This window comes from Monodelphis domestica, chromosome 1 (assembly GCF_027887165.1).
Source record: "Monodelphis domestica isolate mMonDom1 chromosome 1, mMonDom1.pri, whole genome shotgun sequence".
NCBI lineage: Eukaryota > Metazoa > Chordata > Mammalia > Didelphimorphia > Didelphidae > Monodelphis > Monodelphis domestica.
Window position 1 is genome coordinate 512,441,685 of NC_077227.1, and position 288,358 is coordinate 512,730,042.

General features: G+C 40.3%; 3 protein-coding genes across 10 annotated transcripts; 2 read left to right on the top strand and 1 right to left on the bottom strand.

Moving 5' to 3' along the window:
- The first annotated feature begins 22,247 nt into the window (after nucleotides 1–22,247).
- CHRNA2 (cholinergic receptor nicotinic alpha 2 subunit) lies at nucleotides 22,248–39,597 on the top strand. Its single transcript, XM_007475917.2, has 6 exons — nucleotides 22,248–22,329; nucleotides 23,812–23,963; nucleotides 24,781–24,825; nucleotides 29,031–29,140; nucleotides 35,258–36,257; nucleotides 37,667–39,597. The coding sequence occupies exons 1-6, from the start codon at nucleotides 22,248–22,250 to the stop codon at nucleotides 37,790–37,792; spliced, it is 1,515 nt and encodes a 504-aa protein (XP_007475979.1). The 3' UTR covers nucleotides 37,793–39,597.
- Nucleotides 39,598–39,666: 69 nt separating this feature from the next.
- On the bottom strand, nucleotides 39,667–209,680 carry PTK2B (protein tyrosine kinase 2 beta). Of its 8 annotated transcripts, none has more exons than XM_056813097.1 (33): nucleotides 209,367–209,680; nucleotides 208,503–208,555; nucleotides 172,275–172,328; nucleotides 113,339–113,579; nucleotides 96,431–96,609; nucleotides 95,011–95,098; nucleotides 93,619–93,698; nucleotides 80,769–80,831; nucleotides 80,486–80,540; nucleotides 79,954–80,094; nucleotides 79,083–79,157; nucleotides 78,274–78,375; nucleotides 74,987–75,104; nucleotides 73,696–73,735; nucleotides 71,429–71,475; nucleotides 70,784–70,834; nucleotides 69,499–69,596; nucleotides 68,264–68,348; nucleotides 67,393–67,493; nucleotides 65,865–65,980; nucleotides 63,939–64,039; nucleotides 63,649–63,738; nucleotides 60,734–60,938; nucleotides 59,458–59,566; nucleotides 56,399–56,464; nucleotides 52,081–52,206; nucleotides 49,883–50,029; nucleotides 48,040–48,075; nucleotides 46,303–46,327; nucleotides 45,112–45,158; nucleotides 43,543–43,680; nucleotides 42,059–42,139; nucleotides 39,667–41,075 (listed from the first exon to the last, which is right to left on the bottom strand). In XM_056813097.1, the coding sequence occupies exons 4-33, from the start codon at nucleotides 113,540–113,542 to the stop codon at nucleotides 40,860–40,862; spliced, it is 3,030 nt and encodes a 1,009-aa protein (XP_056669075.1). In that variant the 5' UTR covers nucleotides 113,543–113,579; nucleotides 172,275–172,328; nucleotides 208,503–208,555; nucleotides 209,367–209,680; the 3' UTR covers nucleotides 39,667–40,859. The 8 variants fall into 8 exon arrangements, with proteins under 8 accessions (XP_056669075.1, XP_056669073.1, XP_056669072.1 ...); XM_056813095.1 differs by having other exon boundaries at nucleotides 208,207–208,555; XM_056813094.1 differs by lacking the exon at nucleotides 209,367–209,680 and adding an exon at nucleotides 208,965–208,987 and having other exon boundaries at nucleotides 208,207–208,555.
- Nucleotides 209,681–233,937: 24,257 nt separating this feature from the next.
- TRIM35 (tripartite motif containing 35) lies at nucleotides 233,938–267,774 on the top strand. The gene is made up of 6 exons (XM_001380027.4): nucleotides 233,938–234,491; nucleotides 249,705–249,800; nucleotides 253,220–253,450; nucleotides 254,330–254,352; nucleotides 256,863–256,981; nucleotides 265,376–267,774. The coding sequence occupies exons 1-6, from the start codon at nucleotides 234,066–234,068 to the stop codon at nucleotides 265,945–265,947; spliced, it is 1,467 nt and encodes a 488-aa protein (XP_001380064.1). The 5' UTR covers nucleotides 233,938–234,065; the 3' UTR covers nucleotides 265,948–267,774.
- Nucleotides 267,775–288,358: the final 20,584 nt, after the last annotated feature.

Consider the following 288,358-nt stretch of genomic DNA (forward strand, 5'->3'; position numbering starts at 1 on the left):
AGTCAAGTCTTTGGATGAGACCCAATTAGCATTAAACTCCATCAATAGGAATAGTCAATATTAGAAGGGTTACAAGAAGATAGAAAAACTAATGCATTATTGATGGAGCTGTGAATTGTTACAATACATTTTAGAAAGGAATTAGATAAATAAAAAAAATAAAAACATGCATACTTTTTGATACAGAGATGCAGTTACAAGATTTATACACCAAAGAGGCCATCAATATGAAGAAAATTCTCATATTGCAGTACTTTTTGTGATAGCAAAAAATTAGAAACGAAATAAATATCCATTGATTTGGGAATGGCTTAATGAATTGTGGTACCTGAATGTTATGAAATATTTCTGTGCTGTAACAAATGCTGAATATGATGAAAACACAGAAGCAAAGAAAGATCAACCTAAAATAGTGTAAAGTGAACTATTCAGAGCCAAGAAAACAATATTTTGCAATGATTATAACAATGCAAATGGGGGGGGGGAGAAATAATCCCAAGAATAAATTAAAAGTGAACATTCAAAATTATAAAGAATAAGCATTGGCTCAAAAATAATTCACTTTTACCCTGTCCATTTACTTTGGGAGCAGCATAAGAAGATCAGGCGTTCCCAGGCTCAATGTACCTAGGACGTAAAACTTCTGGGTAGTTAGGAAGTCAAGGGCTTTCCATTCAGCAAGGCTGTGGAAACAAACCCAGTGTGCCCCAGATTTAAAGCCTCTGGGTAGCCATTAACTTAGAAGTAGTAAGACACATAGTCTCCCCCCATTTTGCTTGAATCCAGTCTATTCTCCTCTCCAAGTTACTAGATGCCCTGTCAAGAAAATCATTGAAGCAGGAGTACTGTAAGAAGAACATACAGTATTGGGTCATACACTGATAAGCTGACATGTGATTTATTATCCTATAGAAAACACTGCTTAGAGCCACTAAGGCAATCTACATCTATTGTTTCCATATTGTAAATCATTGCTAATCAGTGTTCCTGCAAAAGGCTTACCTAATCCCTTAGTCTACATCAAATTCCCTATAAATTGTGCACCCCAGATCGATAAACTTTGCCATCTCCCAGCAAGAGGAGTCTGTTGGTCTGATCTGTAAGTTTGGGGAGTTGATCCTCCTGTAATCCCAACCAATTTCTCTTACCCCAGTTTGAGGACCCATGAGCTGTTTATGGAGCTGGTCTCTATACTTTATAGAGGTGGAAGATCCATAGTGTTGTACATATTTTTAGACTTTTTTTTTCAATGTATTAATCAGTTGTGCTGATTTTTTCCTCTTCCTCTTCTTTCTTCCTTAAAAAAAAACAAACTATTTTTTATATGAGATGGCTGTCAGGGAGGGGGCAGGAGAGACATACTGGAGAAAACTAGGATAATGTAAAAAACTCATAATAATATAATCAATTAAAATCTTAATTCTGGGGAGTTCCTATGTACCCAATGATTGATTTAAGCCAGCTTCATTTAGGCAAGATCCACAAGGCTTTCTCAATCACAATCACTTTAGCAAACTTCTCTAATTGCAATGCCTTTGTATCAATAAAGAGGGAGGGAGTGTCATATTGTAAAAATAAATTTAGTAAGTTGTAAAAATAAAATATTTAGATGGAAAAACTGTTTCAATATAGGTGCAAAACTTTTCAAAACTGTTTAACTCACCATTCAGGTTCAAACTGTTTGGATACTTTTGATAGAGGTAATCAAAAGTATCCTTAGTGATGAAGTGAAGCTCAAATGTGAACTTCCCTTCAAGGCCAAGCGCAAGGATGCTAAAGAGACTCTTATTATAAAAATAAAATATTTATTGAAATATATAAGGATAAATAAAGGATTTTTAACTCTAAGGGATTCTAAATCTACCCAAATAAACTCCCAGGTTCTGCAAGGAACTGCTTCTCCTGTGTTTCATAGGTTACACTAATCTTCCCCTATCTGACTAAGCCAAATTTATATTATCTAAATAAAAACTACTGCTATTATCCTTTTAAATCTTAACCTTGCTTTCAAATTATAAAATAGCAACAACAATCAGAGATAGGGACAAGACCCAAAGTTCTGGACTCTTGACCAGTAAAAATCTCATTATACACCCCCATCACTGACTATGCTTGCTATGGGATTGAAAGGCTGGGGAGCCACACATTTATTTGTATATCTATGAGTAATAAACTGCCCAGTTTGTAATCCTTAAGAGTTTGTTTTCCTTCTAGGTAGTTTACCCATCACCTCTTCACAGGGACACAATCATATATAGGTATATCCCTTATAGAACTACTTCCACAACTCCCAATCAAATGCATGGTTTGGAGTTCCCAGGATGAACTACTTACTTCTTCCTTCTGGAATCTAGGGGTACTCTTTTTTTTTTAAAATATATTTTATTTGATCATTTCCAAGCATTATTCGTTAAAGACATAGATCATTTTCTTTTCCTCCCCCCCCCCACCCCCCATAGCCGACGCGTAAGTCCACTGGGCATTAGATGTTTTCTTGATTTGAACCCATTGCTTTGTTGATAGTATTTGCATTAGAGTGTTCATTTAGAGTCTATCCTCTGTCATGTCCCCTCAACCTCTGTATTCAGGCAGTTGCTTTTTCTCGGTGTTTCCACTCCCATAGTTTATCCTTTGCTTATGAATGGTGTTTTTTTCTCCTGGATCCCTGCAAGTTGTTCAGGGACATTACACCGCCACTAATGGAGAAGTCCATTACGTTCGATTATACCACAGTGTATTAGTCTCTGTGTACAATGTTCTCCTGGTTCTGCTCCTTTCGCTCTGCATCACTTCCTGGAGATTGTTCCAGTCTCCATGGAACTTCTCCACTTTATTATTCCTTTTAGCACAATAGTATTCCATCACCAACATATACCACAGTTTGTTCAGCCATTCCCCAATTGATGGGCATCCCCTCGTTTTCCAGTTTTGGGCCACCACAAAGAGCGCAGCTATGAATATTTTTGTACAAGTCTTTGTGTCCATTATCTCTTTGGGGTACAGACCCAGCAGTGCTATGGCTGGGTCAAAGGGTAGATATTCTTTTGTCGCCCTTTGGGCATAGTTCCAAATTGCCTCTAGGGGTACTCTTGAGGAGCTGGGATTTCTCATACTTCTAAGCACCATTGTCTCTATCAATATCAATTGGACTCCATTTGCTTTTAGGAAAAGGATTTACTTAGGAGATATAAGGAGAAAATTTGTATAAAACCATCTCCCCAAACAGAAGCACACTCTCTTCTTTCATGCACACTGTGAGAAGAGTGGGCTTAAACATAAAGTATAGTCAGAGCAAGGCACCTACCTGTATGGAGAATGCACGTGATCAAGGGACCTAGCTTTACTCTTGATCTCGGCAATACTTTTCTGGCTTCATGTAATCATCATGTAGTTCCCCTTAGGAATAGCTCAAGCTCATGGCTGGGTAAGACTTGAACTGCTCTTCTCTATTAGACTGGGTACTACCTCTTTTGAGTCAGTCTGGTGCTATGCTGCTGCTGGGGTAGGAAGTAACTCTCTCTCCCTCTTTCTATGTGGATGCTGGGGAAGTGGAATATGCCATCCATTACCCAGCTGCTGGGATTTTTCCTTCCTAGGATCATCTACTACTAGACTAAACTGTTTGCCACCTTGTAATCTCTCTAGACCTGGTAATGTCAACCAGATTGCTATTAAGTCATCTTTTAATTCATAAGCTATCATTACTAATTCCAATGGGCTCTGTTACCAACTTGGATCACCAGTGAGAACTCACTTCAGAATCCTCATTTGCCTTATATCAAGAAAGAATAAAGACAGAAGAAATAGGGTTGCCATGTGCTCTTAAACACATGGCAGCTGGGTGAAAAGGTGTGACCATCCATCCCTTCCATTCAATAGCTCAAAGGAGTTCTCCTCACTTAAAGTTACCAAGGAAAAGGACTGAGACAGGTAGATTGTTCTTTTTGTACAAAGACTCAGTTTCAGCTCAGCGTATCCTAAACCATTAGTCCTTACATTTCCATAGCCAATTAGAAGACCTTGTATCATCACATAATATGCATTTATGGCCAGAAATAGGCTCATATCAAAGGTTCCATGTGTTTGAATTTGAAATGGGCAAATATCCATGCATACTCTAAGAACTGAAACCAAGAAAAGGGATAATTGTGTATGTTTAAAGGACTGGATCCCATTGGTCAATCCCTCCTTTATACATACAGATATATAAAATAAATACAAGAAAATTCTGGTTGGAGGCATAGTATAGAAAACCAGAAAAGGTCTCATATAGGAGGTATAATTTGTGTTCATCTTCTAAGGAAAGTTAGGAGTTTTAAGAAGTGGAGACGAAGGAATTTCCCTCAATAGAAATAGTTCGATTGGGACAAGGTTGAATTTAGGGAGGAAAGTAATGAATTCATTGGTGATATAGAACTAGTTCTCAGGAGAGAGATTAGTGTTGAGGTAGGTTAGTGGGAGTCATCTTCCTGGAGGTGATAATTATATCTAAGGGAGTTAAAGAGATCACCAAATAGCTATAGAATGAAAAGAGGTTCTGGGATAGCACTTTGGGGTAGACTCATGGTAATCAGGCTAATGCAGATAATGATTTAGAGAAAGAGACAGAAATCTTCAGCCAGATAGAAGATAAGTTTCAAGTCCTACCTTGGACACAAATTGTGTGACTCTTGGGCAAGTCACTTAACATATCTTTTTAACTCCTTGTTACCTCTAGTGTCAAATATAAGCAAACTCCTCTGTTTGGTATTGAAAGTTCTCCACAGCCTGGACACTTCCTACCTCTTGTGTTTTTATACATTACTCCCCTCCATGTGCCCTACCTTCTAGCCATACTGGCCTATTATACCACATACCGATTATTTCCTGTCCCTATGCCTTTGCATTCATAGTTCTCCATGCCTGGAATGGTTTTCCACCCATCTGCTTCTTGTGGTCTCTGGTTTTCTTCAGAGTCACCTTCTTCAATGGACTTTTCTTGGTCTGCTCAGTTCTTGGAGCCTTCCCATCCAAGGTAACTTTGTGTCTTATTCCATATGTATTTATATATCTCCATGTAGTCTTCTACCATTAGAATACAAGCTCCTTGAGGGAAGTGACTGTTTTACATTTGTCTTTGTCCCCCTACCGCTTTGCACAGTGCTGGACACATAGTAGGTACTTAATTAATCCTTGTTTTTGATTGACTGGTTGTTCGTAGATACTTCAAGGCCTGGCTATGGCGAAAACATAATAAGAAGGGAGCATAATCTATTATCAGCTGAATTGGAAACAACCCTGCCTTCCCTCTCCACTTGCTAACTGGCTCCCACAGACCTAATAGCCACAGTAGCTCCTCCTTCTTCTCCTCTATATCCTCCTCCTCCCCTTTATCCTAAGATGCTAGTGGAAGAGGGAGAGGGAGAGGGAGAGGGAAGAGGGAGAGAGAGAGAAAGAGAGAGAGAGAGAGAGAGAGAGAGAGAGAGAGAGAGAGAGAGAGAGAGAGAGAGAGAGAGAGAGAGAGAGAGAGAGAGAGAGAGAGAGATGAAGAGAATGCATGGCATAGAAGAAATCCTCCAATGAGAACAGCCAGATTTCCATTCTAACTGATGGAAATAGAAGAATAAACATCCATAACATCTGGAAAGAAGCTTATCAAGATCCGAAGGCTCTGGGCAGTAATAGGAAAATCGGTCCCCATGTAAAACTTCACTAACCACTCTGGATGCTGAGCAGAGGACCCAGAGAAAAAGAAGAGCATACCTCAGGATTTGACTACCTATTCTGGAGCTCTTCCTAACTGGCTACCTTCCCCCTATACACCTGCTCTCTCATCATTTGCCATTTTAGGGGAGGGACAGATTTTCCACCGAGCATCTACCTCTTAGAAGAACTTTCAGCAGCAGCCTTCCAGGTCATCAACCTCCCAATGGCCAACCTGCTTTGATTTCCCCAGGTAAGAATAGCCTTCAGTTTAGGTCCCTTTTTCTTCTGGAAAGAGATGGAATTTGGCATCAATAGGATACTTAGTTCTCCAGCTTCCAGCTAATAAGAGAGGAGAGGATGCTGGCTGGGGTTGGTATCAGAGGGTCTGTAGCAGTGCTGTGGCCTCTGGCAAGACAGGAGGCAGGGGTGTGTGTGTATGTGTGAGGGGTATAGAAGCCAGCCTCAAGCTGCTCCTAGCAAAATGCCAGTGTCTGGATGATGGCACTTTCTTGTGGCCAAACTGGACTGTTCAGTCACAGGGGCTGGTTCTTCACTGTACAACATCTGCATTTGCCTTTTAATTACTGCCCTCCACATCCACTTTAAGGGAAGCAAATAGAGGTTAGCTAATTGATGAACAAGATTAGTACATAGAGGTAGAGATCCATGACCTTCACTTTACAGATAAGAAAACCAAGACTCTAAGAATGAAGTGACATGTTCCAGGTCACACAGTTAAGAACTGGAAGAGATGGATTTGAAACTAGGACCTCTGACTGGAGATAAGCATTCTTTCCCTGATAACCTTTTTAAAACCCTGATTCCCTGCTTCTTCCTGGTCTCTTAAATGTTAACTGAACAAAATAAGATGGAAAAGGAATGCTCTCTTTTTTTCCTCATGAGGGGATTGCCTTTGGTTTTTCTACTAGACTGGAAATTGGGGGAGAATTGAGTTAAATCATGCTCTGATAAAGGTCAAAGATTACTGCCTTACCCTTAATTTTAAGTAGGATTCATAAGGGAAATGGAATTAGAGGGCAGTGTTAAATGAAAATAGAAGGTAGCTCAGTACACAGTAGGAAGGATGGAAGGAAGGAAGGAGGGAGAAAGGAAGGAAGGAAAAAAGTAAGGAAGGAAGAAAGGGAAATGAAGAAGCATTTATTAAGCACCTACTATGTGTTAGGCATTGTGATAGGAGCTTTTAAAAATAACTCATTTGATTCTCATAACAACCTAAGTACTATTATTTTTTAGCATTTTATAGTTGAGGAAAATGGGGCAGACAGAGATCAAATGATTTGTTCAGGATCACACAACTAGTAATGTTCGTGACCAGATTTGAACTTGGGTCTCCCTAACATTTTTATATAGCCTAGTATGTACCAGGCATTGTGTTAAGTGCTTTACAAATATTATCTCTTGAGCCAGGTGGCTCAGTGGATTGAAAGCCAGGCCTGGAGACAGGAGGTCTTGGACTCAAATCTGATCACAGACACTTCCTATCTGTGTGACCCTGGGCAAGACACTTAACCCCAATTGCCTAGCCTTTGCCACTCTTCTGCTTTGGAACCAAAACTTAATATAAATTCTAAGTCAGAGGTAAGAACTTTTACTTAAGCAAACAAACTAAAAAATCAAATGTTATCTCTTTTTATCCTCACAACAACCCTATGAGGTAGATGCTATTAATTATTATGCTAATATTATTCCTAATTCCATGCCCAAAACACCACTCTAGTGAGGTTCAATTTAGAGCCAGAGGAGCTGGGTTCAAATTCAGATTTACTTATTACCTATATGTATGAGAAAGTCACTTTGCTTTTCTGGGCCTGTTTCCTTAGATGTAAAATGGGGGTAGGAAGTGGGGATGGCGTTGGGCTAGGTGACTTCTGAGATCCCTCCTAATTCTAGATCTGTGATCTTATGAGAAAGTAAAGACTATATTTTAATATATACAAAAAGTAAAGTGGGAATCAAAAAGAAAATAACTTGACTAGAATGATGCCAGAAAGCCAGTGTGATTGGCAGGGAGTGAGGTGGAGATCATTGAAACCCGAGGTGGAAATTGAGGTCTGAAAAAACATCCATGCTCATGGGGACCTTACCTGACTCATATCAAGTACTATTTGTATTCATATGCACATTCCTCATTCATCTATGTGCAGAACCCTGCCAGTCATGGACCCCTTCCTGACGTATCAAAGGGTACTAGTGTCCTTTCCCTTCTCATATTTATCTTGCTTTTAGGAAAAGGACAACTCTAATTGCTGGCAAGGATCTGGAACAATTTTTTTCTTTTGGTTTCTAGTCATAAATGAATGAATTGGCTTCCATGAGTTAATCATTTGAGATGGGAGAGGAGGAAGATTTGACTGATATGCTTCCCCCCCCTCTCTCTGGAGCTTCTAGACTTCTTACTCTTAGGGGTTCCATTTGTATTATTGTTTAACTCATTTGGCTCCTTGCTACCATTCATTCCACCCCACCCTTCTAATAAGCTTTATACCTCCTGCCCCCAATGTATAGAAATGGAAGGAAATGAACATTCTACACTAGCTGTAAGACACTGGCCTTGGAGTCAGAAGCCAGGGATGGAGTTCTCAGGTTTACTCCCAACATACCTAGTTTCTATGTGACCTTGAGCAAATTGCTTCCTCAACTTGGTAATTTTGAGGGCTGTGGTGGAGAGAAGAGGTGGATAGATGAATAGATGAATCTATCTATATGGTGTCTGAGCCAGCTCTGGAATTCAATAAATTTGAAGATTCCTCTGAATGATATTCAGAGGTGAAGAAGTAAAGCTTGTTGTGAGCTGGAAGGGACCTTAGAGGTCATCTAGAACAACGCCTTCATTTTCTGATGGGGAACTGAAGAAGCAGAGAGATGAAGTGACTCACCCAGTGCCACACAAATGGTAGAGCTGATTGCCCTTGTACTACTCTGGTCATAGATTTGGGGCTAGAATGGACCCCAAAGGTCACCTAATTCAGCCCCCTCTTTTTTTTTAAACCTTTACCTTCCATCTTGGAGTCAATATTGTGTATTGGCTCCAAGGCAGAAGAGTGGTAAGGGGTAGGCAATGGGGGTTAAGTGACTTGCCCAGGGTCACACAGCTGGGAAGTGTCTGAGGTCAGATTTGAACCTAGGACCTCCCATCTCTAGGCCTGGTTCTCAATCCACTGAGCTACCCAGCTGCCCCCCAACCTCCTCATTTTTTAACCTTTTTTTTAATTCAAAAATTTTATTTTCCCAGTTCCATGTAATAATGGTTTTCAATATACTGTTTCTGAAATTTTAAGATCCAAATTGTCTCCTTCCCTTTCCTCCCCCCTCTCAGAGATGGTCAGCAATTCGATCTGGATTATATGTGTTTTATCATGGAAAACATATTTCTATACTGGTCATTATTGTCAGAGAATACTCATATAAAGGCAAATAGTATAAATAAACCAACAGGAAAGATTTGTATGCTTTGATCTTTATCTGACTCCAACAGTTCTTTCTCTGGAGGTCCATAGCATTCTTTGTCCTTCAGAATTTCCCCAGATCATTGTATTGCTGAGAGTAGTTAAGTCTTTCCCAGTTGATCATCATACAATATTGTTGTTCCTGTCAATGCTTTCCCAGGTATGCTAATTTTACTCTGTATCAGTTCATGTAAATCTTTTCAGCTTTTTCTGAAATCATTCTGCTCATCATTTCTTAGAGCACAATAGTATTCTATTACCAACATATACCACACTTTTTTCAGCCATTCCCCAGTTGATGGACATTTCTTCAGTTTCTAATTCTATGCTACCACAAAAAGAGCTGCTATTATAAATATTTTCACACAAGTTCATTTTCCCTTTTTTATGATTTCTTTGGTATATAGACCCAGTAATGGTATTATAGGATCAAAGGGTAAGCACAGTTTTATAGCCCTTTGGACATAGTTCCAAATTGCCCTTCAAAATGATTGGATCAGTTTACAACTCCACCATCAATGCACTAGTATCCCAATTTTACCACACCCCCTCTAAAATTTATCACTTTCCTTTACTGTCATATTACAGATTCCTCATTTTACAGATGAGTAAACTAGGATCAAGTAATGTAAAACTTACCCATAGGCCCAAAATTATAGAACTGGGATTCAAACTCATGGCCTTTGACTTTGAATCCCAGCAGAAACAAACCTCATTGTATGGAAGAAGGATATACTTTCCCCTCTCCTATAGTCTCATTCCTAGCATGGTCAATGTCCCCCCCTCTTCTTTATTGTGTTCAGTGAATATAGCAACAGATAGTATAAATGGTAAAGCAGAAACAAGAATATGAACTATTTGGAAAATTACCTTCTCTGTTGATGGCATCTTAATGACTATTGCCACATTCTACATTTCTGCAGGGGACATCATTTAAAGAACTTTTCTGGTCAACATGAAAAGGGATCCTGGAACCTCCTTCTCCCAACAGCAAATGGAGCAAGTCACTAATTCTATTTTCAAGGAGAAAAGAAGAGATGAGAGGGAAGGAGAAGAGAGGACAGGAAAGGACAGGATGGTAAGGAGAGGAGAGGAGAGGAGAGGAAGGGAGAGGAAGAGAATGGAGGGGAGAAGAGGGAAAAGAGAAAAGGAGAAAGCTTCCAATTCTGAGAATTTTCAGACAATCCATTATGTATGTATGTATGTATGTATGTATGTATGTATGTATGTATGTATGTATCTGTCTGTCTGTCTGTCTGTCTGTCTCTCTCTCTCTCTCTCTGTATTCATCCCTCCATCCATATGTCCATTCATCCATCATGCATTCCAGGCACTGTGTTATATGCTGGGGATACACCAAAAAATTAGCTTTGCCTTCCAAGAGTTTTGCATCCTATTATCAGCAGATTTTTCTTGAACAGTTATTATATGCCATTCTAGGTATGCAACGGCATTCTTCTTGTCCTTTAGAAGCTTGCAATCTAATCCATAAAAAACAACTAACTATACTAGATTTTTTTTTGTAAAATGCCAAAACAGTAATACTACCCAGGGGGTGGGCTCATTTAGTCAGGGAAATCTTCATGAAATAGAAAGGACTTCAATTGTATCTTCAAGGCTGGGTAGGAACTGACTAAGAAGACAGCAGGGTTCTGGGAAAGGTGAACATTTCAGGGTGGGGCAAATGATATAAGTAAAGGTTTGAAGAAAGGAATGTATGTGGAACTTTCAAGGAAGAGAAGAGACTTAAATCTATCCTATTCTGCTGACATATTGCATCCTATTCTCAGCATCCACTGAGGTAAAAAAAAAATCATCTGCCATTTTCCTTGGTTATAGGTTTCAGCATATCCAGTTTGGCACAGTGAAAAGAGAACTGGATTTGGTTTTATCAGACTTGGGTTAAAAATCTTTCTCTACCTCTTATCACCCATGTGATCCTAGGCAAGGCTTGATGACCTCTTCTAGCCCTTCAAGTTCTTCTTTTTTTAAACCCTTACTGCGGGTGTCTTGTGATGAATGACTAGATCTGAGGGCCATTACAGCCATGGAGAGTGAGAGTCAGCCTGCTTAGAAAATCAGGTCCTAAAGAGAAAGAGTGACACAAGAAGAAGGACAGGAAAGATAAGGGACCAGCATGCTTTGAGAAGGACTGAGAGGAAGAATCAGACTGGAAGCTATGATCTTCCTTTATTGTGACAAAAAGAAAGACTTTTATAGAGAGTAAAACACTAAGCATTACAACATTTGGGGGGCGTTACTTTCCCACAGAATATTGTTTATGAAATGACTTCACACAAGAACATTACCAGGACTGCTATTCATATATAAGCAAATTGAGAAAGAGTAACAGCTACTCTATCCTGCATAATGTAGGAAAAGGAAGGTTTGGCACTTTCAATCATGACATTACAAAGACTTCTTTGCTCTTCAGAATAAGGAAAGACCCAAGGTTTGAAGATGACCATATTGGGGGAGAATTCCTTTCTTATCTAAGTTACAGCCTAAAGAATAGCTATAGCTGTGAGACTGGCCTGGCCAAGAATCTCAAACTTACAGGCATGTCATTACTGGCTGCTTTTCCTCAGTGGGCCTGATTTGTCTTAAGTACCTCTATGTAAGATGCCCTGTTGGGGGGAAGAACCAGGACCAGGAGTTCCTCAAGTAAGGGTGAGGGAAAAATGAGAGACCAGAGAAAAAGATGGGAGTCAGAAGGACCTCATCTACTGATGGTAAAACGAGTGTGCTTTAATTCAAGCTGGTAACATCTTTTAAAGGCAAGAACCAAAGACAGTAAAACAATCCTTGAAGAAACATCAACAAGAAGGTGTAGTAGATAAGGCTCTAAAGTCACCCAGGTTCATAGAACAGTCTAATCATTAATAACATTATACATATATATATAATAATATATATATAACATTAATAATCATTATAATGCTAAGAATAAAGAAGGTGAAGGAGAGAGCACTCAAACTTTATCTAGACAGACTTTGAGTAATCTACCTCTGAGAGGGCACTCAAATCTTAATCCTAGACAGGCTTTGAGATCTCTACCTCTGACACCTCTATACCTTACCTTCCATCTTAGAATCAATACTAAGTCTCAGTTCCAAGGCAGAAGAGTGGTAAGGGTCAGGCAATGGAGGTTAAATGACTTACCCAGAATCACACAGCTAGGAAGTGTTGGAGGCCAGATTTGAACCCAGGACCTCCCATCTCTCGGTCTAGGCTCTCAATTCACTGAGCCACTCAGCTTCCTCCTTAATTTAACCTTTTCAATGAACTAACATCTATTTTCTCTCCCTCCCATCCTCTTCCATTAATAAAATCTTATTAATTAATATCCTAGTTAAGCCAAACAAATTTAGGGAAAATTTTCCATAACCACCACCCTTGCTATACTTGCTTAGTAAAATAGTCTTTCTAAAATCTAATTAATTCTGACTGATTATCAGTGGGTAGTTTATAAGTAAGAAGCTCCTGAGCAATATTATTAGAAATCCCAATTTCTCAAGGTGACCACTAGAACTCTGAATGGAGTGGTAGTCCTTGCTTTCTAAGGACCTGACCTGCCAATGCTTGTGGGAATTAGGGGAGTGAGCCCAGAGAAGGTCACAACTCAAGTAATCTCTATTCCCCATTCTTTTCACCATTCCACATTGTCTCCCATGTCCTCAGATATCGGTGAAAGCTCAGGCTTCAGTTAGGAGTTGGGCCTTTGGAGAACCCATCCAACTTGGAGATTCTGGGATCCTATGAGTTTCCTCATACCTAAACTGAAAGAAACTGGAATGTATTCCAAAGGAAACTTGAGAGCTCCCTGGAAATCGATAGAACTATCTGAGATTCTTGAGTGCAATACTACTTCCCAGCAAGGAGAAGGATTAAGTAATTTGCACTGAAAATTTCGGAAGTACTTTGCCAAGTATATTCCTTCTCTGGGACCCATTTGCTATCCTGATCTGTTTCTCAGTGATTTTGTTTTGTTTCTTCTTCCAAAAAACTTCACAGTCAGTGGAGTTTCTCTGTGTGGTCATATCCTCCTTTGTTCCCAAGCTAGAACTTGGCACATGACACCAGGATCCTAATCAGACTTCCTGGAAGAGGTGTAGTAATAGCTGATGTTTTATATAGTGTTCTAGGGTTTGCAAAGCATTTGAGATAAAAGAATTATCCATCTAGAGCCGGAGAGAATCTTGGAGTTCATCGAATCCATCTTCCTCATTTTACAGTTGAGGAAAGTAAGGATCTGAGAAGGCCCTGTGATTTATCCATAGTCATACAATTAGAGTGTGGTGAACCAACACTGATAATATTAAAAGAGCAATAGCTCTGGAGTCAAGAGTACCTGGGTTCAAATCCCACCTCTCATGCTTACTCCCATTTAGTTTTGGGCAAGTGATTTGGCATCTCTTTATGGGATTGGAACAGTCTAAACCAAGTGCTACAACATTAGAATACCAAGAAATGAGAAGGTGAGGGACTAGGGGCATGGAACACTGTATATATGAGTTTTTTGGTATATTGGTTCGTTTGATGGAAGATTCTTCCTTCCTCCCCTTTCTGATTCCTTATTATATGAAATTGCTTTCTGGGGATATGAAGAGGAGAGACATGTTGGTAAATATGAGTCATGTAAAGACAAGGTATGTATAAAAATTTGTTTTAAAAAATAAAATGGGAAGTTGAACTCAGGCACCTCTGAAGCCTCTTTTAGTTTTAAACTTGTGTCTAAGGTGGATTTTTTACTGAGAGTCTTCCTGGCTCTGGCTCAGTGTTCTTTTTCCCCTTATGGCCTCATGCTGGCTTTCACAAGGACCATTTGGCCCCAGTGTGAAACTGAAGGATGGATTAAGTTTTCTGCCACTTGACCAATCTTCCATGGCGACATTTTTTCCCCAATGACCAAAGTTGTTTATTTGTTTCAGTTCTGCCCAACTCTTCATAACTCCATTCGAGGTTCTCTTGGCAAAAATACAGAGGTGGTTTGCTGTTTTCTTCTCCAGCTCATTTTACAGGTGAGGAAATGGAGAAAAACAGGTTTAGGTTACTTGCCCATGATCACACAGCTAGGCCAGATGGCTCTTCCTGATTCCAATCTTTTAATTCTTTTTTTTTTTAAACCCTTACCTTCCATCTTGGAGTCAATACTGTGTATTGGCTCCAATGCAGAAGAGTGGTAAGGGCTAGGCAATGGGCGTCAAGTGACTTGCCTAGGGTCACACAGCTGGGAAGTGTCTAAGGCCAGATTTGAACCCAGGACCTCCCATCTCTAGGCCTGGCTCTCAATCCACTGAGCTACCCAGCTGCCCCCCCCCCCAATCTTTTAATTCTTTTAATCTTTTCCAATCTTTTTAATTCTTTATTGCATTTGCATAGTAAAATCTAAATACTATTAAGTAATTTCAGTTGTGTCCAATTCTTTGTGACCTCATTTAGGGTTTTCTTGGCAAAGATACTAGAGTGCTTTAGCATTTCCTTCACCAATCATTTTACAGATGAAGAAACTGAGGCAAATGTGGATTAAGTGACTTGTCCAGGGTCAAATAGCTAGTAAAGTGTCTGAGGCTGGATTTGAATTCCAGAACCAGTGCTCTATTCTAGCCACCAAGAAAGCCACAGGCAGGTTGATTGAAATCCTATAGTAACAAGCCCATAGCCTCTTAACTTGATGAAGCTTAAAAAGACTTTGAGGGGTTTTGCAGTTAATCTTCAGAGTCTCTTTTTTTCTGTCTCCAGTTCAGAGCTGGGCTTTTTCTGAGTTCTTTTTTGATCATTTGGAGGGAGCAAGATTCTTTTTATATCGTTCCCAGACCTTCTCTCCACCCCCTTATCAGTTTTAGGTCAAAACTGTTCTCTCCATCCTCACCTGAACTCTGACTTACTGCTAATAATCCTGCCTGGTTTTCTATCCACCTAATTACTTTGAACCAGTCTTTCTCTTTCTTGGAAACACAGAACTGAGGAGGTCTCCAAAGCGGTATCATGTGCTCAGGCATAGTAGGGAGTATCTGGGTTCTGGTGTCAGAGAATCTGCATTTATAACCTGACCAGATCACTTAATAAAAAAATAATCACTTAATTAATGAACAAATCTCTTAACGTCTCTCAGCTTCAGTTTCTTCAGCTGTAAAATGAGGGGATAAGTCTGAAGCAGAGGGCTCCTGAAGTCCCTTCTCATTCTAGATAGGTAACCATATTATGTTTTCCCTTCTCTGATTCCCCATGTTTTCTTTCCCTCTCATTTCTTGTTGGTTTTTATGCCCCTGGTTACCAGAAGGTATGAATGATATGGAGGTCATTTTTACATCTTTAGATTTCAGCATCTTCTCAGTTCAAACAAAATCTTAGGAAAAAACACTACCACCATGGTTGACAGGCTATTAGTCATGTAATATCCAGACGAGGGTGGTAGGTGGTAGGGCTGGTAGAAAAGAAAACAATATTTAGTTGCTTCAATTGAACTCAATTCAACAAGAATTTATTAAATTCCTACTCTGTGCCAAGATACAAAACCAAAAAAGTATGGAGGTGGGGAACCAAAGACTGGAGGAACCAGGAAAGGTCTCTTGTAGCTTTGGATCTGAGCCTTGATGGGAGCTAGTGTATTCCAGGTAGAGGTGAAGAGAGAGAGCATCACATACATAGATGCATCCCATCTGAGCCTTAAGATTTTGCTAAAATTCCTGCTTAACCCCTCAGTGAACACTGTCTCTTGACACTGGACTTTTTCTTAGTCTGTAGCCAACTGCTGTCAAGGCCCCATCCATGAAGAGCTTTCAGGTGGGAACTGAGAGATAAGAGAGATAGTTTTCTAGTGAAAAGACTGCTGAGTTTGGTCAGATCATTTTCTAGGAAGTTAGAAGCCAGGCTGATGATCAGTAGGTTGTGACCATATTCACATTCCAGTGTGTCCTTCTCACTCATCAGGATGAGGAGATTCACTGAACTCCAGAAGTAGTATCAGCCTTTCACGTTGATTGTTTCCATCTCTAATTGAATATCCAGCCCTTTGGCTCATTTCATTGAGTTTCTAGCTTTCTGGAAGTCCTTTTGTGGTTATAAGGAATCCATTCTCTAAGTTAAAAAGCACAGCATGGTGGGGAAAGCATTGGATCAAGAGTCAAAGGACCTGGGTTCATATCATGCCTCTCATTTCCTGGGTGATTTGGCCAAGTCACATAACCTCTCTTGCCTCAGTTTCCTCATCTGTAAAAAGGAGGGATTGATTCCTTGACTTTTAAGGGTCTTTCCATCTCTGAGATTTCGTTTCTTCATGTGTAAAAGGAGAGAGTTGGATTCCATGATCTCCAAAGTCCTTTCTCAGTCTAAGTCCATGATTTTATGATCCAGGAGCCACAGGGATGACATGGCTGCTTTGGCTGGGCACACAGTGAAATCTTAATTCAAACTTTATTTAGAGTGACAATGTGAGCATATTATTGGTTTGAAGGAAGGGAAAGATGCCCATAGGGTAATGGGTAATGCCTTAGGGGCAATAATCTTCAGGCTATGGTAAGGGGCAGGGCAGCAAAGGTCCTTCAGAGAGCTCACCTTCCCCTCAGCACCCCCAGCTCATAGCTCTGTTGCTCTCCAAATCTCAAAGATTGCCTGGAGTAAAATCCCTTTTGAAGTGGGACAACACCTCGAGTCAGCTGAAGGTCATGGATTTTATATGAGGGAAAGGGTTCTTGCTGAGTTTTCCCTGCTTTGATGTCACATGTGGAGATAGGCCAGGGATTGGCTTAATTGAGAGCTGAATTATTCAGCCGGCTGAAATATACAGGGAGGGACAAGCATAAAGGTTAGAAAAGAGCATCCTAAGGATGAACCGACCTGCTAATGAGCAAGCATCGCCCTAATCCCTGGTACCACTCCGTGGCTTTAAATGCATGAGCAACTGCTCACAACTGAAAACCAGGTTGGGAAAGGTTCTCCCTCCTGCCTGGCTGGCTAGGGAAGAGAAATTCCCTCTGGTTTGTGGAAAGGTTCTTTCTAGTTTTCCCTAATCAGCATGTGTTCTAGAACAGGATAATGAAGACTCTTGCCAAATGCCCTTCAGAACTGTTGTACTGGCAAGACAATCCTCAGTTGCATAAATTTCCTGCAAAGTTTGGATAGGAAAGAGTTGACTGTCCCTTGTCAAAATTAGTAATCATAGTAGGCATCTCTATTTTATTTTAAGAACTGGCTGATCTTGAAGGTCCCTCCCACATCCAGTGCTAGGAAGGTCCATTGCTGGGGGTTGGGTGGGGGAAGGAAGTAGCAGTGGGGTACAAAGAACTGGGGGAGTAATCTTATAGGAGACAAAGCTTCAGCTGAGCCTTGAAGGGAATTAGTTATTTACAGAGGTGGAAGAGAGAAGGAAGAGCTTTTCAGAATTAGATATTCAAATCAGTTTCTGAAAAAGAGTAGAGACTATTTACAAAGATAAGATCAAAATGGATATTTGATCTGGGCATAAAGGGAAATATCATAAACAAAAGAGAAAGAACAGGGAACTTATTACCTACCAGATTTCTGATGGGAAAAGAATTTATGAATAAACAAGAGGGAGAAAGCATAGTGGAATGTAAAATGGTTTATTTTGAATATATTAAATTGGAAAGTTTGGTTTTTTTTTTTAAACCCTTGCCTTCCATCTTAGAATCAATACTGAGTATTGGTTCTAAGGCTAGAGAGTGATAAGGGTTAGGCAACAGGGGTTAAGTGACTTGCCCAGGGTCACACAGTATGGAAGTGCCTGAGGTCACATTTAAACTTCAGACCTTCCCATATCTAAGCCTGTTTCTCAATCCACTGAGCCACTTAGGTGCCCCCTGAAAAGTTTTTATACAAATAAAATTCAGCCAAGAATAGAAGAAAAGCAGTAAATTGGGGGGGGGGGGGATTTATAGAAAGTTTCTCAGCAGTGTCATATCTAAAATAGAGAATTTAGTGAAATACATATAAATATTAGCCATTCCCCAATGGATAATCAAAAATTATGAATAGATGGTTTTTGGCTGGAGAAATCAAGCCCATATGTAACTATATTTTAAAATGCTCTAAATCAATATTGATTAGAAAAACACAAATCAAAACAACTCTGAGATACCATCTCACATCTACCAGATTGGCTAAAATGATAAAAAGACAAAAATGCCAAATGTTGCAGAGGGTGGGAAAAATGGGGACACTAATACACTGTTGGTGGAACTGTGAACTGATCCAATCATTTTGGAGAGCAATCTGGAATTATGCTTAAAGAGTTATAACTGTGTATACCTTTTGACCCAGCAATACCACTACTAGGTTTATTTCCAAAAGTGATCAAGGAAAAAGAAAAAGAACCTATATGCTCCAAAATATTGATAGCAATTCTCTTTGTGGTAGCAAAGAACTGGAAACTGAAGGGATGCCCATCAATTGGGGAATGACTAAACAAGTTGTGGCATATGAATATGATTCCATAAGAAAAGATGATATGGCTAATTGTAGGGAAAAAAACATGGAAAATCTACATGAAATTATGAAGAGTGAATCAAGAAGAACCAAGAGAACATTATATACTGCAACTGATATATTCTTTGAACAATGGTTTGTGCATGTCTACCTCAGAGAGAGAACTGATAAATAGAAATGAGATATAGTTTTATATATTCATGTATCTTTTTGTCAAATAATGCCTTTTCTAATGGGGGGAGAGCAGAGGCAGGGAGTAACTATTTTAATATTTTACATTTTACAAACAAACATCAATAATTTTTAAAAGGGCAACGATGGGAAACAGAGTGTTGTGTACAAAGAGGAATGGTTTGGTCAGGAATGGGTAGAGTGCTCTGTGAGTCGGGGTGTGAGATGATGTATAAGCATCCAGGAAAGATGGGTTAAAGTCAGATTGCACAGGCTGTAAATGCCATGTTAAATGAGAAGATATATAAGCATGTTTTCTCAGAGTAAATAGAACGAGGAAAACAAAATGCCCAATTATATTACACAACTAAATAGAAAGAATAATAAAAACAAGAACTAGATGGTATATTATAACAGAATTATAATATAAATCGACTTTTACAGAAGAGAGAGAAAATGTAACTCCCTCCCTTCCTTGTAGAAGTGGGCAGACCATGGATGTGCAACCCCGTATATACTGTCAGATTCAGGTGACACGTTAGTTTTGCTTTCCCTGTTTCTGTCTTTATCTATCTCTGTCATCCTGTCTTGTCTTTGCTAGAAGGGGTGCTAACTAGAAGAGAAGAGAGGTGTTTAGCAGTTAAAATAATGTAAAAAAAAACTCCCAAAGGTATGGCAAAGACAAGGAAAGGATCAGTCTATACCAAAAAATTATAGTAGCACCTTTTGCTGTCGCAAAGAACAAGAAACTAGAGGGATGCCCACCAGTTAGAGAATAGCTGAACCAACTATAGTTTGTAATGTATTGTATGAAATATATGGTGTAGTATGAAATGCAATGGCTAGCTAGGTGGCACAGTGGATTGAGTGCCAGGCCTAGAATCAAGGAAGACTCATCTTTCTCAGTTCAAATCTGGCCTCAGACCATTACTAGTTGTGTGACACTGTGTGTCATTTAACCTAGTTTACCTCAGTTTCCCTATCTGTCAAATATGCTAGAGAAGGAAATGGCAAACCATTCCAAAATTTCTGCAAAGTGTGTAAACAGAATTTTCTCCCCAAGGCTCCTCAGACCCAGCATCTCATTTGCTTATTTATACTGTGTGTATGCTTCCTGAACACCAGTGCCTTCAGGGAAGGGAGGTTTAAAATCTTGGTGTTACCATGCCCCAGCCCTCTCTCTCTCTTCTTCCTGTAAGGTGACTGAGGAGGCTGGCTGGTAGCCAGGAGAGAGAATCCATACACATGGTCAGTTAGGTTAGAAAATTAGACTTTATATGTCTACTCTTTTTATTTTTTTCTACTTCAAGTGATTATTAATAAAACTCTATGGAAAAATAAGAACCTGGAGTTATTTATATTAACTTAAATTTAACACAAGAAAACCCCAAATGCTGTTACAAAGAGTCAGAAGTCTGAAGAAAAAACAACTGAACAAAATGTATAGCATAAATATTCATTATAATATGAGAGAGAATATTATTGCATGCTAAGAAATGATGAAAGGATTGACTTTAGAGAAACCTTGGGAAGACTTGTATGAACTGACACAGAGTAAAGTGAGCAAAACCAGAAAAATAATTTATAGTATATAATGACTGCAATATTATAAAGAAAACCAACTTTGAAAGACTTAAGAACTTTGAACAATGCAATAACCAATCACAACTCCAGAAGAATGATGATGAAACCTGCTTCCGCCTCCTGAGAGAGGGTGATGGACTCTTGGTGCACAATGAACCAGACATGTTTATAAGTGACCATGGGTAAATTTGTTTTTGCTTAATTGTTCTTAACTGTTATAAAGGAAGGCTTTTGTTTTTGCAGGGAAGTGTTATAGATGGGCAGTAGGGAGGATATTGATAGAAAGACCCAAAAAAAGAAAGAAAAAAATAATGAAGGATTTAAAATGCACAAAAGGTACTTCCTAAGGGGACAGAGAGAAAAGCAAGGCAGTGTTGGTAATTCTGCGTTAAATTTACTACCCTCTAGGAGGAGCTAGATGGCTGAGTAGTCTATTTTCTCAAATTTATAGAGAATTAAGTCAAATGTATAAGAATACAACTCATTCCCCAACTGACAAATTGTCAAAGGATATGAACCAGCAATTTTCAGATGAAGAAATCAAAGTCATCAATAATAAGAATATGAAAAAATGTTCTAAATTCCTCTTGTCTAGAGAAATGCAAATTAAACAATGCTGGAAGGGCTGGAAACACTCTTCTAATCCCTAGACCAAGAGATTAATGCCAGGATCCAAAAGGCCAGCCAGGCACTCGGGTGGCTGCGCTGCAAAGTCCTCCAACACAGCGGTGTGAGCACTGCAACGAAGCTCAAAGTGTACAACGCAGCGGTCCTCAGCTCACTCCTGTACAGTTGTGAGACATGGACACTGTACCGGAAGCACATGAAACAGCTGGAGCAATTCCACCAACGCTCCCTCCGGTCAATCATGAGGATCCGATGGCAGGACCGAATCACCAATCAGGAAGTCCTCGACAGAGCCAACTCCACCAGCATCGAAGTCCTGGTCCTCAAAGCCCAGCTACGATGGTCTGGACACGTCATCTGCATAGACCCACAGCGAATACCAAGACAAGTGCTCTATGGTGAAATGTCAGCTGGACTCAGGAAACAAGGCCGACCAAAGAAAAGATTAAAGGATCAGCTCAAGTCCAACTTGAGGTGGGCTGGCATTACACCAAAGCAACTAGAACTTGCTGCCTCTGTCAGAAGCAGCTGGCGAACCCACATTAACCATGCCGCCGCCACCTTTGAAGATGAGCGACGTCGACGTCTTTGTTCTGCGCGTGAACGCCGACACCAGGCCATAACTGCACCTCCCATAACAACTGGCGTCCCATGCCCCATGTGCCACAAACTCTGCGCCTCAACCTTTGGACTTCAAAGCCACATGAGGGTACATCAATAGATGATAATGCACAAAGACAATCGTCATTCTTGATCACCAAGAGACTACCACTACTATGTATGAGTGTACTCTTGCCACAATGGCCAATATGGAAATGTAGTTTACATGATGATAAAAAATAAAATTAAAAAGGTTAAGTAGAGGAGTGATAGGGTCAGAACTGAAAATAGGAATATCAGTTTGGCATCTGTGTGGATAATGGATTGGAGAGGGCAAGACTTGAGGCAGGGAGACCATTTGCAAAGCTATCATAGTATTCTAAGAGAGAGAAATGATCATGGTTTAAATGATGTTACCTAAAATGTAGTCCTCTGACTTTTCTAGGAAGAAGATCTTTGGACTTTCACTGGGGACTGTTGTGAATCATTCCTTCTCTGATCTTCTGGATCTCCCCAGGATCTGGAGGAATCCTGCTCTTGAGAGTTTTCCAAAGGGAATACAGGAAATTTAGAAGCAAGTTTCCCCCACCAGTGAAAGTCTGGACACTGAACAATTAATCCACTTTCTGATCAGCAGGGGAAACTAGTTCTCTGACCTTCCAAAGTATGGATCACCTCACTTTTAGATTTCCATCCATTGGGAAACTTGTGGTATGGTGCTTCCTTTTGACAATCCATAGCTCAGCAGGTGAGTGGTCTTAATTCTTTATATTCACATTGGGGAGGCATATAGCCTATAAATGGAGAGAAGGCTAGCCTCAGCATCCAGAAGACTTAGATTCAAATTCCACCAATAACATAAATTACCTGTGTGACCCTGGACAACTGATTTAACTTCTCATAGCCCTCTAGACAAATATGAGAATATAAGGTGGAGAATAGTTGTAAATATTCATTGGTGAAGGAGTTTTCTCATTGAAAAAATCTAATGGAACACTAAAACTCATAGAGTTCCATATACCCATGAAATCAAAGATGGTCTCTTATTAGAGACCGATTTTTTTTTGGAGGGAGGGTAGGCATGGTAGGATGGAGGAGACGAAGTGTAGATAAGAGAATATTGTCTTTGGAATCATAGGTCCCAGTCTGTGCCTCGCCTTAGCCTCATGGGAACTTAGAGATAGAAGGGATCTTAGGGGTCATTGGGTCCAGTTTCTCCATTTCATTCACACAGTGCCTGGCACATTGTAGGCATTTAATAAATGTTTATTGATTGACAATTAGTCTTTTTGAGTCTCTGTTTGCTCATCTATAAAATGGGGATAATAATATTTGTGCTATTTACTGAACCCCAAGGTTGATGGTGATCTGCAATGTAGCCTATAAATGTTTGAGCTATTTCCTTGACATATTCTTTGGAAGTTTAATATGTACACAGTGATGATGATCCCAGACTTAGGTATTTATGGCTTCTCAAAGTCAGGCTTTTATGTTTTGATAGACCCATGACTAAGGCGGATCATTTTGACTGCTGTACAAAGGATGTACTGGAGTGAGAAGAAGGTGGAAGCAAAGATATCAGTTAGGAGGTTATTACAAATAGTCCAGGAGAGAAGTGATAAGGGACTGAGCTGTATTCATGGCCATGTGAATGGAGAGGAGACTAAATATGAGAGATATTGAGGATATAAAATCAACAAGATCTGGAAATCAATTGGAAATGGAGTTAGAAGGAGTGGTGAAGGAGAGGGTAGAGTATAGGATGACTACAAAGGAATGAATTTCATTGACTAGAAAAATAAAACCCTCAATATTCATAGGGAAGTTTGGAGGAAAAGCAAGTTTTTTTTAGGGAAAGAAATTTAATTCTTTTTTGGTCATATGAGTTTATGATGCCTATGAGTCAACAGATAATTAATGACACAATAACAACATTTATGAAAAAATTAAACCTGACTCTCTAGAACTTGGAGTAATCTTGGGAGAGGTGAGACTTGAACCTGTATGAGCATATGTTATCACTAAGTTAAAGAAAAGAAAAGAAGATCCTGGGAAGAGCCCTGAGGCATACTCATACTAAGGAGGGAGGAAAAGATACTTAACTAGAGAGAGACAGTATGGTACAAAGGAAAGTCCATTGGATCTCAAATTTCTTCAGTAACATGAAGGTGATGACTTCTAAAGTCTCTTCCAGCTCTGAGTCTGTGCCCTTCTCTCTCTTCCCTTACAGCTCCAGGAAAGCATGCCTCCCATGCTCTTGATGAAGATCGCCTCTTCAAAAAGCTCTTCAGAGGCTACAATCGATGGTCCCGCCCAGTTCAGAACAGCTCGGATGTGGTGATCATCCGCTTTGGGCTCTCCATTGCCCAACTGATTGATGTGGTGAGTATCTCACCATAGGACTCTCCTGCTCAGACCCAGACTACACTCTTTTCCCACCCACATGGTCCTTCCTCTTCCATCCTGGCTCTTTTCCTTTCTTTTTAGGATTTACTATCCTCTTCCAGCCCAGATCCTTCTCCATATTCCAGCTTCATCCAGTTGCCACTAACTTTGCAACTTAGAATCATATAACTTGAACCCCTTTCCTCTAAAAATGTAACATTTTACTAGCAATTAAAAGACATGAGAAACCATCTCCTTTCCTTCTTTTTCTCATCTTATTGTTGTTGCTAGTATTTCTACAGATGTCAGACCTTTTCCTTGTATTAGTTAATTTTGTTAATTTTTTTTTCTTTTTATTCTTATTATAAAGAAAGTCCACTGGAAAGAGTGTGTATGTTTGTGTGTGTGTGTGTGTGTGTGTAGGGGATGGGGTGGTGGTGGTAATGGATACACTAAGAAATGCAAGCAATAATAAAACAAAATATATATTTAAATTGATCTTTAAAAAAGATAGATTTCTTGAAAGCATAATCTAGAAAAGGGGAAAAAGTGGTTATTAGCACAAGAGTGGAAAGGAAACCAAATATATGGTTGAGAAATCTGCCACTCCCAGATATATCCAATCCCAAGGGTGTACTCTTTAGTGGGATAGAAAACCTGCTGGCTGTATACACAGGAGAGATTAAGGAGTGGCAGAGAAAAATCAGGTATTCCTTTGGTGGGGGGGCCTATCAGCAATTGCCCCCTTTTTCCTAGTCTGGTTCAGCCACTTCATACTCAATGAGTTCTCTTGTTTCTCCCTACCCAAAACTAGGATGAGAAGAATCAGATGATGACGACCAATGTCTGGCTGAAACAGGTGAGATTTTGTTCTGCAAAGGTCAGTTTATCCTGTAGAGAAGAAGCCCCAAAAAAGGAGCCAGGAATCCCTGGGGAAAGCGTTTGGAGCTCCCAAGAAACTCATGGACAGTCCATCCCTCACTTCTTAATCCAATTCAGAAGCATTGATTAAGCACCTGTGGTGTGCCAAGACACTGAGCGAGGTTCTGAGGACACAAAGATGAGATTCCATCTTCATCAGTTCCCTAGTCTGTGCTTACTAGGTAAGGAAGTGCCTTCCAGGGAAAGAGAGCATCTTAGCCTACCTGGGCCAGCCATTCCATCTCATGCTCTTCCTCTCTAGCTTCCTATTGTTCTACCAGTTGTCTTTGCATTAGCCTGCCCTGAAGCATGTATCCTATCTGTCTTTCCAGACACACACTGCTAGCTGACATCTTGGGTTGAATCCGCCTCAAGGTTGAGCCCTAAGGGATATTGACAACCTACATGAACTCGGTTTCTCCATATTAACAGACTCCCACTCTATCATACCCTCCCCATTCCAGTGCTTCTGTCCCTGCAGATATCATTGATCAAGTCCCATTTTCTAATTGTTCCCTTATTCCCAACATCTTCAACTCCACTCTCACTGCTTAATATCCTACTCTAAAACTACCCACCCTTACCATTGTGTTCTCTGGAATGCCTGCTCCCTAGGTAGCAAACTTCTTTTCATCTTTTCTTTTCTAACTCCTTCTTGCATTTGTACTTTTACTAATTCTTCTTGAACTCACTGAGCACTGGCTTTCTCCTGATGGCACAATTTTCCTGTGCAGGGCTTTTACCTATAAACTTTTCAGCAAAGGCTGTACTCCCCCCCCCCCCTTTAAACATTATTTTATTTGGTCATTTTCAAACATTATTCATTGGAAACAAAGATCATTTTCTTCCCCCCCCCCCTTCCATAGCCGAAGCGCAATTCCACTGGATATCACATGTGTCCTTTAAAGGTATCACATTAAAAAATAATGTATATTCCTTTCTATTCCGATTTAGTAATTTCTAGAGATTCAACATATATACTTCATTATTTATATTTTGGTCAATTTTTCTGTATCTGAGTGGGGTCTATTGAAATCTCAAGCCTTTATAGTTTTACTGTCTTTTTCTTTCTACAAATCAATTAATTTTTCCTTTATTTAGATTCCTCATTTCTATGACAGCCCCCCCCCCCAGGTGATCTCTGTGCCATTTAGTACACATACACGTATATACACATGTTAATATTAATTCACTATCTATAGTGCCTTTAAACAAAATGTATTCCACCTGATCTTTTAGTGAAGTTTATTTTTTAATTTTTGCCTTGTCTAAAACCATGATTGCTATCATTGCTTTTCTAAGGTCACTTGAAGCATAAAAGGTTTGCTTTAGTCCCATATGTTAACTATGTGACTCTATTTTAAGAGTACTTTTTATAATTAACATGTTGTTACATTCTGCTATGCCTCCATTTTATGGGTAATTTGTAATTATAATTGTGAATTTCATATTTCCTTCTATTATATTTTGTTATACTTTTTCTCTCAGTTCTCTGGCCTCTCTCTTTCAAAGAAGAGAGTATTGAAAGAAAAATGTACTTAATCTACATTTGCTAGAACCTGCTTCTGTTTGACAATGTCTCTTTTCCTTCTCTTTTCCAGTCCTTGATCACAATCTCTTGCCATTTATTTCTTTCCTTTTATGATATATTGCATTCTTCACTTTCCAAAGAAGAAATTTCTTTTGATTAATCTTTCACTAAAAGTACTCTCTCTTAAGTCTTCTATCTCTCTCCCTGCCTGATTTGCTATTAAGTTTTCTTTTTAAATCCTTAGCTTCTTCTTTTAGAATCAATACTAAGTATTGATTCCAAGGCAGAAGAGTGGTAAGGGCCAATCAATGGGGGTGAAGTGACTTACCCAGGGTTACATAGCTAGGAAATATGTGAGGTCTGCTTATTAAATTTAGTTCATTTTTCTATCAAACTCTTGCAACTCTATGGGTACTCAATCCCTCCCCCTTGTCCAATTCAAATGAAATGAAGTTCATCTATCTCTCACTCTCCTTACCCCTTCCTTTGAATTTAGTCTTAATTATAGAACATAAGTTTTTTCTCCCTCCTCCTTGTTTCTTCCCTAATATAGTTGTTTCTTTCCCCTTTTTTTTTCTTTTAAGAGCATCAAAATATAACAAAACTTCTCATATGAACTCTACCTTGTTGATTCTTGAAGAAGAATGGGGTTTGGAAGAGAACACTTTTCCCCTCTAAGAAAAAGAACACTGCAACATCATATGTGCCTTCTATTTGCTCAAACATATTTACCTTTATAGTTTTCTTTTGACTACTGTCCTTGCATTTCAAAATATCTACTCAGCTTCATCTGGAATACCTGGGAGTCCTCTATTTCATTAATGACCTATTCTCAAAAAAAAAAAAAAAACCCAAACCAGTTTAACTTTAACTTTTTATATTTTGTTTACTGGAACATCTTAATCGAGACTCCTCTATTCTTTCCTCTAATGGTCACTAAGCGATCTTACGTGTTCCTGGCTCTGACTCCTTATTACTTGAATTCTTTCTTTAAGGATACATATATTATTTCTACTTTGATCTGAATGTGATGGATTTTGGCTATGATGTTTCTGAGAGGTTTGATTTAGAGTTTTTCAGGAGGTGACCAGTGGATCCTATTTTTACTTTGCCCTCTGAGCTATTTTAATTTGTGATTTCTTAAAATATAGTATCTAGACTTTTTTTAAAAATAGAAGTTATTGGGGGCAGCTGGGTAGCTCAGTGGATTAAGAGCCAGTCCTAGAGACGGGAGGTCCTAGGTTCAAATCTGGCCTCAGCCACTTCCCAGCTGTGTGACCCTGGGCAAGTCACTTGACCCCCATTGCCTAGCCCTTACCACTCTTCTGCCTTGGAGCCAATACACAGTATTGACTCCAAGATGGAAGGTAAGGGTTTAAAAAAAAAATAGAAGTTATTGGAAAATCTGATGATTTTTAGGTTAACTTCCCTTGATCCATTTTCCCAAGTCAGTTGTTTTTGCTAAGAAATACCTTTTATTTTCTGATATTTTTTTCAGCCTTTCAATTCAATTTGGGTATTTTTTCAGTCTTTCAAATTCTAATATTTCTTGTTATCCCATGAAGTTCTTGCTTACAGTCTGATCCAATCTAATGTTCATGGGCAAGATTTTGAACTTCCTTTAACCAAGATGTCTATTTTTCCAGTTCTTTTCACTAGAAATTTATTTTTCCTTTCTCTTCCTTTCCTATAGAACTCTCATTTCATTTATATGATTATTTTAAAACTCTTGCTTCATTTCTTTCAGGTGCTCCAGTAAAGTTTCTTGGAAGTTTTATTTGTAGATGAGTTGGTATTCTTTCCTTCTCCTGAATTTGTGCTTTGAATATCCCTGACTCCAGTTTATCATCAATATTTTCTTCTTTTTGCCCATTTCTTCAATGTTATTTCACTAAAGATAGAGAATAGTGCAGCTGTTTTAATAGTGATCTCTCTTACTTGGGTATGGAGAATGGGTGCTGGGTCTTTCAAAGACCTCAGAAGTGTGTGGTCCTCACACTAGACTAGGAAGTCTACCTAGCAGACAGAAGAGGGGTCTATACAGGGCAGTATACTTGGGGTGGCCTGATCCAGTGAGAGCCATAATTGTTGACATTCTGATCCAAACTCCATAGTCATCTGAGCCCCAATTCAGGGTCAAAGCAAGACGGTATAGGCCCCTCGTTTCTATGCTAGAAGATTTCTATACACTGTGCTCCATGGCTGGAACTGTTCTATTCTCACTGGCCCCTTTCCCTAGGACCCATAGACTCCTTTCTCTTTATGGGGATTTGGGCTAACTGTAGTCTTTCTTTGGACTTCTTGCACTTCTTACTGATGTTTTTATTTATACATGTTGAAATAGTTGAAAGAGAGAGCTGGTTTGTTTCTCTTTACTTTGATGTCTTGAGGACAACCTCCTTTTTTTGACTTTCTCTACATTCCATTAACTTATTTGTGTGCATGTTACTCCCCTTAACCCTCCTGAAGAATATAAGTTCCTTAAGGGTGACCACTACTTCTTTTTTTGTCTTTGTTCTTCGGGGCCTACCATAGTACCTGATACATAGCAAGTGCTTAAAAAATGTTTGTGGAATTAAATTGACTCGATCCTTCTTTTCCTCGTTGCTTAGGAGTGGAGTGACTACAAGCTACGTTGGAACCCAACTGATTATGGCAACATCACATCGATCCGGGTCCCTTCAGAACTGATCTGGATTCCTGACATTGTCCTCTACAACAAGTAAGCAGCCCTTTCTCTTGAGTCAGGATCTGGAATTATTAACCATCTTGGGAGGGGTTAGTGCATGCAATAGTTCCAGCTGGAACTGCTGCTCTCTATGGCTTGTCTTCCCAAATGGATTACCTTGATGGCAGGGGGTGGGGATGCAAAGATGAAAAAGACACTCCAAGTGCCTAAACAGTGGGCCTAGTGCATAGTAGGTGTCCAGTAAGTCCTGATTAAGTGGAAAAAGTGAGATGGCAGCCTAGAACCTCTGGCTAAATACAATACTCCTTCCACTTTATTATACAATGTAATACATATTGATATATTTAAATATTGCAATTGTAAAGAGTAAAATTATTAAATAATTCAAATAATATTAATTAAAAATAAAATAAAAGTATAGTTCTAATAATGAATAAAATGAATAAAGTCTCAAATCCTTAGTCTAGCATTTTTTAGACTTATGTTTCCAAGTTCCCAGGACTGACCCTGAGGAATTGATGCTTTTCCCCTTCCCTTAGGAATAATTATGTTAAAAATAGCTGGTGTTATAAAGAACTTTATGATTTTTCAGAGTACTTTACAATGATATTTCATTTAATCTTGTCAATAGCCCTTGGAGGTCAGTGTTATTCACATTTTATAGATAAGGAAACTGAGGCTGGGAGAGATTAAGATGATTTGCTCAGGGTCACACAACTACTGTTTCTGAGGCAGAATTTGAACCCAGGTCTTTCTGACTCCAAGTCCAGGATACTAAACACTATGTCACCTATAGCAATTTCCCATATATTTCTTAGACCACCATGGTCAAAGAATCCTTTCTCTAGTGACCAAACTACTGGAGCTTCACCCTGTAACAGGCAGACTGGTACTATTCTTGAATAGTGCTTGATCTTTTCAGATAGGTATCGAGGGGAAAGGAATATGGGATATTCCTCTGAACCAGCCACATATTGAAGTATGTTGCTGCTTAAACAGCAAAGTGGTATAGTCAACAGAGGGCAGGGCCTGGAATCAAGAACACTCATCTTGCAGATTTCAAATCTAGTCTTGGATTCTTACTAGCTATGTGACACTGGGCAAGTCACTCAACCTTGTTTGCCTCAGTTTCCTCTTCTGTCAAATGAACTGGAGAAGGAAATGGCAAACCATTCCAGTATTTCTGCCAAGAAAACCCCAAAATAGGAGCATCAAAAGTTGGACGGGAACAAACAACTCAACAACAAAAGCAAAAATAGAGTTTTTGCTGGCATCTAGTGGTGATTTTTCATAATAACAGAAAGACTTAGAAGAGTGTTTCCAGCCCTTCTTTTATTGCTCCTCATCTTTAAGTTCATTTCCAGGGCTCCAGGGACTGACTAGGGGTTATCTCTTCTTTGTTTGTCACCTCTAAGGCACTTTGAGCCTGCGAACTGTGGAGTAGTAAGTTGCCTGGTGAATGTTATCTCTGACACATAATGTGGGTAGCCTTGGTGTTACTTTGCTGTTCTGGGTATCAGTTCCTCTCCAGTAAAACCAAGAGGTTCAATGAATGATCATTAAGCTTCCTTCCAATTCTTACTATCTCCTTCTCTTCACCCTTCTGCACCCAGAAACAAACTTCTTCCTTACTTTCCCATTACTCTGGAGGGCTCCGCCATCTTTCCAGCCCCACCATGCAGGAGACAAGAGTTATCTTTGATTCCTCACCCTCTCTCACCCCCCCAATATCCAATATGACACCAAATCTTATTGCTTTTACCTCCTATCAACTCTCGTATTTTATCTTCCTTACTTATGAGTAGGGTATAGATAGGTGAGAGGTTTGTTGGTTAAGGTTAAGGTCTATGGCAATTAGAAGATCAACAATGGCAATGATGACGGTTGATGTTTTAATGTGGGTTAGCATAGTCATGGTAATCAGGCTTATTGGCAGAATGTTTATCGTTAGGGTAAAGCCTGCAAAGATTCTGCCTAGTACTATTTTTGAGTTTGAATTTGAGTTTGAATTAATGAGATTTGGGTTGTTTTCCTTCAAAGATAATATTGATGGGAAGGGGAGATGACATAGTAAGGCAAAGTACATAATGTGTAAGCTGTAAATGGCTGTGAGGGAGGTAGCAATTAAAGTCAATAAGGTATTCTGGCCTTTCATAATTGAGTCTTTTGAGCCTTCTAGAAAAGGGGTCTCTATTAGTGCTAGGTTGCCTGTTATTAGGAAAGATCATGTGATTGGTAGAGTGGTAAACAGGTCTCCTATTTTTCCAATGTCTTCTTCATCATTTAGGCAGTAGATAATGGAGCCAGAGCATAGGAATAGTATTACTTTTGTGAAGGGTTAATTTCAGAAGTGATAGTTATAACCATTTTTGCTATGGCAGTGGGAAGTTGCTCTCTGGCAGTTGGCAGAGATACTCTCAGAGACTCTCTCTCAGGGCTGGAGAGGTAATGTCTTTGCCTCTCTCTCTGAGGAAAAGATCTGAAGGAGCTCAGTGTTTTCCTTTCCCAACTTGGGAAACACTATTGAATATCTATTGTGGTTTTTGTAGATTATTTAACTCTGAGAAGACCAAAGAAAAATCTGGTGCTTGGTTTGGACTCTGAGTCTGTTAAAGCTCAGAGTCCTAACTTGATTCTTGTTGAGACTAAACCAGCTAGCCTTTGCTATATTATTTGAAGGTGAAGTTAAGGTTTATAAGGATAATAGCAGAAGGATAATAGCGGTAGTTTTTATTTAGATAGTATAAATTTGGGTTAGTCAGATCAGGGAGAATTAGTGTAACCTGTGAAACACAGGAGAAGTGGTTCCTTGTGGAACCTGGGAGTTATTTGGGTGGATTTTAGAATCCCTTAGAATTAGAAACCCTTTATTTATCCTTATATATTCCAATAAACATTTTATTTTATAGTAAGAGTCTCTTTAGCATCCTTGCACCTGGACCTAAAGGGAAGTTCACATTTGAGCTTCACTTCATCACTGAGGATACTTTTGATTATCTCTATCAAAAGTATCTGAAAGTATCTGAACAGTTTGAACGTGATTGGTGAGTTAAACAGTTTTGAAAAGTTTTGAAACTATACTGAAAGTTTTCTATCTAAATATTTTATTTTTTAACTTACCAAAATTTTATTTTTACACAACTCACTAACCAACTCTCAGCCACACCCTTCTAATTGAAATCTTTTTGCTCCCTTGCTTCTTAAAGAGAAAAAGGAAGAAATTAAGAACAACTCTTTTAACACTTTGAAGAAGACATGTGCAAAAGTGTAGGAAGGTTAGGAGCGATTGGTTAAATCCAATTGTAACTATTATTAGGTCTAGTTGGCTTGATGTTGAGAATGCTACAATTTTTTGGATATCATTTTGTGTGATTGGGTAGATGGCTGTAAATAGCTTCATGATCACTCCATAGGCATAAGGAAATCCTTAGGATTGTTTGGTTGTTTTCTATTATCTGGTGAAATTGAATTAGTAGAAAAATACCTGCTACAACTATAGTTCTTGATACAGGGGTTGGCCCTTCTATGGCTGAGAAAAGTCATGGAGGCCAAATTGGCCCAATTTGCCTGTGGAGGCAATGATGAAACCTAGGAGGGCTAGTGTGTTTATTTGGTAGAAAAAAAATGTGTTGTAAGTCTCATGGGTTGTTGTTTAGCATGAGTCATGCTATTATAAGTATGAATCCAATATCACCTATTTTTGTAGATCACTTGAAGAGCTGCTGGGTTAGCTTCTCTGCATCTATATCATCATCTGATAAGCATGAATGATATAATTCCAATGCCAGTGAACAACTGGAAAAGGTTGTTGGTGGATACTAGGATAATTGTTGTTAGAAGGAATGTAATTTGAAGAATCAAAATATGCAAGGGTCTGAGTTTATGTATCAGAGGGAGAATTCTAAAACTGATCAACTTGATCATATGATTTGATGGGTATATGATTGGGGATAGAGACTCTAAATGATCACTCTATTGCAAAAATTAATAATATGGAAATAGGTCTTGATCAATGATCCATATAAAGCCCAGTGGAATTACTCATTGGCTATGGGAGGGGGTAGGAAAGAGGGGAGGGAAAGAATATGAATCATGTAACCATGGAAAAATCCTCTAAATTAATTAAACAAAAGTAATTAAAAAATAAAATAAAATTGATCAAGTTGATGAATAGGGCATTTAGGATGAAGATGATAGAGAAGAAATCTAGTTTGAAGCTTATTGAAATATTGAATGTGTGAATTGAGAATCAGTTGGTGATGATGGATTCTTGGCTTGGGTATAGTTGTCCTTCACTATATCGCTGTTTACTTATCATAGCTTCACTGTATCACGGGTATTTTAAAAAATCTACTTCTATATCACAGAGTTTATATTATGTCACAGAATTTTGTGGATGAATATTGTACTATATACAATGGAAATGCAGTTCACCACTACCGCTTGCACAAGTTTGTCAACATGAGGTTGCACATGGCACAATATTGGCTGATGGAATGAAGGGTGACCAACCACAGCGCTATGTTCTGTATCCTGGGGACTGATTGGCTCAGTGTTTATAAGAGTGTAGGGAAGGTAATAAGAGTGTGGAAAAGTTTTATAGGAGAGTGGGAAGGGTTTATAAAGCCTTAAATATATATATGTACATATATATATATATAAACAATAAAATAAATATAAATAATAAAATAAATGCAATGCTGCTACTAGTAAAAAGTAGGTGGAAGGTAATGGGACTGTCTCCCCAGGATAGAGATGTATGTCAAATTAGGCAGTAAAAAGAGCTTGTCCTGCATCAGGAATAAAATCTGAACCTTGAAAAAGCAAAACCCACTGCTTCCTGGCTTCCCTGGATTTCTTCAAATTTCAACTACAGTCACACCTTCTGCAAGAAACCTTTCCCAATCTTCCTCCATCATAGTGTCTTTTCTCTGGTGATTATTTTCAGTTTATCCTGTGTAAATCTTGTCTGTACATAGCTGCATGTAGCCCATTAGATTATGAACTCTTTGAGAGGAGGAACTGGATGGGAGTGGGGTAGGGTTTTGTTTTTGCCTTTCTTTGTATTTCTAGCATTTGGCACAGTGCCTTGCATGTAGTAAGTAGGTACTTAATAAATATTTTATTGACTTGACTTGATCCTATAAAGTGGGTACTGAAGATTTTTTTTTTTATTTTCAAGAGTTGAGTCTGACATGTTCTCCCAATGTAAAATGGTTTTTGGATTCCTTCAATGAGAAAATCCTTCCTCAGAATCTGACCTAGGTCACACCTACCTTTCTCCCAGGCACCTCCTTTTAAAACCTTGGAGTTACCTTTGTCTCTTCCCTTTTTCTTACCATTTACATTCAGATTATCCCCAAGTTTTGTTGATTCTTTAGTCTCAATGTTTGTTGAATTTCCCTCTTATTTTCCATTTCTGTTGCCTTAGTACCTCAAAGTGATATATAATAACCCCCTTACACTGGTCTCACTGCCCCCCATTTCTCTCCTTCCTTCTCCTATACATCCTTGCAGATTAAACTTGAAATATAACATGACTCATTGATGAGTCATTAATGACTTCTAACTGCTTCTGAACAAAGTCTAGATAACTCAAAGCCCTCTACAATTTATCTGTTTTCCAACCTTATCTTCTGCTCTTCCTCTATATACTCCATGGAACTAGCCAATCTAGATGACTTTCTGCTTTCTAAACATTTGTTGTTGTTCTGGAACTGTGATTTTATCAGGGCAAAAAATTTCTGGGGAAGAAATGCCCTAACAATATGCCTAGGCAACACTAATGTAATTTGTAATCTTGGTGAGTTGTGGGGGGGCATTGAGAGATTAAGGGCACAGCATCACACAAGCCATAGATGTTGGAGGAAGGACTTGAAAACAGGGCCTCCTGATGCCAAGGCCAGTTCACTATCTGTTCTTCTATCTAGTTCTTTCTGAGTGTAAAAATAGCAAGTCTTTATATAAAGTTAGATATGTCAAATACAAAATAAAGGTTTAGGGGCCAGGCATTCTTAAATATTCATAGAAAACCCCAAATATGTAGCCATAAAGAGCCTTTATCTCCTCTTTCTACTCAGCTATTCTGAAGCAAGATTAGTCTAAGAAGGTTTGTGTGGTTTTCTCATTTTCACTCTCTTTTTTTTCCAGTGCTGATGGGGAGTTTATAGTGACTCACATGACTAAGGCTCACCTGTTCTTCACTGGCACAGTGAAATGGGCACCACCGGCCATCTATAAGAGCTCCTGTAGCATTGATGTGACTTTCTTCCCCTTTGACCAGCAGAACTGCAAAATGAAGTTTGGCTCATGGACCTATGACAAGGCCAAGATTGACCTTGAGCAGATGGAACAGATGGTAGATCTGAAGGACTACTGGGAGAGTGGGGAGTGGGCCATCATCAATGCTGTGGGTACCTATAACACTAAGAAATATGACTGCTGTGTTGAGATATACCCTGACATCACCTATTTCTTCATTATCCGGAGGTTGCCTCTCTTCTATACCATTAACCTCATCATCCCATGTCTCCTCATCTCTTGCCTCACTGTTCTGGTGTTCTATTTGCCATCAGACTGTGGTGAGAAGATCACTCTCTGTATCTCGGTCTTGCTATCACTCACTGTCTTCTTGCTACTCATCACTGAGATTATTCCTTCCACTTCCTTGGTCATTCCACTCATAGGTGAGTACCTACTCTTCACCATGATTTTTGTCACACTGTCTATTGTCATCACAGTCTTTGTCCTCAATGTCCACCACCGTTCTCCAGGAACCCACAATATGCCCCATTGGGTGCGAGTTGCCTTTCTGGGCTGTATACCCAGATGGCTTTGGATGAATCGGCCCCTTCCTGTCCTAGAGTTCCATGATAACCCTGGCCAAAAGCTAAGTTCCACTCATCATTGGTTGGATACCAATGTAGATGAGGATAAGAAAAGTGAAGAAAACTGGGAATTTTCTGGCCATTCATCACCAGTAATAGATACTCTCTATCATCACTGTGGCCATCACCATGAATCTCCATGTTTCAAGGCTGGAACTCAATTGCCAGAGACTGAATTCCTTCTACCCCCCAGCATACAAAAAGCCCTGGAAGGTGTGCATTATATTGCTGATCATCTGAGGACTGAAGATGCTGATTTTTCGGTGAGTTGAGAATGAGAAAAAGATACAGCCCCACCAGCTCTGATTTCAGTTTCCTAGACCTAGAACCGTAGAAGCCTTAGAGCCCACCTTAGAAGCAACTGGTTTTATAGGTAAACAAGTGAAGTATTGACCAAGATCCCATAAATAAGTGGAAGAACCAAGAAAAACTCAGATCTCTGTGATGCCAAGTTTAGCATTCTAAACTCAGAACTCTTTTCATTGCACCACATTGCCTTCAGAGAGACTCGGTGTCAATGGCAATATCTTCATTCTTTGCTTCTCCCTTTGCATTACAACCTATTGTATATATCATTTCCTCAACTAGATTATAAGTTTCCAGAGGACAAGGATCATATCATATATTTTCTCATATACTTACTAGACAAATATTTGTGGAATGATTGAAACAAATAGTAGTTTCATGATAGATCTATCTAAACATAGGCTAATAACTCCACAACAGAATAGCCAATGACCATTTTATATGGGTGAGTAGAAGATAATGTAAGTTTCTACCCCATTCATGAGGATGAAGAACAATCAGTTTGTGTAACCTTTTCAAAGTCTGATTCCACATGTCAGATTATAGTTAGAGATTTCCCTCACCTCGGCATCTCCACTCCTCCGGGATATTGGTGCTTTTAAATTATGTTGTAAGATCACTGGTGGCGTCTACTTTCTTTCATATAGAACTTGAAAAGGAATTTTAGAGCTAGAAATGACTGTAAGATCTTTAGGACAGAGGTTCATAAACTTGTTTAGAATGTTTTGATAGGAGGAAGCTGGGTGACTCAGGGTTTGAGAGTCAGGCCCAGAGATGGGAGGTCCTGGGTTCAAATTTGACCTCAGACACTTCCCAGCTGTATGACCCTGGACAAGTCACTTGACCCTCATTGTCTAGCCCTTACTGCTCTTCTGCCTTGGAACCAATACACAGTATTGATTCTAAGACAGAAAGTGCTTAAAAAAAAGAGAATGTTTTGATAACTATATTTCAATATAATTTGGTTCCTTTGTAATGTATTTTAAAATTTTATGCATTTTGAAATATTTCTTGGAAGGGGCCATTGATTCACCAGATTGAACCCCCTTTCTACAATGCGGTGGGGCTTAGGTCTGAGAAGACAATGTCTGTTAAAAAATAAGAAGATTGAGTGTAGAGATCGTTAGGCTATTTAAGCCTTGAAATGGCAAAGTTCTTTGAAACAAAAACTGGCTTCTGTGGTCTTCTTCTAAACCCTTCCTTCACTGGTTGCTATCCTTTCTAAAGCCCCATAATGGTAGGCATTCATCTAGGCTGTGGCCAGAATTAATCTTTTGCTCTCGCTGTCATTTGGGGAAACATTCATGTGCCATTTTTTTCTAATTTTCTGTCCTTTTCATGATGCATTGGTTTTTTTTTGCCACAGGTAAAGGAAGACTGGAAGTATGTTGCCATGGTAATTGACCGGATATTCCTTTGGATGTTTATCATCATCTGCTTCCTTGGGACTATCGGCCTTTTTCTTCCTCCACTTCTAGCTGGCATGATCTAAAAGTACAAGTCCTGATCCAAAGGTGCCATTTAGGATGTCTTGTAGCTTCCCTGGATATCTATATTTGCACTTGAACTAAGACATTGGGAGAATAGGAAATTCTAATTCAGTCAGCCATTTTAGAGTCAGTATAATGAGGCCATTGGTTATTCCATTAGAGTTATTGAACTAAACCATGCTGGAATTTGTCTGCCATGAAGCTGTTGATTATTTCATTCATTCATTCAGCAAATATTGGGTGCCTACTATAAGCACCGCATTATCCTACATGTCATTGGGAACATAAAAAAAAAAAAAGGTAAAATGTAGTTTTGCTCTCCAGGAGCTTACAATCTAATTAGGAAAAGACAATGTACATTAAACAGTTGAGGTATAATACAAGGTATTGACTGGATTGGGGAAATTAAGTTCTATAGTGGCAGCCTAGGGATAGAAAGCCAGGCCTGAATACAGATGGTCCTGAGTTCAAATGTGGCCTCAGACACTTCCTAGCTGGGTGACCCTGGGCAAGTCACTTAACCCCAGCTGCCTACCTTTGACTGCTTTTCCACCTTGGAACTGATAGTATAGATTCTAAGACTGAAGGTAAGCTTTTTTTGTTCTTTTTAAGTTCTACAGTAATGGAAGGGGTGGGAGATTGTAACGGTAAGCAAGTATGGTAGGGAAGACTTCAGAGAAAAGACAAAGTTGGACTTTGAAAAACTGAAATGTTTTGCCAAGTAAAAAGAGGGAATTCTAGAATTGTTGGTGTAAGGAAAACAGAAATGGATAGACTCATTGGTAGAACAAGCAATGATTATAGGATCATGGATATAGACCTTAAAGGCCATCCCATAATCTTCACTTTATAGATAAAGAAACAGAGGTTTATAGAGGTATGGATATGACCTATTGAAGGTCACACAGATAGTAACTTGCCAAATCAAAGTTTGCATTTAGGACCCCCAGATCCAATATGTTTTACTGAATTATTCTGAGCCAGTAAGGAAATAATCCTTGCTAGAGCAAAGAGTACATGTTGGAGAATAATCAGAAGCACCACTGAAAAGGTAGTTTGGGGACTCGGAACAGAGTGGCTTATATATCAGTCTGAGAAATTTGGACTTAATCCAATAAAAATTTTTGAAAAAAATGAATGACATGCAAAAATCAGTGTTTTAAGAAGGTTTACCTAGTGGAAAGGCAGCACAGTGGATAGAGAGCCAGCTTTAAAAACCAGAGGCAGTATCTAGTCCTTTGTCCAAATCATATTGGCAAATCATTGATACCTTGGTCAGCTCCATAAGACTTTAGGTTTCAGAATAGGTGACTTAGTCTTAAAAAGCTATCCAAGGATGTCCATTCTTCCCCATTCTACCTCCTGCTTCTGGAGTGCTCACTGATTTCATTCATATTTCATTTTTTTTCTGGTATGTGAATAAAGAATCTCAAAGAAGGCTTAACTCTCACTCTCATTTTGAGGTCATCTTTACCTGATATTTTAAAAAATTAATTATCATCCAAACCCCACCATCTTGGTAAAGTGTTTTCATTCCTTCCCACTATTATTTGATGGCATATCCTCCTGCTCCCTGACCTTAGTCAGCAGCAACTTCTGGTATCCTAGTTGAGCTGACACTGATATCAGGATAGGGCCACCACTCCCAATCACTGTCTCCATTCCAAAGACCAGAATACCTCTCAATAACTCTGCAGTTATTTTACTATCCCTTAGCCAGGATCCATGCCTGTCCTCTGATCCTTCTCCTGCAGAGAAGGCAGATACACTGAATATTCAAACAAATTCATTTCTTCCAGGATTATAGTTCAACATCAATAGAAATGTCCTAGAACAGCAAGGGTGGCAAAGAAGAAGAATCAGTCCAACCACAAAACAAATGGTACATTTTTAATTCAACCACAAATCAAATAGAAAGAAGATGGTAGAGTGTTTTACGTAAACAATCAAAAAATAAAGGAAGAGAGCAAGAGAAAGAAAAGAGAAAGGGAGGGGAAAGGGAGGGAAGAGAAGAAAGGAATGAGAAAACAGAGAAAGCAAGAGAGTAGGGGAGAGGAGAAAAGGAGATAGGGAAGAGGAGAGAAAAAAGGGAGGGAGGAAAGAATGGAAGAGAGAGAAAAGGGTTTAGAAAGAGGAAAGAAGACAGAAAGGCAGTAAGAGGGGGAGGGAAAGAAGATGAAAGGAAATGAGGAATGGAAAGAGGAAGGAAAAAAAGGAGGAAGGTGAGAGGTAAGAAAGGTGGACTGTGGCCAGAATTCCTGTTCTGGCTTCTTTCTTCTTCTCCCTTCCAGATCCAGTGCTTGTATCATTCACTCTAACAGTCTCCTTTCCCTTCAGGCTCTTCTTGACTTGTTCTGGGTCCCTTTTAGTAAGGGACATTCCTGCCTGAGACAGTCAGTACAGACCAACCTGCACATTAAATAAACCCCTCTCTATACAATATACAAAAAAATCAGTTCAGTCTGTATCCTCGCAAGGCCAGTCCCTAGAACAGGGCTCCCCTGCCTCTGTATTTCAGCTGGTGCCTCTGCTAACCCTGGCCTTCTCCAGGGAATCACTAATTGATCACAGAAAAATTAGAATGAACAGTTATAGCTCCAGCCCCTGCCTGCTGTGTCCATGCAAGAAGCCAGGGCAGCTTCCACAGGCACTGGGGGATCCACTGATGAATACACTATGTAAAAGAAGGGGGTTGGAATGGGAAGGAAAGGCTGGGGGGAAGGGGCACAGGGGCAGCTACCCTCAAGCTCCCATTGCCACTATCCCAGCTTCCATTGTCCAGTGTCTTGTATATACAAATGCCTTCTTGGCTTAACAGTCTGCAAGGTGAAGGGAGCTCTTATCTGGCCAGGGGCTAATAGAACCAGGGGGAGGGAAATGGGAAGAAATCGTGCAAAATGGACTAAGGGAAGAATCCCCCAGGCCAGCCCCCTAAGAAAATAAACATTAAAAGCAAGACAAGAGGCAGGAGAAGGAGGATGCATGACACTAAAGTTGGGGGTCAGGGCACACAGGCGAGGGAGCCACCCTAGTCAGGACCAATGCCTCTTAATGGATGCTGCCAGCCATTCACTCGGCTGGGGGGTGGGCTAGATTGGCGAGCACTTTGGCCTGATCCACAGCATCCAGTAGGTTCTTGGCATCCACGGCCAGTGTGTGGGAGGCTGTGAGCATCTGACGTTTACATTCTTCACTCAAAGAAGTCACTGCATTCTGCTGGGCCAGCCTCATCTTGTTGATTAACTCTGCTAGGTCTTTGTTCAACAGCTTCTCGGTCCCCTCAATCTGCAAGGAGGTAGAAGGAAAAACAATCTAGTGTTGAGGGATGGGAAAATTGCAGGCTAAAACTCTTACTAATTCTCTATACTTGTCCAATAAAAATCATGTAATCATAGACCTAGAGCTTGCAGTGACTTTGGAGACCATTTAGCCAACCCCTTTATTTTATACTTTACATATGAGGAAACTGAGGTTTAAGGAAAGTAAGTGATTGGTCCAAGGTCCCACAGGTAGTGTCAGAGGCAATATTTTAATTTGGGTCCTCTGATTCCAGAGCCAGTTGTTTTTCCATTGTAACAGTAGACATTATCCTGAGTTTCACAACTCTATAAAGTACAAGCTATTAGGATCTCCAGTTTATAGATAGAGAAATTGGCCTCAGAGAGGCCAGGGTCACACAGATCTTTCTGAGTCCAAGCACAGTACTCTATCTACTAAACTCTCCTCATCAATTTACCACCTCTCAAGGTACCAGCTGTGAATTTTAAAAGTCTCCATCTTGGTCTAGCCTAAAATTTCTACATTTACACAGCCTAGGTTAGTTTATGCTCCGGCCTTGGGTGGATGAGCAACCCATCATCAAACCAACCATATATGACCATAAAAAAATTGGTCATTAGATCTAGAGCTGGAAAAGACCTGAGATGTCACTAAGTCCAACTCACTCATTTTACAGATAAAGAAAGAAGGGACCAGTTGAGAAAGGGACTCGTAGAACTCCAAGCTTAGCCTTTAGGGAAAAAAAAAAAACTTTCCCAGGTGCCTGTTCTCCAGAGAGAACATACAATATCCCTAGGCTTCACTTCTATCTCCACACAGTTGCCCCCCTGGGTATGCTTTTCAGAGAGGCCAGCCCCAGGACCCATGAGAGAAGAAGGAAGCACACTAGGACGGACCTCATGAATTTTTCTTTGGAAAGAAACATTTCCCAGGCTAGGGGAGGATTCAATAGCAAAGGGTACAGTCTAGCCATATCCTAAGAAACTTACTTCTGTTCGTGAAGCCAAGGGCAGAGTGGGCAGAATGTCATCCACACTTCCAATCAGCTTCCTCAAAGTTAGGCCTACATTCTAGGGAAAGAAATTTCTCCATGTGAGAGCAGAATATTCCATCAGTCAAAGTCCATGGACTTACTCTAAGATTCGTCTTAGACTTCTTTTGGAATGTTAGTTCTTTGAAGGCAAGCAATGTTTTGTGTTTTGTCTTTTCAGCTCCAGTCTCTAAGAATAAATGAATAAATGATGATCTGCAGGGCCAAAAGTAAGGAAGGGCAATCAGTAGTTTACCAAGGTGCTGAACACTTTGGGGTGGGAGAGATTGCTTTACTTCTAGAATGGTTCTCTGGTCCCAGTACCATGGGGTACACCCTTCTCCTGTGTTCTACCTATCTCCATATGCTTGACCTTCACCTACCACTCACTCTCCTGTCCTCCTTCTAGGAATCATGTAAGCCCATCTCAACTAAATTTGCTAATGGCTCCTGGAATTCCTGTCTATGGCTCTCTGTTTGTTGAATTAGACTGGAGTGGGTTGAGATAGAATATCCTCAGTAGTGTGGAAAGTTAATATTAATTTGTACCCCCTATTGGCCCCCCAAACAAAAAACTTAAAAAAAGTTTGATTTTAGGGTTGAAACTAAGGCCGTGGGTGAAGTTCTCCCTCCCTTTGTCTACATCTTTTTCTTTGGCAAGGATGGGCAGCCTACAGACAAGTTCTTTGTTTTATCTGTAAACAAGTATTCTCTTAGGTAATGAAGTCAATCAGTTAGTCGCCATGCTGGAAAACATTTCAACATGTGGGAGAAAGTGCTCACTCCCTGTGCAGTCATTCTAAAGGCCACTCCTGGCATCCAGATGACCTGCATCCTATCCTGATTGAAGTCTGAGTCCTCCAATCAGAGACTCAGGGAAGGGGCATCACAAGGAGCATAAACTGATGGAGGAGCCAGGGAGTTGGATCTGCTTTATTCCCTGGAACCAGGGACTCAGGAGGGCACATGATCTGGTTCTGAGCTGTTTCAGTCTGCTTACAGAGGAGGTAGCCAAACATGCTGGCTTTTTCTCTCTCTCTCTCATCTATTTTTTGCTATTTAATAAATAATTATTAAATTAAGATATGGTCCCCAGAGAATTTTAATTGTAGCAGTAGCTACATTGGGAAACATACCTCCAGTAAATCATCCTGGGAGACAGTCCCAAGGATAACTGATTAGGACATCAGTGTTCTGTGTCTTTCCTTCTGAAATCTTATACAGAGCTTTGTTTCTATCTCTCTCTCATTCATTTAATACATTCTGGCATATATTCTCGCCATTCATGTATATACTGTCACCCCTACTAGGTCACAAGATCCTTGAGGGCAGGGGCTAAGCCTCTGCATACTCTATAAGCACCTCATGTCTTGGATGCCATCACTGAGGCACTGTTCCTAATACCCTACTCCTTGCCCCAACCATCCCCTCTTGGCTTCCCACCTTCACCACAACAACATAGCCTTCTGGGGGCAGCTGGTTGAGTTCATTTTTGAGCTCCAGGACAGCTCGAACCAGATCCATGACGTTACTGTACACCATGTCATCCGTCCGGTCCAGGTTGGCTGTTGGTAGGATTGACTGAGGGGAAAAAGGCAAGAAAAAAAATGAAGGTGGAGCAGCTCAGTGGATAGAGAGCCAGAACTAGAGAGGGTAGGTTCTGGGTTCAAATCTAGCCTCAGACACTTCCTTACTGTGTGAACCTGGACAAGTCACGGAATCCCCATTGCCTAACTCTTACTGCTCTTCTGCCTTGGAATCAATATATAATATTGATTCTAAGATGGGAGGTAAGGATTTTTTTAAAGCAATGAAGGAAGAATATCTATGAGAGAGGATGAAGCTTGAACCTACAGCTGTACTACCTTCTATGAATGGGAGGGATAAGAGGAAATGCAGAGGCCAGTCCAAAGACAAAAGTCAGGTGTCTACAAGGGAACAGAACTAGGGGGCTAGGCAAGATGTTATGACCTGAACTTTGGAACTTAGGTCTGAAGTATCCCAGAAGTGGGACAAAGTGGAGGGACAATATGGGAAGGTGGCACCTGTAACTAAGGACAATTTATTTGCATCATGCAAAGACAAAAAAACTGAATGATGGTGAAACCTGTCTGGACAGATTTGAACTCAAGAAGAGACTGTTATATGGAGAGAATTTCTTTGGTGGCATTCTTTATCCACTGATCTTCTAGAAAGGAGGAAAACCCATCTCAAACAGAAAATGAGCATTATGAGTACTGAAAAAAGAAGCAGGGTCAAGGAAAAGGTCTAGCTTTTCTCACTATCATATCTCGGGCCAATCATCTGGCTCATTAGTAAGTGGTCAGTTCAGTCATCTCCCTTGCCACAGAAGGTGTTATGGTAGAGTGGAAAGAACACTGGGCTGGGTCTAAACACCTGAGTTCAAATCATTGTTCTGCCTCTTAGTAGCTGTGTGAAACTGGACAAGTCACCTAACCTCTATGAACTTCAGTCTCCTCATTTGCAAAATGAGAGATGAGATGATCCTTTGCAGTTCTAAGTCCATGAAATATGTGAAAATAATAGACAAAGATAAGTTGAAAATTACTTCATGTAAACAAATTTTCTAAAATTATACTTTAAAAAGAATGAATTGAAAGCAATGCATATGGGGAATCTAAGTATCTCAGTGGATTGAGAATGGGAGGTCCTGGGTACAAATTTAGCCTCAGTCACTTCCTAACTGTGTGATCCTGGGCAAGTTACTTAATTTCCCTTACAGCTCTTCTGTTTTGGAACCAATACACAGTATTGATTCAAAGAAGGAAGGTAAGGGGTTGTTTTTTTTGTAAAGAAAAGAAAGAAAAAACAAGGCAGATGTTCCTAATCATTGAAATATGGTTTGTCAATTTTGGAAACTAGTCATTATAATCTCTCTAGATGAGACCATCTCAAAAGCTCCCTGTGACTAGAAGAATGCAGAGTTTTTTTTATCCCTTCTAGTCCTGAATTTCAGGTAGTTTACCAGCTCTTACCAGACTCATCACCCACCTGAGCTCCCAGTCGTGGTGGCTTCTGAGGAGGTCCCGTGAATTCAGCTGTGACAACAAAAAGAGAAGAGGAGAAATGAATAGGGACAAGTCCATGATCTCCATTCCATTTTGGTCTGAGAATTGTTCTTTTCATTTGGGTTAATTCAGGGATCCTTCCTCCAGTCTCCATTGTTTTCCATGAAACTCCAGAAAAGTCAAGGAAAGATGTTCGTGATCAAATGAGAAAACCATCACAAAGCAGTCCTTTGGCTTAGGAAAACATGGGTCTTTTGACTCCAATCCTGGCTCTCTTTCCCACATGCTTCCTGGGCTTCTCTGCATCTAAAAATGTTTTGACTGGATGCTTTCTTTGGTTCTTCCAAGCTCGAATATATTCTAAGTTTGATTTCTAGCTTTATTCTAAGCTCTGGTGAAAGTTAAGTTGTTTGCACCATCTACTCTTGGTTTTCTTCCTATCCTTCACACAGATTCAGAAGACGTAAGGGCTGTAGCTCTCCTCCCTACTCTGTGCAACCTCCTGGTCAGATCCTCCCTCTTCCTTTCTCTCCCACACCCAGTGGGTCTATTTAAGAGGAACCTGAGCAGCAGCAAGCAGAATACAGACCATGCTCTATCACTAGCCTGGTTATTGATAAGGACAGGTAGGAGTGCAATAAGAGAGAGGTTATGACAGAATGAAAGGCAGAAAGAGACAGAAAAAGGGAAGAATAGAGAAAAGGGTGTAGAGAGAGAGGGAATGGGGAAGGAGGCAAAGAGAAGAGAAAGCAGACCAGAGGAAAGAAGGGGAATAGATAGTCAGAAAGAAAGAAAAAAGAGGGAAGAAGAGAAAGGGGGAAGAAGGAAGAAGAGTAGAGAGAGAAGAAGGAAGAGGGGGAAAGAATCACAGATAAATGTAAAGAATACAAAAGAGGAATAAACACCAGAACAGAGGACTTAGTAACAGAAAGGAACTTAGAGATATAGGCACATGGGAAAGGGGACAGAAAGACATAAGGAAACTGGGTGAAAATAACGGACAAAGATAAGTTGAAAATTATTTCAAACACTGACAAATTTTCTATTACTATAAATTCCAATGAGGTTTTCCAGTCTTTGAAACTAGACCCTAGTACAGACATCACACTGATACAAGAAACTCAAAGGGCAGATCCCATTAATAAGATAATAACAAGATTGGATAGAAACTTACTATATCCAGGCTCCCTCTCTGGGGTCTATAGGAAAGAAAAAAAATATATGTTATCATGAACATTGCTTAGACTTCCACTTCTCTCTCAGTTTCCTTTTCCTGGAAGTGGAGAATGGTCCTGACCACAGGCCAAGGGAGAATCTTTGGGAGTCAAGGAGAGATGGTACTTGACCATGTGTGGATCATGGCCTCTAAGGCCTGCGAGTCTTTTTGTTAAATGCTCACCTTTTGTCTTAGTATCAGTTCTAAGACAGAAAAGTATCAAGGGCTAGGAAATCAGGTTTAAATTACTTGCCCAAGGTCACACAGCTACGAAATGTCTGAGATCAGATTTGAACCCAGGTCCTACACACACACACACACATGCACACACACACACACACACACACACACACACACACACACACACACACACCCCCCACACCTCTATGGAAACCATTACATTTGTGCCTGAGAATAAAAAGGTGAAAAATGGCCCACAGTCCTTGCCCTCAAGGAGCCCATATTGTAATAGATGTACCCCAATAGCCACAATACAAGGTAAAATGTGAAAAGTGAGATCAATAGTGTTCTGAGAAATGTGACAAGGGGAGTGATTTTCAGCTCAGGGTCTGTGTATTGTGAATTTTAGATTTAATCCACCCTGCTTAGTCTTTAGAATTTTAGCAACCAGGAATGTATACACCCCCACTTAGAGATTAAGTATGAGGGAGGAAGGTCTATGACCTGCATGTCCTAGCAAGTGACAAGTCAGAAACAACTGACTGACCCCGTAGGCTGTCCAAAGCCAAATTTAAGCCATCATTGGTACATGTGAAACACAGGAGGTGATGTAAAGAACTGCTTTTATATTTCACATCACTTCCTGTAAGAGGGTCTTGTCAGTGGAACTTGACTGTGGAGGAGCTTGAGCATGAGACCTGAGACTGCTTCCCTTAGATGATCACATGGTGAGTGATAAGGCTGACTTCCCTTTCCTTGACTTTTCTGGAGGCACCAGCCTCTGGAAAGGCCCATCTCTTGAGACTCCCTTTCCTTGGCTTTTCTGGAGGCAACAGCCTCTGGAAAGGCCCCTTGGCTGAGGCCTCAACTCCTGCTGGATTCAGACTAGGCCCAGGGCAGCTGTCCTTCCCTTTTTCCTCTCTTTCTCTCATTCTTAATTTCTTCCTTCTATTGTAAATAAACCACCACAAAATTCCATTCTGATGAATATTTTATTGGGATTTAGAATTTCAATCCCTGGTGACCAACAAAATATATATTCAGTCCAACCATAAATTTTATCCCTAACAGTATGTGTGTGCACATGTGCAAATTTTGTTGTATTTATTCTGTATAAATAAATGCTTATATATGTACATCTTTTGTCCTTCAATCAACTATAAGTTGCTCCATGGCAACTACTGCTTTTATTTTTATCTTTGTGACCCCACTGCCTAGTACAAGACCTGGTACTAATAAGAACTTAATAAATGTTTGATCTTTGAGTGGGTAAAGTCAGGGAAATCCTCTTAGAGAAGGCTTTCTATGAGTTGGGCCTGGAGAGAAGATTTGGGACTAAAAGAAAAACCTTTTGTACTTTCAAAGGAATAGATGTGTTGCATTATTAAGCTTGGAAAGGAAAGTAGTATCATCCTTCTGTGCTCTTGCTGATAGAACTGTTGGCTTAAACTTCTGGGTTCATTACAGTAACACTCCCAGCACACATGGCCCTAGGCTTGGTTCCAAGTCACTTACCAATGGAGACTTATCATTCATGTACACCATAGGATCCTACAAATGAGAGAACCAAAGGGAAAATCTTAGACATCTAGTTCACTTGAAGGAAAGGGAGTAATATTTTATGAAGTATGGAGAGACAAACTGGATGTTAGATTGAGTTGATCTTTTTTTCTTTTCTTCTAGGTGATAGAAACAACCATAATGCTAGCTTTCATGAGGTTTTTTTAGACCTCCCCTTAAAAGGAAGAAGATGATTACTAAGGGATTACAAGGGGGTAGAAATTGAGTAGAACACCAAAAACCTAAAGTCTTTAGATTGGTTATGGGTGAGTTTGGGAATTGAAGCCAGTGGATGAGGAACTAAGTGGTCCAATTTCATTTAGGTGGGAAGTATCTAGAACATGGGAAGCCAGAAGTGAGTAGTAAGCTAGAGAGGGATCCTGTAGAATCCTAAACCAAGCTTACTCACTCTGGGCACTTTAGATAAAGAGTAGTAAGTCTGGGCACCATTTAATTTAAAGTGGTATATTTTATATGCCTTTTCTATGACCTGCTATCCCATCATTATTATTTTTATACATCCCTCTTTTTCTTTATGAACAAACTCAAAAAAGTACCCACTTCTGGGCTAGGATGTGTGATAATTAAGTTAAACAGAAAAGTCAGTGGGTGATGGAACCCAATACCAAGGTACAAGGGCAGCAATAGCACCAGAGGAGAATATAACCAGAGATTGGCATTGAGATGCTCAGGAATATGAGTCCAAGTGGACCAGAAGGCTCTTGACTGACCCAGCAAGGTAGCTAGCTCAGGATTTAGAATGAGACTCTAATCATTAGGTGGTTGGTTTTCATAATGGATTTTGGTCGACTTGGGAAGTACCCAGTTCAAATTCTAGTTATAATAATGTGAATAAATAGCTAATACATATATAGCATTTTGGTTTGCAAAGAACTTCTCTTATATTGTCTCACCAGATCCTCACTACAACCTTGTGAGTTAAGTGCTAGTATTATTTTCATTTTAAAAATGAGAAACCTGAAGTTAAGAGAATAAGGTGATTTGTTCAAGGCCACATAAGTTAGTAGGTGTCTGAGGCAAGATTTGAACTCAGGACTTCCTGACTCCAAACCCAGAGATCTATCTACTATGTCACCAGCTACTACTATAAATAATGGAGAGGCAGAAGGAGGGGAGGGAGAAGAAAAGAGAATGAGGAGAAAGAGAAAAAAGAGCCCTAGACTGGGAACCCAAAGGTCTGAGTTTTAGTTCTGACTTTTCCATTTAATAATAATTATTTGAACTTAATTGACTTAGGTAAGTCACATTTCTGGGCCTCAACTTCCTCATCTATAAAATGAGGGGGTTATTGACCCTGAGAAGAGATGATGACGACCTCCCTCCTTTCACTAAAAAAAGTGGAGGATTCTGGGTATGGAACATTTGAAAGCTGTTGGGCATGTTTTGGCAGATTCTACTTCACTGAGGTTTTGTTTTGTTTTTAATTTAAATTAAAAGACAGTTTCCTAGAGGAAAGATGAGGGCAAACCTGGCAATAACTGTGATACAAAAATAAAAGGGGTCAGTTAAATTTTTTTAATAAAAAATAAAGTTATAGGAGTTGGACTAGATGATCTCTCAGCCTTACCACACTATGATTCTATGATTTAATTTCATATTTCTCTCTGCCTTCAGGCTCTCTAAAGCTTTTAATTATCCATTATTAGGTAGGAAGTCAAACCAGATGACCATCAGGACTCCTTCCAATTCTGATTCTATGACTTTTTTATTTTTTTAAATAAAAGCAGCTCCTTGGGAGTCCTGGGAGACAATTTCCATTTCCATTTCCTCCACTCACCAGGGACTTCTCCTCTTGCCTAAGCCATTGGTAATCTTCCACCATCTGCTTCTGCTGCTTGTCCAAGATCTGGCGCATTTTCGCTCTCTCGGCTTCCCACAGCTGCTGGGCCTCCTCTCGGCTGCTGGGGCGGACAAAGTCCTCTTCCTGAGAGGACCAAAAGGAGAAAGATATGCTGAGAAGCAGCCCTCTGGCCCGAAGAAGGGCAGCCCCTGGGAAGGCACCAAAGAGTGACAAACCAGAACACTGGCAGAGGGCTTTGGGCTAGAGAAACAGCAACACCAAAAGCCCACAGGACAACTTGGCAAGTCTTCCCTCCCCGGAAGGCTCAACTTTTATCCCATGCAATGGAGACTGCCTTGTTTTCTTGTTCATTTTAGGGCTGTTAAAGGTTGGGCTCCAGATACAGGCTTGTGATTAGAGAATGTTTGTGTAGTTGGAATAGTGAGAAATAAGCATTAGAGGACGACACTGGGTAAACCCATGCCTAGATAGTTGGTAATACGTTGCCCTGGCAGATTTGATAATCAAGTAAGAATAAACTCAAAATGAGTTTGCCAATTAACGGGATCATTTAATGGGTTAAAGCATTATATAAACACCAGCTATTACTGTTACTATTAAAAGTGCAAGGCGATTTCCACTTGGACACCATGCCGGCAATTCCAGTAATTGCCACTGGATGACTTAATGGTTCTTGTTAACGATTACAGAGGCCTAATCCGAGGCTCTCACCAGGCATGGGTAACTCAGAAGAAGGAATAGTACATGATCCACCCAGTAATGTGTTGGGGTTTTTTTTTTTGGGGGGGGTCCTGTAAAAATAGAATTCTTTATTAAAATAACAGTATTGTTTAATTAAAACCCTAAAATAAATGCATAAACTTGATACGTATAGAGCAAAATTTCAAAATACAGTCAATAAGTTAAGCTAAAGCACTCTTTCTTTCTCTTGGCCTAATTAATTTAGGTATTGTTCAATTTAATCCAATCTTGATTTAATTTTTATTCATCTACAGCACTTTGGACTTGTTCACAGTTCAGCTTCTTAGGGGTGAGGTGTTAAATGTCTCATTCACTCAACTTTCTACTGTAATTACCAAGCCATTCTCTGTTCCCCACCTGCCAACCTTTCTTTAAAGTCCAGAACTGGTTCTTTTGGCTTCTGCTCATTTTATTTGTCATCTAACATCTCAGGTCCCATTTTTTTTTCAACAGAAAATATAGACAATGGTCGCCTCTGACTTTCTCCCTCACTATATGAGAGGTAAGACCCTGGGTTTGTTTCTCTTCCAATATGAAAAAGCTTCTTCTTCAAAACCCTGTTCACAGGAATTTTGCAAAAGCACTTGGTGAGGCCAGCTTTGTTCTAGCTCAAGTACTGCTTGTCCTACTTAAAAGGAACTTTGGGGTGTCATTTTGGTAAACCTATTTGTTGTGTGTTAAAAATTATTTTTAAATATCTTTGGATACAAAGTGAGGGGGCTGGATTAGATCATCTCCATGGACCCTTCCAACTCTGCCATTCCATGGGTTTATGCTAATAGCAAGCATGTTCAGGAAAGCAGCTTGTATCTAACATGACCCTAAAGTGAAATGACAGGAGATTCTGGGAATAAATTTGCCAACCTGATGGGCTTTTCTAATTGACTGCTGCTGCTTAAAAAAAAACAGTATTTCCACTGGTCCCCCCAAAATAAAAAAAATGGTCCCCCTCCTGTTTGCAGGTAGGAGGCAGCAACATCAAAAGAATTGTTCCTTTGGGTAATTCAGCAGAAGGTAACCAATGTAAAGAGGTGAGAGAAGCTTTGCCCCTGGGGCAAAGGAGAATTGCTACTCTGGAGCCAGGTCCTTGACTTCACTGGTTTTTAATGTTCACTAAACCTGTACAATTATCCCAGAAGAGATAACTATTTTCTCATCACTTCCATGGCGCTGAGACACAAAATGGAGAATGGATAGCATCCAAATGCCCTCACCAGAAGGCATATCAGTGAGGGAAAATGGCCCAGATCCTAGACTCCACTATTCATATTGAGAAGAAAGTACCTTCTATAGGAACTTCAGACCCACTCAGTGCCTGGGCACTCCCCAGAGTGTGGGGCTTCAGTGGGAAGACCCAGGACATCATATTCCATCCATCCTATGATTCACATCTGCACCAAAAGTCAAGTTCCCAGCATGCAGGTCATTCTTACCCTCATGCTGTGGCGTTTGAAGACATTGTGCCGGTGGAGAGGTGGGGTATGCAAGGAATTAACTGGAGATGGATACTCTATAGGGCTGGTGAGCGTAGGTGAGCTGGCACATAGACCCTCTGGTACCTGTTTGAGAAAGCAAGAGGGCAGGAGGCACAGGGACAAGGCAAGCATCCATAAAGGAGAATTAGCAGCAACACATATGCACACGGGCTACACACACAAATGCCAACACAAGCCCAGAGGAAATACCAAAACTTTTCTCAAGAAGGACTTCACCTCTGGAAGCCAAGGGAGCACATTTTACATTGACCCAGTACTTCAGAGGCAGCAGGGTCAAGGTCAAGCTCATTAGTCTAGAAGTCAGTGTCCCTGGGTTCCATTTCTAACTCTTATCATTGACTTCTTCATGGACTTGGAAAAGCAACATCATGTCTATCTCTCCCTGGTCAAAGAACGGAGAAATATAATGCTCCCCCCTTTTTCTCCTCTCGAGGATGCGATATACAGTGGGTACTCCCAAGTGTTGCTGACTCAATAAAACACTCTCTGCATATTCAGCATTCCTAAGAAGCAGCTTTTCTTCATTCCCCAGATATAGAAGTCCTTTTTCAACCTGGCAAGTCTGGTCTATTCAAGTACTGAGTAAACTTGATTTAGGGCTCCAAAAGCCAAGGAATCAATTTTTTAAATAGTAATAAAACATCAGTTTTCAATTTGATAAAAATTTTGTCTTGATTATCTTGTATGAGGCCTGAAATAATGGAAAGAACATTGGTTTTGGAGCTGGGGGGATCCTACTAATTCCCACTTATATGAGCTTGAGCAAAGTTATTCTCTTGGTCTCTGTTTCTCCATCTGTAAAATTAGAGATTTGGAGTAGATGAGCTTTCAGGTCCCTTCCTACTCAAAATTTACAATTCTATGACTCTATGATTTCTCACTATAAATGAATAAACTGGCACTTTGATTTATACATCTCGGAGGCACCCAGGAATGGTGGAAAGAATGCAGTATTTGGAATCAGAGGACCTTGGGTCATATTCCAACTTGGTTGCCTACACCCTGTACCTATGTGACCTGGAGCAATTTGATTCAATTCAATAGGCATTTATTAAAAGGCTACTTTAAGCCAGGCACTGTGCCAGTATCAGAAAGATATTATTACGAAGACAAAGAAATGAAACAGTGTCTGTCCTTGAGGACCTCACATCTTAATGGAGGTAAAACAGCATGTTCCCCATTTGGAAAATGAGGGGGTTGGACTAGATGACCTATGAATTCCGTTCTAGCCAAGAACCTAAATCAAGTTTTTCTTCTAGAAAGGAAAGTTAGACCTACCAATTTGTTTCTCTGCCATTGACATTTTTTTAATTTAAAATTCTAGTTTTTTTCAATGAATACATATTTTTCTCTCCCTGTCATTCCCATCCCAATACAGAGATTAAAAAAAATTCTTGTAGTAGATAGGCTTAGTTAAGCAAAATTCCACATTGAACATGTTTAAAAAATTAGAATTGCCCAAATTGTAACTTTGTTGGTTTGGGCCAATGAACAAAACCCTGTGGATGGAAAGAGACAGGTGCCTGTACTGGGCTGTTGCTGCCATTCCCCAAGAGTATTATAGGGATATTGTTCCTCTTGATGATGCTTGCTAAAGCCACCACTGTAATCAATACCAAAAGGTTAGAGAGGGATGGCAAGAGTCAGTAATATCCCTGGGAGGATGACTGGCATAAGATGATGTAGCAGTAAAGGTTAGAAGGGAGCATAAAAGACTCCCTTTCCCACTTCAGACTTTTTGCCCAACTTCCCAAGGCTATCTGGTCTGCAGCACCAGCTAAGCTAGAGAGTTTAAGGAAACATCAGGCTCTGAGAGCGATAAAGGGATGCTCACAAGATGGCAGAGTAGAGAAGAAAGAGCCCCAAATCTTTTCAAGACTCAAGTAAGTGCTACCTCACTTAAAAGGCTGTTGTAGATTCCCCTAGGAATCAGTGCAGTAGGCTGTGCAGAAGTAGGATGCTAGACCTGGAGTAAGGAAGACCTTGTTCAAATCCACCTTCAGATTCTCACTAGCTGGGTAAGTCACTTAACCTCTGTTTGCCTCAGTTTCTTTATCTGCAAAATGGAGGTAATAATAATATTTTCCTACCAGGGCAATTGTGAGGATCAGATGAGATATCTCTAAAGGACTTTCTTTGCAAACCTTAAAGCACCCTATAAACGTTAGCTATTAACATTATCATTGTTAATAGTCCCCTTGACCCTAGTCATTGTGTGTTTAAAAAATTATATCCTGAGGGGGCAGCTGGGTAGCTCAGTGGATTGAGAACCAAGCCTAGAGACAGGAGGTCCTGGCTTCAAATCTGGCCTCAGACACTTCCTAGCTGTGGGACCCTGGGCAAGTCACTTAACCCCCATTGCCTAGCCCTTACCACTCTTCTGCCTTGGAGCCAATACACAGTATTGACTCCAAGATGGAAGGTAAGGGTTTAAAAAAAATTATATCCTGCATTTATTTGTGAATACAGTAGTGCCTTGATACATGAGCACCTTAAGTCACGAGCAATTTGAGACACAAGCAGTCACAATTGGGTTTTTTTTGCTTTAAGCCTAAGCAGACATTTGAATCTGCCACCGTCCACTAGATATCTTTCTGGATGTTCAGTTTCAGAAGTTACACAAGACTGCCTCATTTAGTTCAGTGTTTATCTAGCCATGTGAGCATCTGAATTGAATTGCTTTTGCTTCCTTCTTTATTTTTGTCTTTATCATCAGTTTTTTTTGGCATGTACCCAGCACTTTGGATAGCTGTGTTGAAAGCCCCACAAATTATCTGACCCAAAAGGAAGACTATTTAACTACCACATTTGACATCACTTCCCTCCTTATTCTCTGTGCTCTGAGGAAGGAGTATTCCTTTCAGGAGAATCATGAAGTCTCCCCAAAAGGCTGTTCCAGCCCAATCTGGGTGCTGCTCTGCCTGAAGCTCAAAGCTCCTCACAAGTTAATGAGAAAATTAAGCCACCTCTGACAAAATCATTTATCTTGCACAGAACCTTTGTGTATCCTGTCAGAATCAAGAGTTACCATATAAATGTATAGAATGATCTCAGAATGTTAATCAAACAATTTGTTAAAAGTTAATGTGTCAATGACCAAATAAAATAATGTTTAAAAAAAAAGTTAATGTGTCACTTATCCAATTATCTTTACTTGAACATGTATGTTGAATAATGTAACTATGTGCCAAGAAAAAGGGTATAAAAATAAAAGCTAAATCTGGGCATGGCGAAGCAGCCACTTCATGCAGAGCCTCACCCCTGGCAGATACACACATATAGCTGCCTTCTGTCTCTCATTTCTGCCTAGCCGTTCCACCTGACAAGGGCCCCCTGGAGCCATGGTCACCTCACCCACACCAAACAAAACTGGTCTTCACTCTATCTTATCAGTTACAGGTCTACATTGCTGACCTCACAGGGTTTTGGGGATAAAAGCACTTTCTAAAGCTTAAAGTGATATACACTGTAAGCTCTTATAGAGGCAGCATGGTGCAGCAAAAAGAATACTAGATCTAAATCACAGCTAAGTGACTCAGTGCTGGACTTGGAATCAGGAAACTATGAATTCAAATCCTGCCTCAAACACTTATTAGCTATGTGACCAAGGGTAAATCAACTGACCTCTCCCAGCCAGTTTCCTCGTCTGTAAAATGAGGGATTGGACTAAATAGCCTCTGAAGTCCTTTCCAGTTTTAAATCCATGATCCTCTAATCACTTATTAGCTTTGTGACCCTGGACAATTACTTAGCCTCTTTCAGTATCCATTTCTCTATCTGTAAAATGAGGGAACCACACTAAATGACCTCAAAGTTACTATCCATCTCCAAATCTATGATTCAATTCTTCTTCATGTGCTAGAGATACCTACTACAGGAAATGCTTGGCTGTTAAAAAAAAAAAAAAGCTCAACTACAGGCAGGCACTTAAAGCAAGCAAACATTGCAGGAGTTCTCTAAGAGCAGAAGAATGAAGATCCAATTTTCTGATGGGAGGTCTCACTGATCATGGTAGAAGGAAGTTGATAACTCCTAGTTGTTACCTCCTGAGGCCTTGGATGACCCACAATCTGGTTCTGCCTTAGGTCTTCCACCCAAAACAAAACAGACCACGTACATATCTCTTCTTGTATCATCCTAGTGGATGACTTCATCTCTCCAAGGACACAAAGCCAGAATTTCAGGCATGACTCAGTGGTGAATGAGCCTGAATTCTCTGGAATATCTTCTCCAGATGCTATAATGCTGTATTTACCTGGAACTGCAGCTTGGGAGCCAGAAGGTTGGTTTGTGGAGGCAGCTTGTACTTGGGCCGGCTGGGCTGGAGAGAAGAAACAGACTAGTTAATCTCTACTATTTTTTTTTTCTGCAGAGAGGGAGAGAGGGAGAGAGACAGAGAGACAGAGAGACAGAGAGACAGAGACAGAGAGAGAGAGAGAGAGAGAGAGAGAGAGAGAGAGAGAGAGAGAGAGAGAGAGAGAGAGAGAGAGAGAGAGAGCCTGAAGAATATAGTTAAGAGGTAAGAAATCCTGGGTTCTAGGTGAAAAGGGTTACCTGCTAGGCAAGGAGGGTTTAGGAGAGATGAAGGGCAACATTAATAACTGTCAATAGAGGTCATCTTCATTTTGAAACAATATTCACCGAACATATCATAAATGTGTAAAGAATTCTAAGCCTTGGTGCCTGCCCTCAAAGGGTTTAGGGAGACAGGACACATGTAAAAAACCATAAGGCAAAGCAGAGTGAATCTGTAGGATATGTGGCTTGGGCTACACTGGAATTTAGAAAGTTTAAAAGATAGTGATCGGAGCAGAAGCAGTCTGGAAAAACTTCATTGAAAAAAGAGAACTTTGGTACACCTTGAAGGGAATGTGTGATTTAGACAGATGGAGAGAAAGGGAAGGTATCAGGGAGCAATGTAGGCAGGGAAAACAGTATTAAGTAAAGATGTGACAGTTATAGGGAGGGACGGATTGTGGTTAAAAGCAGTTCATTTTGGCTGAAGTAGAGGGTCAAAGATATAGGTCAAAATGTCTAACAGATGATGTCAGAGTTCCTAAATGGCTCCCAATAAGTGCTAAAAAGAAATTCCAACACATATCCTGGCACTTAGGCATTGGACAAAAACAACTATATTGTCAGATCAGTCCCCTTGAGGTAAGACTACAGTTAGGTTCGATATCTGCTGTTAGGAAACTAGTCCCCAAATTAAAATGAATGTGTTAAAAAGGATGGGGAAGCTTAAATACTGAGCACAGACTAAAAAGACAAAGACTTTTCTGGAAAGGTGAAGTCTGAATGAGAACTTGATCCAAATCCATAACATCACATGTAATGGGAATACAATCCACCAAATCCTAAAATTCTAGGATGATTGGGAACCAGGTCAAATTTAAATAAGATAAGTCTAGGACAAATAGAAGCACAACTTCAAAAAACTGGTAAAACTGCTCGGAATTCAAGATTCCAAGTGGACATAGGCAAAAAAAAAAATGTGAATTAAAAAAAGACTTGAACAAAGTAAAGGATAGAACCTTTTGAGTAAATTGAGGAAAATCTGCACCAGTAAAGATTTTCTCATACTGTAGGATCCCCACACTAATGAAATCACAGGTCTGGAGAAAAAAAAAAAGCACATAAAGAGAGGCTTTGTAGATACCTCTCTACCTTCTTCACCTTCTTTGCCTATCTTCTTGGAGAGTGTGGATGGAGAACTTCACATGATACACTGGACTTAGGTGATGTGAGTTTTGCTAATTTGCTTTTTTCCTTTCCTAATGTTTTAGTCTTTGTTATAAGGGATGGCTCTCCAGGTCCTAGAGGGGCACATATTAGGAAATGAAAGTGATGTGTGTGTGTGTGTGTGTGTGTGTGTGTGCACGCGTGCATGAAATCTTTACCTTTTATCTTGGAAACAATACCAAATATTGGTTCTAAGGCAGAAGAGCTGTAAGGGTTAGGCAATGGAGGTTAAGTGACTTGCCAAGAGTCATACAGCTAGGAAGTGTTCAAGGTCAGATTTGAACCCAGGACCTCTTGCCTCCAGGCCTGGCTCTCAATTCACTGAACTATATAGCTGCCCTGAAAGTGTTACTTTTAAAATATAAATTTTTAAAAGAGGGAAGCTGTGATATTCTCCATCTTTAATGTGATGCTAGTAAAGAAGCCAGAGCCTTTCTCAGCATACTCCCTTAGGGTTCCTCTTGGCAACCAGATGGTGACTGGTTAAACCATGCCCACATTTATGGTCTTATAGGAATTGATAGCCAATTTTACTTTTGTTATTGTTTAATTGTTTCGATCATTTCCAACTTTTCATAATCTCTTTTGAGCTCTTCTTGGCAAAGATACTGGAGTGGTTTGCCATTTTCTTCTTCAGCTCATTCAACAGATGAGAAAACTGAGGCAAACAGGGTTAAGTGGCTTGCCTAAGGTCACACAGCTAATAAATGTTTGAGGTCATCTTTGAACTCAGGTCTTTTTGATTCTAAGCCCAGCACTCTATCCACTGCCTTATCCATTTAACTTAGTGCCTCAGTATATTGAGTACTTGTCAGGGGAATAGTACATAGGAAGGAAGTGGACTTAGCGGGGTAAAATGAAAGTAACCCTAGATAAGGAACTCTAAGAACTGGGTTTGAGCCCTGCCTTGGCTACCAAATAGCAGCATAACCATGGTCAAGTTACTTGATCTTTCCTCATCTATAAAGCAGGGATAATATCTGTCTTATTGATCCTAAATCATTGCCAGGAAAATGTTTTCCAAACTATAGTGCTATACAAATGTTAATGTGATTATTATTCTCATTATGTAAAGGAAATTTCCTTACTGATAATTCCCCATACCAATGAAAACCTAGGTCCAGTTTGAAGAAAATGAACAGGGCAGAGAGGGTCAGAGTTTAAAGCAAGGAGGCAAGGCAGAGGCGGTGAGAATCCAGTCTTTCCAGTCTGGTCCTTCAGGGCATCTGGCCCAATTCTTGTCTCATAGTACACGGGCTTCCCAGCACCTCAAAGCTATTTAACTTGTACCTATTGGTCCCTAGGAAGAAAGAGTCCTCAGCATTCTAAGGAAACCTTATCTTATACAATTAAGTGATCTAACCATCCCATACTGTCATCTGCTGGATGTGACTGGTCCCAAGCCTTCTGAGCATTCATGTGAGAGCAGCTGAGTGTAGGCAAGAAACTGAGAGCTAAAGAGAGATGAAGAACTGTAGAGGGAGGTTAGATGATTAATCTATCAAACTACTGAAGGGTCAAAGAGGCCTCTGGCTGATGTTTACATCCTAGAGGCAGTATAGCCTGACTTACCTTGGGTGGGGGATCCTGGAAGGATACGGGCTCCAAAATTTTAGGGGTCCGATAGCGGGTATTTCTCTCTTGTTCTTTAGCAATCTCCTTCTCCATCTGGTAAACATCACTGCCAGGGAGTTGGTGGGATTAGAAAAGACAAGTTATAAATCACAGATATCATAGAAGTTCTTTCTTGTTTTAAATAAATACTCTCTGCCTCCACTCTGAAGCCAGGAAAGGACTTAAGACCAGATGCTAGATTTCCTTATTCCTTTCCCATCTTCTCAAAGTATATCTTCGGTTAAATAACCTTTGAAACGTGGGAGGTCCTGGGATCAAATCTGGCCATAGATTATGTGACCCTGGACAAGTCACTTAACCTCAATTGCCTAGCCCTTACCACTCTTCTATCTTGGAAGACAGTATCAATTCTAAGACAGAAGGTAAGGGTTTTTAAAAAATCACCTATGAAAGTGACAGTCACTAGGATAGCCCTCATGTTCATTGAGGCATAATAATACTTGTAGTCCCTAGAATTACCTCCCTCCCCAAAAGCAGAAATGAACAAGTATGGTAAACAAATATAGTGGAAAACTACTGAATTGTAAAAGGAAAAAAATGAAGAATTGAGAAACTTCAGAAGAGTTATATGAACTGATGAAGAATGAGGTTAGCAGGCTCAGGAGAAAAATACACCCAGTGACTGCAATAATGAAATTAACTCCCAGTATGCAGTCAAGGAAGTGGTCCCAAGGCTCAGCTGTGAGTAAAGTGTTTTCAAAACCCTCCTTATCAAAAACCCATTACTGTAATAACAAATATGGTATTTTAAGTATCAATCAAGGGAAGTGGGTACTCTGAATGTGATTGCTTCCATTTACATTTTTAATTATTTTTTAAATTATTATCAATTTTTATATGTTCCTTATTGGGAGTTCCCTAGACCAGATATGTCAAATATTCGATCTAAGGTCAACATTTGGCCTGCAACACTCCTTCAAGTGCTCTGGACAAGATCAAAATGTCATTGGGAAATATTTAACAAAGTAGCTAAAAAAATTCAAGAAGACAAAGATAAAACTACACTTAAAAACTAAGTCAATATGCAGTCCAATGTGCTTGATCTGGGGTCTATTCAGAAAACTTCATTCTAGGAGGCTTGATCATTACTTACTATTCTGGGCTGGTTTCCAGGCAATCTTGTCTTTTGGAGTTGTCCTCCATTGTTCCTCATAGGGTCAGTCCCTTGCCCCTATAAGCCCTCTTCCCAAAGCCTCTCTGGCTCCCTACTTACCTAAGGCTGCATACAAGTTCTGTGAAGCGGGGTCGGTCACTGGGGTCATAGTCCCAGCACCTGGTCATCAGAGTATAGAGGACAGGAGGGCAGAGGTCAGGTTTAGGCAACCGGTCCCCTTTCTCCAACACTCCAATTACGTCCTTGTTCTCCAGCCAAAAGAAGGGCTGCTTCCCAAAACTCAGAATCTCCCACATACACACAGCTAGGAAGAAAAAGGGACCCCAAAAGAAAAGATATTTAGCCACTAAAAAGAGGGCATCCCTACTTGAAGACTGAGGTTCAACTTCCTAAGGAGCTGCCTTGACAATTGATCTGAAGCCAAATGCCCCCCCAAACAAAGGGAATGCCCATCAATTAGGAGATGACTGGACAAATAATGGAATATGAATGTAACTGAATATTGGACAAATGGTAGAATATGAATGGAACTGAATATTATTGGGTCATATCAAATGACAAATGTGAGGAATTCAGAGAAACCTGGAATGACTTGCCATCGTCCTGGTTCATTTTAACAATCTCCTAATCAGTTTCCCTGCCCCAAACCACTTTTCACTCCAGACAGTCAAAATGGTGGCTAAGTACAGATATGGTTGTGTTACTCAAATCTAGTGGCTGCTTATTGCCTTTTAGATATAACTTAAATCAGGAGCACTTAGGTATCTTAGCAGATTGAGGGGTAGGACAAGAAATGGGAGGTCCTGAGTTCAATTTTCTGTCCTCAGATACTTCCTAACTATGTGATCCTGGGAAAAATCACTTCCCCCCCATTTCCTAGCCTTTGCCACCATTTTGCCTTGGATCCAATACATAGTATTGATTCTAAGATGGAAAGTAAGGGTTAAAAAAAAAGATATACTATGAATCTGGATTACCTTTGGAAATCCTTAATAACCTGGTCTGAATTTATCTTTCCAAGCTCATTAGACATTACTCCTTCTCTTGAATTTTGAAATCCAGCCAAACTGGCTTTCTCTGTTCTCCATATAACTTGTCATCCATCCTCTATCCCTATGCTTTCTCATTTGTCAACTCTCATCTTGTAATTGATCTCCCTCTTCCTCATAGAATCTCTCCCATCCTTCTAGATAAAGTTCAATCAGTATTTTTTTTTCTAAAATGGCCAATGTCTGAATGTGTTCTATGCTATCATATTTGTTTAATACAAGGATGAAGGAAAATGGTCACTGAAGAAAGGCAGCAGTGTAAAGGAAGAAAAGGACATCAATAAAATATTTGAAAAATTGAAGAAAAACAACTGCTTGAATACATGGGTCAAATGGATATGGTTGGGTATGTAGACTCTAAATGAACATCCTAGTGCAAACAACAACATGGAAATAGGTTATGATCAAGGACACAAGTAATACCCAATGAAATTGCTTGTCAGCTGCGGGAAGGGTGGGTGGAGGGGAGGGAGGGAAATAAAGTGAGTATTGTAACTCAAAAAAAATTAAATTAAAAAATATTTGAAAAGGATGGGTGGGAAAAGGGGGGGGGGGGAAATCCCTAAGGGACAAATAAAGCCTTTCAGACCAAATGATTTATTTTTCTTTACCAATGCCTCTGTGTTGGACTTACTTGACAAGTCACTTAGTTCTTTTAAATTTTGGTTTACTCATCTGTAAGATAAAGGAGGTTTGGACTAGATGACCTTTATGATCCTTTCTAGCTTAAACTCCATGATCTTTTAATAATCTTCAAATATAGAGCTGCTAGTCATAGAGAATCAAAAGGAATGATCATAAGGTCTCAGGTCTTTTCTCTAAAGGCTTAAGTCATACCCTCCACTCTCTTCTTCAAAGTCACATGACTATGTCCTTTCACCTCACCCGTCTCAAATCCTCAGAGCATTTCTTGAGCCTTAACTTAGTTCCAAAATAACCTTCCATTCTTAAGAATTGTTTCCAGGAGGGGATGTGGCAAAGTAGGGACATTAATTCATTGCTGGTGGAGTTGTGAACTGATCCAACCATTCTGGAGGGCAATTTGGAACTATGCCCAAAGGGCGATAAAAGAATGTCTACCCTTTGATCCAGCCATAGCACTGCTGGGTCTGTACCCCAAAGAGATAATGGAGAAAAAGACTTGTACAAGAATATTCATAGCTGCGCTCTTTGTGGTGGCCAAAAATTGGAAAACGAAGGGATGCCCATCAATTGGGGAATGGCTGAACAAATTGTGGTATATGTTGGTGATGGAATACTATTGTGCAAAAAGGAATAATAAAGTGGAGGAATTCCACGGAGACTGGAACGACCTCCAGGAAGTGATGCAGAGCGAGAGGAGCAGAACCAGGAGAACATTGTACACAGAGACTGATACACTGTGGTACAATCGAATGTAATGGACTTCTCCATTAGTGGCGGTGTAATGTCCCTGAACAATCTGCAGGGATCTAGGAGAAAAATCACTATTCATAAGCAGAGGACAAACTGTGGGAGTAGAAACACCGAGGAAAAGCAACTGCCTGACCATAGCGGTTGAGGGGACAGGTCAGAGGAGAGACTCTAAACGAACACTCTAATGCAAATATTAACAACATGGCAATGGTTTCGAATCAAGAACACATGTGACACCCAGTGTAATCACGCGTCGGCTACGGGGGGTGGGAGGGAGGAAAAGAAAATGATCGTTGTCTTTAATGAATAATGCATGGAAATGATCAAATAAAATATTATAAAATTAAAAAAAAAAAAGAAAAAAAAGAATTGTTTCCAGGAATATCGACAGGAACTGCCCATGATCAGGCCTTGGCTTCAGCCAGACCTCAGCCCTTCTAGGATTCATTAGTTGGCATGGCTCAGCAGGGATAAGAAACATACCATCTTTATCCCCAGCATGAATTTGGGGTACCCAGCCATCTACCATCAAGAACAAGGGAGAGAGTCTTTCTCTATGCTCTTACTCACCAAACATCCAGACATCACTGGCAGTTGTAAACCGACGGAAGTTGATAGATTCAGGGGACATCCATTTGATTGGGAGGCGAGTCACAGAGGCTTTGTGGAGGAATGGATAATCAATAGGAGTTATTTTCAGAACTGGAAAGATAAGGGATAAGATCCATCTCCAAAGGTCCTCTACCTGAACTCCCTCCTTCCCCATCCATCTACCAACTCCAAATCTTCCTGTTTCTGATTCTGGGTCTCAACAGCAACTCTTGGTTGATAAGGCAGAGATTAGGGGCAGATTTTCTCACCTTTGTAATAGTCTTCATCTTCAATGTACCGAGAAAGACCAAAATCCCCAAGTTTCACACATTCAGGAGAAGCCACCAAAATGTTCCTAACAGCAATATCCCTAAAGGAAGGATGATGATGATATTAAAAGTTGACAGTGCCATAGTGCTTTAACGTTTACAAATTGTTTTACATACATTATTTCATTTGATTCCCACAAGAATCTTATGACTCAGGTACTATTATTATCCCCAGGGTACAGATGATGAAAGAGAAGCTAAAAGCAGTTAAATAACTCTCCCAGGGTCATATATTTAGTAATTGTCTAAAGAGGGACTTGAAGTCAGGTCTTCTTGACTTCAAGTTCAACACTCTGTTCATCAAAGAGTAAGAACACCTGGAATAGGATGAATAGGAAAGAATTCTGACCAGGATCTTGGGCTTGGGCTTCATATGCCAAAGGAGAATCCAATAGCTGCTTGTCTGACTCCAAGGGAGTATAGTCCCAGGACTTCAGCATCTGGAACCAATATTCCTTCAACATCTACTCTCCATAACCATTGAAGAGAAATCACATTCCTTTCTCCCAGGTTATCTTCTCTCTATTAACTATATATTGTGTATGTAGGTTTTTATATTCATATCATCTCTTCCATTACAAAGTTAAGAAGAAAACTGGGGAAGGAAGGGAAGGGAAGGGAAGGGGAGGGGAGGGGAGGGAAGGGGAGGGGAGGGAAGGGAAGGGGAGGGGAGGGGAGGGAAGGGGAGGGGAGGGGAGGGAAGGGGAGGGGAGGGGAGGGGAGGGGAGGGAAGGGGAGGGAAGGGGAGGGAAGGGGAGGGAAGGGGAGGGGAGGGGAGGGAAGGGGAGGGGAGGGGATATGATAATATTGCAATGGTAATCAGTCATGAAAGACTTAGCTACTCTGATCAACATAATAATTCACAACAGGTCCAAAGGACTGATAAAAAATACTATCGATCTCCAAAGAGAGAACTAATGAACTAGAGAACAATTTCTCTAAATTGAAGCAATTTAAAATATTCTTTAGTTTTCTTTCTTTTTTTTTAATAACATGGCTAATATGAAAATATGTTGACATGATTTCAAATGTATAATGGGTATTGTATTGCTTGCTTTAGCAGCAGTTGGGGAGAGCTAGAGGAAAGGAAAGAATTTGGAAATGAAAATATTTTTTAAAAGAATTTTGAAAATCTCTTTTTAAAGGATGACCCTCTGGGATAGGTAAAGAAAAGGATACCAGGGAATATCTAGATGATATGAAAAACAAAAATATCAGTAATTTTTTTCAAAAAAGAAACCAAGTCAAATAAAAAGTAAATGTAACAAACTTATAAAAAATTAAGGGGGACTCAAATGGAGAGATCTGAGAAGATACTTCCAACCTACGACTTCATGGAGGTGTAACACATTGCAAATTGTTTGGCTTTTCTCAATTTATTGATCAGTTGTGCTAACTTTTTTTTTCTCTTCAAAAAAAATTCCATTTGTCATATGGAAAGGCTACTGGGGATGATAGGGATATATGGGATACTATGGTGATGTAAGAAGCATAAAACATCCATTTTTTAAAAAAAGTCTTTAAAAAAGAAATCATCTCCCTGAACTAAGGAATAGCCTTCATCATCTAGCTCAAATATCCCAAAGAAAGGGCCATGCCAGACTTTCCCATTGACTTCTGAAATTCTCTAGCCTCAAATCTACATGGTAGAGTGAGAAGATCACAAGCTCTAGAGTCAGAGGATCTTGATTCAAGGCCAAATACAGAGGCTTATATTGTGTGATACTGGATGAATGAATCATTGCCATATCTATAAAATGAAGAGATCGGACCAAATGACAAGTCCCTTCAAGGTTTAGGCCTATAATTCTGTGAATCCTTGGACTCAGCCATTCTCCCTGCTCTCATTTCCCTCCCTCCACCTACCTATGGACACAGCTGATACTCTCCAGGTAAGCCATGGCCTTGCAAATCTGCAGCGAATACAAGATGAGAGTGAGCACCTTCAGGGAATTCTTATTGTGCTCCAGGTAGTGTCCAAGCTGTGGAAAAAGGGAAAAACAGACCATCAGGAAAGTGGTCTGGGACTTCTACAAGAAGAATAAACATTAGCCTTTCAGTTGCAAGTTGTGTCTAGAGTGTGTGTCCAGGACAAGGGTTACATCTGATTCAATTCAGTAAGCCATCATTAAGCACCTTTTCATTTCCGGATACAAAGGAAGAAACTAGAGACACAAAGACAAAAAGGAAACAGCCCCTACCCTCAAGGAGTTTACATCCTACTGGGGGGAAACAATAGACAAAAAAGAAAATACAAAATATAGACCAAATAAATACAAAGTAATTAAGGGAGTCAGGAGTGCCAACTGAGAGGATCAGTAATGGCCTCTTATAGGATGTAGTTGACACAAAGAATCTTAGACTTAGGAGCTAGAAAATGACCTCAGAAGTCATAAATCCAACCCAATCAAATGAGAGACCTGAGGCACAAATTGGACTAAGTGGCTTATTGTGGGTCTCACAGTTATTAGGTATCCACAGTATTCTTCCCTGATTCAAAGACTCATGACCTAATTATTGTGCCATACTGCCTCTCAGTAGGCTATGCAGCCTTTTGCTGAAAGGAAGTGAGATATCGCTCTGTAGCAAAAATGAATAATATGGAAATAGGTATCAAGTGATAACATTTGAACAACCCAGAGGAATTGTTTATTGGCTTTGGGTGGGGGGAGGAAAGAGGGGAAGAAAGAAAATGAATCATGGAAACATGGAAAAATATTTTTAAACAAAATTAATTTTTTAAAAAATGAAAGGAAGTGAGATGTTCTATGTGGAAGATGTGAGGAGACAGGACATTCCAGGCAGGATTCCAGAGAGGACTAGAGTTCATATATCATGTACAGTTAGGGAACATGGCAAGTAGAATATGTGAATGGTAGTAATACATAATTAGCCTGGAAAGATAGGCTGATGCTAGACCATGAAGAGCTTCAAATACCAATTAGATGGGTTTATATTTTATCCTAGAGGCAATAGGGAGTCACTGAAGCTTCCTGGGTGGGTAGGGGGTAGTCATATAGGCAGACCTGTGCTCTGGAAATATCAACTAAACAGCTCTATGGAAGGCAAATTAGAAATGATTGATTTTGCTTAATTTTTGTCAGACTAAAGGCAGTGAAGATCATTTGGGAGGTTACTGCAATAGTCCAAGGGACAGGTGATGAGGCCCTTAGTGATTATCTAAGGATCTTTTTCTAACAATGCCTGTGAACCTGTCACCTGGTTACACTTATTGAAAAAAAGAAGGCACAAGGCTGAGACTCAGAGCCCCCAGCCCTGAAATGCTTCATCCTTAGGAGTCCAGATCTAGCCAGGGTCAGTTGTAAAAACAGACCACCACATGGTTGATCTGCCCCTACAGAAGCTTCTCTCTTCCCTCCCAATCTGTGCTCACCTCTCCATATGGGTAGAGCTCCATAATAATCCATGTGGGCTCCTCTTCAATGATACCAATAAGCTTCACAATATGGGGATGATCCAAGTTCTTCATTAACACTAGAGTAAGGCCAGAGAGAACAGGGTGATGGAAAGTTGAAGGCACAAATGGAAAGAAAAGAAAATGAAATAATCCTGAGTAATTATAATGCCCAAACTGAAGAGATAAGAAAATACATCTTTTCCCCTTCTTTTCAGAGATGGGAATTATGGGTATGGAACACTGCATACATGTCAGAATCATAAATTAATGTGTTGGTTAGTTTTGCTCTACTATTCTTCCCCTGTCCCCTCACCTCTCATCTCTCTTTTTTTATTCCTTTTTACAAAAGATGGATCTCTGGGTAGGAGAGGTGAGGAGGATATATTAGGAATGGAAGGTAACATTAAAATATACAAATGTACCTTAAAAAATCCATCTAAAAGACTATATCCTGCCCCAAATTGATGCAATAATGGAGGTGATGGGGGTGGGGAGGGTTAGGTAAAGGAGATTAATCTTCCTTTATTTTTTAAGATTCCCTACCTCGGTCTCATCAACAATACCTCCCAATCCCTCTTCCCCACTGCTTTTTTTTCTTTCTCCTCTTGGCCTTCCATCTCTGAGACTGCATTCCAATTTGTAGGCTCTGGACCTTACAGGATTTTCCTCCCTCTGTCAAAATCTGCTTGTCTCCCTCAACCAAGATCATCATCATGGGAGACAGGATGGTTCAGTGGAAAGAGCTCACGAGTCAGAACACCTCCATCTGTGTTCCACCTCTGTGACTTACTACCCGAGTGAAAACCCTAGAACCACAATCTTATGATCCATCAGCAAGCAGACCTACCTGCTTCACTCATGAATTTCTCTTTATTTTCAAAGGTACAGTCCTTCTTACAGGTCTTCACAGCCACATTGATTCGCTCTCCTTTCTGTAACCAGAGACATGCTCAGGTCCCTCAGCTCTGCCTGCTCATTTACCCTAGCATGCCCCACATGCCCCACTGGGCCCTTCCCATCAAGGTTAAAGTCCAAATAAAGTCTGATTAAGTCCAGAAGAAGTTCTGGTTTTTAAGTCCTCGTCCTTCTTAGTCCTATAAACTATGAATTCTGACTGGTACCCACCTCACTTCTGGAAACCCCTCCCACTCTGGGACCTTCTAAAGAAAATTCCAGTTTTCTAGCTGATTTGTGTCTCCCTTTCTGTGGCCTAAAAAATGAGAAACCAATCAGACTGGGCTGATCAGAATCTACCCTCCTCCCTATAAATCACATAAGTGACCCAGTCCTGGATCTTCCTTGACCCCAAAGAAGCCCCAAATTGCCCAGAAGGATAGAATGAAGATACACATAGAAATTTAAGACCCTCATAGATTCCTTCCTCCTGCCATTGCCTAGAAACCACTGTGCTGAGGCTCCCTGGTGAAATCCTGGTCCCAACCCTGCCCTTTCCTAACCTGCTTTGGACCTGTCGGTCCCAGCCCCAAACTCAATGGACTGCTCAGTACCATGTCTTCTCTGGTTGTTACTTGCCCCCTGCCCCCAAACCCATGAAAGGGATTATGATATAGTAGGAAGAACCCTATCTCTGGACTCAAATCTCAACTCTGCCACTTACTACCTATATGACCTTGGGCAATTGGAACCTTAGTCAAACCTCAGTTCCCTCTCTGTAAAATTAAGATGTTGGATCAACTTGGCTGCTAAGATCACATCATATTACATGGTAAGCTCCTTGAGAGAAGGAACTGTCTACTTTTGTCTTTGTATCCCCAGTTACTAGCACAGTGCCTGGCAAATAGTAAGAGTTAATACAAAGCTTTTAATTCATTTGTTTCTTGAACTTGGCATTTCTTTCTTCCCTCTTCTTTCAAACTGTGCCTCTGTTTTATCTTTGATTATGGTACTATGATGGAAAGTTACTCTTTTCTAATCACCCCCATATATTTCATGACCATTTCTGCTGCCAAAAGGACACAGATTCAATCCTCTCCTAACTTATCAACTCTTACCCTGTCATGTTAATGATCCCAGACCATGTGGTCAAGGAAATGAGAAAGGGTTAGACTGGCTGGTACTCACGTGGTTCTGGTAGACACCTTCATACACCTCCCCAAAGAAGCCTTCCCCCAGGATTCGTCCCAGAACCACATCCTCTCGTGCAACACCATACTGCAGAGCTGAGGGCAAGAAGAAAGCCATGAGCCCCAAAGAGGGATAAATGCATGACAGTGATTCTTCCCAGGATTATGACTAATCCCAGGGTAAAATAAGGTTGTACAAAGAGATAGATATCCAGAGCTTGTAGAGATCTTAGTGGCCATTGAGACTAACCTTTGCATTTTTCTTTGAGGGATCTGAGGCCTGGCATACAGTCATACAGCTAGTAAGTATCTGAGGTGGGATTTGAAACCAAGTGTTCTAAACACCAATCTAGCTCCTTAACCATTATGCACAATACTGCCAGTTACCCGAAGGCTCCTCGGTCACCTGGCCACAGGAACCCTGACTAGGACATAGAAGGAATCTAAGCAAAGAGGGCAGGTGGGGCTTGGAGGCGTAGTGGTAATATGGAAAATGTACTGAATTCTGGTCACTTCAGGACCTTCACTGGGACATTCACTGACTGATAATATACCCTTGAGCAAGTAATTTAGTCTCTCTGGTCTTTAGTTTACTAGTCTATAAAAAGAGGGACTCAAACAAGAGGGCTTATGATAGGCTCACAGAGTGAGAGCTGGAAGAAAACTCAGAGATAGTTTTAATTCAACCTTCTTAGTTTAGAGAGTAAGTAACTGAGATTCAAGGAGTTTGTGATCTACCCAAAGCCACACAGTTAATATCTATTCATAGGTGGGATTTGAACCTACATCATTTGATTACAAAACCTGGGTTCTTTCCATTATTCCATTCTACCTTCCTCAAGGTTCTTACAGTTCTGACTTTCTATATCTTTGGACTATTCTGTTTGCTCAGACACATAAAAGCATTTTCCCCTTGGGATGGTTGGGATATGTGATATGCTTCTGTGGTTTCTCCTCAGTAGAACCCAACTGAGGGTCAGGTGCAATACATGTTGAATGAATGAATATTAACATTAATATCATTCAAATGAATAGTGTCTCAGATGTGCTCCAGTGTATGCATAGGGCTTTTGGTGCCAAATATGGGAAAGAAGGAAGGAAAATTCCCTTCATAACAAACTAACCACCATATCTGTCCACTGTAGGAGTAGACACTGACTGTGGTTTTCATCATTCATTCTGCAGATTTTTATTAAGTGTCTACTATGTGCTGAGTGTTGTGCTACACTGATGATTTCTTTTTTTGGTGAGGAGGCAAAACTGCAATTTCCTTCAGGACCTACCTCCAGACCTCCGCAGGGTGTCATCAGGAATTTCTGCATAAATATCTGACTCTGAAATGACAAAGAGAGGACTCATCCCATTGTCAACATGTCCCCAAACAACCCAGATCTAGGAATCCAGTGGGTGGCTCCATTCCTTGTTGCTTAGGGATGATGGTGCTGGCATGAGCCATGACCCTATCTCTGGAGGGTCAGGCACCCTCCAAAGTTTCCTCATAATAGGTTTCTTCATTATTTGAAAACTGAGTATATAGGAGGCTTTCAGAGCAGAAAAGAACTGGTGGGTATGGGTGGAAAAACAGAGCCAATGTTGCTCCCTGTATCTTCTGCCCACCTAGGGATAAATCTTTCCAGCATTTCATGCCTACTATTATGAGGACTGACCCAGAGAGCAGCACCAAAAGGGGAAAGGACCCCCTACCTCCCACCGTTTCCCTCTTCATTAGTCCCAGATGGGCACCAAAGCCCAGTGAGAGAATGAAAGCAACCCCTTGGATTAAGGCCTTTGAATGGAATCATGGATGCTGGGGGCAGAGCCAGCAGTAGGTGGAAGCTATGTTTCTGTTCTGAGGTGGTCCATGGAAGGGTTTTGAAAGAGGTAGTAAAGGGAGGAACGAAGCAGACTGACTGATATAGGAGACTTACCAATGCTGCAACTTTCTGAGAAGTGAGATCTCCTCTCTCCTAAGTGTCTGTAGAAGGCGAAGTATCAAGAAAGCCAAGTTTAGTTAGTCTTGGATTAGGCCTTTGGAACATATTCCACCAGTACATCCTTGCCCCCTCCTCTCAGTCTAATTTCCTCTCTGGAGGCTCTAACCCATGAGCTTTGAATGGGGTTTCTCAAATGCAATTTGTGATATGTCCATCCCAAGATAACACCCTTGAAGCTTAAGACACAGTTAATTGTAGTATGGAAAAGAGGCACCAACCCTCTTCCACCCACCTACTGCCAGCAATGTCCTCAGTTACTACTTGCCAGATATGGTGACATAGGGAGAGAAGAACTACCCTGCTAAAACAACCCATTCTGCAATTAAGACTTGGAACATCCCAAAATGACCATCCTACCCAAACTTATTTATCTATTTAGTGCCATACCCATTGAACTACCAAAATACTTCTTCACTGATTTAGAAAAAACCATAACAAAGTTCATTTGGAAGAACAAAAGATCAAGGATATCCAGGGAAATAATGAAAAAAAACACATATGATGGGGGCCTTGCAGTCCCAGACCTCAAACTATATTACAAAGCAGCAGTCATCAAAACAATTTGGTACTGGCTAAGAAACAGAAAGGAAGATCAGTGGAATAGACTGGGGGAAAACGACCTCAGCAAGACAGTATACGATAAACCCAAAGATCCCAGCTTTTGGGACAAAAATCCACTATTCGATAAAAACTGCTGGGAAAATTGGAAGACAGTGTGGGAGAGACTAGGAATAGATCAACACCTCACACCCTACACCAAGATAAATTCAAAATGGGTGAGTGACTTAAACATAAAGAAGGAAACCATAAGTAAATTGGGTAAACACAGAATAGTATACATGTCAGACCTTTGGGAGGGGAAAGGCTTTAAAACCAAGCAAGATATAGAAAGAATCACAAAATGTAAAATAAATAATTTTGACTACATCAAACTAAAAAGCTTTTGTACAAACAAAACCAATATAACTAAAATCAGAAGGAAAACAACAAATTGGGAAAAAATCTTCATAGAAACCTCTGACAAAGGTTTAATTACTCATATTTATAATGAGCTAAATCAATTGTACAAAAAATCAAGCCATTCTCCAATTGATAAATGGGCAAGGGAAATGGATAGGCAGTTCTCAGATAAAGAAATCAAAACTATTAACAAGCACATGAAGAAGTGTTCTACATCTCTTATAATCAGAGAGATGCAAATCAAAACAACTCTGAGGTATCACCTCACACCTAGCAGATTGGCTAACATAACAGCAAAGGAAAGTAATGAATGCTGGAGGGGATGTGGCAAAGTAGGGACATTAATTCATTGCTGGTGGAGCTGTGAACTGATCCAACCATTCTGGAGGGCAATTTGGAACTATGCCCAAAGGGCGACAAAAGAATATCTACCCTTTGACCCAGCCATAGCACTGCTGGGTCTGTACCCCAAAGAGATAATGGACACAAAGACTTGTACAAAAATATTCATAGCTGCGCTCTTTGTGGTGGCCCAAAACTGGAAAACGAGGGGATGCCCATCAATTGGGGAATGGCTGAACAAACTGTGGTATATGTTGGTGATGGAATACTATTGTGCTCAAAGGAATAATAAAGTGGAGAAGTTCCATGGAGACTGGAACAACCTCCAGGAAGTGATGCAGAGCGAGAGGAGCAGAACCAGGAGAACATTGTACACAGAGACTAATACACTGTGGTATAATCGAACGTAATGGACTTCTACATTAGGGGCGGTGTAATGTCCCTGAACAACTTTCAGGGATCCAGGAGAAAAAAAAACACCATTCATAAGCAAAGGATAAACTATGGGAGTGGAAACACCGAGAAAAAGCAACTGCCTGAATACAGAGGTTGAGGGGACATGACAGAGGATAGACTTTAAATGAACACTCTAATGCAAATACTAACAACAAAGCAATGGGTTCAAATCAAGAAAACATCTAATGCCCAGTGGACTTACGCGTCGGCTATGGGGGGTGGGGGGAGGAAAAGAAAATGATCTATGTCTTTAACGAATAATGCTTGGAAATGATCAAATAAAATATATTAAAAAAAAAAAAAAGACTTGGAACATCCCACTAAAGAACTAGTGAGATGGGACTTAGACCACTAAATCCATAAAAGTTGAAGTTCCTTTTTGTTCTTTCTTGAACATAGGCCCCACCCTGGGTATTACTTAACAGCTGTCCCACTCTACTCACAGGGTAGGGATCTGAGGCAGGCTATTCCGCTTCTCGCCATCTGGAAGAGAAAGAAGGAAGTGAGATTGAGGAGAAAGAGTCTAGGTACTGGGTGGCCATTTGCCATTCCTAGAACTTTCTTCCATTACTTGTACTGATTCATATCTTACCTCTTGGAGCAGAGACTGGATGCTGGGGTTAGAGAAGGGAGGCTTAACTATTATTGGCTATTAATAAGCCACCATCTTGGCTCCAAGCTAATTATTATTGGGATCATAAGATTTAAAATTGGGGACATTTCATAGGCTCTAAATGATCACCCTGGTGCAATCCTCAACAATAGGGAAATGGGTCTTGATCCATGTAAAACCCAGGGGAATTGCATATTGGCTATGGGGGGGGGGGTAAGGAGGGAAAGAACATGAATCATGTAACCATGGAAAAATATTCTAAATTAATTAATTAAATAAAGATTTTTCAATTAAAACAAAAAAAATTGGGGATATCTCAGCGGCCATCTAGTCCAACCTCATTTGGTGATTAAGGAACTGAGACTGAGAGGCCAAATAAGTTTCCCCAGGTCATAGAGGTAAAAGAGTTAGGATACAGCCCCAAGTCCTCAGACTCCAAACCAGTTCTCTTTCCACTTGTCTTCATTCATATGCTGAATTTAATGCAATTTAATAAGCATTTATTGAACACTTATTATATATTACTGGCAACATGCTAGATGATAGGAATATAAAACAAGTCCAGTCCTGAAGGAGCTTACATTCTCTTAGGGAAAACAACATATATACAAGTATACCCAAAGTAGATACAGAATAAATACAAAGTAATTTGGGGAGGGTTTGGTGATCTGAGGTTTCAGAAAAGTCCTGCTATGAGAAATAGCATCTAAGTTGACCTTTGAAGGGAGTAGTAGAAATAAGGAGGGGGAGCATTCTGGTCATGGGAGATGGGGAAGAAAGAACCAAGAAAATGAGGAGGTTGGACTAGATGGCCTATAGGATCCCATCCAGCTCACCGCTCTGTTAGCTGCCTGCAAGGCTGGCCTCAGGGATTTTTCAGTTCCACTCTCATCCCTCAGTAACCTTTTTTTTTTTTTAATTTTAAACCTTTACTTTCTCAAGACTAAGTATACGTTCTAAGGCAGACAGTAAAGGTTAGGTCACTGGGGTTAAGTTATTTGCCCAGGGTCACACAGATAGAAAGGCCAGATTTGACCCCAGGACCTCCTGTCTCTAGGTCTAGCTCTCCATCCACTGAGTGAGTTAGCTGCCCCCTCCATAACCTTTTAAAAGATACCCACCTTTCTTGGGACAAAGAATGAGAGAGCCCTTATGTTCACCCTGTATCCGGCAGTAGCCATCGATCAGATCGGCCATGTTCTCAGCTTCAGCCAGAGAAGAAGTTTTGATGGACAAGGACTGCAGAGGAAAGAACAGTGGGGATTGAGATCCATGGAGACTAAGGTTAAAATATACCCAGGGTAGACATGGTGGGGCCAATCAAGCACAGTCATCAGCATTTTCCTGTGTAACAGCTTGGGGCAGCCCATTTATATTTATCAGATCTTTTGAACTTGGAATATATTGTTTTCATAACATAAAGTTTGTTGCCTATTTGAAGTGTCTAATTTTTCAAATTTGTAAGTTTTATTAAATGATTTTAATGTTTGTTTTTTCCTACAAAGAGAAGTCAGTGCAAGGAAAAAAACCTTACTTTGTATTTCATTAAAAAATTAAAAAACAAATGCCTTACTTTCTGTCTTGAATCAATACTATTTATTGTTTCTAAGGCAGAGGAGTGGTAAGGGCTAGGCAATGTGGATTAAGTGACTTGCCCAAGGTCACACAGCTAAGAGGCCATATTTGAACACAGGACCTCCCATATCCAGGCCTGGATTTCTACTAAGTCGCCTAGCTGTCCCTTCATTAAAACATCTGAGACACAGTTTGTATCTTGCTACTTTGAGTTCCAGTATTTACAAAATTGGAATCTGAGTGTGGTGTCCATTGAATGCAATGAAAAGACTAAATGAATTATTTTTATGAGTGTTATGTATATAAATATAATTGCCCTAATCACTTTGAAACTTGAAATGAGTAGGGAAATACTAAGAAAAAAATAGTGTTGGGTGAGACATAAAGTGACTTTTTTTTCATTTTTATAAGCATGGAAAGCCATTTAAATGCATCCTCATTGCTTTGGAAAGTGTTTTTTGAAAATTAGATATGATCCACTTTTTTTTCTGTAGCATATCTGCTACTAAAAGAATACAGGAAGAGTAGGCTGGAGTTTTTATTTATGAATAAAATCTCTTAGAATGACAAATGGATACTCTATGTAGGCTACTTCTTTGTTCCTCCAGATCAGTATCTCAAAACTTCTTGGGATCTACTTTTTGCTTCTTAAAATCAATCTCTTTGACCAGTTCCCTAATAATAGTGGTAGCTGACATTTATATAGATAGCTCTTTAAGGTTTGCAGAAGCATTTTATAAATAGTATCTCATTTGACCTTCACAACAACCCTGTGAGATAGATTCTTTTATTATTATTCTCATCTTACAGATGGAAAAATTGAAGCATGTGGCAGTTAAGTGATTTAGCAAGAGTCACGCAGCTACTAAGCATCTAAGGTCAAATTTGAACTCAGGTCTTCCTTACTCCAGATCCAGTGTTCTATCTACTTTACTACCTAGCTATTGTTAACTTCAGGGTCTACTTGCCTTCACCAGCCCTAAAAAGCAAGCACTGATACCTTCCACATAAGTATTTACTTCCTGAGATAGTACTACTCCTCTGATCCTCTGACAACTTGAAATCCTAGCAAAGAATTGTTTGCTGTTTTCTCAATTAATGGGAAATTAAATTCTCAAAAATAATGGCAAGAATTCAAATTTAACTCAAATTGCTAAGTGGAACCATGGGTAGAGTGCCAGGCTTATAGATAAGAAAGCTTGGCTTCAAATCCTGCATCAAACACTTACTAGCTATGTGACCCTTGGCAAGTCACTTACCTCTCCATGCATCAATTTTGTCATCTATAAATTGGGAATGATGATCATAGCACTTAGCTCAAAAGGCCAAATGTTAAAAAAAGATAGGTTTAAATGCAATCAAATGAGAAAACATGTTAAGTCCTTTGTAAACTTTAAAGTGCTAAATAAATGTCAAACATTAATATTATTTAGTGTATTAAGGTTTGTAAAGTGCTTTTACAGTAGATGCCACATTTTCTTCAGATGATGGACCTGAAGGGGCTAACTGGGCCTTATGGTGCAATTCAAAATTTTCAGTGTACATGTGCATCCCCTAGTCGTGATTATGTAACATGGGAGACCCCAAGACAAGGACATAGTTATTGCTAAAATAGGATATTGTATATGGAAATAGATTTTGAGTGAAAATATATGTATAACCCAGTGAAATTGCTTGTCAACTCCAGGAGGGGGTAGGAAAGAAGGGAAGGAGACAATATGAATGATGTAACAATGGGGGAAAAGAAAATTTAAAAGAATAAATAATAATAATAATAATAAAAACCTAAAATAAAATTTAAAAATAGGATATTGTGCTTTGGAGTCATCTGGCCTATTTGAGTCCCAAATCAGGCAAGAGAACTCTACCTGCTTCACTCTCTGGCTAAATGTGCTACAGGTCACCACTGGGGACATGATGAGCCCCCCAGAAGCCAGGACTGAGAAGTGAATTGAGGTCTTCAGACCAAATAGACTCATCCCTCCTTCCCTAATAAGTGCTGCATTCATCCTAATGGGGAACTAGGGGGGTGTGGGGAGATCTGCATTCATCAAAGCTTTAGGTAATCTGTCTAGAACTTTGCTGCTTTCCCTAATTAAATCATTATTTTTTTTAACCATCTGCCTCATTGTCTCAATCTCACCAGATTACAGCTTGCACTTGGGACCAGGGAGCACCTGGCAGCCCAGAACAGCTATACATACATTATCTCATTGGATTCTTACCTCAACTTTGTGAGGCTGGCACTATTATTCTCCATTTTATAAGTGAGGAAATTGGGGCTAATGACTTGCCTAGGATCATGTAGCTAGTTTCAGAGGTAGAATCTGAATCTAGGTCTTCCTGACTGCAAGTCCAGAGCCCTATCTGCTGTACTATATCACAATAGTGGAGAGCTGGAAATTAAAGGGTAGTATGGCATTATGTTTAGGCAGGAAGATGGGGCAGCTAGGTGGCTCATTGTATAGAGAGCCAAGGCTAGAGATGGGACATTCTGATTTCAAATCTGACCTTGGACACTTCCCAGCTGTGTGACACTGGGCAAGGCATTTAACTGTAATTGCCTAGCCCTTACTGCTTTTCTGCCTGGGAACTAATACTTAGTACAGATTCTAAGATGGAAGGTAAGAGCGTAATAGAATAATTTTAAATAAATAAAGTCAGGGAGATTTAGGGTCAAAGCCAAAAAAAAAATGGGAAAACCTGCCCTGAAGCAAGGAAGCTCTTTGTTTTTTTCAATTCCAGTTACAACTAAATTGGACTTAGAAGAATCTAGTCTGGTGGCTTTGATGACTCCTAAAGAACTGCCAAAGTCCTGTGAGTGAGACCTTACCTGAGGCGCTCCTTCAATACCCAGCTGGAGTAGTGCTTGCCCATCTTCTACTGGTGTACACTTTATGGACTTTATTTGCTTGAACTCTGCCAGGCAGGTGGGCTGCAAGGAATAGGTGACTCTTTACATTCACTCAAAGAAAAAGAAACTATGTCTAGACTTTGTTGGCTATTCAGAACCCAAGGACCAGGTCCAACAAGACAACTTGACATAGGAAAATGCAGGAAGGTTCATTCAGCAGGAAAGAGGCAGGGAAAGTTCTCCTAGAATGTTCTTACAGCAAATATTTTATCCTTGTTTCCTGGCATAAGCAAAGTGCCTGGAATGTAGAAGGTGTTCAATAAATGCTAGGTGAACTAAAGCGGCCATCTTCTGAGGACTCTTCTATATCATTCATTTCTTTATACCACAACTTCCTTCAAATCCTTCCAAATCAACTCTATCCCTCTTCTTCCCTCTCTTTTCCACTGTACCTTCTGGAATTTCATTCTATTATTAATAAATTCACTATCATATTAGACAAATGCCCTCCCTTGAGAAATTATTTTGCAAATATTTGGTGTTAAATTGTCTCTCCACATGCTGTTTTCAAGAGGTGTAAGGTTCTTTATTTCTGTTTTGTTTCCCCAAGTACCTAATAATGTCTGGCACATAGGAGGCAGCAATTATTTAAATGCTTGTTGAATTGAATTCCATCCCCTTTCTATGGTCTAGTGGAGAAGGGAAGAATATTGGGAGAGCTCTGACTGCCATATCCTAAAGGGCATCCTGAACTCCCATATGGCACATGCCTTATTCCACCAGCTTACCTTTGCATCTTGACTTGTCAGCTGGCGGATGCCCTTAGGCCCAATGACCAGGTCTACAGTAATATTCCACCCTTGCTGGAAAAAAGGTAAAGAATGGATCATTGCACTCAATTTCTTCTAGTTACTCCTCAAGAGCAGGCCTCCAATAAGAAGGGAGAAGAGAACTTCCTTTAAGTGAGTCAGCCTTTGGTTTTGCTTTGTCTTTGTATCTCTAGCACAGGCACAGAGCAAGTCCTCAAGAAAAGTTTGTTGAATTTAGTGAATTCAATCCCTCTGCTTCTTTGACTTAGAATTGTAAGCTTCTCAAAGGTAGGGACTTTCACTTCATCTTTGTATTCTCCTTACATAAAACTTTGCATGGCATATACTAGGTGCTTGATAATGTTTATGGCTTGACTTGGTATAAGAGAATGTGGGACAGAGATTTCTTAGATCTCCAGTATCCTTTTGGTTTTTCCTTAGTTCTGTTAGATTCCTATAATCCTTTTCTTCCCTCAAGTAGAGACAGCTATGCCACTTCTCTCTCTGTATATATATATATATATATATATATATATATATATATATATATATATCTCCCCAACTCATACACACATACAACAACAATAAACAATAGAGAGAATCAGAGATATCAGAAGTGACTTCAGGAGACCATTTAGCTCAGTTCCTTGGATTCAGAAAGGTCAAGTATATAACCCTATTTTCCAAAGGAAATAACTGAAGCATCCTTCAGTAGATACAATTGATCTGGATGTCCTGACCCTCAAGAACACCCAAAGTTGGCTGTCTGTTTTTTTCCTGGCTGGTCTCATTAGGCACAGACCCTGAGAGATAGCTCTTAGAGGGGATGAAGAAAGGGAGAAGCCATTACTATGAGTTCACAGCGATAGGTCTCCTGATCAATGTTGGCAAATCCAGCAAGCGTGTTGAAAAATTTCCTGACACACTCCTCTTCCTTCAGTGAGGCATACTGCTGGAAGGTTTGCTGAATCATCTTTCGGAACTGTTTGGGCTGTAGAAGAAAAGTCATTAAATATGATGGTGTGGAGGTGGAGCCTATTTGTAGTTCTGCTCCTCATGATCCCCATCTTACCCTTTAGGCAACCTACCTGTAGAACAGGTAAAGAAAGTAAAAGAAAAAGAAAAATAGCAAAAACATGGACAGGGAAGATGCCCTCTATTATAGAAAAATTCCCAAGATCCCACTTCTAAGTCCAACAAATTTAAACATATGATATCACATATAAACATAGCTAAAAAAGTTTACTCCTTTCCATGGGCCACTCTGCCCCTAAATGGCACTTAAAAATGAATATTCACTAGTTTATCAAAGAAAATTTCTACCCTTCCCTTTTCATGACAACTCTTTTGGAGAGGTTCTTTTTTCCTTTTTTCTTCCTCACCTTCAGATTCTCCTGCATCTGCTTTGGGAAAAACAGGTCCAGTCCCACTTCCTTCCTAGAAAAGAAACCAACCAATGGCAACTCATCCCAAACTCAAAGTTTTTGTTCAATAAGAGATAAATAAGAGGGTATGAATTTGGGGGGGGGGGGGAGTCCTACCTGGTCTAGGCATGATTGGATCACTCAACTTGACTCATCAAAATGGGATAAAAGGATCTGGGGAAGGGTGGAAGGGAAGGAAGAGACAGAATAGGGGCAATAGGGAAGGATTAGAGATACTCACTCCAAGAGCTCAAAGTTGGACTTCTTATCAAGGGCATTGTGGGGCATGTCTTTAAAGAACCGCCTATGGAAAAAGAGGAGTCAAGAACAGAAGAGAGGATGACTAGTAGACCAGAGTTCAGCAACTAAGCTTCCTGGCCTTAAAGGGATCCTATTCATCTGGTAAAACCCTGAATGGATAGTTCGAGAGTTCTAAAGTCTGACTTAAAAAAAAAAAAGATACTTCCCCCAGTGCCATTCCTAAAATTAGATTCATTGCCTATAGCTCCAGGGTGCAAGGCACCCACTCTGTTGTGGCTAGGTCCATAAACAGTGGCTCAAGGAAACATTTGGCAGGAGAAGAAGGCAGTTTTGTCAGCTGATGTGAATAAACAACTGCAATTTCTATATACACAGGAATTTTTCTTCCTATGACCAAGGAACAACCAGAAGCTATTTTCAGACATAGCTAATGTGGGAATTTGTTTTGCTTGATTCATATTGTTACAAAGGTTTTGTTTGAGGGTAGGAGGTAAAAATAGAGAATAGCAAAGAAAGGAAGGTGGGTCAAGGGAATCTTTTAAAAATTCAGAGAACAGAAGGAAGATGGTTAGCAAGAAGCAAAAACAGGATAGCTTTGAAAGGGACAGGTTGAATTTATATATTTTACAAAGAAAAGCAAGCTGTACATAACAGAGACCTATAGCTTCATATAAAACCCTCTTCTGATATATGTATATGCATATACATATATATAGACAGATGTCCATTTTATTTAGTGTTTATCAAATTCAGAATAAAAATCTAAAAAATTTTATAGCTAAAAGCAGGTAGTAATCCTTTTTCTATTTCTTCTCAATTCCATTAGACTTTGTGTCTTGTTATATTTTTTGTACTCTTCAAAGCTGCCTTTGATATTTGTTTTAACTTGATTTCACCTCCTGGGGGTGGTGTTAGATCTATACTAGGATAGGGATGGTCCCAAGCCATATAACCATCTAGGCATGGTCTTTCTTATATATAGCCCCCAATATACTAAGGACTCCTAGGTCCTATTTAAAGTTGGATTATCCCAGTAGGCAGGACTGGTTATTTTTGTGGAGAAAAGTCAAGGAAGCAGAAGCTGATAATATGACTTTGACCTTTCCTAGTATTCCAAACTGTTTCATATCACTCATATAAGCAGATATCCCTATTTCCACCTGACATGCTTTACCTCACTGATCCCTACTTTCTATGAACTGAACATAACTCCTCATCTACGTTCACTTGTTCACTCCCCCCCCCCCATTTGAATGAAGTCCTCGAAAAACCCTTCTATGCTGGAATTCAATTTTTAAAAAATATCACCAAAGGAAAAGAGAACCAGTGAAACCATGGTAGGAAGTTTTTCCTGAGATGACTATCATCATGAACTTTTAAGATCAGAAGGTACATTAGACATCATCTAAGTCCAACGTTACTCTCCCACAATTTCCTCTTCAGTATTTCCAACAGACAGTCATCCTGTCTCTGCCTAAACATTTCCATTGATGAAGTGCTCATTATCCCACAAGGTAACCCTTCTCACTTTCAGATAGTCCTAAATAAGTGTTAGAAAGTACTTCATGGTATTAGGCCAAAGCAAGTCTCCCATTGTTCTGGGTGCCTTGGAACCAAGCAGTTCCACAAATCTCTGTTTCATAAGATAACCTTTCAAATATTTGAAGATAATAATGAAGATAATGTGAAGATGTCCCCTCAAACCTTCTCTTCTCCAAAATAAATAGTTCCTTCAACTATTATATTTGAATAAAGAAGAATGTCAGGGAGTCAGGAAAGAGAATGGAGTAGACAGAGAATAACAGGGAATGACCAAAATAGGAAGACTCTTATGAGCTGTAGGATTTAAATTAATGTCCAATACTCCAAGTGTTATATTTCATAAAGTTTATTAATAATCACTTGAAGTAGAAGGAATAAAAAGGAAATAGAAACAAAAAAACCTAATTAACAAAATTTAAGACCACGTGACTAAGTTGTTTGTTTAAAAAGCCCAGGAAGACAAGAGAGCAAGAGGAGGGGCTACACCAAATTTATATCCTCCCTGCCACAGCACTTAATGTGAGGAGAGTGAGGTGCTGGGAATTGTAGTTTTTAGGGTAACAGATTCTAATTACACAGAGCCCATTCTCTTCCCGCCACCCCTATCCTCACAAACCACTCATGATTACTAATTGGACTCTTAGGGACTGCCTTTGATTTTCATTTTAACTAAATTTCACTTGGTTAAAAATATTTGATGAATAAAGGCTAGTGGGAAGCTGAGCAGAAAACTGATGAGAGCAATGTTGATGAGAGTTTTGAGGTTAGGTATAGACTCATTAGTTACACTATTCTAAGTGTCAATAACAGAGAAGAAAAGAATTTGACAACCACAAAGTGCTCAATTATACTTTTTCTATTAAAATATGGCATCTTAAAATTGCCAAATACAGATATGATTAAGACACAACAATAATGAGAGAAACATGTCATTTGACCTAGATTGGTCTCCTCTCCCTAATTTCTGTTATCAATAGCTACTCAATTTAATCTTGAAATATAAACTTCCTTGACTAGCTTCTTAGGTCAAAGGTTTTCTGAGTCTGTGCCTTGGCTATTTGGCAGTCAAATCTCTAGACTATTTTCTCTAGTAAGGGTAATGAATTACTTAGATGATTACTCACTCTTCCGCCACTGAAACTCTTCCACTGAAATATACTATTTATGTATAGAATGAGTGAAAAATATTTACCATGGATCTATTTTAAGCCAAGAACCCTCTCCTGCTATTTCTGGGGATTTGTTTGTTTGTTTTTCAAATTTCAGTGTAGATTTACCAAAAGCATTTTACCATCTTCCCCTCTCCCCTCTCCATTCTTTTGAATCATCTAAATTTATTAAGAATTGTGAGAACAACCATTCTGGAGGGCAATTTGGAACTATGCCCAAAGAGCACTAAAAGACTGTCCTTTGATCCAGCCAAAGCACTGCTCAGGTTGTACCCCAAAGAGATATTAAGGAAAAAGACTTGTACAAGAATATTCATACCTGAGCTCTTTGTGGTTGCAAAAAATTGGAAAATGAGCCCTCCGATTAGAGAATGGCTGAACAAATTATGGTATATGTTGGTGATGGAATACTATTGTGCTCAAAGGAAAATGAACTGGAGAAATTCCATGTGAACTGGAATGACCTCCAGGAATTGCAGTGAGAGGAGCAGAACCAGGAGAACATTGTACACAGAGACTGATACACTGTGGCACAGACGAATGTAATGGACTTCTCCATTAGTGGCAATGCAGTGATCATGACCCCGAACAATCAGGAGGGATCTGCAAGAAAGAACACTATCCACATTCAGAAGAAAAACTGTGGGAATAGACACACAGAAGAAAAACAACTGTTTGATTACATGGGTCAAGAGGGATATGATTGGGGATATAGACTAAATGAACATCCTTAATGCAAACACCAACAACATGGAAATAGGTTCTGATCAAGGACACATAATAACCAGTGGAATTTTGTGTTGGCTATGAGAAGGGTGGGGGGAGGGAAAGAATATGATTCTTGTAACCAAGGAATAATGTTCTAGATTGACTAAAAAAAAGGAAATTTAAAAAAAGAAATATTAAAAAAAAAGAATTGTGAGAACAAAGCTTCTTTTAAACATGATTTCACAGTAGATTTATAGGATCTCAGATCTAGAGTTGAATGAAAAGCTAGAGGTCATCTCATCCAACTCTAATTCTACAGACGAGAAAAGTCAGGTCCACAGAATTTAAATTACTTGCCCAGGATCACAAATCTAGGAAATAGCAGAGCTGTGCTATGAACCCAGATCCTTCTGATGCTAAGCCACTTTATAAACTCTATATATTACTTATTGATACATTGACTCCCTTTCTAAGTTTCCTCATATTTGTTTATTTAACAGTGCCTTCCACTTCCTCTCTGCCCCCATACACATCTGGAGAATCATTTAGAACCAATCAAAACTCATTTGAAAAAAGTCAGCTATAATAATACAGATGGAAAGTTCTCTCTGATCTGATCTAAGTAAAATAAACAAATCCTTACAGAAATGAGGACTGATTAGTCATTGCTGTCAAGGCCTCTAAATCAATGTATCTCATGATTAACTTTCTAACTGGTGCACTGTTTTGTTTATGTAGTTTAAGTCAGAGCCAAGGACTCAGCTTAATTTGTATTTGCATTATGTTTTAAAAGTTTGGACAAGTCCTATCTAATCATTAGAAAATGGGGCAGTCTTATCTTCAACTGGGGAAATTCCTGGATTTCTTTGTTGTTTAGTTGTTTTTCAGTCATTTCTGACTCTTAGTGACCCCTTTTGAGATTTTCTTGGCAAAAATATGGGAATGGTTCACCATTTCCCTCTCCAGCTCATTTTACAGATGAAGAAACTGAGGCAAATGGGATTAAGTAATGTGCCCAGATCACAAAGCTAGAAAGTGTCTGAGGCAGGATTTTAATTCAAGAAGTAGTCTTTCTGACTCCAGACTCGGCACTAGCACTGAGCTACCTAGCTGCCCCAGGATCCTAGAAAAGAACCATCAATTTCAAATTCCAATTTGTAAGAAGAGGGGAGAATGAAGAGGGGCATGAAGACAAATTAGTTGCACTAATCGGGCATATATATTTAAGATGGGCAGTTGAGATTTATTTGAAAAGAAAAGTGGTAATTTCATAATTCATGATCTGATTTAAATGCAGTCAACATAGAGGATCCTTTCCTTTCACCTAAGTCCCAGTACTCACCCTAAATGGTTCATAATTACCTGAGAAACCTGGGTTCAAACCTGACCACAGATACTTCCTAGCTATGCAACTCTGGGCAAGACACTAAACTCCAATTACCTAGCCCTTACCATTCTTCTTAGAATTGATACTAAGACAGACGAATTTAAAAAATAATAATTAACTGAGCAAAGGATAATATAATTTAGCTTGATCTCTCTTGGAAAAGTGAATTAAGGGGCAGCTATATGGTTCAGGAGGTAGAGAGCCAGGTCTGGAAATGGGAGGACCTGGGTTTAAAATTGGTCTCAGGTATTTCCCAGCTGTGTGACCCTGGGCAAGTCACCTACCTCTAGTTGTCTAACCCTTACCACTCTCCTGCCTTGGAATTCATTCTTGGTATTGATTCTAAAAAAGAAGGTAGGTTTTTGGTTTTTTTTTAAACCCTTACCTTCCATCTCTTTTTTTTTAACCCTTACCCTTCATCTTGGAATCAATACTGTGTATTGGTTCCAAGGCAGAAGAGTGCTAAGGGCTAGGCAAAGGGGGTTAAGTGACTTGCCCAGGGTCACATAGCTGGGAAGTGTCTGAGGTCACATTTGAACCTAGGCCCTCCTGACTCTAGGACTGGCTCTCAATCCACTGAGCTACCCAAATGCCTCCCTTACCTTCCATCTTAGAATCAATATTGTGTGGGGGTTCCAAGGAAGAAGAATGATAAAGGCTAGGCAATGGAGGTTAAGTGAAGCACCCAAGTCACACAGCTAGGAAATGTCTGAGGTCAAATTTGAACTCATGACCTCCCATTTCCAGGCTTGGCTCTTGATCCACTGAGCCACCTATCTTCTCCCAAAGTAAAGGTTTAAAAAGAAGAAAAGGAAAAGAGAATGTATATAAGATCATAGGCAGAAATAGAAGACGTTTCAGGGATTATCTAATTAAGTCATCTCTTTTTACAGATGCAAAAACAAAGGCCCAGGGATGTAAAATTATTTGCCTGAAGTCAAAAGGATAGTAAGAGGCAGAGATGGGATTTGAACCTATGCATTCTGTCTCCAGGAACCCCAGTCACATTCTATTTAGTTCTATTAAGTTCATATCATGCTTGATTCATATCAGGACAAATAATCTCTTCATCCAGTGACTTATTGGGTTATTATGGACCTTTCAGGAAATGGAGATAGAAGAAATAGTCATGAGTTTGGTATCAATCAATCAATAAAAAAGCAAGTATTAAGTACTTACTATATGCCAGACACTGTTCTAAGGACTGGGAATACAAAGACAAAAAGTAGAAGCAATCCCTGCCTTCAGGAGCCTACGTCCCAACAGAGAAAACAATGTGTTTCTCTATATAAGGAACAAAGTACCTACAAGGTACTTTCAGAAAGGAAGGCACTAGAAACTGTGGGTGATGGTAGATCAGGAACGTGGTACTTGAGCTGAGTCCTGAAAGAAGACAGGGATAAAAGGCTGAAGAAGCAAGGAGGGAGAGCATTTCACACATGGTGACAGCCACTACAAAGGCCTAGAGATAAGAGATGGGGCATCATAAATAAGGAACAGTAAGTAGGTTTGGACAGAATGGCTAGGATGGCCAGTGTGGCTAGATAGTAGAGTGTGTGGAGGTTCACTGAGAGGATGTTGGTACCTGTGACAGTAATAGGGAATATTAGAGGATGATGGATGAGGAGCAGCTAGGTAATAGGTGGATAGAGTGCCAGGTCTGGAGTCAGGAGGACCTGGGTACAAATCTGGCCTCAGACATCTCCTAGCTATGTGACCCTGGGCAAATTACTTAACTCTGATTGCCTAGCCCTTTCTGTTCTTCTGTCGTAGAATTGATACTAAGACAGAAGATAAGTGTTTTTTTTTTAAAAAGTTCATGTTGAATTTGAATTTGAGAGGTCTATGGGACATCCAGTTCAACATGTCAAAACAGGAAATTGGAAACACAGAAGTGGAGCTCAGTAAAAAGACTAGGGCTGGCTATATTGATCTGGAATCATCATGCATAGAGATGATTTTAGAACCCAGGGTTCTGAGGAGATTACCAAGCAAGAAAAGAGAAGAGGCTCAGGATCGAAACTCAAGGGACAGCCACAGTTTGTGAGGCCATAAGATGGATGAGGATCAAGCAAAGGACACTGATAATGAGCAGCTAAACAGGTAGGAAGAGGGATAAGAGAATGCATCAAGAGAACCAGATAGGAAAGAGTATACAGGAGGAGAAAGTAGTCAACAATGTCATGCTGCAGAGAAGTTAAGGAAGATAAGAGCTCTCCAGTAGATAGGAAAATTGAGAGATCATTGGTAACTTGGGAGAAAGTCATTTTAGTTAAGCAATGATCTCAAGTCATGTTGTAATGGGTTTAGACAACAGGAAAAGGAGAAGTGAAGCACTAAATATAGATATTTGTTATTGAACCCGTACTTTCTGTCTTAGAATTGATAATAAATATTTGTTCTAAGGCAGAAGAGCAGCCAGGACTAAGCCATGAAAGTTAAATGACCTGCGCAGGATCATGCAGCTAGGAATTGTCTGAGGCCAGATATGAACTTGAATTCTCCCAACTCAAGGCCTAGAACTCTATTCTCTATGCCACTTAGCTGTCTCTGAATAGAATTTTTTTTTAATGAGTTTATCCAAGAAGGGAAGGAAAGATTGGATGATGGCAAGGAGGGATGACTGGATCTAGTCAAGACTCTCAAGGATGGGGGAGACTTACACCATGTTTGTAGGTAGCAAGGAAGACACAAGTAGATAGGGAAAGACTAAAAATTAGAGAAGGAGGGATAATACTAAGGGGAAACACCATTGAGAATATAGGAGCATATCTGGTCAAAGATACACATAGAAGAGTTGTCCTTGGCAAAGAGATAGGTCAACTCTTTATCATACCCTAAAGTAAAGGAGGTGGTTATGGGAAATGATCAGGATAAGAAGAGGGAGCTCAAAGCAAATGCTCTTTTTATTTTTAGTAAAGCATGAGGTGAATATCTCTTCTAACTTGAAATTTCTGCCATAATGATCTTTCCCTAAAATATGTAGATTTGAGAGTATGCTTATCTCCATGAAGTAGAAACAAATGGAAATTTACTGGTGGCAGTGACTGTTTGCTGTTTTTATGAAACAACATGGCGCACAGTAGGGCCAGGAAGACCTAGGTTCCAGTACCATCTGTGACACATAATGGCTATGCGACCCTGAGCAAAACACTCAATTTCTCAGTGCTCTAAGCAACTCTCTAAGACTAGATAGGGGAACAACTAGGTGGCTCAGTGAATAGAGAGCCATGCCTGGAGATCAAAGGTCCTTGGTTCAAATCTGGATTCCTAGCTGTACTCTCCTGGGCAAGTAACTTAACCCCCATTGCCTAGCCCTTACCACTCTCTTCTACCTTAGAGTTGATACTTAGTAAGAAAAAAGGGCTGCTTGTACAAAAATGTTTTTAGCAGCTCTTTTTGTAATGGCAAAGAACTGGAAATTGAGGGGATGTCCATCTATTAGAAAATGGCTGAAGAAGTTGTAGTATATGGTTATGATGGAAAACTATTGTGCCATAAGAAATAATGAATAGGATGATTTCAGAAAAATCTGGAAAGACTTTATATGAACTAAAACAAAGTGAAATCAGCAGAACCAAGAGAACAATGTATACAACAACAGAAATATTGTATGATGATCAACTGTAAAAGATTTAATTATTATTGGCAAAACAAGGTTCCAAAAAAATCCAAAGCACTCTTTAAAACAACAAAAAACAAAAATACTATCCATAGCCAAAGAAGGAACTGTTATAATCTGATTGCAGATCAAAGCACTCTATCCTTCACTTTATTTTTTTCATGAGTTTTTTTAAACCCTTATCTTCCATCTTAGAATCAAAACTACATATTGGTTCTAAGGTGAAATTGTGGTGAGGGCTTGGCAATGAGGGTTAAGTGACTTGACCAGTGTCACACAACTAGGTAATGCCTGAGACTGGATTTGAGTCAAGGATCTCCAATCTTCAGGCCTGGCTCTCAAACCACTGAGCCACCTAACTCACATATTGTATATATGATATGTTTCTTCAGTCACAATATGAGGATATGGAAATATCTATTGCATGAAAGCACTGATATAACCTATATCTGACTATTTACCTCTGTGGGGAAGGAGGACAAAGAGGAAGAGAGAGAACCTGAATTGCAAAAGGTCAGAAAACCATTGTCAGATTTTCAATTGTCAAAAATTGCTTCTATGTATAATTGAAAAAATAACAATAAAATTCAAAATGGAAAAAATAAAATTCAATTAAAAAGAATTGATATTTAGTATTGATTCTAATATAGAAGGTAAAGGTTTGTTGTTGTTGTTGTTGTTTGTAAAGACTAACAAGAGCTAACCTGCATTTCTAGAGGGAGTTTCCAATATATAATAATAACTAGTCATTTATACAGTAATTTAAGATTTGAAAAGCCTGGATATCCATCAATTGGGGAATGGCTAAACAAATTGTGGTATCTGATTGTAATAGAATACAACTTCATCATAAGAAATTATGAACAGACTAATTTTTAAGAAACCTGGAAGGAACCAGATTAGATAACAAACAGTGAAACAAGTAGAATCAGAAGAATACACAACTTTGGAACTAATACTGGAAGAATAAATGAAGAATGTTACCTCCAGAAAGGGAACAGAAAGATAAAGCATGAAAAACATGACTTATAGGAACAGGTTGGCCTCTCTGACAATATCCTATGTGAAGCAGGGAGAGTGCAGAGGGGTTGGGCCACTTGTGGAAGGGATCTATTATGCAAATATCAAGAAAAGCAAATTAAACAGATAGCAAATTTATCATTTCACCATTGTAATATCTTCCTTTTCTTTATATATGGAAATGCATGTTTTATTTAGTTTTGTAAACATTTGGAGTAGTAACAAAAAATTAATTTAAAATATTTGTACAACCCTTTATATATGTTAACTCATTTGATCCTTAAAAGGATATGGGGAGGTAGAAACTTTTATTATCTCAATTTTATAAATAGAAAAACTTATATGTGGAGGATAAATGACTTGCCTAGGATCTCAAAACCATTAAATATTTGAGGGAGAATTTTAACTCAGATTTTTCCATACTCCAAGTCCTGTGCTCTATCCTCTATGCTATTCAGCTATGAAATATCAGTGTAATCACTGTTTCTGTCCCTGTTTCTACCCTTACTATTATTGATGTTGTTAGAAGAATTTAAGTGACCCTTTAAAATTCACCAAGTTATTTATATGCACTTTTGAACCCTATCACAATACAGTGAGGTAGGTTCTGCAGGTATTATTATTTCCATTTTACAGATGAGGAAATTGGGACTTAGGAAGGTCAAGGCTTAATTGTGGTCACAAATCTAGTAAGTGTCTGGAGCAACCTGGACAAACTAGCCCTTTTGCCAGGTCTGGGAAAGGGGGAAATACCCACAGCCAAGAAAGAAATAGCCAGAGTAATTAATGAGTCCTTAGTAATAATTACAAAAAAAAAATCAAACCAACCTTAGTACATGCACTCCCTTGGTTGCCTTACTTTTTATTTGATAGTGTCCCTGGTATGAGGACTTTTCCTATCCTGCATTGATGCATTTGTTAAAGATATCTAGAGTATAAAAGAATGGATCACCAGGAGTGGAGATGGGGGCAATGAGCCATTGGTAATGCCGCTGTGGTCCTGGCAGAGCTGGCGGCTCTTGGTGGGAACTTGTATGTGCAGTGGCATTATTCCAGAGTGAGAACAATGGGAAACTATAGGTGCTGTGTCACAAGCTGAATATGGACTTGAAGTAGTTTTTGGTTTTCTATCAATACATTATTAACCAGGTAAGTTTCTTACCAGGGTGAGCCAAGTGTCTCTCCCATGAATCCAGAATCGAGCTGTTATATAGACATCCTGCTGTTATAATCACTCAGGGCTATTTGACAGTAAATCTTACAAAGTATTTTTGGAAGCCTGGATGTGTGACCTCTGGGAAGGCACAGATCAAAAAGGAAAAAGGAAACTCTCCAAATGCCTCTTCAGTGGCCAGCACCTCCTTAATTTACTTTGACAAATGCCTCTAAAGAGTTATTATTTAGGAGAAACTAGATGGCCCAAATTTGAGCCAGACCTGGAGATGGGAGGTTCTGGGTAGAAATCTGGCCTGAGACACTTTTTGGCTGTATGACCCTGGGCAAGTCACAACACCAATGTGCCTATCCTTTATTGCTCTTCTGCCTTGGCATTGATATCTAGAATTGATTCTAAGACAAGTGGTGAGTGTTTAAAAAAGTTTCTCTCCTTCTTTCAAACCTGTTCTAGCTTATCTGCTTCTAGTGAATAAATGGGATCATTTTCTTAATTTCTTATGGCAGTAACAGCTTCTGACTGAATCAGAGCCATAAATAAGGTGAGGTAACTAGAGCTTCAATTCACAGTGGTGACAAAGAGGAAAATGGGAAGGGAATAAACATTTACATAGCATCTACTACATGCCAGGCATTGTGCTAAGCACTTAACAAATATGAACTCATTTGATCCTCCCAATAATACTGCAAGGTATATGCTATTATTATCCCTATCTTACATTTGAGGAAATTGAGACAAACAGAAACTGAAACATTATGGAATGATCATATGTCATTGACTTTGCTTCTAAAAGCAATACAATGATCCAGGACAGTCCTGAGGGACTTATGGGAAAGAATGTTCTCTACCTCTAGAGAAAGAACTGTGGGAGCAGAAACGCAGAAGAAAGACATATGATTTATCACTTGTTTATATGGGCATAGGATTTGAGGCTTTGGTTTTTAAAAGATTACTCTATTTAAAAAATGAATAATATGGAAATAGGTAATGAGTGATAGCACACATATAGCCCAGTAGAATTGCTTGTCAGCTCTGGGAGGGGGAGGAAAAGGAGAGGGAAAGAATAGGAATAATGTAACCATGAAAAAATACTTAAATTAAAAAAAATTTTTTAAGAATACTAGATTTGAAATAAAAAAATCTGAAATGGAAATTCAGATCAGTCACTCACTGTGTGCCCTTACATAAATCACTTAACTTTATTGGGTCTTAGTTTCTACATCTATACAATGAGAGGGTAAAAAGTACTAGATGGTCTTTCAAGTCTCTTCTAGTTGTAATGATCTCTGCTATGCCTTCTGTGGTTATCCCTGAGCAGGCTACACTCTGAGGGCTAGAACAAAAGCCAGAATTCTCTAATGAGTAGAAAGTGGGAGTAGTAATAAGGACTCCCAGAATCTCCCAAAGATATGGAATAACCAGAGGACTAAATAGTTTTCCCCATCCCATCACTCACTCTCTTTTCATCAGGCTGGGGTGACCTTACATGGGATATATAATAACTAAGAGATGTAGCTAAGTGACAATGTTCTTCTGTCTCTATTACCACATGATAATGCTTAGACAGAACTGGGAATAAAGACAAAGGTATCTACTGAATGGAGAGGCACAAAGACAGTGAAGAAGCAAATCAGTTCCTTCCCCCAGAGGGGAAGGACTCCAGAATTGCCTCTAGTCCAACCCCTCCACTATGGAGGTGAGGATGCTAAAACTCAAAAAAGGGAAGTTACCTACCCAAAGACACTGAAGGACTTAAAGACAGAGCTAGCAAGGATAATGAAACTAGGTCCAGATCTTCTGCCTCCCACTCCCCAGGCCAGGGATCTGTTTAGTCCAGAGTGGAATGCCTTCTCAATATAATTTGTAAACAAAGCTAGAAAGATAGGTAGATAAGCTGTGCTGATTTTAGGTAGCCAGACTTCTTAGTACTGAGTGCTAAGGATATAAACAGAAAGAAACCATAAGCAAATGCAGGAGGGAGATAGGGATAGTTGGACCAAAAAGGGGGTCAAAATATACTGCCAAGAAGCCAGGCTTTAGTCTTAAATCTTCCACTTTATCTCCCCTTTCTTGTTCCCTTCCCCTAGCCTTAGGAGGGAAGCCTGGGTCAATGGTGTACTGGAAAACCAAGAACTAGAACCAGTCTCTGTCCATGGTACCTGGCTCAGCTCTAGACAGTACCCAAGCGAGAGGCCAAAAGTCACATACCTGAGCTCCAGACAGCCCAACTGGAGTGCCATGCCTTCACTGACCTTGCTGGCATAGCGTTGCATATAATCATTCCGTAGCTGTGGAGCAAAAAGGGACATGGATTAATCAATGAGCATTGATTAAGTGTTTACCCTGTGCCAGACACAGAAAAAGGAGGACAAACAAAACAAAAACAATAGTCTGCCCTCAAGAAACTTGTATTCTATCAGAGGAGATGATATGTATATACATACATATCATCTCCTCTGATAGAATACATATATATACATACATATGTATATATATACACACACATGCACACACACACATAAGTAAATGCAAAATATATACAAGGTATTGACACAGTAATGGGGTGGGGTGTAGGGGAGATGCACCAGCAGCCAGGGGGAAATTAAGAAAGTCCTCAAGAAGGATAGACACTTCAGATGAGCTTTGAAGGAAGCACGAAATTGGAATGCATTCCAGGCATAGGGGACAGCCAATAGAAAGGTAATAAAGCCAGAAAATGGAGTATTCTGTATGAGGAACAGCAAGTTGGCCAAATTGGGTGCATGAAGGGGAGTAATGTGTAACAGTCAAAGAGACACGGGCTAGATTTAGATGGAGAAGGTCAAAACAGAGGACAAAAAAAAGGCCAAACAGGGTTTGTATTTTATTCTAATAGCAACAGGGAGCTGCTAAAGCTTCTTGAGCAAAGGAGATGGCATATACTTGTGCTTTAGGAATATTATTATGCACCAGGTATAGCAGAGAAGGCAGAGACGAGGCAAGTAGATCAATTAGGAGGCTACAGAAATAGTGCTGATGGGATGTGATAAGGAACTGTAGGAGGGTAAGGGTCCAGGGAGTTGAGAGAAGGATGTGGATATAAGATGTTATGGAGTCAGAATCAAGACTCAACAACATCCAATTCTGTGCCTTCACTAAGCTAAGATTCTCAGCCCAAAATCCAATCTCCTTCTCTTTCATAACCATCCCAACTGAAGGTGTAAGGTTTCATTTCAGTTTTGCTACTCATTTGTTATATGCCCTGGGGCAATAAACTCTCTTTCCCAGGACCCATTTTCTCTTCTTCAAGAGTCTGATCTTCCAAGCAAAAAAATTCCCCAGGAAAGTAGAAGAGATAGAAGAGCTTTGAACATAGGGTCAAACTAGGGAGATGGAAAGATGACAGCACAGAAGCCACCTGGGGAGCCAGCTCTAACATTCTAGAAATCCAAACTGGGGGCAGATTTGGGAAACTAGACACTAAGGCCAGGGAACAAATGTCACTCACTACAGGCTGCCTGGATCAGCACCCTGAAAATGCTGGGCTTTCTCTTGTTCCCCCCTCACTCTTACTTCCAAGAGAATGAGGACAAATGAGACTGGGACATGCAGAATTCTCACCTGTTGGTAAAAATAAAGCAGCGTAGTTCTGTCTTCTTTCAGGGTCTCCATGAAGTCCTCTGGCAAGTAGCGAATCTGCAGGTCATACCTGAGGCAGGAAATTCAGAACCTCTGGTCTGGGGTGGGGCGGCTGGTGCCTGAAGGGACCAGCAGAGGAGGGGCAGAGGCAGACAAGGACCCTGGCATGCAGGAGCCCTTCTGGGATGTACTGGGCTCTCTCTGAACCCTTAATCAAAGCCTGTTCCCTCCCAGACAGAGAAACAACATGGGATGGTAGAGCAATGAATTTGGAGTCTGAGGAACTGGGTTCAGAGCCCAGCTCTTTTACTTGTTACCAGTTTGACTTTGGGCAAATCACTGACCTCTTTGGGCCTCAGTTTCCAATTACATAAAATATTAGGAGGTTGAACTACATGGCCTGTGAGGTCCCTTCCAGCAATAGTATCATCCTATGGTCACTGGGGTGGGGGAGAGGGTACAGAATCACATAGTCAGGGCTCCTGGATTCTGTTTTAGCATCTGTCCCATCACCTGGTGCCTGCCTTTCTAACCACTGGTAAGAGTAATAATAATAACAATAATAACAACAACAAACAACATAAAACACTTTAAAATTTTCAAATCCCTATTAATACTTTACCTCATTAGGACCTCATAACAATCCCATGAAACAGATAATATGGTATTATCCTCATTTTACAGATGAACATTGAAGCACAAAGGGAAAAGCACTTTTGGAGTCAAAAGACTTGGGTTCAAATTTCTACTTCTCATGCTCACTAGCCATATGACCTTGGGCGAGTTATTTAACCTCACTAGGTCTCAGTTATCTCGTCTATTAAATGTATTAAATGAGGAAATTGGAGTAGATGGTCTCTTGAGGTCTCTTCCAGATCTGGAAATATATTCCTAAACCCCCATGAGCTCTGTTAAGTGGGAATGGTGGGTTCATGGTGAGCTAAAGATAAGCTTTCCAGAACTCAGTGTATAAAACTACAGGAGGAGAGGAACCTATGGCTCTCCTCAATTTCCCTAAAATTCTTCTCTCTTCCATGATGTTGCAAACTAATAATTGAGGTCATTTAGTCAAACTCCTTTATAGTTGAGGAAAATGAGACCTAAAGAGATTAAGTGGTTTGCCCTAAGCTCACAAAGGAAATCAATAACAGAGTCAGGATCTGAACCCAGGTTCAAAATCACTATATGCACTGCACTACACTGCCTCTCTCTGATTCCGAGGCAGGGTCTCTGGAGAAGGAAGAAAACCTCTGGCCTAGAGCTTCCTGAGCTAATCTTTCTATAGTGCCCCTACTACCCCAGAGACTCAGAAGGAGCCCTGGGATGATGGATGCTTCCCCAGACCTCTAGCTGGTCCATTCCAACACTTTTTCTACCCTAGGGATTTGCTTCTCTCTCCTACCTCCATTCAGCTTCGACGTGTAGACACTCATACTTCTCCTGCACCTCTCCCACTGTCAGCTGGGGGTGCAGCCAGTGGATTTCATCTGACTTCATGTGTTTCAGCCTCAGGCCATAGCACTCAGTCAGCTGGATGTTAGGTCCAATGCGCCCACTTAGCAGGATGGAGGTGATGATCTCCTGTAGAAGAGATGAGAGAGAAAATGAGAGTCACAGGGAGAAGGCAAGGATCATAGATCAAGGGCTAAAGGAGAGTCCATCTCATACACAGATGAGGAAACGGAGCCCAGAGAAGTTAAGCAAATCATTCAATGTCACACAGGCTGTAAGGAGCAGAACCAGGAGCTGAAGGCAAACCCTCTGACTCCTTCCACTGTCTGCAAAGAAGAGGAACTATGGAGGCAAGGAAGGATGACACAAAGAGTAGGGAAAAGAAAGAGTAAATTTCTGCAAGAAGTTTAAATGTAAAAAATGACTTCGTATACTATCCAAGGCATTTCCTTGAATGCAGGAAAATATTAGGAATGAAGAGTGGAGTGAAGGTGAGTTAGAAAGTGAAGCCTATTTGACATGAATAGACCACCTTTAGCTGAACCAGGCACCACCATTACAGCAGAACAACTAATCTGGGAGTCAGGAAACTTGGGCTCTGACATAGACAAGCCATTGGTCTCCTTACGTGTAAAGCGGAGGGGCTATGCTAGATGATTTCTGAGGATCTTTCCAGCTCTCACATTCTATTGTTTTATGTCTTTGAAGACGAGTTACTACCAGTTCATGTCTGATTGACTATAGCCCATCTCCCAATCCTGGGCATTTTCATTAGCTATATCCCATTGCTGAGTGCTCTCCTTCCTCATTTTCTTCCTTCCAGCTTCCCTCAAGATCCAGCTAAAATCTTATCTTCCACAAGAAGTTTTTCCTAGACTTACATGAACTGATCCAAAGTGAAGTGAGCAGAAGCAGAACACTGTATACAATAACAGCAATATTGTTTAATGAACAACTGTGATTGACCTAGTTAATCTCAGCAATACAGTACTCTAAGGCAATCTCCAAGACTCATGATGAAAGATGGCATCCACCTCCAGAGAAAGAACTTACAGAGTCTGAATGCAGACCAAAAACATACTATGTTTTACTTTTTTCTTATATTTTTATTTGAGATCTCTTCTCTTCTACAAAATATCTAATATGGGAAAATGTTTTACCTGATTCCACATATAAAATGCTTACTTCAAGATTCTAATGCTGCCTTCATCTCTGACTGGTGAGTAAGTCGCCTTGCCTTAGTTTCCCTGTCTGTAGCCAGCTTTCGCCAATAATAAATAATATTCAGATAGCAATTTAGGGTTAAAATACTTTATAAATGTTATTTGATCTAAGCTTCTCTTCAGTCCTGCTTTTGTTGTTGTTGTCGTCTAGTTGATTAGCCCTGTCTGACTCGTTAGAACTCCTTTTGAGGTTTTCTTGGCAAAGATATGAATGAGAAATGATTTTCCATTCCCTTTTTTAGCTCATTTTATAGATGAGAAAATTGAAGCAAATAGAATTAAGTGACTTGTCCAGGGTCACTCAGCTAATAAATGTCTGAGGTTGGATTTGAACTCAAGTCCTCCTGACTCCAGGTCAGCTCTCTCTCTCTCTCTCTCTCTCTCTCTCTCTCTCTCTCTCTCTCTCTCTGTCTCTCTCCTTTCCATCCTAGGTTTGATATTAAATATCAGTTCTAAGGCAGACAAATGGCAAGAGCTAGGTAATTTGGGATTAAGTGACTTGTCCAGGATCACATCTAGGATGTATGTGAACCCAGAATCTCCTGTCTCTAAGAGTAATGCTCTATCCACTGTGCCACCTGACTTCCCCTTCACTCCTGCTAGGGAGGTACTAATGTCCCCATTTTATAGATGCATACAGATGTCATGGTGCCCATTTCATTAAGCCCCAGAGTATTACACAATCTCCTATCACCCTAAACATCCACATAGGAAAAGCTAAGTGCATGAAGAAAGCATATTGTTCAAATTATGACATGCAATTATGCAGACAAGCTGCAGAATGCATCCTCATCCAAGTGGTCCTACATGCCTAAAATGGAAGATAGTTGGTGATAGATATACACACATGCTTACATAGACATGCATGTATACACCGACACAAATGTATGCATACATACATATATGTGTGCCTATGGTCTATACATATAGGTATGTGTATAGATATGTGAATATATCATAATAATCTCTATGTAGATGGATGTGTGTTTATGCATGTTTATGTGTGGGGGGGTGCACATTCATTCAACTAGATGGCACAATGGATAAAGTACCAGGCCTGGAGTCAGGAAGATCTTAGTTCAAATCTGGGCTCAGAAACTTCCCAGCTGTGTGACCCCTCGGTTTCCTCTGTAAAATGAGCTGGAGAAAGAAATGACAAACCTCTCCAGTAACTTTGTCAAGTATATAATTGAAAATCTGTTACCCTAAAAAAAAGCCCTAAATTTCCTGAGAGCCTACTGACTTCCTGTCATTACATATTTCCTGTAGACAGGGAATAAATATCCAGTGGGCAGTCTTACCTGCCTCTCTTTTTGGCATGAAGTCAGCAATATTGGTGGTGAGTGGGGATTTTGAAAATGGCTAACCAGTCATGGCCACATGGTCTTTATTTTGTATCTTTGTTATTCCTTGATTTTCTAATGATCATTTAACAAATCCCTTAAAATATAACATTTTTATTATTGACATTAATTTTAAATTTTACATAAGAAATCCCCACCCATCCGAAAAAGGGTCATGAAATGTTGGTTGGACAGAAAAATGACTAAACAACAACATATCTCTATATATATTTGGGGTAGACAGAGCAAAAAGGTAAAGAATTCAAAGAGATGGTTCATTTCTTTTCCTGTTTCAAATCCAGATAGCCAGGGTGACCAAACCTGCCCAACTATAGCAGTAATGGGAGGGAGGTCCATCAGGCTATTTGAAGAGATCATTGGCTAGGGCTGGGTTGGCAAACCTATGGCACATGTGCCAGAGTCTGCTAGTACTGAGGAAATTTCTCTTATCACCAGCCACTCTGCCTAGCAGCTCAATGGGAGCACTTCTTCCCTTCCTTGTCTGGGGTAAGGCTGGGAGCACACATGTAGCATGAGGGTTGCAGTTTGGGCACTTGGTCTCTAAAAGGTTTGCCATCACCAGGCTAAGGGTTTAACTGTGGTCAAGGCATGCATTATATTCTCTTAATTCCTAGCTTTAGGATTGGAAGGGAGTTTTAGAGATCATCAACTAACTACTTAATCAATTAATTAATTGACAGAAAGCCTGATTTTCTGTAGATTTAAAGAAAGGAAAAAAATACAAGTTTGGACTAGAATTGTAACTGAAGCATTATGGACCTAATCTAGGAGACTTTGTAGCAACCTAGGGTTTGCTTAAATGAGCATAATGTTATCTATAGGCATATATATATATGTATGTGTGTATATATGAATATATATCTGTATATTTATAGATTTCTTTTTTCAAATCAGAAAACATTAATAACATTCCCTAGGAGCTTACAGAGATGATACAAAGCAGGGCAATTAAACAGGTTGTGAGTTCTAAAGTCAATTCCAGTTTGGGGTCTAATTTAAATCAATAAGCATTTATTTAGTGCCTACCATATACAAGGCACCATGCTAAGAATGCTGTAGTGGGGGGGGGGTAAAAAAGGAAATGAAAAACCATCCCTGAGAGGAGATTACATTCTTCTGGGGACTTTTATACAATCTTAAGTACAAGATCATTTGAAGAAGGAGAAAACCCACTGAGAGCAGAAGAATAAAGAAGGGCTCCCTGCCTTTATAAGTCTTGAAGAGAATGAAAGATTCTAAAAGGCAGAAGGGAAGAGAGAAGGTATTCTAGGCAAACAGGATCACCTGTGTGAAAGTAGGATGGTGGGAAAGAGAATGCCTGGTTTGAGGAATAGCAAATAGGTTAGTTTAGGTGAAAGGGGGAAAGGAATAAGCATTTATCAGGCACTAACTATGTGCTAAGTGTTTTATAAATATTATATCATTGTCTCATTTAACTGGAATAGATATTGCATGAAGGGGGATAATGTGAAATACGATTGGGTAAGTATTCTGGAACCAGAATATAAATTGAAGAATTGGTATTTTTTCTTTGGGGCAATGGGGAGCCAGTGGAGCTTCTATAGACAGGGGAGTTTTATATATAGTTAGTTAGTCAGTCAGTTAGTTAGACCTGTACTTCAGGAATAGTTTAGTGGTAGCTATGTGGAGGATGGATTGGAGAAGGGAGAAACTAGAATCAGGTCACTGCTGAGTAGTATGAGCAAGAGATGATGGAGGGCTAAACTGGAATGATGGAGAGAAGGGGACAGACGTGAGAGATGTTAAGAACTACTTTCCATGTTCATAATGCAGTTCCAGATGTTCTGCTGCTGTGTCTTGGTCCTGAGAAGTAGATTCACATAATAGATAGAAAAACAGTCCTGGAGTCAGGAAGACCTAGGTTCAAGTTCTACCTAGTACACAAAATGACTGTGTCTGTGGGCAAGTCATTTTACCCCTATCATAAGACCCTACAACTCTTTAAAGCCAGATATTGGGGAAGAGTGTCTATCTGCCTTGGTACAGGGAGGTCCCTACACTGATAAATGCCCAGGTCCAAAAATCATGGCAATTTCCATATAGCCTCTTAAGAGCTAGAATTTATTTACACAATGCCATAAGATTAGCAAAATACAGTATATGTTATCTCATTTGATCCTCACAACAACCCTGAGAGGTAAGGGCTATTATTATGTCCATTTTATAGATGAAAAAATTGAGATTGAAAGGTTAAATGCATTGACCAGGATCACATAGCTAGTAGGACTATGAAACAAGATCCAAACTCAGGTCTTCCTAACCCCAAGTCCAATACTCTACCCACTATACCACCTAGCTGCCTCGTAGGCCAGTCAGTCTTCTTCATTTTACACAAAAATGGGTAACACCGATATAGCCTTTAAGGTTTGCATAGTCTTTACACACATTATATGTAGACCTTCAGATGAAACCAATACATATGCATTAGACTTGTATATGAAACCTTCTAAGCGTGTTATCTCCTCATTAGAATGGGAGCTCCTTGAGAGCTTTTCTATTTATGCCCCTAGTGCTTAGGATGGATACTTTGTTGCTGTTGTTCAGTTGTTTCAGTCATGACTGATTCTTGGTGGGCCCATTTGGGGCTTTCTTGGTAAAGATACTAGAGTGGTTTGCCATTTCCTTCTCTAGCGTGTTTTACAGATGAGGAAACTGAGGCAAATGGTTTTTTTTTTAACTCATTTTTCAACTCGGGTCTTCCTAAGTCTGGGCCTAGCTCTCTATCTAATATACTGCCTGCTTACTCCTGCTTTGTGTATAATATGTGCTTAAACAAGCTGTTTCATTATACATTCATTACCTCATTTGAGGCAGGTCCCATTTCATAGATAAGGAGGTTCAAGAGGCTAAGTGACTTTTCCAAGTCACATGGCAAACAATGAAATCTGTGATAGGATTGGAACCCAAGGACCCCTGATGCTTAGTTCAGGACCCTACCCATATTACTATACTATGAAAGAAGGGGTAGGAAGAGAGCAAGAGTCATAGAAAGGGGAGAGGGAGGGAGAGAAGGAAGAGGGTAGAAAAGGGGAAAGGGAAGGGGGGAAGAGGGAGAGGGAAAAAGGAGAAGAGGGAGCAAGAGAGGGAAAGGGGAAAAGGGAGGAGAGGGGCAGAGAGGAGAGAGGGGAGAGGGAGGAAGAAGGAAGAGAGGAGAGAGAAGGAGAAACAGAAATAGAGTCACAGAAAGAGAGGAGGAGAGAAAGAGAATGAAAGACGGAGACAGGAAGAAAGATGGAGAGAGAAGGAGAGGGAGAGGAGGACATAGGGGAAGAAAGGGGGGGTAGAAGGAGGAGAGACAAAGGAAATCACAATCAACAAATATTTATTAAGCACCAACATTTTAGACCAGTGTCATTTCTTGTGGTTCCCTTAGGTGATATTGAACTATGGTATAAGAAGTATCTGCAGCTTCTTTCTTTTTAATCAAGGGGGGGGGGGGGGGAAGAGAAAAGAAACCTATATCAGGAGAGTGGGGATTTCAAGAGATCCATCAGGGGAGGAGGAGTGTTGGACAAACTTGGCAAGACTCAGAAACATTCCTGGTACAGAGTGTTCAGACAGATAAGGGACAACCATGGAAGCTGTAAACAGAGAAGAAACAAGACACAGGCAGGTTGCATACAGTCGAGTCAAAGAAGTGGGTGAGGTGGGATAAGACGCAGCCTTTCTGTTGATCCAGGGCCTGGGGTTCAGTCTTACTGTGAAGAGGTAGGAGAGTTGTCATTTCCCGAAATAAAGTTTCTTGTGGTCAAGTTGTGAGGAGTCTGGAGTATGTAGGGGTGTGCAGGGGTGTTTAAGCAGGGCCTGGCCTTTTGGCTCTAGAACCACAGGAAGGCAGATGGCTGTCTTTCAAAAGGACCCATAAGGTGAAGACGGAGAGTGTCAAGGCAGGAGAATTGAACCCAAATGCTAGGGAAGCTGAGGAAGTGGGGCAAAACAGAGAGTAAACTTCATCACTAGGAGACCAGAGTCCTGGATTCCCAGCTCCCCTCATTGCCTTGTTGGAGTAAATCTTTATGTGCTACATAGATTATCTTCAAAAACTGAGCAAGGTGGGTATAACCTAACATAGAATGGCTTGCTGTCTTAGGGAGGAAGGAGGGGAGAGGAAGGGGCAGGTTTGGGGAATTCAAATTTTTGAAAAATGAATGTAAAAATCATTGTTGCATGTAATTGGGGAAAATAAAAAGTTACAATAAATCTACAAAAAAATCCAAAAAAAACCTGAGCAAGATAAATCCAGTTTACTACCTCTGTGACCTTGGGCAAGTCACTTTCCTTCTCTGGGACTCACTTTTCTTATCTGTAAAATGAGGATGTTGAGTTGACTAGATAGCCTCTAAGATCCCCTCCAGCACTAAATCTATGATTTGGATTCCCATGATGGGCTCAGGTTGGTCAATCAGTTCATCAGTCAACAAAGCACTTATTAAGCACCTATTACATGCTGAACATATAAAGAAAGGTAAATGACAGTCCCTCCTCTCATTCGACTTACAATCTAATGGGAGAAATAACATGCATATCTAGCACAAATAAAGATTTATACAGGGTAACTTGGAGATAATTAACCGAGGGAAAGCACTGGTGGTGATGGTGGTACCATTGCTGGTGATTATGTTTTTTAAACCCTTACTTTCTGTCAAAGTAACAACTCTAAGACAAATGAAAGGGCTAGTCAAACAGGGTTAAATTATTTGCCCAGGGGCACAGCTTGGAAATGTCTGGGTCCAGATTTGAACCCAGGTCCTCCCAACTACAGACCTGACATTATGCCACTTAGCTGCCAGACACTGGGGTTAAGGGATATTCCAAAAGACTTCTTGAAGAAGATTTGACTTCAGTTGAGACTTGAAGAAAGTCAAAGAAGCTAGGAGACAGAGGTGAAGATGGAGAATTCCAGGCATAAGAAACAAGTAAAAATGCATGGAATTGAGAGACAGATAGACAGAGACAGGCAGAGACAGACAGAGACAGTCAGAGACAGAGACAGAATCTAGTCTGAGGAACAATAAGTAGACCAGTGTCACTGGATGACATAAAATGGTGGGGGTCAGGGAGGGGGGGCAAGTTAGAAGGGACAAGGTTGTAAATGGCTTTGAATGGCAAAGAAAAGATTTTATATTTGATCCTTGAGGTAACAGTATGGAGCCACAGAGAGTTGCCTGACAAGGAGGGTAACATGGTTAGCCTTATGCTTAAGTTGGTCACTCTGGCTGTTGATTGGAGGGTGGGGGGACTTGAAGCAAGGAGACCAATGAGCAGACTATTTCAATAGTCAACATGTGAAGTTATGAGGGTAACAGTAATATCTCCAGGGTGGCAGTAATATCAGAAGAAAGAAAGAGGCATCTAGGAGAATGTTACGAGGGTAGAAATCTGATTTGGCAATAGATTGTATTAGAGGAGTGAGAGGGCAAGAGGTCACGGATGGCATCTAGGTTGTCAATCTGGATGACTGGGAACAACAGATGATGCCCTTCACAGTCCTACCCCTTTCCTCTTTAGGATTCTACCTCAGGGAGCAGCTGGGTAACTCAGTGGATTGGGAGCCAGGTCCAGAGACCTGGTTCTAGGTTCTAATTTGACCACTGACACTTCCTACCAGTGTGACCCTGGGCAAGTCACTTAACCCCCATTGCCTAGTCCTTGCCACTCTTCTGCCTTGAGACCAATACACAGTATTTATTCTAAGACAGAAGGTAAGAGTTGAAAAAAACAAAACACCCTGCCTCAGTTCCTATTCTGTCCCAATCTAGAATGATGATCCTTTGTCCCCTCACCTCCTAATTACTCTGACCATGAAATGAAAAGAACCCCAATGATGCTATAGGACTGAAAATTATGGAATAATACTGCCTCCAAAGAACTAAAGCTGAGGATCACCCAAAGGATAACTGAAAGGCAGGAGTCCCATGGGATCAGGCTGTATGTAATACATGACACTAATCTCCAAGTTACTCAGGCTCATGCTCTAGGTATCATTCTTAACCCCTTGATCTCTCTCATCTATATCTTGTTAGTTGCCAAAGTCTGTTGATTTTTACCTTTGTAACATCTCTTATGCGTGCTCCCTTCTCTCATCTGCCAGTGCCACCACCCTGAGTCTGACACTCATCATCTCACTCAGAATATTGCAGTAGTCTGCTGCTTGGTCTCCCAGCCTCAAGTCTCCCCCGATTCCAATTCATTTTCCACTCAGCTATCAAATTAATCTTTCTAAAGTTCAGGTCTGATGATGTCACCAGTCTTCTCAGTAATCTCTAATGGATTCCTATCACTTTCAGGATTAAATATAAAAGTTTCTGTTTTGTGTTCAAAGTTTTTCATAACCTGACCTCTTTCCTTCTTTGACTTCCTTCCTTTCTTCTGTTTTTTTTCCTTCCTTCCTCCCTGGTAAGTATCTTAGTGGATAGAAAGTCAGGCCTGAAGATGGAAAGTTCTGGGTTCAAATTTGACCTCAGACTCTTCTAGTTGTGTGACCCTGAGCAAGATCACAGATTCATTAGAATTGGAATATTGAATCCTTCTCAATTTTAAACTCATCTGCTTTGGTGACACTGCTATTTCCTGGTTTCTTTTGCCTCTCTGCCCATTTCTTTTCTGATCATGTTTGTGCTTTAACTTTTTCTTGTGCCTAAAATTAGGGTGTAGCCCAATGTTCAATCTTCATCCTTTTGTTTTTCCTATGCTCTGCCATTGGGAAGTGCCATCCACTATACATCTCATCTGAATCCTAGAGTCATATTTCCAAATCCATCATCAGAAATTGAACATAGAGGCAGTGAAGTGGCTCAGTGGATAGAAAGTCAAACCTGGAGATGGGAGGTTCTGGGTTCAAATCTAGTCTCATATACTTCCTACCTGTGTGACCATGGGCAAGTCACTTAACTCCAAATGCTTAGAACTTAAAACTTTTTTGCCTTGGAACTAACATTAAGTATCTATTCTAAGACAAAGGTAAGAGCTTAACAAAATGAACTTGCCCTTTTCCCCAAACCATCTCTCTATTCCTTAAAACTGTCATCACTTTCTTATTCACCCGGGCCTAAAAAAATCAGTCACCTTTCTTCACATCCCTTCCCTTCCCTTCTTGTGTCCAATTAAAAACCATACTGTTGACTCTTATTTCAAAACCTCCTTCACACATGGTCATAGAATCATAGATTTAGACATGGGAGGGACCTTAAAAGTTATCTAGTTCAACCTCCTTATTTTTTATAACTGGGAAAGCTTGACTTTAGAGGCTAGGTGTCTTCCCACAGTTACTCAGGCCAAATTAGCTTCCATACCTATTCTTTGAACATGCTGTTCTGTCTCCTCAGTCCATGTCTGGAATGCATCCAATCAACATTTCTGCATCTAAGAATCTTTATTTCATGTAAAATTCATTTAAATCTCAGCTGAAATGCTAATCCTACATGAGTATTCTTGTTTCTGCCCTTCTCCACCCTTAGCTGATGGCACCTCCTTCTTATATCATATATGTCTCCCCTAAGAAAATATACGTTCCTAGAAGTCAAGGACTCTTTCATTTTTACTTTGTATCCCCAGTTCCTACTACAGTATCTGAGATATAGTAGGTGCTTAGTAAAGTAATTGGTGATGGATTGATGAATGACAGTTAGAATTGAAGCTGGGGGCAGTAAAGTGGCTCACTGGACAGAGAGCCAGACTTAGAGATGGAAGGTCCCAGGTTGAAATTTGATCTCAGACACTTCATGGCCTGGGCATGTCACTTAAGCCCAATTGCCTACTCTTTACTATTCTTCTGCCATGGAAACAATATTTAATATTGATTCTTTTATACATATATATGTGTGCATGTATATATGTATATATTTGTTTTATTTTTAAAATTATATCTTCCTCCCCTCTTTCCTCCCACCTCCCGAAGTTAACAAGAAATTCCACTGGATTATACTTTAATACTTATTCTAAGAGGTTTTTTTATAAAAAAGGAATTGAAACCAGGTCTTTTGATACTGAATCCTACTCTCTTCCACATATTTTCCTTCCTTTTCTTCTGTTACTACCACTTTAGTTTAAGTTCTATCACCTCATACCAGGACTTTTGCAATAGCCTTCAAACTAGACGCCTTTCCTCCCACCTACAATCCACCCTGAATGCCACAGCCTGATTAATATCCTAAAAATAACAATTTCATCATATTTTTCCTGCCAAAAATCTTCAATTCTCCAAGTGCTTATAGAATAAAGCCAAACTCAACAGCCTTGTATTCAAAATCCTTTGCAAAGTGGTCCCCGTCTACCTTTCTCACCTTATAGCTTACTATCCCCTATACAGCGGCTTTCCTCCAGACATGCTTACTGACTGCCTGACTTGATACCCCTCCCTCCCCACATGCCGGGCACATTCTTGCTTCTGCAAACTTAGCCATCTCATTCCTCTTCCTAAAAGACCTTCTTTTCCCTCAGCAAGATTGGAGATGTTGAAAAACATTTTACTAATGCTTTTTTCTTATAGTGTTGTCAATTCCCAGCAATATTTGCTTTCATTCTCTTCAGCAGAAGCCTTGAAGCCTTATGATAAAGAAATAAAATCAAACAAACCAAACCAAATTATTAGCCATGTCTGGCAATGTATGCCTCGTTCCACAGCCAGTCTGCCACCTTTGTCCTAAAAAGAATGCTTCACTTTCAAGTCCTTATTAGCCAAGATTGGTTACTACCTTAATAAAGGGTTCCCCCATCAGTTGCTATGGATAATGGCCAAAGCAGCAAGATTAAGGACAATGGAATTAACTTTTCTACCAGTAGTACAATAATATATTTTCCCCATTCTGCTTTCCAATTTTCCCAGCAGCTTTTGTCAAATAGTGAATTCTTGCCTCCAAAGCTGGGATCTTTGGGTTTATTGAGCACTAGCTTGCTGAGGTCATTTACACCAAGTCCACCCTCCTATCTCTTGGCCAGTAAAATATTGTTTTGATTACCATTGCTTTATAGTATAGTTTAATATCTGGTAATGACAATAATATATTTTTGAAACCCTTGCTTTTGGTCTTAGAATTGATACTAAGTATCATTTCCAAGGCAGAAGAGCAATAAAGGCTAGGTGATGGGGATTAACTGACTTGCCAGACATTGCACAACTAGGAAGTATCTGAGGCCAGATTTGAACCTACGAACTTGGAGAAGTGTCTCTAGACCTGGCTCTATACCCACTGAGCCAGCTAGCTGCCCCAATAAAAGATTTTAAACTACTTTTTCTAATCTTAGGATAGACAGCCTGAAAAATCTAGAAGAGCAGAAAATAGCCTCGGCTATTAACAAATAGGAGCCAAGATGTAAAAAAGACAACAGTGGACGAAACAATGTAGAACAATTTATCAGTACTGTTGAGTATTTGAAACATGCATATTTAATTTATTTTTTACAAAACTATCATCTTAAACCTTCCCATGACTAATAAGCTAACAATCCTCCTTTCTTTTTATTCATCTCAATAATCAGAGAATTGATATTTTTCAGTATTTCCTTTTTACATTATTGTGTGGATATTCTCCAGACTCTGCTAACTTTGCATGTCATCAGTTCATACAGATTCCAAAGATCCTCATAATTCTTTGTATTTGTCATTTATTACAGTTACATTCACACACCACAGTTTGTTTAGCTACAAGCACTTTCCAATTGATGTAACTGTTTTGTTATCATTTTTTCCTGCCACAAAAAATAATTACTACCCTAAATGTTTTTGTATATATGGAATTTTTATCTGCCTTTGATATACTCTGATAATTTGTCAGTAATGGTTTTGCTAGTTCTAAAGGTATATACAGTTTAATACTTTGCCTAATATAATTCACCCCTAGTCATTCTCTAAGGATTAGCTCATGTCCATTCAGAAGAATTATGCTTGTTTCACTAAGTCCAAGAGGGCAGAGCCAGGGAGAAGTTACAAAGAGGCAAGATAAAGACTGATGAAAGAAAAATGTTTCTAATAATTAAAGTCATATAAAAATGGATTGAGGGGGCTCATGGCTGAATGGATTGAGAATATGAAAGACTGGAGGATCTGGATTCAAAGCTGGCCTCAGATATTTCTAGCTTTGTAACTCTGGACAAGTCACTTAGATCCCATTGCTTAGCCCCATGTTGGAGAACCTCTGGCATGTGTGCCAGAGCATGCCGGAAGGAGCTGCTCCTTTCCCCCTCTCCACATGAGGCTAAGGACATTTTTTCACATGACCCATCCCTCTGTCCAGCAGCCCAATGGGAGCACTTCCTTCCTCCCCTGCCTGCCTGGGGTAAAGCAGTGGGCTCACATGTAGCATGTGGGTGCAAGTTTGGGCACTGAGTCTTTAAAAAATGTGCAATCACTGGCCTAGCCCTTACCACTCTTCTGCCTTGGAACTGCTACAGAATATTGATTCTTTTTTTCTTTTTTCTTTTCATAGTATAAATTCTAAGATAAAAAGATAAAGAGTTAAAAACATTTTTTAAAGTGGAATGGAGTGCCCCAGAAGGGCTGCCCAGTAACCACCAAGGCCAAGCCTGGAAATATACTCTAAGAAAGTGCCTAAAATTCCATCTTACTTCTCAGATATGGAATAGCTGAGTCAGGTATGAATCCTTGCCTTTCTCAATCTAAGAACTGGATTCAAGGGTAGTTCAGTTATTAAAGCAGCCTTTGCCTGAAGACCTACAACAAGAGAAAACCCACAATCCCTTTAAGTTGCTCTCATTGTTAGGAAGTTTGTTCTGCCAGCAGAAAAATGAATCCCACTAGTCCAAATTCTGCTGCTTTGTCTACTATTCATAGAGGCTGTTTTATTGCGGAAACATTTACTAAAGTAGTAACCGTTCTGGCAAAGATTCACACATGTTGGGAGAGACTAGAAGCAGAGATGGACTGCAAGATTCTGGAAAATAAGGCCAGGGCTCAGTCTATAGAGGCATTCACCAGATCATAAATGCAAAGCCAGAAGAGACCTCCCAGCTCATCTCACCCACTCCCTTCATTTTATAGATAAGATGACTGAGGATTAGAGTTTAATTTAACAAGTTGTCAAGTCAACCAGTGCCTATTAGGTGTTTACTATGTGCCACATACTGTGCTAAGCAATGGAGATCTTAAGAAAGATTAAAAAAAAAAAAACATAGTCCTTGCCTCAGGGACTGCCCTCGAAGAACTCCCCTAACTGGAAAGAGACCACATGTTAACCACTCTGTACACACTAGATCTATGCATGAGGATGGGGGGTCACTCAGAGGAAGGGGCTAACAGGAAGGAGGGATCAGAAAAGGCTCTTAAAGCTGGTAAACTTTGAGCAGAGTCTTGAAAGAAGTCAGGGGAGCCAAGAGGTGGAGGGGAGGAGGAAGACCATTCCAGCATTGGTGGCAGCCAGTGAGAAAGCACAGAGTGTCATGTCTCAGGAATAAATCTATATTGCCGGATAGCAGAGTACATGGAGAATGGAAGGGATCAGAAGTCTTGAAAGGCAGGAAAGATTCAGGTTATGGAGGGCTTTAAAAAAATTACAGGGTCACACAGCTGGGGAGTATCTCTAATGCTAGATTTGAACCCAGGTCCTCCCAACCCTAGTCTCACACTCTACCCACTATGGCACCTAGTTGCTCCTTTAATATATTTCTTAAAAGAATTCCATACTCCATATGGGGTCTGAAGAGGTCAGAATTCAAGAGGCTATTCCTTCCCTATTCCTGGAAGGTATAGACCTCTCTTAATATAGCTCACACTTAGAACTTGGATGACCTTGGATAAACCAATTAACATTTGGGCTATTGCAGCAGCATTCCAGTTGGCCCTGGCCTCTCCCACTCCAGTTCATCCTCCATTCAGCTGCCAAAACCATCTAACCATGTCTGTCACCACCCACATCCTTACTCAATATACTCCAGGGACTCTCTGTTACTTTTTGGAATAAAATGTGAAATCTTCTTTTTAAAGATTTTTTTTAATTGCTCAGGTGCTCTGTACATTTTTTAAAATTTAAATTTGTTTGTTCATTACATTAAAACACCCAGTTAAGTCCCTCCTTTCCTCCCCTCCTATCAGGCATCATTTGACAAAAAGATAAATGTACCTATAAAACTAGATTTTATTTATTTCTGTTTATCAGTTCTTTCTCTGGAGATGGAAAGTTATGACTTTCAATACTTCAAGACTTCAAATAATATTTCTGTTGATGTATATAACATTCTCTTGGTTCTATTCATTGTACTCTTCATAATTTTATTTAGGCCTTTCCCTATTTCTACAAAATTAACCTGCTCATCATTTCCTGCACGGTAATATTCCTTTTTTATTTTTTTAAGCCCTTACCTTCCATCCCAGAATCAGTACTATATATTGGTGGTAGGGCTAAGGAATGGGGGTTAAGTGACTTGCCCAGGGTCATACAGCTAGGAAGTATCTGAGGCCAGATTTGAACGTAGGACCTCCCATTTATAGGCCTGGCTCTCAATCCACTGAACCATCCAGCTTCCCCTGAACAGTAGTATTCCATCACAATCATATTCAACAACTTGTTTAGCCATTCCCCAATTACTGGGCATTCCTTCAATTTCCAGTCCTTTGTCACCACATAGAGAGCTGCTATAAAGATTTTGAACTTAGAACCTTTAGAACTTTAGAACTTTAGAACCTTTTCCCCTGATCACCTTGGAAATAAACCTAATAGTGATATTACTAGGTTAAAAGGCATACACACATTTATAACTCTTTGGGTACAACTCCAGATTGTTCTCCAAAATGATTGGATCACAGTTCCAACAACAGTGTATTAGGGTTCCTATTTTTCCATATACCTGTTATGTTTAAAATTAATATATCTTCATTATTATTTTTCATAAATTTATTACTAGAAAAGGTAGATAAGCATAGATTTAAATCTCTCTTCCTTACTTTAAGTTCAGACCACGTGTTCTATTCTATAGGTATCTTTCTCTCTCTCCCTCACCTCTCTCCTCCAGCCCGGTGTCCGTGCCAAAGACACCAAAAACCCTGGTGGGCCCCACCCACTCTCTTTTATTGATGGTCAGGATGTAACTCTGGAGCAACCCTGGCATGTAAAAAATGTTTCAGTTCCAGTTCGGTTACTCAGGAGGGGGAGGGGATAAGATCCCCTCAGCACATACCCTCTAATATTTGTAATTTTGTCTTTTTATCATTTTAGCCAATCTGATAGGTATGAAATGATATCTCATAGTTGTTTTGATTTGCATTTCTCTAATTAAGAAAGATTTAGAATATTTTTTCATATAGTTATATGTAGTTTTGATTTTTTATCTAAAAACTGAGTTTTCATCTCTTGACCATTTATCAATTGGGAAATGGTTTCTATTCTTGTATATTTGACAACATTATATATTTAGATATGAAACCTCTGAGAAACTGTCTATAAAATGTTTTTCTTCAATTTATTGCTGAAACAATCCTTTTTTTGCAAGGAGTTTATATTCTAATGGGGCACACAACAAGTAGACATATAAATATACATACAACATACCATATGTAGGTATGTATATCTGTGAGTCATCCACCTAGACATGACAACTAGGATGTGAAGGACGTTCAATCCATATCTTATGAGGTCTTATGAGCTGATTAGCTGGAGAAGAGAAGACTCAAGGGACACATAATAGCAGTCTTCAAGTATGTAAAAGGATATTATGTGGAAAAACAATCAAACTTGTTCTGTTTAGTCCCAGAAGGGTAGAACCAGAACAAAAGGTGGAAGTTAAATGAAGAAAACTTGGATTTGATGTCAGGAAAAACAATGAGAGTTGACTCAAGAGGTGGTGGGTTTACTCTCCTTGGAGATATGGAGGCAGAGGCCAAAGGACCATTTGTCTAGTATGCCATAGTAACAGAACTATCTTAGAATCAAATTCTTTGACAAAGAGAGGAAATGAGCCCAATAAACATGGAGGCCAAGTCTGGAGAAGGAAATGACTGCAAATTCTAGCTACCTCTTCCCAGGTATGGAAAAATCTGAGCCAGGGCAGTTGAGCTGGGTCTGTCTGCTCAAAGGAAAGAAAGGATCAAAGGTTGGAAAGCTAAAAGTAATCTTAAAAGTCATCTAAGCCATCCTCTTCATTTTTCAGATATGGAAACTGGGACCCAGAGGGGTTGAATCTAGTCAAAGTTCACAGAAACATTAAGAACCAAAGGTGGAATTTGAACCCAGGACTTCTGACTCTAAACCTCTTTCCATTGTACCCTGCTTTAATACTACCTTACCCATCCCTGGTTCTTACCTGGATCTCTGTCTGCACAGTACACTTGACCAGCTTGAAGTTCTTTCCAGGGTTGAAGCTGTTGCTGTAGAAGCAGACCTTGAGAATTCGTACATCCTCCTTCTCTACATCCACGGGCACCACCACAACAGGCTCTGGGGGGACCTCGGGCCTGCGCAGGGTGCCCACTCTCACTCGGCTCAGGGGCTCAGACACCCCAGACATACTGCCAGAAGACAGCTAGGGCCAGCACATCTCAGTCCTGTTAGGAGACAACAAAGGGAGGAGCTCCAATGAGACTCATTGCAGAGCAGCTCTTGACCCCATTAACTCCAGTACTGCCTCCCCATGGGGAACAAACTCAGAGCTCCACACCCTCAAGGGTCATCTCTAGCCCTCAAAGCTTCCACTAGAAAGCAGAGGTGTAGAAAAATGATCCTTTCTACTTTACAGATGAGGAAAATTGAGGTAAATTCATACGATATAAGCCACGGAATAGAAATTGAGGATAAAAAAGAATTTGGGGAATATCTAGTTCAATCTCATTTTACATGAGGAAACTGAAACCCAGAAATTTTTATTTTAAATTTTTAATTAATTTGTTTATTATATTAAAATTTCCAGATATCTCCCTCCAATCCTCCCTTCTCCTCACTAGAGAAGGCATTGTTTGACAAAAAGATAGACGTATATATTAAGCTATGTCTTGCTTGTTCCTGTTTATCACTTCTTTCTCTAGAGGCAGATAAATATACAAGTTATTCTTTAAACAGTATTTGTGTTGCTGTATGGAATGTTCTCCTGGTTCTGCCAGAAAGTTTAAGTGATCTGCTGAATGTGTTTATACAACAGCCTGTGTGTAACTCTCACATCTGGTGCTTTAGACATGTTAGGTTTGAGATGCTCATAGGACATCCATTTTGCAATAACCAATTGGCAGTGGTTGTTTGAAGCTCAGATTGAAGTAGATTTGTGAGGTATCTTCATAGAAGGAAGTAAACTCATAGTATCTGATGGAGTCACCAAGAGAATCTCTCTCAAGTCTCTTCTATCTCTTATCCATCCTACACACATTGCCAAATTACTATTCCCAAAGCATGATTCTAACTATGTTTCTACCCTATTCAGGAACCTCCTTAGGTTCCAAAATGTCTCTAAGATCAAATGCAATTCCTTTTTTGTTTGTTTGGTATTTGAGGCTCTTCTCATGATGCTTCAATCTAACTTCCCAATCTTCCTTGCCTCAAATTTCTGCCCTTCGCACATTCTACAATCTAGTCATTCTGACCTACTTGTTTTACTCCATTCATGACAATGATCCTCTGTCTCCATGCCTTTGTACCAGCTGCCTGGAATACACTCATTCCTCATTCTCTCTTCTAAGATCTTCTCCTATCTGAGTTTTCATGGCATTGATCTTTTTCGGATTTCCTCCTACATATCTGAACATTACTTCTCAGTCTCTTTTGCTGGATTATCATCCATATCCCATGTCCTTCCCATGTATGTGACCCAAGGCTCAGGCCTCACTCTTCTTTCTCTTGCCTCTCTGCTCTCTCTATGTGGCCTCATAAGATGCCATGACTTTACATATAATTTCTATGAAGATGCCTCACAAACCTATATCCTGAGCTTCAGTCCCACACATCCCCGTGCCAACTGGAACTTGCAAAATGGATGTCCTATGAGCATCTCAAACCTAACCTGTCCAAAGCACTTGTTGTTAATGTTCAGGTGTGTCTGACTCTTCATGACCCTGTGGACCATAATATGACAATGCTGTCCATGAACCCTTCTTGCCAAAGATACTAGAATGCTTGCCATTTCCTTCTCCAGTGGATTAAGGCAAACAGAGGTTAAAGTGACTTATATATTTCTACACATTGGCTCCTCAAAATCTAAGCACTTTAAGGAAAGCAACTATTTCATTTTGTCTTTATATGTCCTGACCCATAGCAAATGCATAATAAATACAGGGCATCCCAAAAGTCTTAGCATAGCTTTAAAGCTATTAAAACTGTACTAGGGGCAACTAGATAGAAATCCAGACCTAGAGATGGGAGGTCCTAGGTTAAAATTTGGCCTCATACTCTTCCTAGTTGTGTGTCACTTAACCCCATTTGCCTGGCCCTTACCATTCTTCTGCCTTGAAACCAATACTTAGTACTGATCTAAAACAGAAGGTAAGAGTTTAAAAAACAAACAGAACTAAGACTTGGGAAACTGTACTTCTGGTTGATTGGACACACAAGTTTCCTTCAAGGTTCTGCTCAAATGTCAACTTCTACATGAGGAACATGAAGACTATTTTAAATCTCCCAATGATTAGTGCCTTCCTTCCATTATTTCTCCTTCATTTTGGATACATTTAATATTGTCCATAAAAGCATTGCTGTTTGCCTCCTATCATAATGTAAAGATTGAAGTCTTTGTACCTCTAGCACAGTACCTTGCACATAATAGATGCTTAGCTTAATAAATGCTTGTTGAATGAATGAATACAGTACGTCCTGCCTCCAAGGTTTTCTCAGCTCTCTACCAGATGCTGATGACTTAGCTCTGTCACAGTCACTCCCACTCCCACACTGTACTCAGAGACAGAAGTGCCAGGCTTGACAGAGGCAGCTGCCAGGAAAGGAGACAGTATGTAATGCAGTTTCAAAACAGAGACGAGCAGGATGAGGGAAGAGTAAGACAGTAGAAAAAAGAAAGTTGAAGGAATGACCAGGAAGGAGGACCCTGGAAGCCAAGACAAAGCCAAACAATAGGAGTGAGGCAGAGATGGAAGGACTTGAAGAAATGGCAGGGGAAAGAGGCCACATAGAACCTTTCTGCTTGCAGGACATCCTTATCTGGCTTTAAGCAATTCAGTCATTTACAGTGTTAAATATTGGAGATAAAAAGACTTTTGAAGCCATCCATTCCCTCTAGGAGTCTGAAACCTATCAAAGTAACATGTATTTCAATAAGCATGGGGTGGGGAATAGATGTTCTTTTGTTCATTGAATACCATCACTACCCCTCCAGTAGCTGCAGTCAAAGAAAGCAAAAGAGAGATAACAGGGGTAAAAAGATGTTAATGTGAATGAGATATTAAATGAATTGTGGAGATGCACCTACCTCCAGAGTTCCCTAGCATAGAATAAGTCTTCTTCTATGATTGAATTGAAATGGGAGCAAAGATGAAATTTGGCTATACCTCTCCTTTAGATAGCTAAGCCTGATAGAGCTGGAGTCAGCTGATATAGTTTATTGGTTTGAGTGAGTCCAGATTGGAAGCAATTTTGTGTAGTATGATCCTTGTGCCTATACCAGAAGGCAATGAGGTTTTCTCTCCTGTCCCCAATCAACCATGGCATCAGAGTTATTTGACCAATAGAGGGATTCTGTCTCCAGAAGTTGAGCAGGTAATCAGTTTGACAGAGTTTGAGGCACCATTGAAATGTATCCAGCAAGAAGTAGAGAAACATACTCTAGTCACAGACGCAATCAGTCAAGGGAGGAATTTGTTTCAAGGGAAAATAAGTCTTCTGGAAGCAGAGAAGATGACCAGAGGTTGAAGGAAGAATTTTCCCTAAAAATCAAGAAGTGAGCTTTCTGAGGACTTCAGGGAAAAAAAAAGAAAAAGAAAACAAGGGCCTGTCTGTAGTACCACAAGAATGAATTTTCTTCATGCATGCTTCACTTTAAGTTTATACCCAATCTTCCCATGAATGCTGTATTTGTGGGAGAATATACCCTATAATTATGTGGAGAATGTTTTGTAGGTATTGTTTTTACCATAACATCCTAAAAAATGCCTTTGCTTTGAGCAAATTGTGTCCACTGGGTGATAGTTAATGTGAAATACACCAGTAGGGGCTCATGAGTTATAGTTTTGGGAGGTGCAGATCTATAAACCATATCTTTGAACCTGAAAGTAATGGCACCTTTTGGAGAACAAACCCATTTAATGAGAGTGTAAGTTGAGAGAATAATAGAAGGAATGCTATATAAGTACATATATAAAATCTCTAGTGAATCCAAAAATAAACTTGACATCTACTCAAAGCCCTTGGAAAGTAGACTATAGAAAGAAGTAGACTATCGAAAAAGTCCATAGAAAGAACACTAGATTTGGACTCAAAATGACTAGTCTCAAATCCTGTCTCTATTATTTATCACCTCATAACCTTGGACAAATTATTTAATCTCTTTGGACTTCAGTATCCTAGTCACTAATAACATATAATATTTATTTAGAACATTTAAGTTGTTTAGTGCTCTATGTACATTGTGTCACTTGATCCTCACAACAACTTTGTGGGGTAAATACCACAGGAACTATATATCCGTTAGGTAGAAAAAGAAACTTGACTTCAGTGGCTCATGGTCACACAACCAGTAAATGTTTAAGGTGAAATTTGAACCCAGGTCTCCTATGACTTCAAAGATTAGTGCTATTTTTACTACTCCGCATTACCTACTGATATTAGGGAGGTACACCTTCCTCACTCAGGCAAGAGTGGATTATTTTCAGAAAATGTTGTTTCCCTCTATGTCTATGCTTATGCTATTCCCCTTGTCTAGAATGTCCTCTCTCCATCCCCATTTCCTCCTATCAAAATCCTATTCATTGGGGATAGCTAGGCAGGTCAATGGATTAAGAGCTAGGCCTATAGATAGTAGGTCTAGGTTGAAATTTGGCCTCATACTCTTCCTAGCTGTGTGACCCTGGGCAAGTCACTTAACCATCATTGCCTAACCCTTACCACTCTTCTGCCTTGAAACCAATACCACTGGGCTTCAATGATACTGGAAGAGAGAATGAGGCCAACAACTCTGTATAACTCTGCCTCACTTAATTCCAACTCACACTTAGATCAAGATTCCACCTTTGTATGATATTGATCCTTTTCAAAAATGAAAGACTAACAAGTCCTAGGTCTTACTTTTTTCACTTTAAAATACCACCCCAGTCTCAATTGTCTCAGTCTTGTAGTATTTTCTGACTCTAAATAGGGGGACCAAAAAGAAGGGTATTTTGGTCATAACATTAATCTTGTGGGCAGACCAATGGTTAGGACGTGATGAATTTTATTTTAAATCTGAACCACTTCCCCTCTTACTTTCTGTGTTCTCTGAAATGAGTTCATTCCCATCAGAAAGGGAATTTGAGCTGCCTAACAACTAATTGGCAATCGCTTTTTAGTTACACAGAAGGTGCTTCCCATTGACATTGTCTTTTGAAGTAATGTTACAGGTAGAGGCCTAATTTCCAAGATCCTTTCAATCTCCAGTCTGGAGCTTCAATCAGGATCTGGGCTTAATAGACAAATCACTGGACCAACTTCTTCCCCACCTCTGCAAGTACATCCCCACTGACTTGCAAGGGAAGGAGTCAGCAAGAGGTTGACTTTAACCAGCTTTCCAAATCATCAAGTACTTAGTGAGCATCTTTTGTGAGGAAAGCCTTTGTTTTCCATCCCCAATTCCACTGGAAGAAGAGGAGAGGGTCCAGAGAGGAGCTATGCTGGATGCCTGTGGTTACAGGGAGTGATCTGGAGGAGCTAAAAAGCTCAGCTAAAAAGACAGAGAGGAACAATCAGAAAGGTAGGAGGAGAACCAGGAGAGTTGTGGTTTCAAGAAAACCTAAAGGGGGAAGAATGTCAAAGGGTAGAGGGCAATCAATCAAACAGAAAGGGAAGTCACTAATAAATATGGTGGGATTCCCACCCCCACTCCCCCAGTATTGATTTCTAAAGTCTGATAAGCTCTGGACACAAGTGACCTCCCCAGAGTCTCCCAACAGAAGTAGAAGAGGGCCCTAGTCATTTATCTCGTTTTAGAGATGAGGGAAATGATACTTAGTATTGATTATAAGATTAGGAAAGAGAGAAAGAGAGGAAGGAAGGAAGGAAGGAAGGAAGGAAGGAAGGAAGGAAGGAAGGAAGGAAGGAAGGAAGGAAGGAAGGAAGCAAGGAAGGAAGGAAGGAAGGAAGGAAGGAAGGAAGGAAGGAAGGAAGGAAGGAAGGAAGGAAGGAAGGAAAGAAATTTGTGTAAGTAACTTCTCCTAAATGATAAACTCTAGCCTCTAGCCTCTCAGTCTGGGATGATGCTCTCTCTACACAGTAGGAACTATACCATGTTTGGTGACTAAACTATGTTTGGTGAGTTGCCTAGTGCACTGAATAGGGAAAGGCAGGCCTGGTGACTGTGAGGTTTCCCACCATTAGAAAGGCTACCAAGAAGTTGAGACACAGGGTTTTCCAGCCCTGGTGCACTCTCTTAAACATGATAAAGTTCCTGCTGATTCCTGTTTGGGTCTACTTTCTTTCTTTCTCTTTCTCTCTTTCTTCCTTCCTTTCTTCCTTTCCTAGTCTTAAAATCAATACTAAGTATCAGTTCGAAGGCAGAAGAGTGGGAAGGGGCAGGTAATTTGGGGTCAATTTGCTTGCCCAGAATCACACAGCTTGGAAGTGTCTGAAGACAGATTTGAACTCAAGTTCTTCTGATTTCAGGCCTGGCTATCTATTGTGCAACCTAGCTGCCTCTTATATATAGCTTTAATAAACAGCTAGGTTGCACAATAGATAGAGAGCCAGGCCTGAAATCAGAAGGACTTGGGTTATCTGTCTACTTTCCTTGCCCAAACTATTTTTTTTTGCTGTGAAAAGGAGATTTTGCAGAACTCTCAAAATGCTGGGAGATCTTTTTAACCACCAACCAGGAGAATTTCATGGTTGAAAATTCCCTTAGTTTGGTGGCAGAAATTTTTCCTAGCTTACTAGTTTGGTCATGTGCTTTGCAAAATCTGATGAACTATATAAATGCTAGGTGGTATTATTATTATTTATTCAACACTCAGTAAACAGTTATTGAGTTTCTATTGTGTTCCAGGCACCATGCTAGACCCTGGGGATGGAGACAAAAATGAAATAGTCCCTGCCCTTACGGGTTTTACCCCCATTAAATTGTGAGTTTCTTGAGGGTCACATAGTTGGCACTTACTAAACATTTACTGACTGAAATTCACATCATCAATAAGCATTTATGAAGTACCTACTATGTGCCAGGCTTCTCCCTAAATTCTGGGGAAACCAAGAAAAGCAAAAAAAAAATAGTTCCTGGCCTCAAGGAACTCATAATTTAATTCAACAAATATTTATTGATTGCCTACCATGGCCAGGCACTATGGAAACATATGATTCCATCTCTGTCCTCAAAGAGCCTATAGCTTACAGAATGGGGAGGATTTCAACTACTGGAGAAAACACAGAAGAAATGTCCAAGCTTCTTTCTTGAATGCAATAGGATTCTAATAAGGGAAATAGTGATATAACTGACATTTATATAGCATTGTACAGTTTCCAAAGTACTTGACATCTCTTAATTCATTTGAATCCACAGTGATCCCATGAGATTGTAGTACAGCTATTATTTTCATTTTATAGATGAGGAAATTGAGTCTGAGTGCCTTGCCTGTGGTCACTCAGTCGGTAAATGTCAGAGACAAAGTTTGAACTAAGACTTCCTGACTTACAAGTCTATGCCCAGTCAACTATGCTACTATGCTCTCTCTATAATTTGTGGGCACAAATGAGCTACAAAATAAGGTAGAGGTTGGAAAGGACAGTTAGGTGGTACAGTAAATAGAGCACTGCGTTTGGATTCAGAAGGACTCATCTTCATGAGTTTAAATCCTACCTCAGACACTCACTACCTGTGTGACCTTAGGTAAGTCACTTAACCCTATCTGCTTTAGCATCCTCATCTGTAAAAATGGGAAAACACTAAAGAAGACAACTGCAAATTGCTCCACAGTACCTTTGCCAAGAAAATCCCAAATGAGGTCACAAAAATTTGAACACAACTAAAACAACTGAATAACATTAGCAAAGTAGTTAAAAGGGCAAAAGAGGAGACTGAACAAAATCCTCTAGGGTTCCATCTTTTGCCTCTAGCCCTCACCCCTCTTCATCTCCACCTCTTAAATAATCACTTGCTTCTTTCAGGGTTTAGCTCAGTTGCCACTTCCTTAAAAACAGGTCTTTCTTGATCCTTACCTCTCATCAAATAAAAAAAATTATTTTGTTTTTATTTAGTGTATAAATTGTTGTACATATCTTTCAACTCTAATAAAATGTAAACTCCCAGCCTCTGTAAGTCCAGCATGAGTGATGGGGTGAGCCTTAGCTCAGTACCTGAGACATAAGTATTTTGTTGTTGTTCAGTCATTTTCAGTTGTATCCAATTATTCATGACTCCATTTGAAGTTTTCTTGGCAAATATATTGGAGTTATTTGCCATTTCCTTCTCTAGCTCATTTGACAGATGAGGAAACTGAGGCAAACATAGTTAAGTGGCATGCCCAAGGTCACAGAGCTAATAAACTGCTGAGGCCAGACTGGAACTCAAGAAGATGACTACAAGCCCTATAGTCTATCAACTGTGCCACCTAATTGCATGAATAAATACTTAATAAATGTTTATTGATTGAGGGAGGAATTGCTTTTGCCTAGGTGAGGTAGGGGTAGGGTATGGAAGGCTATATGGAAAAGGTGTCATTTGAGCTGGGTCTGGAAAAATGGGTAGGATTTCAGCTGCTTGAAAAAATGTAGAAGAAATGTGTAAGCTTCTTATCCCACTGCAACAGGATTTTTGTAAAGTTTTCTTCACTGAGTAAAATAATATTCAGTTCAATGTACTAAATGTTTATTAGACACTCATTAAGGGGCAGCTAGGTGGCTCAGTGGATAGAAAGCAAGGCCTGGAATTGGTTCAAGTCTGACCTCAGATACTTCCTAGATTTGTGATGTTGGGCAAGTCACTTAATTCCAGTTGTCTAGCCTCTACCGATCTTCTATCTCGGAACTGATACTGATATAATTTTAAGACAGAAGGCAGGGGTTAAAAGAAAATACTCGTTAAGTGCCAGGCACTGTGATAGGCACTGGGAGTAACAAGTTAAAACTGAAAATTGTCCCTGCCCTCAAGAGGCTTACATTCTTTTGGAGCTGGGGAAAATCAAATACCAAGAAAAAAAACCCAACTTCTAATTTTCAGAGACTATGATGAAGTGGATATAGCATATGGGACCTGAGAATACCTCTGGTTGACCTTGGGAACATCCCATAACCTCCCTTACATTTATTTTCCTCATCTGTAGAAAGAGGAGTTGATGCTAGATGGCTTTGGGGTGCCTTCCAGCTCTAGATCTAGGATTCTCTGAACATCTTAGAGAAGAATTGTATTTCCTAAGCACAACCAAGGCAGCCAGGACCTCATGAGGAAAGAAATAGTCACAGGAGTAAAGGGAAATATGGGCAAAAGTCCCTGAAAAGTTTCAGAATAAAAATGAACCAACCCTCTCCTTGCCCTGACACAGGAGTCCTATCCAACCTAGGCTCCAGGTACCTTTGCTACCATCCAGCAGACATAGTTGACTTGGAAGCCAACATTCTATATAAGGTAGGGCATTGGGGGAAGGGAGAAGGCTGGGGAGGAAATGACTGCTTATCACCACACCTGGGTTCTATTTCTGTTTGTTCTACTGTCTTTGAAGAAGTACTCTGCTCTTGGCTTTCCTGCTATACCAGACACAAGGCTATGTTTAGCAGAACCCCAACCCCTCTGACCCAAGAGTGCTAAGGTTTCTAAAGCACACAGGAAACCAGAGCATAAAAGATAACAAAATTTTCCCACAGTCTCCTTCATAGACACAAAGAAGGGAGGCAATGAGGCTAAATGGGGAGAAAAGGGGGTATCCAGAGCATCTGATACTGAGGGGGAAAGAGCGGGAAAGGAAAAAAGGGAACAGGGGGAAGAGTAAAGGATGAGAGGAGAGGACATGGGAAGGATAGACAGGGATTTGACTATTCTGGTAAGACTCAGAATCTGTTTTCCCTCTCAGGTAGAGTTAAGTGGTGAGTGGTGTGTTAGTAGTGTGTGATTACCCCACTCAAGTTTTCCCAGGCACTAAAGGGAAACCAACTCTTCAATTTAACAAATGTTCATCCAAAGCCTACCATATGTCAGACATTGTTCCAAGATACATCCCAATGAGGAAGACTCCCTTTGCCATTTCAGATTAGTAACTGTTCTACAATTATTCTGTCTTGGAGAGCTTCCAGTGGGGAAGTGGGTTGGGGTGAGGGGATAATCAGGGGTTATATGACTTGTCCAAGGTCATACAACCAATCTGAGCCAAAATTAAGACTTGAACTTAGGGGGACAACTGGGTAGCTCAGTGAACTGAGAGCCAGGCCTAGAGATGGGAGCTCCTAGGTTCAAATCTGGCCTCAGACACTGCCCAACAAGTTACTTAACCCCCATTGCCTAACCCTTACCACTCTTCTGCCTTGGAACCAATATACAGTATTGATTCCAAGACAGAAGGTAAGTGTTTAAAAAAATAAAGACTTGAACTTGGGTCTTACTGAATCTGAGACCAATTTTCCTTCCATATACTTCTTTACAAAAAGGGATTTTCAAGGTCAAGTAGTCCAACTCGTTGATTTTCTAGAAGGAAAAATGGAAGTTCAGAGAAGTGAGATTACTTCTAGAAAGCCATGTGGATAGATCTTCTTCCATCTCTTTGAATTCTGCTCAAATTCAGACTTCTGACCCACAGATCTTTCAGGTCCCTTTACCATTTGACTATGAATTGAACTTTGAAAATATTGTAGGTTGGGTTTGTGTGTGTATGTGTGTGTCTGTGTGTGTTTTTTAAAAAGTGAAGGTATACAGCAGCCCTGTGTCAAGCAAGTCTATTGGCACCATTTTCCCAAAAGTATGTGCTCACATAGTGCCTCCATATCACATTCTGGTAATTGTAGGATTCCAGGCATATATATCTGGAAAATGTGGTTGATGTATTGATATTATATTATACTTGGTCAGAGCAGTTAATGAGACAGCTCAGAGGCCAGAAGAATCTCTGGGCTTGAGCCACAGAGGGCTTAGCTCTGGCCTGGTCAAACAGCATTCCAATGCATCATTTATGAGCAGGCCATGCGGTCTTTGTTCTGGGAGTTTGGAAATCGAGGGCTCTTACCCATGCCCCTATCTTGTACATCATTAACTATTCAAGCCAATGTAAATCCACTGTGTGCTGTTGCATATGCATTACGTACCTCTTACCTCATTACCTTAATAAAAAGAGAGGAACAGCCAGATCCTGCCTCTTACCTTCCTTTTCTCTCTCACTTGGAACTTGGCTGCATGCCAAGGAATCGCTCCCTCTATGGAGCTCCATTGTGTTCTCTAAAGATCTTCTTTCTTTATTCTTTTCTTCCCTTCTCACCTGACTGCCAGCCAGTGCAATCTGCACTTGGAGTTTTATCTCCCAATTCTGCCAGTGGTACTTTATCTTCTACTGGTTGCTAACCTCACACCTGATTCCACATATTCTTGGCTATTTTTTTCTTCCTTCACTGTATACCCTACAAAGGAAGATAACAGGAATCTGCCTGCGCTGTTACTCCCCAAGATCTGATCTGTGTGTTGCTCAGTTTGTCAACCCTCTCTCCAGCTTCTGTTCTCAAAATTTCATTCCTTTAGATTTCCCTTTTATGCAGTAGTTGCTGGTCGACTACTGTAGTAATTCTCTCAATATTTCAAACTTTTTCATTATTATTATATCTGTTAAGATCTGTGACCAATTATTTTTTTAATTTAATTAGTCAATTTAGAATATTTTTCCTTGGTTACAAGAATCATGTTCCTTTCCTCTCTGCCCCCCAGCCCCTCCCATAGTTGTCGCACAATTCCATTGGGTTTTACATGCATCTTTGATCAAAACCTATTTCCATATTGTTGATGTTTGCATCAGGGTGATCATTTAGAGTCTACATCCCCAACCATATCCCCATCAACCCATATGATTGCATTTCTACTAGTAGAGAAGTCCATTACATTCGATTGTACCACAGTGTATCCATCTCTGTGTACAATGTTCTCCTGGTTCTGCTCCTTTCACTCTGCATGAGTTCCTGGAGGTCTTTCCAGTTCTTTGAGCACAATAGTATTCCATCACCAACAGATACCACAATTGTTCAGCCATTCCCCAATTAAAGGGCATCCCCTCATTTTCCAATTTTCGGCCACCACAAAGAGCGCAGCTATGAATATTCTTGTACAAATCTTTTTCCTTATTATCAATTTGGGTTACAAACCCATCAGTGCTATGGCTGGATCAAAGGGCAGACAGACTTTTATCGCCCTTTGGGAATAGTTTCAAACTGCCCTCCAGAATGGCTGGATCAATTCACAACTCCACCAGCAATGCATTAATGCCCCAACTTTGCCACATCCCCTCCAGCATTCATTACTTTCCTTTGCTGTCATGTTAGCCATGTGACCAATGATCTTTGATGTTATTATTGTAATTGTTTTGGGGCACCACAAACCTCATCCACATAAGACAGGCAGTCAGCTTAATCCATAAATGTGTGTGTTCCAACTGGCTATTCCCCCATCTCTCTCCCTCTCCTCTGGCCTCCCTATTCCCCAAGCCACAACAACATTGAAGAATATTCAACAAAATTAGTTGATAAAGGCACAGCAGGGTTGACACACAGGAGGATTGACTCCAATTTCAAAGAAGCCCTACTGTGGGGAAAATGTTATCAAACAGCATTGAATGCTACAGAGAAATCTTTTGCAAAAGGAAGTCATTGATGTGGCAAACTTCATTTTCATCTAATTTTGAAAAATTACCACAGTTGCCCCAAATCTTCAGCAACCACTATCCCAATTAGTTAGCAGCTATTAACACTGAGGCAAGACCTCCACCAGCAAATAAATTACAACTCACTGAAGACTCAGAAGATGGTTAACATTTTTTAGCAATAAAGTATTTTTTAATGAAGGTATGCATGTTGTTTTTTAGACATAATATGATTGCATACTTAATGAACTACAGTGTAGTGTAAACACAACTTTAATATGACCTAGGAAAAACAAAAAATTCATGTAACTCACTTTATTGAGGTGTTTGCTTTACTGCAGTGGTCTTTTTGGAAGGGAAGCTGCAATAACTCTGGAGTACGCCTATAGTAATATAACTGATGTTGATAAAGTGCTTTTCAAATTTACAAAGCACTTAGCCCATTTTATCTCACCTGAACCTCACCACAACCCTGTCAGATAAGTACTATAAGCATATTATCCCCATTTCACAGATGAGGAAACTAACACTCAGCAAGGTTAAGGGATTTGCTGATTATTGGCTATGTAACTACGTCAGAGGGGAGATTTGAACCCAACTTTTTCTAAGTTCCACTCTAACATTTGAGTCACTGCTATGAACTGTTGATGACTGTTCCCTTGTCTCTGCTTACCTTCCACATAAAATAAGCACCAATTAACTCCCAAGATTGGGGTTCTATTCTTGGTTGTCCTGGTATTTATTAGGTACCTAATTGCAGAAAATGTCCAAAATAATGTCAAAAGGGACTCACAGGACAGGGGCTCAGAGGCTGTCTAGGCGCTCACCCTCTCGAGCTAACAGCAACTGCTAAAAGGAGACATCCTGACCAAAGAATCAGACCATCCAGCCAGTGCAGGAACAAATGATAACATCTGGGTTGATAGAGTGCCTACACCACCTTAGGACTAACAGACAAGAGCAGAGAGAGCAGATAGGGGAGAGGCAGTGTGGGGCAAGAAAGGAGTTTGGAGGAAGTCTGGGATCTCTTTCCCACTACCACCTACGAGTTGGACAACCCTAGCCAAGTCCTTCCACATTTCTGGGACCAAGTTACATTCTTTGTAAAATATGGATCAAAGCATCATAGGTCTCAGGCTAGAAGGGACTTCAGAATTATAGATCTTTCCTAATTCATAGGATCTTTGGCCTTTGAGTCAAAAGGGATGGCCTTAAGAGATCTTCTAGCCTGAGAGTTCTTAACCATTGGGGGGGGGGGGGACATCATGGATTCCTTTGGCAGTCTGTTAAAGTTGTAGGGAGCCCTTCTCAGAATAATATTTTTAAAGCATAAAATACATAAGATTAAAAAGGAAACAAATTATATTGAAATACAAATAACAAGATAATTTGTTGCAGTTCAGTAAGGCAACAGATAGACCTCGGGACTTGGAATATACAAGATCTGAGTTCAGATCCAGCCTCAGATATTTTAGTGCCTGACACTAGGCAAGTGGCTTAAACTTACATGTAAAATTGAGAAAAAATTGCACCTACCCCCCCTCCCCCAGGGTGGTTATGAGGATAAAATGAGATAATACTTGTAAAGGGCCTGGCAAACTTTAAAGCACTATATAAATGCTAGCTAGTATAATTATTAAGATTTTAAAAAACAAACAAACAAGCAGCAGGCACACAGACCTTAGGGTTAAGAACTCTTGAGTTAATCCCTCTCTTTTATTTTACAAATGAAAAGATTTCATGCCAGAGAGGTGAAGAAGTGACTCACCCACAATCACATGGATAGTTAAATGGCAGAGCCAAAATTTTAACCTTTAATTAATTTAATTTGGAGTCAGAAGACTCCAAATTCAGTGTTCTTTCTACCACAAGCTATTGACCATCTGCTCTGCCCTCTCCTCATCAGGAATAATACAATCTGGATGGGCCCTGCCTCCAGAGATTCTGACTCCAAGGGAAGCCCCTAAGTGGCGCCACAGTGCATAGAGGGCTGGATCTGGAGTCAGGAAGAGAGATCAAATCTAGCTTCAGACACTTAATAGCTGTGTGACCTTGGGCAAATCACTGAGCCTGGTTTGCCTCAGTTTCCACTTCTATAAAATGAGCTGGAGAAAGGAAATGACAAACTACTCCAGGACCTTTGCCAAGAAAACTCCAAATAGAGTCATGAAGAACTGGGCACTATTGAACAACAACAATGTGCCAGGCACTGTGTTAAAGTACCAAAGCTACAAAAAGAAGTAAAAAACAGTCCCTGCCTTGAAGGAACTAACAATCTAATCTAATCACAACCACTTTTCCTGCTCATGTAAATGTGGAAATGTAATATAAATATGTAATTTAAATATAGGAGAAATGGTAACATCTACCTCCTCCCAGTTGTAAGGATCGAATGAGGTATTTGTAAAGCACTTAGCACAGTACCTGTTTCCTCTCTTTCTGCTTTCTCTGTTGCTCCTTCCCCTAGGTTCTTCTCACAGTTGCCTCTGCTATACCCATTTGCTATACCACACTCTACAGCCCTTAAAGAACAGCCTTTGCCAGAAGCCAGGGATGTCAGAGCAGGAAGGTCCTGGTTCCTTATTTTCTTTGCAAACCTCCACCAAATTATGTACTCCACTGGGGTATGCCTTACCACTGTCCCCCTGGAAATTTAAATTTCAAGTTTAAATGATCTCTAAGCTCCTGTCCAATTCAGACATTCCAAATCTTGTGTGATGCATTTTGAAACCAAGTTAAGGGTCATCTGGGTAGCACAGGAGATGGAGCACCAACATTGACATCAGGAGGACCTGATTTCAAATCTAACTGAAAACATTTCCTAGATGTTTAACCCCTGTTTAACCCCAGGCAAGTCATTTAATCACAATTGCCTTGCCCTTGCCCCCCTTCTCTCTTGGAATTGATAGTAAGACAGAAGGTAAGTGTTTGTTTTTTTAATATCAAAATGCAGCCCACAGGGATCCTGATGTACAAATGAGTGGTCTCCATTTCTGTTTGAGCCTAGAGGAAGGCAGCTTGCTGGAAAAGTTTGGGACAAAGGACCAGTTGGCAGAACAATCAATGAAATCTTGTCTCTAGCTCATGCTCTGTCCCTCCCCGGAGTCAGTAGGCATTCGGTAAGTGTTTTTTGAATTCACAGTACATAACCACTTCCAAATGACTTGGTCTTCAATCTAGGGAGTCTATTCTTCTAACCTCTGTGAGCATTGGGAAGTCTTTGAGGCCAAATTAGCCAGGAAGACCACGATACCTTTGCCTCTTCTTCCTAGATACTTCTAGAACTAGATAGTTCTTCTAAGAGCAACATCATCCTTCCTAATATCCTCTACTCTTTATTCTCAGTCATTCCTCTTCCAATAGTCCACCAATTGCCAAGTCTTGTTACTACCTCACAACATCTCTTCTATTTATCCCTTTTTATCCATTGGTTAAAATATCAAGTCTGGAACCAGGAACACCAGAGTTCAAATTCAGGCTCAGACCCTTACTAGCTTTGTGACCCTGGACGAGTCATTTTAACCCTGTTTGCCTCAGTTTCTTTAACTGTAAAATGAGCAGGAGAAGGATGGAAGGAAGGAAATCGTAACACTACTCCCAAATTTTTGCCAAACAAACAAAAACCCAAATGGGGTCACAAAGAGTCAGACATGATTAAAATGACAACAAATCCAGTTACATCACCACCACCTTGGTTCAGGTCCTCTTGCCTTAATAATTACAATGGCCTCCTAATTGGTCTCCCTGCTTCAAGTTTTTATCTTTTCCAGTCTATTCTATATACAACTGCCAAATTGATATTCCTTAAGCACAGGTCCTGAAGGTGCCATTCCCCTTCTCTAGAAGCAGGTATGACTCCCTGTTGCTTCTAGGATAAATTAAATTGCCTCAATCTGTCATTTAAAGTACTACACAATCTGTTTCCAGTCTGTCTTTCCAGACTGTCACATATTGCTCCCACTCATGACCTTTCTATTCAAGTCAAAGTGGCCTAAGAACTGTTTGTTGTATACAGCATTCTCTTTTCCACCTCCATGCCTTTGCATAGACCTCCCTCTTAGATCTGGAATGCCATCTCTCCTCACTGCTATTTCATAGAATTCTTAGTCTTCTTCAGTGCAACCTCCTAGCAGTGATGGTGAATCTTTTAGAGACTTTAGAGTCCAAGTGGCCAGACATCATGCCACATGTGAGCATCCTGCCTTACCCCAGACAGGGGAGAAAGGAAGTGCTCCCATTGATCTACTGGGCAGAGAGCAGGGTGAAGTAAGGAATTTCTTCAGGCATGTGTGAAGAGGGTAAAGGGATCAGCCCCTCTCCAGCATGCTCCAGCACACATGCTATAGGTTTGCTAACATGATGGGAAAGGCTTGCCTTACCATTTGTGCTTCCTTCTCCTCTTCCCAATATTTCCATTTATTCTTTCTAATAGGCAGTTTAGCATAGTGGATGGAGTCAACCTTGAAGTCTGAAGGCCAGAGTTCAGTTCCTGCCTCTGACATTTCTATCTGTGGGACTCAGTGCTCTTAGCAATACTCCAAGATTATAATTTGCAGAAAGGAGCAGAATTGCATCGATAGAGAGAGAGAATTTTTATACCTGGGAGTTCCCTACACAATAAAATGAAAATTCCAGTCCCTCTCAGACCCCATTTACCCTGTGTATATTTTTATAGAGATATAGTGTGAGAGAATGAAGAAAGAATTGCCCATAGAGTCTAGAAGACATGATTTCAGGTCCTATCTCTACTATACACTGTCTTTATGACTTTGGGCAAATCACCTAATTTCTCAGGGTCCCATGCAACATTCTAGGATAATAAAATAAAGTATAATCTGTTCTTCAATACTTCCTAGCTGAATGATCTGGGCAAATCACTTAACCCCCATTGCCTAACCCTTACTGCTCTTCTGCTTTGGAACTGATATTTGGTATTGATTCTAAGATAGAAGGTAAAGGGAAGGAAGGGAGGGAGGAAGGAAGGAAGAGAGGAAGGAAGGAAGGAAGGAAGGAAGGAAGGAAGGAAGGAAGGAAGGAAGGAAGGAAGGAAGGAAGGAAGGAAGGAAGGAAGGAAGGAAGGAAGGAAGGAATAAAAGAATAAAGTATAGAGCTAAACATTAACCTGTATTGGTGAGAGAATTCCTTCACCAAGTGAAGGTCCTTACCAGAAAATTAACAGATCTAATAAAAACAATATTTTGTGTACATTCATCTGTTTACATAATGTTTCTCCCCAAAAGAATATTAGCTCCTTTAGAATAGGAACTTGGTTTTTGATTCATATCCTCAATGCCCAGAACACAGTAAACACTTAATTAAAGTTAGTTACTTAATTGAATGGGCTTCTCAGAATGACAGGATGAAAAAACTGAGACTTGGCAGCTCACGGCTGCCTTTCTAATTCTCCACTAATTCTTGTATCAATTCGGTGATTCAAACCAGTTTTTTGGTATGGAAGAGGCTGCACCTACACTTTAGCATCTGTCCATAATCTGCAGATGTTTTCAAAGACAGCAGAACAATCTACCTGTCAAACCCTCAAAGAATCCAGAAACTTAATTAGGCCAATTTAAAAACAACTCTACCACTGGACCTTTCTGAATGATTTCCAAAGGCTAATTCATGGTAAGATAATGTTTGCTTGTTTTCCCTTAAAAATCAGAGGGAAATGGGGGCAGGTAGGTGGCTCAGAGAATTGAGAACCAGGTCTAGAAATGGAGGTCCTGTGTTCAAATGTGACCTCAGATACTTCCTAGCTGTGTGATCCTGGGTAAAGGATCTTAAGCCCCATTGTCTAACCCTTACTACTCTTCTGCCTGGGAACCAATACTTAGTATTGATTCTAAGACATAAGGTAAATAAAAAACCAGAGGGAAATGCTATTGGTGCAGCTGTGAATTATAATAGTTATTCTAGAGGATAAATTGTAACTATGACACAGTTATTTAGGTCTTCCTGACTTTAAGGGCAATTGTGCTCTATCTACTTTCTCCTTCCTATTCCATTTTGCTGGGTTTGACTTTGTACTTTGTGCATACCTTTGGACTTAGTGATAACCACTGCTAGACCTATATTCCAAAGAGATCAAAGAAAATGGGAAAGTACCCAATGTACAAAAATATTTATAACAGTTCTTTTTGTAATGGCAAAGATCTGGAAACTAGAAGTGGCTATCAATGGGGGAATAGCTTTACAAAGTATGTAATTAGAAAATAATGTAGTACTTTTGTGCTGTAAGAAATAATGAAAGGAAAATTTTCAGAAAAACCTGAGAAGACTTCTATGAATTGATGCAAAGTAAAGTGATCAGAATCAGGTGAACAATGTCTATAATAACAATAACACTGTAAAGACAAACAGCTCTGAAAGACTTTGAGAACTCTGATCAGTGTAATAACTAACTATAGTTCCAAAGAGCTAATGATAAAGCATGGCACCTACCTCCTGGCAGAGATGTGATGAAACAGAATAAAACACATATTTTGGATATGGTAAGTGTGGGAATTTGTTTTGCTTGACTGTACATATTTGTTAAAAGGATTTTGGGTTCTCTTTTCTTTCGAATGGAGAGGAGGTTGGAGGTGGGTGGAAGAGAAAATAGATTTCTATTAACTAAAAAATAAAAGTACTTAAAAATCAGAGAAAAATAGGGAAACTATCTTATACGAGGACCATGGAACAATATGCCCTTCCCCCACTTTGTCCCTACAGAAGTCAGAAGAAACCTAAGGGTTTTACACAAAGGCTAGAAAGCTAGACCACAAACAGAATCATCTAAAAATAGCACATGGGATAAGAGTTTGATGAGCCATGAATAGGAAGGGCACAGATGCTTCAAAGCAAGGTGTCCTCTTTCCTGAAGCCATCTCTCCCATATATGTTGCTCCATCCTCTTACTTCCAAAAGAGCCAAGCTCAACAGCAAAACAAGGAGGGTGATGAGATGGCAGTAAAGTGAGGGAGGCATGAGGGCAATAGGGATCAAAAAGGACAAAGTCAAACCCAGGAAAATGAAGCAAGAAGGAAAAAGGGGATGGAGCACCATTGCACTTAAAGCTAGAAACATCTAAGTTGAAATTCTGCCATAGACATTTGCTAGCTGTATCGTCTTGGGCAAGTCATTTAATTTCTATCAGCCTTGCACACAAAGGAAGGAACAAGGTACTATGGGGAGTGGGGGGAGATGGGAGGCAGCATGTGTCAGACATCAAATAAAACCCAAGCCCTACTTTAACCACAATCTTCCTTATAGAGTCAGCCCAGGACCCTGAGCCCAATGAGCCTTGAGAATAACAGTATCCCATAAACCAAGAGACCTGCCTTCAGCCCCCTCTGCCATCCCTCAGGGGAGGAATCACTGTGAAGAAGGGACCCACCCACCTTCCTTGATTCTTGAGACTGGTAGCTCTCTGCCCAAAACCACTCAGTCCACCCTCAAAATCCATTCTCTAGGGAAACGACTCCTGTGGAAAAGGAGTCAGCCATCCCTACCAATTGTGGACCAATTTACAACCTATTAGATTTAAGCTCCTTGACAGTATGGACTGTTTTTCTTTTTATTAATTGTATCCTCAGTGCTTAGCTCAGTGCCTGCCACATAGTAGATACTTAATAAATGTTCATTGAATTTATTGGAACTGCCATTTACAGGTCAGTTGGGTCAGCCTAAGGGAAGGGAGAGGCAATACATGCCAGACAAGTCAAGCCTCCACTATCAATTTGACCACCATCTCCCTCTAGACTGTGATGGAGACTTCCCAAGAGACATATGAGCTCAAGAATCTTTGGAATAGTAATGCTTCCAGTCCACTGCCCAAAGCCTTCATCTTGGGGGAGGAGAGGAGGGCAATCCCTACAGAGATGTTGGACAATTCCTCCTGCAGGAGCTATAACCACTTCTTTGAAGACCCAGAAAAGAAAATTCTGTGACTATCAAATGATTTAGCATCAGAGATTGATATGGTTTGATCAATGGAAATGACATTGCTCAGGAGACATTACATTTACCATAGATCCTTTCCATATGACTTGCAACTGAAACCTTGCATAGGTGGTCTCTTATAGTAGAATGTGAGTTCCTTGAGAGCAGGCAGGGCCTGTCTTACTTTTCTATTTGTATTCCCAGTGATTTGCACATAGTAATCAATTACAGTTACAGCAGAAGTAATAAATCGGCAAAGTAGTAATATAGACTTTCATGTCCTTCTACTTTTGAAAGGTCTTCAGTTAGCAAGATTTGCAAAGACTCCCATGCTCTTCACCCCAAGAAAACTGGAACGCATCCCCATTCATACTCCTTCATCACGGTAGCCATTATCAATCACAGTATGAAATATAACAAACACTGACTTCATTTAAGACCAATTGCCAATACCCTGTTTGGTAGTCTAAAAACCCTCTGGACCTCTGGACCTTTCTAGAATCCATAAAATGTAAGTGGGAAAAACTGCCTGTACTCTAGACAGGCCCTTTCCTCCCATCTGCCAACCCTTCCCAGTCTCTTTTCTAGAATCCTCTCTATTTGCAATTTCCCATGTTCTGTGTTATATTCAACCTCCCTGAATATCTCCCTGCCTCTGACATCAGAGGTAGGAAAATTAATCAGACCATCTTAAATAAGACTTTCCTTATCCCTACGGAAAAAAAAAAAATCCCTGGTCCTAGTCTGATTGAAATACTAGATTGTCCTTGGGGGTAGTTAGGCGGCACAGTAGACAGAGTGTTGGACCTGGAATCAGGAAGACTCACCTTCCAGAGTTCACATCTGGTCTCAGGCACTTCCTGGTTGTGTAACCCCAGGCAAATCTCTTAACTCTGTTTGCCTCAGTTTCCTCATCTGGAAAATTAACTGTAGAAGGAAATGGCAAACCACTCTATTATCTCTGCCAAGAAAACCCCAAACAGGGTCACAAATAATTGGGCCCAACTGAAACAACTCACCAACAACAACTGAGGAGCCATCTTCATATACCTTGAGGTGTCAAAGATAATAATAATAACTATTGCTATTGTTATTACTAATGAGCACTTATATGGTACTTTAGAAATATCTCATTTTATGAACACTCTAATGCAAATACTATCAACAAAGCAATGGGTTCAAATCAAGAAAACATCTAATGCCCAGTGGACTTACACGTCGGCTATGGGGGGTGGGGGGCAGGAAAAGAAAATGATCTATGTCTTTAACGAATAATGCTTGGAAATGATCAAATAAAATATATTAAAAAAAAAGAAATATCTCATTTTATCCTCACAAAAAGCCTTGGGAGATAGGTGCCATTATCCCCATTCTACAGATAAAGAAACTGAGACAGAGATTAAATGACTTGGTCAAAATCACACAGCTTCTAAGGGTCTGAGACCACATTTAAATTCAAGCCCTCCTGACACTAAGTTCAATGCTTTATGCACTTTATCACTTAGTTATCCCTAGTTAAAGAATCTAAGTAGCCAACCCATCCCACTAAAAGAGTTATGGGAACCTGGCATATCCTGGGCATAACAAGTCAAAGGAGCAACCTTTCCTGGAATCTCTGAACTACTTTCCTTCTTCTATAATAGGATAAAAATATCTCAGTCAGAGCTTACCTGCCCCATCCTGTGCCCCTTGGTATCCCAAATTAGTTCTCAAGCTTCCCATCTTGTGAGTTAATATGTGCCTATAGTGAAGATCTTTGCAAAAATTGTATCATTACTCCAGTCAATTTGGCTCTTTAGTAAAAGTATCTTAGGGGCAGCTGGGTTGCTCAGTGGATAGAGAGCCAGGTTAGGAAATGGAAGGTCCTGGGTTCAAATCTGGCCCTAACCCTCATTGTCTAGTCCTGTGCTGGTGAACCAATGGCACCCTCTCCCTCTCCATGTACACCTAAGAACATTTCTCACATGACCCTCCCCTCTGCCCAACAGCCCAGTGGAAGTGTTTCCTCCCTTCCCTGTCTGGGACAAGGGGTGGCTCACATGCAGTATGAGGGTTGCAGTTTGGGCACTCAATCTCTATTGGTCTCTAAAAGGTTCACCATCACTGGCCTAGCCCTTAACACTCTTCTGCCTTGGAACCAATACATAGTATTGACTTTAAGACAGAAAGTATAGGTTTGTTTGTTTAAGTCTTAAGTACAACGTCTTTTCTGTAAACCATAGCAATAAGCGTCCATTTTAAGAGCTTGAATACACGATTGTAATTAGCTAAAGACATTAGCAGGATGCAAAAGAGCCAAGATTAAGGAAATTAGGGTCAACTGCCAGGTCTCCAATGTAAAACACTGGATGAGCCCCTTCTCTCTAGGCCTCGTTTCCTCATATGTAAAATGATGGGGTTAGGCCCCGTGATTTCTAAAAGTCACTTCCAGTTCACCAATGGGCTTGAGATGTGTAAAATATTTGCTTTAGATTGGTGTGTTTTAAGCTTTTCATATAGACTGTTATGTCTTAAGTACATTAGAAAGCAATTTATCATTATGAAACTGAAGTGTTTCCCTGGACAATCTATTTGATGTGGCTTTGATCCAGGTGGTGAAGTAAATAGAGCACTAGACTTGGAATCAGGAAGCCTCCTCTTCCTGAGTTCAAATCTAGCTTCAGACCCTTACTAGCTATATTACTCTGAGTAAGTCACTTAATCCTGTTTGCTTCCATTTTTTTCATCTGTAAAATGAGTTAGAGAAGGAAATGGTAAACCACTTCAGTAAGAGTCTCTGCCAAGAAAAGCCCAAATGGGGTCATGAAGAGCTAGACACAACTGAACAACAATATGATAAAGGTTTTTAATCTGGTTGTATTTTGTTCTTGTATATGTTGACCATAAATTAATTTTAGAGAATATAAAATCAGAAAGACATGGATTTAAATCTCCCCTCAACCTAACAGTTATTAACAATGTGATCCCTGAGCCTCAGTTTCCCCATCTACAAAATGAAGGCAATGAAATCTGTAATGCCTCAAGGATTTTTATGAGAGACAAATGAGATGGTTTGTAAAATACTTTGAAAAACTTACAGAGCTATAAAAACATCAGCTATTATTATTATTTTGAGATCACAGAAGGAAAACTAGAGGGGGGGGGAAGCATTCTTAGGACCTGGCAGATTGGAGAAAAGAGAAGGAGGCCAAGAAGATAAACATAGGGAAGGGGGAGGGTACAGAGAGAAGATAATTTTTCTTTCTCCTTATCCCAATATCACAGCTCTGGTTATTCTCAGCAGCACCAGCTGCAGGTTCAAAATAGATGTGCTGAGGAATGTCTCAAAGGACAGCAAGTGCTGCAGGGAGAACCAAGCCAAGGTTAGGCAGTCTTTTTTAAGAGATGGGGGAAGAAGAAAAATGGGAATGGGGAGAACAACACTTGGGGGCAGATTTTGTGTTATCCTAACATTTTATTGACTTTTCAGTAGGTCTATCTCCTCTACAGAAACAAAGCTTTTTCTTTTAAACCCTAGACTTAAAGTAAAGAGGTGGAGGGGTGGCATCCTAGGCATTTTCCCAGGTTCACACACAACTTTGCTGGAATTTAGGATTAAAACCTGAGGCAGCAAACATTTATTAGGCACCTACTATGTACCCAAGTACCATGATAAAAAAAAATGCTGGGGATACAAAGAAAGACAAAAGATCTCTGCCCTCAAGAAGCTCACAATCTAATGGATGAGACAACATAGTAATAAATTGTTATTACATAGGTACAAACAAGATCATTATAGGAAAAGTTCTAGATAATTGCAGGGGGAAAATACTAACAAGAAAGGGGATATAAGAAAAGTTTATTGTTTGTTTTTTTTTTTACAGAAGATAGGGCTTTAACTCAATCTTGAAGAAAGACAAGAATGTGAAGAGGCAGAAAAGAGGAAGGAAAGAGTTCTAGTCTTGGGGAAGCCAATACTTAAAATGCTTAGTCCTTCCTGAGTTCAACTCCGGTCTAAGGTACTTCCTAGTTGTGTGACCCAGGGTAAGTCACTTAACTCTGTTTGCCTCAGTTTCTTCCTATATACAGTGAGCTGGAGAAGAAAATGGCAAACCCCTCTAATATCTCTGCTAAGAAAACCCCAATGGGGTCACAAAGAATCCAACACAATTGAAATGACTAAAGAGCAGAATGGCATCATTATCACATTCTATCTTATTTTTCTGAAGGCAGGAAGGGAGACTGCTGGGTGATTCCCTCACTTCTTGTAAAATTCAACTTAAATACCATCTCTTGCATAAGACCTTTCCCCATCTCTCTAGCAGTCAGTTACTCCAATGGAATTTATTTATTTTATATAAATGTATGCATGTATAGACCTTGTTTTTTCACATAGAACATAAGATCCTTGAGGGCACGAAACAGTTTTGTTTTTTGGTCTTTGTATTAAAAATGCTTATTGAATGATTCAGTGATTGACAGAGCCTCTCTAAACTTCCATAGAAGAAAGAAAAATGAATGTAGAAGCAGAGCCATTACTATAGTGGAATAGCCAGGGGCTTGTCCCAGGCACCAATATGGCGGCGCATGTTTTCTAGTTGCCTCTACTGAAAAGACAATGAAATCAAAGGATTTTCTAGGCACATTGCTTGATGTGGGGGGTGAGGGAAAGATAGGGTATTCTGGGAAGTAACTGATTCCCATACCTGCTGTTGTGTCTAATAATAATAGCCCATATTTCTCTATAGCTTTCTACAAAGCACTTTCCTTACTACAACTTTGTGGAGCAGCCAGTATAAGGGTAATTATCTTCAATATTCAGAAGAGAAGAGTCAGAGGCAACAGTCACAAAAGTGGTCTTCCTGTTCTTAAGTAAAATGCCTTCCTACTATATCACACTGTCTCTTGACCCTCCAAATAACTTAGTTAAATCTAAAACCCTAATTATTACCATCTACCCTATCCCTGCCCCAACCTTCTTCTCACCCTGAAACCCTTCTGGTCTAAATTGGAAAGAAGGAAAGCTCAGGGGAGAGGAAGAGGATGAAAGACAAGAGGATGAATTAAAAGGTCACCCTTTTAGCTTTGGAGAAACATCAAAAAAATTTTGTGCTATATCTAAAATCTTTATCAGATTGTTTATTGTCTCAGAGAGGGAGAGAATTTGTAACTCAAACATATTTTTTAACTATTAAAATTGTTTTTTACTTGTAATTGGGGAAAAATAAAATAGTATTTTTGAAAATTATTTGATAGATTTAGGATCTCAAAGACTGGCAGACTATAATCCCTGCAGCAACAAAAGCCAATCTGGTACACAATTTCAGCTCCCAAAGAACTCCCTGATGCCTACAACTCAGAGATTTGGATTAGAGGAAGACCCTGAACAGCTTTGAAAATAGCAATGAATTTATTATATACTTTAAAAGAAAGGCAAGCTGTACATGAGAGAAATTCTCAGTTTCATGTGCAATGTTCTCTGTTCCTACTGTGTATCTATAGAAGTGTTCATTTTAATTGACGTTTAAGTTAAAAATACTTTCCATGTGGATCTTCAAGTAGGTCAGTGTGGCTGGAATGGAGAACACAGAGAAAGGGAATCATAGTGTGAAATAAAATTGGCATGGTAGGATGATGCCAAGCTTTAAAGGGCTAGGTTCCCATTGCAGGCCCAAACACTAACATGACACATTTTATCATCTTCAGGTAGAAGAGAACAAGCATTTAGTTGGTTCCTGGGCATCCAAATCCTGGACTGAAATTCTAACCATAGAAAATAAGAGAATCCAACTGGTTCAACTATAGACCTTTAATTCTACTCTGTAGCCTGTCTTTGCTCAAAAATGTTATTGTTCTATGATTGGAGCTCAGCTTTGGGATCACATCCTTCAGTCCTCCCCTGAAAACTCCCCATCCACCTAAACTTCATTTCTCCCCAAATCACCCAGCCTCACCTCTACCCCCTTCCCCAAAAGACTCACACACTCAGAGAAAACAACATTCAGCTGTCAGAATTCCCTTAACAGGCTCTACCATTTTAGAGGTGAACAGCTTCGAGCTAGGATTTTCTGCCACCTTCAGAAATTCTAGGATGAAGGCAGAGCAAATTTGCATGCTATAGAGAAGCAGAAGCAGAACCTTAGCCAGGAAGCAGCCTCCCACACAGGTGGGAGGTGAGTAGTCAGAGGAGAAAGAACATGAAAGGAGCCAAAAGAAAGAATTAATTCATTAAAAAGCATTTATTAACCTCATGCTATGGATGAAATACCAGTGCTAAAGGATGGGGATACAAATAGAAAAAGCAAGGCTGTCCCTTCTTTCAAAAAGCCCATACCTTTTTTTTAACCCTTACCTTCTAACTTAGAATTGACATTGTGTATCGGTTCCAAGGCAGAAGAGTAGTAAGGGATAGACCGTGGAAGTTAAGTGACTTGCCCAGGGTCACACAAGAACGAAGTGTTTGAGGCAAGATTTGAATCTAGGACTTCCTACCTCTGGACCCAGCTTTCTATCCACTGAGCTGCCTAACCACCCCCAATTCGTTTGCTTTTTTTTAACCCTTCCCTTTTGTCTTAGAATCAATACCATATATCAGTTCCAAGACCATAAAGGCTTGGCAATTGGGATTAAGTGACTTGCCCAGGATCACACAGCTAGGAAGTATTTGGGGCCAGATCTGCATCCAGGACCTCTCCTCTCTAGCCTTGGCTTTCTATCCTCTGAGCCACCTAGCTGCTCCAAGAAGCCTATGTCTTAATAGAAGAAAACTGCCCATGGAGAAAGTTTCAGCTTTAAGCCAGGTGACCAGGCCTAGTGGTGCTTAGGGTACAGTGGCAAAGAAAGTGCCAATGTGTCTTCTTCCACATTAATGCCATTGATAACATCCTCTTTAACCATTTGGTGATTTCAGTGGTAAGAACTTTCTTTTCTGGATCTTTAGCAGCTGCACCTACAGAGGAGAAAGGAGGCAGAAGCACCTGCAGAGACAGGGGCTTCCTATCTCCATGTCTCCACAAGGTTTGCCCCCCAGACTCCAATAGTTACACTGGCAGGAAGGCCAAAGGTCTGGAGTTGTTAGCAGTTGATCAATAGTACTGATGATGGCCAAAGTTCCAGCCCCTCCTTCAGTGGAGTTGCCTACCTCAATAATGGCTTTGAACGTCAGGCTGATAGTAGGGCCAGTGGTCTTGGGGTGGGGTGGGGGGTAGGTTCTATTCCTAAAGTGCTAATATTCAGGGTGCCAGGCTGTCTCTATCTGGTCTGAGAAGTGTTGGTCAAGATGGTAGCAGTGATGGCCATGTCTCTACAGCCCTGTTATAAGCTTATTTCCTGATGCCTACTCTTCCCCTGACTTGGAAACATTCCTTGGTGGAGTAAAATATAGCCAGCCATGTGAACAACTAGTGAGATTATTTTAAATTACACCTAAGGGGACTGTCTTTCCTTCCTCTCTCCCCCTCCATTCTCCCTCTCTCCCTTTCTTTTCCATCTTGCCCAGTTTGGAAGTACTACAGGCATTGATGTGCCTAATCTCAATACTGGCTGGCACAAAATCTTTTTTTTAAACCCTTACATTCTGTCTTAGAATAGATTCTAAGTATTGGTTCCAAGGCAGAAGAAAAGTAAAGGCTAGGCAAAGGGGGTTAAATGACTCACGCAGGCACACACAGGTAGAAGTATCTGAAGCCACATTTGAACCCAATATCCAGACTGGCTCTCTATCCCCTAAGCCACCTTGCTGCCCCTCCTGAGTCTTCCATATCTAAACCAGACCTATTCACCCCTCCTCATGCAGCCTGGTGCCCTCTCCCAACTCCCACAGGTTCACTTTATTAGTGCCAGACTTAGGGTGGACGCTTAGTGGATCACTCTATGCCAACTAAAGCTCAGAATTCCCACCTTAAGGAATCTACCAGTCTCTGCCTTCCAGAGAGCAGGGTGCTACTTATCACACTTGACTAGATCTGTTTTCAAGGAGATTGGGTTGATTTCCAGAGACTTTCCTGGGGATGACTAGATTCAACCAATTCTTACTAAGCATAGATGGAAAAAGGACTCAATAAAGGAATGATCCACATGGTGACTATTTAAGCTTCTGTCACTTACTGCTTCCCATTACAGTTCCTGCCCCCTATCAGACTTGGTCATGCCCTGGTTCTGACTCAGCTGTGAGATGAAGAGGCAATGAACAGTATTTCATAGAAAGATCATTATCCTTGGATCAGAAGATCTGGGCTTGAGTTCAGTCATCTCCACTTACTATTTGTTTTACCAAAAATAATTCATTTCATCGGGGGGCCTTCTGCCTTTTTTCTACAAAAAGGGAGTGATAATCAGCCAACTTGTTTCATAGAGTCATTGTAGTAGTCAAATAAAACCATGTAGCTAAAGTGCTTGGTACAAGTAACTATATAAAATATGAGCTGTTACTATTATTTCTGAAAAAATACAAGTTCCAGTAGAATCCAAGTTCCTTAAGGATAGAGGCTGTCTTAAAATTTTGTCTCTGAATTCCCATCAGCTGTGGAAAACTCATCCATCAAATACTGAGGAGTCTGGTTGAATGAAAAAGATTAGTTCTTAAAAGGGGAAGTGATAGAAAGGCATGCTCGAAGACATCTACAATGAAGCCCTCACAGCTCAAGAGGGGTAGGCACTTTATGCCTGAGAATCAGTGGTTTGGGTGAGAAGAATGGGGTGAAGAATGGCCAATCTCTTCCTCAGTCAGGTGGACCACAGGAGGATGGTTTTAGATGTTGGGGAGCAATGGGTGACCATAAGCCTAGTTTAAGCCAGTTTATACTGCTTCAGGTAGAGCTAGGGATGGATTGCTCAGCAGGGTCAGGCAATGAATGCCATGAAGGAGTCTGGGAATGAGCAGTTCACTGCAAGCTCCTAATTGGCTGTTTTCTGCAAATAGGCTTACACTGTATATAGTAAAACAACCAATGAAAAACAGATATATTGGTTTCAGTATTTTAATAGTGCTTGTCTAGTTGATGCTAAACAAGATAGTTGCCCTCAAGTATGTGAAGGATTATAATTTTCAATAGGTATTAGATTTGTTCTACTTGGACCAGGAAGACAGATCTCAGATCAGTGAGCAGTAGTTTGCAAAATAGGCAAATTAAGGTTTGATGTCAGGAAAACTATGGGAACAATTACAGCTTCCCTTGAATTAGATAGCCAATGAGATACTTTCTGATAAAAATTTTATGATTTGGGGGAACATTAGAGGGAAATGGTTGGTTATCTTCTGGGCCAGTGACTTTACACTGAAAACATGCTGTCCTCACTATTCTCTAGTTTCTGAATATGGAAAGGCTTGGGGAGCTGCCCATAAGACAGCAATGGGGTCCAAGGCTAAGCTGTCATTGTGGGGAGGGAAGAACAGTTCTGGGGGATGTTCTTGGGGAAATGGCCTTACACTTTCATGCCTTGACCATCAGCCCATATTAGAGCATATCTTTCCCACAGGAAAAACACCAACAAGGCACAAAAAGAACCCATGTGATATCCTGGAAAAAGTACTGGATTTGAAGTCCGACAACATGGGTGTTCAAATCCTATCTCTGCAGCTGAATGATCACAAGTGCTGACCATCCCTTATACCCTGCCCCTGCCTAAATGGGTAAGGTTCTATATTAGATATTAGCACTGTCAAAATACTGTACTCTCTCTTAATATGGTAGGACTTTGTTTTACACAAACTCAACACATGCAAATTCAGGTATATGCAACTGGCAGTAGAAAAGAATGAAGGCAGAAAATGTGTAAAATAAAACATTTAATGGCATACTAATTCCCAAGCATCATAAAATCTTCAAGCAATTCATCCAATCATGATCATTCTCTCTCTGAGAAGTATTAGGGTGAATCATTTTTGCACCAAACTTTAGCTCCCACATCACAAGTTCTCACTTGTATCAAGTTGTGTCCATGTCAGAGCAGTGTTTCTCTTTGTTTCATTAACACTATTTAATTATTAATGATGACCCCAATGTACAAGAGTGGTGATGCTGGTAGCTCTGGTAAACCTAAGAAAGTCATAAAATGTCTATGTATGTTTGTCTAGGAAATATTTATTAAATAATGGGGTTCACCCTCATGTACTATGTTTAACTTAAATGAAGCATCTTAGAATGCATTGGTCACACAAAACAAGGTCCCACTGTACATCTGTTTTCTATGAGCTACCTTATTAAACTGGACACAGCATAGCCTGTTTGCAGTAAAGAGCCAATCAGGAGCCTGCAGTGAGCCAGAAGTCTTGCTCACTCCCAGAAGCCTTCAGAGTGTTCACCAGCTGACCTCACTGAGCTGTCCTTCCCAAACTCTACTTGAAGCAGCCTAAGCTGGGCTAAACAAGTGTTGTGGTCTGCCATTGCTCCCAAACATCTGCTTCTGTGTTCTACCTGTCCCTGGAAGAGATTGGCCATTCTCCATCCCCAATTCCTTCCCAAACTTCTCCTTTTGGTTCTCAAGCATAAGTTAACCATACCCTTCTTGACCCGTGGGGGCTTTTTTCTGGATGTCCTTTGGCATACCTGTGTATTACTTTCCCTTTTCATAATCAATCTTTTTAACTCAACCAGGACTCCTCAGTATTTGATGGATACATTTTTTTTTTACGGTTAACAAAACTAATGTGTCTTCTCTCTCTCTTAAAGTCTATGGCTAATATTTATGGGATCCAGGAAAAAAAAAAGGAAAGTGGAAATAAAAAGTCATATGATCTTGTTGCAGCTTCAAGAATAAGGAGTCATAAAAATGCTCTGTAATTTTGACTATCCCTCCTTGCCCTGGAAAAAGGATAAGGAAACATTTCCCTCCTTTCAGTAAAGAAGTGAGAGACTATGGGTGCAAAATGCTATGTATGCTATCAGCTATGGTTCCTCTGTACTTGGGTTTTCCTTAAATGTTGTTCTTTGTTAGAAGGAAGGGTCACAAAATGGGTATGAGGACACAGAGCATATATAGATGTGACTAATATAAACACACACACACACACACACACACACACAAATACATGGCATGATGTTAAAAAGAATGACTTTTTATATCTATGTGTAAAGGAAGCATTTATGACCAAACAAGAGATAGAGAGGACTGCAAGAAGCAAAATGAATAATTTTGAGTACATGAAATTTAGGAGGTTTTGCACAAACAAAACCAATGCAGCAAAATTAAAAGGAAAGCAGGAAACTGGGGGAACATGTTATAGAAACTTTATCTAATAAAAGCCTCATTTCTCAAATATATAGGAAATTTAGTCTAATTTATAAAAATGTCATTCCCCAATTGATAAATGGCCAAAATATATAAGTAGGCAGGTTTCAAAAGAAGAAATAAAAAATATCAATAGTCATATAATGCTCTAAATCACTGTTAATTAGAGAAATGCAAATTAAAACATCTCTGAGGTACCACCTCATACCTCTCAGATTGACTAACATGACAGAAAAGGAAAATGGTAGATGCTGTTAGAGATGTGGAAAAATAGGTACATATTAATGCACTATTAGTAAAGTTGTGAACTGCTCCATCTACTCTGAAGAACAATTTGGGACTATGCCTGAAAGGCTATAAAACTGTGCATACTCTTTGACTGAGTAGCATTACTACAGGTCTATAATCTAAAGAGATCAAAGGAAAAGGATCCAAATACACAAAAAAAATTTATAGCAGCTCTTTTTGGGGTAGCAAAGAATTGATTGGAAAACAGGGTGGAAGAGGAAAACTCTTCTACTGAGGAATAGTTGAACAAGTTGTGGCATGTTATTGGGATGGAATACTACTGTATTAGAAATGATGAGGGGGTTGGTTTCAGAAAAACCTGGGAAGATGTACCTTACACAAAATGACACAAATTGAAATGAATAGAATCAGGAGATTATTGTACAAAGTAACAGCAACATTATAATGATGTTCAATTGTGAAAAGACTTAGCTACTCTGATTAATACAATGATCCCAGAAATTTTCAAAAGACTAACAGAGAAAAATGCCATCCACCACCAGAGAGAGAACTGATGAACTCAAGAGTGCAAATGGAAACATACTGTTTTCATTTACTTTATTTTTCTTGCATTTTTTTTTAGCAATGAAGCTATTATGGACATATATTTTAGGTGACTTTACATGTATAATTGATGTCCTATTGCTTGTCTTATCAACAGTGGGGGAGAGGCTGGAGGGAAGAAGAGAAGTGGGAACTCAATTTTTTAACAAAATGAATGTTAAAATAAATAAAGGATAATTTTTTTAAAAAAACACTGACCATTATCCAAAGATCTGTATTCAGATCCTGCCTCTGACACTACTCTTGATCTTAGAAAATGTGCTACCTTTCCAGGGCCTCAGTTGCTTCACCTGAAAAATAAGAGGGTTAGACTGGATGACCCCTAATACCTCCCAGCTCTAAAATTATGATTCTATGAATTTATTTAAAACAACAACAACAATAATAGTATATTGTTGTTGGGGGCAGCTAGGTGACACCCTGGATAGAGTGCCTCGAATCAGGAGAATATGTGTTCAAATCTGATCTCAGACATTCTATACCTGTGTCATCCTGGGCAAGCCCCTTAATCCTATTTTCCTCAACTTTCCCCTCTGTAAAATGAGCTTGATAAGAAAATGGAAAATGGTAAAACCATTCTAGTATCTCTGCCAAGAAAAGCCGAAATAGGGTCACAAAAAGCCAGACATGACTAAAAAACGACTGAACAACAATATCAAAAGATTATAGGGAGAAGCTGGGTAGCTCAGTGGATTGAGAGACAGGCCTAGAGATGGGAGGTCCTAGGTTCAAATCTGGTCTCAGACACTTCCCAGCTGTGTGACCCTGGGCAAGTCACTTGACCCCCATTGCCTAGCCCTTACCACTCTTCTGCCTTGGAGCCAATACACAGTATTGACTCCAAGATGGAAGGTAAGGGTTTAAAAAAAAAAGATTATAGACTTATTTAGATTTAAATAGAGTTAGCTGGGAATGGACTAGACTCATATGGAATTCTCATTTTCACATCAGACAAAAGAGACAGCAGAACTGAGAGGCCTCAATCACCAAGATGCTGAGTTCTCTGGGTCCTAATCTTCATCCATCAGTAGCCTCTGTCTATCTCCATTTCCCAGTCGGTCACATAGGGAAGACTAATCTTGACCTACAGGCTCTACATGGGTAGGAATGACCAACCAATAAAAATGTGGATCTGAAATGAAACTGAAGTGCTAAGTGGCCTGAAGAGCTCATCGAGAGACAGACCCATCCCAGTGCTCATTCCAAGAATTAGCACACAATTCACCACAGGCACAGGCACAGGAAGGAGTGCCAAACAGTCTCGTTCTGACTCAGAAGAGACACAGGTCTGAAGAAGGAACTAGGCTATAGCAAAGGTGTCTTTGGGCTGGAAGAACAGGCAGTATGGGAGGACAAACTTAGCATTGCATGAAACCTCAGAGGGCATCTGGCCCAACGCCCAACTGCATGGAAGAATCCTCTCCCCAGCATCCTTGGCTAATGGCCAGAGAGCCTGTGTTTGAACACTTTCAGTACAAGGGAGGTCATTCACTATCTCACAATGCAACCTGTTCTTTTTTCTAACAGTCCTTCCATTCCCTGAGCCAAAATCTACCTCTTTAAAACTTCTAACCACTGGTCTTATTTATGCCCTCTAAAATGGCAGGATTCTCTAAAAGATAAGCCTTTATGTATTTGATGAGATGGGGCATCGAGGTGGCTTAATCAATTGAGAATCAAGACTAGAGGTAAGGGGTCCTCAATTCAAATGTGGCCTCAGACACTTCCCAGCTGTGTGACACTGGGCAAGTCACTTAACCCCCACTGCCTAACCCTTACTGCTTTTCTGTCGTGGAGCCAATACACAGTATTTTTTTTAAAGTTTTTGATGATAGCCCTCCTGTTCCCCTTCCTAGCAACTCTATTCCAGACTAAATATCTCTAGCTCCTTCAAAAACTTTATCTTGTCTTGAGGGTATTAAAATCAGCAATGAGGAGACCAAACTATCACTCTTTGTGGATGACATGATGGTCTACTTAACAAATCCTAAAGAATCAACTAAAAAGCTAGTGGAAATAATCAACAACTTTAGCAAAGTTGCAGGATACAAAATAAACCCACATAAGTCATCAGCATTTCTATATATCTCTAACACATTTTAGCAGCAGGAATTAGAAAGAGAAATTCCATTCAAAATCACCTTAGACAATATAAAATATTTAGGAATCTATTTGCCAAGACAAACACAGGAACTATATGAACACAAATACAAAACACTTTCCACACAACTAAAACTAGATTTGAGCAATTGGAAAAACATTAACTGCTCATGGGTAGGATGAGCCAATATAATAAAAATGACCATCTTACCCAAATTTATCTACTTATTTAGTGCCATACCCATTGAACTTCCAAAAAACTTTTTTTACTAAACTAGAAAAAAACCATAACAAAGTTCATTTGGAAGAACAAAAGATCAAGGATATCCAGGGAAATAATGAAAAAAAATACAAAGGAAGGGGGTCTTGCAGTCCCAGATCTCAAACTATACTATAAAGCAGTGGTCATCAAAACAATTTGGTACTGGCTAAGAGACAGAAAGGAGGATCAGTAGAACAGACTTGGGGTAAGTGACCTCAGCAAGACAGTCTATGACAAACCCAAAGACCCCAGCTTTGGGGACAAAAATGCACTATTTAATAAAAACTGCTGGGAAAACTGGAAGACAGTGTGGGAAAAATTAGGTTTGGATCAACACCTCACACCCTACACCAAGATAAACTCAGAAAGGGTGAACGACTTGAACGTAAAGAAGGAAACAATAAGTAAATTAGGTGAACACAGAATAATATACATGTCAGACCTCTGGGAAGGGAAAGATTTTAAAACCAAGCAAGACTTAGAAAGAGCCACAAAATGTAAAACAATTAATTTTGACTACATCAAATTAAAAAGTTTTTGTACAAACAAAACAAATGTAACTAAAATCAGAAGGGAAGCAACAAATTGGGAAACAATCTTCATAACAAAAACCTCTGACAAAGGTTTAATCACTCAAATTTACAAAGAGCTAAATCAATTGTACAAAAAATCAAGCCATTCTCCAATTGATAAATGGGCAAGGGACATGAATAGACAGTTTTCAGTCCAAGAAATCAAAACTATTAATAAGCACATGAAAAAATGTTCTAAATCTCTGATAATCAGAGAGATGCAAATCAAAATAACTCTGAGGTATCACCTCACACCTAGCAGATTGGCTAACATGACAGCTATGGAAAGTAATGAATGCTGATGGGGATGTGGCAAAGTCAGGACATTAATGCATTGCTGGTGGAGTTGTGAATTGATCCAACCATTCTGGAGGGCAATTTGGAACTATGCCCAAAAGGTGATAAAAGACTGCCTACCTTTTGACCCAGTCATCGCACTGCTGGGTTTGTAACCCAAATTGATAATAAGGAAAAAAAGACTTGTGTTTGTACAAGAATATTCATAGCTGCACTCTTTGTGGTGGCAAAAAACTGGAAAATGAGGGGATGCCCTTCAATTGGGGAATGGCTGAACAATTGTGGTATCTGTTGGTGATGGAATACTATTGTGCTCAAAGGAATAATAAAGTGGAGGAATTCCATGTGAACTGGAACGACCTCCAGGAACTGATGCAGAGTGAGAGGAGCAGAACCAGGAGAACATTGTACACACAGACTGATACACTGTGGAACAATCGAACATTATGGACTTCTCCATTAGGGTCAATGCAATGTTCCTGAACAACCTGCAGGGATCTATGAGAAAAAACACTATCCACAAGCAGAGGACAAACTGTGGGAACAAAAACACCGAGGAAAGGCAACTGCTTCAAATTCAGGGACCGAGGGGACATGATTGGGGATGGAGACTCTAAATGAACATCCTAGCGCAAATACCAACAACATGGAAATGGGTTCAGAACAAGGACACATGTAATACCCAGTGGAATTGCATGTAGGCTATTGTCGGCTATGGGAGGAGTGGTGGGAGGGGAGGGAGGAAAAGAAAATGATTTTTGTATTCAATGAATAATGTTTGAAATTGACCAAATTTAAAAAAAATGTTTAAATTAAAAAAAAAACTTATCATGGTTTCTAGACCCTTCACCATCCTGGTCATTCTGATTTAAAGTTGCTCCAAGTGATCTAAACTCTTCCTCCCCCCATGAATAAAATATTCCAGATGCAGTGTACACACCTTTCTTGGAAGGTCTTCTAGTTATCCAGGCATCTTTAAAATCAAAGTCATTTTCTAGGTGAAGTCTGGCTTGCAGGGAATTAGGGGAAAGTGAGGGACTATGTGAAGCTTTCCTTTGTGGAGAGGGAACTTGGAAATTCTGTGTAGTGAACTGCTATCACCCTACCTGGCCCACTTTGGGGCTGGCAGATAACAACAACAGTAATAATGACTAGCATTTAATAAAGATGGAAAAGGACTTTACATATATTATCTCATTCTTCACCACAACTTAGCTAACAGGTTCCAACAGGATTTGAATTCAGGTTTTCCTCCCTCCAAGGCCAACACTTTCTCCTCTGTATCTGTACCTTGCTGCCTCATATACACAGCATGATTTGAGGGAACATGAAATTCCATCTACATAGCACACTTTTTTTAAGTGTATAGCATAATAGCCAAAACACTGAACTGGGAGTCAGTCAGACATGGGTTCAAATCCTGCCTCAGACACTTATTAGCAAGACACAGCCCCGAGCAAAGGACTTTACTTCCCTTTTCATTTTTCTCTTCTATAAAATAAGGGTAGAGGAGGGGTCAGGCTGAACCTGATTCTTTGATCTACTTACCTTGAAGGGTTATTGGAAGAATTAGATGAAATAAGATACACAAAGCACTTTGTAGACTTTAAGGCTCTATATAGGGAGTAGCTAGGTAGCCCAGTGGATAGAGTACTAGGTCTAGAGATGGGAGGTCTTGGGTTCAAATTTGTGCTTAGACACTTCCTAGTCCTGTAACCCCAGGCAAGTCACTTAGCCCTGATTGTCTAGCCCTTGCTGTTCTTCTGTCTTGGGTACTATTCAGAATGTAAGGGTTTAAAATAAAAGGTTATATATGTAAATGTTAGCTGTTATTTTCCTCAGTGACTCATTTTTAATGAGCAAAAGTGACACAGTCCAGATAGAACTGGGGCCCACAGAAAGCCTGGTCCCAGGGACTAGCTCAGAGCTAGATTTTCACTGAGCCCTAGCTTAACCAGCCGCCTTCAGGGAGGCTTAGTGGGACTGAGTTATTTAGAGCCCTGCAAGGAAGGGATTTTTGAGCAAAGATACCAGAGTGGTTTGCCATTTTCTTCTCCAGCTTATTCTGCAGTTATGGAACTGAAACAAATGGGGTTAAATGACTTGTTTAGGATCACATAGCCAGTGAGTGCCTGAGGCGAGATTTGAACTCAGGAAGAAGAGTCTTCACGACTTCAGGCCTGGTGCTCTAACCACAGTGCTACCCAGCTGCTCTGGAAGGAAACTTAGGGATCAGCCACACAACCCTTTTCTTTTCTAAATTAGGAAACTGAGGCTCAAAAAGGTCAATGATTTGCCCAAGTCTACATAGGTAGAAATAATGAAGCCAGGATCTTAATCCAGGTCCTCTAACTCTAAAACCTTTCCAAGGAAGGTGAATTTCCTATGAATATCCAAAACACTAAACATTCTTTCTAATGTACCACTCCTCACCTACTTCCTCTGATCCCAATTTTCCTACCATCCGCAGCAGCTGATCTCCCCATACATTAGTGCTCTCTTCCTTGCATTTCTTTTACAGTTACTTATCTGCATATACGTTCATTTCCCCTAGTAATAGAAGGAAAGTTCCTTAAGGATAAGGACTGTTTAATTTTTCTGTCTTTCAATCAAGCTATAAATCAACAAAAATATATGAAGCTTTCTTACTATGTGCCAGGCCCTTGGTAAGTGCTGGATAATCTCCATAACTAGTTGTTGAATTGAATAGACATCTAAAATCTCCAAAGTCCAGAAATCAAATTGCTGCTATTGAACCCTGAAAGAATGAGTGACAAGGCAAGACCGAAGGGGCCCCTAGGAGGAGGATGGGGAAGAAGACTTAAGGCTACAAAACAGGGGGAAAGGGAGGGCTCTCAGGTGTGGGGGAAAGCTAGAAGTTTCTACGTAAAGCAAGACGCCTCCCAGGTCCGAAGTCAACCATTCCAAGTCTTACCTTCCCTGAACCCAAGGTAATTCCCAAAGTAATAAATTCATCGTGCCAGGAAATCGGGGAACTCTTCTTTACCCAGCTGAAATAGCTACTGAGCTCTTTTGGTGGAAAGGGGGGAGGAAAGACACAACGCTGAAGTCTAATCCCATAAGGGCTAGTCACATGGGGAACCAGTGCAAGTCTGGGTTTCACCAACTATGTCAGGAAATGACACATAGCAGCCAGGCAGAAGAAAGAGGAGGGAGGCATGAATCACACCCGGGAAGTGGCCAAAGGAGAGAAAAGGGAGGCCCTCAGGGAGGAGAGAGAACAGGGAAGGCCCTGGGAGAAGCAGCCGAGATAGAGACCAACAGCAGGCACAACTTTTCTATTCCTGGCCCTGCTGGCACCGTAACTAACCCAGGAAGGCCTGACTGGGTGAAGAGAAAGCATGCTGCCAGTGTGTTGGTCATGCTATAAATGCAGCCAGAGAAGTTTCAGAGTGAGGCGGATGCCTCATCCTCCCAAAGCTAGTCATATTAGCAAACATTAGACATAAATCATTATTTTATTTCATTTTTTAAACCCTTACCTTCCATCTTGGAGTCAATACTGTGTATTGGCTCCAAGGCAGAAGAGTGGTAAGGGCTAGGCAATGGGGGTCAAGTGACTTGCCCAGGGTCACACAGCTGGGAAGTGTCTGAGGCCAGATTTGAACCTAGGACCTCCCGTCTCTAAGCCTGGCTCTCTATCCACTGAGCCACCCAGCTGTCCCCCATAAATCATTATTTCGCAAAATATATTATTTTCTGACATGTTGAACAGACTGAAATTCCAAATCTGAAAAAAGGGAAATTCCTGGGTCGGGGGATTTTCATTCTTGAGGTTATGAAAGTATCATAGATGAGTCAGAGACTCCCATAATTCAAGGATACTGCAGAGGTACAGAAGTAGTACAACCCCTACCTGAAGCATGAATTCCCCTTTTACAATGTCCCCAATAGGAGATAATTCAGCTTCTTCTTGAGTAGTTCCAGTAACTGAGACCCTATAGTCTGGCTCCACTCTCAAGACATTCACATTATTGCTGTTGTTCAATCATTTCAGTCATGGCCAATTCCTTGCAACACCATTTGGAATCTTCTTGGCAAAGATTCTGGAGCATGTTGCCATTTCCTTCGCCAGTACATTTTATAGATGAGGAAACTAAGGCAAACAGGCTTAAGTGACTGGCCAAGGGCTGCACAGCCAGTAAGTGCTTAAGGCTACATTTGAACCCACAGCTTCCTGACCAGGCACAGCATTCTGTCTACTGTGCCATCTGTTTCACATTACTCCTCTCCATATACCCAATGTTCCATACAAATTAGGTTAGTTTCTGTTCCCTAAATTTGACATTCTGTCTTTGATTTCCGTGCCTTCATAGTATATGTCTGAAATGGACTTCCTACTTAATTATTATGGCTCTTAGAATTCATATTTTCCTTTAAATGTTTAACTCAAGTTTTACTTCCTACATAAAGACTATCCTAATCTGTACCACTCCTTCCAAGATGCTATTGTTTCCTCCACAAGTGATCTTCCTATGTTTTGTATATAATTGAATAAGTATATTCATCCCTTCCCAACAACATAAGCTCCTTGGGGGCAGGGACTATTTTGTTTTTGTCCTTTTATTCCTAATACCTTTATTTCATGGGTTGACACTGAGATAAGGAATTTAGCAGTCTCTGAAGCATGAATAAAAAGTCACACAGAGGGCAATGGAAAGGCTCATGGTAGATTTGTGTAGATAGTACACATAACCTATAAGAAAGTCCAAAGAAGAAAAGGAGTAAAGAATACTGTTGAGGAATTACATGATGGGAAGAGCAAATGAGCTAATGACATGGAAACGGTGGCAAGTGAACAGCCAGAGTCCTCCACTAATGGCCAAATGATGTCAGGAAAAATCAAGAAAAGTCTCCAGTTGATAAATACACAAAGAATGTGAACAAGCAGTTCTTGAAGATATCCAAGCTACCAACAATTGTATGAGAAAAAATGCTCTAAACCACTACTAATTAGAGAAAATTGAATCAGAACAGCTCCAAGCTTTCATCTTAGAGTCATCAAATTGGCAAAGATGACAAAAGTGCAAAGTGTCAAATGCTAGAAGGGCCATGGAATAAATAGGCACATCAATGCACTGTGGGTGAAGCTAAAAAATTGATCTAATCATGGAAACCAATTTGGAATTAAATTTCATAAAGTCACTAAAGTGGGTATATCCTTTGATCCAGCAATACCACTAGTAGGTCTATACCCCAAAGAGATCAAAGGAAAAGGAAAAGGACCCATAGGCACAAAAATAATTACAGAAGTTCTTTTTGTAGTATCAAAGAACTAGAAATTAAGAAAGTACCTATCAACTGGAGGATGGCTGAGAAATTTATGATATATCAATGTAATAGAATACTACTATGTTATAAAAAGGCCAAAAAGTATAGTTTAAGAAAAATCTGGGAAGACTTGTATGAACTGATGCAAAGTGAAGTCAACAAAACCAGAATAAGTTCTATAATGGTAATATTGTAATGACATCTTTGAAAGATTTAAGAACTCTGATTCATGCAATGACCAATATGGATTCCAGAGGACAGATAATAAGGCATGCTAGCATGGTGCTTGGCACATGGAAGGTGCTTAAACAATAAATGCTTATTGACTTAATTCCTGACAAAAATGAAAATTTATTTTGCTTGATGCATACTTGTTATAAGGGGCTTTGTTTTTCTTTTTTCAAGTTGTGGGAAGGATGGGGTTGGCGTTGGGAGAGAGGGAGAGAGAATAAGTATTTGGGGCAGTTAGCATAGTGGATAGAGTGCCAGGCCTGGATTCAAATATGACCTCAAATATTTTCTAGCTGGGCAAGTCACTTATCCCCAATTATCCACCCCATGCTACAATATCTTAGAATTGATACCAAGACAGAAGGTAAGGGTTTTTAAACATAATAAAATATTTATTAATGGGGGGGGTGTAAAAAAAATAAATCAAGGAAAACCTCCAGCATGGTGGATGGCTGTGACAAATTTATGAGGAGATATGGAAAAGAATCAGGTAGAATAGGCAAGGGATGAGTTACTGTCTACACCACTGAAAGAAACTTGTAAATATCAGGGATCCATTGAACATTTGAGTTTCCTAGCCCTTGCCTACCACAGCATCTTATATACAATAGGCATTTAATAAATATTTAATGGTTGATTAATTTAAGGCTAGACTCCAATGCCACTTCCTTAGGTATTGGTTCTATCTCCTCCCTCATATTATCTTTCATCATTTACTATTTTGTATGCATATTTTATATTCCAATAAAAACATTAGTTCCCTAAGGGCAACAGCTGGTCTGTTTTTGCCTTTGTAGTGCAAGATAGTACTTTGCATATTTGAGATGCTTAATAAATATATGATGAAATCATCTCAATTGCTGGAGAAATGACGATGCTCACTATTATATTTCACAAGGTAGCCAGTTCCAGCTTTGGACCATTGTAATTCTTAGGAAGTTTTTAATACTTAGTTAAAATATGCTTCCTAGAGGTAGTCAGTTGTAAAAACTAAAATTGGTTTGACTAAATATTTAAAAAATATGAGATTGTGGTCACCATTTATGAAATTAACTCTTAAGTCACGAGTCTGTTAGCCGCTGTTAACAATTTAGTTTAGTAGAGATATAGTAAAAGAGAGAAATGTAGGAAGGAAGGTAGAAAATATTGTCTAATTAGATACCCTATAATTGCTGTCCAAAGAAGTCTGCCTCACCACCCAGCAAGGGCTCCCTTAAGTCCCCATCTCCACATGGAGTTGTGATAGTCTCTTTAGCCAGAAATCTCAGTGGTGTGTTCAGCAAGAGTTCCACCAATGCAAGCCTCTTTCATCAGCTCCAGTCATTCACCCAGCAAGCCTCCAGTACAGAATCCTGCAGAATGCTCCTCCAGGAGAGTCTCCTCCCAGAAGAGCCATGGAATGAATAAATGTTCTTTTTGGTCTCACCTTTTATAACCCTTTTTTCATGTCACTGCCTCACTTCACCAGAACCAATCACAGCTTCCCAATTTGCCTAGCACTGCCCAGGGGGCAGTGTCTGTAGGACCCACCTCTTGTCCTCTGAGGGTGTGAACTCTTATCAAAAATATTCACAAGTTCCTGGCTGATTGTGTTAAAAGGGTGGTGCACTCCAAAGTACTTCATTAAGGTAAGATAAAGAAATTCCCTTTCACAGTGGATAGAATATTGAGCCTGGGTCAGGAAGACCTGAGTTCAGATTCAACTTCAGACTGTGACCCTGGGCAAGTAATTTAACTTCAGTCTATAACAATTTCTTTATCTGTTTAATGTAGATAATAATAGCACCTACTTTCCAAGGTTATTGTGAAGATAAAATGATATATTATTTGTAAAAACTCTAAGTGCTATATAAAGGTTAACTATTTGCTATTGCTATTATTATTATTCCCCATAATTCCTACCTATTGGTCCCTAGTTCTCTCTTCTGAAGTTATGTACAACATGTCTAATTAATATTCCATATGACAACCCTTCAAAGAATCAATGATGGTTATTAAACTCTATCTATTTTCTCTTTTCCAAACTATAAATATTCTTATATCTTTCAACCTTCCTCTTTTTGAATTTAAAAAATTTTATTTTTTCCTAATTACATGTAAAAACAATTTAAAACATGTTTTTTTAAGTTTTGAATTCCAAATTTTCTCTTTCCCCTCTCCCTCCCTGAGCCAGTAACCAATCTGATACTGATTTTATTATGTAATTATGTAAAACATTTTCCATATTAGTCATTTTTTTGTGGAAGAGATTTCAAACTAAAAAATATATGAAGAAAGAAAGTAAAATATCGTATGTTTTGGTCTATATCCAGACTCTATCAGTTCTTGCTCTGGAGGCGGATAGCATTTTTCATCATGAGTCTCTGGAATTGTTTTGAATCACTGTATTGTTGGGAATAGCTAGGTCATTCAATTGTTCATCATACACTATTACTTTTATTGTGTATAACATATTCCTGGTTCTTCTCCACTTTGGATCAGTTTACATAGATCTTTCAGAACCTTCAACCTTTCTTTCACATAATTTCAGACTGTGAAGATTGAATTTAGCTATCTCCTGATTGTAACAATGAAGGTACTTAGCTCTTCCTTTATTGGGAAGATTGAATTGTAATCCATAATCTATTTTTAGATTTTAATTCCCAAAAGGTGGTAACTCAGTATTTGAAGATCTACCCATTTTAATCTACAAAAAGTGGTAACTCAGGATTTGAAGTAGATCTACCCATTTTAATCTACAAAAGTGTAAACTAACTAGTAAAGATGCGAACCAATCTACTAAAGGTGTGATCTAACCAAACAAGGTATAATCTAACCAGAGAAGGTATGAACTAAAGAGTGGGAAGTCCTGGAGAGGAACGTCTGCTGTGATTGGTAGATGTGAAATTTAGGGGAAGTGACACAAAAGAAAAAGATCTTTAAAAAGAGGACCACAGAGGCAAGAGGTATCATTCGAAGAGATTTGAGATTCAAGATTTCGAGCATTTGAGATGCGTGATAAAGTGAGAATCACTTGGAGGAGAAACTGGAAGACAAACACTCAGACTTGGCTGTGGAACTGGACCCTTGGAGGAGCTTGTGCAGGAGACCTCAGACTGCTTTCCTTTTAGAAGGTCACTGTTGATGAATGAAAGGCTGACTTAGTGACTCTGCCTTTATTGAGATGCAAACCTCTGAGAAAGGTCCATTGTCTTGAGACTCTTTTTACTGATTAGGGCCTTAGAATTTCTACCTGACTCAGAAGAAGCTTTTCAGGAAGAAAAAAATGACCTATTCAGTGGACCTTAAAAGGGAGTTACTTCTCTCTCTCTCTCTCTCTCTCTCTCTCTCTCTCTCTCTCTCTCTCTCTCTCTCTCTCTCTCTCTCATTCCTTAAGATCTTCCCTCTATTAAATAAAACTACCATAAATTTACATTCTACTTTAGTAATTCATTTGGAATTTAGAAATTTAATCCCTGGCGACCACCAATTAATATTCAGTCCAAGCACAATTAAATTTAACAAGACCATCACAGCATTGAACATGAAAGGGACCTTTGGGGCCATCTAGTCCAATCTCATTATTTTACAGATGAGAAAACCTAGTCTTAAGAAAGTTAAGTGACTTGTCTATAGTCATTAAGTAATATTTGAACCCATATCCTCTGGCTCCCAAACCACTCCTTCTACTGTACAACCTGGATACCTTCTTCTAGATACAATACAGTTCATCAGCATAGTTCTAAAAATCCTAAGAACTAGACCTGGTATTTCAGCTACATATTGACCAGTCCAGAGCACAGTGATAGTTTAACCAGTACCTCTAGCCTCAGTCAACTCTGAATTCCTAACTGCTGGAATATAGAGACCCAAGGAATAAGTAAATGGCTATGAATATTAGGAATATGAGATAATTGAACCTCAATAGCCCATTATTTCTGTCATTTACTAAGAACATATACAGGAGGACCCAGGAGTACATGTATATCTGTATAGTTTTCTTCCTACTACCTCATTTCCTAAAGACCAAAAATCACAAGGAGTTATGTTTCTTAGACTAGCATCTCACAACTTTTTTCCCCCTAAGGTAATGACACACCTGGGAAATTGCTAGAGTATCCTGGGAGAGGTATTAGGTATGACTAATCTTGGTAACAGCCTTATTCACCCACAATTTGGAGTGCCCCAGGCTGTTGCTACAAGAACTAGGCAGCTGTTCTACTTCCCCAGAGGATGAAGCAAAAGAGGAATTGTCAACACTATGTTTATTTTTATTTTTAAATCCTAACTTCCTGTCTTAGAATCCATACTAAATATTGGTTCTGACAGAAGAGCAGTAAAAGGTAAAGGCTAGGCAATTGGAATTAAGTGACTTACACAGGGTCACACAGCTAGGAAGTATCTGAGGTGACATTTGAACCTAGGACCTCCTGGGTCTCTATCCACTGAGCCTCCTAGCTGCTCTGGTAATGTTTAAAACTAACTCTCTCTCTCTCTCTCTCTCTCTCTCTCTCTCTCTCTCTCTCTCTCTCTCTCTCTCTCTCTCTCTCTCTCTCTCTCTCCTGAAAGCATTGCTTTCCTATGAAAAGGTAGCATGTTATTGAGAATGAAAGGACCTGAGTTCAAAATATACTTATGTATGACCTTGTACAAGTCTTTAATCTTCCTGAACCTCAATTTCCTCATCTGAAAAATTAAAATTAAGTTATTAGACTGGATAATCTTAAGTTCCCTTTCAATTCTAAAATATATACAGCCTGAAAGATCACAACATATGGAGAGTTGTCATACCGTCACTGTCTGACAGTCACAGTTTGGAAAATGAAGCCTACAGACCAGCCTTCAGAAACAATGAGGCACCCACTCAGCCCCCTCTGTGCGACTTCTTCCACTAAGTTCCCTTACTAATGGAATTGTTATGACTATTGTTCTCTACCCAATACAAGAAAAATAATATAAGAGCAAATACTTACAGGGTTAATGCACATATGTCCCACTTTAATCTCCCCAGATTATTACCCCCCAAAAGATTACATTCACAGAATTAAAACCCAAAGATCATTACCCATTACCCCTCCCTTTTCTCTCTTAACAGAGTTACATTCAATTTCCACACACCCACTGTTAACCAAACACACAAGCACCACATCAATCACTCCTCTGAAGCACAAGCTACTGACACACTCCACTGAATCTGTATGTGGACAATAACCAGGCAACAGTGTTAAGTTGCTTTGATACAACACAAGAAAAACATAACTTGGAAATTGAGGAAAATTCCAATTCTGGTCATGAATATTTCTGCTGAAGCAATATAGTAAATGATCACAGAATGGTGATTAAGTGATTTGTTAATGTGTGACACATCCAATTATCTGTAGAAGATCATGTATGTTGAAAAATGATTGTGTGCCAGAAAAGCATGTACTCACTGAAGCTATATAATAAACACAACACTGTGCAGGGGCAGAAAAGCTGTCTGATGCCTAAACACAGGTCTGAGCACTCAGTTGTCTTTCATCTCTTCATTATTCACCTGACCACTCCACCTGGACAGAAGGATTCTCAGCTTTGAGAGACTATAGGCTCAACTCTCAAAAACAACATGCATTTATAATGTTAGAGGGAAATAATTAGCCCAGAATCTTCAAAGTAATGATCCTCTAGGCTTGGACTGGACTAGCCTACAAAAGCCCAAGACCACAAGAGCATCTCCTCCCTCTTGCAACAGAAAACATGTTAAGCCTTGAAAAATTCTCCCATCATATTTTGCTCAAATATCCATAGTTGTTACCAGGGTTTTGTTTTTTTCTTTTTCTCTTTCTTTTCTTAGGAGAAAGCATATATTTTTTTTTTAATTAAAAAAATGTAACTTACAAATGGAAAAAATTCTTCTATCTCCTGGAGGGGTCCTCATTGTTGGATCATTGACTCACAGTTGAAAAGAACCTTGGAGGTCATCAATCTAAATTGAGACTCAGAAAGATTGGCTTCATTGGTTTGCCCAAAGTCATGAACCAAAGTAGTACAAGGATAAAACAGTCCCTGCCCTCAAGAAGCCCACTTTTTTTAAGAGAAGACTTGTTGGCAGAGCCAATATTTGAACCCAAGTTTTCTGACTTCAAAGATAGCATTCTAGACACTGTACCACAAATACTAAATGGGCTTCAGAAATAGTCTTGTGAGAGGGCAGCTGGGTAGCTCAGTGGATTGAGAGCCAGGCCTAGAGATGGGAGGTCCTAGGTTCAAATCTGGCCTCAAGACACAGTATTGATTCCAAGATGGAAGGTAAGAGTTTGAAAAAAATAGTCTTGTACACCCCCAATATAAGCTTCTTAAGGGCAGGGAGAATCTCACTGTTCTTTGTATTTTCAGCACACAGTACCTGACATATAGAATGTTTTGGGTGTTTCATTTGTGTCTAACTCTTTGTGTCTTCATTAGGGGTTTTCTTGGCAAAGGTATTGGAATGACTTGACATTTTACAGCTCATTTTACAGATAAGGAAACTGAGGCAAGTGTGATAAAGGATGAAAAGGTTTGCAATTTGCAAAACTGGTACAAAGAACTGAGAAGTGCAAACCTAGGAATGATTGACAGTGGCATGTGACCAAAGGTCACATGGGAGCCAGAGCCTGAGGAATCTAGGTGAAGATTCCATCTTTGCCAAAGGACTTTCTTCTGGTCTCCTGAGGAGGTTGAATCCTTGGAGAGGATTTCCCTGTGTTGAAACTGAGGAAGGGTTCCTGAATCTAACAGCTGGCAGCATTCAGTCTTACTTGGACATCAGGACTTGCTTGGGACATCTAACAACAACAGATCCTGGCTCTGACTGTTTTTGGACTCCTGCTGTGTGAGATTTGGGTATTTGGTTAATTTTTTTTGTTTAGTAACCTAGTTAGTATAGTTTAGTTAGTTTTAAATAATAATAAGCAAATCCCTAAACCCTTATTCCTTTCCCTTCCTAAACAATAAAGCAGATTTTTATATGTTTTTTCCTCTTGTGTTTTTCCCTTACCCAAAATCCTATCCTAACACAAGCAGGCTTAAGTGACTTGTCCAGGGATACACAGCTAGTGTCTGAGGCTGGATTTGAACTCATAAAGAAAAGTCCCTCTGATTCCCCTCCTGGCACTCTACCCATTGAACTACCTATCTGCTATGCAAACAGAAGGCACAAAACAATAGATGCTCATTGGATTAGACTGAATCCATGCTTTCCAGCTACGTGTTCTGGCCCATTCAGAGTACAGTGGTGAACCTAGCAATGAAATAATATGGAGAGCGAGGAATTGCTTTGTCCCCAAATTATCTAGTCCTCTCCCTCCCCTCCCCACAACATGATTTCCCAACTCATATGTGAGGATTGTGTCAAGTTATAAAGCATCCTGACGGTGTCATGATATCCTTGATTTTCTCACTCCTCTTTGCTGACTTTAGGTAAGAGAAGTAGAAATAGAGGTAACTGCAGTATGATATAGTGCATAAGGCACCAGATTTGGAATTGGGAAGTTATCATGGTAATATTGATCAATCATATTTCCCTGTCCCTTAGTTTCCCCAAAAAGTATATAAGTTCCCCAAGTTCTATTGTTCTTCTGGAGGACAATCTAGCAAGGTTATTCTCTTAGAGATACTGTTGCCAGAGTGTGAGACTCTGTGTAATGGCAAAATATTGAACACTCTCTTTCCTGATTACAGACTTGGTTTTTCTGACTACTTAAGTAGTTCTGTGTTTTTCCCAAATTAACATATGATAAGTTCTATTATTAACTTCATTTCCTCAGTTGAGGAAACTCAGATCAACAAAGGTTAAATGACTTACTCAGGGTCACCTTGCAAATAAATATATTAGGCCATTTTTGAACTCTAGTCTTCCTGATTCTAGGCCCAACACTTGAGTTCAGAATCCAAGATCTTTCTAGTCCTTAGAACGAATCTGTTTTCAACTACTGATGTGTTGGTCTCTGTTTTCTCAGTATTTTTATTTGTTCCTATTTTTTTTATTTAAAATTTTCTCTCACCATCTCCCCTCTCCCCTGTAAACCTCAAAATTCCTTAGACTTATAAATGTTGGAAATTTTCCAAGTATGAATTTAAAATTTAAAATTTAAATTTCACCATTGGGATATTTCATACTTGGAAAATTTCCAACATTTATAAGTCTAAGGAATTTTGAGGTTTACACCCCTTAGGAAAAAAAACCCAAAATGAAACTTATTCAACAAACATGCCTTGTCAAACAAAAACTGTTGCATTTGGTTATGTCCTAAAATAGGTCGTCTTCTGCTGGCATGGGCATTGTACCCCCAGAAACTCAGGCAAACTATTATCAGGGAAATTCTTTTGCTCCTTTCCCCTCGGACTCCCAAACCCAAACATCTAACCTTGAAAGGATTATCCTCCTTTGATTATTCCATTGATTTGAGATGGACTAAGACATACCTCATCCATCTGTCCTCCAAATCACTGAGAACCACCCCAAGCTTTCAGGCAAAGCTCCTCCCCCCAACCCCTTGCTCCAGTCAGGTCCTCACTGCTGTAGAAGACTATAAAAACCCCAGAATGGAGGCTCCACTTATGCTGTCTTGCTAGCCAAAACCCAACATTACTAACAAATCTCTCGTTTTACTTTTAAGCTAAGTTTTGGAGTCTTGCATTCTTGCAAAAGGTATCCTTCCTGAACCCCAGGGGTTCATCCTCTGCACCCCACAACACTGCATCTGAGTCTATCACCTTTCTGTCAAGAGATGAGTAGTATCATGGTTCCATGAGACCTCAGACTTAATACAGTGTATTTTGACTGGTTTTAGTAGGGAGGAAGGGTCAGGAAAATTAGCAATATCTTTTCCTTAAAGAAAAAAAAAATGGGTCACCCTCATTTGAGAAAGTGAGATGAAGACTAGGATCTGCATTTGTTAAAAGAAAATAGAAATAAACAATTCTTAAAAAAATAAATAAATAAACATAAGGGATTATCCAAGAGTGTCACCAGGAAATGATAAGTCACTCTTTCTCAGCCCTCCCTGCCCCAGGAAAGTGATGTATCTTTTTTTTTTTCAAACTTAGCACAACATTTCACACTTCATTAGAAAGACATAAAAACACTTACCAGTTCATTGGCAAGGACTTTTAAAAGGGAGCTTCCAAACACATCTCTAGTTCCTACTCACCCTTCAGTGCCCAGCCCAAATGTCACCTCTTTCATGAAACCTCTACTCCTGCCAGTGAGCTCTCCTCCCCAGAATTCTCACCTCTCTTTGGGGTTATCTCTGGTTGCTTCCTCACTTCTCCTTCTGCAGTTATTTGCAAGTGAGTCATCTCACTTACTTGATTTTCCCCTTGAGGGCAAGGACTGTGACTTATTCATCTCTATGTGCCTCTGGGTAGCAAAGTAAAGAGTGTATGAACCCTTCACAGAATTGCTAAATCCAACCTAAGCTTAAAGTTCTGCAGTCACCTTTGTGTGCTGAGCCATAGCTGAAAACCACTGAAGGAGCCAGAAGCCTTGGTGAATAAAGGTAGTGATGGGAATTAGATAATGAAGAAAGAGGACCAGCAGCTTTGAGAGAAACTAACCTCATTCAATCAGCCTCTCACCTTCTAGAGGAAATCTAGACACAGAAGCTGGAGGACAACTAGGTGATGCAATGGATGGAGTGCTGGTCCTATAGTCAGGAAGTCTTATTTTGAGTTCAAATAACTAATTGTGTGACCTTGGGCAAGACCTTGTTTGCCTCAGTTTCCTCATCTGTGAAATGAGCTGGAGAAGGAGATGATGACAAATCACTCCACTATTATGTCAAGAAAAACCCCAAGGGGAAGCTAGGTAGCTCAGTGGATGGAGAGCCAGACCGAGAAATGGGAAGTCCAGGGCTCAAATATGATCTCAGACACTTTGTAGCTGTGTGACCCTGGGTACTGTATTAATTAATCGGAAGGCAGAAGGTCAGGGTTAAAAAAAAATGGGATCATGAAGAATTGGACACACTGTGTTAACGTGGAAAAAACACAGAACTATTAAATAGTCAGAAAACCAAGTCTTTAATTGGGAGAGGGATGGTGTTCAATATTTAGGCTTTCACACAGAGTCATGTGCCCCAAACCACACAGCCAAAAACCCTGGCTCTCTGGCATAGTATCCCTGAGAGGATATAGAATTTGGGGAACTTATATACCTCTTGGGGAACTGGGGACCAGGGAGTATAGTTGATTAGCTTTACAATGGCTACAAAGAAATGAGAAGTCCAAGATAGCACTATCAGGGAGAGGTTGATGCTTTACAAAGGACACAAAAGTGAAATATTCAGCCAATGCTGGAATACTTCTGAAAGGACTTTGATTCAAGGGGAGAAACTACCAGGACAAAAGGGTACTAAACATCTGACTGAGTCACTAGCACCACCTAAGGGGGACCATCACATACTTTAAGGTCTATTGTTAGTCTGAAACTCTAGGGAGAGTTTAGGATCTCCCTCTGGGAGAAACTTCTCATGTGATGTTATAATTAAAATAGAGTGAGTCTCAAACTGGAGAAATTAAATTAGTATAAGGCCATAAACTGTGAGATTTAAAATGGTTGAGGTCTTAAACTGTAGTGATTAAAATAGTGGAAGATATAAATTGTGATAGATATAAGAGAGGGTGAGTAAATTTGACTGCAGAAAATATGTTTCACTACAGTGTCTTGGTTTTAAAATCAAATATAAGGTGGTCGCCAGGGAAATATTCCCAATTATTCAAATACCCAAGTCAATTGGGTTTTATAGCGATTTTTAATTAACAATACAATGAGTAATCAAAGAAAGAGAGAGAGAGAGTAAGAAAGAAATAAGTATGAAGGGCCTCAAGCCAATATGGCCTAGATCTGAGTCTTAAAAGTGAAATCAGTCAGTTTTTTAACACTCACCACAAGGTCTGACTAAACAAGGATACTAGTGACACCAGGCCAGTGTCCTTCCTCAAAGAGTCTTCCAGCCAGAGATTGTTTCAAAGGGCCTCTCTCTCAAGAGCCTCCAGAGCTCCTACCCCAGAGGGACAGAGCCCCTCAGAGGAGCTCCTCAAGGAGCTCTCCTTCAGAATGAGATTTCCTCCAAGAGCACTTCTCCTCAAAGAGATCTATCTCCAAGGAAAGAGCCCTCAGGCATCAGTCCTCAAGGAAATGAGCCTCTCAGAATGAGATCCTCCAGAATGCGAATCAGAAATCGAGATCCCTCAATGAGATCCAAGCTCTTATTTTTAAGGGCAAAATTTCCTCTGTCACCTCCCCTAAGTCCTTACATCTACCAATCACTGTAGATGTTTCTAAAGGACCGCCCATTTTGAATTCACAGCTGAGTAGTTTTAATCTCTTTAGTAAGTCAGAAAAAAATGCTGCTGTGTCGACAAAATTCATTAAGAAAAAACCTCTGAATAAGTTATCACCCTTTTAGGTTTAAATAGTTTAGAAGTTGCCCCACCTTTATAGGTACTTAGTATCCCATTGTATCAATTCTAAAACAGTCATGACTCAAAGAACTTCCTGTCCCTTCCATAAGCATGGATCAAAGTACTTTCATTGTGTAGCAAGCAGTTTTCTGTCCTAATGCAGTCTTAAGTAGGGTGGCAGGGACACTCCCATAGCTAGGAGCCTCCACACTCAAGTAGAGTTCTCACCATCTGCTAGGGAATTTTTTTAAGTAGAAGATTCCCCAATGGGGGAAAACCCCTAACATTCATAAGTCTGAGAAATTTTGAGGTTTACAGTGACCAGGTCAAACTTGGGGGTCTTCAGATCTCATGCAGCTACAAACTTGGGGTTTCTAGATTCCAAGTTGACAACTGAAACAACTGAATGAGGATTAAGTAGCAGAACCCAGCAGTCTCACTATACCTGGTGGCGTCAATTCTGATCAATTATTCACTGTCTTCTAGGTGTCAGGCACTATGTTAAGTAGAATGAGAATTATAGACAAAAATGAAAGATTTCTTCCTTGAAGGAGGTTACTTTATATCAGGGGAATTACAAGTATACATAGAAATACAAAATGTATACAAAGGAATTATGAAGCAAAAGGTTGGAGGGAGAGGTACAAACTAGTTTCTGGATAGGGTAGAAATCAGGAAAGGCTTCATGTAAGAGGCGGTCCCAAACGTGAGTTTTGAAGGAGGCTAGAAATGCTAAGAGGCAGGGGTGAGGAGGAAATGCATTTCAGCTATGAGAAACAGACTATGTAGGAGCAGCTAGTGGTTCAATGGCTTAGAGAGCAAGACCTGGAGATGGCCTTAGACACTTCCTAACTGGATGAGCCTGGGCAAGTCACTTAAACCCAGGTGCTTAGCCCCTCCTGCTCTTCTGCCTTGGGACTGACACTTAGCATCAATTCTAAGACAGAGGGTAAAAGAGAGAAACAAACTATGTAAAGTCATCCAGATGTTGGGTGGAATATTCTAATGGTTTTTAAGATGCCACCAAAGGGCCAGAGGCAGCCCAAGAATTATTTATAGAAAAAGGTAGACCAGACCACTGTCTTACTACTCTATGATGATGATATTGAAATATAAATTAGAGGGAGTCTGAAGGAAGGCTTTCTGCATACATAAACAAAATTCTGCATTAAAGAAAATGCCTCCAATAATATATGACTTAGATGTGGAAAAGACTTTAAAAATCATTTAGTCCAATCCTCTGGCTTTGTACTCAAGAAAACAAAGGCTTAAGGAGGTTACCTAAAAAGTGAATTACCCCATATCACCCTACTAATCAGTGGCAAAGGCAGGATTCAAACTCAGGACTAGGGAGATTATGGAAGGATTGCTTCCAGCACTGAATATATACACCTATGATCCAAATTCAGGGCTCTCTAGCTCTCTACTTTTCCTCTTATAGAGATACTTCACTTAAAGAATCCTTTGGGATTAAAAGTCTTTTTCAGGGGCAGCTGGGTAGCTCAGTGGATTGAGAGCCAGGCCTAGAGACAAGAGGTCCTAGGTTCAAATATGGCCTCAACAGCTTCTGGGGAAGCCAATGACATCAGTCACCAATATTCAGTGGATGACTAGCTGGTTGAACTCTTTTTTTGTATGAATGTCAGTCACCAATAACAGTAGTAACAGGCAGTTATCCTCTGTAAGTATCTAATACATGCTTGAACTCTAAAAAATAACATTTATACATATATATTATATTTAATAACAATTTACAATCCTGGTAAAGCCAGCCTTGAAGGGCAGGTTGAATTTGATCTTGTAGGATGATCGAGATGGGGGCAGGAAGAGAAACCATTACCTATTATGGGGCCAGTCTTTCCTCCCAGAGCCGACTTTCCTGCTCCCCTGTAGCCAACAATGTGGAAATTAACCCAGCCACAATGGCTAAAAGATCTCTTCCTGAGAGTTTCTGGGGACAGAGTATGGTACAGGAGAAGCCTTTTGAGAGACTCTTGGACAGCAAAAAGATCAAATAAGCCAAGACTTAAAAGAATTAATTCAAAGTTTTCACCAGATGGCCAAACTGGAGCTGAAGCTTAAAACCCTTGGCCACATAATAAAAAGACAGGATTCAGTGGAAGAGTCTTTGATATTGGGAAAGATTAAAGGCAAAAGAAGGAGGGAACAGCATAGGATGGACTAGATTGTGCCATAGATGCAACAAACATGAACTTGGACAGAGAGATAATGGAGGACAGAAGTTCCTGCTACTCTATGGTCCATGGGCTCAGGAAGAGTGGGGCATGACTAAATGAATGAACAACAACAAACTTCTTTACCAGGTTCTTCCTGTAGCCCATCCTGCTCTGCTGGTAATCCATTAGGCCTCTCCTTCTAGATCTCTTCTCATCCCCCCACTACCATCCTTTCCCTTCCCTGTCTGAACACAGATCTAGTCTCCTCCTCTCTTTTCACTAACTTTTATGCTCATACAGGAGCCCTTAGAAGATCATGAAGCTGGAGCCAGAAAGGAGCTCAGAAGCCATCTGGTCCAACATCTTCAGTTTACAAATGAGGAGGTAAGGTCTCGAGATGATGAGTAACTTGTCTAAAGGAAACACAGCAAGTAAGTGGCAAAGCAGGGATTCAGCCCAGGTTCTCTGACTCCAAATTCTGCTTTTCCCTTCCCTTCTGTTCCCTCTGTTCCAACGCTCTGCCACCCACGTTCTATTTTCCAGCACATTTTACATGTCTTCAGTTAGTATTTAATTATATTTTCACACTATAGCCTCAATTATGGGATGGCCTGGAATATATATGTTCACTTTCTATGCTATTCCTAACCTACGGCAAAGAAACTTCTGGCAATAATAACACATTTATCTTTTTTAACCCTTACTTTCTGACTTGGTAACAATTCTAAGACAGAAGGGCAAGGGCTAGGCAAAAAGGGTTAAGGGACACAGCTAGGAAGTATCTGAGACCAGATTTGTGTTCTATCCACCATGCTACCTTGCTGCCCCACAACATATTTATTATTGTCAACAGTATTATTATAGTATTAGTGATAAAGACTGGACCTTTGATTTCATTGACATAGGGAATTACTAGGTTAAGGAGACTATGCAGGTTAGAACTTTCTCCTCATTTTACAGTTATACAGAGTTGCTCAGGGCAACTTTAGGAGGTAGTAACTTGTTCAGGGTCACAAAGACGGCAGTTGTCAGAGGGAAGACTTGGACCTGGGCCTACAGGCTTTGAGGGTGGTTTTCTGAGGTTCTTTCAAACCCATTAAATCATGCCACACATTTTGTATAATATTTGTTGTTCAGTCCTTTTTCAATTGTGCCCAATTCTTTGTGACCCCACTTGGGTTCTTCTTGACAGAGATACTGGAGTAGTTTGCTCTATCCTTTTCCAGTTCATTTTACAGATAAAGAACCGAGGTAAAGTTAAGTGACTTGCCCAGGGTCATGTAGCTAATAGGTGTCTGAGGCTAGATTTGAACTCAGGAAGATGAGTCTTCCTAACTCCAGGTCTAGTCCTCTGGGCTAGGCTCTAGACTACTGGGCCACCTATCAGTAGCACTACTCATCCATCTATTATGAACATATCTATATTATTCTCTATAATTCTTGACCTGTCAATAAGGCTATCTGGATCACATCATTAAACCTCCCTGGATTACACAGAACCAGACATTTAGAGCTAAAAGAGACCAGAGAGGACAAATGTATAAAATGATAGAGATGGCCTTCAGGACCTCTGAGGTCCCATCTAGGTGACTTCCTATGACTAATTGTTTTAATTTTCACATACATTTGGAGCCTGAAGTGTCCACCCTATCTGCATGGTTGCCCAAAACATACAAAATTCAAGATTTTTGGGATGCGTAGTTAAGAACAGACACAGAGGCTGCCTTTAGGGAGCTTTCAATCTATCAGGAGAGACAAGACAAAGCAACCAAATAATAGACAAACCCACAGAAAGATTTGTTTGCCTAAAAGAGTAGTAGGCAGGCCAGCCTGATGTGTTCTTCTCAACTACCCAGACTCTTTTCAGGCAAAGGTAAAACCTGAGAAAAGGAAAAAGGGAAAATTCCCAAAGGCGAGGGATGCTTATTTATTCAGCCAATAGCCACAGAGCAATGGTCAGCGTGGGTTTTCAACCATTCCTATAAACAGGACAGCAAAAAACTCATCTTTTAATAAGAACTCCAGGGAAAAAGAAAATCCTTACATGTGCATGAGTAAAAGGCAGCTAAGTGGTTCAATGGATAAAGAACCAAGCCTGGAGTCAGGAGATCCTGGGTTCAAATCTGGCCTCAGACACTTCCTAGCTGTGTGACCTGCTTATTAACCCCCACTGCCTAGCCCTCACTGCTCTTCTGCCTTAGAACCAGTGCACAGTATTAAGACAGAAGGTAAGAGATTTTTAAAAGTTTATGTGTCTATATAGAGATCTATCTGAAGCCAGGGAAAGAGCTATTGGCAAATATATGCATCGCTCTCTATTTATACTTCAAGCAGATGAGCTAACACATAAGAAATCAATCAAACAGGCAAGCTCAGTTAATACTTTATGACAGCTGGAATCAAGCCAATGAATATCACTGTAGAAATAAATTAGTTAAATTACTATTGCATGGCAAATATGGAAATCTATTTTATATGATTTCACATATATAATTGATATCATATTGCTTACTTCCTAAATGAGTGCGGGAGAGACTAAAGAGAGGGAAGGAGGGAATTTGGAAATAACATTTTTTTAATGTTAAAAATAATTTTTTAAAAATATGATGTAGAAAGAATGGCAGTCACAGAACCAGGTGCCATGGATACCGATCCTAGATGTGCCACTACAACTACCTGTGTGACCTGGAGCAACTCATTTAAACTCTCTCAGCCTCAACTTCCTCCATCTGTGAAATGGGGGTTGAAATAGGTGGTCTCTAAGGTTCTTTGCAGGTCCGATTTCTGTGTCTCTGTGTCATTTAAGTGAGACTAGGAATGCTTGGAGGCTATGCTTTGATCCTATGTCAAAAGATCTCTTTGTGGGGCAGCTAGGTGGTTCAGTTGATAATGAGCCAGTCCTGGACACAGGAGGTTCTAGGTTCAAATCTAACCTCAGGCACTTTTTAGATTAAAAAAATCTCTTTGGGACAGGGGAGAGTACAGAAATATAGGGAGAAACATTCTGGTAACTGTCCCACTCCAAAGCCCTTGGCTTCAGAGTCAGAGCCAGGAAAAGAATGTTAACAGACAATGCAAGGGAAGTATGATCAAGTGAGCTGATGTCCTGCTCTGCAAACTAGGGTCAACCTCCAGGAGCTAGTGCCTTTCCTTCTAAGGTCATCCCCCCCCCCCTGCTATTTATCTTTTATACATGTCATGACTCCCCCATTACAATACTAAGTTCCTTGTGGGCAGAGAATGTTTCATTTTTCTTTTTTAATCCCCAGTGCTTAGCATATCAAAATGTGGCTCCCATCAGAATGGGTGGTTCTTTGTTTTTTCTTAAGCCCTTACCTTCGGTCTTGGAATCAATACTTCTGAGGCAGAAGAGTAGTGTAAGATTAATTCAATTAGAGTTAAGTGACTTGCCCAAGGGAATTTGAATCCAGTACCTCCCAGTACCCAGGTTTCCAGACCTGGATCTATATCCATTGAGTTACCCAGCTGCCTTGATATGAATCTATCCTTACCTAAGCTTTTTTTTTAAACCCTTATCTTTTGTCTTAGAATCAATACTGTGTATTGGTCTCAAGGTAGAAGAGTGGTAAGGGCTAGGCAATGGGGGTTAAGTGACTTGCTCAGGGTCACACAGCTGGGAAGTATCTGAGGGCAGATTTGAACCCAGGACCAGGACCTCCCATCTCTAAGCCTGGCTCTCAATCAAGAGCCACCCAGCTGTCCCCTTACCTAAGCTTTTAACCCTGGCATATGTCACATGTTTAGACATGACTCCAGGTTTTTGGAGAGAACATTGATACCAGATTGTATGCCAAGTGAGGGGAAGAGCTGATGTGAGAGCTTTCAAAAAAAGAAAAATAAAAGATATAGAAATAGGGGGAAAGAGTTAAAATGTGATTGAGAGAGAGAGAGAGAGAGAGAGAAAGAGAGTGAATAAACTACTGTGAGAAGTTTGTGTGTGGTGTATACAAAAGCCAAAGGCTGCACTCACCTGGTTCCAGGAGATCACAAGTCAGATATTCAGTTAAGCCAGGCTTCAAAAGTACTGTGTGTAAAGAAAGAAAAAATATGTAAGATTATAGATTATATGTCAAAGAACATTAGATTTGAAAAAAACCTTAGCAGAGTCCAATGGTGTCAAATAAATAGAAAGTAAACCATACATAAGTGACTTAGAAAACCATATATTAACATTATCTATGTTCTATTGCATTTTTATTTACTTTGTTCAATATTTTCAATTATATTTTATATCTGATCCTTAGTTTTTTCACCTCTAAAATGGGAATAATGTTACCTTTAGGAGCCACATTATTAGAGATGTGAGTATTAAGAAAGAGCACAATATAAAGTGCATAACAAACTTTGAAGCACTACAAAAATGGCAGTAGATCTATATATACAGCCTTTGTCCTACTCTGCCTCCCCTGAACTTCAATTCTTCCTCCTTGATTGTCTAATGTACATTTCAAACTGAGTGACCCAAAGACATCTCATACTCAGCATGCCCAAGCCTGAACTCCTTATCTTTCTTCCTGAGCCCTTCCTTCCTCCAAACTTCCCTGTTTCTGTCCCAGGTACCACCATCTTCTTAGAATCCCAGGTTCACAATCTTAGCCTCCATTCTCCCTCACCCCACATATCCAATCCATTGCCAAATCTTGCCTTTTTTTTTAAACTTCCACAACATCTCTCCCATCTGACCCCTTCTCTCCACGTACAAAGCCATCCGCTTCAGTTTAAGCCCTCTTTACCTCTCCTCCAGATTATTACAACAAAACTGATCTCCCTCTGCCTCAAGGGTCGCACCATTCTAGACCAGACTACATATTGCTGACAAAGAATTTTCCTTAAGTACAAAAGGCAAATAATAATGATATTGTAATAATAAAAAGCATTACTAAGCACCTCCTTTGTGCCAAGCACTGTGTGCTAAATGCTAGGGTTCCAAATACAAAAATGAGAAATCCCTCTTGATACATTGCAGGAACATCTAGTGTGTGTGTGTGTGTGTGTGTGTGTGTGTGTGTGTGTGTGTGTGTGTGTGTGTTAGCGTTAGCCTGTTATTTCATTTCACAATACAGGCAGCTTGGCATGGTGGACAAAGAGCTGGCCTTGGATCCAGCTTCTTAAATTCAAATCCTACCTCTCAAATATACTGGCTATATGTCCTTGGGTAAGTCACTTAACCTTTTAGTACCATAGCCAACAATCTAAGACTATACAATAAGTCAGAACTTATAGTTGAGCAATATAATTCCCAAAGGATGTGCCTCAATAATAGGGAACTTATACTTGCAATTACATATTTCCGTAGGAGTCTCTTTACTTTTCTCATTGCAGAGAATACTATTAAGCCACCAGCAAAAAAGATCATACTATCTATCATACTGTCTCTCATTGTTATTACTACAATAATTTAGCTTACCATTTTGCCCCTAGAATATAAATATCTTGAATTCTCCCTCCCAAAGGAAACCCAGGCTGTTGGTCAGTCTCTCTTAGAAAGTAAGTTTGCTGCTAACAGCCACTAGCTATTCCTCAACGATCATGGAGCCCCCTCCTCCTGTAACCGTGGAGAAAGGATGTATGACACTTGGTTGTGAATAGAGAGGACGGATTCCCAGGCACACGAACTCTCTTTGGGGCATGTACGAACCCATTTGTTGGTGTGTTGTTTTTCTTCTTCAAATGGGGAGGGAGGACTATATACATACATATACAAGCTACAACTGGAAGTTTCAGGCTAGACAGTACATATTCCTATTCAGGTTTTTCACCTACGTGATCTCTTCAGTCTACTTGGTCGTTAATTCTAGGAGGCATGTGGGAGGGTTCGGGTTGGGAGGTTGTGGGCATAAAATTACAATTCATGGACCAATGATACCTTTAACTAATAGCTGAGGCCAAGGGGGGGGGGGGAGTATATGGTATTCCCATGGCTATTTTCAACTTTGGAGTGACAGCGCTACCAGGGACTTCAGATGGTCTGAAAAGTGGGAGTCACGTCTCACAAGGGTGCATGAAGTGTTTAACAGAAGGACACAATTCCTGCCTACTCTGGCACATCTGGTTGGCTGCTGTGGCAATGAGACAGACGCAGATTCCTCTCTTCCTGTCTATCTCCTTCCAAGAACTGGGCTGAGGCTGAGGCTGGAGGAGGGCTTGGGAAGGTTGGGGTCAGACTGAGCCAGGACCTGGAAGGCAGGCACAGACGGGTTGGTGCAAAGACTGGGACAGGGCAGGTGCTAGGACTTTGGGGACCCCAGCTTCGAGAGGTCTGGGGCAGCAGCTGCAGGACTGCATATGTCAGCAGCTATATGAGATCGGGGAAAAGAGATGGAAGGAGCAACACAGAAGTCAAAGCAAAGCATGGAGTCTATCAAAAATAATAACTATTACTAATAGCTAACATTTATAAAGGCTCTGGGCTAAGCACATCTGCTCCTCTAAACAGCCCTAGGAAGCAGATACAATTATTATCAATATTTTACAGATGAGGGAACTGAGGCAGGCAGAGATTAAGTGACTTGCCCAGGGTCACACAGCTAGGAAGTATCTGAGGCCAGATTTGAGCACAGGACTTCCCAGCCCTACACCTGGCTCTCTATTACTGCCCTAAGCAATCTGCTCTTGAGGAGCTTGCAATCCAGTCAGAAGAGACAACTCATAAATATATAGGTATATGCAATGCACATACATGGTCATTATTCATATACATACATATACATATATATAATTATTTATATAATTACAAATTATCTAAGCTAGCAGCTGGAGGGCCAGGAAAGGCTTAATGAATAAAGTGGGATTGGAGCTGAGCCTTGAAGGGAACTAGGGAGTCTGTGCACAAACATTTTTTACCAGAAGGGTGTGCTTAAAAAAAGTTTGGAAACCATTGCCTAAGAGAAGTCTTCAAAGAGCAACGGATATAGAGTCAGAGGACGGGTTCAAATAACATTACTCTCACTTACTATCTGTGTGACTCTGGGCAAGTCACTTAAGCTCCTCTGAAATATAAAGGAATTGCATTTAATGAGCCGATTTTAAAAATTCCCTTCCAGCTCTAAATCTATGATTCTCTCTCGGCCCCCTCATTTGTAGATGAGGAGATGGAGAGCCAGAGAGGGGAAGTTACTGACCAAAGGTCACACGATGGACTGGTGGAAACAATGGGATACAGATCCAAGTTTCCAGGAGTCCGGAGCCGTTGTTCTTTCCACTACAGCAGGTTATCCTCATGGGACCTGACTATGGTTCCGACTCTCATGTGGGAAGATTTGTGGGGGAAGGTGAGAAAACACAGGCACAGGACCTGGTTATTATGTCTGTGGGTTTGGACTACAAATGTTGTGAATGGGGTGTCTCTGGGCCTGACTCTTTCCAATGGTCACCCCAAAGAACATGAAGGCTACAATAAGGGAAAAGCCCAGAAACTGATGGGGAAGGAGGAAGAAGTTAGACTAGGCACCACACATTTATGGACATGTTGCAACTCACAAAACTTCTGTGTATATTAACTCTCCTAAAGAAGAGGACAGAGTACAAGTATGAGTATCCTCAGGTTATAGAAGAGAAACTGGGGGCCTTAATGAGATTAAGGAAATGTATGGTACAGTTGAACAATGCTAGAGACCTGGGATCAAATTTTGACTCTGCAACTTATACTCTCCATGTGACCCTGGCAAATTATTTAATCTCCTTGGGCCTCAGTTTCCTCATCTGAAAAGTAAAGGGCTGCTAGGCGATACAGTGGATAGAGTGCTGAGCCTACAATCAGGAAGGTTCATCTTCCTGAGTTCCAATCTGACCTCAGAGATTTACTAGCTATGTGACCCTGGGCAAGTCGCTTAATCCTGTTTGCCTCAGTTTCCTAACCTGTAAAATGAACTGGAGCAGAAAATGGCTAAACCATTCCAGTATCTTTGCTGAGAAAACCCTAAGTGGGGTCATGAAGAGAGGAGCATGATTGAAAGAAATGAACAACAAAAAGTAAAAGAGTGAACTACATGATCTCTAAGCTCTCCTCTAACTTGCTCAGCTTATTTGACTAGTGAGAGGCAGAATCAGGACTTGAAACTGGCTCTTCTGACTTCAAGCCTTTTACTAAATTTGGAGAATCTCAAATTGATTTAAAGGGACCTCAGAGACCATATTATCCGACCTCCTTATTTTGCAGATGAAAAACCGAGGCCAGGAGATATTGTCTGACGTGCCCAAGGTATTAGAAGTAGGATTTGAACAATGGTTCTCTGATTCAAGAACTAGTTTGTTTTTTCACTACCTCATATTTTCAATAAACCTTACTTTTAGACCAAGTTATGTATAAACCTACGTCAGGAAGAACTTCAAAGGATAAAGGGTAGACGAAGGGATTGCAATGACAGAACACAGAGAAGTACCCCAAGAATGGAACATGAGGGGGCTCTGAAAACCATGGGCAGGCAGGGCGCAATGACAGGGCTGCGTGGGAACAGAGACAATTATCTAAGCTGCCCTGCCTGCATCACACAGCGTCAAGAAAGCAAGAGCAAGTAGAAAAATACAAGGCTCTGAGAACCACCTACCCAGACGCCCCCACACAAATATTGCCAAACTCAAAAGGTAGCTGATGCAGTAACCAATCCAGGCCCCAGGAAAACAAACCCCCATTTCCAGAACAGAATGCTGTCCACCTCTGAAAGCAACCTTTTGCTGGTTGGAGAGTGACCAGGGAACTGTTTGTATTGTTAGGACACCTGTGCAATGTCGGGAGGAGGGGCATCTCACTTGCCTTTTGGTTGCTTAGCACATGGTCGCTAAGCAACAAAATTAGATGAAGGGCAAGGCTGAAATTTCAGGCTCTGTGTGTGTGTGTGTGTGTCTGTCTGTCTGTCTGTCTGTCTGTTGGGGTGGATGGGGGAAGATTAAGGAAGTGAAAAGAGAAGAAAATTAGGACCTGTCGCTGCTGATTTGTCTGGGAAATCAAAGCAGGTGGGGTCTTGGGAGGACCCAGTCCAGTAGATGTGGGACATTGAGGGAGTTACAAGAGATCTGAATTGTGGGAGTTCCAGGAAAGGATACGTTTGAGTTATCCCAACAACAGGAGTCGGGACCAGATTTCCCTCTCTTCAGACCTGCTGCTTCCACATCCACCATCTTCCTGAGACCATGGGGAGCACCTGGCCTCATAAAGAGTGTGGAGGCCCAGTGTCATGGAATGTCTGCTGGAGAGACCATTAATGGGCATCCTTTCTTCTCTTGCACTCAGTCATCACTTTATCCAGAGACACTACAAAGGGGAGTTTCTCAAACAACAGTGTTTCAAGATATGCTCTTAAGGGGGGCAGCTGGGTAGCTCAGTGGATAGAGAGCCAGGCTTAGAGATGGGAGGTCCTGGGTTCAAATCTGTCCTCAGACACTTCCCAGCTGTGGGACCCTGGACAAGTCACTTAACCCCCATTGCCTAGCCCTTACCACTCTTCTGCCTTGGAGCCAATACACAGTATTGATTCTAAGATGGAAAGTAAGGGCTTAAAAAAAAAGAAAAAAGAAATGCTCTTAATGGTTTAAATCTACCCTGTTCAGTTTATATATATATATATATATGTGTGTGTGTGTGTGTGTGTGTGTGTGTGTGTGTGTGTGTGTGTGTGTGTGTATATATTTAATAATGAAAAGATAACAGTACACCATCTCTTGTACTTACTAGGATCTGGTCTGTGCTTAATAAATGTTTGCTGACAGAATGACCGAACAAGACACTGATGCATCCATTACCTCATTTAGCTCTTGCAAGGTGGCCATAGACAGGGTGAGTATAACTGAAATGAGAAAACTAACACTAGGAAGTTTAAGTGACAGCATTAGCAGCAATCCAGATAAAATCTTCTGGTAAGAGGGCTAACTTTTTTTAAACCTTACCTTATGTCTTAGAATCAATACTGTATATTGATTCCAAGGCAGAAGAGCAGTAAGAGCTAGGCAATGGGGGTCAAGTGACTTGCCCAGGGTCACACAGCTAGGAAATGTCTGAGGACAGATTTGAATCAAAGACTTCCCATTTCCAGACCCGGCTCTCAATCCTCTGCACCACTTAGCTGACCCCAAGAGGACTAAAATTAATAAGGTTCTAACTTTTTTTTTAAAGACTAGGTCTCAGTGTAGCTAGATGGCTCAATGGGTAGAGCGCCAAGCCTGGAGTCAGGAGATCCTGGGTTCAAATTTGACTTCAGACATTTCCTTGCTTAATCTCACTTGCCTAGCCTTTGCCCTTCTATCTTGGAAACCCTTGTTACTAAGGGTTTAAAAACATTTTAAAATTAAATATAAAGACTAGGTCTCCCTATCTTGCCATGCCTAGAAATGGAGGGGCTGCTCATGAGCCCAGTCCCACACTGACTCAGGGGTTTTGACCTGTTCCATTTCCAACTTTAGGTCACCTGATCCACTCTGATCCCATTCATTGGCCTCACCATCTTAATGCTGAACTTAATTCGGACACCTGACCAACTTAACCCACTGCAGCTCAGAACTCCATCACTTAAAAGATGCACCAGCCCTAGCCCTTCCCAGTAGCTAGCTGGGTTTACAGGCATGCACTGATATGCCCAGCCTAATTCCTAATTTTTCAGTCTGAGGCTCAGCCATTGGTCCAAAAGAGTCTTCCATCCTTCTCTCCTTCCTGAAAAAGGATAAAGGAAAACAGCCACAGACATTCTGTACTGTGGCAAGTTGGGGCAGGGGAAAGGTATACAACCAAGTATTTTACCTCTATCTTTTGTTACTTATTAAATATTGTGTTCAATTCCTGGTATTAAATTTGAAAAGTGATAGCAAACTGAAGACCATGCAGAAGAGAACCATCCATTTGGTTAGGGCCCTAAAATATATGAAAACATTTCATATGAGAAATAACTAGAGGAAATAGGAATATCCAGGCTGGAGAAGACTCAAGAGACTGTGTTAGTTACCTTCAAGTATCTCAAAGTTTGTCACGTAGCAGAAGAAGCCCTCATGTGTGTGTGTGTGTATGTGTGTGTGTGTGTGTGTGTCTGTGCGCGCACGCACATGCTGCTTCAGAGACCAGAATTTGGACAAATGAATGGAAACTATAAGTGGATTCTGTCTGAACATAAAAGAAAAAAGCATTTAAAAGACCTCACCTGCCAAGGGGAACCACTTCTCAACTTAGATTCTGCTCTAAGTCTCCTCCATCACAGTGGTAAACATCTTTGGCATCTCCCTCTTTCATGACTCACCTGATGCTTACAACCAGGGGGTCTTTCAAGGTACCTTAAATGGTTTTCAAGGAGAGATTGGAATTCCTTTGTTGAGAGAAAGCCTTTGAAATGGTTTTTAGCTCTAACCAATCAAGTGCTTTCCATGACTGACAAACTAAGTTTTTGTTTCTAAATCCTGATCTTCTGTCCTGGAATCAATATTGAGTATTGGTTCTAAGGCAGAAGAACAGTAAGGGCTAGAAAATTAGGGTTAAGTGACCTGCTTGGAGTCGCACAGTTTGGAAGTGTCTGAGGCTAGATTTGATCTCTGGACTTCCAGACCCGGAGTCAGAAAGACTAGAGTTCAAATCTGGCTTTAGACACTAACTAGCTATATGACCCTGGCCCAGTCACTTAACCTTTGTCTGCCTCAGTTTCCTCATCTGTAAAATGGTGATAATAATAGCATCTATCTCCCAGGTTGTTGTGATGGTCAAATGAAATAATATTTGTAAAGGAATTAGTACAAAAACTAGACTATAATAAGCATTTAATAAATCCTGGTTTTCTTCCCTTCTTTTAGAGGAAATAAAGGCAAAGGAACAGAGTGATTTGGTCCCCTAGTAGGGGTGCCAAAGGAAAAAAAACATTCTGTGGTTACAGGTCACTGAACATGAAGTCAGAAAATTATGGAATTACAGAATTGGAAGAGAGTTCAGAAGTCATTTTAATAAAAGCAGAGAAATGGATGTTCCAGTCAACAGAAGCTCCTTTTCCTTAGTTTCTTTTCTATTCACTTCTGATGCTGAGAGAAGAGGGTGCTAGGAAAACTGGAACTTGAAGAAAGGGATGGCAATCTGATTATTATTAGTTAATTTAAAAAATTTTAAATAAGGTAGAAAAAGTAAAAGGCCAAAAAAGGGGATGTTGAAGCAAGACACAATTTCAACAAATTCCCTGGAAAAAATGAGTAATTTGCCTCTAAGGCATGTTCTAAAGAACCAGTGTTACCTGAGGCAATGGTCTCTCAAAGGGTAGCTCCAGCCCCTCTGGGACATAACTCAGTAAATGTGTGATCAGCCAATCAGAGAGTCAGAAGATAGGTCACATTCCACCCTTTACTCAACTGATAGCCAGTCAGTTACAAGATGTATCTCTAACTCAACCACATCTACTCTTCACCTATTCATTCCCCCACTTCCCACCACTGTGCAAGCCTCCAACTGCCCAGCCTCAGAACCAGACTTCTGCCTCTCAGGACAGCTGTAACCTGCCTGTCACCTGCACACCCTCAATAGCAATAGTGCAGGTACCATTGGGAATCACTCCTCCCACCTGGCAGCCTCCCTACTGTCCCCTGCAATGCAACTCCACTGCTATAGCAGGTGCCCTCCACAGGCAAACTCAGGGAGAAGATGCCTGCTCTGTCTTTTCATTTTGCATGCTGGAAAGTGAGTCCTACAGGATGAAGAGACATGGATGCACAGCAGTTTCAGTGCGGGTCTCATTACTTCATCTTTCCCCACAAATCTACCCATTTTCCAGACCTTCCCACTGGACCAAGGAGACCATTCTCCTTCTAGTCACTTATGCTGACAACCTTGGCAGCATCCTCCATTCCTTACTTTTGCTCATTGGACACATCTAAACAGTTGGAGAGTCTTGTCCTCTCTCTCCACGTTATATAGCATGCAGCCCCTTCTTTCCACTCACCTAGCCAGCACCCTTGTTGAAGCCCTCATCATCTCTCCTTTGCAATGGGTTCCTAATTGTTCCCTCTAGTTCAAATCTTTTCTCTGACGGAAGAACCCTCTACTCAGGTGCTAAAGTTATTTTTTTAAAATTCAGGTCTGACTATGATACTTGCCCCCCTCTAAATCCATTAACTCCAATGGCTCCCCATAGATGAGGCTCCTTCCTTCCTAGTCTTCAAATTCATGCCTTGCCCCCAAACCCACTAGAATATCCAAATGTGAATAGGAAATTAAACTATAATGCCATCCATTAAGCCAAACCACATAAAAAAGGAGTGGATTCATATTGAAGACTTTTTGCTAAATTGAAACTAGAAACAATTTACTTTTGCCTGATGTTTTCACATTGTTGTTGAAGAATACTTCTACACATAATTCCTACAGAAAAGCTACAATCTATACTGGTTATTATTATTATTTGATTGATATAGATCTTCCAACAAAAAGGATCTAAAAAAAGAAATTCACCTGCTTGGCTAGCTACACTGAATAAATTAACTAAATAGTTATTTATGAGGAATTTATTATTTACATGTTCACCCATAAATCTATGACAAGAGGGACTTTGTAGGGATTTTCCAATAATAACAAAGCATATTCAATTACATTGCTCTCACTAAATGCTATCATCATGTGTAACATTTTGTTGTTGTTGTTCAGTTGTTCCGGTCATATCTGACTCTTCCTGACCCTATCTGGGAGTTTCTTGGCAAAGATACTTGAGTAATTTGCCATTTCCTCTAGCTCATTTTACAGATGAGGAAACTGAGGCAAGCACGGCTAAGTGACTTGCCCAGGATGACACAGTATCTGAGGCTGGATTTAAACTCAAGTCTTTCTGACTCCAGACCCAATGCTCTATCTATCCATTGTGCCACCTAGCAGTCCAATAATATTTTAGTAGGAGCAAAAAAAAATGTTTTTCTTCTGTTAATAAGTAAGAATTTTTTAATGTTAAGCTTATTTCACTTTTAGGTCATTTTTTTATTTCTATATATTATATCATGTTTATAATACATCAGTACAATAATACTAAATAAATACATACATTATATATGTATATATAGGGTACATCTCAAATATTTTTAATGATAGTAGTACACAATGGAAAAAAAATTAGAGACCATTGACCGAGTCATGAAGAAAGGAGGAAAAACCACAGAGCAGTATTTCCAGAAAATGTGTCTGGGGTATACTGAAGATTTCTGTAGTTCATTACATCAGTAGGGGAAATATCCCTGGTTACAACAGAAGTGATGGCAATTACGAGACAGCTTGGTAGCATAGGATGAGTCCTTGCCTCAATTTGGGAGACCTAGGTTTGAGTTCTTCCCCTGACACTTCAAATTCAACAAACATTTATTAAGGGCCTACTTATACAAGATGACTGTGGGCAATTCACTTAACCTTAGCCTCGGTTTTTTCATCTCTAAAATAGGCACAATGGTATTTACACTACCTACCTCATATGGTTATTCCAAAGAAAGAACTTTATAAACCTTAAATCACTGAAATGAAAGTTATGGACAGCCTAATTGTTATAGACAAATACCAAATAAGGCTACTCTGACCAGTGTTGTTTCACAACAAAATCACTAAGATATTACAAATGAAAAAGAAATGAGGCAAAGTGAATGTCTATTGACTGGGGAATGGCTAAACAAATCATGGTACATGAATCCAATGGAACATTACTGAAATATAAGAAACAGAGAGTATGAATATAATCTTTGACCCAAAGTCCATTGGCATGGGACTCTCTCCTTCTTGATGGAGATGGAGAGGAAGGCCTTGCCCTATCTGAGGGCAGAGTTAGTGAGAAGTGAGAGAACTCCAGCCTTTGCCAAGCCCCTTTGGGATGCTTCAAAGGCCAGAGCTCATGAAGTTTTAATTATTTTTGAGCTTCAAGAGGGAAGAAGATTGAAAGAGGCCAATCCCACTCTAGGTTGCTGAAGGAAAAGACGTTGAGAAGAAATGAGAATAGGTGGCAGCCTCCATCATGTCCCTATCTCCAGCTTGTTATTCTAGAGACTTCAGAGAATTTCCCTTTGGGTAAGACCTAAGATACTCTTTCCTGGTTGAGCTGAGTTATCACACTCCCAAGAGAGAGCTCCTTCACTCTGTATTGTCTGGAATATATTCTCCTATATATACTTTCTCTGATTTCTGTTTTGCTACCTATTTGAATAAATGGATTTCTTTGTTATTCACTATGTGTGTTCAATGGAAAACTGATAAAGCTTAGGGTCTTCTTCCCCCCCCCCCAAAGAATGAAGTATTTGGAAATCATCTCAAACTTGATCATCTCTCCTTATCTAACAATAATTAAAGGAGCAGATTGATATAATTCTAGCTTGGTGCCCCCTCTCTCTGACAACAGAGTGGCCTCTAGCCCCAACCTCCTGCTTCCCCTTCTGGCAGAAGTGAAAATCTTCCTTGGAGGAGAGAGATGGGAGGAAAGACTAGAGATGTCTATTCTGCCTCTCTTCAAGCCACACGACAATAGCCCTTGGAACATGTGTGGCCCATGACTCATACGTGGAGCCCTCCCTGCACTTGGGGCTCATTTACCTTTCACAAAGAACTCAAAAAAGCAATGGAAAGACTAAAAAATAGGGTGAAGTAAACAGAACCAGAAAACAACATATCACAATATAAATGGAAACCCACCCCACAAAAGAAATTCAAGTAAATGTTGTTTGAATATAATGACTGAGTTTGTCCCTGAAGAAGAGATGAAAATTTATACCTCCCTCCTTTTTCTCTGCAGTGGTAAGAGACTAGAGAATGATGCATATACTGTCAGGCTCAGCTGATATGTTGGTTAGCTTTGCTGAAATGTTTCTCTTTAAGAATCTGCTTCTTTTTACATTTACAAGGGATGGTTCTCTACATAGAAGGGGGAAGGATATGTAGGAAAAGGAAGGTGAGGCAAAAAAATGGTATCAGTGAAAATTTTAAATTATGTAACATAGCAAAAGACTCACCTTAATGCCATAAACACCCACTACAATATCACATGCGTCCACGGTTCCTATGGAGCTTACTGTCCCCCACTGGTGTTGTTTCATCCAAATCATGTTTTTATGGAGGTATTTAAAGATATTAGGTGCAGGATAACTGTATGAGGTAAAGGAGCAAGAACTTGATGGATGCTACTGAGGGAGAGGTCAATGGCTAGAAGTTATTCAGGGTGCAAAACCCAATGGAATTGCTCGTCAGCTCAGGGAGGAAGGAGAGGGAAGAGGGGAGGGAAAGAACATGTAATCATGGAAAGATATTCAAAATAGATTAACTAGAAGCTATTCAGGGAGGAAGAAATGAAGAAGTGTTAGAGTTGAGAAGTTATGTAAATGGAAAGAGATCTGGTCTGTATGATCAGAAAGAAGAGGAAACTGAGGGCTAATACCCATGCCAAGGGGTTTATGAAGTTGACTTAGATACCAAAAGTAATAAACATTTAGAAATACTGACCTGAGATGAAAGATTCCCTAAATGTTGACCCTTCAATAGACAGAATAAATTAGCTTTTTCAAAGTTTCAATGAGACTCTAACACTTTTTTAAAAACCCTTATCTACCATGTTGTAATCAATGTACATGTACATATTGAGTATTGGTTTCAAGACAGAAGAGCTGTAAGGGCTAGGCCACATAGCTAGGAAGTATCTGAGGCCACATTTAAACCCAAGACCTCCCATCTCTAGACCTCACTCTCAATCCACTGAGCCACCCAGATTCCTCCACTTTGACACTCTTTGCTCCTTCCATGTTAATTTATTTTATGTTCTGTTCCTTTTCTCAAATCACAAATAATCTAGTCTAAGATATACCTGTCACCCACTTTCCTGGAGATTGTTTTCCCTAGTGAAAAATGCCCTGACCTTGGAGTTAAGAAAGATCTGGGTTCAAATCCTATCTCTAACATTTATTAGCTATAGAACCCAGAGCAAGTAAGTTATTCTATGCCTCAGTTTCATAATCTGTAAAATGATGACAATGACAGTTTTAGTACCTACCTCCCAGGGTTGTAGTAAGAATCAGACAAGATAATTATGTAAAATGCTTTGCAAACTTTAAAAGCTGAGATAAACGTGAGCTCCTCATTATAGGAGGTCTCCTAGTAAAAACCTACAAACTACTTGTCATACATGTCACATTAGGGATTCCTTTGGTGTTTGGGTTAGATTATATGGCCACAAAAGTGCCTTCCAACTCAAATTCTGTGGTTCTAATCTTTTTTTATTTTTAGTAATATAATTTTTTTATTTTTAATAACTCTACTACAGGAGAACACAGACTCCCTTCTGTAGTTTGGAGACCTACTTCATCAACTTTTTGTGCCCCCAGGACTAATGTCATCTCACTCCTAAGATCAGATGGCTTCTGCCCAACTCACAGACTATCCCTCAATCAACAAGGGCTGAGGAAGCAGGGGCTTTGTTTTTTTCACGAACACGACCTAATCTAATTCCAAAAGTATGTATTAAGTCCCAACTATATGTCAGGCACAGTGATAGGCACTAGATATACAAAGACAAAATGGAAAATAGTCCTTGCCCTTAAATAACTTACATTCTACTGGCATAGCTATAACATGTACACAGATAAATAAATGCATAACATATTGAGGAAGGAAAGAACATTAACCCCTGGAAGGAGGAAAATCAGGAAAGGCTTCTTCTTAGAGAGAGTTCCTGAGCAGAGTCTAAAAGACTGGTTAGGAGGAAGTGCATTCTGAGCATGAAGAAGAGGCTGGGCAAAGATTTGAAGGTGAGAGAGTGTTGTAATCAGGAAATAGCAAATAGGTCACTTTGGCTTAGAACACAGAGTCCATAAAAGGGAGTTAACATGAAAGGGGCCTTAAAAAGTAGGCAATGGCCATCTCTTCTTGCCAGACAATTGTGTTCATATGAGTGGTATCAGGGATGCTGCAATTGCTTCCCTTGGGTTTCTAGCAGCTTCCTTCAGTCATGTCATTGTTTCTGGCCATCAAGACCACAGAGAGAACATATAAAAGCCATCAAATTAGCAGTGTGATAGAGGAAATATGTAATGGCTTACCAAGCTCCCTTGGTGATATTAAATATCTTCCTTAGAGATATTTAAAATTGGATGACCTATTTCTCAGTTGGCTGATTTAGAGTCAACCAAAGAGTTTAGGAATTGGAAGGAACTTCAGAAGACATCTATTCCTAACCAAACAAAAATACCCTTTACCACAGCCTTTGCTGGAATAGCTACAATGTTGGGAGAATCCATTACCTTTTAAAGAATCCTTATCAACTTTTGGATAGATATAATTATTAGAACTTGTTTCCTTAGGCTCAGACAAAATCTGTCTGTGACTTCAAACCAATGGTCAAACATGGCAGTTCTTTGACATGATGGCCCCATGGTTACTAGGAGATAACTATTATGTCTATTCCTTGCTGATTCCCCACTCTACCTAACTCTTTTCTTCTCCAGGCTATACATTCCCATTTCCTACCTACTAGGTTTCCATTTCCCTCATGATCCTGATTGCCCTACTTTGGGCATAGCACAGCTAGTCAACATCCTTTCTAAAATATGGTTCTCAGAACTAAATGAAAGCCCCTAGGTTGGCAGGGCAGAATGCAGCCAGGTAATAGGCTCCCATGATCTGGCCCTTGGGCTTCTTTTAATACAATCCTTTCTATAAAAAGATATAAGGAAGGGATCACAGGATGATCTAGATCTAGAACTAGAAGGGACCTTAGAGTTCATCTAGTTCAATCTTCTCATCTTACAAATAGTAAGAAAACTGAGGCCCAGAGAACTGAAGTCATTCTGCCCAGTATTACACAATGTAACAAATGACAGAGTGAGATTTGAATATGGGTCCTTTAACTCTAAATTCAGCATTCTAAGATTTCCCTTCCAGCCTGAAAGAGTTAAGGTCTAAGAATAAAGCCAATGCTAGAGAAAGGAATTGAATGTTCACAATCTGAGTCTGTCTATTCCACTTCTAAACCCCACCCACAAAATAATTATTTCCATAAGGAGTGACAAAAAGCTCCCAGTCTATTTTATTGCCACTGTCCAGAGATAAACTTCCCATGAGCCTTTGCTCCACCTACTACTGTCCTAATCTCCTGGTTGGCTTATTGGCAAGTGTCTCTAACTTCTTCTTTTCTCTCTCCTTCCCCTTTCCTAGAGTGAGAAACTTGAAATAACATCCCCTCTAGTTTCCTTCTCTGAGACTGCTTCTTCCCCACATATCTAGCCTTAGTCAATTTTCTCATTCTCTCTCTTTATAACTTCTTGGATCATTGATCTAGAGCTGGTCTGGGCTTAGAAGTCATCTAGTTCAATCCCTTTGTTTTATTGATGAGGAAATTGAGACACTTAGAGATTAAGTGATCTGACAGAGAATGATGGGACTGTAGGCTTAGAGCTGAAAGACATACTAATAATTTCCCAGTAACTGAGGGATTGTCATGTCAAAGAATTGATATAATTGTCTACAGAGGTCAGAGACAGGAGCACTGGGACCATAGTTACCATATAATTAACAGAGCTGGAGTCTGAATTCAGGTCCTATGATTTGAAGTTCACTATATCACCTTGTCTTTTACCTAATTGCTCCAAGATCCATCTCATCATAGATTTATAGGATGCTTATAAGGGGCCTGGATAACCTCTAGGTTATCTAACCCAACACTTCACTTTATAAATGAGGAAACCAAACTATAAAGCAAAGGAAAGATTTGTCCAAATGACCATGTGTAATTGATGAAAGTCAGAATTTAATACACATCTCCTAATATCAATCAATTAATAAGCATTTGTTAAATGCTTGCTCTGTTCCAGGCACTTTACGAAGTACTACAGCTACAAAGAAAAAAACAAAAACAATCTCTGCCCTCAAAGAGTTTACATTCTAACAAGAGGCAGCATGTACACTAACAGTTATACACATATTACAGACTGAATACGCCACTATCTCCCTCTTCAGCTCATGAGAATTTGTTTTAAGAGAGGACTGAGAAGATGCAGAGGATGTTTACTTGGGTCCATGACCTCAACTCTAGATCATACTATAGTGATCATCTCAGGCAAATCACTTAACCTACCTGATCCTCAGTTTCCTCATCTATAAAATAAGTGGGTTGAGCTAGATGGATTCTAAGGTCCCCGATAGCTCTAAATCTATGATCCGATGTTCTCAGGACCTTAGTTTCCTCATCTGTAAAACGAAGAGGTCAAACTAGATAACCCCTAAGATTCCTTCCAGCCCTAAATTTACAGTCCCATGACTCCATGATGCATAGCACATCTTTATAATTACACAATTGACTCAAGTAATTACAAAATCCCATCATGTCTATTGCATGATAATTAGAAAAAAAGAATCTGATTCCATAGACCAAAGTAGAGTCTTGAAGGCCATCTTCAAACAGTGTCTCCTCCATATATGTAATCATCATGGTTCTATAATAGTTGCAACCACAGGCATAAATGACTTCCTATGAAGATCCACATCAAGTCAAAGACCCAATACAGAGACAGATACTCAGCAACAGTATCTGCCATGATCACAGAGGAGTGTTCAAATAGAAGAGAGATCTCCTATTGACAAAGGGGTTCTAGGCAGGTTCCCATTTGTGGATGGCATTGCGCTGCCAGTTATTAGCACCAGAGTCCTACCAAATTTTCTCCAATAATCTGGTCACTCATAAGTGTTTTACTTAGTAATCCAAACAGGAAAAACCAAGTGAATGAAGGATTACCCACTATATGATGACATGTTTAAAGGTGCTATAGAGGAACCATGAGCTGGTCCCAGAAGGGGACCAGAAAAGACCTGGCAGGATTATCCTAGAGAGATCACTCACTAGTCAACAACAGAGCAGCGAAGGGTCCTCAGGCTGATTGTTGCCATAAAGTCCCAGCTTTTGAATACCAATATTCTCCTGATGATGCCCTATGATGACAGACCAGAGAAATCTCCAAAGAATCAAGCCATAGGGATCTTAGGTTGGATATAAGAATGGAACAAGAGCAGCACAAACAGATCCAAGGGAAGATGGCTACAATAATGCAAAAGAAAGCCAAAGTAAAAAAAAATTAAAAATAAGTGAACCCTATCAGAACTCTGATCAATAATGGTATTTACTCCTGGCTCTAGAATGCCAATGGGAAAACATACCTTTACCTTCTTAGCAGGTTTGTGGTGGTCTATAGGTGCAGAATGAAGCATCTATTGTCAGCTATGGAAAATTTGTTAGGGTCTTTTTTGATCAATTCTATTTCTTTGTTATAAGGGAAGGTTCTGTGAGGTAGGAGTATTAGGAAGGGATAACATACAAAGGAAATAAACACTTCAGCATTATTATTATTTTTAATACTCTTACAGTCTGTCTTAGAATTGATACTGTGTATTGGTTCCAAAGTAAAAAAGTGGTAAGGGCTAAATAAAGGGGTTAAGTGACTTGCCTAGGGTCACACAATTAGGAAGTGTCTGAGGCCAGATTTGAACCTAGGTCCTCCCAAGTCCAGGCCTGGTGCTCTATCCATTGAGTCACCTTGTTGCCCCCAGCATTATTTATAAAAAGAAAAAAAAGAGAACATACAGGAAACAGAAGAGAAAATTTGGGAAAGCAGTTTCAAGGAAAAAATCCCTATGAGGAAGAGATAGAAATTTGGGGGATGATGTGATTTTGGATTCAAAGGGTGAATTATATAATAAGAAAAAATACAGATGCTAGTGTAGGTTGATTGGGAGAGGAGATATCTAATTAACGCTTTATAATTAAAAGTTTTGGGTTACATTTCTTTCTTGTTGAATATAGTTGTCTCTTGCATTGGATCACATTGCCACTGATAACTGGCTCAAGATATGGTATGTGAGATATGATCAAAGATATTTATGATCAGAAAAAGAGGTGGTCAGTCATCGAGCTGTCTCTAATGAGGGGGATAACAGATTAATGACTTGGACAATTGCAATACTTAAAAATAAACAACCTTACATTCCACCTTAGAATCAGTGCTACGTATTGGTTCTAAGGCAGAAGAGTAGTACAGGTTAGGCAAAATGGGGGTATTGCAATACTTTTTGGTTGATCTCTCTGCCTCTGCCTTTTTACTCTTGTTTGTCCTTCACCCAGCCATCAGGTTGATTTTTCTAACGTACAGATCTAGCTACATCAACTCCCTATTCAATAAACTCCAATGGCTTCCTATTATCTCCAAGATAAAATACAAACTTGCCATTTTGGCCTTGTAATGATTAAAATTAATCTTGGATATTTAGTTATTTATCAGTGAAAGAGAGAGAACAGTCTAAAAAGTCTCCAAGTTTTTTTGGAGAACCTCTTTTGCTCCTGGTTCCCAGCTATGCTGCTGGGATAGTCCTTCAGCGTGGATACAAGCTGCTGCTTCCTAGAGATTGTTCAGTCAGATAGGCTGAAGCCCAAGCTGAGCCATACTGGGCTTCGTCAGCTCCAGGCTGGGAAAGATCACTAGGTCAGCAGCAGTTCTTGCCTAGGAGAGAGAGTAGGTCTGGTCCCAGAAGAAAAGCAAGACAGAGAAAGACCCTCACACTTCTCCCACTGGCTTTTTAAAGCTAGTCTACTCCCTCCTTCTCAAAGTCTCTAAATGGCCAGGCTTCACTTCAGCCCTCTTCCTAGAATCTTACATTTCAGATGCGTCCACCTACATGGATTTCCACTGATTAAGAACTGAAATGTCACAGTGGCAACCCCTAATGGTGTCCTCCCTAATGAGGTGAGTCTGGTGGAATGGGTTATTCTTTATATTTCATTCATACAGCATTTAAAGCTCTTTACAACTTGGGACCTTCCAACTTTCCCAATCTTTTTAGATTTTTCTACTCTCAGTGAACCCTATTATTCACTGACCTACTTGTCATTTCTCAACCATGGCTCTCCAACTCCCAACTTGATGATTTATACTGGCTGGTGGTCCTCTATTCTGGGACTATTCCTCCTCTTCACCTCTGCTTCTCAGTTTTCCTGGCTTCCTTCAGGACTCAGTCCAAAGCCCCCAACTACTTATGCTTTTTCCCTGAGATTACCTTCCATTTATGTGGTATATTGTATTCCATTTACCTTGTACGTGCATAGTTATTGGCATGTTGTCGCTCTTATCAGAATGTAAGCTCTTTGAAGGTAGGGACTCTTTTTGGTTTTCTTTGTTTCCTCAACCCTTAACTCATTTGCTGGACACAAAGTCATCACTTATTAAGTGAATGTTGACTGGCCACTGGCTGATGATTGTACCGATAGCCCCCAAACATGAAAAGACCCAGAAGGCAGCCTTCAAGTAAGCTCTGGGCAGATCACCAATGGAGTGTTTCTAAAAAAGACAAACACAAGGATCTCACAGCGTTTGAGGCCCTGGATGGCTTTGGTTCTATACTGGTAGAAGAATTGGCATCGTACTGCCGTCTTCCAGGTAAGTAAGAGAGGAGAAGACCTTCACAGCCAGACCTCCATGGAACCCCATGGAGACAATCTATGGTCCTTGCACAGTGGGGATTGGAAACCAGATATGGATGCCTCTAGGAAGGCAGTAACCTGACCACTACTGCCGAGTCCTGATTCCACATCATATAGCTTAGGTCTCTTGACCCTTGGGCTACTACCCTCAATCCTATACAAAGCTGCCAGTTATAGAGAGTTTCTAGCCAATAAATTATACCTTAGCAAGATGGGACAATCAGACTAAAGTGACAGTAAAGTATCACAGGATGCTCAGAGAATCTGCCAAATTCAATTCAGTTCCTCAAGCATTTTTTGAGACCTACTACATGCACCTGGCATGACAATAGGGCTGCAAAGACATAAAATAACTGGTCTTTGTCCTCACGGAGCTGACTTTTTTTTTAAGAAGCTTATACTCTCTGGGGAAAATATGTGTACAAAGAAACTAGACAAATACAAAGGAATCTGGAGGAAGGCCTGCAAAAAACACTGAAGGCTTCTCAGAAGGAGTAATGCTTTCTCTAAGTCTCCAAGAGGTGAAAGGGAAGAGGAAAAGCATTCCAGGTGCCATCTGAGTCACAAAACTTTGCTATAATGACCTGAGGAAAGTCATTTAACCCCAACTGCCTAGCCCTTGTTGCTCTTCTGCCTTAAAAATTGATACTAAGACAGAAAATTAAGGATTTGAGTGGGGAGACTTTGATATAATTCTTAATTATCACTCTTGGGCTATTGCACCAATTTGGGCCAGTATGGTTTGGGAAGGGAAGGGAATAAACATTAATATAGTACTTACTATATGCCAGGAACTGTATTAAGCATTTTACAAATAATATATCACAACAACTCTGCAAAGGTAGGTGCTAATATTACCCCCATTTTACTTGAGGAAACTGAGTCAAAAAGAAGTTAAGTTACTTGACCAGGGTCACACAGCTATCAAGTATCTAAGGCTGGATTTGAACTCAGGTCATCCTAACTCTAGATCCAATGCTCTGTCCACTGCACTACCTAGCTGCCTATGTTTTGAGCAAGGGGCCACTTCTATTAATTTCTTCAAGGATCTTTTGTAACTGGATCTCAGATGGAAACTTTGGAGATCTGGTGAGATGACTTTCTAAGAGAAAGGAAAGGCTAGTTGGGTTAGATGTTTCTCATGGCTACAGAACTAAGGTGGGAGATGGAATGCAGTTTAGCCAGAAGGTTGAGTTTATGAGGGGGAGTAATATACAGTCACTCTTTCCAAATGAGCTGAATCCAGATTATGAAAGGCTTTAAATGCTAAGCAAATAAGTTAATATTTTATACTGGAGGTAATAGGGATCCCGTGAAACTTCTTGAGCAGAGTAGTGACATGATCACTTTTGGAATAGAATTTTTTTTTAAATCTTACTTTCCGTCTTAGAATCAATACTGGGTATTGGTTCTAAGGCAGAAGAGTGGTAAGAGCTAGGCAATGAGGGTCAAGTGACTTGCCCAGGGTCACACAGCCAGGAAGTGTCTAAGGCTAGATTTGAACCCAGGACCTCCCATCTCTGAGCCTGACTCTCGATTCACTGAGCTACCCAGCTGCCCCTGGAATAAAATTTTTAGCTACTGTGTGGAAGACAGATTAGAAAGCGGAGAAATGTGAAGCAAATAACAATTAGGGTTAGGAGACTATTGCAATAGTCCAAGCCAGAGATGATGGGGGCCTGAACTAGGTGGTGGCAAGAGTATGCTGGGAAATGTTCAACAACCTGTTTGGAGTGGGAGATGGTAATGTACCCACAACATGCTTTAAAGTTTTATCTGCACTATTAATATTTTCTCATCATTTAAGTCTAAAAATCAACAAAACAATAAATGAAGCCCTGATTTGTAGCATTTGCAGATTTCTGAGGTATAAATGTTTACACTGAAAATGTAATGGGGGGGGGGACCTGGGGGGGGGGGATACACAAACTGGCTCCAACACACACCTGGGTGGTGGCAGTATGAATGGAGACACGGGGAAGGATACAAGAGATGCTACTACAAGTAGAACTAATAAGCCTTGGCAAATGATTGGATCTGAAGGGTGAGGGAGGGAGAAGGAAGAGCAAGAATAACACCTGGGTCCGGAACTACAATTAGGACAAGAATAGTAGAGCTCTCAATAAAGACAATGATTTTAGGAGAAAGAGTAAGTTTGAAGAGGAAAATAATGAGGCTCAAAGGTGGGACTAGAATAGATGGATAAAGGGGGTAGTGAGCAGCTTTGAACAGGGTAATGTCGGGGCAGGTAGGTGGTTTGGTGGCTAGAAAGAAGTAGTCCTGGAGATAGCGGGTCCTGGGTTCAAATGTGCCTCAGTCCCTTCCTAACTATGTGAATATAGGCAAGTCACAACCCCAACTACCTCCCCCTTACTGTCTTGGAACTGATACCAATTCTAAGACAGAAAGTAAAGGAGGAAGGAAGGAAGGAAGGAAGGAAGGAAGGAAGGAAGGAAGGAAGGAAGGAAGGAAGGAAGGAAGGAAGGAAGGAAGGAAGGAAGGAAGGAAGGAAGGAAGGAAGGAAGGAAGGAAGGAAGGAAGGAAGGAAGGAAGGAAGGAAGGAAGGAAGGAAGGAAGGAAGGAAGGAAGGAAGGAAGGAAGGAAGGAAGGGAGGGAGGGAGGGAGGAAGGAAGGGAGAGAGAGAGAGAGAGAGGGAGAGAGAGAGAGAGGAAGAAGTAGATGGAGTTGGGGTCATTTGCCTCCCTGTGGCACTACTGCAGGGATGAAGGAGTTAACAGATGACAAGAGATCAGAAGCCAGCTCAGAGTCCAGTCAACCAAACAATGGCTATCACAGCTTCACTAACTGTTGGAACAAAGTCCAAGTTATTGAAGAAAACAAGCCTTGGGACTGAATGAAGTCCTTCCCCTGCCCCCTCCCCCCTTCCCCAAACTATGTGTCATCTACCAGAGATTCTTCCTGCCAGCCATCTTTTTTCCCCTTTCATTGCCTTTCTTTTGCTTTCCAGACCAGCCCAGACTTGCCAAGCAGCAGCATTATGGAAGACTGACAGAAGAGAAAGGAAAAAAGACTCAGAGGATTAATTGGATTAAATGAGTTGATTGATCCTTGAGGTCAGGGCCTGAAATCACTGGCTCCTTCCCTCTGGCTTTCTCTAAACTGTTGCTTTCAGTGGGAAGTAGTATACAGTCCAGGGGAAGACCTGGACTTGGGAGGCAGGAGACCTAGATTCTAATCCCAGACTGTCCACTTCTACCAACTAGCTTGGTGACTGTAAGGCTGGGGAATGAGGAAGAGAGTGTCTGGACTGGGTGAGTAGGGCATGATTATTTATAAAACATTAAGTCACACTTTCCCAGCACTTCAGAGAGCTAGATGGAAAAAAGGGGGCTCCTTGTCCCTTATCAGTGGTGTGCTATGCATGACACAGAATAGGGCTGTAAAGCAGTTAGTTACCTCTTAACACAGACCCTATCCTTGAGGAGATGACAGTTTAGTTGAGGAGATAAGACACAAGTAAATTAACTAACAAAACTAGGAAACCTGGGAAATGCAGGATGCCACAGACTACACACATGCCTCAAGAATTTAAAAGAAGAAAGGCCACCCTGGAGCAGAATGGGTTTGGAAGGCTTCACAGAAGTAGAAGAACTTGAGTTCGACCTTGAAGAGTAGGTAGAATTTAGGCAGGTAGCAGAATGGTACAAGCAATGGCTTCCTCATTAGAGTATAAGTTCCTTGAAGATAGGAGTTGTTTCACTTTGTCTTGGTATTCCCAGCTTTGAATGGTGACTGCATTGTAGTAATAATAAGCATAATAAGCATTTATAAAGCACTTGAAGATTTGCAAAATACTTTATGAATATTGTCTCATTTGGTCCTCATAACAATCACAGGAGATGGGTTTTATTATTACTCCATTTTACAGATGAAATAATTTAGGCAAACAGTGGCCGCATTTGAACTCATTTCTTTTCCTGATTCCAAGTCCACAGATCAATGTACTATGGCAACTAGCCTAACAGTCCTCATTAAGTATTTTTTAATTGATTGAGGTAGGGAAGTTCAAATCATGTTCAGGGGACAGTAATTAGATGACTCAGTAGATACAGTTCTGAGTCTGGACTCAGGAAGACCTGAGTTCAAATCTGATCTCAGACAGTTCCAATATGTGTGACCCTGCACAAGTCAGTTAATCTTGTTTGCCTCAATTTCCTCATCTGTAAAATGAATTGGAGAAGGAAATGGCAAATGCACCAGTATCTTTGCCAAGAAAACCCCAACTGGGGTCATGATTGAATAACAAGTATGTCAAGATAGCTAGAGAAGAAGATAAGTGTGAATGATAAGCCCTTGGGATCTCAACTTCATACTGTAAGGCCTCAATGAAGGTTTTGGAGCAGAAGATTGACAGGGTTTCAGGAAGATTCATTTCTGTGGTGGAGTTCTGGTTGAAGCTAGCTGGAGCATTTTAGAGCTCTTCTATCAGGATTCATATCTTGGACAGACTCTGAATATGGAAAATGAGTTGAGCACAGAACTAAGCAGGAGAAGAATGGGTCAGATTGCTTTGGGAAAATTAGAAAATGTTCCTCTGATGAAACAAAGCCCTTTCTTTTTAGTTCTAACATTCTTCTTGGGATTAAGGCTCCTGCAAGTCAAGGAACATTAGAATCACTGGAGAATGAGAAATTACCCAGAGGACAATGGAAAGACCCAAAGCTGATAGGGACAGGTATCAATACATTCTAAACAAGGAGTTTTGAACCAAAAATAGACAATATCATGAAAGAAATGTATGTGTGAGGACAAAATGAGTTAATCTTATAGTGAGAGTGGGGGATAGCCAGTGAGAAGCTCATGTACTCCATCAGTGTCCTCACAAGGTCAAAAAGAAACCAGAAAAATCCCTAGCACATTGGGTGGATCCCATGTGGGAAATGTAGGTACAAGACATGGATAAGAGTTGCATAGAATGGGTAGGCATGGGTGGGTTGCAATCTATACTGTTGAAGGGAAAACCACCATCAATAAATTTCACAGATCTGTTGGAATTACTAAGTACAAGATGAATGTGAGATGGAGGAGACTGGAGGTAAAGAGATCAGAAATATTTGCATTAAGGGGCTAATTGAGGGGTGCACAAATGGGAATGGGGAAAAAGGAGAGGGACAAATACATTATTTTTAAAAAGTCTACAATCTTTAGTGATTGACTATGGACAGTGGAAGAGGGGGAAGAATGAAAGATGGCATTTTAAGAGTATGTGTGATTTGAGAAAAAGAACAAAGCATAAAAGATGTTAACATGGAAGGAGCAAAGAGTCAAACCTGGGGCATAATTTAGTTAAGATGCTGAGCTGGCTTTTTAGACAAGTTGAATCTGAGGGAATGATGGGACCCTTAGACAGAAATGCCCAGCAGACATGGGGGCAGGCAGGTAGAGCAGGGAACTGAGCACTGAACTTGGAGTTCAGACAACCTGACTTCAAATCCTGCCAGATTCCAGGTGACCTTGGGTAAGTTATTTAATTTCTCTCAGCCTCAGCTACTACATCTGTAAAATAGAGATAATAATAGCACCTACCTCATAGGATTGTTGCAAAGAAAAAATGAACCACATAGCATTTATATACAGCTTTGCAAACCTTAAAGCACTAAATAAATGCTAGTTATCATTATTGTTATTGTTATAATTAATGAAAATACAAGATGGGAGTTTGGGAGAGAGGTCTGAACTAAAGCCATAAATGTATAAATCATCTTCACAGTAGCAAGTTCTCTGAAGTAATGCATGGAAAGAGAAAAGATAAGGAAGTCCTGCAATTCAGAGTGGTAGAAGCCATCTTATAGAATTAAACAAACATATAACTACGTCATTTCAGAGACAGAAAGAACCTCAGAAAGTATCCATACTTGAACAGGAATCCTCTCTGTCCCCCACAGACAATATCATGCCAATATTAATAGTATTTTCTTGGCAAAGATAGTTCATCATTTCCTTTTTCAGTGGATTAAGGAAAACAGAGTTAAATAACTTATTTAAGGTCATACAGCTAGTAAAGGGTCTGAAGCCAAATACTTCCTGACTCCAGTACTAGCACTCTATCCACCAAACCACCTCACTGACTCTAACAAGCAGCTACTATCCAATGGGATATCCAATGGCCACTTGGTGGATAAATTGGAACAAGCAGCTATCATTCAACATACCCAACAGATGGCCATCCAGTGTTTTCCTGAAGATCTCCAATTCAGGGGAAGCTACTGGCTTCAAAGACAGTCAATCCTATTTGGGGTAGTTCTAATTTGTTAGGAATTTTCTCTCTTAATCAAGCCCAAATTTGGGCTTTGCAACTCTACAATTTCCACTTATCGTCCCTAACTGTTCCTTCTGAGTTGAAACAGATCGAGTCTATAGTGTCTTCCCTGCATTTTTTTCTTCTCTGAGCTAGTCACTACCAGTTCCTTCTCCTTTATTGCTTTGTAAATGGCCTACTTTCAAGGCATTTCATTATCCTGGTTGCCCTCTTAAGAATACCCTCTCTTCATCTATCTCATCTCCAATGTTCTTCCAAAATGATGGTACCAGAATTAAATCTAGCACTCCAGATATGTTCTAGCCAGGACGAAGCATAGCAGGGTTATCACCTTTCACTCATTATGCTGCCATATTTTAACGGACTCACCAAGCTTACAGTCGCCTAAAACTCCTAGATCTCTTTCCTAAGGAGACCATAAACACCGATTTTCAATACACACATAGCAAAGATAGGATGACACAAAGAAAACAAAACTAAAACTTGAATTATTTGGAGAAAGATGTCTTCATAAACCAATAATAGAGAAAGAGGAAGTAGAGGGTAGAAGGGGAGTTGATGGAGGATCTTTTCTTACAAAAACCCTAACAATCTTCCCTATTCTTCCATAAACCCTATGTTACATCAATAGTGACCTTAGCACTCTTCTGCAAGGTGTCTAGTCAGCTGAAAGCAGAAAAAGGTAATCCAAACCCTCTATTATACCTCTAGATTAGCCAACAGGCATATTCCAAGCTCGAAAAAAATCATAAAGGGAACAATTGACTGTAAAGAAAATGTTTAAAATCTGTATTTATCTCCAAATATGTTGGCTTTTTAAAGGCATAGCCGAGCCTCCATATCTTCAGCATTATGGGATACTCTAAAATATTTATTAAAGAATATTTCTGTAGCAAGGGCTCCCCACCACATGTAGCATGGGGTGTAGTTTTATGGCTCAAAGGGAGGCAGAATAGATATATCTTCTTCTCCTCTGAACCTTCTCCAGGGGTAGGGAGATTTTATTTCTTGCAAGAAGAGAAGCAAGAGGTTAGAGCTAGAAGGTTAGCCACACTGCTCTTCCCAGAGAAAGTGACAGGCTAGAATTACATCTATCTGCTCTCTTAAATATTATTCATCTGGGGAATGTGGTTTTCAGGTTCAAGTTAAACTTTTGATCATTATTCATTGTGGAGTTAAAAGGATCCCATGTTTATAACCATGGCTTCACTATCTCCCCAAAAAAGAACATTTCCACAATGATTATACACTTAGGTAACCAAAAAACTCATTTACCCCAGTCAATAGCAAATAAGATATCAGTAAAATATATAATAGAAAATATATTTCACTCAATACAGAATGAAGGAGTGAAATAACTCAACTTCGAGAGATGTTCTAGATCTCACCCAGGGGAAATTTCCCAAAATCTCTACCATAGCAAGCAGGGGATAGGCTAGCTCCTCTCATGTCAGCTTTTTTTCCAGTCTTATTTTTCCTTTAGCAATCTGAAGTGATCTTCTTTCTATAGTCACCAGAAGTGACCGCACAACCCAAAGAGACAAGAAGAGTCTGGCACTCTTGTCTCTTCTGCTCTTACCAACTCTACCTTTCTCCTCACATGGGTGCATTGATTTTTGCCAATGGGGAGAGCAATTGATACTTAGTGTCAATTCTAAGGCAGAAGGTCAGGATGTTGGAGTTTTTTAATCCTTATCTTCCATCTTAGAATCAATATTGTATATGGGTTACAAGACAAAAGATTGGCAAGGGTTAGGCAATGGGGGTTAAGTGACTTGCCCAGGGTCACACAGTTAGGAAGTATCTGAGGTCACATTTGAACCTAGATTTGAATCCTGTCTCTAAGCCTGGTCCTCAATTTCCTAAGCCACTTAGTTGCCACCAATAAGGGGAGAGAGAAAAAGAAGGAAAGCAGGCAGGCAGGCAGGCAGGCTGGAAAGAAGGAAGGAAGGAAGGAAGGAAGGAAGGAAGGAAGGAAGGAAGGAAGGAAGGAAGGAAGGAAGGAAGGAAGGAAGGAAGGAAGGAAGGAAGGAAGGAAGGAAGGAAGGAAGGAAGGAAGGAAGGAAGGAAGGAAGGAAGGAAGGAATTTGGCAGTTAAAGAGATCCAGAACTACCATCAACCATGCCTTCCCTATTCCTGGGATTTAATACCGTAAAACCTCACCTCTGCAACTCAGCCAGAAACTCCAGAGAGATCTAGAAACAAAACCCAGAATGAGACTTCAGGGCTGTAAATCTGAAGTCCAGTTTCCTGGAGGAGAACCTGTGTGACCCCGAATTATGAATCAGGCTACTCTCAGAATTCCATTTCCTTCATTTGCATAATAACGTGATAGAGGCAGAGATGGGGTAGGAGGAAGAAGCTGACGTCTGCCTGAGGCCCAAGGTTAAGATGCTAAAAACAATGATCCTCCTGGCCCTACTTGGTTCATGGCAGAACCCTTTGCCACATGAATTATGTGACAATTTTCTGAGCCTCTGACTTCACTATACCTTCATTTTAACAGTTGCCTTAGAAAACCAATGTTTTATTGATCCAAAGGAATGATCTAAAAGGATAAGCATATATACAATGTCAAGAAACATGAATTCAGGGGACTGCTAAATAGCAAAGTAAATTGAGTACCAGATCTGGAGACAGGAGGTCCTGTGTTCAAATCTGACCTGAGACCCTTCCTAGCCTCGTGACCCTGGGTAAGTCATTTAATCTGAATTGTCTAGCTGTTACCATTCTTCTGCTTTGAAACCAATACACAATATTGATTCTACGACACAAGGTAAGATTAAAAAATAAAGATGGAGTCAGTCAATAAACTATATGCTGGTACTATGCCAAATTCTTTATAAATATTATTTCTTTTGATTCTTACAACAACTCCATAAAGTAGGTGTTATTATGATCTCTTGTGATTTTATCTCATGTTATTATGATGTATTATTATTTTACAGATGAGGAAAATGAGGGTCAAAGGCTAGGAAAGGTCTCAGGTCAGATTTGAACCTGGTCAGGTCAGGTTTGGTGCCCTATTTACTATGCTACCTAGCATTCCCTGAACTCATCTTTCTTGACATTGTATATGTGCTAATCCTTTTAGATCATTCCTTTAGATTAATAATGGAAAATGAGGAAAAAATAAATATGAAGTGACTTGCTCGGAGTTACACAGGTAGTAAAATGCCTGAGGCTGGATTTGAACTCGTTTCTTTTGACTCTTGGCCCTGGGTTCTATCCAAGGCACTACCTCCTCTGACAGTTAATGTTTCTCTACCTTTTCTTTTCAAAGTTGACCAGTGGTAGATATTACCCTGCCTGAGCAGCCTAAACTAGAAGGTTGAGGTAATTAATTCATTTTGTTAGTCCACTCAAAAAGCACTTCATTTAAAAAAGCACATAGCACTTATGTGTGATGTTTGGGATAGGAAAGTACTAACTGTGATCTCTCTGAGCCTCAGTTTCCTCATATGTAAAATGGAAAGAGCAAAATCTGTAGTGCCTATCTCATAAAGTCATTGCGGGGTATCAAATTTTCTTATCAAATTTCCTGGAGTGGTTTGCCATTTCCTTCTTCAATTCATTTTACAGATGAAGAAACTGAGATAGAAAACTGTTAAGTGACAAGATCACACAATGAATGTCTGAGGTCAGATTTGAACTCAGGAAATATATAAAAATAAACCACAAAATAATGTGGGAGGGGGGAAATGGAGACTGTGGACAACTGTGAGAATTGAGGAAAATCTACCCTAGGCAGTCAGTTGATCTGAACCTTGCAGAAAGTTAAGGATTAGGGTCTGATGAGATACTCCCTTGCTCCCTAATTTGGAGGGATTTCAATACCTGTATGAATCTCAAGAAGGTCTTTAGGGATTGCTGTGACAACAATTAAGTACCAATCTTCCACCAAGGCTATTAACTAATAGATAGCTAAAAAGAAATTCTCTAGAGAACCAAGGTCTCAAACCCACAAAATTAGTAAGCAAAAAAGTATTGATATGGCAGAGGAAAATGGCATCAACTGGGTCTTGAGAACGAGGAGTAAAAACAAGAAAAATAATAGCCATTATTATTAATAATAAAGAGTTTCACATAGGCTGATGGAGTCCTTTTAAGTTTGCAAAATGCTACTCATTGGAGCCTCACAACAACCCTGTGAGGCAAGTAATACACATATTATTGTTCCCATTTCACAGGTAAGCAGAAGTTAAAAGAACTTGCCAAGGACAAAAGTTTCTAAGAGTCCAGAAGGAGGCTGCTTTCGGTTAGAATGAGCCAGGAAGGGAGGTAGGGATAGTTTAGGAGTTCCAGCGTTAAGGACACTAGCTGTGGAGTCAGAAAGTTTGAGTTCAAATCTTGCATCTGATGTTTACTACCTGTGTGCCACTGGGCAAGTCACTTAACTTCCTCGAGCCTCAGTTTCCTCATCTGTAAATAAAGAGCTTGGATTTGATAGTCTGGAGTCCCTTCCAGCTCTAGATCTGTGAGAATATGAGTGGGTCATCTGGGTCTTAAAGAATGGGTAGGGATTTGGGCAGATATTTTAAAAAGCACAGATGATGGCTCTTCTGTTAGAATAAAGCCTCTTGAGGGAAGACATTGTTTCACTTTGTTTTTGTATCTCCAGCATTATGCCTATAAACATAAGTATACATTTAATAGGTGCTTATGGACTGGCTAATGGCAGGATTGTTCAAGAGAACATGTCTGTAAAGAGTTCAGAGAGACACAAGACAGGAGGCAAAAAGGAATCAGAATTCCTAACTCATTCATTCAAGAAGCATTTATTAGAGGCAGAGAGGTGGCTCCGTGGATAGGGAGCCCAGGTCTGAGATGGGAGGTCCTGGGTTCAAATATGGCCTGAGACACTTCTTAGTTTTTGTGACCCTGGACAAGTCATTTGACCCCAATTGCCTAGCCCTTACTGCTCTTCTGCATTGGAACACATACCCAGGATAAATTCTAAGACAGACAATAGGGATTTTTTTTAAGGAGAAGGAAAAGCGGCATTATTTATTAAGCAGGCCTTGTATTTGATGACAAAGATACAAATAAGGAAAGAAAATAATCCATGTCCTCCAAGAGGTATGGTCTACTGGGAATGCATTCTTTAAGCAGCAAACATATTTATACCTCACAACCCCTCACCATTCTACTTACACTGTCTACCATTCTACCACCATCTATACAGAAGAGAAAAGGGGTGAGGAGTGGGGAATGGGGTGGAGGGAAGGATAAGGGGAGATAAAAGGTAGATCACATGGAGCCTGATGACTGCAACCCTGGCACAGAAGGGAGAGAGAATCCTCCTGCAGCTTTCTGACTGGTAACAAGAGCAATTCAAGGGGCTCATGTGAGAAAAGGGACAGGCTACATAAGACCCAAGAAACCAAAGAACAATGAACTGGAAGGATCTCATTTTGCTACAAATAGACTTGGAGGCAAAGGAAACAACTTCAGAGCTCCCAAAGATCATCTGGATCATTTGGTCCAATCCCTCTATTGGGGAAACTGAGGCCCAGGCATGTTAAGTGTTATGCCCAATGTAAAAAGTAGAAAAGTCAGGATTTGAACCCAAATCAGTACCCAACCCTCATTCAACACACTGCCTCACTTTTCCAAAACCCAAGAAATCTACCCTCCTCTGAATCTCCCAGTCCCATCATTGATACTAAATAATGTATTCGTAGAGGGGAAAATTGTGAAAATGTAATATTGAGGCTCTGTGTTCCCTTAATCAAACTGCCATCTGAGTAATAATTATACCATGGGAAACAGCTGACTCAAAAGGCTTCCCCAACCCCCACTTCCACCCCCTCAGACCTCTCCCTGAGAGCTGCCTGCCACCAGAGCAACACCAAAAAGGTACAGCCACCATCTTCTCTGGCCCTTTCAGCACTTCAAGGGATTGCATCTGATTAGGGGGAAAATCAGAGAGGAGAAGAGAATCAGTCAAGGTATTGCTACTGACACAGTAGGACAGTGAATTTGAAAGGGTACAAGTAGTGCTCGATGTTTTCTATATGGCCAATGCCATAGCCTCTGGTTGAAACAGACCACTGAGTCTCCAAAGAAGAAACTCCACTTTCTCCTCATGCTGCTAATCCTCTGTGACCTCATTTGTTCAGATCCTGTAGTTTCCTGAGCTAGGAACACCTACACACCTACACACACACACACACACACACACACACACACACACACACACACACACATCTCAGATCCAGGAGGACATCTAGTCCAATCTCCTCATAGGTAACAACACTGAAACCCAGAGAGGTTAGGCAGCTTGCCCAAGGTCAAATAGATAATAAACATCAGAGGTGGAATTTGAACCAGGTACTGTGACTCCACAGCCAGAACTCTTTCCATTGAACTTGTCTTAGCTCTGTTTTCACAACTACAAGTATTACTACATTGATTCTAGATAGCTAGGGGGCAACTCAAAGACTTAGTAGATAGGCAAAGCCTGGATACAGAAGATCTTGGTTTAAAATATGACCTCAGACACTTCCTAACTGTGTGACCCTGGGCAAGTTATTTAATCCCCATTTTTAGCCTTTACTTCTCTTCTGCCTTGGAACCAATGCACAGTATTGATTCTAAGATTCTAAGACTGTCTGCAGCCATGAATTCAGTGACAACTTTCTTGAAGATCCTCTCAATCCCAGAAGGGTAGGAATAAAATTGATCATGCTTCAAGAAAATTCAAAAAAGCAAGTGTAGCAATCATGATCTCAGGCAGGACAATAGAAAAAAAAACGGAGATGATTAAAATAGGGAGAATACAATGTGTTTAAATGTACCATCAATAATGAAGTAATATCAATATTTGAAATATATACATGGAATGGCATACATCTAAATACTTAAAGGGAAAGCTAATTGAACTAAAGGGAGAAAAAGACAACAAAACTATAATAATTGGGGACTTCAACAAATCCCTTTCCGAGCTAGAAAAATCTAATAAAAAGAGAAATAAGAAAACCACTAAGGATATGAATAGATGTTTTAAAAAATTAGATATGATAGTTCTCTGGTGATTACTAAATGGTATTAGAGAGGTATATAAATATTGTCAACTGTGCCTGGCACCTTTACAAAGGAGAGAGAGAATACAGTACTTAAAGATACTATTCTTTTTTTTTTTTTAATTGAAATGCTTACCTTTCATTTTAGTATCAACATTGTGTATTGGTTCCAAGGCAGAAGAGGGGTAAGGGCTAGGCCATAGGGGCTAAGTGCTTTGCCCAGAATCAAACAGCTAAGAAATATCCAAGACAGATTTGAACCCAAAACTTCCTACCTCTAGGCCTGGCTCTCAATCCACTGAGCTACCTTGCTACCCCTTAGAGAACCACTGGTCTTCACAGAAGAGAAAACCCTAGAGACACACATGACTACATGATATTTAACTTCTTCTGGTTCCCTTCTTCAATGCCAAACCAAGTTTACCCTTAAAAAACATTCCACAGAGAATCAGGATCATAGCTCTTTATCATACCATAAGATTAGAGGCTGATATGCATGTCAAGACAAACAGAGAATTCACTAGAATGCTAGGGACTTGCCTTTCTAGGAACCCCAAATTTACTTCCTTTTCAGGGAGAACCCAAAGCATAGAGTAGCAGTATATATTTGAGAAACTGTATAAATCTCTAGCAGAAAACTGGAATTCACAGAGAGAATGAATAAATAAATATTTAAATAAATAAAAATGAGTAAATAAATAGAGAATACAATAATTGTATTGATTGTTTACAGGTTACTGCACATCCTTAATGAGTTTTCTGTATTTACTGTGAAGTGAAACAAAGGCTGTCCTATTCCTGATATGCATCATTACCTTGAGTGTTTATATAAAAGTTGAGAACCCTTTTACTTGTGTTTTTGGAAACCAAACAAGATATACTTTTATATTTTAACATTTCCAAGAGGCAAATCTAGATAAGGGCAAAATGAACCAAGGAATTCTTGAATGGAGGGTAGCCTATGAGATTGAGTTAGTGTATAAACCCCAAAGCCTTTGGTACTAAACCATAAGTTACATATTCAAAATCAAGAATAGCTCCACAAGGTATGATACTCTCTATATAACTAAGCACAATCTCTACCTATCTCCAGTGAACTATGAGCCTCCCCTTCCCTCCTGCTGGTCCCACCCACACCTAATCTCCTCCAAAAAAGAGCTTAGGATGAATTTTCTGACATGAAACAGACCAAGAGAGAGAAAAAAAGAATTCTTGCATCCAAATTTTAATACATCCCCCCCTCCTCGGTCAAGGTCCAGCCCACCACTCAAAGAGAAACAATAATACCAAAATGCTTTCTTTTTGTCTAATAAGGAGCCATTAATCCTCTGAAAGATAACTATAAATTGCATTTTAAGCACTCTAAGTACTTCCTGGCTATTTATTATCTTAGTCATCCCCTCCCTGGTAGATAGGACTAAGATGTCACCATGATACTTTATAAGTCCAACATCCTATGATCTTCCTTTCAACCCTAAAGGATTTTCTCAATAGTTTACATGGGTAAACTGAAGTCCAGGCCAGGAAGGTGTCTTTTCAAAGGTCATATGGAAAATCCAAGATGTAGCTCAAAGCAGGAGAAGTAATTCTCAAATCAAAGATCTGTCTCCAGGAATCTCTTTCTCTGAACTGAGCACTGCCCACATTAGCTACCCTGACTAAATGGCATCAGCAGCTATTCTTAGAGCCAGTAGCATACCTGGGAAATCTTGGACCTGGTGCAAAATGCCCCAGCACTGCCACTTTAGAATGAGCAAAGGAAGATAGATCCTGTCTGCATCATTTTGAGCAGATCAGTGAACATTTCTGGGCCTCAGTTTTCTCATCTGTGAAAAGAAAATTTTGAACTAAATAGCTCCTGCATGTCCCTTCCAGTTCTGTAGCTCAGATCCTTCAAACCCAAACCAGAGCATTAAATATCTTCTATACCCCTGATCAAAGAATTAACAGCAAAATGTTTTAGTTCTGACTTCTAGATCAGAATAGTTTTCTTGGCCTTGCTGAGAAGTCAGAAGGGTTGGAAGCTCTCCTTTCCCCCTAAACTCAATGTGCCTAGTATTACTACGGGTTTTTTTAAAAGTCATCACCCCTCTGGTCTAGGAGATAACAGACATTTTCACATCCTGATGCTGACCCAGCATGCATAGGGTTCCATCCTTCTGGCAACAGCCTCCACTCCAGCACCTTGAGGGAGCCCAGGTGCTTCGGACCCCTATCCTCTCTCTGAGACAGACCAGGAGGCAGAGATCTTCATGTCATGTGATGGAGAGCTGGGGCAGGTGGTAGAATTCGGTGGGCATGGAATATTACCCATATGTTCTGCATTCACCCACCAGGAGGCTGCAGCCCTGGGCTTTGCCCACGCACAGCCTGACAGCCAGAAGAGAAGGCAGCACAGAACTTAACCCTTTAGCCACTACCAGAAGGAATGAATTTAAGAAAAAAGTACGAGACTAGAAAGTGTTAATTAACTCTGTCCCCCACCAAAGTGATCAAGCCTCATGGATACCACTAGCTTTGTGATACCGTACTCATACTTAACTTTCCCAGAAAAAGGGCAACGAGGAACAAGGGGCTGGAGGTTATGTGGGCGGAGGATGTGGAGAGGGGGCAGGGAAGGGGCAAAGAAAATATAGCTTGAAGGCTTTTTTTTTTTTTAAAGAAAACCTGAGGGATTAGGGAGAGAGGAAAAGGGGGCATTGGGGTTTAAAAAAGCTGTGGAGACGGAACTGAGGCAGAGCCCTGAAAGCCCCTGAGCAGTTTAACCATCTCTCCAATCTAACTTCTAAAGACCCGTGGGGGTCTCTGAGTTTTGTCTATTTATAGCCTTTTTTCTCCTTCCAAGTGAGTCAAGTGGACCGAAAAGGTATCCAGCCTCACGCTCTCAACTCACATCCCAAAATAGGTGCGCTGTTCCCTTGCTGAACACACCTTGGGCACACCCAGACACTCACACACATACACACACACCCAGTACCGTTCAGTTCTGGCTTCCTAACCTTCCTCCTAGGGAGGAACTCCCAGTTCTGCCCTCCCCCGTCCCATCCAGGTAACCGGAACCGCAGGCTAGACCCTTCTACTGAGGCAAAGCGACCAACTTTCCCCACCCTTTTCCCCCTTCCTCCCTCCTCACCCTCTCACCCCCCCACCCCGGAATTAAGAAAGGGGAGACTCACGTGGAAGGCAGAAGTGGCTAGAGAGTCCGGCTCTTCTCGGGGTCTCTCCTAAACTGGAGTTGCTAAGGTGGGGGATGCTAGCAGGACAGGTAAGGAAGGGGCTGGCTGAGTGGCTAGTTGCCTCACCCAGGAGCTGCCTGTGCAGAGTGAGAGGAGGGCTGACAGGTTTTTCCCCCCCTTTCCTCCTCTGAGTTGCTAACCACACCCCTACTGCTCTGCTACCCACTTCCTTAAAGGGTTGGGTGTGTTGTATGTGTTTGTGTGTGTGTGAGTGTGTGCCAGCACCAGCCACTTACCATAAACTCTGAAATAGAAGCTGCTGTCGAATCCCAGAGTTGCTAACGGCGACCTGAAAGGAAATTGTACCATCGTGGCCACTCATTCAAAAAGAGGGGAAACTCAAGTTTTCCATTTTCATGAGTAGGACCCCCCAATTTTCACCCTTTCCCTCTGCTCCATAGGTACTTCCAACCCCTGATTCCATCGGTTCTCCATAAAAGCATAGATTAAGAGCTGGAAAGAACCTCACAGACCATGCAGTCCAACCGCTACTTTCTTTTTTCAAATAATGAAACGGAGGCACAAATTGACTAAATAAATGTCTTACGGATGGTCACTGAGATAAGAAATCCTCACATTTGCCCTTAGGTCCTATGGCTCCTTTCCAGACCCTACTGAAGTCTGTTTCTGTGGCCCCTTCACTAAGCAACCAAAAATTCTACCCCTCCCCACTACTTTCTTTTTTAAAAAACCCTTACTTTCTGTCTTAGTATCAACTCTTAAGCCTGAAAAGGGGGAAGGGGGAGGGGGAGAGGCAGCTGGGTGTCTCAGTGGATTGAGAGCCAGGTCTAGAGACAGGAGCTCCTAGGTTCAAATTTGACCTCAGACACTTCCCAGCTATGTGACCCTGGGCAAGTCACTTAGCCCCCATTGCCTAGCCCTTTCCACTCTTCTGCCTTGGAACCAATACACAGTATTGATTCCAAGATGGAAGGTAAGGGTTTAAAAAAAAAGACTGAAAGGGAAAAGGCTAGGCAATTGGGGTTAAGTCACTTGCTAAGGATCCCAGAGCAAGAAAATGTCTGCTGTCACATTTGAACCCAAGTCCTTCCTATTCCAGGTCAGGCACTCTATCCACTGTGCTACCTAGATATCCGTACCTACATATTCTTTTAACACCAGCAGGATATACTAGAAAGGATGAATTAGGTGACAGAAGTCCTGGGTTCCAGTCTCAGCTCTGCCCTCCCTCCCCCCAAGTATTATCTTGGGCAGCCTTACTAGGACTCAGCTTCCTCATCTGTAAATGAATGTGTTGCACCAGAATGCTTATCCCTGACCTTCCCTTCAGCTCTAACTCTCTATTCTATTCTCTCAGTTGCTCAGTGAGAGGGGGTGAGTCCTGGCAGGGACAAGGCAAGGGGACAAGTTGGGAAGTAACTGTTCCTTCTGCTCATGGTGTCTCTCCCCCAAATGCCTGGAAACCTCAGATTAGGTTTCTTATATACCGAAGAGATCTTCCAGAATTCAGAATCTGCCACCCCACTTAGATGTGAGTGTTCAGTTCTCCCAGGAGATTGAGATATTTAAAGCTTAGGTGGGTGGGAGGGAGCTGGGAGGGAGGGAGAAGCTTTTTCTAATGGAATGAGGTGCTGATAACATCCTTTAATATACTTGGAGTGTGAGTCCCTTAGCCAGTCCCCCCTCCAAACAAATCCCATTCAAATGGCCCTATCAAGGAGGTAGGATCTGGGTGTCAGCCACCCTCCCTGCTACCACCATACCCCACCCCAAATCAATCAATCCCTAACCATTTATTAAATGCCAACTAGGTGCCAAGTACTACCCTAGGCACTGAGGCTAACAATACAAAGAACAAAATAATCCCAACTTTCAAAGCTCATCTTCCAGAAATCTAAAACTCCACAGTCACTATGCCCATGTCTTATTGCCTTTGCTGCTAGCAGAGCAGGAGTGGGTTGTAATGGTATTTAGTGCTGATGGTACAAAGGAGAATTATTCATTCATTCATTCAAAAAAATATTTACAAAGTGGAAACTAAGTGGCTTATTCAGGGTCTCCGAAGTAGTAAATTGCAGAGTTGGAATTTCAAACCCAGTCTGGTAACTCTACATCTAATGATCTTTCCATTATATCATGTTGTCCATCCTTCACACTCTTGTCAAAATAACCTGCCTAGTATTCAGATCTAATAGGTCACTCCCTCACTAATTTCCAGTGGCTCCCCATTACCTACAATGTAAAACACAATCTCCTTTCCTTGGCATAGGAGAGTTTCAGCAATCTGGCTTCAAACTCCCTATTCCTCTTGTCCACTTGTCTACACCAAGCATGTGAAGACTTCTCTGGAAGAATGGGTAAATGAAAACAATTTTGTTCCAGTGGCCATTAAGGTGGCTGAAATAGGCACTTTTGGAACACTTAGACCCTGGCCAAATAGCAAAGACAGCAGGGTCATCCACTGCATCTTGTCCTAATTTTTGTCTTGCCACTGGACTTCAATAACTCTGGAAGAGAGAATGAGGCTGACAAGTTGGTGCAACTCTGCCTCACTTCAATCCAGTTCATATACAAGTCGAGACATTGCTTAGTGATATCATAGGTCCTCTTCAAAAGTGAAAGTCAAGCAACTCCCTTCTAGCCTTACTAGATGACTAGTCATGCTCCCATATCCATTCTGCCCTCTGTTACATTAATGCACTTACCCAGACTGTCCCCCAAGACTAGAATGGATTCCCTTCATATGTCCACCTACCAAAATCCTTTTCTTCCTTCAAGACTCAGCTCACATGCCAGTCACCTTCTCCCTACAGTCTGCCCTGATCCTGCCGCACTAATTCAAAGTGATTCATTCCTCCCTCCCCAATCTTTCAGCTTTTTCTGCTGGATCTCATGTGCATATAACAGTCTAACCATGTCCCTACTAGAGTGTCCTGCTACATACTGGCCCTATGACCTTGAGTCAATAACTTGGCATGTCTAGGCCCCAGGTTTCTTATCTATAAAATCAAGAGCTGGATTAAATGCCTTCTGAGGTCCTTCCTAGCTCCTTGAGCCCAAGATCTAACTGTGAACTCCTTGAGGACCGGTACTACAATACAGACAAGGAGATTGTAAATGAGAAAAGAGGGGGAGAGGAGGTAACAATATACTAGTACAGAGTGAAAATTTAATATACATGTGTTTGTTAGAATGGGATGGCGTGGAATGGGATTGAAGCTTACTATATGGGTAGACATCCCCATATGCAAGCATGGTGGTCTCTTTTGTGGCCACAAGGTGGCGCCCTGGGAGGCAATGTCCGGAGATGCTTAACTCAACCCTTCATATGTCTGATCTGGTTTTACTCTCATCCAATCACACCTTCTCATTAGCTCCACCTAGTGACCAACAAGCATCTAGCCAGGAGATGGTGAGCCAGGCAAAGGAATGGCGAAAGGGATTGAACCTAAAGTCATTTGGCATAGATTTAGAACTGAGAGCAGCCTCAGAGGCCATCAGGTTCAACCACTTTATTTTATATATGAGGAAACTGAGGCCAAAAAGCCAAGGAGGGATAAGTGTCTTGCTCAAGGTCACACATGTAATAGAGGTATGATTTGAATTCAGGTCCCTGTCCATCCTACTGGGATATACATTTCATAAGTAATGATGATAATAATTACTAATATGTATTAATAATAGCATATAATTTCATTAATAGGAATGTTATACACAATATTATTCATATTAAGTATTATTAATAACTGATATTTATGTAGTACTTGATAGTCTTCAGAGTGCTTTATAGATTATATTATTATATATTTACACATATTGTATTTTAGACAAATATTTTATCCATGTTATATTTATATATTTCTATAAATTTATATATTATATTATTATATTTACACATATATTTTAGATAAAATATTTTAGCCATATTATTTTTATATATCTAAATATATATCTATATAATTTTATATATCTAATAATGTGCTGATATATATTTAACAAATATGTTTCTGGGGGAAAAAAGCATATTCAATACACTTTTAAGTTTAGTCTTCATTAGTAACATTTTCTCCATCACTCTCTTTTTTATACCCTTACCTTCCATCTTAGAATCAATACTCAATATATGGTTCCAAGGCATAAGAGTGATAAGGGCTAGGCAATGGGGGTTAAGTGACTTACTTGCCCAAGGTCACAAAGATAGGAAATATCTGAGACCAGATTTGTACCCAGGACTTCCCGTCTCTAGGCCTGGTTCTCTATCTATTGATCCACCTCACTGTCCCCATCACTTTCTTAAGTCTAAGCAATTAACAAAATAAGAAGTCAATCCCTGCTTTGTAGTGTGTGAGATTCCTATAAATGCTCACACTGAAAATTTTAAAATGGATTCTGGTTAGAGCTAGCTCTAGTTCACCCCTATTACAACCCATGTTAATCAATTAACAAATATTTGATAAGTGCTTAGTATATGTCAATGTGACACTAGGCTAAAAGGGCAGGATACAAAAACAAAAGTGAAATGGTTCTTGCCCTCAAGGAGCTTATATTTTAACTAGGGAAACAATTTGCACATGCATATATGTCTGTACAACATGCATGATGTCTGGCACCTAGCAAGCTATTAATAACTGTTTATTGACTTACTGACACATATAAGTGTAGTGTATATACAAAATGATTACAATGTAGCTTGGGGAGAGGAGGCATTAGTGCACAGCAAGGTAGGATTAGGAAAGGTTCTGAAGGAAGAAGGAAGAGATTGGGCTAAGTTACAAGATATGTGATCCTATATTGAGACCTGAAAGGGATCTTGGAAGTCATCAGGTCTTAAAGGAAACCAGGAATTCCAAGAGATAGAGATGAGGAAATGAAAGAAAAAAAATAGCATTTGCTAAGAGCCAGGTACTGTGTTAAAAGCTAGAGATACATATATAAGTAAGTGAGAAAATATTTGGCCTCAAGGAGTTTATATTCTAATTGGGAAAGATGGCATTTACAAGGGAGCAAGAGTTCAAAAGAGTGAGGCATGGCAGAGAGTCCAAGTTTGTTGGTAAGTGGTGTGATGAGCCCAGGTCCAGGGTAAAATAAGGTAAAAACTTTCGTATTGGAGCCTAGGACTCCCAGAGGTGAGTACAATTCCAAATAGAGGGAGGCCAGAGTATAAGTGCGAAAGAGGAAGTACATTTGGAGAATGGGGGACAGGTAGTACAAAGGCATTGAGGTGTAAAGAAGTATCCTGTGTGCAAAATAGAAAATAGGTTAGTATATCTGGAATGTAGAGTAAGTAGAAAGGAGTCATATATAAGAAGACTGGAAAGGGGTAGGATTACAAATTCTATCAGGAAGGGCATAAGATTATAAATGCTAAAGATTTTGTTTTAGAGATAACAGGGAGCCACTGGTATTCATTGACTGAGGGAGAGAGGGAGTCACATTGTCAGACTTGCTTTAAGGATTATAAATTGTAGAGCAACTCTATAAGGCAGGTAGTCAAAGTATTATTCTCCCCATCTTATAGATGAAGAAACTGAGGTTCACAGAAACTAACTGACTTGCACAGGGTCAAACAGGGAGTACTGCTGGCAGAGCCTATATTCAAACCTAGATAATTTGACTCCAAATATAGTCTTTCCTGCTGAACAATGATTCTATTTTTGCAATCTACCAATTAAGCTAACAAGCCATAGACCTGCTGCTGCCTCCCTGACTCTGACTCTGCCCTCTCGTTCAATTCAGTTTTTAGAATTATAAGATGCCAGAGATAAAGGGAGTTCCAGGATCATGTAGTCATGTATTCACTCATTCACCTAGTATTTGTCAAATTTCTATAGCAAACAAGAATGCACTATACCAGCTGCTGAGGGAATTACAAAGAAAAATCAAGATGTAATTCATGTTCTCAAGGAGATTATACTCTAGTAGGAATGATAAGCCATAGACACAGGTATCAGGGGTTGGATTTGAACTCTCTCCATGGAATGCTAAGCCTACACACCAACCACTTTTAGGGAAACATATAACTCAACAGTAAAAGACTTTGTTGCTTTGGGATAAGGCAGCAAACCTGGGTTTTCCCTCTGCCACTCCATGATAGCTGAAAGGAAGTGGTGTCAGCTCTGCATCAGGGGGCTTTGACAGCTATGTAGAAGTCATGTGAGAGAGAAATGTCACTAAACCAATAAGAATGGTCCAACTCGGTGAACCTTAAAAATTGAGTTCTAAATCTATGATAATGGTGACCACAGGCTCAATCCCCAACTAGATTTAATCATTTGTTTGGCTAGTAATCTCCTTGATGCTATCAGTCATTAGGTAGAGCTGATGAGAAAGTGTGACTTTCCCTTCTTTTTCTTCTATCTGCCAAATGAATCAGTACTATTGAAGCCTTCTTCAAGTGCCTTTCCTCCATCACAGCAGCATGGTAATTTCTTCTTCATGGAAGTCTTTTTTTTTAATCACATAAAACATATTTCCATATTATTCATTTTTGTAAGTGAATAATCTTATAAAACCCAAACTCCAAAACATTCCCAAATAAACAAGTGATAAATCAAATGTTTTCATGTGCATTCCTACTCCAACAGTTCTTTCTCTGGAGGTGGAGAACATTCTTTTTCATAAGCCCCTCAGAATTTTCCTGGATCATTCATGGAAGTCAACAGAAACTCAGCTAGACAAGTTTTATCCTGAGCCTCTGGCTGCCTCTTCTGCTTTAAAAAACATTACATGTCTAATTGGAGGTGACTAAACAGTGACCCTATGGACATTCTGGGTGGTGGCTGCCTTGGGTTCTTCACCTGGTGCTAGCTGAACTCTGTGAGGAGACAATGACCATTAGGTCATTTTGGCGAACTTATGGCACTCATGCTGGAGCATACCAGAAGGGGTTGCTCCCTTGCCCCTTTTCACATACACCTGAGGACATTTCTCACATTACTTGCCCCTCTTTCCAGCAGCCCAATGGGAGCACTTCCTCCCTCCCCTGTCTCAAGTAAGGTGGGGGGCTCATATGCAATAGTAGGGTTGCAGTTTGGGCACTTGGTCTCTAAAAGGTGCACCATCATTGCCCTATGACTTCTTTGAAAAGATGAATACCAGCAGGAAGATGAGCTGAACACCTGGTCTGGCTTGCCAGAAGACATGTACTTTGAGGGAACACGTGTAGTGGCAGTTATAGGTAATTATTGGATCATCATTTAGTGAAACAACTCCTGTGGAGATGGGGTCAGCAATCTGCACCAACTGCAGACCAGTTGCAACTCATAGGGCAGGCAAAACACCCTAAGGGAGAGATGAGAAGTAACATATGCCAGGCAAGTCAAACATCACCATCACATCTTCTTAGATTGATGGAGACAGCCCAGAACACTAAATCCAAGAGTCTCTGAAATAAGAATGCATCTAGTCCACTGCCTGCAGTCTTCATCCTGAGAAACAATCTCTGTGGAGATTCAGCCTGACAAGTACTCCTGAAGGTGCTGCAGTTACTGAAGACCCCAAAGAGAAATTCTAATTGCCAGAGTTCTTGGAACTGTAAATCATTCTACGACAGAAGTTGATATCATTTTATCAGTGGAAATGACATTAAGGAAGAGATATTACCATCTGCTTCACTGCTGTACTCTAAGGCCCATGGCTACTTTCCCTCTGACTTGCTATCACAACCTTCTATATTTGTATCTTTTTTCTTAGAATGTGAGCCCCTTGAGAGCAGGGTCTGTTTTGTTTTTCTATCTGTATACCCAGTGCCTAGCACAATGCTTTTTTTTTGCACACAGTAAGCATTTAATAAATGTTTCATTCACTTTTTTTATTCTCTTCTGGATCTTAATCCATGGACCTATCATTTTTTGCATGATATGCTTAGAGAATCCTAAAGAATCAACTAAAAAGTAGTTGAAATAACTCACAATTTTAACAAAGGCAAAGGATATAAAATAAACTCACAAATCATCAACTTTTCTATACATTAGCAACAAAGTTCAGCAGCAAGAAATAGAATGAGAAATTTCATTTAAAATAACTGTAGACAATATAAAATACTTTGGAGTCTATCTGTAGGAACTATGTGAACACAATTGCAAAACACTTCTCACATAACATCAGATCTAAATAACTGGAAAAATATTAACCAATAAGCATTAATTATATATTATTTTATTTTTATTTATATGTATTATTATATTTATTATTTTATATATAGCTCACAAGGCTACAGACTACAGATTAATCTCTTTAAACTAAAATGGAAAAATTTTTAAAAGCCAAATTATATTTGTTATTTTATATATATACATATATATAATTGTATATTAATTATATACCTACTATGTGCAAGGCACTAGAAATACAAAGACAAAGAATAAAATAATATTGACTCTTAAGGAGTTTACATTCTAATACAGAAGATAAAAGTAAATATATGCATGATATACTATATAATTATATTATACTGACTGAATAAATAGAAAGGGAACAAATACATATAAATATGAAATTTTTATGAGAGGTTTCAAGCCTCCAATCCAGGTATATTCTCTCCACTGTTCTCCATCAATGACTAGCACTTAACATAAATTAGGTTTTTTTAACTGTTACCTTCCATTTTAGGATCAATACTGAGTATTGGTTCCAAGGTAGAAGAGTAGTAAGGGTCAGGCAATGGGAGTTAAGTGACTTGCCCAGGGTCACACTGTTAGGAAATGTCTAAGGCCATTTGACCCAGGACCTCCAGTCTCTTGACCTGGATCTCAATCCGTTGAGCTATCTAGTCTCCCCCCCCCAATAAATAATCTTTTACAAAGTAATACTTAATTCAAAGTTAAAATGAGAAGGGCAAATATTTGCCTCCAAGACTTTGGGGACACCTCTCCTGTATATCACCTCAGTCCCTGGAGAGAGTGGGTTTAGATTTATCACTACACAGCACTGAACCCACCAAGTTCATGTCCAAATATTACCTTATGGATTGATGAATGATCAAACCAGCTATTGCTACCACCTGGGCTGGGTCCTGAACTTCACAGTGTTTATGCTAGGCTGGCTACACAGGCTTTACTGCCAGATGGCTCAATCTCCTGCCCTCTTGAAGCTTGCAAGGCTACAGACTACAGATTAATCTCTTTGATCTAAAATGGAAAAATTTTAAAAAGTCAAAGAAACCAAGACCTATATCCAAAGGCCACATGTCCAAGTAGCTGGGGCATTGATTTTCACTGGACCCGGTCTACCAAGAAATCTACCACAAGGACATGAAGTCAAACCAAGAGCAAAGGTCCAACTAAGAAAGAGCAGCGTAGAGGTCATCTCATAACTTTTTGAGTCCCTCCATGGCCAAAGAGCTTCCTAGATGCCACATGGTTAGCAGATTGAAATCTGTTATAGAATGTCTTGACTTGTTCCAAAGTCTCTCCAACTCTTCCTAAAGCAGGCACCCCAACTTCTTCCTTTCTATGAGAATTCAATCTATGTCATCCTGTGCATGCTGGTAAGTCCTGGGTTCATTAGCTAGTCCCCTATTACAAACAGAATGCACTCCCTCCTCACCCCTTCTCCCCATCTCATAGAATCCCACTCTTCTTTCCAGAAGCACATCAAGCATTACCTTCTATATGATGTCTTTACTGATCCCCCAAATGCTACTGCTCTCCCTCCCAGTTGTTGTATCTAATTACTTTGTATATATTTGTTTTTATTTTGTTCCTTTCCCTCTCTGGCTCTTATGATCCCTGGCTTCCTTTAAAACTCAACTTGAGGGGGCAGCTGGGTAGTTCAGTGGATTGAGAGCCAGCCCTAGAGATAGGAGGTCCTGGTTTCAAATCTGGTCTTAGACACTTCCTAGCTGTGTGACCCTGGGCAAGTCACTTGACCCCCATTGCCTAGCCTTTACCACTCTTCTGCCTTGGAATCAGTATACAGTATTGATTCCAAGATGGAAGGTAAAGGTTAAAAAATAAAATAAAATAAAACTCAACTTGAGGAACAGTTAGATGCCTCAGTGGATAGAAAGCTAGACCTAGAGATGGGAGGTCTTGGGTTCAAATTTGACCTCAGACACTTCCTAGATGCTTGACTTAGTCACTTAGCCCCAGTTGCTTAGCCCTTACCCTTCTTCTGCCTTGGAACTCATACTTAGTATTGATTCTAAAATAAAAGATGAGTGTTAAAACAAAACCAAAACTCAGCCCACCACAGAAGGCCTTTCCTGGTATTTCCAGATGCTAATGCTTCCCCTTTCAGTTTACCTTCCATTTATCCTGTATATATCTTAATATCTTGTATGTACTTAGTTATTTCCATGTTGTTTCTCTGATTAGAAAGAACATTTCTTGGGGACAGGAACTTTTTTTTTGTCTCTGTGTCCCTATAACAGTACAGCGCATAGAATTTAATATTTGCTTTTTGACTGATTGATTGATTTACTTATGTATGCATGTATTTATTTATTTATTTTAGGCAATGGGGGACTTGCCCCAACTGACTGATTTATATTGATATCTTTACTCATTGTCCTCCCACCCCACCCATTAGAAGTTAAGCTGGTACGGAAAGATTGTTTCATTCCTCATTCTTGCATCCTCAATGCCTGTTATATAACAGGTGCTTAATAAAGCCTTGTTGATTGATTGATGTGTTGAACTTTGTTCTATAGGATGTGCCTTGATAGACTATTGTTAATTATATATCTATAAATGTTCTATATCATGTAAAGTATCATATGTATCATGTAAAGTAAATATATCAGTAAAGAGCTGTGTTTGGAGGAGAGTTGGAATCTGAGTCCAGAGTAGTTGGAACAAACATTCCATGAGCTTTAGGTTTCTTTTGAATTGGAAATCCCCAGAAGAATATTATTAAAAAGAGTTATAGGATTTCTATCATAAGTAAATTTGCAAGTTGTCATTAGGGTTTATACCATGAATATACTTCTTTCCATAAAGGTTACATGAAAGAATTTCTTACTGAAAGTTTTCCTCTACTCATCACACAGTCAGAGCTTTTCTCCTGGTGCTAGATTCTCATTTCTTCTCATCAAATTAATTTGACTTCACTGTGCAACTGATTTTCCTCCATGTATTTCTGATGTAAGACACCAGAACCAAAGGGAGCCGGGAGGAAATGTGGGGAGGGAGAGAGAATAGAAACCCTCACTGCCACATCTCCTGCCCATTTTGCTGTATTCTCCAAAGAGCTTATAATAAAAATGGAAGAGGAAACTCTTGAGCTATGCCCTTCCTTCATAGCAGGCTCTCTTCTCAACTTTGGACTCAGATCTTCCTAAGAAGAAGGCCAGCCTGTTTTTTACTTGGGCTGAAAGGAGTATGGCTGATTGTCTCTCTGGTAGCACCCACACACACACTTCTACCTTTAAGGTTCTATTTGTCCAATGACTCAGTTTCCAGACTATTCCCAGGTTTTATGCTTAAGGCTGTCCTGCACAAACTCTTTTCTTACAAATGGCAGCAGGTATGAAAATTGCTTTGGTTGCTGCCTTCATTCCCTCCTTAGGCTCTTTTTTCTTGCCAGAACACCCCACCCTCTCCATTTTCCTTTCTTCTCCAAGGGATTAGGACAAGGCCCTGCTAAGTAAGTGGAAATCATGGTTCTCCATCCCCACCCCCTACCCACATCAGGATCAAAATTTACCTTGGTTACCACAGCAACCTGGATCTTAAATCATTCATTCCTGCAACTCAGGTCAATTAGCACTGAGTAAGCTTCTTACTACTGTACTGCCAACAAAGCAGTTTTAGAATTTTGAAATGACTCCCAGCACTCTGTTTTGAAAGGTTGTATGAGTTTCCCACCCCCTTCCCTTCCTTATGAACTTTTAAACATTTTTCATGTAACTCAACATAAATTGTCTTCTTAAAAACTGTTACACAGAATTTTTTTTACAAGAATGTGGTATGACAACATAGCAATAATTTAGGATGACTATTCAGTGAAAGACCGTATGGTACCACTGAGTTAAAGGTCACAGATAGATTTGTGACTTATGTCTGATAGTGGTTACCTTATTTTGTAAGTTGGCATATTATCTTAGGTATGATAGAGAAGGATTTTACACAGAGGTGAAATGGAATGATGGAGAAGCAAAACTGACAGCCAGAACAGTTGGAATGTTGGAGAAAAGGGCTTCTGGGTAAATTATCATTGGGCGAAAGGTTCGGTTCTGAGCTTTGGACTGGAAGCAGCTCTTGTTCTGATCTCAGGATTTTGAAACCCACCATTGTCCTGAGGTTTTCCCTATTGAACTCAATGCCTCTATCGCCTGTGAATTGTTCCTGATCTCTGCCATAACAAGATCTGAGTGGACTGATTGGACATTTCAGCTTCGCCTGAGAGGGTTCTCCCTGGAGGACGGGCTGAGTCAGTCCAGAAGACAGAAACATCTTCCTCTGTATTAGCCATATCTTAAGGGCTTTTGTTTTTAATTTAACATTAGTTTAGGATAGATAGCACAGGAAAATAAGAAGTTGGATAAGTTTTCCAGACAGATCCAGGCTATTGGCCAGAGCTGGAGGACAGACATATCTTCAGTCTGGATATTTAGCATCAGAATTCCTGTCTGACCTCTTCCCTAACCCATCACAATTATTCTATCCCAAATAAATAGTGTTTGTTTATTCTATAGCAGTCAGACCATTAATAAAAGAAGGTTGGTGGGTGGAGGTTTGGTTCAGGAGGGAGATCTCTATTAGATTCAGGCCACGCAAAGCCCTGATTCCAAAGTTATTGATCTCTCTCCAGCGATGTTTTTTTTTTTACCAGAAGGGTCTCCCAGGAAGATTAGGTTTCACAAAAAGTTCCTAATCACCAGGAATCCTCCTTTCCTGTGGTGTGCCCTATTCTGGTAAAGCCCTCTGCTTTACTTGTGGCATCATACTATTTGAAAGTGACAGAGGGCAGCCATTAATCCTCTGTCCAGACAGGGCTAGATCAGCAGCAGTCTGACCTATCTTTAAAACAACATCCCAGGGATTCACTCACTTTTTCCTTTTAATAGGCAAGACCCTTTACTGCTCAGTGCCTTCAGTCTCCTCCTCTATAAAAAGGGGAAGTAGAGGTTGGAGTTATATAACCCCTAATGTCCCTTCCATCTTTAAATCTATGATCCTATATTCTGCAGAACCCTAATAAACATAGGGGCCAACATGGTGGAGGTGGTGTGCTTCTGCCCAGAAAGACAAGCTTTCCACTTGATACTGGCCCTCCTCCCAACTAAAAGGAAAAAAAAAATCTCCAGAGAGAGACAAGAGAAACAGCCTCTCTCCCAGTGTTGCTGCTTCTTATCCTTGTACTACACCCCTGCACTCTGCCTACAAAAATATTTCTAGTCTGTTCTGGTTAATTTGATAGTAGTGATACAGGATTGCCTGGATAGGGGAGGAAAAGACAACTTCTAGGAGGCTGTTGCCTTAGATCAGAAATAAGGGCATGGGAGCCTAAACTATAGCAATGGGAATGAGAATGGTGAGGAAAGGGTGAATTCAATAGATATTTCAAAGGAAGAAACAAGAGATTTGATCACAGACCTGTCCATAAAATACACATAATATCTCTATTGGAGTCCTTCCTCAACTGATCAAAAGTGGATTTTTAGGGGAACATAATTGATTCCTTTTGTTCTGAGTTTATTGTTATCACTGAATGTGCTAAATGTCTCTGTCAGTACCTCCCTCCAATTACTTTATAATTACAACAACAAAAAACCCTTATAGAATTTTTAATAATTCTAGGGACTCACACACTTCCCTTATTCTATCTAATAAGGTACATAGTAAGAGATTAACAAATGTTCATTAACTAGCTGACTCACAGAGTTCTCTTTGGATTTCTGTAAGTAGCCATACTAAGGCTCTAGAACAGTTTAAGCAACCCTTTTCTCTTGCTAAAAATGTAGCTTTTCCTGTCTATGTGCCCGCCTGATTTTTACCTAAATCCTGGGTCATTTAGCTCAGGAGAAAAGACTTTACATACATACATACATAAATACATATACAAGTGTGTATATGTATATATTATATATGTGTGGAATTGTGAAGTACACATGTCTGTCACCTACTGATGTCACATTCTTAAACTGATAAATAAATTACAGTGTTCCTGTCTGTTTGAATCCTGTGCTTATTCATTTGTTTATTCATGTAACTTATTCATACAGTAGTTAGCAAAGACCCTGAAAATTCTTACAATGGCATTTAAATGTTCAAAAATTAAGTCTCCAGAAGATGACTGCTCTCTCAGGTTCTAGGGGTAACCCCACGGGTGCATACTTTTAACATTAATACTGCTCAGGAGCCCCCATCCATGGGCTTCCTGTAAACAATCAGCCAGTAGATTTGTTAGCTTTTAGCAAAAGAATTTACTAAGATAGTATAGTATATGTGACTGGTACATCACTTCCTAGGACCTTGCAATGTAAACTAGGATAGCTTTTCCTAAGGCCTTATCACACACAGCTTTGGATAGTGTTTACTTACAAAGTGTTGAAGTTGTCCTAAAGACTAGACTATCTCAGAAAACCAAAGTTCAAATTGGTTAAATATTTTCCTAATCACCTTAGCAAAAAAAACAAAAAAACAAAAAAACTCAGAGCAGGGGGCAAAGACTTCTCCCTAAGGCTTCTGATGAGTGGAATACCAGCATGTTCAAGACTGGGATGCTGTGCTCAGCTGAAATTATACTATATCTTCACGATATCCTTCCCCTGGTATAGGTAAGTTTGTTAAGTATTCCAATTCATTTCAATTTCAAATCCAAGGTACTAGCCAGCATAAGCTGATCTAGGCTATGGCAGTATGCTATAAACAATTGTTAAAGCAACTCATAACAGCTATCCTTGAGTATCGGATATCCTTTCTGGATAGGTTGTTCAGCTGGATTCTCAGGGTCTTTCTAACTCAACTCTCTTTTCTGTTGCCAGGCACTAAGCTACTTGAAGCTGCTTCCTCTGGTAACTGTCTATATAACTAGATTATATGTGTTGGCTACCCATTAGATCTAGTGGCAGCTACTGGGCCACTAGGTCCCCTTTAAAGTCACATGGCAAATGTGAGGGCAGGAGGTAGAAGAAACTGCTTCCTTACCCTCTGGCAGGGGCCTTCTCCCCAGTAAATTCCCAACTTGTACTCTCTTCCACTCACCAACCTGAAATTCATCTGGGGTTTAACTATTCAAAGTTCTCAGAAGCACAGTTAGTTTGTGTTCTTAGTCAATTTAGCTGGTCTCTTTTTCACTTAATCAGAAAGGTGTTCACACCTCATAAAGAGATCACAGGGTGTTACACTTTGTTAAAACCTCATCGAGTGTTACTACATTCTGTGATTAATTCCATCAGCTAACGTGTGTGTGTCTGTGTGTGTGTGTGTGTGTGTGTGTCTGTGTCTGTGTCTGTGTTATGTATTACATCTCCCCTCCCTCCACTATTCTTACCGTTTAACATTTGTTGACCTCTGCAAATCAACCAAAGCATTTTTTGGGCAAAGTCCATTTGTACAAAAAATGTGACAATGAACACTCTTCAACTAGACACAAACCTACCATAGCTAGTGAGGTTAGAGATTAGGTTCATCCAAATTTACAGTAACATGAATTTAGCAAGCATAATAAGTTACCATTCTCATAAGTTACCATTTGTTTTGGTACTTATGAATGTGTCCCCCAAAGACAGCAAAGAAAAGAAAAAAGAAAAGAAAAAGAAACAGTTTTTCCCATAGAGAAAGCTTAGTCTTTTTAAAAATTGCTTATTTATTTATTTAATTAATTAATTTAGAATTTTTTCCATGGTTACATGATTCATGTTCTTTCCCATCCCTCCCCCTAATCCCCTCCCATAGCCAACGAGCAGTTCCACTGGATTTTACATGTGTCATCCATCAAGACCTATTTCCATATTATTGATATTTGCATTAGAGTGATTTCTTAGAGTCTACATCCCCAATCATATCCCCATCAACCCATGTAATCAAGCAGTTGTTTTTCTTTTGTGTTTCTACTCCCACAGTTCTTTCTCAGGATGTGGACAGTGTTCTTTCTTATAAGTCCCTCAGAATTGTTCTGGGTCATTGCATTGCTGCTAGTAGAGAATTCCATTCCATTCCATTGTGCCATAGTGTATCAGTCTCTATGTATAAGGTTCTCCTGGTTCTGCTCCTTTCACTCTGTATCAACTCCTAGAGTTCGTTCCAGTTCACATGAAATTCTTCCAGTTCATTATTCTTTTTAGCATAATAGTATTCTATCATCAACAGATACCACAATTTATTCAGCCATTCCCCATTCAAAGGCCATCCCCTTATTTTCCAATTTTTTGCCACCACAAAGAGCGCAGCTATGAATATTCTTGTATAAGTCTTTTTCCTTATTATCTCTTTGGGGTACAAACCCAGCAGTACTATGGCTAGATCAAAGGGCAGGCAGTCATTTAAAGCCCTTTGGGCATAATTCCAAATTGCCTTCCAGAATGGTTGGATCAATTCACAACTCCACCAGCAATGCATTAGTGTCCTATTTTGCCACATCCTCTCCAACATTTATTACTTTCCTTTGCTGTCATGTTAGCCAATCTGCTAGGTGTAAGGTGGTACCTCAGATTTGTTTTTATTTGTATTTCTCTAATTATAAGAGATTTAGAATACTTTTTCATGTGCTTATTGATAGTTTTGATTTCTTTGTCTGAAAACTGCTTATTCATGTCCCTTGCCCATTTATCAATTGGAGAATGGCTTGATTTTGTGTACAATAGATTTAGCTCCTTATAAATTTGAGTAATTAGACCTTTGTCAGAGGTTTTTGTTATAAAGATTTTCCCCCAATTTGTTGCTTCCCTTCTACTTTTGGTTGCATTGATTTTGTTTGTACAAAACCTTTTTAATTTGATGTAATCAAAATTATTCATTTTACATTTTGTAATTTTTTCTAACTCTTGCTTGGTCTTAAAATCTTCCCTTTCCCAAAGACCTGACAGGTGTACAATTCTTTGCTCACCTAATTTACTTATAGTTTCCTTCTTTATATGCAAGTCATTGTTGAGCTAAACCTAATTTCGCCCATACTATTTTCCAATTTTCCCAGCAGTTTTTGTCAAATGATGGGGTTTTGTCCCAAAAGCTGGGATCTTTGGATTTATCATACACTATCTTTCTGAGGTCATTTACCCCAAGTCTATTCCATTGTTAGCTAGTACTATATTGTTTTTATGACCACTGCTTTATAGTACAGTTTAAGATCTGGTACTGCTAGGCCCCCATCTTTAACTTTTTTTCCCAGTATTTCCCTTGATATTCTTGATCTTTTGTTCTTCCGAATGAACTTTGTTATAATTTTTTCTAATTCAGTAAAAAAGTTTCCTGGTAGTTTGATAGGTATGGCACTGAAAAAGTAAATTAATTTAGGTAGGATTATAATTTTTATTATGTTAGCTCATCCTACCCATGAGCAATTTATGTTTTTCCAATTATTTAGATCTAGTTTTAATTGTGTAGAAAATGTTCTGTAGTTGTGTTCATATAATTCCTGTGTTTATCTTGGCAAATCGACTCCTAAATATTTTATATTGTCTAGGATGATTTTAAATGGAATTTCTCTTTATAATTCTTGGTGTTCAGTGCAAGCTTAGACTTTATAGAGAACACATGGGACTCTCTCCTCATAGAAGTTAGGGACCTGATGTTGACTGGAAATTTCCTCACCTTTCAGGAAAGAAAATAAATTATTTTGTCTTGGTACTTTTGTAACCAAACCATATATACACTTATTAGGCCTAGGAAGGAAAGAGAACATCAGTAAGAGAGAAAAAAACAGATTGACAAATTGAACATACAACAAAAAAACTAGAAAACTATCAAATTTAAAATTCCCAATTAAACACCAAGACAAACATTTTAAAAAGAAGAGAGCAATAAAATTGAAAGCAAAAAATCATTTAATTAATAAATGAAATTAGGAGCTTTTTTTTAAAGAACCAACAAAATAGGCAAGCCATTAGTTAATTTAAGTTTTTTTTTAAAGGAAAACCAAATTTCCAGGATAAAAAAAGAAAAAGATAAATTCACAACTAATGAAGAAGAAATAAATGCAATTATTATTTCACTCAACTATATGCCAATAAAATTGACGATATAAAGTAAATGATTGGTGTTTACAAAAGTATAAATTGCCTATATTAAAATAGAATACTTCAATCATTTAGCAAGCCATAAGTAGACTCCCAAAGGAAAAAAAAAGATAGATTTACAAGTAAATTCTACCAAATATTAATTAATTAATTAGTTTTTTAAACCCTCACCTTCCATCTTAGAGTCAATACTGTGTATTGGCTCCAAGGCAGAAGAGTGGTAAGGGCTAGGCAATGGGGGTCAAGTGACTTGTCCAGGGTCACACAGCTAGGAAGTGTCTGAGAACAGATTTGAACCTAGGACCTCCCGTCTCTAGGCCTGGCTCTCAATCCACTTAGCTACCCAGCTGCCCCCTCTACCAAATATTTAAAGAAAAATCAATTCCAATAATATATAAATTATTTTTAATAGGTAAAGAAAATATTCTCCTAAATTCCTCTCAGAATAAAAATATGGTCTTAAAACCTAAAACAGGGGGAGTAAAAAAAGATAAAGAAAACTATAGGCTAGTTTCCACTATGAATATTGTTGCAAAAAATATTAAATAAAATATTAACAAGGAAAAACCATAATATATCACAAGGGTCATATACTATGGTGAGGTTGAATTTATACCACAATGCAAGGCTGGTTCAACATTGGGAAACTATAGACATAAACTAGAAAGCGTAAGAATAAATGGTGCTTTCCTTAAAATGATAGGTCACATTATTTAATAACAAAATTCATCTAGAGGAACAAAAACATTCACTATTAAGTGAACTAGTGAAAAAAATCGGAAGGAAAGAATGGGGTGTGTGGAGGCTAGAAGTACCAGATATCAAATGATATTACAAAGCTGGGATCATCAGAACAGTTTGGTACTGGGTAACAAAGAAACCAGTTGATCAGTGAAACAGATTATATATATGGTATACTTTAGAAGCAAATAAATGAGCACAGTAGCCTAGAATTTGATAAACCCAAAGATCTCAGTTATTGGGGCAAAAACTCACTACTGACAAAAATTGTTGAGAAAAACTAGAAAGCAGTCTGACAGAAAGGTATAAATCAACATCTCTCATAATCTAACAAGTCAAGCTCCAAAATGGCTCCATGATTTAGACATAAAGGATGACACCACAAATCAGTTAGAGAAGCGTGGAAGAAATCGCCTGTCAGATCTATGGCTAGGGGAAGAGTTCACAACCAAACAAGAGGCAGAGAGGTTCAAAAGAGGTAAAATGGATCATTTTAGTTACATAAAATTAAAAATATTTTTGGCAAACAAAATCAATTTAGCTTAAATTAATACACAAGCTGGAAATGGGCATTGCAACAAGCTTCTCTAATAATAGTCTCATTTCTAAGATAGCTAGAGAATTGTCATATTGACAAGAAAATGAACCACTCTCTTAATTAATAAATGGTCAAAGGATACAAAGAGGCAGTTTTCAGAGGAAAAAATCTAAGTCATCAATAGCCATGTGAAAAAATATTCTAAATCATTAATAATGTAAATTGAAGCAATTCTGAGGTACCACATCAAATCCATCAGATTGGCTTAGATGACAAGGAAAAAAAAAAGAAAAATGGCATGATGGAGAAAATAGGTCTCTAATGCACTGTTGGTGGAGTTGTGAACCAGTTCAGACATTCTGGAAAACAATTTGGAGCTATATCCTTGATTTATACCCCAAAGAGAATTTTTACAGGTCAGTGGGGAAGGCCTATTAGTACAAAAATCTGTATAGCAGCTCATTTTGTGATGTCAAAGAATGTAAACTGTGGGGATGCCCATCAGTTGGAGAATGACTGAGCAAGTTATATCATATATGATGAAATGAGGTATGAGATGATTTCAGAAAAACCTAGGAAGACTTGTATGAACTGATACAAAGTGAAGTGAGCAGAACCAGGAAATCTATATAATAAAAGCAATATTGTAAAAATAATCAAATTTGAAAACCCTAGTAACTCATCAACATAATGACTAACCATAGTTTCAAATTCAGCTTGTGATGAAACATACTATCCACCTCCAGACAGAGATCTGATGGACTCAGTGTAGACTGAAGTATATTTTTTTCTCTTATTTTCATATTTTTATATGAATAATGTAGGAATTCATTATGCATGGCTACATGTTTGTAATAGGTTTTGGTTTTCTTGACATCTCAATGGGAGGGGAAGAGAGATAATTCAGAACTAAATAAAATTTAATTTAAAAACTTCAAGCATATTCTATGACTACATTTATTGAGGGGGTGGAGGGGGAAAAGGAGGTGGAGAGATGAGGAAACCATATCTCCCTTACAAAAACTGTAAATCTTCTTCACAAATACAGGACAGCAGAGGCATAGTTAGATAGTAGGTTTGTTTTGTTTGCTTTTTGTTTTAATATGTGGGAGTTTTAATGGATCCCAAGCTCAGTGAGTCAGCAATATAATACAGAACTAAAAAAATTAATGCAACTTTGAGATGCATCAAGAGAGTCATAGTTATTGGGAATAAGGATACAATGACCCCTCTGTACTCTACCTGATCTGACCACATCTATTCTCCCCATCACTCTTTAAGAACTTTGATCCGCACATAAGCATAACCTAGATCAAATTGCTTACTTTCTCTCTTAGGGAGTGGGAAGAGAAAAGAGGAAGGGGAATATTTTGGAACTTAAATTTTTAGAAAGTGAATGTAAATAGTATTACATTACAATCACATAACACAATTTGATCAGCCATTCCCCAATTGATACACATCCCTTCACTTTCCAGTTCTTTGCCACTACAAAAAAAGCTGCTAAGAATATTCTTGTACAAGTAGGTCCTTTCCCCCTATTTTTGATCTCTTTGGGATATGGACCTAGTAGTAATATTTCTGGGTCAATGGGTGTACAGTTTTTTGGTCCTTTGGTCATCATTCCAAATTGCTCTCCAGAATTGTAGTATCAGTTCACAGCTCCACCAACAGTGTATTATTGTCTCAATTTTTCCATATCTTCTCCAACATTTATCATTATCCTTTTTTGTCATATTAGACCGTCTGATGGGTGTTATAGTTCCTCACAGTTGTTTTAGTAGACATTTCTCTCATTAATAGTGATTTGGAACAGTTTTTCATACAACTAAAGAGAGTTTAATTTCTTCATGTGAGAACTGCATGATTATATCCTCTGACCATTTGTCAATTGGGGAATGTTTTGTATTATAAATTGGATTCAGTTCTTTATATATTTGAGAAATGAGCTTTGTAAAAAACATTTGCTAGAAAATGTTTTCCCCTACTTTGATGTTTCCCTTCTAATCTTGATTGGTGTTTGGTTGGTGTAAAAACTCTGTGTGTGTGTGATGATGATGATGATTGTAATAGCACTGTTGTGCCAAAAGAAATGATGGACAAGATGATCACACACACACACACACACACACACACACACACACACACACACACACACACACACACACCAGAAAGACTTATATGAAGTAATACGAAGTGAATTGAGCAGACCCGGAAGAACATTGTACATAGTAACAGCAATAAAGTACAATGATCAATGGTGAACAATTAAACCATTATCAGTATTGCAAAGATCCAGGCCAACTTGAAAGGACTCATGATGAAAAAGGCTATCTACTGCTATAGAAGGAACTGGCAGAGTCTGAATGCAGATTGAAGTATGCTGTTTTTCACTTTATTTCCTCCATGAATTTTTCTCTAGTGTCTTATTTTACAACCTGATGAACATGGAAAATATGACAGCACATGTACACCCTATATCATATTACTTGCCATCTTAGGGAGGAGGGACGGATGGGAAGGAGGGAGAGAACATGGATCTCAAAATATCAGAAAACCATTATTGAAAATTGTATCTAAAAATTTTTTAAACTAAATACAACAATTGTTTTCTTATGTAATTGGGAAACAATAAAATAACTTTTTTTAAAGAACATCAATCCACTAGAAAACATCCATAGGAGGGCTACCAGAATAGAAGCACTTGAACATCATGTCACATGAAGAATCTCTTGAAGGAACTGGGAATATCTAGTCTGAAGAAAAGACACTCAAAAGAGAAACATGATAACAGTGTTCAAATACTTGAAGATCTGTTAAGTGGAAGAGGGTTTTCATATTCTATTAGGGCCCAAAGAGCATAGCAGAGAGTGATAGGTGAAAAGAGGTAAATTTAGATTTGATGTCAGGAAAAATTTCCCATCAGCCCTGTCCATTAGTGGAATGAACTCCCTGGTGGGGCAGTAAGTTCCTCCTCATAAGAGGCCTTTAATCAGATGGTCTACTTTTCAGATATATTAGAGTGGGGATTCTTTTTAGCTCTGCATTGCACATACTAGAAAAAAAAGTTCTTCCAACTATATAAAAACTTCTGTGATTCTATGATATAAAGGTAGGAATCAGATGTCAATCCTAGGTGATTTTTAATTTGGTATACTGAAATAACAGTATTGTCCATCAATAAACATTTACTAAATATCTACTATTACAGTGCCAGTCATTGTACCAAGTACCAGGATTATAAAGACAAAAATTAAACAGTCCTTGCCCTCAAGGAATTTATGATCTATCAGAATACTATTTATAGGGATGGGAAATCTCATTTATAGGAGGTGAAATGATAGCTTTGGCTTTGGCCTTAATGATTTTAAGCTAACAATGGAACATCCAAACAGAGACTCTGACATGAATTAATGTGCCAGGCTTCAGACAAGTGCCCTTTTAAATCATTTGCTACTAATAAATCTCACGGGTCCTTTCTTTAATGACTCTAAAATGACTTTAATGACTAATGATTTTAATGATTCAAGATAAAAGTGTGAGAGTGAACTAGAAGATGAAGAATTTCTCTTTTTCCGCACAAAAGATTTCCCCCTGGATTCTAGCTTTGTTTTTCACTCTCTGGCAAAAAGGCATCTCAGGGCATGAACTGTACACAGTGAAGTCCCATCAATGCTAGTTCACATTATTCAGGCAGCTTAATTCAGCTTTATACTCACAGGCTCTGCCAACAATACAGAAGTTGGCTCAGATAGAGGTCTGTTACATAGATTGCCCTCAGATATTATCTTCTTTTCCTTTGATGCACTGTCAAGTCCTAGGTAGGACCAACTTCTTTAGTCCCTTTCTTTTTTTTTTAAATTTTATTTTTATTGTCATGCAAAACACTTTCATATTGGTCATTGTTGTAAGAGCACACTCATACAAAACCCAGCCCCCCAAATAAAGTCATAAATACACTTATGTGAAAGGTAGTATACTTTAACCCACATCCATCCAACTCCGACAGTTCTTTCTCTGGAGTTGGAGAGCATTCTCCATCATGTCTTTCAGGATTGTCCCAAATTGATACATTGCTGAGAGAAGCCAAGTTTTCAGATGATCGACATACAATATTGCTATAACTGTGTGTAATGTTCTCCTGGTTCTGCTTATTTTGCTCTACATAAGTTCCTGCATATCTTTCCAGCTTTTTCGATATCATTTTGCTCATCATGTCTCATAGTACAATCACAAGCATGTACCACAATTTGTTTATCCATTCCGCAACTGATGGACATCCCCTCAATTTCCAATTCTTTGCCACCACAAAAGAGCTGCTATAAATATTTTCATACACGTAGGTATTTTCCCCTTTATAATTACTCTTTCAGATATAGATCCAGTAGTGGTATTACAGGATCAAAGGGTATGCACAGTTTTGCAGTTTCAAATTGCCCTCCAGAATGATTGGATCAATTTACAACTCCACTAACAATACATTAGTGTCCTTTAATCCCTTTCTGATTATTGGAGAACTAGAATTGTTTCCACTTTGGTTGCCAGGTTCATCCTCTATGACTGACTTTTAAAAAACTTTTTAACATTTTTTTCAATTTCATATAGAAAAAATTTTTGACAATTGTTTTCTGACTTTTGCAATTCAGATTCTTTCCCTCTCTCCCTTTCCCCCTCAAGACAGTAAATAGTCTGATATAGGTTACACCAGTGCTTTCATGCAATATATATTTCGATATAGCACATGCCATGATAGAAACACATCACACATACAATAAGAAACTCATGAAGGAAATAAGATGAAAGATGGCATGCTTTGATTTGTACTCAGACTAACATTTCCTTCTTTGGCTATGGAGAGCATTTTTTATCATGAGTCCCTTGGGGTTATCTTAGAAACTTGTTTTGCTAATAATAATTTAACCCTTCATGGTTGATCATTGTGTAATATTTCTTTTTCTATATATACTGTTCTCCTGGTTCTGCGTATTTCACTTTGTGTCAATTCATATAAATCTTTCCAGGTTTTTCTGAACTCATTCTGTTTGTCATTTCTTACAGTGCAATAGTATTCCATTACAATCATAATAATGTGGACTGAAATGTCCCACAAACCCTGCCAAGTAGCCATGCACAATCAAAAGGACATGCTATACCACCTTACCTTAGGAACTTACTACACTAGCTATTCTGTTATTATATTCTCTTGTAGTAAAGTTTGTTTCCTCAAAATGGAATCAGTTTGATCTGCCAATCAGCATTGCCATGTAAATATACCACAACTTTTTCATCCATTCTTCAACTGATGGAAACACCATTCAGTTTTCAATTCTTTGCCACTACAAAAAGAGCTGCTAAAACACTTTTGTACATGCAGGTCCTTTGCCCCTATCTCTTTGGCAAACAGAATCAGAGGTAGTATTGGCTGGGTCAAAGGGTATGCATAGTTTTGTGGCTATCTTTTTGGGTATGGTTTCACATTGCTCTCTTGAATGGATAGCTGGGTTTACAGTTTCACCAGCAGCATATTAATTTGAATTTCCCCACATCTCCAACATTTACCATTTTCCTTTTTGGTCACATTAATCAGTCTGATAGATGTGAAGAGGTGTCTCAGAGTTGTTTTAATTTGCATTTCTCTAAATCAATGGTTATTTGGAGGATTTTTTAATATGATTATAGTTTTAATTTCTTCATCTGAGAACAGCCTGTTCATATCCTTTGACCATTTGACAATTGGGGAATGCTTTGCATTCTTATAAATTTGACTCAGTTCTCTTTATATTTGAAGTCTGACCTTTCTGGAGACACTTGCTATAAACTCCCCCACCCAATTCCTCCATTTTCCTGCTACTCTTGGTTGCTTTGGGAGGGATAAGAGGGCAGAGGTGCTTTCACAACCTCTAGGGACAGAGGGAGTATCTCGCTTCTGAGGAGCTAATTCTAGACCTAGAAACAAGACTGTTCTTAGCTCCTGCTTCTCAGACCCAGGCCCTTAGTACCCTAGCTAAGTTGGGATGGGGATGATGAGGGGAGGTTTCCAGAAATTCATTTGATGGTTCCAGATGGGAAACTGAGTTATGGTAATGCAGAGGGGCTTTTTGCTGAAGAGTCGGGGAGAATCTCGGCATTTCAGTTTAGATTCTGGGGATGGGAGGCATTGGGAGGAGATGAGGTAGAATAGCAATGGAAGCGCCAGGCCTGCTCTATTCCCCGCATGGCATCTTCCAGTCCCGCCCAGAGAGGAGTAGCTTTGAGAGAAGCTAGGCTGGCGGAAAATGGGCAACCCGTCCCTGCAGTGATTGGCCAGCTACAGTGTCACTCAGAGCACTGTGGTGTAGGGTGGGGTGGGTCCACGCCTGAGTCACCCGCGGGGAGGGGCAGCGGACAGTCTGGAAAGTTTGGGAGAGTAGGGCCGAGAGTACGACCCGGGACCGCGGCATGGAGCCGAGGGCCGGCAGTTCGGCTGGGCCGTCGCCCTCCTTCAAGGAGGAGCTGCTCTGCGCCATCTGCTACGACCCATTCCGTGATGCGGTGACCCTACGCTGTGGCCACAACTTCTGCCGGGGCTGTGTGGGCCGCTGCTGGGAGCTGCAGGACGCACCCGCCTGCCCGGTGTGCAAGGAGCGGGCGTCCCCAGCGGGGCTGCGTACCAACCACACGCTCAACAACCTGGTGGAGAAGCTACTGCGGGAGGAGGCCGGCCCAACCCGCCCTCGGGGCCCCCGCTTCTGCCGCCTACACCACGGCCAGCTCAGCCTCTTCTGCCTGGACGACAAGGAGCTGTTGTGCGGCTCGTGCCAGGGAGACCCGCGGCACCAAGGCCACCGCGTGCAGCCAGTGCAGGGCACGGCCCGCGACTACCGGGTGAGGGGGCCGGGCGCCTGCCAGGTCGCCAGCGGGGACTACGGCCACGTGGGCGGGGTACCGGAATGGCTGCATACGGGGAGTCTAGCACCTCGCGCTTAAGAGCCCGCGCTTGGCCAGTCTGGCGCTGGGGTGGGTTGAGCCACCGCACGCACTGGGAAGCAGTTGCACGCTAGGCTGGAGTTCCCCTAAGCTTGAGCTTGAACTTGGCCTGGCCCAGCTTGGCCCCGCCCCCTGCCTAACTCGCTGGGTTCCTGCTCTACTGACCGCATAGCCCTTCCTTCCCGGGGGCCGCAGCAAACTATGGGGCCCGCGGGGTGAATGGAGGATTTCATAGTTGCTAGTGATTCTTAGACGCCACCTGGTCAAGTCTTTCTTCTCAGACTTTCAGGCGAAAGGGGGCGGGATTTGATGTCACAGGCTTTTCTGCTTAATAGTTGTGGGATAGTAAGTCACTTTCCAGCTTCCTTGGCCAAGACTTTCCTGCTTTGGGCCTCAGTTTACTAATATGTAAAATGAGGGAGTTGGACTAAATAACTTCAGTGCCTGCTCCTTTCTAGTTCCATACATACGATTCTGTGACAAAATAACAATTTGCATTTATATAGTTTGTATAACTTCATATATGTAAAGCTTTATATATAGCTTTATAGTTTTAGAAATATAGCTAATTAGCTATAATATAATATAATAGCTATAGAGCTTTATAGTTAAGAAAACATTTGCTTTGTGAGATAAATAGGAAATTAAAGGATTGTCATCACTTTTGCAGATCAGAACATTTAGGCTCAGAGGGCTATGGGTCAGAGACTTAGGATTTGAATCCAAGTTCAACCCTCTTTGTTCTCTATCACACTCCTTTTACATGAATGTGTACCCCTCCTTGAAGATGACAGGACAATCTCATGTGGTTTTAGCTACTATTGGGAAAGCTTGGTAAGCTGAAATACAACATCTGAGATCCCTCCTTCCTCATCCTATTGCATAGTTCCTCTCTTGGGGTAACCAGTAAAACATCAGAACAGTTCCCTTCTGTCCTGCCCAATTCTTACATTTTCTGGAATTAAAAGGGGAAGAAATGCAGGGAAAGAATTCAGGGGAAAGTGTCCTATGAGTATATTGCATATAAGGTTTTAATTAAATCCTTTGGCTGGCCAAAAGTCTGATGTCAGCTCTTGCCACTTCTTGGTATTTGGCCTAGAACCCACATACTATGTAAGATACTGATCAAAATTCCTGTTGCAAATGCCATCCAGGGCTACTCTTAAATCTCTCCCCCTTTCAGGGGCACACCTGAGGATCCAAAGAATAGCAAAAAACAGCCCCACCACCCAAGGAGCTCACAGTCTCAACGTGCAAGCAACTATATCTATACACTATCTGTACAAGCTATTTAAAACCTAACACAACATATACACAGAAATAATGATCTGGGAAGAATGGTTAGAATGTCCTAAGAGTTGAGGGGTTGAGCTTTATGAAAATCAACTAAGATACTCTAGAAGTAAGTAATGGTAATGATTTGTTTGCTCTTGCCAAAGTAAGTGGAGGAACCAGTGACCCACATAATAAAAGGGTAGACAATCAAATGGGATATGAAGCATAGTCTGGGACCAAGAGAATCTTTGAGCCAGGTGCATGACTGATTTACCAAACAGAGGGCCATGATTCTAAAGGTGAGTGAGCTAAGTTACCCAGGGCATGATTTCAGGAGGGGTTGCCCCATTCATTCTCCTTGGAGGAGAGCAACTCATGAAAAAAGTTCAGTGGCTGGCGCACTGGATCTGGAGTTCAAAGCCTATCCCTGCCACCTGTGTGACTCTGGATAGATCACTTCCTCTATGGTTTGATCTAGAAAATGAGAGGATTAATGCTGCTGTTCAGTGCCAGGCAGTGCACTAAGCTCCAGGGATACTAATAAAAAAAGAAAGAAAGAAAAATAGCCCCTGCCACATTTTATTTTTTGTTGTTTTGGTTTTTAAATTTATTTATTTATTTGGGTCAATACATTCTAATGGGGAGCCAAATGTGGGGTGGGAAGTGGAATTCAAAGTTTCCCTGTTTGGAAATGACTGGGAAGTAATGTGAAGGTCTAGTTCTGGAAAAGATAAAAGCAGAAAACATCTTCCAGCCCCCTTGGTGGTTTCATCTTCAGCTGGGAGTGGGGTGGAAGTGAGGCTAAGGATAGTGGTGACATGCTTATTGACTGACATTCTGACTGTAATGCCTAAGGAGTCAAGGATCTGAAAAAGCTCAAAGGGATCATCTAATATGACCCCTGGTTTTATAGAGGAGGAGACTTGGGTAAAATGAATAGTCCAAGGTCACACAGCTACTAAGTGACAGAAGCAGGACTCAAAATCAGGTCCCCTGATTCCAAATCAATGCGTTTTCTACTATTTGATGCCTCCTCTTACTCAAGGACCTGTGTCCTAGGTATTATTTATGTATTTAATTTTAAATCCTTACCTTCTGTCTTAGTATAAATTCTAAGACAGAGAAGAGTGGCAAGGGCTAGGTAATTAGGGTTAAGTAACTTGCCCAGGGTCACACAGCCTTCTTGGCTGTATCTGAGGTCAGAATCAAACCCAGGCCCTTCCAGCTCCACGCCTAGCACTCTATCCACTGTGCTACTGAGCGGCCCCATGTATTATTTATGGATAGCAGCTAATTGTTTTTGAGACAGTCTCAGTACTAGAAAAGAGTTATGTAAGAGGGTATGTAGGTGAGACTAGAGGCCTCAGAGGGGAATGAAAACAACCAAATAAGGAAAGGAGAAGAGCCTGGTCCAGAATTCAGTGAGTAAGGTATGGCAGACAAGGGCGGGGTGAGCCAAGATAATTACATATACAAACGAAACTCAAGGACTTAGAAAAATAGTGGACCAGCCTAGAAAGGGTAACAAAATGTCTTAGGAAGGAAGTTTAAATAATAAGCAGTCTGGGAATCTCAACTCAAAGGACAAAGAAGAAAATCTCATGCAGGGAAATGATAGGAGTGGGAGGCTGTGAAAGACAAGCAAACTGGAATTATTGTCACTTCTTAGGACAGAATAAAAAGTCTGTTTTAGCAATAGAATCCTAGAATGTTTGTGCTTGAAAGGACCCTAGGATCTAATCAATCACCGTGGAAGGTGCTGGGAATCCAAAATAAAAATGCACTATCCCCTGCCCTTAAGAATTTCACATTCTACTAGGGGAAGAGAACAGTGTACACAGATTCATATAGTATACAAAATATATTGTTCAGTTGGGTCTGATTCTTCATGACCCCATTTGGGGTTTTCTTGGCAAAGACTCTGGCATGATTTGCCATTTCCTCCAGTTCATTTGACAGATGTGGAAACTGAGGCAAACAGGGTTAAGTGACTTGTCAAGGGGCACACAGGTTGTAAGTGTCTGAGGCCAGATTTGAACTTAGGAACATGAGTCTTTCTGGCTTCAGGCCCAACACACTATCCACTATAGCTGCCCCTGCAAAATATAGACAAGATAATATTAGGGGGGAGTGAGGGAAGCGCTATCAGCTGTGAGGGCCAGGAAAGCTGCTTTTTGGGAGGTAATATTTGAGCTGAGCTCTAAAGAAAGCTAAAGATTCTAAGAATTGGAAGTAAAGGCAGAGAAACTTCAGCCTTTTCAAAGACAAGGAAATGGGAGATGGAGTTTCGCATGTGAAGGATAGCAAGTAGACTAATTTGGCTGAAGTGTCAAGTGTGAGAAAAGAGAATTATAATTTATAATAAACTAAACTCATTACCTTTTCCCCAAAATGCTTCCCCTTTCTAAATTGCTGAATTACTGCTAAAGGTGTCAATCAAGGTGTCATTCTTGGCTTTTCACTATCACTCACCTCACATATCTCCCCAATATCCAATCAGTTAATAAGGCCTGTTGTTTTTACTTTCATGAAATCTCCTATGTGGGCCCTCTTTTCTTTGACACTGCCACCACCCTGGTGCAGGGTCTCATCACCTCACTCTTTGGACTATTGCCATAGCTGGCTAGTTGGCTTCCCAAGCGTGTGTCTTATACTCCTGTCTATCCTCTATTCATCCATCAAATTAATCTTCCCAAAGTGCAGGTTTGACCAAGTTACCCCCTTGTCAATGAACCCCAGTGGCTCACTCTCAACTCTAAAATCAAATATAAAATCCTTGGTTTGGTGTTTAAAAGTCTTCACCTAGCCTCTTCCTTCCTTTCCAGTCTTCTTTTTCTTCTTTTTTTTTTTTTAAATCTTTACCTTCTATCTTAGAATTGATCCTGAATATTGATTCCAAGGCAGAAGAGCAGTAAGGACCAGGCAACTAGGGTTAAATGACTTTCCCGAGGTCACATAACTAAAAAGTTTCTGAGGTCAAATTTGAACCTAGGACCTTCCAACTCCAGGCCTGGTTAATTATCCACTGAGCCACCTAGCTGCCCTCCTGTTCTTCTTATACCTTGAATCCTTCTATGTACTCTTTGATCCAGTGACATCTCATCTTTGCCTATTTCCTTCAAGTTCCAGCTAAAATCCCACCTTTTATAGGAAGCCTTTGCCCTTCCCTCTTAATTCTAGTGCCTTCCCTCTGTTAATTATTTCCTATTTATCTTGTATATAACTTCTTTGTACATAGTTGTTTACATGCTGTCTCCCTCATTAGATTGTGAGCTCCTTGAAGACAGGGATTTTCTTTTGCTTTTCTTTGTAGCCCTAGAGCCTGGAACAAAGAATAAATGTTTATTATTACTGACTTAAGCTTGGAAAGGTAGGGTGGATGGGTAAAGGGATCATAAAAGCTGGACAGAGGAGTTTGTATTTGATCCAAGGGGAATGACTTTGTCATTCAGTGGAAAAAAAAAACAACTGAGGCCCCCAAAGGCTAATTCATTTGTTCAAGGTCAGTCACTAACTAGCAATGTGGCCCTGGGTGAGTCACTTCCTCCTTAGACCCAATTTCTTTAGCTTTAAAACTAGGAGGTTTTAGATTTTGAAGTCATTATCTCTAAGGGCTTTTTCAGCTCCATGACTCGGTAGTATTCTCTGACTCAGCTCAGCACATCTCAGAAGCACGTCTGAAAAAATGTAGATGATGGTAGGTCAGCTTGGTTTAGAAAACATATTTAATGCTAAAATCATGATAGCAGAGTATGATGTGAAAAACCACTGGCAAATGACATAAAGGGAAATTGTGGAAGAATCAGGCCTGAGAAAAATAAAGGAAAATGTTGCCTACTAGAAAAAGTTGGAAACATCTTTCTAAGGGACATGGAAAAGGCTGAGATGCTCATGACTTTTTTTAAACTTTAGGCTTCAAAAATTTCAAGAGCTACAATGTGGCTATAAATTAGGAAAGTATGTAAGCCCCAATTGGTTACAGCATAGCTTATTTAAGGAACTGTGCAAGATCATGTAGGAATTTGAACAAGAGTCAAGCACATGCTGGAAAACGGAAAAAAGACATAGCATTGGGGAGTGGATAGAACACCACACTTGGATTTGGGAAGACCTGGGTTCAAATCCTACCTCAGACACTTATTAGCTGGTGACCTTAGGCAAATCACTTGACCTTTCTGAGCCTCAGTTTCCTCATCTGTAAAAAGAGAATAACAATAGTGCCAAGCAGTTACAGTATCGTATCTTGTTCTTTATGGTAGAACAAGGCCAATTGCCCAATTTGGGAGAGAATCCACATGCCTCGTGTATCTATTGGAGAAGTGGCTAATTGAGCTATTCCCTATGTAGATTTGTCATCCAACCTTGCATGTCTAGAGAAACGCTGGAGCACATCATTAAGTTTCCAAGCACCTTGACAAGAATAAGTTACTCTTTGTGTGTGTGTGTGTGTACACACAGAGTGCTTCAGAGTGGCAATAATTCACAGCCCATTTGCACACAGATACCGGGCAGTTTGGCAGGTATCAGCTATGTGCATACCTGAATTGTTATCCCTGAATTATAGGGACATACCAAATTTTTTGTGATAAGTTATTCAGTCATTTCAATCATGTTTGACTCTACGTGACCCCATTTGGGATTTTCTTAGCAAAGATACTAGAATGGTTTGCCATTTTCTTCTCCAGCTCATTTGACAGATGAAGAAATCAAGGCAAATAAGAGTAAGTGACTTCCCAGGGACACACAGGTAGTAGGTGTCTAAAGCCAGATATGAACTCAGAAAGATGAGTTCCTGACTCAAGACTTAGTGCTCCACTCACTCTACAACCTAGCTGCCCATAACATCTAAACATCTAAGTTTAGGGGGGAGCTAATATTGCCTGTACCTTAGACCAGCTAGGTATGTAATAAGGTGAAGGGTTAAGAGATTATAGAAGGAATGATATCTGGAATAGTATAGAGATCTTAGAAATCTGGGCCTTGGGCTCAGCAAAAGATTTGTGGAAGCAAAGGACCATTCCAGGAGAGGCCCATTATAGAGAAAATTTGACTTTAACAGAGAGCCATAGAATAAATTTGATGTCATAGAAGTTAAGTGGAACAGCAACTGCTCTAGGTTGGCTTCATGGGGCCTTGGAGACCTGGGGTGACTTGAGAAACCAAACTCATTAACAGGGTTGAGGATCATGGGTGATCTTAGTCTAGGACTGTGTTGGCAAACCTATGGTATGAGTCCCAGAGGGGGCTGCTTCCCTTCCCCTCTCCACAGGCACCTGAGGACATTTCTTATATGACCCTCCCCTCTGCCCAGCAGCCTATTTGGAGTACTTCCTCCCTCCCCTGTCTTGGGTAAGGGGGCAGCAACTCATATGTGGCATGAGGGTTGCAGTTTGGGCACTCAGTCTCTAAAAGTTTCACCATCACCGGCCTGGGACAGCCCTAGCTGAGGTGTATACCAGGCAGTTATTTCAGTTCCATGGACCCATGTGATTTACAAGGCTCCAAAAAAAGTATTAAAATGGCAAAATTCTATATTACAAATAAACAACATGCGTATATCTACATTCTAGTTGATATCCCATACTAATGCTGCTTTGCAAATGTAAATGAACAATACACCACTTATTAATAGCTCAATGCTATTAAAAGAAAAATCTCCTATGGCACATATATTCAAAGGACTAGCTCTGACCATTTAGCAATCCCTTGATTTATTTAATGCTGATGTTCTTTGGGATTATTTTTTTATGCCCAATAGTGCTAAATAATCTACATCTTTGAAATACATTTCTCAACTCTTATGGAATCATTGTTTCAAGGGACCTTAGAGATCATCTAACCTAAGCTCTTATCTGATGCAAGAATCCTGTCAACCCCATCCTTGGCAGGTAGCCAGTCAGCTAGTCTTTATTTCTCCAGCTTATCCCCAAGGTTCTTGGGAGCCACTTTTACATATACTTTGCTGAAATCCAAGTACACTCTTGTTTGTAGTATTCAATCAGGCACTCACCAACAATTTATGAAACTCCTACTATATGCCAAGCCCTGGACTAGGTCAGCATTTACTTCAGTACTTTAAAATGGGTCCTTGGGGGAAGGGGGGCAGCTGGGTAGCTCAGTGGATTGAGAGCCAGGTCTAAAGACAGGAGGTCCTAGGTTCAAATGTGGCCTCAGACACTTCCCAGCTGTGTGACCCTGGGCAAGTCACTTAACCCCCATTGCCTAGCCCTTACCTCTTCTTCCTTGGAACCAATACACAGTATTGATTCCAAAATGGAAGGCTAGGGTTAAAATAAATAAAAAAGAAAAAGAAATAAAAATAAAATGAGTCGGGGGGGGAGAGGAGGGGAAGGCTGGGTGGCTCCATGGATAGAGAGCCAGACCTAGAGACAGGAGGCCTTAGGTTCAAATCTAGCCTCAGATACTTCCTAGCTGTGTGACAATGGGCAAGTCACTTAGCTCTCATTGCCTAGCCCTTATTACTCTTCTGATTTAGAGTGTCTGATTCTAAGAAGAAAAGAGTTATTTTTTTTTTAAATGCTTCATGGTCATGATATGAATTTTCCCTCTAGTAGTATTATCCTTTCATCTTTTGTGATTCTTATCTTTATCCTCTCATAAATGCATCACCCAATATGCCAAAGATCTTCCTATGAGCTTTTTAATATTCAGGATTACCAGTGCAGCCACCAGGGCTGTTCTTGTGTTATCTTCTCACTACATGACAAATATACTTCCTTTTCTGATCATGCATTTCCTGGATGAAATATTTTATGCCACTCCTTATATACCAAAAGTCTCTGGAAAGACATTGCTACCTCCTTAATCCTGCCATGCTTCTTGGGCCATCTACCATTTTAATTATTTAGAGATTATTACTAAAGATTTGCAGCATCATTGTATCTAGTGATTGGTTTAACAATTTTTTGAGCCTGGGTCTCCCTGTTTTGCCTAGGCTGGAATTACAGAAGCCACTCGCAGGTTGATCTCAACGTTGATAATATCCAGAGACTATAACCTGCTATACTTTTTGGACCTGGACCAGTTGGCCCTTTCTTAGGGCCACCTTGGTACCTAGTGGCTCACCATATTGGTGTCAGACTGACACTTGATCAGCATTAGCTTTGCTGGAGCACAGAACTCCGAAACTCAAGGAATCTGCCAGTCACAGCCTCCTCTGATAGCCTGGATTACAGGGGTGTGCTGCCATATCTAGTTGCTAATATGATTTTGAAAAATTAATTAATTAAGAATATTTTTCCATGGTTACATGATTCATGTTCCTTCCCTTCCCTCTTCCCTCTCCCCTCCCTGAGCTGACAAGCAATTCCATTGGGTTATACATGTATCATTGTTCAAACCTATTTCCATACTATCTAATGTGATTTTTAAAGGGCATATGCATAGAATACAGTATGGAATCCAGAGTATCTCTGAGAATGGAAAAGCCTAGAAATTGGAAATGATGTCCAAAACTTACCAGAAGTTGGTTTTTTTCATCTCACCAATTCCTTAAGCTGTATCAAACCATACTACCGTGTTTATTATCACATGTGTACTATATAAATATGGAATGAGAAAGTGAAAAGGTGGAGGTAAGTAGATAGCAACTTAATTAGCCAATGAAACCTGGAAAGCTCAATTTTCATTATAAAATATGACATCTGAAGTGGAATACCCAAACTCCCCATCATGCCTCTCCCCACTCCCCTTCCAAGAATCATCCTTTATGATAAAACATTTTTAGAAGAGGAAAAAACGAACCAACATTACTCCTCTTTTCCTTATCTCACATTACCTATAACCCTTCTGCCATGATCCCCTCCTTCACCCCTGTCTCACATGAAGAAGTACCCTTCTCTATTCTAAGTCAGACTCACATACAAGTGTTCTCTCTAGCAAAATGTCCCTTTTATCATCCCCACTCTCTCTAATCAACCAGGCACTCTCAGTCTATTGGCTGTCTCTCCTGATCTCAAAAAATTCTTACTTGATCTAGTCATCCCTATGACTTACCACCCTGTATTTCTCCTCAACTTTGGCAGCAAAACTCCTTGACATGACCATCTACAAAAAGTGCTTCCATTTCCTCTCCTCTCATTCTCTTCTTAACTCTTTGTAGTCTAGCTTCTGAATTTGCTCTAAACTCCTCAAAGTTATTAATGATCCTTTAATTGTCAAATCTAATGGCCTTTTCTTAATTCTTATCCTCTTATGGAAATATGTTTTGTATGATAATACATGTAAAACCTGTCAGCAGCAGGAGAGGGAAGGGAAGGGAAGGGAAGAAGAGAGATAAGTTTGACCATATAAATTCAGAAAACAAGTGGAAATTTGTTATTACATGTAATTGCTTTAAAAAAAACCCTAAAAATAATAAATAATTCTTATCCTTCTTGACCTCTCTGCAGACTCTGAGACTGTTGATCACCCTTATCTCATTGAAACTCTCTTCTCTTTAGATTTTTGTGAAATTGCTCTCTCCTACTTCTTAAAAAACAAAATAAAACAAAACAAAAAAACACCCTTAGCTTCTGCCTTGGAATTAATGTAAAGTATTGTTTCCAAGGCAGAAATAAGTGATTTGCCTAGGGCTACAGAGGTAGGAAGTATCTGAGGTCATAGTTGAACCCAAGACCTCCTATCCCTAATCCTGGCTCTCTGTTCACAGAGCCACCTAGCTGCTCCCTCCTGGTCCTTTTACCTGCCTTACTACTCCTTCTTTGTCTTCTTGGCTGAATTTTCACCCAGATTACACCTGCTCACAGTGCACCAAAGCTCTGTCCTGGGCCCTTTTTCCCCCTCTCTATGATTTTATCTGGTGATTTCAATAGCTTTCATGTTTTCAATGATCCTCTCTATTGAGATTTACATATCCAGCCTAATCTACTTATCCAGCCCTGACTTCCCTCCTGACCTGTAGCGTCATATCTCCAACTGCCTTTTAGACATCTGGAACTGAATGTCCAGTGACATCTTAAATTCGACAAAACAGAAATCATTATCTTTACCCAAAAATTTCTTCCCTCTTCCTAACTTCCCTACTATGGTTGAGGGCACCACCATCTTCCCAGTCACCCAAGCTCAAAACCTAAATGTCATCTCAGAACCTCACTGCTCTCATATCCAATCATTTGTCAAGTCCTTTCATTTTCTACCTTCATAATATCTTCTGGGTAAGCCCCATTCTTTTTTTCTTTTTTTTTCTTTTTTAACTTGGACCTTCACTATCCAAAGCTTAAACTATTCTGATAGCTTTCTGATTGGTCTCCTTTCCTCAAATGTTTCCCACTCTGATCCATCTTCTTTTCAGCTTCCAAAGTGATCTTCCTAAATTACAGATTTGACCATATCACACTTCTATCCCCTGCCCAGTGGCTCCCTATTACTTCCAGGATCAAATCTAAAATCCTCTGTTTAGCTTTTAAAAAACATATTATTTTTGGTCTTAGAATTAAAGTATTGGTTCCAAGGTAAAAGAGTGGTGAGGGCTAAGCAATGGGGTTGAAGAGACTTGTCCAGAGCTGAACAGCTAGGAAGTTTCTCAAGCTAGATTGGAACCCAGGACTTTCTGTCTCTTGGCCTGGCTCTCAACACCTGGAGACACCTAGCTGCCCTCTCTGTTTAGATTTTAAAGCCCTCCATAACCTGGCCCTTTCTTACCTTTCCAGATTTCTTCCCCTCTATGTAGTCAGTGTTCCAGTGACAATGGCCTTCTTACCATTTCTGGGGCAGACATTTCATTTCTTGATTTTGACCCTTTTCATTGATCTCCCTTGCCTAGAATGCTTCCCCTCTTCATTTTTCCCTCCTTTCTTCCCTGACTTCCTGCAAGGCTCAGTTAAAGTTCCACTTTATACAAGAAGACTTACAATCCAACTTAATCTTAGCACCTTCCTTCTGAGACTAGCCTCAATTTATTCTATATAATACATCTTCTTGATACAGAGTTCTTTGACATCCACTGATTGCCAGCAGCTGGTTGTTGAAATAACTAGTTCTCTGAAAAATGTGCTCACAACATACTTTTAATTTGATCTGCATTATTAACATTTTCTCTATCACTTTTGTAAGTCTAGACAGTCAACAAAATAATAAATCAAACCATGATTTGTAGCATTTGCTGATTTCCAAGGTATAAATGCCCACGCTGAAAAATGTAGCAGTTGGCTCAGGTTCAAACTGCCTTTCTAGCATACCTTTGATTACATTCCTCATTAGCCTGAGTTTCTTGAGAGAAAGGGCTTTTGGGGGATGGGGGTGGGTGCTTTCTTTGAATCTCCAGTTCTTAGTGCTGTGCCATAGTGGATACTTAAAAATGCTCGTTGCCTGTATGACAAACCAAAAAAAAAAAAAGTCTGACCTTATATACAGTATTCCAAATTCTTCATCCCCCTCCTCTTCAAAAAGAAGAGGACATTTCTCCTTCCTTCCTTCCTTCCTTCCTTCCTTCCTTCCTTCCTTCCTTCCTTCCTTCCTTCCTTCCTTCCTTCCTTCCTTCCTTCCTTCCTTCCTTCCTTCCTTCCTTCCTTCCTTCCTTCCTTCCTTCCTTCCTTCCTTCCTTCCTTCCTTCCTTCCTTCCTTCCTTCCTTCCTTCCTTCCTTCCTTCCTTCCTTCCTTCCCTTTTTAACAGTGAATATCAATTCCAAGGCAAAAGAGTGATTGTAATGGCTAGGTAACTGGGGTTAAGTAACTAGCCCAGAGTCACACAGTTAAGAAGTATCTGAGGCAAGATTTGAATCCAGGGCATCCTGCCTCCAGGCTTGGCTCTACCTACTGAGCCACCTAACTGCTGTTCATCAGTGTTCTAATAAGTATAAATATAAATGAATCTTTCATTCTGCTTTCAAAGATACTTATAGCAAAAGTCATAAATCTAGGTATAATCTCTCTCTCAATGAAATATTTTCTTTGCTTGTGTTACTGCTTTCAGTTGTCCCTTGCTTATTATCAGGACCCAGAGACTCTACATCCAAAGAACCCCAGTAATCATGTCTGATGGAAGCTCTTACTATTGTCTTGTGAGAATAAGTCAAGTATTATGTTTATAAGATTTATTAATAACAACTTGAAATAAAAAGCTAGAGTAAAACCTGCCGAACTTGACCCAGAGAGAAGAGGCAAGAGGGAGGAGACCCAGAAAGTTATAAGTCATAACCTAAAGATGCACGTAAAGAAGGGGAAAGGATGCTGGGAAATATAAAAGGAATTCTGGGGAAGGTAGTCCTGAGTTTCAAGATTTTCCAACTATACAGTCCCTAGGTAGCCTGTACAACAAATATGTTTGATGAATTAAGTAACTTGAAGGAAGCTATGGTTTTTGCCTATAAATAGCATATACAACAAATATTTTTTGGTTGAAAATTAAATAATATAGTGTATCTCCCTCTGTACCATGTGGCGTAGTAGTAATAGTAGTAGTTTTCATTTTAATAATCAAAACAGGATAACAATTTTGATGACTTCTTATCATGTGATCAGAGATTTCAAGCTGTAAGGGAATTTAAGGACTCTCTCATCCAACCCATTTTATTTTATTTTTACTATTATTTATTTTATTTTATTTTTACTGTGTATTGGCTCCAAGGCAGAAGAGTAGTAAGGGCTAGGCAATGGGGGTCAAGTGACTTGCCCAGGATCACACAGCTGGGAAGTGTCTGAGTCCAGATTTGAACCCAGGACCTTCCATCTCTAGGCCTGACTCTCAATCCACTAAGCTACCCAGCTGCCCCCTCATCCAACCTCTTTTAAACAGAAAGAAAGGCAAGTTGCTTGCCCAAGGTCACACCAGCAGTAAGAGTCGCTGTATGTTGGTTAAACCCATGCCATAATAGAACTGTGAATGAGGACTCAGAAGATTTTGGTTCTAGGCCTAGATCTATCATAATCTAGCTATGTAAAAACCTAGACAAGTCCCGTTACTCATCAAAGCTTTTAGAGACTTCATCAGTAAAATTAATGCATGGACTAGATCAGGGATGGTGAACCTTTTAGAGAGTGCATGCCGTGCCCCACTTCCCCAGAGACCTTATGCTGTGCCCTGCCCCTCCCCAGACTGAATGCCAGTCCCCGCCCCCCTCTTACTTCAGACAAGGGAGGGAGGAAGAGTTCCAATTGGGCTGCTGGGCAGAGGGGTGGGTGAAGTAAAAAAGTGTGCTTAGGAGTGGTGGAAAGGGGAAAGGAAGCAGCTTCACCCAAGTCCCTCTGCCTTTCTAGTGACTAACTCCAGTGGGCCACAGTGCACATGCCCACAGAGAGGTCTCTGTATGCCCTTATTGGTGTGCATGTCATAGGTTCATTGCCACAGGACTAGATGATTTCTATTACATTTTTTAGTTCTCAAATTCTATGATTCAAAAACTTTTGAATGGTTTTCTAGATATAGATTTTAATATGTGGCTATGTGGTATGGTGGTGGGACTGGGGGAAGGGAACAGGCATTTATTAAATGCCTACTATATGCCAGGCATTGTACTAAGTGCTCCCTCTCTCATTTGATTCTCTCAACAACCCTGTGAGGTAAATGCTATTATCAACTATAGGAAGCAAAGGGATTAAATGCACCTAAAAAGCTTTCCTCCTCCCCTCCTGGCATTCCTGAAAAAGGCCAGGAAAAGGACACAGTTGTAGAGAAAAAGCAACCTTGAGAAAGAGATACTGAGGCAAGGGAAATTTCCCTCCCTCCAGATGTCCAGCCAGAAGGAAAACAGTTTCTAGTCAAAATTATTTTTGTAGACTATCTGATTCCCACAATGGGCTAGTTCAGTTCTCACAGTAGAACAGGGTATGTACATTGCTTCTGGCTCAGCCAGAGGAGAAGCATGGTGAAATAAATCAGGACTGCTAAAGCCTGCCATTGCAATTGTCTCTGTTTAACCCTTCTCTCTATTCTGCCACTGTCTCTCATTGAGACCCCTCTCACGGCGCTCAACCCCTAATAATTATCCCCTTTTTGCAGTTGAGGAATCTGAGGCAGACAGAGGTTAAGTGATCTCCTCAGTCACTAGTAGAAAGAATAATCGCCTTGGATTCAAAAGATGTGTATTTGTGACAAGTTCTGGTGCCTAGCTCTTCTTTCTAGTTTCATTGTATATTACTTTCTCTCCAACCCCCAGCTATGGAAAGTATATATTATTCTACCATCAAGTCAAATTGTCTTTTTCTTGTTCCTTTGGGCATGTGACACTCCATCTCCCACCTCTATACTTTTGCACTGGCTGTGCCTCATGCCTGGAATATACTGTCTCTTCACTTCTACCTCATGAAGTCTCTCTCTACCTTTAAGATACAACCTAAATACCATAACCTTCTACTTGAAGCCCTTCCTCATCTGCCCAACTGCTAATGAGCTTCCTCCTTAACTGTCTTGCATATATTTGTATTTTTTAATATTTATCCTCTATATAGTTATACATATGATTAACATACCCCCCCCCAATAGAACTGCAAGACACAGGATTACTTCCTTCTTTGTATTTATATCCCTAACACAGTGCTGGCACATAGTAGGCACTTCAAAAATGCTTGTTGATTGATTGACATTTACCAGCTATATTAGGTGATATTACTCTGAAAAAGTCACTTAATTCTCTGTTCCTCAGTTTCCCCCTTCATAAAATGAGAATTAATATGTTCAAACTGCCTGCCTCACAAAATTTTTGTAGGGAAACAAATTTTGTACACCTTAAGGTGATAGGTTAAGTTGAATCATTACTATTTGTTAACCATAAGATTATGGACATGCCAGTGGCTAGCACCCTTCCTAGACAGGGAAAGCTGGCAAAGATAAACATGTGACTTGTGACCTCCTTTTTTCCTGTCTTCCTTCTCATTCAGGCAAAGTGCAGGAATATGGAACACTGTCTTCGGGAGAAAGCCAAAGCTTTCCGAGCTATGCGGCGTTCTTATGAGTCCATCGTCAAGCATAATCAGGTGAGTGCCCCCTCTGGGAATCTGTACAATGCAAAGCTTCTGCTTAGGACAGAAGACAAAGGAGAAAGCAGGATGGCAGGTAGAAGTGGAACAGGCACTGAGTGCGAATCCTGACTGATAGGGTAACCTAAAAAAAGGACCCTATCTTTCCCTGGTCCTAACATAGTATGGTTTTTTCTACAGAAGGTCCTGTGCATCCCTTTGTTTATGGAGCTCTATCTAAATAGTCTGCCAGATCTACACAGCTGAGACTACAGAATGAGAAGAAAGAAGAGTCAATTCAGTGTATGCATATAGCAGGCACTTAATGGACACCTGCTGAATGATGCACTTTGACTTGGAATGGAGGCTCATGTCTAGTATTGGTTTAAAAAAAAAAAGGAACTCTGGTCTTGAATTGCTGCCTGAGGCTGTGAAAGATCAAGTAATTTTGTCCTTAGTCGTACTGTTATAATGTGTCGGACAGAACTTGTTCCTCCCTGACTCAAGGTGGGCCCTCTATTAACTGTGCAGCACTGTCAAGAGGCCAATGTAGAATGTAGTCTGGTCTTAGACCCTTGAGTTGCTAGTTGTGTGTCTCAAAATTACTCTGTATCTATCTAGCATATATTTATTTGCAAATGCATATGTATTATTTCACTCAGTAGAATGTAGGTCCTTCAGGGCAGGATCTTGGATTTTTTGCTCCGTGTTCCCCAGTCCCTGACATAGTTTCTGGCACATAGTAATCCCTTTAATGCTGGGTTTATTCATAATAACTGACAATGGGGAAGCTAGGTCACTCAATAGATTAAGAGCCAGGCCTAGAGATGGGAGGTCCTAGGTTCAAATCTGGCCTCAGATACTTCCCAGCTGTGTGACCCTGGGCAAGTCACTTCATCCCCATTGCTTAACCTTTACTGCTCTTTTGCCTTCGAATCAATACACAATATTGATTCTAAGATGGAAAGTAAGGGTTTAAAAAGAACAAGAACTGACATTTACATAGTGCTTTAAGAGTTGCAAAGTGAGGTGGCTAGCTGGCTTAGTGGCTTGACAGCCAGGCCCAGAGAGGGGAGATCCTGGGTCCAACTATGACCTCAGAAACTTCCTTGCTGTGTGACCTTTGGCAAGTCACTTAACCCCATTGCCTAGCCCTTACCACTCTTCTTGGAACCAATACATGGTTTTGATTCTAAGAATGAAGGCAAAGGCTTTTTTAAAAAAGGAGTTGCAAAGGTTTCCCATACATTATATCATTTTATCCTCCTTCTTTCCTTTTTGCATATGAGGAAACCGAGACTTGGAGAGACTTTAGTTGCCATGTCAAGGATCACATATCTAGTAAGTCTCCAAGGTAGGATTTGTACCCAGGCCTTCTTGACTTACAGTCCACTGTCCTCTCTACTCTACCATGCTGCTTAACATTAATTACATCAGAATGGATAGCCAATCTGAAAAAGCATGGCCACCATCTAAACTCATTTAATTCCCACAGTGAAGAACAGTGAAGTGCCATGACAACCAAAGCTGATGAGGTCAGGGGCAGCCTGGAGACACTCAGGCATTTCATTAGCTGTTTAAATCCTATCCCTGCTTCCTCCCTGAAAATATCAATTCTGTTGAGTCCAGAGGCTTGACTGTAATCCTGCCTGACCCTGTCAGCAGTGGTGCCTCCCTGAAAGACTGTCTCAAAGGCCAGGACCCTGGGACATCCTGGCATGCTTTGTTGGGCTTCATCCCCAGTGGTGACACTGGCACTAAGAAATTCTGAGAGTCATTGCCATTTCCCTGGCTTTCCCTTCTCCATGATGAGGTTAGACCTTGTCACAGTCCAGACACAGGACTGGAGAGTCTTTCACAGTTGCGTAGCATTTGGACAGTGTGCCAGCCTGACATTTCTGAAGATCTCCCCACCCTCTACTCCCCACTGAAGGCAATAGTGAGAATTGGTATCTGGAGAATACCCAGGTACAGAGGTTGGTCCAGTGGCCTCTCTGAGGATCCAAGGTTATATCTCTGTCTAGATGTGACAACCCAGTTGGATAAAGATGAGAAACACCATGTATTCAAACTCACAGATGCAGGCATCACACACAGTGCTCTGCCATAGTGCTGTGGTTCATTTATTTATAGGTTTTTCAGGTACATACTTCTTTGACACACAATCAATTTTCTACATATGTGACATTCTACAATCTGATTGGATATTATCAAATCACCTAAACAACACTCTTGTGATGTTACTACAACAAAGAATTCTGTGATCATTTGCTACATTTCTACAATACTCTGTGATGGATGTGAATAATGTGAATAAAGCCATTTGTAGGTTAGTACCCCTTGACCTGCTGAACTTTTGAGCTTCATGTAATTGTGCATTAACATAGGATCATAAATATCTATATGAAAGGACCTCATAGTTTATCCAAGGTTCACAATGATTTTTGTTCTTCAAATCCCTTTTAACAACAATAAAAATGTGAACTCCCAGAGTAATTTAATACACATCTTATAATATGCTCCTCAATTTGGAAAGGTTGAGAAAGGATATGGGGCTGGTCCAGGATCATAAAACTAAAAAGTAAAATCACCAGGATTTGAATTCAGGTCCTATGATTCCAAGTTCAGCAAGTACTCATAGTTTAGTGTTTTTTTCTTAAACTCCTTGACCAGTGATGGTGAACCTTTTAGAGACCAAGTGCCCAAGCTACAATCCTAACACTACATGTGAGCCCCCCACCTTACTCCAGAAAAGGAAGAGAAGAAGAAGCACTCCCATTGGGCTGCTGGGCAGAGGAGAGGGTAAAGTGAGAAATGTCCTCAGGTGTGGTGGAGAGGGGGAGGGAAGTAGCCCCCTCCAGCACACCTGCCATAGGTTCATCAACAAGGGCCCAAGTCTAGATTAACTTTTCTTTGTCTTAGCCTTTGAGAGAGTTTTAATGCCTTGCTGTGGTGTATTTGCCACAGTAAGGCAGCTAGGTGATGACTTAAGATAAAATTGGTAGCCATGTGAATTTGGACAAGACACTTGCCCTCCCTCTCTCAGTCTTATTTCCTCATCTGTAAAATGGAGAGACTTGCACCTGTCTCCCAGAGTCGTTGCAAGGATCAATGAGATATAACACTGAAACACTTTGCAAACTATGAAGTGCTATCCAAATGTTAACTATTGTTCTTCTCTCTTACTGTAGTTTTGAAAAAGCAATTCATTTATTTTTCAAATCATCCTTCTCAGTCTCTAAACACAGAACTTCACACCCTGACTCAAGGCCAACAGTCTTCAACCTTGTCAGAACTCCTCTCTCTTCCCCTTTATTTTTTGTCTCCAGCCCAACTTGGACCCTTTCATCCATGTTTCCTAATTCTTTACTCTTTACCTACTTCTCCCAGGCCATCTAACCTCTCCTCCTAGCTCACATTTTCACATTCCACTTTAGGTGGAAGCTGCCTGGCTCCAAGGAAGGATCCGACAGGAGTTTGAGAAACTCCGAGAGTTCTTGAGAGTAGAAGAGAGGGCAGCCCTGGATGCTGTGACTGAGGAGGCTGGGCAGAAGCTACGGCAGGTAGAAGAAAAAATGAAACAGTTGGCAGAAGAGACAGAGGCCTTGGCTCATGAGATTGGGCGGCTACAGATGGAGATGAAAGAAGATGATATCTCCTTCCTCATGGTAAGGAGCTCAGCATTGAGTCTTTGGGGATAGAAAGAAATCTATGGGGCTGCTCGGGATGAACAGGAAGTCTGTATGAAGAGTATTAGAGGAAACTAGCTATACTGACTAGTCCCAATCCCTCAGCCCCACTTAAGGCGCTGACCAGCAGAACATTCTTTTTTTTTTTAACTTTAGAGTTATTTAATTTTTTTTTTTGCTTAATAATTTAAAGACATTTTATTTTCATGTAAAAATAATTTTCAACATGCCTTCTAAAACTATAAGATCCAAACTATCTTCCTGTCTCCCTTCCCTCCTCTCTCTTGGAGCTGGTCAGCAATTTGATCTGGGCCATACATATATTATCACTCAAAACACTCTTCCATATTGGTCATTGGATATGGATCAAAACATATTCTCTTTCATATCAGTATATTTTTGACACTATTTGGGGGCTTTGATTTTGTACAAGTGTGTTCTTACAACAATGGCCAATATGTAAGTATTTTGCATGATAATAAAAATTAAAATAAACTCTTTCTGGGCTTTTTAATTAGGAACCTTGATTTTTTTTTCTTGTTAATTTTTTACCTTTAATAGAAAAAAAGGTTCTCCACCTCTGATCGTCTAAAACATTGTCCTGTGAGTTTAGTCTCTATGTGTGGCTTTCAAAATGCCTCTGTATGTATGGGTGGATGGGTTGATTTAGACTTTATACCACAAGGTTGTTAAGAAATAATAGAGCCTGGGTCTCTCTTACTTTCCCTGTCTTGGAAACTGAGTGAAAATTTTCTGTTAGTTAGTTTCATACCATTTATCATATGTTGAGATGAATGTTGATGCATATTGAGTTGAGATGTTTATATCTTTACTGCATGTTCTTTTTTTTTCTTTCAGAAACACAAGAGCCGCAAACGTAGGTAAGTTCCTAGAAGTAACTGGAGAACAAACAAATCATAGGATGGGTTCTTCTTTCTTTCTTTTTTCTCTTTCCTTCTTTCTCTCTTATTAATTTCTTTCCCTTTTTTCTTTCTTCCTAGCAAGAAGTCACAGGATATTAAAGAGAATCACAGGACATTATTGTTTAGTTGTCCCACTTGTGGTCCCAGCCTCACATAGGCATGTAAAAGAATTCTAGTGAGGCAATAGGCAAAGCCCTTTGAAGGCACAATTCCAAAACCTCACTTTGGGCACAACAGAAAAGTATTTAAAGTACTATAATACAATGAGGAATGTTTGAGGAGGGCAGGAAATCTGTCCAAAAGAAAAGCAGTTGGGCTTTGGGAATAAATAGATCAGAGCACCTAGCATACTGCCCTTACAGTGTAGCACTAGATGAAGTACTAGAACTGCCACAGACTTGCTTATAATGAAGGGTCAGAGATAACAAACTGCAGTGAAAAAGCTGGGATTGAAGGAAGGAAGGAAGAAAGGGAGGGGAGCAGGAAGGATGGAAGGAATGAAGGAACAAAGAAAGGAAGCACTTATTCATTAAGCACCTATTACATGCCAGGCAATGTACTAAGCACTTTACAAACATTATAATATTTGTAATTCTCACAACAACCCTGGGATGTAGGTGCTATTATGAGTCCTTTTTTACAGTGGAAGAAACTGAGATGAAGAGATTAAGTGACTTGCCCAGGGTTATACAGTATCTAAGGATGGATTTGAACTCAGATCTTACTGATTCCAGGTCTAGCCCTAGCCGCCCTTCAGTTCCCTCATCTGAAAAATGAAGGGAACTAGCCCTGATGACTTCTAAATCTATGATTCTTTGACTGCTGGTCCTATGAAGTCTCTTCCCCCTCAGAGCCTGAAGGGACATAACCCTGAGTTAGGTGGAATTGAGTTTAAATGCAGAGTTTCTATGTAGTAGTAATAGATTTATTTTATTGACTTCAGTAGACTCTAGTGCTTAGAACTAGGACCACTGGGTAAAATTTTTAGGAAAATAGATCTCAGCTCAGTCTAAGGACGAGTTTTCTAATAGTTCATCTATTCAGCAGTGGAATAATCTGGCTTTCAAGGTGTTCTGGGCTGGGCCCTACTTGGGCTACTCCCCTGATAGTTTAGGTATCAAAAATGAGTCACCTGTAGGCCATTCAACGTTTACCAAAAGGAGGCTTACTTAGCCATAACAGAAGGATTTTCAAAAAGGACCTAAGCATCTTAGATCAGTTCAACTGAGTGAATTTCTTTTGCCTGATCTGCCCCTTGTGATCTCCCAGCAAAGCATCTGGCTTCCGTGGGATTTTGTGAATTACACTCAATCTGAGTTAGCAATATGGAAGCCCCCAAAAGCTAATGCAATCTTAGGCTTCATTAAGACAGGTGTTATATACAGGGTGAAAGAGGTGATAATCTTGATAGGCTCTGCCCTAGTCAGATTATATGTGGAGACCAAGATTCAGTTCTAGGTACCTTTTAAGCAGAACACTGACAAGTTGAACAGGTTACTACTGGAGGAGGGCAGGCTACCAGAATGATAAAGTACTGTAATGCTGCAATATAAGGCTAAGTTGAAGGAACTCGGGATTTTTAGCCTGGAAAAGGAAAGATTTAGGGAGACATGATGAGTGTCCTCAGGCATTTGAAGGGCTGTTGCATTGAGGAGGAAATAGACAATGTCTGTCCACTGGAGGCAAACAGCTAGGAGCAACAAGCAGAAGTGGAGGAGACAAATTTAGACTTGATGTAAAAGGACTTCCCAACAATTGGAGTAGCAAGATGGCTAGAAGACTCATCTTCCTGGAGTCAAAACTGACCTCAGACACTTACTTCTGTATAACCCTGAGCAAGTCACTTAACCCTATTTGCCTTGATTTCTTCATCTGTAAAACGAATGGAGAAGGAAATGGCAAACTACTCTCTTTACTGAGGAAATCTCAAATGGGGTTGGACAACAACGAAACTCAATATAGTAGTCTGCCTCGGGATATGCGTGGGTTTCCCATCACTGTTGTCAAATTGTTCATTTCTGTCTGACTCTTCATGACCCCCTTTGGGGTTTTCTTGACAAAGATGCTGAAGTGATTTGCTATTTCCTTCTCCAGCTCATGAGGAAATTGAGGCAAACAGAGTTTATTGACTTGCCCAGTAGTGTCTGAGGCCAGATTTGAACTCAGAAAGATGAGTCTTCTTGACTCCAGGCCTGGTATTCTATCCACTGTGCCACCTAAGTGTCCCCTTCCCCTTTCTAGAAGTTGTAAAAAAAAATCTGGTCTCATAGTATATTGTAGGGAGGACTCTTGCTTAGGTTTAGGATAGACTAAGATGGTCACTAAAGTCCCTTCCATTCTCTGATTTTGAAGCTCTGAAAATGTCAGAGAAGCCCAACTATTAAGAGAGAGAGGGGGAAGCCCCATTCCTTCCCTTTTGCCCCACTGGTGCCCTCCTACCCCCTACTACCCTTAATTTCCTTGCCTAGGCTTTCCTGCACAACTGAGCCGGAGCCCATCCAGCCAGGAATGCTTATTGATGTCAGCAAGTACCTGGATTCCCTACAGTATCGTGTCTGGAAGAAGATGCTGAGCAGTATCGAAGCTGGTGAGTGGGAGGGGTCTTTGGGCTCTCAAAGATGGAAGGAAGAGAGGGAGGGAGTTGAAAGCAGGGCATAGGAGTCCAGACCTGAGATCCACTTCTGCCCCTAACTACTGACCTTACATTAGGCAGGTTACTTCCCCAACTTTAAGCCTCAATTTCTTCAACTGTAAAATCAGAAGACTGGACTAGATGTCCTGAGAGCTCTCCCAGCTCTACATTTCTGTCTTTGCTGCTGGGCAAATGCCATTAAGTGATGACGAGTCTGTCCCCCCTGCCCCACTTTATTTTGCTGTGATGAGAAGCTTTTAATCCTGAAGAACATATTTGGATTTCCTGAAGAGAGGCAGAGAACTTGGGAAACCTCCAGAGAAGGTTATTCTAAAAACTCAGAAAATGAGACCAATGAAGGCAAGGGAAAGGAAAGGGATATTATGGAACAGAAAGCAGAGATGATTCTCCATCACTGTCTGCTGAGTGTTTGGGGCATGAACTGGGCATGTATGAAATCCATTTGCATTGTTGGCACATGTGAGTGACAATTTCCATCCAGGATTCCACCTGGGAAGAGTAGAAAGTTCCCCACAGTCCACTGCAAACTCTAGCCTGTTCCTCCCACCAGCTCTGACTCAGCTGCCACTGCTTTGGCTCAACCTTATTAGATAGCTGCTAGTTGGCCCTGGTCTTTGAGAGAGGGTTCCCTGCCAAGTCTCCTTCTACCCAAAGTGTTGGGGCTGCTCCTGTGACAATGAGCAACTAAATGGGGGTAAAGGGAAAAAGCAGGGGTGTTGCTGTGGGAAGTGGGGGAGTAGTAGAGATCTCTGGGATAGAGGAGGGGAAAGAAGGGGAAAGAAGTCTTTGTATCCTTCTCTCCCCTGTGCCAGATCCTAAAACAGGCATGTCGCAGCAACCTTATCCTGATAAGATGTAAATGCCCTATATTACATTCTTATTAGGATTCATCTTAGAGAATAAGGCCCAACATTTTAGTCTGCTGAAATTGTCTTGGTTGCTGATTCTACCATTTAGCAGGTTGACAATGCCTATATTTTGTTTCTCTTTATATCTTTAGCTCCTGGCACAGCACCTTGCTTCTGTTCCTAATCTGTCCCCCTGATCATGGGGACACATCAGGAAGAATTTTCTGTTGTTGAACCATTGTCAAATGGTTTTGATGATTACTGCCTTATAATATAGCTTTAGAGCCAATACTTCTACAAATCGCTACCCACCCTATATTTTCCCTTGATATTCTTGATCTTTTTTTTTCTCCAGATGAATTATTTTTTCCTATTCTTTAAAATCACCCTTTGGTAGCTCAATTTGTGTCACACAGAATAAGTAAATTAATTTACATGTTACTGTCATTTTTATTATATTAATTAAGTCCAAATATGAGAAATTAATATAATTCCATATTCCATCATTGTGTATGTGTACTTAATACATTTTTTTTGGATTAGAAGCTAAGGGTGGAGGAGCAGCTAGATGGTTAGTGGATGGAGAGCCAGGCCTACAGGCAGGAGGTCTTGGGTTCAAATCTGGCCTTAGACACTTCCTAGCTATGTGACTCTGGGCAAGTCACTTAACCCCCATTGCCTGGCCCTTACTCTTCTGTCTTGGAACTAATACACAGTATTGATTCTAAAATGAAAGAGAAAGATTTAAAAAATGCTAAAAATGACTAAAATCTTGCCTCTGGAAGCAGAAAGACACCTGCCATTGTGCCTAGCTTTCTATTGGCCATCTAGATGGCCACCCCTTTAAACTAAACAGTATCTCTTCCTGTACCTTACTCTTACAATTGGCCTCATTCTGACAGACACCTCATCCAAGTACTGAACAGCATGGACCATACTCTTTAAATCAAAACAAAAAACACTTCTCTGACCTTTTATTCTCCTATTAACCCAAATTCTTTCCAACTAAGTTCTAGCAGATAGATTTCAATGTATCATCCCTATTTTTTTCACTAATCCTCAGTTTCTTATTGTCTTCAGGCTGCTTCCCTAGTGTCTAATAGTGTGCCCTCTGCCAGTGGTGGTGAACCCATGGCACGAGTGCCAAAGATTGCATACAGAGCACTCTCTGCAGGCACATGTCTGCCTCCTCCCCTCCATTCCTACAAAGGCAGAGGAACTTTGGTGGTGCTACTCCTCTCCCCCTCTCCACCATGCCTGATGACATTTTTCATATCCCCCATCCCTCTGCCCAGCAGCCCAATGGAAGCACACAGTGGGTAAGGTGGGTGGCTCATAGGATATAGAACCCTTGGGCCACTTCCCTCCCTCTCTCATACTTGCTGAGGATTTTCCTCACTTCATCAGCCCCTCTACCCAGCAACCCTATGGGAGCACTTCCCCCCTCCCCTATGTGGGGTAATGGGGGGGGCAGCAGGGTGCACCCAGCATGTGGGGGTGGCAGGGCATGACACTTGATCTGGAGGGTTGGAGTCCAGCACTCTGTCTCTAAAAGTTTTGTCATCACTGCCTTCTGCCCCCCATCCTCAAAATACCTTAATTTGATTTAAACATCTTTGTTAGCTATCACCTTATATCTGCCCTGGGCCCCTTTCATAGCAGAATTCCACAAGCAGGCCATTTAACCAGATGCCTCTATTTTCTGCCCCCTACTTTCTTCTTTTTTTGGTTCTAGACCTTTTCATACAACTGAAATTGCTCTCTCCAAAGTTACCACAGATCTCTTAACTGCCAAATCCAGTGGCATCCTCATCCCTTTTGACTTCGCACGTTCTTTTCCTTGCTAGTCTCATCTCTGTAGATTTTTATGATGCTGCTCTGTCCTGGTCCTCTTCCTACCAGTCTTTTCTCCCTCTTTACTGAACTTTACTTGGTGATCTCATCATCTCCAATGGATTCAATTATCATCTCTCTGCAGATGATTCTCAGATTTGTTTATCCAGCCCTAATGTCTCTACTGACCTCCAGACTCATATCTCTTTATTGAACTCATTAAAATAGATCTTCCTTAGACTCAACATGTCCCAAACTGAGCTCGTCTTCCTCTCTCCCTTCACTCCCCTCCCCCCTGCCTCAGCCCTCCCTGTCCTAAACTTCCCTGTTACTGTCAAAGGCATCACCATCTTCCAGGTCATCCAGGCTTACCATTTAGGTGTCATCCTTGAATCCTCACCCTCTCTCATCACCCCATAATCCTATCTGTGGCTAAGCCTATAAATTCAACCTTTGCAACATCTCTTGGATATGCCCCCCTTTTCTACTCTGATACTCCCCCTACCCTGGAATAGCCTCTCTCCTGAACTATTGTAGTAGCTGCTGTTCTCTCTGCTCCATTTCTCCCCTCTCTATGCAGCTGCCAAAGAGATCTTCCTAAAGCCTCTGTCCAACGGTGTCATTTCCCAACTCCATAAAATCCAGCCTCCTTATGGCTTCTAGGATGAAACTGAAAATCCTGTTTGGCTTTTTAACCCTTCGGAAGCTGGCCTCTTCCTCCCTTTCCCTTATACTTTCCCTTTATTTACTCTGTGACTCAATGACACTGGCCTCCTTGTGGTTCCTTCTAAAAGAATGGGGGGGGGGGTGCAGCTGGGTGGCTTAGTGGATTGAGACAGGAAGTACTGGGTCTAAATCTGGCCCTAGACAGTTCCTAGCTGTGTGACCCTGGGCAAGTCACTTAATCCCCATTGCCTAGCCCTTACCACTCTTCTGCTTTGGAACCAATATACAGTATTTATTCTAAGATGGAAGGTAAGGGTTATAAACAAACAAACAAATAAATAAACAATTGAATAAACAAATGAAAACAAACTAAATTAACAAATAAATAAATGGATGAAAGAACAAACAAATAAATAAATGAAACTCAGTCTTCCAACTAAGTACATTTTCACTGATTTTTCCCCATGGTGGTCATGTTCTGCTTTACTTCACATCTCTTGACCCCCCTCCCCGTGACTTCCTCCAAGTCCCAGAAAAAAATACCACCTCCCAAGGGACAACTAGGTGGCTCTGTGGAGAGTCAGACCTGGATAAATGAGGTCCTGGGTTCAAATGTAACACCTCAGATGCTTAGTAGCTATATGACAGAGGGCAACTGACTTAACCCCAATTGCCTAACTAACCCTGTCACTCTTCTGCCTTGGATACTTGGCATCAATTCTAGGAGGGAAGGTTAGAGTTAAAAAAAGGATCCCAACTCCTGTAAGAAGCCTTTTCCGGTCCCCTGCAGTGGCTGCACCTTCACTCTGAATGACTTTCAGTTCACCCACATGTATTTTGTAGGGACATAGTTGCTCACGTGTCATCTCTTCCGTTAGACGGTGAACTCCTTGAGGGCAGGGACTGTTTATACTTTTCTATCCATCCCCAGAACTAAGCGTCGTGCCTGGCACACTGTGAAGCCTTCCTAAATGCTTGTTAGCTTGCGAGGGGCTGGGGATGCAAAGACAAAGAATGACACCATCTCTCCCCGGAGGAGCTTATATTCTGATGAGGGAGATAACAAGAACGTAGTGTGATTCATGGCCCCTCCCCATTCCTGGGCTTCCCAAGAGCCTCCTGCACAAAGCACTCAATGACCCACCAACATCCGCTACGTGCCACTTGCCTGTCCCAGAACATTTCTCCCTACTCATTGTTGTGTCCTTGGTTGTGTCCTACTCTTGGTGACCCCATTTGGAGTTTTCATGGCAAAGATGCTGCAATGGTTGGCCATTTCCTTCCCCAGCTCAGTTTTAGAGATGAGGAACTGTGGCAAACAGGGTGAAGTGACTTGCCCAAAGCCATTGAACTCAGGTCTTTCTGACTACAGGCCCAGGTGCTGTATCCACTGGGCCACTGAGCTACCCAATCTATTTATTTATTTTTTTAATACCCTTAACTTCCGTCTTGGAGTCAATACTGTGTATTGGTTCCAAGGCAGAAGAGTGGTAAGGGCTAGGCATGGGAGTTAAGTGACTTGCCCAGGGTCACACAGCTGGGAAGTGTCTGAGGCTGCATTTGAACTCTGATCTTTGTGAGTCCAGCTCAGCACTCTTCTCCACGAGGCCCCTAGATGCCTACTCTTTTTACTTCTATCTCATTCCCTGCACTTTCACCTTTACTCTCCTCTTCCTTCCCCCTTACCAACCAACCTGCCATCCCTAGTAGCTCTGCTTTTACTTCCCTGGCCTTGGACCCTCTACTTTTCATTTTATTCACCCCACTATGTTTATCCCACATGCCCAAGCCCAAATTCTTCCTGAGGTGGGACATTTAATCCCAGGGCACAACTGGAGACATGGCAACCAAGACTGAAGAGTCCACTCTAGCCTGGGAGCTGCTGTGAGTGAGCAGGGATGCCCGCCCATGCAGATAGAAGAGCACCCACCAGATGGCAGCAGCAACAGCCTTTCAGAGAAAATCATTTGAGGTGCTCAGTTCAGATCCCTGTAGTGCTGCATTCTCTACCATTTGGGGGTCATGGGCCCTTTAGGCAATCAAATGAGGTTCATGGATCTCTTCTTTTTTTTTTAAGGGCATAAAATAAAAAATACATAGGATTACAAAGGAAACCAATGATGTTGAAAGTCAGCTATCAAAATATTTTTTAAACAATTACAATTTTTTAAAATTTAAAACAATTTAAAAATTGAGTTAAAAAAAAACAAAACTTCTGTTACAGAACCTACATTAATAAACTGCCATAGGAGGTGGCTAGGTGGCTTAGTGGATAGAGAGCCAGCTTGGAGACCGGCAATCCTGGGCTTAAATCTGGTCTCAGACATTTCCTAGCTGTGTAACCCTGGGCGAGTCATTTCATCCTTATTGCTCCAGTCCTTTCTACTCTTCTGTCTTAGAACCAATACATGGCATTGATTCAAAGATGGAAGGTAAGGCTTAAAAAGAAACTGTCATAGGATCTTAGTCTGAAAGATTAAGGTTTTGGATATCCTTCTGGAATCAGAGAATGTCAGACCTCAAAGGGGAGGTCACCTCATCCAGCAGCTGAAGTGTGAGTCCACAAAGCAGGTCTATTAGGCAGGCAAGCAATCAACATTTTATAAAAATGGAAGCCAAAGAAAGACAGTCTCTGCCCTCATGGAGCTTACATTCTAATGGGAGAAGACAACATGCAAAAGGGAAAGGAAAAGCTCGGGACCATAGGAAGTGGTTAGGGTAGAGAAGGGAAGATGCTCCTGGGCTGTGAGGCACGATGATGCCCTACTCGGAGCAGTAGATATTCCCATCTATCCATCCATCTATCCCTTCTAGCTATGCTTCTTACTCTCTGGACATCAATGTTCCTTCTATATCTCCCCCCCTCCCCGTTACATGATTCATGTTGTCTCTTTCCCCCCTCCCACAGTGGTCAAACAATTCCATTGGGTTATACAAGTTATGCCCCTCTATAGACACATACACACACATATCTCTCTCTAGATGATTTGACCAGTAAACAAGGATGATGTCCAGCTTTTGCCATGGGTTTAAACAATCCCGCAGACCAGGCGAGAACTGCCCAGTAGAACCAGTCTCTCATGACAGCCAGGGAAGAGGTTCCCATGGGATGAACAGTTCTGCCAGGTGGATCCTTGAGGCAATAGTGACTGCTAGCCCTTGGCCCTTGGTCCAGACATTTTGATCTGCCTTCTGTGTCCTCCATCCTTTAGGGAATGGTGTTCCCTTCAGTACAGCTCAGATCAGCCAACATGCATTACATCTCAACAAAGAGAGAAATTAAATCCTCCTTATCCACAAGGAACTCACATTCTCCTGGGGGTTGGGGGTATAGCTAGGGAACTCTGTCCCCACTAGTAACTATAAAATACATCCAAAGTCAATACAAAGAATGTAAGGGAGGAAATGTCCCTACAGGCCTTGAAAAGAGCCGGTACTTAAGCTGAGCCTTAGAGGAGCTAGAGGCTCCAAGTGGTTGAGATGAAGAGGGAAAGCATTCTAGGCATGGGGCACAGCCTTTGCAAATACATAGAGGATGATGTGGAGAACGTATGGGGAACAAGTAGACTAGTTTGGCTGGCTGGAACTTAGTGTATATGAGAAGTAACATAAAATCAGCCTAGAAAACTTTAGTCTAAGGCCTCAGTTTTTATGGTCATCAAAACCCTTCTTCAAGGGAAAGCATCTTCTGAAGGAAGGGAGAGATGAGGAATATAAGAAGGGATTAGGTATCAGCAGATCATCCCCTCTGAGCAGCAAACCTCATTAAAGCTCAGCTTCCTTTTGTCATAGATGTCACTTGTCCTCATCCTAAGCCTCCTATCTACCTGTGGGGGCAGCTGGGTTGCTCAGTGGAGGAGGTCTGGGGTTCAGATCTAGCCCCAGATACTTCCTACTTGTGTGACCCTGGACCAGTGGTTTACCCTAATTGTCTAGCCTGTGTTGCTCTTCTGCCTTGGAACCAATACACAATATTCATTCCAAGACAGAAAGTAAAGGTTTAAAAAAAAAACAACCTTGGCAGCCAAGGCACTCCCCTGAATCTGGTCTGTTTCAATTCAGAGGGTACTAAATGCCTCCTCCAAAAAATATGGCCTATTATAAGCCTCTTTCACTTTGGGCCGAGGAGTACTCACCCATTAGCCAAATTGCACATGCAATATGGGATGCCTCTTATTGTTGGCCTTGAACTTGGGACCTATTTTCAGAACTTTGAGGATGCCTTAGCAGTGCCAATTTGAGGTACCTCAGGGAACAGAGATTTTGTCCTGGAAGGTATGTTCTAACTCTAGGCCATCTAGTCCAACCTCACTGTACAGCTAAGGAAACTGAGGCTCAGAGAAGTAAAATGACTTTCACAAAATGGTACATGTTAAGTAAGTAGCAGAGTCAGAATTTGAACCCAGATCCTCTCATTCCAAATCCAGGGCTCTTTCAATGTATCTCGAGCATTCCAAATTCATTTCTGAGAATCTTGTGTCACATTGGGGTTCAAAAAAATCAGGGTCACCTGCCCATGCATTTTCAAGAGTTCTGGGTACGGGGAAGAGTTCTAGGGGAGTGGAAAGATTGATAAAATTAAATGGCAGCTCATAAAATGGGGCCACTAGGTAGTAGTGCAGTGGTTAAAGTGCTGGGCCTGATGTCAGGAAACTTGTTCAACGGTTCAACATGATGACCCCATTTAGGGTTTTCTTGGCAAAGATCCTGGTGTGGCTTGCCATTTCCTTTTCCAGCTTATTTTACAGATGAAGAAACTGAGGCAAATAAGGTTAAATGACATGCCTAGGATCACCCAGCTAGTAAGTGTTTTGAAAAGGAATTTGGACTCGGGTCTTCCTGACTCCAAACTTGGCCCTATCCATGGCATCATCTAATCTGGCCTCAGGCAGGTGCCCTGGTGTGGGAAAAAGAAGTAGCAAGAGACAGAGTGGGAGGCGATGGTGTTTGGGGTCGCTGAAATCCTTTTTCTCCTTTCCAGTGCCCTTCAGCTTTGATCCCAACACGGCAGCCGGCTGGCTCTCCGTCTCTGACAACCTCACCAGCGTCAGCAACCATGGCTATCGCGTGCAAGTGGAGAACCCCGAGCGCTTCTCTTCGTCTCCCTGCTTGCTGGGCTCCCGGGCTTTCTCCCACGGCTCCCACGCCTGGGAGGTGGACTTGGGTGGGCTACATAACTGGCGAGTGGGCGTGGCTCGGACGCGCCGCGAGTCCGCCGGCGACGGGCACTCACATAGCTGTTACCATGACGCCCGCTCAGGCTTCTGGTACATCTGCCGCACACGAGGACTGGAGGGAGACCACTGCGTGGCGTCTGACCCATCGGCTTCCCCGCTGGGCCACGTGCTGCCTCGGCGCCTGCGTGTGGAGCTGGAGTGTGAGGAGGGGGAGCTCTCCTTTTACGACGCCGAGCGGCAGTCCCACCTCTATACCTTCCATAGCCGCTTCGGGGAGGTGCGGCCCTATTTCTACGTAGGGGCCGGGAGGGCAGAAACGCCCCCTGAGCCCCTGCGCCTCTGTCCGCTGCGTATCCAGGTCAAGGAAGAGCTCTAAGTCGGAGGGTTCTGGAGTTAGACCTTCTCATTTTCTGCCTCAGCACCCTTCCTTCCCATCCTTCCCAGTGCCCTTTCCCTAATGGTCCCATTCCTTCTCTACCTCCCCACTACCTGCCCGTCTTCTTGCCAGTGTGCGATAGTAGGGACAACACTGGTTTTAAGTCATAGCACCTGTGTTCAAATCCCAACTCCACCATTTATTATTACCTGTGTGACCTTGGGAGAGTCGCTTCCCCTCTATTGGTATCAGCTCCTAATTTTTTATTTTATTTTATTTTTTAGAGACTAAGTCTTCCTCCCTTCCCCAGGCAGGAAATGCATCAGTCTCACCAAGGCCCATCCAAATACTGATAGGTACAGAAGCTTTAACTTTCCTTATTTTCCTCACCTGGGTCCGTTTGCCCCTCCTTAAGCAGCCTGGTGCTGCCTCATCCCTCATTCTCAAAAGCTTCCCATACCGTCAGATTTAACTGTAGTTACCCAATCTGCTTTAGCGCCACTGCAGCCCAGAAGCCCCACACCCTAGCAACCCACCTGCTCAGCAGCTCCCTCTTCCATAAAATGATGGGTTTGAAATAGATGGCTTTCAAGGGCCTTTCTAGCTCTAATGGAATCTATGATCCTAAGATCCTCTCCCAAATTGGTCACCAGATTCCAAGGTGCTCTAGGTGTGATAGGATCACAGAACCTAGAATCAGAGGAGACCTCAGAGACCATCAATTCCAACTTCATCATTTTCCAGAGGGATGTTAAGCGACTTACTCAGTCATGGGCAGAATTGAGATCTGAGCCCAGGTGAGGGAACAAAGGGCTTTGATTGAAGCAGCTAAGTTAGGGAAAAGCCCAAGTGCCTTATATATGCTGGGCCACTGGTGACTCAGCAGGCTCTTTCCACTTGGTTCACTTGAAATGTCCTAAGCTTCTCCCTCTCTGACCTTTCTCTATTTTTTAAAATTAATATTCATTTTTATTTTCACAAAGATTTGTCTTTCCTCCCTTCCACCAAGAAAGGTAAAACCCTTGTTAAAAACATGCATCGTCAGGGGCAGGTACTTAGTGGTTAGAGCACAAGAACCTGAGTTCGAATGGCTTCAGATACTTCCTAACTGTATGACCTTGGGCAAGTCACTTAACACCAATTATCTAGTCCTCACTGCTCTTCTCCCTTAAAATCAATACTTAGTATTGATTCTGAAACAGAAAATAAGGGTTTAAAAAATGCCCAATCAACCAAAGAAAATCCACCACTGACCATGTGCCAAAAATATGCCTTCGCCTCAAGTCCATCACTTCTCTGTCAGGAGATTTCATTGAGTCCTCTGGTATTCTGGTTGGCCATTGGGTTGACCTAATTTCTGACCCTTCCTTCTCCTTTCCCTGGCTTTTCATCTTCTTTTCCCCAGTAGCTAAAGGAAGTTGCTGCAGCACAGTTCTCAGTGCCATCTTTGTACTTTTTCCTTATTCTTTGCCTTAGTTCATCTATGAGCAGCCTCCAATTTACACCATAACACATTGCCTAAAACCATTCCATAAAGAGAGTGATTAAAGCATCACCCATGCCTGTAATGATGTCATAACTGCAGGATGTGTTCTTGGACTTAGTATCAGCCAAATCATAGAAATAACCAGCAGGATGTCTAATGAGATAAAAACCTGTGTACCTCTACAATCATGTTCTAAATCCCCTAAAATGGGCATAGATGTACACCTTGATTAAAGCACCCCAATGTACCATGAATTGTACATGCCGCATGTCAAAATAAAATTGCTGTTATCATAGATTGGACCTGAAATGACACGATGAAAATAAACTTTGGACATTTAATTTCCCATGCTGCTCACCGTTTTAGAATTAGGGGGGCTAAGTAGGAAAGATTTGTCTTCTTGAGTTCAGATCTGGCCTCTAACACATCTTAGCTATGGGATCCTGGAGTTTCCTCATCTGTAAAATGAGCTGGAGAAGGAAATGGCAAACCATTCCAGTATCTTTGCCAAAAAAAAAAAATCCCAAATGGGGTCAACAGAGTCGAAAATGAAACATCTGAACAACAACAAAATCTAGGGAAACCTGAACCAGTGCTTTGTTTTTCCTCTCAGTGATTTCCCAGATGTATAGTTGTGAATCATGGAATAACTACAGTCTTAGAAAACTGAAATTGATGAGCAGCCTTAGGGCAGTGCAGAGGTGCATGGTGGGTGTAAGCAGGCTGTAGCACATTTTAAACTGGGAATTATGCAGAAAAAGTGACCATGTTTTCCCTCAGAGTCCTAGGTACAAATGATAGATTCTCTAGTACAGAGGAATCAAACACACAGCCCACCAAAACTCTCTAAGTGCTTTAGGAACCAGATTAAAGTGGAATTGGGGTCCCTTCTACAAGAAACTCAGTCTCCCAACTGATTGCACTTTCACTGCCTTTTCTCTGTGATGGGCAAGTTCTCCTGCCTCACCGCCACCTCCTGGCTCCCCTGACTTCCTCCAAGTCTCAGAAATAACCCTACCTCCCAAGGGGCAGCTAGGTGGTACAATGGATGAAGAGCCAAGCCTGAAGTCAAGAGATCCTGTGTTCAAATGTGACCTCAGATACTCCCTAGCCATGTCATCCTGGGCAAGTCACTTGACCCCAATTGTGTAGCCCTTGACCTTCTGTCTTAGAGTTATCACTAGGCCAGAAATGAAGGGTTTAAAATTTCTTTTAATTAAAAAAAGAGATAATCCCTGATCTCAAGGAATTTATGATCTCATAGAGGAGACAATGAGCAAACAATTATGTAGAAATAAAATCTATAAAGGATAAACTGGAGATAATGCATAAGAGAGAAAGAAACCAAGTTAAAAAGAACTTTAAATTCCAAAGAGAATTTATGTTCAATTCTAGCAGTAATGAGGAGCCACTGTAATTTACTGAGTAGTGGAGTGGCAGGGGAAGACCAATCATGCTTTAGGAAAATCTGGCAGATATGCAAAGGATGGATTAGAGCAGGGAGAGATATGTTGGGGAGACCAACTAGAAGCTAGTTTGAACACTATAAGCAGGAAGTGATGAAGACCTGAGTTAGAGTTTGTGACTCAATAACTAGCCTGGACAGACCATATCCAAGAGATGGTATAGAGAAAGAAATATCTACATTTGTTCTATTTGGCAGGAACAGAAGTGGAACTCAGAAAAGTCATGGCTTGTCCTGGGTCATACTTTTATTATAAATATTACATGGTTATTATAAATGGTGAACCTCAGACGCAAACTCAAGGGTTCTGGCTAGAAGCCCTTTCCTCTTTTCCATTGTACCACATTACTCTCAACTCACTGTGAGACCTTAGGCAAATCACTTCACCTCTCTCTTTCCTCATCTGCAAAACCAGGGACTTGAATGAGTTGGAGTTAGCCTGGCTATCTCCATCGAAAGAGCACTCCACTGACAGTGAAGGATGTTCAATCATTTTTCAGTCATGCTTGACTTTGTGACCCCATGTGGGGTTTTCTTGGCAGACACTGGAGTGGTTTGCCATTTCCTCCTCCAGCTCATTTTACAGATGAGGAAACTGAGACCAACAAGATTAAGTGAGTCATCCATGGTCACACAGCTACTATCTGAGGCTAGATTTGAACTCAGGAAGATGAGTCAGGAAGACCTTGGTTCAAATCCTACTTCTGTCTCTGAATCTACCCTCCAAAGTGTACTATGACCAAGAATCTTGTGCAAAGAGTTATGATGTGAAGAACAGAGACAGAGGATGAACTTTTGAGCTGTTGGAGGTGGGGTGGGGTGGGGTAGGAGGAAGGGAGTATGGTAGGAAACTGCCTTGTAAACATTATTGGACGGAACATCTATATCAGTGAGATCATAGAACTGTTTGAATCTGAGAGCAAATGCACATATTTTTTATGCCAGGAAATTCTGCTCTGTAGCATATATCTATTTTGTAGTGAATCAGGTTGCCTGCGTGACAGCAAAGATTTAAAGACTCTAGTGGACAATAACCCAGGGCGAGGCCTCTCCGAGTTTCAAACCTTGTCTGGAGCCCACATTTGTGCTTTATCCTAGCTATGGACAGATCTCACACTCTATCCAGGCAACAAGTCAGTTCACAAGAATTTATTTAGCATTTGCAATGTGCCAGGCACTATGCTAAGGCTGGGGCACAAAGAAAGGCTGAAGACCATCCTCATCTAAGGTCCATAAAACACCAATCAGTCACTCTGACACATTAAACAAAAGCGTTATCAGATCACTGGAGATTTGTCAGAATTGTTGAGACTGAAGAGGAGCTCGAATGGCTAATCACTCTCCGGTGGGGATAGGGGCTTAGATTCCAGCAGGGGAGATTGCAGCTAGACTAAGGGCTGAGAGATGGGTCAACAGGTTGACCAAGGCATTAGAGCGTCTTCTTCCCTAAAGGTCACGGCCAAATGAATGAACTCCTAGCTGGAGACAAAGGGAAGGATGCCATAACTTGAAGAGGGAGGGTTAGAGGGAGGCTTCAGGCTTAATCAGGCTGGCTCCTTTCCAGATCCTGGAGGATCTCCATATCAGGAGCTGCTGCTCCAGGGAATGAATTTAGATTAAAAGCTGATGTCATCTGACACACAGAAGGTCTCCTGATCTGCCTGCTGTTTATTCTGGTTTGTTTGTGGGTGTCAGCTGGGTGGGTCTTTTCTGCCATGGAAGAAGTTACTGCGGGGATGAAGATGAGAGGGCTTGGTTTCTATGGTTACTAGGAGGGCTGGGATTTGCATAATGCTCTCTATCCCAGAAGCAGTTTAGGAACAATGAGAGGTGGAAGAGGATAGAGTGGGAGCTCTCTGAAGGGCTAGGGGCAAAGGGATCGGTTCTGAGAGTGGTTGGACTCCCACCCCTCCTTGCTACAAACCTGATAGAGCTCCCTTAACTCTTCCCTCTCCCTGTCTCCCCCACTCTCAATCAGTTGCCAAATGTGGCTGATTCTATTTCCATAATCTCTCTCCTTTAGTCCCCTTCTTTCCATTCCTGTTGCTACCACCTCAGTTCTTTCTAAATATATTATTTATTTTTAATATTTAAAATTTTTTTTGAGTTTCAAATTTTCTCCTTCCCTCCCTTCAACTCCTTTTCCCCCCCAGTGAGGAGGCAAGCAATATGATATCAATTATACATGTGAAAACATATTTCCATATTAGTCATATTGCAAAAAAAAAGCAAGAAAATGAGAAAACTATACTTCAATTTGCATTCAGAGCTCATCAATTCTCTCTCTGGGTTTGGGAGGCATTTTTCATCCAACCACCTGAGTTTTGACCCTCATCACTTCTTACCTTCACCATTGGAGTTGCTTCCAAATTGATCTCTTGGCTTCCAAACTCTCCTGTTTCCAATCCATCCTCTACACTTGCCAAAATAACCTTCTCAAAGTGTTGATCAGACCATGGTGCCTCATTAACTGCTCCTTCCTCTCTTATGTCGAATATTTTTTCAATGACATCCTTTATACCAATTCTTTTAAATTTCTTTCTTTCAAGGTCTCCACTAGCTCCCTATTTCCTCTGTTCAATTCAGTTCAGTTCAGCAAACATGCATAAAGGGCCTGATGATTATGGTGACATAAAAAACCAAACTTTTAAAAATCAATTATATATAAAGTACCTAAAATAGGCAGGGTACTATGCTAGATATAAAAGCAAAATAGATTCTGACATCAGGGAACTTACATTCTACTAGATTTGTTTAATGAAAACCAAGCCAAAGAAAAGGAAAACATACCCTATTCAGTCTGGCATTTAACTCTGGAATTTTGTTCCAACCTACCTTTCTAACCTTACCTCACATTGCTCCCCTTCTTGAAGTGGATGTTTCCCCGTCCATTGAGTTCAACCCTCTTCAAATCATCCTCTAAACATTCCAATTTTGCTTCAAGGTCCAGCTCAGGTGTTAACTCCTCCAAGAAGCTGTCTCTGATCTTCCAAATTGTTTCTGTTCTTTCCCTCCTGAAATGAGCTTAGATTTATACAGCTCTCCCTTGAGTCCATTCAGTCTCAGCCACCTTCACCTGACCATAGAGTTTCTGTTTCAAAAACATCTGTGGCTCAATTCAAAAACACTCTGAGACTGGTTTGCTTCACAGAAGATGTTTGGAACAGAGATTTCAGAAAGGCTATGTGTGGCTATATAAGGCTATATTTACTTATGTTGTACATGTTATGTCTCCACACACCACACATACACATGCCCAGTAGGATATAAGAATCTGAAGGATAAAGACTAATACCTTCTTTGTCTTTGTGTCTCCAGCATCCAACATAATGGCTAGCACCCAATGGTTGCTTTTTAAATGCTTATTGAATTGAATATCTGCAGTATCCTGGCCTAACCCCAGTGCCACAGGTCCGGTAGACCCTTAGAAAGTCTGATCAGTTCCCAAGCTACCCTAAAGTTTCTATTCCTCAAGACTAATTTTTCAATACATAGGTGGAGTCAAAAACTGTTAAGCATTTTTCAAAAGAAGAAATTCAAGCTATCAACAACCATATGAAAAAAAAAACACTCTGAATCACATAAGAGAAATGACTATTGAAAGAATTCAGGTGCCACCATCAGATTGGCAAAGCCAAAAATAGAACCAAAAATGACCATCTTCAGAGGGACTAAGGAAGAACAAGTATACTCATGCAATATTAATGGACCAACCATTCTGGACAGCAATTTGGAACTCTACCCCAAAAGTCACTAAACTGTACATCCAATGTACTGATAGGTATATATGCCAACAAGGTCAAAGACAGAGGGAAAGAACTGATATGTACAAAATATTTACTGAGGCACTTTTTTTTATCATAGCAAAAAACTAGAAACAAAGTAGGTGCTCATCATTTGGGATGAGCAAATTATCATATATGGATGTAATGGAATATTTCTGTGCCATAAGAAATGGCAATTATGTCAGGTTCAGAAAAATTTAAGAATATTTACAGAAGAGTGAAGAGAGAATAATCAGGAAGGTGATTTGTACAATAATCACAATAATAATGTTTTTAAAAGCAGTTTTGAATAATTTTAGTCAATTCAGTGATCAATGATGATTTCAGAAGACTAATAAAGCATCTTTCCTATCCTTCAGCAGAGAGGTAGACTAAAGTGAATAATGAACCATACTCAGAGCTAATATTTGATTCTTTTGCTTGATTATACCTATTTATTGTAGAGGAGGATTTCTATTATTGGAAAGAGGTAGGGAGAATTGATATGTATAGTGATGGGGGGAAAAAGAAGAAAAGAAATTTTTAAAAAATCAGTGAAACATTTTTTAGAACACAAGAAGAGAAAAGAAGGAGGTTCAGAAAGGGACATAAGTAAGGGAGTCTTGTTAGGTTAATTTGTTTCTTTAAACCCTTGCCTTCTGTCTTAGAATTGATACTAAGTATCAGTTCCAAGGCAGAAGAGCAGTAAAGGCTAGGCAATTGGGATTAAGTGACTTGCGCAGGGTCACCCAGCTAGGAAGTGTCTAAGGCCAGATTTGGACCCAGATCCTCTTGACTTCAGGCCTGGCGCTCTATCCATTGTGTTATCTAGTTGCTTCCACCATGTTAAATTTAATATATACTTTTCAAAAATTGTATATAATAGAATCATATAGTTTCATATAGAATCTTTTCTGTTCTTTGCATATCAAAATGTCCAAATTTGTTGACATTTATTAAGTTGATCATTTAAAAATTGTTGTTGACTGCCCTGCATCAGTAAATAAATTGAAAAATATTTATTTTATGCTCCAGTATAAGTTGGAGATATAAAAATGAGACTGTTGCTATCCTCAAGGGGCTTGTACATATATAAATATTCATATAGATATAAAATACTTACAAGGGAATGAAATAGGGGTGGGAGAGGAGGGGAAAGATCTGAGGTAGGAAATATTATCTGAGAGGAACTTTGAAAGAAACAAGATTTTAAGCAGAGAAAGGAAAGGACTGAATACATTCCAGGGATAGGAAATATGTAGATCACTTAGGCAGTCTGTGTAAAGGCATGGAGATGGGAAATGGGATGTTGCATTTGAGGAACAGTAAGAAGATCATTTTGACAAGACTGGTGAGTTCATGAAGGGGATAAATCTATAATAAATAAAAAAGTTAAGTTGGAATAAAGTTGTGAAAAGCATTAAAGGTCATTGTGGGAGGGTGGAGTGAACCAGAGCTTCTCTGTGTCATCACAAGAATCCTCTCTGATCAAGATTAAAAGATCACCACAAAATGAACACAGGAGTGAAAGATCCAACAAGAAGATAGAGTGAAACAACCATCAAGAAAAGAAAAACCCAAAAGGTAGGCAGAGAAAATCTGGGGTAAGGGGGTGAGAGGAGAGCAGAACCAGCAAGAGGCTGTAAAAAGGAGGACAGAGAAAGTCAAGACGAAGCCACACACACCCCCACCTCACATCTGCTGTTCCAGGTTTGGAACCTAAGTCCAAGCCAACATTCAGATCCTGGGATCCTGCCTGGGTAAATAGTGGTACAAGCCAACCCATACTCCTTGAAATTTCAAACCTGTAGAGAAGTCCAAAGTCACAGCCTAGAGCAGTCTGGGATGAAGTGGGTTGATCCTTGTGGGCCAGAGGAATCCTGAACTTGGGATGAGAAAATAGGTCATACTTTGGGGTGAGGACACAGTTCACAGGGGTGCCCCTCCCCATCTTGTTGCCCAAAACTAAGGGCTGAATTCCAGGATATGGCAATCAAGGGTGTGCCTGACTGAATCAAGTACACAATGAGACCAAAAATTTGAGCCTAAGCCTGGGATTAGAATTTGATCCTTCCTTGACCTGATCAAGTTCAGAGTGATATCAAAAGTTATGCCCAAGCCTGAGGCAAGTCCTTAAGCCATAAGCATCTCAAGGGTCAATTGAATCATCAGGGGGAGGGGGCTCCTGGAGCTCTTAGCCCTCAGACCATCACATCAGTTTCCAAGAACTGAAACTGGTAAATAAGCTAAATATAAATAAGAAAATAGGCTAAAAATAGCATCAAGGAAGGAATAAGGTTTAAGAGGGTATCCCAATTTCCCAGAAAACAAAGCCTTACCTATATTAAATATGGGGGAAATGAGCACACAAAAAAAGCACCTAACTCTAAATATTTTTTATGGAGACAAAGAACAAGGCATAGACATAGAAGGGGACAGTGAAAGCAAAGGAAACACATGAAAAAGTCCAAAAGAAAAATATGGATTGGACACATATTCTGGAAGAGCTCAAAAAAGATTTCAAAAATCAATGAAAAGAGGCAGCGGAAAAGTAGGGGAGAGAAATGAAAGATTTTTGAAGGAAGAAAGGAAAGTGATGCAAGGAGAAATGAAAGTGATGCAAGACAAAATGGGCTAATTGAAAAACGAGAACAAAAAATTGACAGAAGAAGATCAGGCCTTAAAAATCAGAATTGACCATCTAGAAACTAATGATTTCATGAGAAATCAAGAAACAATAAAGCAGAATAAAAGGAATAAAAAACAGAGGAAAACATTAAATATATTACTTTTAAAAGCTGACCTAGAAAATAGATCTAGGAGAGACAATTTGAGAATTATTGGATTACCTGAAAGCTGTGATAAATAAAAAGCTGTGGACATCATATTATAAGAAATTATCCAAGAAAATTGCCAAGAGACCTTCAAACAAGAAAATAAAGTTGAAATGGAAAGAATTCACAGATCACTTCCAGAAAGAAATCTTCAAATGACAGCTTCCAGGAATGTAATGTCTAAATTCAAGAGCCACTAAGCGAAGGAGAAAATACTTCAAGCAGCCAGAAAGAAACCTTTCAAACACCATGGAGCTATAATCAGGATCACACAGGACCTAGCAGCTTCTACATTAAAGGGTAAAAAGGCATGGGATGTGATCTTAAGGAAGCAAAAGAAAGATTCAGATTTATAATCCAGAGTCACCTATACAGCAAAACTGATTCTTTCAGATATATTCTTTCAGAGGAAAAAATGGACATTCAATAAGACAGAAGGTTTCCAAGAATTCCTGAGGAATAAGCCAGACCTAATAAAAACAAAAAATTTGAAGTCCAAACATGAGACACAAAGGAAGTCCAATAAAGTAAATAAGAAATAGGAAATTTAAGGGATGCATTATGGTCAAAATGTTTATATATCTACATGTAAAGAGGATTTCTGTAATTCTCAAAAATTACTTTTAGTAGGAAGAATTTACTCAGAAAGAAGGTAAGGTGGAGAATTGAACTGATAATAATTATATGATGTATGTGATGATATATGATGATATGATGTATATGCAAATGTGATGATATAGAACAATATGTATGTATGATATGTATGCATATGAATGATATGTTTTAAAAATCAATCAAGGGCTAAAAGAAAGGGTTGCACTGAGAAAAAAGGGAAGGGAGAAATAGAATGGAGTAAATTATATTACATAAAGAGGCATGAAAATCATTATAGAGAGAGGAGGATAAGGGTGGTGACAGGCAATGCTTAAACTTTACTCTCATCATAACTGGCTCAGAGAGGGAAAAACAAGTATACTCAGTGGGGTATAAAATTCTATCCTACCTTACAGAAAAGAAGAATAAGACAAGGACATATTATGACAAAAAGCAAAATACTGGTGAGGGGGAACAGAGAGAAAGGGAATAGAGCAGGATCTAAAGGGGATAATATGATGGAGGGCAATATACAGTTAGTAATCATAACTCAATGTGAATGGGACAAATTCACTCATAAAAACTTAAGTGGATAGAAGAGTATATTAAAAGTCAGAATCCTACTACATGTTGTTTACAAGAAACACATTTGAGGCAGGGTTACAATAAAGATTAATGGTAAAAGGCTGGAGAAAAATTTATTATGCATCAAGGGCATTGGTATTATTTTTCCAAAAGAAAGAAGGAAATCGTGAAGTTTATTGAGCAGAAGAATGACCCAGACCTGTGCTTTAGAAATCAAAATAGAATTTCCTTATGATTGAGGAAGGATGAGTCTAAACTTCATACTAACTTTGATATATCAGAGTGCAACAATATTTATGTTTATGGGGCACATGTTATGAACTGATGCTGAGTGAAATGAATAGAACCAGAGAAGTAATTCACATGATGACCCCAACAAATTAAAGGAAAACAATTTTGAAAGACTGTGGAGGGACAGCTAGGAAGTACAATAGATAGAGTATCAGGCTTGGAATCAAGAAGATCTAGGTTCACATCTGCCTCAGACATTTCCTAGCTGTGGGAACCTGGGTAAGTCACTTAACCCGAATTGCCTAGCCCTTGCCACTCTTCTAATTTAGAAACTGATACTAAGACAGAAGGGAAGGAAGGAAGGAAGGAAGGAAGGAAGGAAGGAAGGAAGGAAGGAAGGAAGGAAGGAAGGAAGGAAGGAAGGAAGGAAGGAAGGAAGGAAGGAAGGAAGGAATTATTTTCTCAGAATGGTGAAAAACTTTTGTTGTTGTTCAGTTGTTTTAGTCATGTCCAATTCTTCCTGATCCTATCAGTTTTTCTTGGCAAACATGTTGGAATGGCTTGCCATTTCTTTCTCCAGCTCATTTTATAGATAGAGAACTGAGACAAACAGGGATAGTTAAGTAACTTGTCCAAGGTCACTTAGCCAATAACTGAGGTCGGATTTGAAATCAGATCTTCCTGATTCCAGGTCTGGTGCTCTATCCCAATGTCACCTAGCTGCCTCAGAATGAGACATATGTTTTCAGGCATGGCCAGTGTGTTTAATTTGTTGGATTTTTTTCTGACTATACTTGTTACAAGGGAGGACTTCTATCTGGGAAGTTTATTGGTTGGTAGTGATAAAAATGCAAAAACATTTAAAAAGTAAGAAAGGAAAGAAAAAGAAAGAAAGCCAGCCAATCTACAAGTACTTATTAAGCACCTACTATGCACCAGGCCCTGCTAGACCCTGGGAATATAAAGACAGAAAAGGAAACAATCCTTACTGCCAAGGAGCTTATATTCTATTAGTAGAAACAAACTACATATATGTATGTATGTATATACCTACATGTATATATACATATGTAGGATAAATATTAGATAAATATGAAGTAGTTAAATATAACAGAAGAGAGAGATTCTATGAGCTGGAGGCAAAGGGAAAGTGCCTTCCAAGCATGGGGAACTGGCAATGCAAAATGTGTGAAAATAGTAGGCAGAGTCTAGTGTGCAAGGAACAAAGAAAAGGTCAGTGCCTGGAACTTAGAGTATGAGAAAAGGAATAATATATAGTGAATCAGGAAAAAATAGGTTTGGAGACAGGTTGTTAGTCTTTAAAAAACACAAATATTTCTATTTTATCTTAGAAACTAGTATTTATGGAGTTTGCATGATTAAATCTTTGCTTACTTTGACTTGGAGCAATGTGGAATCTGGATTGGAGTGGGAGAGACAAGATGAGGAGACCATAGCAATATTCTAGTAAGAGGCAATGAGAGTCTGAATTAAGGTTAAATTGTATGAATGGGGGGAAAGGGGAGGTTGAAAGAAAGAGCTGTTGTAGAGGCAGCAATGGCAAAATGTGGCAACTGATTGGATATGTGTGATGAGGGAGACTGAGGAGTTGAGGATAATGCTGAGGTCACCTAACTGAGAGAATGGAAGAATGGTGATGCCTTCACCAGAAATCAGGAAGTTTGGCCAAGGGTGAGTTTGAGGAGATAGAGGATGAATTCTCTCTTGAATGTAGTAAATTTGAGGTGCCTCTAAGATAGTGATGGTGAACATTTTAGAGACCGAGTATCCAAACTACAACCCTCACATCACATGTGAACCCTCCCACCTTACTCCAAACAGGGGAGTGATGAAGCGCTCCCATTGGGCTGCTGGACAGAGGGGCAGGTCATGTGAGAAATGTCCTCAGGCACATATAGAGAAGAGAAAGGAAGCAGCTCTCTCTGGCACGCTCTAGCATGCATGTCATAGGTTCACCAATACGGCTCTAGGACATTCAGTGGAAACATCTGGAAGGCAGTTGGCTATCAGCTCTGAGTATCCCCACATCATTGATCTAGCTTGAAGCTCTGCATTCTAAGTCTGAGATCCTGGCCCACCCTTGTTCTTCAGTTCTTGTTTTGGTCACTTTCCTACAGGCTGATTTTTTGCATTTTTTTTAAACTCTTACCTTCCACCTTAGAATCAATACTACATATTGGTTCTAATGCAATTGGGGTTAAGTGACTTGTTCAGGGTCACACAGCTGAGAAGTATCTGAGGCTATATTTGAACCCAAGTGCTCCCATCTTCAATCCTGGCTCTCTATCCACTAAGCAAACTATTTGCCCCCTGATGTAATCTTGAACCAAAAAAATGACCCATTGCAGTTTCTTCTATCACTACTTAGTCCAGTGATCTTCTTAGAGCTTTGTTGGTATAATTGTAAGAGGAGATAAACTATGATTTTTCCTCCTATTTTGCCACCTTGGTTGGCTGTTTCCTCTCTTCTATGCCTTAAAAATATTGTTGTTGCTTTTTTTACTGATACACTTTTTTTTTGGTATATCTATTTCTACCCATTAACTTACTCTTCCATCAACTCCATCCAAAGTTGAAGCCCTTTCTTTTCTTTCTATTCTTTTTTAAACCCTTACCTTCCATCTTAGAATCAATACTGTGTATTGGTTCTAAGGCAGAAGAGTGGTAAGGGCTTGGCAATGGGAATCAAGTGACTTGTCCAGGGTCACACAGCTGGGAAGTGTCTGAGGCAATATTTGAACCCAGGACTTCCCGTCTCTAGGCCTGGGTCTCAATCCACTGAGCTACCCAGCTTCCCTGCCTTTCTTTCTTTCAACAAAGATGTATAATGCAGGAAAATAAAGAAAAATCCTGGCTAAATGTGAGAATTCAAATCTCATTCTTCATTTCTAATCCAATACCTCTCTTTCAAGTGATAGCAGCTATGGCTCATCATCATTCATTCAATGTCACTATTGATTCACTCTAATCAGAGCTCTGGCTCTATCAAAGTTATTTTTCTTCATGTTATCACAGTTGTACGAATTGTACACCTGATTCACTTATCCCACACATTTAACTCTGTTATCATTTCATATATCTTCCCACTTTTCCCTGAATCCATCATATTCATAATTTCCTACAGTATAATAATATTCCATTATATTTATATGTCATCATTTGATTAACTATTCCTGAATTGATGGCACCTACTTGATTTCTAGTTCTTTGCTACTATAAAAAATGGTTGCTATAAATATTCTTGTATATATGGGCCAGTTGTCTCCAACCTTGACCTCACTCATGTGCATATGTATATGTGTATTTGTGTGTGTATTTAGACAAACATGCACACATATAAAATCGTTTTGTCATTGGACAACTAGGTGGTATAGTAGATAGAGCACTGGTCCTGTAGTCAGGAAGACTCATCTTTCTGAGCTCAAATCCAGCCTCAGACACTTACTAGCTGTGTGACCCTGTGCAAGTCAATTAACCCTATTTGACTCAGTTTTCTCATCTGGAAAATTAACTAGAGAAGGAAATAGCAACCACTGCAGTGTCTTTGCCAAGAAAACCCCAGGGGGCAGCTGGGTAGCTCAGTGGACTGAGAGCCAGGCCTAGAGACGGGAAGAGAGAGAGAGAAGAGAGAGAGAGAGAGAGAGAGAGAGAGAGAGAGAGAGAGAGAGAGAGAGAGAGAGAGAGAGAGAGACAGAGACAGAGACAGAGACAGAGACACAGAGACAGAGACAGAGAGATATGGATGAATGGATGGATGGATAGACAGACAGAGATAGATAGATAGATAGATAGATAGATAGATAGATAGATAGATAGATAGATAGTACAGTTTAGTGACTGTGGGGTATAATTCCAAAATTACTTCCAGAATGGTTGGATCCATTTATAGTCCCACTAGAGCACTGGTGTGCCTGTTCTCCCCCAACAATTGCAGATTAGTGTTTTGCTACTTTTTATTCCCAGGGCTGGCTAATTCAATGCTTTAGAGATAGTTTTTGGGTATCCAGCCATTCTTCACTGGCCTCTAGAACCCTCCCCCAGTTCTAATTCAAACCTACTCTCTGCAGAGCCATCTGGTCACTGATTCAAAAGTTCCATCCTATCATGGATTCCTGTGAAGTTCCTCTTTTTTCCTAGTCTTTTCTGCTTTCTTCACTGGCTTCTTTGGTAACTCCTGTCTTTGGTCCCTACACTGATGTCCCCACTTTTTAAGCTTTCCATAGCAGAATGGTCTCCCAGCTGCAAATGGACTCTTTTTCTGAGTGCCTTAGGAAAATCTACCATCTTTATCAAGTCATCTTTGATAAAGCCATTACCAAATCCCCCTTCAGTTTTCTTAAGTCTTTTGACAGAAAGCTCTCATATTTTATTGAACCAATCCTCCCTGCTCCCAACCAGAATGTTACCATGGGAGCTCTATTCTCTCATTTGTCAATATGTGATTAAGTAGTTCATCTAACAATTCTCCTTAAGTCTTTCTAAACTATAAGTATATATACGCATATATACTTATGTAGATTTAAACCCCTAATTACAATAGATTTAAATTTAAAAACATACACATGTAAAATGTAGCATCACACACACACACATACATATGATTTTCTGAAGACTTACCCTAGGTTTGAGGCACTTTGTTGTTCAACATCCACTTAAAGCCATAGCTCGCAAGTCTACACACACACACACATGCGTGTACATATATATGTGTGTTATTTATATTACATTATATATTTACACAAAACGTTTACCTGGTGTTTTAGTATCAATTCTAAGACAGTAGAGTGGCAGGGGCTAGGCAATCAGTATTAAGTGACTTGCCCAAGGTCACACTGCTAAGAAATATCTGAGGACATTTTGAACCCAATTTGAACTCTTCTACATGACCCCATTTGGAGTTTTCTTGGTAAAGATAAATGGAATGATTTGCCATTTCATTCTCCAACTCTTTTTATACATGAGGAAACTGAGACAAACAGGATTAAATGGCTTGCCCAGGATAGCACAGCTAGTAAATGTCTGAGGCTGGATTTGAACTCAAGAAGATGAGTTTTCCTGACTCTTGGCCTGGTGTTCTATCCATTGAGCCACCTAGCTGTCCACACAATAGAACCTTGCCTTATAAAGAATAAGTGGAATCAAGCAATACCAAAAAACCACATCAAGCTTGCATGAAAACTTATCCCTCATTCCTCAGCTCTAGTCTACCCCCTCTTCTGTCAAGAGGAAAGAGGCATGGACAATTGCACCATCAGTGCTCTCAGGTCATACCACTGCAGTGATCAGAGTGCTGAAGACTCTTAACATTCTTTTTCTTTATATTCTTGTGCTCATCATGTAAATTATTCTCCTGGTTCTTCTTACATAACTCTGTATTAGTTCATACAAGTATTCCCAAGTTTATTTGAATCCATGTTTGTCCTTTCCTACAGCACAATTAATTTCACAGCCACTGATACCATTCTTTGATACTCCAAAAATTGCTGCTAAAAATATTTTTGTATGCATAAGACCTTTCCTTCTGGTTCCCACACAATACATTTAGGGGAGTGGTGGTTAGGGAGGATTATCAACTAATTAATATATTCTTTCCAAGAATGGTGGTGATTTGATTATTGTTTCCAGAGCTAGAGCTGAAAAAAGAGGGGGTGGGCATGTGTTCAGCTGCATGCATGGCATGGAGATATCCAGGAAGTGGTACTGTGGCTCTCTGTCTGAGTAAGAGAAGGTGAAATCCATCTTTCAGAGGTAGGAATCAGAGCTTCTTTTGGAGGAGAGGGAGAGAGAGGGAAGGAGGGAGGGAGGGAGAGAGAGACAGAGAGACAGAGAGAGAGACAGAGACAGAGAGACAGAGACAGAGAGACAGAGAGAGACAGAGACAGACACAGACACAGAGAGAGAGACAGACAGAGAGACAGAGACAGAGAGAGACAGAGACAGACACACAGAGACAGAGACAGAGAGAGATGCTGGAATGTAAGACATCATAGTATGGAGATATCAAGTCATGTATTTTCATAGGATAGTAGATTTAAAATTGCAAGGAACGTTAGGGTTCATCCAGTCAAAGGATCTACTGCCACTTATTATTGACATTGAGTCCTCAGTTTCCTAATCTATAAAATGAGGAAGTTTGCGCTAGATGATCCCTAAGGTCCTTTCCAGTTCTAAATCTATGACCCTATGATCCTGGCCCAAAGTTTTTATCTGTAAGAAGACACTAAAGCCTAAAGGCTTTGCCCAGTGGTTCCATGTAGTAATTATCAGAGCCTAAATTTGAGCACAAGACCTCTGATTCCAAATCCAATGCACCACATCTTTTGCATTATATTTTTGGTATAATTCACCAGTGGTAATACATTGCAGCAGATTGACACCTACCATGTATTTTTCTGTGTCCTTTGGGTGACCTGCAACTTTGATTGCTAATAGATGATGGCATTAAATTATTTTTTAAACCTTTTCCTTCTGTCTTAGTATCAGTTCTAAGACACTTCCTAGCTGTAAGACTCTGGAAAAGTCACTTAACCCCTATTACCTACTCCCATGATGTTGAACCTTTTAGAGTCCATATGCCCAAACTGCCACATGTGAGCCATTCCCTTATCCCAGGCAGGGTAGGGAGGAAGTGCCCCCATTGGGCTGCTGAGCAGAGGGGTGGATGAAATAAAGAATGTCCTCAGGTGCATGGAGAGAAGGAGGGGCTCAGCTCTCTCCAGCATGCATGCCATAGGTTCACCAACACAGGCCTAGCCTTTTCTGCTCTTCTGCCTTGGAACCAGTATGTACTTTTGCAGTATTGATTCTAAGATGGAAGGTAAAGGTTAAAAAAAAAAAGAATCATATGAGGGCTATCTGGGTAGCACAGTAGATGGAACTCAGGCCCAGAGTCAGAAGTACCTGGGTTCAAATCTGACCATAGAGAATTCCTAGCTGTGTGATCCTGGGCAAGTCATTTAACCCCAATTGTCTAGCCTTCATTATTCTTCAGCCTTAGAACCAATCAATTAGAATCAATATTGAGTTGATCAATATTGGTTCTAAGGTAGAAAAGTGTTAAGGGCTAGGCAAAGTAGGTTAAGTGGCTTGTCCAGGGTCACACAACTAGAAAATGTCTAAATCCAGATTTGAACCCAAGACTTCTCATCTCTAGGCCTGGCTCCCAATCCACTGAGTCACCTAGCTACCCCCCAGCAAGATTTTTAATAAGATTAAATCCCCAGAAGAATACTAAATATTTGTATTCAAAAGATGGGTTTGGGTTCCAGGACGCATTTTAAGATTATTGAAAACTTGGTAGGGAATAGCAAAATGCAGTCTAGCTTCCTTCCTTCCTCCTTTTGAATTTTGAACCCAGCTTGTTGTCCATTTGCAGTGTCTTCCCAATATATGTGTACTGATGAGCCAACTAAATCCGTCCAATTGCATCCCAGACAACACAAAATTCATGCCCATCATTTTTGGAACTCAGTGCTCAGGTGAATTGGGGACTGTTTAGAGAAGCCATACATGATGGCTTTGAGGAAGAATTCTGAGTTTGGGGAATAAGGCTCTTCTCAAAAGTCTTGGTGCCATAAGATTGTAAAAACCCCACTTTGTTGACATCATTTATTCATCCAGATCAAGGCAAGCAGACCTCAGGGTGAAAACTGACCTAGAAATCTCAGAGCCTGTGTAACTCAAGCCACTGTTTAGCTCCACAAAAACCACAAATATTCTCTGGACAATCCACAGGCTTGCTCTTTCCCTCCTCTCTTCCTAGGCAGAATGGAATAATCATGTAGCACAACCTAAAGAAAATTGACTCTGAAGTCACAGGCCCAGGAATCTAATCTACCTCTAACACATCTTGCTGGGTTCCCTTGGACAAGTCCCTCAACCTTCCAGAGACTTCAGCTCCTCCTCTATAAAATGATGGCTGAGGTGGCCTTGGACAACTCTTTTAGTTATAAATCTATGATAATGATCCTATTTTTTTCATTTTATCTTTTTTGTCCCCAGCATTTAGCAGGATGGCAGGCACCGTAGAAAGACTTAATAAATGACTCTTGTCTTGAACTGAAGTCCACAGGACTGAGTTAAAAAACTGCTTCAAATACTCAACTGTGTTAGAGTGGGAAAACCTCACAGAACCCTCATCTTCTCTTCTGCAAAATGGGAAGAATTGTCTTAAAAGCCTTTTTTTAATGGAAAGAATATTTGAACTATCTACCTCAAAGAATTATTGTAAAGAATGGACTTTGAGAGGAATTCCCTTAAACTACTACATAAATCTAAGGTGGTGTTTTTATAAACCTTTACCTTACATCTTAGAATCAATACTGTGTATTAGTTCCAAGGCAGAAGAGAGGTAAGGGCTAGACAATGGGGGTTAAGGGATTTGCCCAGGGTCACACAGCTAGGAAGTCTCTGAGGTCAGATTTGAACCTAAGACTCCTGCCTCAGCCTGACTCTCTATCCAATGAGCCACCTAGTTGCTTCCAACAAATCTAAGTTATTACTGTTGCCCTGCTCACATTAGGATATCTACAGGCACTGGGGCTGCAATGTTTAGCTCTTCCTTTGTACCCACATGCACACACAAACACTCTCTCTCCAATAAGCTTAAAATTACACCAAGGCTATTAGGAAATCCTATATTTATATTTGTTTTCTTCCCCATTGACCAGTCCACAAATGTTTATTTTTTAATATATTTTCCTAATTACATGTAATAACAATTTTTAGCTTTCATCTTCTAAAGTTTTGAGTTCCAAATTCTGACCCTCCCTCCTTCTTTCTCCCCATCTCTCCCCCTTCCTTAGATAGCAGCAATTTGATCTAGGTTACATATGTGCAATCATGCAAAACATATTTCCACATTGGTCATGTTCAACGAACATTTATTAAGCAGCTATATGAAGCTCCTTGTGAGTACAGATTGAGTCGTTCATTGTATTTATATTACCATGACCCAGCGCAGCACCTGGCATGTAATAATAAATATGGCTGATTGATTGATGGGTGGTTGGATTGACTCTCTGCTCTAGTCCCAGAGAGGGAGCCAATGGGCTATACAGGGAGAAGAAGGTACCCAGCCCACTGGGTGGGGCCTTTGTGGAAGATTTTTAGGAGGATGTGTTCAAGAGGATGAGAAGCCAACTGCAGGGCTGAGGTGATTGTATGATCATACACTTGGACCCAAAATGATTGTCAGACTACCTCATCTCCAGTGTCTCTTCCAGTCTAGGGCTATGATCCTATGATCATTTCAGTGATGCAGAAAATTACCTTTCCGGGGGACAACTGGGTAGCTCAGCGAATTGAGAGCCAGGCCTAAAAATGGGAGGTCTTAGGTTCAAACCTGGCTTCAGACACTCCCCAGCTGTGTGGCCCTGGGCAAGTCACTTAACCCTTACCTAGCCCTTACCACTTTTCTGCCTTAGAACCAATAAATGGGAAGGAAGGAAGGAAGGAAGGAAGGAAGGAAGGAAGGAAGGAAGGAAGGAAGGAAGGAAGGAAGGAAGGAAGGAAGGAAGGAAGGAAGGAAGGAAGGAAGGAAAGAAAGAAAGAAAGAAAGAAAGAAAGAAAGAAAGAAAGAAAGAAAGAAAGAAAGAAAGGAAGGAAGGAAGGAAGGAAGGAAGGAAGGAAGGAAGGAAGGAAGGAAGGAAGGAAGGAAGGAAGGAAGGAAGGAAGGAAGGAAGGAAGGAAGGAAGGAAGGAAGGAAGGAAGGAAGGAAAAGAAAAAAAAATAAAGAAAATGACCTTCCCGTTTCTTCAGAATGGCAAAAGATAAAAGAGTGATAGAGTTGGAGTTAGAGGATCTGGTTTCAAATTGGACCTCTCCTCTGTGATTTTTGGCAAGTGATTTAATTTGTCTGGACTATAGTTTCTTCATCTATAAAATAAAGGAGTTGGAGTAGATCAGTTAGTCAACAGGCATTTATTAAGCCCCTTTCCTATGCCAGTCATTGTGATAAATGCTGGAGATGCACAGAAAGGAAAAAGACGGATCTTGCCCTCAAGGAGCTCCCAGTCTAGTGGGGAAGACAATATAAAAACAATTATGAACAAACAAGCTTTAGACAAGATAAACTGGAGATAATCAATAAAGGGAAAGTACTAGCATTAAGGAGGATCAGGAAAGGATTCTTGCCAAAGGTAGGATTTCAATTGAGACTTGAAGGAAGCCAGGAGGTAGAGATGAAGAATTTGGTGGGGGCAGGTAGGTGTTTCACTAGATAGCATGCCAGACCTGGAGTGAGGAACACCTGGGTTCAAATCTAGATGCAGATACTTTCTAGCTGTGTGACCCAGAGTGTCACTTGTCTAGCCCTTACTGTTCTTCTACCTTGGAACTGATACTAGTATCAATTCTAAGATGCAAGGTAAGGGTCTCAAAAAAAAGACATGAAGTCAGAAAGCAGAGTGTCATGTACAAGAAACAGCAAGGAGACCAGAGTCACTGAATCACACAGTATACAAAGATATAAGAAGCCTGGAAAAGTAGGAAGAGGCCAAGTTATGAAGGCCTCTCGAAACTAAGCAGAAGATTTTATATTTGACCTTAGAGGCAATAGGGAGCCACTGGCATTGATGAGGGGTGAAATGATCAACCCTGCACTTTCAGAAGAACAATTTGACAGCTGAAAGAATGGACTGGAGTGGGGAGAAATTTAAGTTGGGGATTCCAGTAGCTAGATGATACTTAAAATGTCTTCTAGTTTTAAATCTGTGATCCTAAAGATGAAGAGACAAAGGTCCAGAGAGAGGAAGTCAGTTGCCCAAATCTTCATGGACAGTAGATAGTAACTCTAGGTCTCAAACCTACATCCTCTGATTTTAAATCTAGCCCTTATTCCACTACATCACCATATGAATGAGATCACAGTTACACTGAAGCTCTGGAATATAAATTTCATCTTGTTAGCCTCAGCCCACCTTCCAGACTGTTGACATTTTTTTAGATCTCAATTCTGTCATCCGTCTTATTAGCTCCCCTTCCCAGCTCTGTGTCATCTGCAAATTTGATGAGCCTGTCATCTATGCGCCTTCATCCAATGCTTTCATTTTTGTCTTACTTCACTCAATCCTGGTTTCTCTCACTGTTTCCTGACTCATCCCCTCCTGTCACATGCCTGGGTATACTGTGTCTTTCACCCCTGATTTAGTTTCTACCCACCCATCTCTTGGCAGCCATTCTGAGGTCTTATAAATATGGAAGGAGTCCTATATGCATGTACAAAGAAGAGGGGGCTGATGATTACAGCATCCTCACTCACCTAATTTAATTTTCCAAATCACCTAAATTAAAGGCCTTGGAGGCAGGAAATAATAGAAAATAAGTAGAGCATCATCAGCTTTTAAGTTTTTACATTTTATTTTTTGTGGGGAACATGATGGAGCTTTACTCATATGACCTCATTGGCCTTCAAATGAGATCATATTTGTAA

Excerpts from the sequence above, each read along its gene's own strand:
- CHRNA2 (XM_007475917.2), top strand. The coding sequence starts at position 22,248 with ATGGATCACCTCACTTTTAGATTTCCATCCATTGGGAAACTTGTGGTA. Across the intron at positions 22,330-23,811 it reads GACAATCCATAGCTCAGCAG|CTCCAGGAAAGCATGCCTCC; the intron begins GTGAGTGGTCTT and ends CTTCCCTTACAG. Across the intron at positions 29,141-35,257 it reads GACATTGTCCTCTACAACAA|TGCTGATGGGGAGTTTATAG; the intron begins GTAAGCAGCCCT and ends TTTTTTTTCCAG.
- PTK2B (XM_056813097.1), bottom strand. The coding sequence starts at position 113,542 with ATGTCTGGGGTGTCTGAGCCCCTGAGCCGAGTGAGAGTGGGCACCCTG. Across the intron at positions 69,597-70,783 it reads CACCCTGCGGAGGTCTGGAG|CTCTGCAGTATGGTGTTGCA; the intron begins GTAGGTCCTGAA and ends TCTTGCCCTCAG. Across the intron at positions 65,981-67,392 it reads AGCTCTACCCATATGGAGAG|CTTGGACACTACCTGGAGCA; the intron begins GTGAGCACAGAT and ends CTTTTTCCACAG.
- TRIM35 (XM_001380027.4), top strand. The coding sequence starts at position 234,066 with ATGGAGCCGAGGGCCGGCAGTTCGGCTGGGCCGTCGCCCTCCTTCAAG. Across the intron at positions 253,451-254,329 it reads ATGATATCTCCTTCCTCATG|AAACACAAGAGCCGCAAACG; the intron begins GTAAGGAGCTCA and ends TTTTTCTTTCAG. Across the intron at positions 254,353-256,862 it reads CACAAGAGCCGCAAACGTAG|GCTTTCCTGCACAACTGAGC; the intron begins GTAAGTTCCTAG and ends TTCCTTGCCTAG.